This window comes from Neospora caninum, chromosome X (assembly GCF_000208865.1).
Source record: "Neospora caninum Liverpool complete genome, chromosome X".
Classification (NCBI taxonomy): domain Eukaryota; phylum Apicomplexa; class Conoidasida; order Eucoccidiorida; family Sarcocystidae; genus Neospora; species Neospora caninum.
The window spans coordinates 1760751-2031711 of record NC_018396.1 but is presented as its reverse complement, the minus strand read 5'-3'; the positions used below and the strand labels follow the sequence as shown (position 1 = coordinate 2031711).

The window sequence follows — 270961 nt, the reverse complement described above, 5'->3', positions numbered from 1 at the left end:
CCGTTTGTTTCCCCAACTCTGAAGTCGCTTGGATTCCTGGCTGCCTGCATGCCATCCTCTCCGTGCGTTTCAATGGCGACCGACTGCAGACTAGGAGACGCCTTACTAGACCTGCATCGGCGACAGCCGCATGCTCCGCGTCAACTGCTGAGTCACTGCTCTTGTGAGGATTTGCTCAGCGGCGTCCCTGCCGAGGTCACAGGCGAGATGGTAGAAAGCGCCGTGCCGTGGCCGCCAACATCGCGAGATCTTGAGCAGAAAATGTCTCCTCGGGCCGAAAAACTTGGGGCTGTCTTCAGAGATTACCTACCAGGACTCGCAACGTCGGGTACAGACTGTATGACGCCTGAATCTTCTCCTCGTCACCTGCAGCCGGCGTCCTCTTGGCGGGCCGCGGATCTTCTGCTGGGCGTTCGCGGGGCGGGCACGTTACGACCTGCATGCGGCAGGACCAACATGCGCCGCGCATGCAGTCAGGGCGCATCATCCGTGGCTCTTGCAATGAAAAGGACGCGCTCGCGCGTGCGTGCTGCGTCGACTCCCTCTGCCATAGCTGAAGCGACTCCGTGTCCCCAGTGTCAAGACTCCGTCACTGCTGTCGATGCACTTGTTTCACCATCTACTACCAATACTGCCTGGAAGCCACCAGCGTCGGACGAGAACGCCCTGTGGAACGTCACTTCCTCGTCCACTTCGTGCTCTACCTCTTGCTCCGCTTCTCAAAAGTTTCGTGCGTTGTCTCTGTCTCCTCTCGTGGGGCTCCCCTGGGCCCCTGTTCACCAGCTGTCTTGGTACGCGCCTGCACGGTCTTGGCGCCGTCCTCCAAGGCGGCTGGCGCCTGCTGGCGCGAGCGTTTCTTCACAGTTTTTTGCCGAGCCCGACCGCGGGCAAGGCCAAGATTCGGCGAGATCCTCTTCGTGTGGGACACTCTCCCCGTCACGGTCAAGCAGGATCGCCAGGGAGTGCAGTCGACTTCCTTACCAGTTATTCTGTGCACGTGAAGATCGTGATGTCCGAACTCGGAATCTTTCTCCGGACAGCGAAGAAGCGTTGTCTCCTTCACTTCTTTCTCCACCACCTGGCGCTCCGCTGTTCTGTGTCTGTGCCGCTCATGGGATGTCTCGTTCCACGCCCCCGTCCGACTCGGCAAAGCCCGGAGAACGACTGCCCAGTGACGTCAGTGGAAGAAGTGACGACCTTGACTGGTTAAATGCATGCGCTTCGTCCGACAGCGTGGACGTTGTCCCAGCACGCAGCGAAGCGGCTCCTCACACGGGGAGTGCGCCGGCGCGACAGACGACGGCCCGGCCTCAGCAGGATCGTGGCCGCGCACTCGAGTCCGACGCGACGCAGCGCGCCGGCAGTCTGAGCAGCTCTGGACGCATGTCCTTCGGGGGTGCTTCAGGGACGAAGTTGGACACGAGTCGAGAGGTGGAGAATACGACCGCCTCAGACGCTAGCCGTCAGAGCCTAGATATACGAGGCAAAGAGCAGTTGTTCGGAGACGCTCGAAGAGAAACTAGTTCTGTGCGCGCCCTCCAGGATCCTTTCGATGATGGCGACGACGCCTCGGAGTATGGTGTAGCGGTCGGGCGATCGCGACTGCCAGGCGGATCACCTGATGCGTGCTGTCCGGTCATCTGGACCATGACTGCTGAAGAGCTGTTCGGCTTTGGTACGTTGACAGAAGGGTGCCAGCAGCTTTTGATTTGTGTATGCTCGCTGGCCCTGTTCAGCCCAGTGTGGATTTACGCGGTTTTTCAAAGGCGCCGTCCCCCAGTGAGGGGCTGTCAAGTGTATGCAGAGAGCTAGCTCAGTGGGTCAAAAAACTTGACGTTCTCGTCTTTGTCCATGGCTGTTTATACGCGCCGCCGTTTCGTCGCAAGCTGGAGGCAATATCCGGCACGCCAAGCACTGCAAGTTCGGTGAAACATCGTAATCGGTTTAGCAGGAATGTAATCCACATGTACGTCGGAGCCTTAAACCCTAACACTGGCTACGGCTGCGGATCGTATACGCAGGTCCCGGGCAAGGTCGTGGGATGCCCATCAGACGGAAATGTCGGGCCTGCGAAGCTTTCAAGCGGCTGGTTTCAAGCGTGGGCATGCGGCGCGGATTAGCAGAACCTATGAATTTCTCGTAGGTGCTCAAGGGCACCGCTGCCGTTGGTATTCGGGCGTTGCGCTTCTTTCCCTGAGAGCTTTTAATGTCTTCGTGGTGGAAGTTCAAGAGATGTCAGCGTGGTCAGCGTGCCTGTTGCCCTGCAATCCTTTCTTTTCCGCAGACCTCGTTTCAACGTGCAAACCTGAACGGGTTTCTCAGCGGGATCAACAGATGCATCCCCAGAGAGCAGACTCCGCCGATGCGGTCAAGCAGGTACTCCGTGCCGAGGCGTCAGCTAGGGAGATTGTCAACCGCGCCAAGTCTTTGCGGAGCGTCCTCGGACAGCGCGTCCAGACTGAAGTGGACGACGAAGAGAAACGCTTCAGAGATTTCCAGGAGGGCCTTTTCCAGGAGCGGAAGACACAAGTGAGAGCCGTGGTTGCACCCTTCCGCGCCTCAGGCGTGCTTCAACTTTAGTCGCCGTCTAAATACTGTTGGACGAGGGTGGAGGTCACCTCAAGATAGCTCACATCGTGGACATTATACAGCCTCATTCGTCCGCGCGCGGGTCCGGTAAACCCCGCAACTGCATGTCTGGCATAGGAACAAATGGCTGTGCTTACATATATATATATATATAATATATATATATATATATATATATATAAGAGGCAGTACTCGTACACGGGCGGGCTTGTTGTGCATGCCGTAGACAGGGCCCCTAGGAGCGTCCTGTCTGTGGCGAACGCGCATCGGTGTTTGTTATGGTCTGTAGCATCTCGGCATCGTGTGCGGTCAGCATCCATGGAGAGAGTGCCTCACCGTCAGGTGTCCTTGGTGAATTGCGTCTTGTGTGGCCACAGATACGTGAAGAACTGGAGGCGTTTGTCGCTGAGGAATCTCTTCGCACAGATGCGTTTGTGGAACATGCAAAACGCGAAGCGGTCGAGCACCGCCTGCAACGGGCAACGGAGCAGATTGTTGGTGCGTTTCACACTGCACGCGATCAGCGTTCCGACGCAGCGTCTCGAGTTGCCATTCGCAGTCAGGCAGTCTAGCTTCAGTTTTCTGATTAGTATCAACTAGACATAACTCTTTTCGATCGGTATCTCGGTTATCTTCTAGGCGTACCATATGGAATTTTGTTACGAGTTCACTGTAGTTTCCTGTGAGCCAGTGCCCAGTGTCTGGGCATCTTGCGCTGTCGATTCTCTCTTCCCTTCTCTTTCCGCGCGGCTTCGGCGCCGGACACAACCCAGGCAGTGTCCCTCCTCTCTAACGGTAAGGCTGTGTCGGCTGCAGTCTATCTTTTCGAGTGTCGCTCCTTTTTGCGCGTTTCGTTTCAGGGCACGTGCTAAACGTCGATGTGACGTGTCCTCTGGAAGCAGTTAAGCGTTTTGGCACAACACGGCAGTTGGTTGCGTTCCACGAGGAGCGTCAAAAGAGGAATAAAGTAATTCACCATCCCCCCGGTGACGCCCTAGAGAGAGACAAAGACATTATCACTTGGGATGAGCAAGGACAGGCACAAGTGGAACATCTGTCGGCGAATTCCCAACGACGAAATGTTACTAAATTCGGAAGCTTTTGGGTACGGCACCAGAACAAAAGCGCTCAGCACTCTGACAGACCTTTAGTGTTGTTGAGCACGCATTCGTGGGGCGATGTTGACATTCCGGCGACCAACGGAGAAACAGGGTTTCCCAGGCTACGGTCCATTTCAGAGGGTCCAGAAGAACGTCCGGCTGTGCTTTCGGAAAGCAGGGAATCTCTCAGTCCAAAGCACGACCTTTGGTCTCAGGAGATTCCCGACGAAGACAACTCGGCTCTTGTCGTGGAGGAAGGCGGTCCTGCAGCAATAGTAAGTTACCGTCATGTGCATTCCCTCGAAGTGCAGGCGTCGAGGGGTTCCGTTCTAGGGCTAGCACCCGAGGTTGCGCATCGGGGCCGTGATTGACGTCCTGTTTCATGTAGGCGTTCCAGACAGCTTGACATATTTTTGTAGAAATGTAACACGAAAAGCTTCGAGGGGGAAAGCAGAGTGAGCCCGAGCTGTTCGATGATGCCGCTCGTTCCCCCGACCGAAAAAACTGTCCTAGCGGGACGGCCGAGTGCTCACCCACGACGGCAGGCAGCAGTGGCGGCCCATGGACGACAGAGACCCACACGAAGGAATCAAATGCCTAGATCATTTCAAGGATCGTCAACCGTGCAAAACGTGCGACCCTGGATGGAAGGTGCCGTCTCATCGGCGGTTGTGTTCGTGTGTCCCCTATAAGGATACCTTACGGAATCCGTTCATGCGGCGGAACGCTTGTTTTGCATAACCACGCACTGCGCCGGAAGCTTAGTTTCGGTAAATGTTTACTGATTACACCGATGCCTCGTAGCGAAACGAAACTCTTCTCGAGGGTATCCCGTTAAAAAAAAATGCCATTCTAGTTCACCGTGGTTGTACTCATCAGACGATTGACCCACCCCCTCGTGCCTCTGCACGCAGGCGGATACACGCGCGGTTGACCGTGTGCCTACTGATCAAACCACCGGTTTTGGACGGTATTGCTTTTAACACCACATAATATGCTAGAAAATACCATGGTAAGCACGAAGTTCACTTTCTGCCTCGCGTATGGATGCACACAAAAGGGTCTCACGAGCACTAAAACCGATTGAGAATACACTTTGAAAAGTTGGCGCACAACTGACCAAGCAGGGACACATTCGCTATGGGGACGTTGCTCGCCGCGAAAATTTAGCAGAATCTACTTTTCACCGTGCACGCCCGCAGGAAATGATCATCGTAGAACGAAACATCAATACTAACCCGATCCGCTCGGTCGGAAGCCACGCCGCAATTATGTGGAAAAGGTTCTGTGCGCGGCCTCCTCGACCTGCAACAGACACTAACACCAAAGAGCTCGTACAGGAGAATGCAGCTGAAGAGATTTTTGTGCATAACAAAATGTCCAGCAGTGTCAACGGCCGACCTGTTTGAAGGCTGTCATACCCCTCGTTAGCTCCGGAGTCCCCAGACATGCCGAGGGACCTACCTTCCTCCATGTTTTCGCGTCTACAGCTCCTGGAGATGTGCATTCTGTGCAACTGAGCAAGGATCGAAGTTGAACAGTCCACTTGAGTTCCCACAGCGCGCTGCCAGAAAGGCTACTTCGAACCTCGTAGTGCGCGACTAGATTCTGTACTGGCGGTTTGGAGCATCGTTTCTTCAATGCTGGGAGCGTGGCGACTGGTGTTAGTCTGGCTACTTACACTCCTGTTTTTCCACTCTCGGTCCTCACTTCGAAACCGTTCTGCAATAAACGAAGAAGGGAAAATACCCTCGCTAGAAAGGATCGTGTCTGCGCAGACCGTTTTCCGGTTTCCTCACACAAATCATCACACGCATGCTGCCTAGTACGATCAACCGTCAAAGTGACGAAAGCGGCGCCTATACGGACAGTCCACGCGTACGCACGGGTCACCGTGTGTAAGACGTCTTTCTCGCCGGCAGGCAAAAAGCGTCAGGTTTGATTGACAGACGAAGTGTTTGTGAGGTCGATATTTCGAGCACGGGTCACACTGAACGAGAGGAGCCTCCATCCTCTTCCTCTCTCGGATCGACTGTACGATGGCAAGAAAGTCCTTAGTTGCCTCATACCTTGTATACCTCTCATTTAGCAACAATAACAAAGCGAAGAAAACGTGAAACGCAGCTAAACACGTACAGTACATCGTTGCGTTCTTCCTTCTACGTGCGAGTACACAGGTCGTTCGGTCCTCCTGGACTGCACTTTTTGCTGCAAAAGAGTTTTTTCTGAATACCAGGCGCCAGACGCAGCCCTCCCGGTCGTCAGAAATCCGTTTTCGAACACGCTGTAGAAATACAAGGCCACCACAGGCGCGCGCGCGGTACTTCGAATCCACATAGACCTGATTCTTGGCGCGCAGCAAACGACGCAAAATCGCATCCTCCAACGAAGGCGAACAATGAGTCGCAAACCATAAGCATTTGGTGAAAAAGGGACGGACGCTAGGGAACAAAACACCTTCTTCAATCTCGACAAGGCTCTTCCGGGCTGCACGCTTTTATCGTTAGTTTTCTACTTTCGCTGTTTTCGTTCGGGTATCCCCCCGCCCATTGACCTTGTCGAAATTTTTGAACCGTCTCAAGGCCTCAGACAGCCCTCGTTCGCACAAAGCAGAGCACGAGCAAGGGCAACGGAGCAATTCAATCCCTTTTCCACCGTGTGAGAGAAAGGACCTGTCTTTAGTGCACATTGGTAACCCCACCGAAGTGCCTTCTCCCGATTTTACGTAACAAAAGTTGGCACGTTTGAGTTATCACATTAACGGAAAAGTTTTCAAGACACAACGGTGCCTCCTCCCTTCCTAAGCGGTAGGCTGCCGCATGCGTCGCTTTCACTGCCGCATGCGCGCCTTTTTCGCATTTAGGTAACAGGAATTCCTCCTGCTCTGCACGCAAATCGTCACGGCTGCATGCACGCACCCAAGTATAAAAAAAGAATTTCCCTTGAAGGCTTTCCCAGAGACGAGAGGACACGCCGTGACGAAAGTGTCCCAGGCGCCAGGCGAAAACACCTTCAGCACACTACAATTGAACCGGTTCGCGTCGCCATCTGAAGCAGCGGCTTTCTCCCGCCTTCCAGGCCGCGCCTCGTTATCTATTTGACATGAGCCGAGGTGCGTTCTGCGTTGACTCTTGGCGCGACCAGCGCGGAGAAAGCGAGGAGAAAACGAGGAGAAAACTGCGGTCCGGTTAACCAGAAATCTCTCGCTCGGGGGTCAGACGAGACGTGTGGAGTCCCCCCCGCGGCCCTCCCGTCGCAACAAGGTTCAGGTTTCGTCTGCGTTTCGCCTTTTTGTTTCACCCCGGGGCGCGAGGCGTCAGACTGGCCTCGCTGATGTTTGTTCGCGAGCAGGTTCGCCGCATCATCGACACGGTGTGCTCCGTGACGAGGGCGAGCGACGGCACCTTGCGCATGAGTCCACAGAACTCTTCAAAGGTGATGTGGCCGTCGCCGTCCGAGTCGGCTTCCAGCAGCTCCGCCGCTGCATCTGTCTCGAGGTCTCCCGCCATGTGGAACACTTGGCGCAGTTCTTGAGCGCTGCACGGGCAAGAAAAAAGGCGAGAGACAAGCACCTTTCGTGAGGGGCGGTGTCAGCCCAACACCACACGAAAAGGACAAACTGACAGTCCGCAGTCTTGCCTCATATCAGGTGTGCTTCCTCCTATTTCCACGCAGCGAAAAGAACCCAACCAGTTTTACCCGTCTCCCTCGGAAGCGCGGGTAGACTGCTCGAGAGACCGCTGGAGCGGCACTGTCACCCCCCCCCCCCTCGGAAAATTTTTAAAAGTCAGCCTGCAGAGACACAGCCCCTTTCTGTGACGGCTTCCGAGAACCAGAAGGTTTTTTGCGTCCGGCACGCCCCTCCTCTCTGTGTGTCTGGCGAGCAGCGGCTGGTGAAAAAAGTCTGAAACAAAAACTCACCTGACGAGGCCGTCTCCGTTGATATCCAGCACGCGGAAAGCTGCTCGACACGCCTCCTCTCGGATGTAGTGCGACTGATGGAGACAGGCTGCAATGAATTCTGTGTAGTCGATGCTTCCAGTGCCTGCGGTGTCGACTTCTCTGAGGACTTCTTCCAGGACCATGTCCGGGGGCAAGTGGACGCCGCTGCGTTCGATTCCCTTGCGGATTTCCTCCACTGTCAAGACACCGTCGCCCTCGGTGTCGAGCTGCGTGAACACGTTCTTGAGGCCCTCAATCTCCGAGTCTTCCAAATGCTGAGCAATCACCGTCAGCGCCAGCTTCTTCAGCCGACTTAGTCCCTGGAATCGCCGGAATTTGCTCAAGATATCCAGGCCTGCAGACAAAATGGAACAGTTACCAGCAAAACAGCTCTCACCGCCTGCCTCTCCGGAGAAACACACGGCTGCATGCGCACATGCATACAGGCAGACAAGCACCAACTGATGCTGCGCATATAGAGAGACAAACGGCACGGCCTCCTCCATTTCTGCCACAGCGGAGAACCAACCCAAAACGGCAGCCTATATATCTATCTATATATAAACAAACGCATGCGTCTTGCCCGTCTTTGAAAGATTTGTCGCATTCGGGAGTCCTGTCGCCCCACCCTTGGCTCCTCGCCTCACCTAGAGGTTCAAAGTGGTCGCCTGGCGCATGCATGGCGAACCACGCGTGGCGGAGGCCTTGTTCTGCGCTGATCCGGGTCCGGGGATGCCGGTCAAGAAGACGGGAGATAAGGTCCTTGGCCTGTAGCGACACTCGACTCCACTCGCTGTCCGGAAAGGTGTAATGGCCTGCACGGACTTTGTTCATGATCGCCCTATCCGAAGGCGCATTGAACGGCGGGTATCCACAGAGGAGAATGTACATCATGACGCCGGCAGACCACACATCGCACTCTGGGCCATACCGCCCCTCCAGCACCTGAGTGCACGCACAGGCAGAAACGCACAACGGTGCGTTTCGCGTGAAACGCGCGAAAACAAAGCGAAAACCCAGAGGAGCGCCAACGACGCGGCTTCGACGTTCATGAGGAACCGGATCACCAGCTGGACGGCAGCATTTTGAAACACGCGCGATCCGCTGTCAACGCTACCGAGTACGCATGCTCCCCTTTTCACAAAGCACACAGCATGGTAAGTGGTCATAGAAATACACATTTTTTTGAATACAGATATATAGCTTCTGGTCAACGAAGACTCTAGAGAGAACAAGACTGCACATCTGGATCAAGCGGCAGGGTTGAGTTCGAGGGTATACGGTGGTCAACTGGCGAGCTTTCGTGTCTTCTTTTGTACCTGCGGCGAGACGTAGTACGGCGTTCCGGCCCTCGTCCGCATGGGCTGACCAGGTTTGAATCGTGCGGCAAGGCCAAAGTCGATTAACTTGATGGGAGATTCGGGATTGTCGTGCAGAAAAAGGAAATTCTCCGGCTTGAGATCTCGGTGTGCGACTCGATGGGCGTGGCAGTAGGCGACAGCTGCCAGGATCTGCCGCATGATGCGGCAGGCCAGCGCCTCTGTAAAGACACCCTGGTGGACCAAGCGATCAAAGAGCTCACCGCCTGTGCAGTGCTCCATCACCAGGTAAAAGTCGGTCATATCCTCGAAAGTCTCGTACAGACGAACAATGTTTGGATGGTCGAGGCTCTTCATGATCTCGATTTCTTGGCGGAAACGATCTGCATCTTCCACGTAACACTTGGGAATCTTCTTCGCCGCGCGACGCGCTCCCGTTGCATTGTCAATGACGAGCTTCACTTCTCCCCAAGTGCCGCGGCCTGCGACGAACCACCGAGAAAAAGTCCGAGAAAGGGATCTGGCGTCACACACGTTAGCGGCAAACCTGCAAAATTAGAGCTTCGCTTTTCTCTCCTTGCATTCGACTTCTTGTCTGCTTCAAACCCTTCTATGCGCTTGGGCTTCTCACAACCTTTCGACTTCCTAAACAGAGCGTCGGTTCTTATTCAGCAGCAGACACGCGAACGCTGAGCTGTATGTAAACTGGCGAGATGGGCACGCCTGTAACATTGAGATGCAGTTTTGTACACGGCAAAACGAACCTCGATAAAACCGCACGTCTTCAAAAGAGGTACCACCTTCCTGTCCGTGGTCTCGCCACCCGGTAGGGTGACACTACTCAACCACACAAAGAAACGGTATCCGCCCCTGTTTGGCGCTTGGCGTTGGGGAGGCAGAAAGGAGCGCGTCGAACGTACACCCGTGAAGCATCGGTTGAAACGTGAATCATCGCTGCCAGCGGCGAAGATTAACGTTCGCGGGGGAAGTGCGTGCTTGGGCCGACGAATAACGTACCAATCGTCTTTGATACAGTGTAGTAGTTTGTGATGGGCCCAGTGTTTGCCAGAATGAAGGCAGACCGTTTGAAGGAAACACGATTCCCTCCGCCTGCTGCTTCATCCGCAGCTTGCGTACTGGTGGACCCGCGTCTCTGGCCGGTGTTGCACTGGTGATGTGGCATGATGTATCCTTTTCCCCCTCTCTCTGCGGCCGCTGTGGCCTTTCCCGTTCCAGAAGAGACAGGCGGTCCATGGACGCTGTGCAGCATTCTTCGCGATTCGCCGACTTGCGGTCTTGCCCCGTCGTCGGAGCCCGAGCCGTCGGAGACTGAAGCGGCGGAGTGGAGAGACGCAGCGCGAACATCTTTTCTTTTGGACCCGCCTGCCGCGTGCTTGTAGAAGGACGGCCCAGGAATGGGTTGCAGGGGGAAAAAAGTAATGGAACAGGTGGCCAGCGAACCCCATACATTTTCGATGACTGAGGATGTGTTGGCCGTCAACGTGACTACGCGATTGGTGGGGATCGGCTCCCAGTAGATTTCTCCCGAGGCTCGGCGAATAATCAACTTGTACTCGAGCCGGACGGGCTGTTGCTCATCGAAGCACACCTCGCCGGAGCGCCATGTTGGGAAGGACGACGCGTCTGTCGACAGAACGACCGAATTCTGTGGATTCCAGTTGCCCACGCGGTCGTGATTCGCCACAACCATCAACAAGTCACCTGGAAAGGTGGCGTTGCACGAACAGTGCCACGAGGTCTTGAGTGGCATCTCTGGAGATTTGAACCAGAAGAAGAAAGGAGCAAGCGTTGCAAAAGACGAATCGGGCTGACGAGGGTTCCAGAAGGCACTGGGCTACACGCTGCCGCAAGGCGCCGTCTTGGATATCCACAGCAGGAATTCGAGATCGCTACTGTGCCTCGCGCGGATACTCCGCAGAAACAAGCACACAAAACCCGGAAGCAAGGGAACGACGAGGCGATGGCGTTTCAAACACACATACACACACTGTCGTGAACCGCAAGTCGAAATACGCACGAGAGGACCAGGCAAAAACACGGGCCGTCGGCAAGCGGGGGAAAAGGCGACAGAAGAACAGCAAAATGTGACCTCTTCAGAAGTACAAATGGGACAGACACAAATATGCCAGAGAGGACGATACGCTGTCACAGTTCCGAAAGCACTTCAATCGGTAGGTAAGCGGAGGACGGCGAGTTCATGACAGACCTTACCAGAGGGCTGTGAGAGCACAGAGGGCTGTGAGAGCACAGAGGGCTGTGAGAGCACAGAGGGCTGTGGAGAGCACAGAGGGCTGTGAGAGCACAGAGGACTGTTTGAGAGCAAGAAAAGTGATGTTCGCTGGCATCAGGAGACGACGATAAACAATCGCGGTGACGGACCAGAGTATTCTTACAACGAAAGACAGCCGTCCGCTCCTACTCGCACAGATTCCCGATGGGGCACCACCGGGCACACGCTGGATACAACCACGGAAAAGCGTTCTCCGTCAACACGTCACCCACTCTGCTGCGGCAGTCGGGTCGCAGAAGTACTCGAATTTCGGAACATTCCTCTATCATGGGATTTTTTTTGGAGTGACCAAACCCGTAGGACGTGGCGGGTGGACTTTTTCAAGCAAAAAGGCGAGAAAGGTGCGCAGACGATACGACGCACACCAGCCCCGGCAAGAAAAAATAAATGATCCAGGGTTTGCCTCGAAAAGCAGAACCCCGTGGATGCTTTTAAAACTACGCCGCAAAAGTACGGGCGCTTCACAAAAAAAACAAACGGGCTTGGGGAAGACAAATAGAAAGGATCCGGATAGCCGTGTATCTTCAGTCGTTTCGCGAGCAGTCTTGCGACTCACTCCAGAGAGTTTCGAGAGACAAGGCCTGCATTTTTGCGAGGAAAGTGACAAACACACTACCATTTAAGCGACGCAACGCTCAACTAACGAAAAAACCCCCAAACATCTTGGTTTCGACGACGCCGAATTTTGCCCTCTTTGGAAACGGGACGCCACGAACAAACATCCAAGCGGGCTTCGCCCGGCAAAAGGCAGGGATTCCAACGCTGGGTTTCCTGCCTGTGGATACGGTTTTTTTCCCGCAGAGAAGACCGAGACGCCTAAGGTTTTATTGTCACTTTTCCCATCCAAGTATTACTGACCGCATGGTGTTGGACATTCCGTGTGCCGGCTCCCGAGCATGAGAGGTCCGAGAATTCCGGGAACTCGCGGCCTATTCCCCAGCGATCACGCCAGGAAGAGTTGCGTGCTTCTGACGAGCACAGGCGGCTCAAAAAAATGCGCTGGCACCGAATTCAGGCTCTCTGTGACTGTCAGAAGAAAGGTGGTTTTGCAGAAAAACATCGTGTGCTCACCCGTCACTTTCTGCCGGAACTGAAGTTGTAGTGTCTTTCATTTGCATTCCGCGTTTATACGTGACCTTCCCGACCCCCTATGCGTTCTGACAGGCCGGGAGTTTTTCCTGTTGCACGCATGCGCTCTCTTGGGCCATACCCGTGCTTTCCGCCTGTCCCCGCTTCGCTCTGGCAAAACAACTGGTCAGTTGCTTCCCCGGTTAAGAGCGCAATCGCCACTTTTTTGCGCGGACCGTGGGATCCAGAGTGGAACTGCTATATATATGTATATATGTATTCATACATATATGGTGGATGCTCACGAGCTAGCTGTTGATCGTAGCACAAGGCAGGCCCCGTCGACGAATGGACGCCGTGACTTCGACACTGGATTCACCAAGCAACGCGGCCGTAAAAATCATGTTTTGCCGTTTTTGCACCCGCACAAGAACTGCCGATTGCCGTACAGTGAGTGTGTGGTGGGTTTGTATCGGAGGCTCCTATAGACACAAACTGCGCGGCGGCTACACGCACACCGGATCACCGAAAGTGCCGATCCGGTCGCAAAGGGCGGTGTGTGCGCTAGAATTCGGAAACGGCATTTTGCAACGAACGGGCACCATAGAGACGAAGATAGCTTGAATAGTACAATTGTCGTAACACCCACGGGAAGAGCAATGTGTTGATACAGTTTGTACATGCAGGGGACCGCGGATGCGTAGGCCATTAAAAGATCCGGTGGCGACTTCAGGGATAACAGCCTCCGGAAGCGTTTTTCGCCAGGGAGGGCGGAGACGAATTTCGGTGCAAATATGTTGCTGCTCGAGCAGAGATGTGATTCGGTTTGCTGTTGAAGTCAATATTCGCCATAAAGTTATTTTCGTTCTGTGTAGGATTAAGGCTGCTCCACGTATCTCTCCAGAATGCCAAAGTTGTTGAGAGCCACTGCACATTTTTAATCCGAACCGCACGACGACTTCGCTTACTAGGCAGGTGACACCGTGCGAGAGTGTAAGGAAATGAGTATGGTAGTCGCGACAAGTCGGAAAGAAAGATGTGAAAGGCGGCAGTTGTCGCAGTCAGTGATTCCACTGCGCCTGTTGCGTCGCTTGTCTACACATGTGGAAACCCATCGGTGTCACAACAACCTAAGTTCGACTCCCTCTGGGTCTGACCGTCCTGGCATCCCTGTTCCCGGAAAGCGGTCTCCAACAGGCGGCACAAGAACCGATCGACCGACAAGAACAGGCTTTGAACTTGAGCTTCCCCGGCTATTTTCGTCACCGAAACACGGGGGCGCATGCAGTTCTTTCACGACTCGTACGTCGTCCAGCGACTTTTTCTCCGGCATGGATTCTGTAGCGGATGGACAGAATCCTCCGCTGCTGTCGCTGCTGTTAGTTCCTACGGAGATGATGCTGTCAGCCTCAGACGAAAAGCGGCGGTGACTGGTAGGTGGTCTTTCCAATTGAATATCTTGCATTTCGACTTTCCGGCAAAAATACTGGGAGAGTGCTGTTGTAGCCGCTGCGGATGCCGCGCTGCACAGCCACCAACTTGCTGCAAAAAGCACCCAACGGAAGCAGGAGCGCAAACGGGGCATACCAAGACAGACCACTAGAACTACGTTGTGCACAACACTATCGTACCTCCTCCGTCGAAGAGACAAGACGCGCCTTTCGCGCCTACCGTGTGAACTTCTTGAACACCATCTACCACCGGAAAGAAGGTGGAGAGGCCGTGTTACACTCCGTCCATACGACACACCAGGCACACAAAAAGGTGACGCTTGGCTCCCGCCCATCTTTCCGAATCGAAAAGCGCGGTGTCGGCTTTATTTCGCCTGTCCGCACCTCTAGACGAACTAGGAAACTCTTCCTGTCGTTCTGTTGCACAAACTGGACAAAAAGGAATCGTTTTAAAACGGATGAACGTTACCTTAGGGATAACAAGCTGATCCCTCGCCCGTTAAGAATGAACACCCACGTAACCGGGAAACCGCCTGCCTGACACTCTTCGACAATGCTCTAGTCGCCACACATCTGTTCCTTGAAAAACGTCTTTGAAATATGACACTGTACACAACCAGAGTTAACTCATGAGGGGAGACGTCATCCTCTTTGAGACCTATGCAGATAATGGTATTGCGCGGAAACAGCTGCTCTCGCACTGTCCCTCTCAGTGGCAGCAGGAGATGACTGACGACGACTCCACGAGCCGTACCAGAAGTGACGCGCGGAGACACGCACGGATGATCCATTCATCCCAGTTTCTTGCTGACGCTTCGGGAGAGCGGCTTCTGAGTTCCCCATCCTATACAGTCCAGCTGCTGCGACAAATCTTCCGACACAGCATGCGGTACAAAATAGCGCTCCAAGTCAAGTCAGCAAGACCGCTGCAATTCAGCGATGGAAAAAGAGGTCCCGCAACGCCACTTACAGTTGGAGGGGAATCCGCCGAAGATCCAACAAGCCAGCAGGTGGAAGAAGTGAATAGAAAAACAAAAGTCGAGGCACTTCCGCGTCCTCTGGACAACCAAAAAGACCAGGTACGCCCTGAAGACAACCAGTAAAAAGGAAACGTAGCCCCGAGCTGCACGTACAGTCTCCCCACCGGGACTTACTTTAGACGCAGCTGTCTTAACGCCAAGCATCGCCGGCGAACACGCAATTTCTCGCTTTTTATCTATACGAGCAAGCGGAACGACCGGTGAATGTTCCCCGAAAAAGGACGCGCGTGGAGCGAGCCCGCTGCACGTGAACCATCACTCCCGGGAAAACACCCGATTCGACGCCCTGCCAAGAAACAGAGAAAAGTAGACATCCTTCTCGAGCCGGGAGACGTCCCAGCCGATCCATACGCGGCCGGGGACTGGCTAGTATTCCAGCTGACTTGGTTCTTCGACACAAGCCTTCGTAAGGGTCGGCGCAGGACATGCATGCATCTGCAGCAGCTGACGCACTGCGATAATGCCTTTGCGCTGACTCCCACGCAACGGAGGACTTGTGACTGCCGATGACTGCACGCAGCCCGTCAGATCCTCACAGAAGGCATTCTTCTACTTGTACGTGACTTCTTGCGGCAATCTACCCGTCGGCACTGTATGTGGGCGAAAAGAGAACCGTACATTGCGAGGCTCGAGAGAAACAAGACGAGAAGGAGAACGCGGCCTTCCCTGGTCGCGAACCGGTATAGCTCTGTCTCAAACAAGATCTTTGCCCGCCGCATTCCTCGCCCCGTCCCCCAATATCTCCCAGATGCGCCTTCATTTAAGTCTGCGCCGTCTCGTGCCGCAGATTGACGGCCGTGCGGTTCGGCAAACCGTCGGCTGTCCGTTTCGAATCCGACCGCTGCAGTGTCTTCGTTTCCGTTGGGCGAGGACTCTCGAATCACGAAACGCCGAGCGGGAACCAGTCCCCCCGCCCGGCCGGCCGGGTCCGAGAAAGCCGCATCGCCGTCGGAGGTTGCCTCGTGCCCAGCGAATGGAAGAACCGCGAGCATGTCTCCGCGGTCGCCAACGAAGAACGTGAGTGCGCCGAGGGCAAGGAGAGCATACAGAAAGTAGAAGGCAGACTGAAGCACAATGATCTGCGTAAGCACATACTTGGGTTGAAACGTTTCACTGCCGTACAAGGCACCGGAGGCCAGAACGTACAAGGGCGGACCGCCGCCAGCTGCTGACAGGGACGGGCGAGCCTTCGACGAGCGACCGGGAAACTTTGAAAACTCGGCGTTGCCCGAGGACGCCGGAGAGAAGTCCGCCGTGCCTGCAGAAAGACACCGCTGGGTTGCCATTCCTCCGGGGTGGGGAAACCGACTGTTTTGAGAGGGGGAAGAATCTCGCACTCTAGGAAGACCTGCCTGGCCGGGTCGGCGCATCGTGGCGGCAGAGCCGACAGTCTGCAAAAGGCGGCACAAAGTTTACACGACGACGAAACGACGAGAGAGCCGAGAGGGACGAGACAGCCAAGAGAGACGCCGTGGGCGTGACTGACAGTGTAGACGAAAGAGGGGTTGCACCAAAGAGAGGGACCATGGTGACGGAGAAGCTAACGGCTGCTGCTCACGTGTGCAAGAGAACTAGGAAAAACAACTTGAAACCAGTTGTGCCGGTATTATAACTATTCTTAAGCGGTAACGCACTGGTCGCGGATCTGTTTCAGAAAAGCAGGAAAAACGTGCACGGACTGCCAATCTCTCCCTTAGAAGAAAGCCGCAACGCAGCTGTGGACAGCTAGTGTACAGCCTGCACGCAGAGGCTTGACGCTACAGGCTCTTTTGAGCAGCGTCGCTGGCCTGTGTGGCGCAACAGCGCACACACACGTGGCAACAGTTTGTCTCTCTGTGGAAATGAACGAGGCAGCACCGCGTATACAGATTTGTGCCAGCCTTCGCAGGAACTGAGGGAAAAACTACCGTCGCGGGGCCGGCGATAGAGGAGTCTCCGCGCGATGCAGAAGACTAGGCAAAAGTGCGAAGACAGGGGTGGACCAGTCGGGAACACTGCAGCAGAGGAAACTCTCAGCTACATGTCCCAAGCCGTCGTTTGGTCAAAACACATGAGGAGAAATCCGAACCCAAGTGATGTGTGTGCGTGTGTGTGTGTCTTCCGGAGACGAGTAGGACGCGAGACACGGCTCCTCGAGTATACCGGTGCTCGTGCTGTCTCGAAAAGATGCATGCACCCGCCTTCAGGGTTAGCGCCGTTGCATGTGTTGTCACGAGAGAAACGCCTGTTGTCGCGCCGATGGCGTTTTCAAACCCAGTTCTTCATTCAGTTCGGTGGAGAGCCTCTTTACTTAAACATAATTCCAATACTTTTTTCACAGCATTTCCCGTTTAAAAAAAATACAGTGTATCTATCCAAACGTGTTAGAGGAAAAAAGAAGTCAAAGTTTTAACATGTGTATCTAAAAAATCAATTAAAACAAACCGGCCACGGCCCTATTACACCTTGGAAACCTCATTCTTCAGGACCATCACGTAGGCGATTTCACGTGCTCCAGAGCTGGACTCCTAGGCAGAGGCAGCGGGTCGCCAGTGAGTGAAGCAGTGAAGCAGCCCTCTTCGGTGAACGCCTAAAAAGTGCCCAGATAAATGATGCGGAAGATATATGGAAGTCAAGGGATTTTACCATAAAAAGCAGGAAGTGCTTGGGGTGTGTCATTCACTAAGAAAAAGGGGACGAAAGAGTCTTCAGTGCTTGTATTGTTTGTGTTTTTATCGGACGCTCCCGACTGCGTTTCGAATTCCCAGGGTCTGTGGACGTGTGTGCAGGGTGCGAGGGAAAAAGAGCACATGTTTTCTCGACCATAGTTTTCACCGACAGTCAAAAAGTTATGCGACGCGCGGCTTCTGGATACCAGATATGCTAATTTGTTCGATTGAACACGTGGGTAATTCGTTGCCAATGGCAGTTTTATCGAATTTTTGTTCGCGCGTTTGCGGCTGTTTTTCGTGAATTTTTGTTCCTTGTCTCGTGTGAGGAGCCTCTTCTCTACAGCGTCCACAAATTCCCGCTCACGTATCACCGGCATCCGTGTTGCTGCTCAGTCTTGGCAGTAGCTCGCCTTCGACACTATCTGTTGATACGGATATGTGACCTTCCAAGCAATAAGCAGTTGCGGTTGTCTTCTGGTTTGCAATAGCTTAGGCGTCCGTAGAATTCCGGTGGGGAAACGGACCGTTCATTTGCGAGGTTTGAAAAGGGAGAATGCGCGGAGCTTCAGAAGGCATCGTCTCAATGAAACTAACTGTTCGTCAAAAGTCCTTGTGTTAACCGTTCTGGAGGTGTGCCTCGGGTTTTTTGTTCTGCAAAAAAGGCAATTAGGCGGAGCGAATATACCGCCTTTGCGTGTACTTCAGGTTTGACGCACGTCAGATCTGCGGAGAGCCGAACGGCTCCCCATATTTATTTTTTGCTCCACACCGCTGGCTTGTGGAAGCACGCGGTGGACGTTTGTCTTGCCGGCTCTTTCGTAGCGTTCTTGGCAAATGTCATGTTCATCAGGCTAGCGAACCCAGGGCTAGCGAACCGCGAAACAACACTAAACGTCGTGGCAACAGCCTTGGCGGGTCGGTGCACGTTGTGAAGAGCCACTGCTCGGTGCCGTGTTTCGCCTGCCGTAGTTTTAGTGAGGCCAAAGGACCGACACGCCGTCTGTCTGACGTCTCCCTCCCTGTGCTGGGGCATACACCGCGTTGGTGTGAGCAACTTACCAGCCATACGGCAACAGATGTGTCCGTGAACATCTGTTGTAGAACTAGTTGCACATATGCGTGACCGTGTTTCGTCATTTCCATGAGAAAGGTACGCTAGATGAACCCATGGGACGTCACTGTGCTGCTTAGATTGTGACGAGTAGAGATGCCCATGTTTCGTTGACTTACCAGGATTTTTCACCTCTGCAAAGGCCGTTGAACGGTTGTTTCATCACGTCTAGAGTCCTTGGATCCCAGCAGGTCAAATAAAAGAGTGCTCGTAGTCTTCACTCAGGATGTGGACGAAAATTTGACTATTTTCCGCGGGAGACTACTGAATGTGTGTGCAGGACACCTAACTGGTTGCCAGAGCTTTTGTGTGTCTTTCGGCCAAGCACACTTGCGTTCACGTGGTTGTGTCTGTTTGGGTTAACTCCTCGCGAAACGAGCCGCAGCGACGCCAATCCTACTAGTAACCGCGTGAGACTCCTTCAGCGGGGTTTGCGAGAGGATCTGCGTTCGTCGACGCGAGCATGTCTTGCCCTCGGTTCATTCTGTAAGAGGCGTCGTGTGTTCCCCGAACTTTCGGGCGCTGCTCTTAAAGTCGCCCGCATTGTTGCTCTACGAGAGGCGTTTCCCGTACAGAACCGTAACGTTCAGAGGGTAAACATGGCGGCGTCTCTCGAGAAAGGCCGGTCTCCCTCTGCTGTTCGACTCGGCGAAACAGAGGGGACAGCAGTCGACAGTAGACTGCCGAAACGCGAGCGAGACGGCTGTTCGGAATCCAATTCTGCGGCACTTTGTTCTACTGGCGTTTCGTGTCCTCGCGTCGAGGACACGCCTGCCTCAATGAATGGAGAGGGCGCCGGAGAGCGTGCAAAATCTCCGGTTTGTCTCGGCAAACGCAGTGCGTCCGGAGAACCTCTCGCAAGCGTGTATGCCTCCGACATGCCCAGCGGCGGTGGCGAAGGATCGATGGAGACTGTCGAGACCAACTCAACGAAAACTGCCCTTGCGTCGGGTTCTAGTCTCCGTGCGGCTCCGCCTGCTCACGTTTCCTTCGCTGTATGTACAGCCGCAGACGGCCAGCGTGGCGAAACATCTCCTCCCCTCGACGGACGGCGCGCGAATGAGCAAGCGGCGGCGCCGGCGTCGTCGGTGAGCATGTGTCACGAACTCGGTTACGAGAGTCGACAGATCTGTACAAAGGGCTTGGATTTCACGCTGCACGGGCGGGACTGGCGACAGGTTTTTGCGTGCAGCCGCTTCGACTTCTTCGATCCGTTTTCGCTGCTCCTTCTCCGTCTCTTCTTCGCCCTCTCCCTCTTGTCGATTTTTATCTGGATTTCCATGATGTCGGATACACCGTATGTCTTCTTCACAATGTGGGCGAACTTTTTGGCTACGGTCCACGCCGTCGTGGCGACAGTGTGCAGCATTGCGGCTCTCCCGTCCATTCTACGCAGTGCGCGAGAGCGGCGAACGCAGGAGAGCTTTATGCATCACGACTCTGTCAGCTGCACCGTGGGCGACGCGCGGGACGCGAAGGACGCCGGCGTTGCGCAGCGAAGCGGGGGAACTGCCGCGGAGGCAGCCCGACACCGTCCCTGGTGGAAACAGGTCTTTTCACTTCGGGCTCGCACGCGGCAAGCGTACGCGTGTCTGTTGAACGATCCAGAATTGTGTCACGACGGCGTTCTGTTTGACAGCAAAGCTGCGTCGGCCTCGGCGCCTCTCCGGGGCACGTCGTCCCAGACCACAGCGACGGAGGCGGAGTCGGCGGTGGAAAGCTTTCATGTTTCGAATTTTCTTGTCCATGCTTCGAGGGATTCGCCTGCATCTGCCGGCAAAAAAGACGCTGGGCGACTCTCTTCTGGGAGCCGCTCCACCCGCGAGGAGTCTCCCACGCTGGGTTCGCCTTGTCCAGTGCGCCAGCCCCACGGGGAGGGAAAACCAGGCGCACTCGGGGAAGAAGGGAAGTGCGCTGGGGAAGGCAGGACACTGGGAGCGGGGTATGGAGACGGGAATAGTCACGTGGAAAGGGTGAGGCAGGAGGTGCGGGTGCCGACTCCGCAGCCCGAGGGCAGCCGAACTGCAGCGCCCGCTGAGAGGAGGTCGGAAGACGCGGCCTCGCCGTCTTGTTCACAGCGGTTTCTTACCTTTCTCCTTTTCACGATTTGGATGGTGGCAACCGTTGCGGCCCTGACGTGCGTGTTTGTGTTCTGGTGCGTCCTTGTGCCGTTTGGTGAGTTTTTCCGGAGTCCCTCGAGTGTTCTCGAGCACTCCGTGTGTCTCGTTTCCGCGTTTCTGATCACGTACACTGGAAGAGTCCCCTTTCTGGTGTACCATTTCTGGGTGTTTCTTCTCGTTAGTTTCGCCTACTGCGTGATGAGCGCCATCGTCTACGCGGTTCCCCTAACAGTCGGCGACAAGGTCGGCTACGTCTACAGTATCTTCAACTTTCCTGCGAAACCCGTTCAAGCCTGGTTGTCCCTTGCAGTCCTCAGCATAGTGGGCGCGGCCTTCGCGTGCTTGGTTGTGTGGAGTCTTTGTTGGAAAACAAATCTCCTTTTCGACCCTGCGCGAAGGCAGTGGTCCGCCTCCCGCCCAGGAACAGCGTCTCCCGCCCCACAGGCTGTCATGCTGAGCGACAAAACAGACCGAGTGCTACCGGGTGCACGCGTGTGTGAAGAAGAGATACACTGGACGAGCTAGACAGGCGCACGCGCGGGCGGAGACGAGAAGGGAGCAAGGCGCCCCCGTCGCTGTGTTTTTCGCGGTCTTCCTGCTGGAAGGACAAAGCGCATCCGCCGTCCAAGCCGGGACCAGGGAAACACGTGGCGTCAGCATGTGCATGCTGGAGGGACATTTTCTTCGCTTTCTCTTTTTCGAGGGACAGCGCCTCCGAGAGCGAGAAAGCCGTACGACGCGCACAAAGGAACAGAACCACGTCAGGGTGGACAAGGCGAGGCGAGAACACACACTTCCGACTTTTGGAGGACGAGGCGAGAACACTCACATTCGACTTTTGGAGTATTCGGAAGGCCTCCATTGGCCGTGGGGTCCAACTGCAGGTGACATGAATGGCCAGGCATGGCCCGGGAGGTCGCGGAGATGACGGGTTGCCGCCTTGCACTTACCAGGGCGTTCACACGAAGACTCGTCGGGACGATGCGAAGTTTCGTGTGTAAACACACTGTCCGCAGTCTCCCGGGAGTTCATGGCTCTCAGCTTCTACAGGAATCTCCGTTTTTTCAATGAAAGGCTTGTGTATGGGTAGAACCGATCGCTAGTAGCTTTCGTGGGATTCCTCATAGATGGCTACGAAAAGGGAGGGGTGTACCCCCTGAGTTTGGTCGCCGGAACTCTGAGAGTTGCGAGGGGCTACTTTGTCACTGTATAAAAGGGTTTGTGGCATTTTACAAATGTACAAGCTGGCGTCCGCTCGTTTTTGCTTGCAGAGTGCGAAAGCTTGTTCATTCCGTTTCGCCCACCAGCGTATCGTCCGATGAAAATGTTTTTTCTGTGGTGTTTCTTTGCTGGCCAGTGACATGCGTTTGTCTCAGTTTCTGCGCCAGGCCAACTTGCGCCGTTTCAGTGTGTGGCGGGAATGCGAGACCGGCTGATGCCCGTCTCGCATTCAGTAGCAGCCGCGTTCTCGTTTTACGCGACACCGCACACTCTTTGCACTTCCCTTTCCGGTATAAAATATGCACTGGCCTCGACTGGCCACAAGGTTTTACTCGCAACAAACTGCAGAAGAGGTTCCCATCGCCGGTGAAGGGGCGGAGCTTCCTTTCTTGCTTTCACAAACGCACCGTGCGGCAGAACCAAGCCGACGGTGCAGTCTGTGCCGAGCAGTGAAACAGCGCAGTGGACACTCAGACTCCAGCTGGGACTCTGCCTCCTGGATTTCGTAACTCCGCGAGGATCCGGTTGGACAACGGAGCCGGCTGGTCGCGCCGCCAGATCACGGCGAAAAAAAACGCTTTGAGGCGCACAAATCCACGGCGAAGAGGAAACGGGCATCGATACTGCATGCAATCATTTTTAGCGAAGAACGAACGTCACGCCTGGTGCTGGGCGTCACGCTCTTCTGTTCGATCCCCGAAAGCGTGCGGCAGGGACTCCTGCAGATCGTCGAAGGGGTCTGGTGGCCGGTCGCCTGCACAATTCAATGAAAGAAAGTTTATTAGGTGCCAGTGCGTATGTTTGGCGACGAAACGATCGTGGGAAATGAAATCTGCTTTACTGCTTACGTCCACTAAAGCATTTCATTTTTGTAGGAATTGAACACACCTTAGACTGTCTACTCAATTCCGATTCCTTTGGAGGAAACACGCGAGCTTGAGGAGGTGTTTGAAACCATAAAGGTCCAGACACAAGTGCGCGCCTCTTACGTTTTCACGGAAAAAGAAAACTAACAGGATACGTGGAACAGAAGATACCCCTAAACCCGCCGCTGCTCTTCTGTCTGGAAAGCCCCGGCTAACGGAAGCCGCCCTTGCTCCTCCAGCAGTCGGCGCGAGAATCAGCGTGGACTGTGTCGGTATTCCGTGCTTTAGTGAGCACAAAGTGGTTCTCGTCGCGCTGCAAACGCCCACTTTCAGAGAGGAACCGAAATGCGCTTACTTTCACCCAGAATCTCCGAACACAGATCAGATGCTGGAAAAAACATAACGGGACAGCGTCTCGCGTTGAAACGCCCCCCGCAGTCGCTCGCCTCAACTGCAGGCATGCTCTCCGTGTATCCGGGTAGCGTCACTCCTCGCTCTGGAGAGGCCCCGTATTTGTTCGTTCACTCACACGCACGGATCGTAGGCAGGAGCTTTTAACGCCTCCCGTACACACACGGAATTGCCCGTCCTTTCTTTTCTCCGCGTTTCGGCTTACTGTCGCTGCAGGAGTCCTCATCCTCGTCGAACGCCTCCTCTGCAGTCAAGGCGAGCTCGACAGGGTCTTCTGAGAAAGTATTCGCGTAGGCAACTCGCTCCGAGCTCTGCATCGATGCATGAACAAAGGCGAGAAGCAGGAAGGCTGAAAACTCGGGCAGAACTGATGAGACGAAAAACGCGTCCAAGTGCAGTCGTATGTGGAGCCCCGCATGTTTTTTTGTTTCCACTGCAGAGTGGGACAGCGTATCCACTCTTGCTGATATGGACGCGAGTTTTTCAGAGAGCCACCACGAGAACCTGCGGAGAAAGAAAGCATCCTGCGCTTCTGGTTTTCATTTATGTACCTCTTCATCAGCATGTGCCTCGCCGGCGAGCGCTGCCGTCTGAATTTCTGCTGCCGCGCGACGTCCGAAGGTCCACAGGAACCGCTGCTTCTCCTCGGGGCTCTTCAGCTCAGACCACTCGTAGTAGGGCAGCACGCAGACGGCGTAGCCCTGGAAACAGACGCAAAGCGCAGCCAAGCCGATACCCAAACGCATGCAGGCCAACTGGGGTGACGCGAGGAAAGAAGAACCACACCCGCGCAGCAGCAAGAGCGAAAGCGTGTGAGGTTCAGCGAAGAACGGCAGTGAAACACAGGGCCGGCGACACGACTCGGAGTCGTAGAGGAGACTCGTGTCTGCGCGAGCGAAGGTAGGAAGCCGTAGTTCAGTGTGCTCTTCACCCCAGTCCATCTGGAAAGGATCTTTCCCCCGCCTCCGCCGAGCGCAGAACGCGTGTCCGCACCTCAGAACGCGTGCACGCACCTCAGAACGCGTTCCCCACTCCAAACGCTGCGAGGCGCAACGCCTCGGCCGACCCTCCCGCGGCAGGTGATTCTGCGATGTCCGATGCTGCTCCAGAGCGGCCAGCTGGTGCAGTGACACGGCGAGAGCTCCCCGTGAAGGGGTCGGCTAGCGACGCCGGCAGACTGGCGGCGCGCGCACGGTGCCCATTTGGCGAAAGGAAACGGAACGGCGCCGACGTCTTCGCGACTCGCCTTACCTGAAGCTCCAACAGGCGCTGCTGAAGTCTCGAGTACGCCGTTCTCCTGGTAGAGTCCAGGTAGAAGTGGTGGGGGCCTACCACGGGACGCGCGAGACATGGAGAAACGTTTGCGCGCTTGTGAAACAGAAACGGCGTTGCAAATACACACTGGCACGCAACCGTGCAAAGGTCCGAGGGCGTGATGAGAAATTGTGTTTTGGAAACCACGAAGCCAGGACCACTGCACACCGCGGGAGGAACGCGAGTCGAGCCGACTCTCGGATGACCCGTCGGCAACGCCGAACACGCCTCGATGCTGCCTTCTAGCCTGTGCGTTTTGATTCGGATGCTCACCTGCGCACATAATAACGACTTTTTTCTCAGGAAGAAGAATATCGATGCGGCACCCGTTGATGTACAGACGCCGCTGAAATGAAATGCCCATCTCTTGCAGCATCCAGGCAACCTCGACGGCCCAGCGCGATCCGTGGTCTCCTAGCTGACGCAGATACACCCAAAAAAACGACACGTTCTGTTCAGAGACACACGCAAGCTCCGGCGGCGCCGCGCGGGCTTCATCTGAGCCGCAGCGAGCGGAGCGTGCAACAGGTCTGGGAAACCGGCAGTGTCTTGCCACTGAGAAGCGACGTAGACGACCGGCGCCGCCAGGCCTTCTGTGCGATGAGGCGCCGCGGGTTAGTCACTTGCCCGTCGCCCCACCGGAAGAGAAGGTGGCCCTCAAAGACACGATCCACAGAGATGGAGCTACACCGTGCAGACGAACTGGGCACGTCGAGTTGGACGAGAACAAAACGTCTGTGAAAAGGCACATCCACAAATGCGCAGCGGGTGCGCCGCAGCGCTGCGCATTTCCGCCCTCTTTGAGTCTCTCCCGACGTGTGCGAAATCCCTCTGCCTTCGCCGAGGCAGCCACCACATCCCGCAGACTGCGTCAAGCAGCGCAGTATCTATGCATTCATGCAGAGACCGGCGAAGGGCGAGTGTCCACAGACAGACAGACAGACAGACAGGGGAAGTCCTGCGTCACGCGAGGACGAACGCGAGTCGCAAGCAGGGGAAGCGCACGGGGGGCCTCGCAGGCATTCGCAAAGAATCCTTTGAGGTGTTTATCGGCACCGCAAGGCGTCGCGGACCTCCTTGGGAGTCGCATCTCGAACGTTCGTCAGAAACCGGCGGACGTCCTCGTCGAGTTGCTCGTAGAGATCTGAACAGACACCACAACGCGCGACCGGTCTTCGCGGGAATGTGAGGGCGGCTCAGTTGGCTTCTGCAGAAGATGCGTCAGAGAGGCACGAAGAGGCGAGAAAAGGACCGCTGGGCGTTTCCAAGCGTTACCCCCTTTTCACGCAATGGACGCCGAACGCTCGAGGCGTCCGACGCCAACGCGGCTTCACGAGAGAACAGGGTTTCTGGAGGAGACCGAGGAGCCTGTTTCCCCGCGTCGACAAGCGAGGAAAAGAAAAGGAGGCGGTTTCCCTCACGCGTCGCCCACGTTCTCAAGCGGCCGTGGCGTGTGTCTTCCGCGGTTTTGCTTGGAGAAAAGGTGCGTGCCGTCGTGGCCTTTTTCTCCTCGAGCCGAGAACACCCGCAAGTGGCGCCGAGCGGGAAGGACTTCCCGGCGCTCCGCGAACCTTGCGGAGGTTTCCAGACTTTCTGTTCAACCCCGCACTTGTGGTGTCCTTTTGCTGCCGCCTACCGGGGTGGTGTGCTTGAAAGACAATTGCCGTGTGGCGCAGTTTCCTCATCTGATGAACAGCAAGGGAAGGCGACTTTCGGACGAGTGCGACGAGGAGGCGTCGAATCAGCTGTACATACACAAACGCGGGACGGACCGCAGCGAGGCAAGAAGTTTCACAGCGCTACGCGACTCGGCACGTACTGCTTCTCGCCCCCTCTCAGTCCTGCGGACTGGCGAATGGCGAGGGAAAACGGGGGAACTTCTCTCGCGGGCGCGGGCTCCATCCATCCTGTGTCTCCTCCCGTCAACATTGATCACGCCGACCGTGCCTTTTCTCAACGGTGAAACGGATGCACGCCTTCTTGAAACACGCGTAAAAATGCTGCTTGAAGAATGAGGAAACGTGGAGCGGGAGCGGAAGACAAGAGACGAGCTTTGGCGGACGCGCTCGCAGTGGGGGGCGGGGGAAACGCTCGAAAAATGCAACACGACCTCCCCGCTTTTCCCATCGGCCTGTTCCGTCCCTTGTCTCTAGGCTGGTTACGAAAGCTGGCGCACGAAAGCCCGATTTCGCAAGACGACGCGTACGCTGGGGCGAGGCAGGGGTGGAAACGCCGCGAGTGCCGTGGTGCACACACACTCCCGCTGCTGTGCCTTGGTCGCGGGCGTCAGTGCGCCCCCCCCTGGTCTCTTCGCAGCCTCCTGACCTGTTCGGAGCCGCCGGTGAGGCACACCGTGGAGTGGAGAAGGAGACAAAGAGCCTGGCAGTCGAACGGGTCCGGATCCTGCGTGAAGGACGGAGAGAGAGAAGAACGGATGGACGTAGCTCCAAACACCCGTGCCGGCAAGTGCTGGTGGCGCCGTGCACCCAGCTCCGGAGTCAAAAGCTCAGAGGAAGCGCGAATCTCCATCCAGCCAGCGAGCGGCCTCGGACCGCGCCCAGAGTGCCGTGGATCGGAGACACAGGCACGCAGTGCGTCTGGAGGCGCTCGCGGGGGAAGGCTCCGGACGCCGCCATCGCCGGCGCCTGCAGAGCTAAAAGAGGGGAGCAGGTGGTGGGGGAAAAGCGACGGACAGCAGTTGTGCCCGCCAGGAGGAAAACACGGGGCGAGTCGAGAGCCAAGCCGTCATCTGAGGCGGAGGATTTCCCCTCTCGTTCGCGCGACGGAGGGGCAGAACCGGCATCGAGTATTGCCCCAGGGAGCCTGCCGTGGGAGAGCCCCGTCGCCGAATTCAAAGCCCTCCCACTGGACGGCAGGACCACGGAAGAAGGAATCGCTCCGCACACACCTATGCAAAAAAGAGGCGGGAGTGCGGAGCGAAGGATCGGGGCTCACGGAGAGGTGACCAGGAGCTGAGAGACACAGAAAGAGCGAGAGGGGCGGTCGCGGACTGGGTACCTGAGCAAAGAGGTGGTGGACTGCCTTGTGGAAGGAAATGGTCAACTTGGGATGCGTGAAGTCCAGCTTGCTGAACGCGCTGACGGCCACGGACAGCTGCGCCTGGTCCAAAGACAAAGAATGCTTCTTCAGGATCCGAGACAGCAACAAGAGCGCAGAGCCATCCCTGGAGAAGCCGCACACACGAGCAAAGACACGAGGACGGAAACGCTGGCCCGAGCCTCTCCAGCGAGATATCCCACGCTCGACAGACTGCTTGCTTTCCTCACACCTTTGGGTCCCGAGTGATCCTCAGGCAGTGAGGCGAGCCTCTCGGCCCCAGGGTTGTGCGCCGATCTTCTCGGGGAGTCTTCCCGCCCCGTTCCAAGGCAGTCGCCCCTCGCCCTTTGCTCCGCTCCCTCCTGATCTCCCCATTCCTTCCGGTCTCTCCCCTTCGAACACTAAACGCGGGGCGTTCGGCGCCTTCTCGTGCACGCATTGCGCCTCTCCCGGACGCCCTGTTCGTCTTCTCCCCTGGGTCTCGTCCGCCAAAAACCGCCTCCCTTTCTTTCTGCTGCGCGTCCCTCCCCCGAAAAACGTGGACTTTCTGGCGTGCGCTGTTTTCTCTCCCTCTCGGCGTGGTTTCTCCCGTTATTTCCACCGTTGTTTCCTCCGTTATTTTTCGCGGCTGCCTCCTCCCGCAACGTACCTGAGGTCGATCCGAGCAAAGGCGGCGACGAGCATCGCCGCATGCGGCGGCGTGAGTTGCGGTCCGACGCGCGGGAGGTGCTTGAGAAGCAGCTTCCAGAACTTTGCGTGGTAGACGTAGAAGAAAGCCAAGCTGTTGCCTGCGAGCGCCAAGTCCTGTGCGCCGCATTTGTGGATCTCCAGGCACAGCTGGTTGGTGATGAGTTCGACGGTGTCGTACTTGTGAACGCGCAGCTTCTTGAATGCGTTCAAGACCAGGCTGAGGCCCTGTGGGGAGAACTGGTCGAGCAGTTTCAAGACGAAGGGGGCGAGTGTGTGAAGAAGCCGCGCGTCGAAGTAGCGCACGCGAGCAAAGGCGTACAGCGTGAGGGCCAGCTGGTGTGCATTCATGTGCACCGCCGTCAGAGCCACGCGCTGGACAAAGACCTTCCACAGATTGGCGTCGCGCACGTTGTTCTGCGAAGCCTTGAACATCATCTTGATCAGGACGTCCGGCTGAGTCATCCAGCGGTTTCGGTCTCGAGGCACAGACGCCGCGCGAGCAAGAGTCCGCCGCCGCGACAACCGGGGCGGCGTCGGCTTTGGCGGCAGGGAGGCAGCCAGAGGAGACGCAGACGAATCGAGGAACCAGGCGATCGGGTCGTCCAGATCGTCTTCAGCGGGCGGCTGAGAGGCGAAACCTGCAGCTGAGGAAGGCGACCGCGACGAAGACGCAGGCAGAGAAGGCGAAGCAGGAAAGACGCGGGAAGCAGAAGAGTGACCGAGATCTCCTGACCCCCCTGCATGCACCCCGCCAGAAGAAGAAAGAGACGAGGAAGAAGGGAGAGACGAGGAAGAAGGGGGAGACGAGGAAGAAGGGAGAGACGAGGAAGAAGGGGGAGACGAGGAAGAAGGGGGAGACGAGGAAGAAGGGAGAGACGAGGAAGAAGGGGGAGACGAGGATGGAACTGATGTCAGAGAGGGGAACTGACGAGAGGGTGGCGAAGGGAAAGAAGATTGAGGCGGCTCAGCAGCCTGGCGTGACAACAGTCCGTGCGGTGCGGGGAGGAACGGGGGACTGTGCGCCCGAGTCGATGACGGGGCAGGAAGCTCTTCAGGCTTTGCAGGCAGGCAAAACGGCGGAGACGTGGAGGCCTCTGAAGAGGTAGGCGAGGTGCGGAGTTCTGGACACGAGGAAGCGTGGGAGGCGAGAGGACCTCCGAATGAAGGGGAGGCAGTCGAGAGCACTGGATCAAACTCCGGCGCAGAGAGTGAGCAGTCGCTCGTCGGCACACCGCTGGAAGAGCCCCTCGCCGATGCGGCAGCCGCTTCGGAGCTTCGCCGACTTTTCTTCGTGCGCTTCTTCACGCTCGCATGGCACGCATCGTCCTCCGGGAGGACGTACATCGCCTCAAAGAGCCGCTGCAAGTCGGTCGCGTCCCCGGCGACGTGTCCCTGCTCGCCCGAACCAGAGTCGCCGGAAGAAAGCGATGCGCAGTTCCTCCCTGCCTTATCGTTCTGAGAGGGGGAGGAAAGGTCGCCGCCCGAGGCGCGACGCGACACGAACCTGCGACGCTGCAGGCGAAACAAATGCGCCGGGCGTACGGCGCCACCGCCGACAGGGCCCATCCCCGGCGCTCCGCCGGAGGAGAGTGGCTGCTCGGAGAGCGGAGATGCAGAGCAAGGAGGGGCGTTGCGGCTCAGAGACCGCAGTGCGCAAGGCGACCGAGACCAGCCCGCTTCTGTCTCCGTACAGGAAGAAGACGGCCGGTGGGGCATGTACGGAAAGGGAGTCAAAAAAGGGAGACGTGAAGGTGCCGAGTGGCTTGCACTGAGCGAAGCGTCTCCTCGTTCTCCGGCGCGTCTCGCACGAGAGCGGTAAGCCGTGAAAAAGGCCGGAGACGCGCAGTCTGCGGAGCACGACTGCAGAGCTGGACGTTCGCCCCTGCCAGGCTCCAGGAACTCGGCGCGACCGACAGGTTCACGCCCAGCCGACCGGAGCCTCAGAGTCTCTCGCCTAGCCCCTTCAGTTGCCTCGCGTTCGCGAAGCAAGGACGAAGCGCAGGCTTTCCCACGCCCATATGGTGGCCTCGCCGGCTGCGGCCTCCCCAGCTGCCTGCAGCCTGTGAGACGAGCGCCTGGAAGTCTACCGGGCGCCTCATTCCAGGAGGAGCGGACAAGAGACTGCGCATGCATTCTCCTCCCAGGAGGGGAAGTTCCGGGTCGTTCTATTTCAGGAGAGGGGGAGCACAGAGCCTGAGACAGTCGAGGACTTCGACAAAGTGTCCGGGGACCGCAAAGCCGGGACAAAAGACTGGCTGCAGACCCCCCAGGTGCTCCGCGCGTGAGGCCCAGAAAACACCCTTGCATGCACACTATACGGGAGGCACAGGCGTTCTGTTGAGATGACTGCCGCGGTTCGAACGTTCGGTGCGAAGCGAAACGCACCTTTGTGGCGAGGTTGAAATCAAACGCCACGGGAGGGGGGGGGGGTGGGCCCGACGCGCTCTCCCGCTGTCTAGACGCGTGGGCTTTCGACGGGGGCAACGAAGTTTGAGCGCGTTCCTGGCTCTGTGATCCCAGACGGTTTTTTGTGATGTTTCCGGAAAGTAGCGGCACACGCGACAGTCCACAGCAAGTATTGAGTTCGGTGCTTTTTTGGCGGGTTGAGTTCCAGCCCCCAACGACGTGCGACTGAGAACCAGAGAGCGCAATTGGGTCCCCCGAAGGCACTGCCGACAAAAGGCGCTATGAGTGTTACAGAGAGCAAAGACGGAGTGAACCGAAGTTCCACACTGCAGAAAAGGCCAGACGATCGAGCGAAGAACCTCAATTCTGGGGCTTTCCGCGGCACCTCTGCCGGGTTTGCGAATCGGGGTCAGAGCGGTTCGACCACAGAGGCCGCGTTCGGAACAGCCCTTCTGGGCCAAAGGCGGATCTGTCGAAAAAGAATTGAGTCCCGTAATCGAGCCGCAGCGAGAAGCGGGAAAACAGAGGGGGAAAACAGGGAAATCGACGTTGCAAAGGGCCGCGGGGGTTTTCCGGTTTTCTCACGACCCGGTTCCTGACGGAGACAGCGGGGACTCGCAGATGTGCATGCAGCCAGGTGACCATCGATTCAGCAACGAGAGAAAGTAGATTGGAGCGGGTCGAGAGTTCTCTGCAGCGAAATTCAACCGTGAGCCTGCTCGATATATACCTGCGCTATCGTTCACTATTTTCTCCCCGTTCGCATCCTCATCGCGCTCTGGTCGTCTTCTTCGTCAACACGACACCCGGTATGTCCATCCGGATCAACGGCATTCCTCTTTTGCGTGACTGGGCACTATGCCCGAGTCCCAAACTGTCGCTAAAATAACCCCCCCTCCTCCAATCAGTTGTAGCGTTCGTCATTGCTGGCAATTGAGGCAAGATAGAAGGGAAAGCAGCACGGCGTTCTCTCTGCCGACGTTGTGGGGAGCCCGCGGTGCCTTCTCAATACTGGGATTCCATCCGCCCTCGCACACATCAGGAGAAAACTCGAGGCTAGCTATGTGACAAACTCGGAGAGAACACCCCAAGAAGGCAAGGTTCCACGCAAAAAATATACGCCCGTCCAGTTTGCTGGTTCCCGTACGACCTGATTGCTGCATCAGCAGTCTCGAGAGGCGGCTGAATAAAGCCCAGAGCAGAGTTGACGCTGGCGGAGCATCAAACGGAGTCTTCGACCCGCCTGCGAAGATCAATGGTAACAAACGAGGCGCACGGGAGAGAATGGATTCTTAGCAGCCCATTGGTGGGCAAACGAAAGACACTGCAAGGGTTTGTTCGAGGTCCGTAGTCCGCCGAGAGGCAAACAGCTTGCTGGGAACCCGCTTACAAGTGTCGTCGTCAGTCTGGACATTACGACGACGCAGGCGAAACCAGTGCAGAGGCTGGGTTGCCTCTGTCCCAACTGAGACTACCATTAGCGGTTAAATGTGAATCATGCGAATTTTAGGCTTTCCATGAAACCAATTTGGAAGAAGAGGCTTCGTAGCGCGACCGCTAATGTGCCGTCCTGTGCTGGCTAACGCAGCTGTGTTTGAGAAGGCAGCAATCCCCGACTTCTGCCGTTGATGCGACTACGCATGGTTGTAGGACTACAGCAGAGAAGTTCAATGCCCGCAAGAGGACCTCAACTGGAACATGTTGCGGCAGGTTGCATTATTGTCGTACGGTCGCATAGGGGTATTCCGCTGATCTCTCTCCGCTTAGCGACGACACGGCCTCTCGTGTCAAGTGAAGATTTGCGTCTTTTCCTCGGGTGTAGGCTTCGGCACGCCCCAAGGAAGCCCTCGCATCCGCGACTGACCTGTACGGCCTTTCTACCCCTTTTCGGAGTGTGGGCACCTTACCCGAGTCGATTGAAAAATGTCGGTTGTAGAGAAATGCATAAGGACCCATGTCCTTGTGTTCGTTCTTTATCGGGTCTCCGGAAGTTGCACGTAACGCGTGCATCCTGTTTTTTGAGGACGACGCACTCAAAAAACCGACTGAGTGCGAGCAGAGAGCGCGAACGGCGCTTGCAGGCTGAAGGCACCTGGTTGCGGGCTGCAACCAAGAAGCCAAAAGTCTCGATCTGCGGACAAAACCCTCAACCCCCCCCCCCTCCCCCCACTCGTAGCCCAATTGTACAATGCTCATTCAACTTTCAGATTCCTTGTGCGATTCTCTTCTTTCGAAGTTTGAGAATTGAGCGCCTGTCACAAACATGGGCGGATTGGTATATAAACTGGTGGTTCTGCAGTGTAGATTTGTGGCCCACACATATCTCTCGCAGTACATACATATACATATATATATTATATAGGGAAAATGTGTACCCGTTCATCGTCAGCAGGTATTCAGTTTACCTTGGCGGTTCCCACCCGACAAGGTACCGAGAAATGCACGTGCGCAGTCTACTTGCAGCTGCCTGTTTCTGCATTAGTAAACGCGTGAGGCGATATCTGTTGACGCCAGGCATGTGCCGGAGGGGATAGACATCCAGCGCAAGCCTATCACCACCGCCTAAATCGTGGGAGGATTGTCCTTTCACTCGCGGTTTCCTGGAGAAAGGAGTGTATGGTGTTGTGATGGGGGGACCCAGTAGTCTACGAGGCACACTCTTCTGACACGGCGTTTTTGCATTCCCCTGCAGCCACTACTGAAAGCATCCACGCGCAGCAGTTCCTCCCCGTTTCTTGCAGCGCGAAGGAGTTCCGTACTAACATGCATTCGATCCAACGACGCACACCCTCGGCCCTTTCGCCAGGAAATGGTCCTGTGTCAACAGCTGGTTAGTGGACCGTGAAAGGAACCCAGTCCGAGTGTCTTCACCTTTCAAACACAGAAGGAAGGCAAAAGGAGGGAGGAACGGTGGAAGAAAACGAGAAGCGAATGGAGAAAGGAAGGGAAGAAAGGTGAGAAAAGGAAAAAGGAGAGGAAACCCCCTGATGGGGCGAACCGGACACAAAACGACAACGCAGTGCAATGGTGACGGTAGCCCGTGTTGTGTTTGTGTCTACGGTTCTTTTTGCTGTCGTTGCATTTCGTCTTTTCTTTTCTTAGATCAACTCCGTTGCTCTCTTTGAGAAGTCTGAGAAGCGCACGCTAAAAAGTTGATCGCGGAAAACTACTTCGTGTCGGTTTCCGACGCTAACTGTGCGCTCCTCATGCTCCGGTCCAGAGAGCTAGATATATCGGTGGGGCTGGTCGTCTACGCAGGAATTCCTCGAGAAAAAAATTGGAAGGAACCTGGCGAAGAGGCGGCGCGCCATGTGCTTTGTTCCTGTCGGGAGTTCCAGGCTTAATGCATTCGCCCAGCGGGGAAACCTCGTTGCGCGCGGGTGACTAACAGAGTGTCTCCTGGATGTGTGTCTCTTGTGGGGTGGTGCCACGTTGAGAGGACTCCAGCCCCTCAGTGGCAGTCGATTGCTGGTGAAACGGGGCGTCTTTTCTCCCTCGTTTACGCAACTCGAGAGAGGTTGGTCTTCTTGCACACGTTTCCGGTTCTCCTTTCTCTTTCTCCGTGAGGGGTTTCTTCCGCTGTGTGAAAGATTGTGGAGAAGGACGCTCGTTCTCGAGGAGTTTTGTGTCGCAGTTGGTCGCCTCCATGCTCCGCGCCTCAACCTTGTCGCGGTTCCGCAAAAATCGCAAAGCGCAAAACTCTCGCGTTCAGCCTCCTGTCGGCAACTGGTATGGTCTTTCCCCTTCCGCGTCTCCTCTTTGCCTGTTTTTGTTGCGCCGGCTTGGCCTGTGCGCGTTTGTTTCTCCAAAGTTTTATTCCGGCGTCTTCTCACGTGGAGGGCGGCGCGCCGGTTCCTGCCACGCTTTTTAAAAACAGACGTCGCTTCGTTGTTTTCTGTCTCTCCGTCACCCCGAGCATGGGTTCCCTCCGCCGTGCTCTTTGCTCTTTGCTTGCTCGCGGCGAGGTCGCGGAACCGAATATGTTCCCGTAAGGCGATAAACGGTGGTGGTTGTGGAAAACCGTCCTTGTTTCCCCGAAACAAAAGCGCGTGCGCGGCACATTTCATCTCTGGCAAGCGTTCGTTGTCGTGGGCGGGGCGCCGGGGCGAGAGCGTCTCGTGCACACGCCGACTGTTTGTCCCTTTCCGTCGCTTCCCACGGCGACGGCGCAAGAACGCGTCGTTTTGTTTGTTCCCAAAAGAGGTCGCGGCCCCTGTAGCCGTTGAACCTTCCGTCGCGAAGAAGAGTACGCTGTGTGTGTGTGTGTGCCGCGGAAGAACGAAGGACCGTCGACGCCTCACGGGCGTTGTCCGTCGAAGCAAACTGTCCGCCGTTGGGCACCAGCATTTCAAGGCAGTGGAAAGAAGAAAGCAAAGCGCTTGCGTGTTTTGTTTCAGGCGTTCTGCATGTCGCCTTTGTAGTTTCACCCGGGCGGAGAGGCCCCCGGAGATCGCGCGCGGAAGCGGATATCCCGCCGTTCCTTCCAGACACCTTTCGCAAAGTGCTGCGCAATCGCACGACCGGAGGGACCGACGCCCTCTAGCCCTTGGGGCTCGGATCCCAAACGGAAAGATTTCGACTCTTGCACCCGTTCGAGGGAAGAATTGGCGACGGCGGGCTGCGATTTCTAGAGGAAACAGGGGCGCCCCACCAGTTGAAATGTGAAGCTGGAGGCAAGCTCGTCGAGATCGCCCGACAACAGACCCGCAGCTCCCGTTATCTGGGGAGTAAGGAGGGAGTTCCTCCCTCGAATGCAGTAGAACGGAGCGCCGACTCTCCAGTGAAGCTTCTCGATCCACCCTATAGGTTGCTTCCAGGCGCGGGTGCGACATCTCCAATTCCCTTTCGAGTGTCCGTACACTGCGCGCGCGTAGGAATGTGGACGCAGTAGATGTCGAGTCTCGATTTCACCAGCGGCTGTCGATTTTCTTCCTTGGAGTCCAGGGGGCGGCCACGCTGCGCGTGAACCCCCATTCGCGGCCCGTTTCCGTTTTCAAGGTTTCGAACGCGGGGAAAATGACGCCAGGCTGGATGGGAACGGAGTCCGTCCACGACCACCACGACCATCAGGCGGAAGATCACGATGACGGAAACGAATTCCTGCCTTTGTGGGCAGCGAAAGTTCTGTCGGCGATTCTCATGATCGCCGTCTCTGCGTTGTGCTGTCTCATTCCTGTGTACATTGCGAGACAAGCTCGGAAACACTCCCGGAAAGGACGCGAAGGCAGCCGCCTGCGTGTCTTTCAGGCGCTGCTGTCCATCATCAACTGCTTTGCCGCTGGTAAGGGGGATTTAAAAGGCGCCAGAAAGACTGTGAAAAGGCGGGGGGAAACGCTTTGCAGCGTGCACGGCGCTTTGAGGGCGACACGGCGCATCTGTGCAGAGCGTTTGTGTCGCTTACAGAATCCACTGCCGTCGTGTGTACAGACACATGCACTGCTGAGAGCACCCAACTCCCGCAGGCGGGGAAGCTGGGGCTTTTGCAACTTTCGCAGTAGTTTTGTTTGTCCTGCCCGTCTCCGACGGGCTTTTTTCAAACGAGGACAGAAGTTGCTCGCTGCTTGTGTCGGCACTCAAAGTGGAAGGTTCTCGACGCCGCACGGAGAGCCGTTATGGTGCCCCTGGATCTAGCGCGACTTCCGTGCGAGGACGGGTTGTTCGTGTGTGCCTGGGCCATTCAGAAGGCGCGTTTCCGCGGGGGAAACCTCCCTGTCGTGTACGAAGTTTGAACGCAGCGCACACATTCTGTGGTGCGTTACTCAAACGAGTGTCTGCGGCGCGAACACACCGTCGCGCACATGCGCTTGGTTTGGGGCGTGGCAGCGCGGCGCTTTCTTATCCGAGGAAAGGCGCGACAGTGCACTTGACTCGAGCTTCGACGTCTTTGCCACGCACTCGGATAAGCCGATTCGGTGTGCTGCGTTGCCTCTCCGCTGTCTGTCAGGCGCCTTTCTCGGCCTGGCGCTCATTCATGTGCTCCCCGAAGCAGTCAGCCAGCTGAACGCGCGTGGCTTTCTCCTGGTTCTCGAGGGCGGTTCCTCGCACCACAGCCATCCTTACAACATTGCCTACCTGCTGGCTGCAGTAGGGTTCACGGCCATGCTGGGCGTCGAGACTCTCCTCGGCGGCGGCCATTCGCGTAAGTTCTGAAAAAAACAGACGTTTTGACACGACTCGGCAAAAGAGGTGAACCTGACAACGGCGGCTCGAGGGCGACCGCGAACGCCGCGTCGCCCTGGAACCGAGTGCATTCGCCCCCGCCTGCAAAGTGTCCTGGCGGATGAACGATTCCGGCTTTCCTGGTCAGCCCACAAAGCGTCTCCATTCCCTTCTCCCCGGTCCATGCGTGCTGAGCGATAATCTCCGGGTTCAGGTGTGCACGTCTCTGGTGTGGAAGGGTGTTCCCGAGCTAGACCGAGTGTTGCGATTATCACTCTATACGTAGATCGTGTCTCCGTGCAACTGATCCACGATCCAGAACTGTGTAGCGCATATATCGAATAAACAGAGACAGGATAGCACGTAGGATTGCCGCTGCGAGGCCTTGGACTTTTTCCAGACGGCTGTGCCGTCTCGAGTTCTTTCTTCACAGACTGCCACCACGACAGCTCTCTGAGTCTGGGTTCCCCGACGACGCGTCCCCCTGGTGCGTTCGTCGTGGCCGTTCCCGACAGCGCTCTCGGCGGCCACTCGCCCGTGCCGTCGCCGCGGTCGCTGCCGCATTCCTCGCATCAACACGCCCAACACCACGTCTTGTGCACGACGGCGAACTACTGCCCCGACTGCGACGACTGCCTAGAGGCGATCACCACCGTGAACGGCATGTCTGGGGAGAGAGAGTTGCCGGCAGGCGGAAGCGTCGAGCTCAGCCTCGCCATGCCGAGCGCGCCTGCGTCCACGCCGCCCTCAGTCGACGACCTCACCATCGTCTCTCCAGGAAAAGAGAACGGCGCTTCCTCCGGCACGCAGACGCACGTCAACGACGGGTGCAAAGCTGCAAGCAAAACGCGGGGAACCCCCGAGGCCGACGGGGCTGCGACGCACGGGGAGATCTGCGGCGTGGCGTTCGCCAAAGCGTTCGAGGCTCCGGACGTGGCAGCCAGTCGCTCGGACTCGCCTTCGCCCGTGTCGCCGTCCTCAGCGCGCAAACGGGAGTCCTGCAGCTCTCAGAGAGAGCGCTCACGGTCGGGCGAGCCGGAGGGTAGAAAGCCGCTGGAGTGCTGTGGCGAGAAGACAGGCTGCAGGGGGTCGCGACGCGCCGCCGACGAAGGCCACTGCGTCCACGCGGGGGGATGCTGCGGCGCGAACGGCGAGGGAGCGACGAGATGTTGCCATGGCCATTCGCACTGCCCAGATTCCGCTTCCCGGATCCACTCCGGGTCTATAGGCGTCAATGTGCAGGTGAGGCAGCGCCGGGGGCAGTCCGCTTTTCAGCTGTCAGCGTCTTGCGACAGCTTTTGTTTCGGCATTCCCGTGCCGTTCTCGAATCTGCTCGGGTCCGTCCGCATCGTCGTGCTCTCCCGCTTGTTTCGCACTCGCTGCGCGGTCGCACCCCGACAATGCGAGCAGGTCCGCGGCAACGTGGGTGTTCAAAAGCGTCCAGTTCTGTGGCGGGGTTCGAAGGCTCCCAGAGGGTGGCTGTCGTTGCGGTTTCGTTCAACTTGACCCAGCTCTCGGCCAGCCTTTCGCTGGGTAGTCTAAATCCGGACGCGGACGATTTTTCGCGCGTTCCACGCCTTTTCGCTGCGCCACCCAGTGAGTTGTTTCGCGCGGTGTCGTCGCCTCCTGTTTGGAGCGCCTTTCGAATCGCGGGTTCTTTTCCTTTTTTTCTCAGGGCGGAGACAACCTCGGCGGAAGACAGCCGGACCGGCTTTGCAGCGATGGCAGCGCCTGCGAGTCTCTGGAACGCCGCGGAAGCAACCTGTCGAATCCGCTTGCCTCAGGTTTTCCTTCCCAGGCCGAGGAGTCCAACTGTTTCTACAAACCAGTTGACGACTTGATCCCCCCCAGTCAGGCGCCGTCGTCCGGCGGGCCGGGGCCCTACCCCGGAGACAAATGCGGCAGGTTCGCCCGCGGCAAGGCTGGCCCTGGCGCGCTGTTGCACCGTCACGAGGAAGTTGGTCGGAGCGCGGGCGCAAACGCGCTCGGGAAAAGAAAGATCCAGCGGCTTCAGATGTGCTGCGCGAGCATCGACAGCGCCAAGATCTCTCTCGCAGTCGCGCTGGGCGTCCACGCCATCTTTGAAGGTGCGTCGGCGGCGGCCTCGTGTCTCAGAAAAGAATAGGGAGAGTGAACGCGCCTCAGTCCAACTGTACAGAGCGATTCGACGCGAGCGTGGCGAGGAACAGACAGGCGGAGGCGCTGCATGCGGCGTCGCTGCATGTGGCGTCGCTGCATGTGGCGTCGCTGCATGTGGCGTCGCTGCATGTGGCGTCGCTGCATGTCGCGTCGCTGCATGTGGCGTCGCTGCATGTGGCGTCGCGTGTTGACCGTAGAGTGCACGCGAACGGAGTCCGTCCAGAGTCCGTCCAGATCCGTCGAAAAAACAGGCGCCAACACAAACTGTGGGTGGGAGAAGCGCGTATCGGTGTCGCCGCCTGTCGGTGTCGCAGAGGCCAGCGGGGCTCTCCGTCCAGCTCGGTCCGGCAGCGGGACTTGAGACCCGTCCAGTGTTTGGTTCTGAGGTGAACGCGATCTCCGAAGAACAACGGCGAGGCACAGGGAAATGGTGACGGCATGCCGTCAGAACGCACTGAGCGGCCTCTACCCGTAGGCACGCGTGCGGTAATTTCGGCGTTCTCTAACGAGGCTCTGCCCATCGCCTTTCGAGCGACCGTCTCCCTGTCCCTTTGTCCTTTTTTTCCGTCAGGGATTATTCTCGGCACAACGCAGAGTAGCCAAAATGTCTGGATTGCCACGCTCGCCATTCTTGGACACAAGGGAGCAGAGGCAGTCGCAGTTGCGTCGGCAGTTCTGAAAATGAACATGGTGAGGCTGCGAGCTGTGCAGAAGACGCACAGGAGAGTTTCGCATGCAGTGGGTGCTTCGGGGGTTCGTGCGCCAACCAGATGTAGCGTTTCCTGCCTGGCAGTGTGGACGCGGGCGGGGCGAATCTTTCCGTGAAACTCGTAACACTCCGCATTGGTCCCGAAGCAGCGCAGTCGCTCGTGTGTGCTTCGTAGGACGTATTGGCGGAAGGCACGCTGAGTCGAATCGAAAATGATATTCATGTAAACGTTCAGTGGAACTCTACTGTTTCACGTTACACTGAAGCGTACAAATACACCATTTTTCAAGTGTATGGTGGATACTGTGTATAAACTTAACGGAGTTTTTGCGATATTTCATGACCTACTTTTCTGCGAAAAAAAAACTGTTTCAGCCGTTTGCTAGTTAATACAACAACGTTTCCAGTCAATCAAAATATCGATTGTCTTCAAAGATCTGAAACTGTTTCGACACATTTTGAACTCTTGGAGAGAGATGCAGAAGCCGCTTGTCAGTTTGCAACTATCGAGTAAAGCGACTCAAAAGTACAGCCAGTCTGGCCTCGGCGCAAAAAAAATATCTGCTGATACAGTTTGACTGGTGTGCGTCAGTCCTCAATAGCTGCTCTTCTTGGGTTGACTGCTCAACAGTGTTTTGGGTCGTGCGAGGCGCGAATTTGTGTGTGACCTGCTTTCGTTCCTTGTCTTACTTCCTCGTTTCGCCTTGCCTTTTTGTTCTGTTCTTTTTCGTCAGAGCACGGTGCCTTTCGTCGTCATGTTGGCGGCCTTTATTCTTGCTTCCCCCCTGGGCATCTTGGTGGGGGTTTTCGCAGCGACTGGTGGTAAGTCACGGCGGGGTGTTGGGCGTAATCCAAACCTAGGTGCGCGTGTGTTTCTCCGTCCGAGAAGCTCTGCGGTCCAGCTTTTTGCCTCATCCGTCGATTTCCAGGAATGCGGCTTGAGGCACTCAAATTCCACGAGGACGTTTCCCTCCCCGCTGTCTGTGCAGGCACGGCAGTCTCAGGTGTGTTCAACGCTTTGGCTGTCGGCGCAATTCTCTACGCAACAAATGAGGTAAGGCTGCGTCATTGTCGGTGGTTCCCGTGTGTCGGCCCCCGTTCCTGTCTAGGTTGTTTCGCTTCCCTCGCTTCAGCTCATGTGAACGCTAATTCTGTATCGCCATTCTCGCATCCCGCGTGAGGGCGTCGCTCAGGTCTGTTCCTCGTCGACGCTACAGCGAGCCGCGTGTGAAACCTGTGGGCGCTCAGATGCTCTCGGAATTCTCTGGAAGTTGCTCCTGCGGAAAGCGCGTCGTCAAGCTCCTGGCCTTCATCGTTGGGCTCGGCGTGCTGTTTGGGCTGGACCTCATTCACACTCCTTTCTGCGGCCACAACCACTCTGACCATGGGCATGGCGCGCATGAGGCTCATTCCCACGAGATGCACGATCATTCTCGCCATCACGGGTAGGCCCCATCGGCCGAGTGCATGCTTGCGCGTCCGCGTGATAGTCCTGTGCTCCGGAAGGAATTTTGGGGTGGGGCGAAGCATGCGCTTCCGTGGGAAAATCTCCGCGTGGCGACCTCGAGGGGCGCGCGCGTCCCGGCGGCATTAGCAGCCCTGCAAGCAACGCTCATTTGCTCGAGCTCTGCATCACGCGTTTAACCGGAGGAAAAGCGGCATGAACGACAGCGGGGTAAACAGGAAGGGTGCGACGCCGTGTACAGACACAGGACGCAGCCTCTCCTACGTACGGTCCGATGGGTGAACCGATGGGCGAATTGCGGTATGCGTGGCAGGTCAAATGCGACTCTCCGAGGAAACTCTGGTTTGGCGGGAGTGCCTAGACGGAGTGTTTAGGAGCGTTTTTGCAGTTTTTTAGTTTGAAAGGGCGTGCAAAAACGAAGGCCCAGTCAATTCCCGCAGCAAAGACACGAACGCGACGCGTTCTTTCTTCCAGCTTGTGTCGGGGATGTGTGGGCAGGCGCTGCAAATTCTTCGAGGAAGGGGGCGGGCAACCGGGAAGCTGCATGTGCTAGGTAGAAAAGGCGAGGACCCGAGTCGGTCGGAAAAGAATGCGGACTCGTCTGAGACAAAGGCAGTGCACATAACGATATCGTGGTTCTATTTTTTGAAGCGAGCCGGTGTGGGTCGATGGGTGACTCTTCGCCTCCGATAATCGTGAGGGGAAAAGGACCGTTTCCTTCGCGTACGAACTCCGAAGGTCCATGTTGTGAAGGGCAAAGACGAGGATTCACAGCCAGCGCTTCTTCCCGTCTGCGTCGACCCGGTTTTATGTTTTTCGGTTTCTTGGCGTAATGGACACACATCGCCACCACGGGCTACCAACGACACTCCCGCAGCTGAGCACTAACAGAGCGACGGGGGTCGTGTGGGTGGGAGAGCTCTTGCCTGAGCGATTCTCCAGACCACGTTGGGAGCCTGGCCACACGACGACCCGTCTGCGGTCCCGGCGGGGTGGTTCAACACGTGGTTCGTGCAGTGGGATCCGTGGGGCGCCATCTTTTGCAGATTACGAAGTTCTGCATTCCGATAACGATCCCACTCTCAACAGTCCACCTTTTTCTTTTGTACTTGTTTGTGCACAAGGGTTGTCTAGGAAGCGGTAAACGCGCTCGGTTGTCTCTCAGGTGTGGGTCAGCGGTCTATGGTGTTTGAATGGGTGCGGGGGGAAATTGTTTCATTAACCTTTGTGGAGCTGCCGTGTTTTTTAATGGACCCTAAACCGTTGTGTATGTTCAGGGGAAGAATCTGTCGGCCAGTGTGGTAAGAGGAACCCGCTTCGTATCCGTGTTCCTAAGCGTTTCGGCATGGGGCAAAAAACCCCCGTCAGACCGCACAAAAACACCTCGAGGACGCGTTTTAGGTCGGGCCGATCCCGCGACCTGCGATGCGCCTCCGGCCATTTGCCTCCTTGTTGATTAGTTTTGTTCTTGCGGTGTGTTTTCGCGCTTCATCCGGTAACTGGGCGATTCTTGCCGATGACTGCATGGTCTCCAGGCGTCTGCCTCTTCTAAAGACTCTGTCTACAAAGGGATTATATCGTTGTCTTTCGGGTGCGAGTGCTTTGCCGGCGATTGTTGCCCGTGGTCGGTCCTTTTCATATGATTTTCTCGCTCTCGACATGAAAAACTGCATCGCGGGTGTCGCGTCCCTGTCGATGCCACGGGCGTGGTCGGCCAGCTTCGGAGAGGTTTTGTGGCGAACGACCGCGATCCTCCTTGGTGGAACTGTATCGCGGCGCTGAACCGCGTCAAGCTTTGTCGTGCACTGAGGGACGGAGCCCGGTCGATCTGCAGCAAGACCGTTCCTTTTGTTCAGACGCTTTCGTCGAGTCAACGGGTTCTTCTTTGTGGCGTCCGAGCGCCTCCAGACCCGGAACGGCGAGCCGGACTGATGTAACTGCGCCACAGGAGTGGAATAGATCCAACTGAAAATTATAGATGTGCACCATGTTTTACCTAGATGCACCCAAACGCATGTGTGCTGTTGGGAAGCCTGTACAGCTGTGACTGGTTCACGGCGAACGGTCGCTGTGTGTGGATCGACAGTTCGGTAAACACACGTTGGAAACCCACACTATCACGGTGCCGTTCACACAAAAACCAGCGCGGATTCACTTGCGCAGAAAGCTTACAGTCAAATGCCGTCCCGCCGAAAAGTAGGCGTGTGGTGAAGAGTCTGCACACTTCCACGGCGGAGTCTTCAACCCCGTTGTGTATCCACCCTTCCACGCAGCGAGCGTATTAATTGGGCACACGTAAACACACAGACCCCCACCTAATATCTTCCGATATCCTGTACACTGACAACACCAGGCGTAGCTTCTGTGAAATACTGACTGGAAAGTTGCCACAAGCGTGCTGGGTGGTTCGGAGACTTCCCTCCGGACGAGTCCAAAAGTTGCGCTGATGAGTGACCAGTCCGGCGTCAGTATATCGCTATGCAACAGTGTGTTGTCCCACACCGGCCACAATCCTTGTGAAGCTGCGTGTGCACGTGTGCCGAGTCGCCGACATCGTTGGCCATTGGGTTAATCGAATATAACGGTATGCTCCTGAATGTAACGGTACTAGCTGTAAACAAAGGACTCCTTAACTTAAACTGAGGAGACAAGTAGGTACAAACCGTACAAGGATTAATTATGTCCTTTCACTATCCCTCTGCCGGAAAGTGCATCTTTGCAGTCACGGCTGCACACTGCCTAATAAAGGACTGCGATTGAAGATATCGGGTCTCGCTTCGGTAATTCCGCGGTCGAATTTGTTGTGTACCTGTCGGCTGCGACCAAGGGAATCTGGAGAGTATGTGTGACGGGAGTCTCCGACTGGTGCACAGTGTTGAAGCTTGACGCCTTTTGAGTTCAGCGCCGTTCGGCGTCATCGCCAGATAGTGGCGAAGTGGAAAAAGGTCGGGTGAAAGTGTGTCTAAAATCGCGTCAAAAACTCAACAGTCGACTGTGGCATCAACAAGACGGATCCTCGACTTCGCTCTCACAGGGCAGAGCCCGGGCTTTAGAAAGAGCCATTTTCAAAGCAGAAAGAACACACTGGATCGCAGATCGCTGCGCTCGCCCTTCGCCCCTCTCTTTCGGACTTCGGAGACGCCCCGTGGCCCGCATGCGTACTACCCATGCCAGTATACTTGACTGGCGGGGTTCACGCAGCGAGGGAAACGGTCGGGTCTTCGGCTTTAGCGACGGCGGTGGTTCACGTGGAAACATCGCCTGCTTGGGAAGATGAACGTCTTCCCATTTAGCTAGTTCTCTGTAAAGCTTCAGTTCTTCGAACGACTTTAGGTCCGTTTTCGCGGAATTTGCTTCTCTTCCGCTAGTTGTGGTTCCGCCTCCCTCACAGGCTAGCCGGACCACTTCTCTTCGGAAATCCCGGGGAAGACTCAGCTAAGTCGTTGATGCGGAGCTGCCGCATAGCTTTCTTTTTGTTTTGGTGCACTGTGAGGAAACCACAGGATTTTTTCTAGTCAAAAGCGTGGTCCGGTTCCCGACCCCCCGCGACAGACGGTTCGAAGCCGCGAAGGCGACACTGTTCGTCGGTCGTTTTCTGTGCCTCAACTTGGTTCCAATCAATCGGCCGACCACCATGAGCACCGATTTACTTGCTGACCTCGGAGGGGAGGGGCTCTTCGACAGAATATGCGCCGACGATATCCTTTCCGGGTTGGAGGAAGGCGCGGGCGAGCTCGGTAAGTTGCGTCCTCTCTGCTTCGAGAGAACAAGGCTACCAGTCCGCGTGTCGCTCGACTTCCAGCCTTCCAGTATCAACTCTGGGGGTTTTGTTAAGGCGGAACCGCGTCGGGGAATCCGTACGTTCATCGGCGTTAGAAGAGTCTTGGGTATATGTAGTCTTTTTCCGGGGGTTCGCAGGCCTGACTGTTCTGAACGCGGTGGTGGGCTGATTTCGGCGTGACGCAGAACGTCGCACAGATTGCATCCACAGAGAGGGCGTGATTTTGAAGGATCCTGAATGGCCCGGCTACCGCGTGTCTATGAGTTGTCTTGCGCGTACAAGATCTTTTTTCTGACTTTCAACACCTTAAAATCCGGCAAACCGGTAGTGTTGCGCGGAGAAACGCCGTTCAACGTTGGTCTAAGAACCCCGCGCGGATCCTGTGCTTGTCCGTTGTTACCAGACGAAGAGAAAAAGGAGGAAAAGAGCAAGGATGAACACAAACCGTCCGCAGAAGAAGAGAAGAGTGGCGAGGAGACGAACGGTGGGAGGAGCGCGCGAGGGTCGGTCGACTTCGAAGTTGACCGTGGACATTTAGACAAGATGACGGGACTTAACAAGTTCAGAGATTTGGAGAAAAGGCGAGAAGAGGAACGCAAGCAGCACCAAAAAGAGCTGGAGGCTGAGAAGGCGAAGAAGCCGTATACGGGTAAGGTTCGGGGCCCGTACCTATTATCGCGGTTCAGTGTGTGAACATGCGGCCATCGTGGACGCTCGGGGGGGGACCCGTGAGACCGGGAGCATTTGCTCAACAAGCGTACTTTTTCGACCGGAGAAGGGAGTCTTGAGTTTTCAGAAGTCAGCACGCGGCGTAGGCTGAGACCTGTTTTTGAGGATCAAAGAACCTCAGTGAGAACGCTGCTTCCCATTTTTTCTGCAGGGAAAAAGTGGGGCATAACGACGCCTGCCGGCCCAGTCCGGCCTCAGGAGGCCGGCTCCATCGTGGCAGACGCAGTTCGGTCCAACGCAGCCAAGCTGTCTGCCCGCGAAGAGATCGAGCAACAGGCTAAGAAGGCGCGCGAGAAGGAGTTGTTGATGCACGGAGGGGTCCCAGCCGTTGCTGCGGCGACAGAGCTGGCGTCTGAACAAGTCCCGAACGGCGAGGTGACTTCGGAGGAGCAAAACGCCCAAGGTGAAGAAGAGGTCGCCGAGGCCGCTGTCGCAGTGGCAACTTGCGCTGAAGCCTCCGAGACGAAGTGTGAAGACGGGCGTTCGCACGGCACAGTCACGCAAAGTACAGTGTCTGAGCACTCCGAACATGAACAAGAAGCAAAAGAAGACAAAGACGCTCCCGAAGAAGGCGTCGCGGTGGTAGCAGCAGTCGCGGTAGTCGAGAGCGCGGGCAGCGCAAAGCCGCCACGCGGTTCCGGTAAGGCGTTGCACGCGCGCTTCAGCGGAACCGCTTCAAAGAGACGTTTCTTAGATCTGTGTAGAGACATGTGTGTGACTGCGCGTGTTGAGGCGACAGAGTGAGAGAAGCATGCGTGACGGTCAGAAAGCACGGCTTCTGTGCAGCTCTCTTCTTAAGCCTAGCCGGAGGCAGTGCCACGCACCGCGGGTCACAACCTTGGCGCTGATGCAGAAAATTACAGTTGTGCGCTGGTGGCCGTCAAGGGATGCTCGACGCACCTCGTCAGCTAATGACGAACGGAGGCGATGGTCGGGGGTCTGTATCACATAACTGGAGTCATATTCAATATCCGGCGCGAGAAAACGTACAGGTCGTGCAGAGAACTCTCTCTCAGCGTTGTTTTTGTCTGCTGTTCAGCGGTTCGTTCTGATCTGAAAGCTGAGTTGCAGAAGATCAAGCACAAAATGGTCGGGCTTTTCTCCTGTTACCACAAGAAAGGAGCGAAGGAGCCAGGCAGACCCGAAGAGTCACGCGTGTCCATAGATGCAGAGCCAACGGGCGACGGCGAGGCTGCCGGCGCGGAGGCGACGAGTTCGCATGGAGACGTCGCACCAGCTGACGGGGAGGCCGGCGTCGGTGGAAAGGAGCAAGTTCGTGAGGACGAGCATGGCGCAGATCAAGGCAAACCAGAGAACGAAACAGCTGTCGAAGGGGAGACACTAGGCGCTGGAAATGAAAACCCGCCAACGACCGAAGAAGTGACACAGCCCACTGCGGAAGAAGCGACACAACCGACTGCGGAAGGAGCGACACAACCGACTGCTGAAGAAGCGACACAACCGACTGCGGAAGGAGCGACACAACCGACTGCGGAAGAAGTGACACAACCGACTGCGGAAGAAGTGACACAACCGACTGCGGAAGAAGTGACACAACCGACTGCGGAAGAAGCGAATCATCCAACGGTGGAAGAAGTGACGCAACCGACTGCGGAGGAAGCGAATCATCCAACGGTGGAAGAAGTGGCGCAACCGACTGCGGAGGAAGCGAATCATCCAACGGTGGAAGAAGCGACACAACCGACTGCGGAAGAAGCGAATCATCCAACGGTGGAAGAAGTGACGCAACCGACTGCGGAGGAAGCGAATCATCCAACGGTGGAAGAAGCGACACAACCGACTGCGGAAGAAGCCAAAGGAGCATAGAGCGTCTCCGAGAGGAGTTCATGATTCTTGTGCTTCCAAAGTCCAACGCCTAATCGTGGCAGCGGGAGAACGTTTGGTCGGGTGAAAGGTGTTGCAATGTTTATATTGAATTTCTGTGTTCCTCCGACTGTAGTCTTTTTTGCAGGCAGTGCATCTTCGATGAGTGCCACCATGATAGGTAGTGGCGCGTTTTCTGGCTCATAGTAGTGAAGCTTTTGAAGTTAGTTTAGACATTCTTGCTGTTACCGGTTGGAAACTTCGTGGGAGAGGCGTACATCCCAAAATTGGGGAGAGTTGCACTTTGCTCAGATGGAAGGATCAAAAACGATAGGCGTTGAGTTGGCCCAAGGAGGAAGATGGGACGACAGACAGGGGGGAGGGATTCACTGTTCAGTTGTCTCGGGGTTCCAGCGAAACCGCTTCACACATACATATGAGGCTACGTGCCTAACGCTCTCATTTTCTCGACCGGGGAGCGTGGTGGCGCGTTGTTGAGCGAGGGTATGCTCGATCTACGCAGTCCGTCTCGAACTTTTCACATCGTAAGAGTGCTGCATGTGTTCCAAGTGTCTGTTCAAGGTATCTGGGTACGGGCTGAGAAACTGTGTCACGTTGCATTCAGACTCTGATAAGACCAGTGCAATATCCTTCGCAGCTGATGCTAAGGAAACTTTCATGTGCGAAGCTTGTGCTAGACCGCGACGCCGTTACGTGCCGTGTCCAGGGACATGTATTCCCCTTGTTCTATATTTTCAAACTGAAGCCCTGTGCGGGATTTTACTATCACGTGAGCTCTCCTGTAGAGCCCGAATCTCAGTTCCGTGCCATGCCAAGTCTGCATCGTGCCGGGTATACTCGTCGTGCCCGTTGGCGTGTCCTCTTGCTTCCGTTGAGAAACAAGAACAGCACTTTTCCCGGTGTGAATCATCTAGGCACCAACTGCTCTATCGGAACACTAATGAGCGGCCGGTAGGAAGGTTCACTGCTTCGCGAGTGCCACAGATCTGTCCCCCTTGCTTTTTGTGGACAAGATGAGTTTCCTCAGCGCCTCGTCTCTTACGAATCGCGCGTTGCCCGGGACAAACGCAAACGAATCCTGTCTCACCACACCCGCTAGCGTGTATGCCTCCAAACCTGGACTCGAGCACTGCAGGTCACACGAGGTGAGCGGCGGCAGGAACGTTACATGTGGCACAAAAAAGACCTTGCGTACACCTTCCTGGTCGGCTAGTTAGCAATAAAACCTTGTCGCGTATAGACAGAACAACAGCCAACAATCTGATGCCACACTTTGCAGGCACCTTCTAAAGACAAGATACGAGGCTTCACAAAAGAAATTTCGTTTCGCGTCTGCACTGCAGTGCGATTTCGAACGAACCGCAAACCGGTTTGCGTCCGAACAGAACGGATGTCAAGTCGTCAGTAGAAAGCGAAAAGGCGTTCTTCCTCCGTCTCAGCGCGCCGAGGCGGGCCGACTCCGCCAAGCCTCTGGCCCACTCGGACTTCCTGTCCCGGCTTCTGCGCAAGTACGAAGCCAGAAGCACACACGCAGGCGTGGCATTTTTCTCACAAGGCGAATCGCAGGATACAATGGAACAGAGTGTTAAGCGACATTCAGCGTCACGCTTCTTGCTGCGTCAAAAGCACTATGTGTCCTACACATCTGGGGTTTTTTACCGAGTATCAACTTAGATGCACAGATGGACATAATTAATCCTTGTACGGTTTGTACCTACTTGACTCCTCAGTTTTCACGGATCCGGTCTGTGGTCGGTACAGAAAACGTGTCCACTGCTGAGCGAGAACAACCCCCCTTAGATTCGTCGTTGCTTGCAACGGTCGCAAACGGTCCAGAGAGCTCTGTATACGAAGAATAGCCCGACATGGACGCGCCGAAATTCCACGCTACGAGACTTCTACGCTGCCGCTGATCAACGAACGCATGCATGTCTTCCCTGCAGCGCACAAAATCTCACACGACGGTGTCCCCCTACTCCTGTCGCTGCCTTACCATGTCCCATGTGAACTCGCGAGGAGCCTCGAAAACGAGGACTATGGTGCTACCCAGGCGGAACTCGCCAACATGCTGGCCCACGGAGTACTCGAATGGTTCACCTGGCAAAGACCAACACGACAAGAAATGACGCATTCGAGACAAGGATGAACCAGAGTGAGCAAGAACAGAAACACGCCTCGCACGGGGGAGCGCAGACAGCCGGAGTGTACTGGCAGGTCCCCCCTCGCACCGTCACGGGAAACCCGGTGAGGACTTACGGGTGTAGGTTTTTGTTTCCACGTCGCCTCCCAGGTGCCGGAGCACGACTCGTAACTCGTTGGTCCGTAGATCCTGAAGGGGAACGCGTGCGCATTGGGCCACTCGTACCTCATGAACAGTGTCAAAAAAACACGGAATTTCCAAGGGCTTCAAATCGGCGACGACTCCCCAGAACACCCCTGCACGCCCAGACGTTCGGTGTCTATACTAGAACGACTGGCCGCTGTGTTGCCTCGTGGCGTGTCGGAAGCACCGTAAAAAAATAACGAGCGTCTAGAGTCCCGGTAGGGCTGGCGAAAGGGTGTGAAGCGTTCACGTTCTGCATCGACGCGTTACGCCTTAAAACGCAAGCTGGTGTCACAATTCGCCGCAGCGACAACCTCGCGACTTACTGGCTCTTTGTCGATTCGGATGTTGCCGACGTTGTACGCAGCCACCGCAACCATGTGCATGCAGCCATACTTCCAACTGCCGCTCATGACGACGCGTTCGTTTACCGAGAAAACGTCCTGCATGGAAACGAAATCCCAGCTCCGCTGCGTGGCTCTCTCTGAATATCGACTTGCCGTGTGAATCGTTTTGCTCGCATTTGGGCACTACGCTGTTCGAACAGCTCCCCGATATGGCTAAACAGATGCAGCCTTACGTTGAATCTCTTCAAGAAGGACGAGAAGACTGGAAGTGTTTCTCCGGTCATATGTCGCAGCACGTTGACGTCGAACTTCGCCGGCGCGTGGAAGTGGTGGTAATTCTTCGGTTTCAGGTGGAGAACGACGAACTTGAGCTGTACATACGTACATGCAGAAAGCCGCTCCCGTTTGGCGAATGAGAAAACGCGTGTCAAGGTGACAGCAGAGAACTGCAGCGGAAAGGTGCGCCAACTTGGCACCCAAGCGCGTGTGTTTCGGACATGCACGCCGCACGCATACTCAGGTGGTACGAAGCCCAGCACGTCCAGAGTGCGTGCAGTTCACATTCGTGAACTTGAAAAGCGTCACGTGCACCTAGGGGCAGCCGCAGCCGATACTGCGACGTCCCTGTTTCCACTGGAAAGCTCCCGACTTCTCTCGGAGAAAATCGCCCTTCTCGAACAGCTGAAACTTACCGTGTTTTTCTCCGGGTCGCTGACCTTCGGCATGAGACCGAGGAAGGCTCGCAGACTGTAAGTTGCGCCTTTTACCTGCTCAACGCGTCCGGAATTCACATCTCCCACGGCCGTGACCACGCCGTCTGCTGGGCTCGCCTGAAACACGCGCAAAGACTTCTCAAAAGGTCTGTTTTGCTCCGTCAGAGGCACTCGCATTCCTATAGCTGGCGTCGCCGCCTCCGCCGGATGTTTCCGTTCAAAGGCCTTGGTTCACTTCTCTGTTTATTCTCGGCAATAAGAGAGCACTGCCAAGAAGTGGTTACGACGGAGTTGAAGCAACAGCACGGATGCTTGCCGGAAGAAAACGATAGAGACCGCGGCGAAAAAACTGAGGCCCCGTCAGGACACGCCTGCGGTTATGTCTTGTAAGACGAAGACGCGCGCCTTCCCCTCTATCGCTGAAAATCGCAACTTCCGTTTCTCTACCACCATGAAGTCCAGCGGTATCTATGCACACAGTGGGCAACATGCAATCACACATGCATCGGCACAGGAACGCATTTATCGGTGCTCCAGCCCTCCCGGCCTTTTATCACTCTCTGGCGTAGGGAGCAACTCAAACACAACGTTTTGGTGCCTTCTGCGCTATTGGAAGACTTACGAGCGACTGAGTGCCGATGTCCTCGATCTCTCTTTCTCTGTCCTTGAGGGTGCGCGCAAAGAGGTGCCCAATGCATTTGTAGCTGCGCAAGGGGTAGCGGATTTCCTCTGTATCAATGCCGCCGACTTTCGCCAGAGTGCGGTAAATGGGATCCCTCAAAGCCGGCGTGATATTAATGTTCATAACGGACCCGGTGAGGCGCGATCGGGTGCGGCCGAAGAGTAGTCTCAAGTAGAAGAGCTGGCGGGAACAGGCACCGGAACCAAAAGAGAGCAAAGCGTGACGCTCGAATCACAATCTCGAACAAACACGATTACAAAAAAAACGGGGTACCAAGTAGGGATGACGTGCTGAGGAAACGAAATACCGAGTCTCTGTCAACGCTTTGGCAGCACGCCTCAATTCAGGAATGGCAGCGCCACAGCTTTGGTCTCCACAAAAAGGCCCTTGGGGGGGTGCCTCACACGGGACACATAACAACCCCCTGAACTTCCGGCAACCCGAGAGCACGTATTTGCATTATCGCGTAAAAACAGATGCATAGCGCCGCCCAGGGGCTTTATCCACCGACTGCTCTTCCACTTTAGTGTCAATGCGAAAACACGAGAAATGTAAACGCAGCCAGACTGGAGGAGACAGCGAAGCTGGTCAGCGTTCGCTCGTACGATGTGTTTTGTTGCAAAGTGCAGCAGTGGAACTTCTGTCGAGAAATGGAGGGGCCGCACATTCAGCAAAACGCCAACTGCTGCTTTCGAGTGTCGTAAGGTGGTGTTTGCGTTACTTGCAAGTGTGTGCTGGGATTATACATGCAGTTGCCTCGAAAGTATCTATGAGCAAGGATCAAACTCGCGATATATCACCGGTATGCAGCGGAGAGGCGAGCACGAAACTTCCGAGGCATCTGTTTCTCAGCTAATCGCGTTTGCCGTCTGTAGAGATTCTCCCGCATTACCTTGTTGGGGCTCTGAATTTCTGCAACGTTGTCTGTCGCCGCAATAACCTCCCGAAACTTGTAATGGAAAGTGAGGAGCACCGCTGAGGCGGTCATCCCGACCATCGCAATGTATCGTCCATTTGGCCCTAGCGCGGCCGTCACTACTTGGTCAAACTGATACACAAAACGCCGCGACATGGCTAACAGAGAACCGTGGAAAAGCACCAGCAGGCGGAGAGATGACTGGAGGGAGGAGCCGAAAGGCGACTGCGCCGTCACGGCTGGCGACATACGGATCGAGATGGTGAGAACTCCCGTACAAATCGCGCGTTGAGGGGGAGATGGATTTCGGGGATGATGGCAATCCGGAAGTCAGACGGATTGGAAGAATATTAGCAGGCATCTCAAAAGGAACGCAGGAAAAGGAATGGAACTCCGCTGCCTTTTGAAGGTACTGAGAGTTCTAACGGATATCGCCCTCGATGGGTCCGGTACTCTCGCGCACGAGAAACAATGAGCCGGGCGGGTCTCGCTTGCGTTGGCCTCCCACGCTGACGACTCCAGGCGTCACACAAGGCGAGGCAGTCTTTGGCATATCCTCATATCCTCACAAAAGAAAAATTCGACGAGCAGCACCTCAACTCGTCACGAACCGGTGGAAAATCGGGAAAATCCGCAAAGTCCAGAAGCTGAAATGCGATGGAGTGGAAGAAATCATTTCGCCCCTGCCCCGTAAGGTGTTGACCACACGGGGGTTAGGGAAACGACACAGAGAGTAAAAATGTAATCCACAAGTCACCAGCGAAGACCTTCACGAATGATAAAGGGTCGAAGGAAATGCTTTGTGTACACGTGCTGTCAATTCTACCCAGAATTCCCTATTGGGCAACTCGGATAGGCAACAGACAAAACGACATTGGGGAATCGCAGCCCAGGACAGTGTAAGTTAGCCTGGTTTCCCAACTAAAGAGAAACAAAGCTCAAATGAGTGTGTTAAAAAACTCAAATGTGCCAAGCGTGGCTGGCTCTCGGGGGGGGGGGGGGGGGGGGAGAAGAAATACGCTGGAAAACGTTCTCGTAGGTTGTGTAACAGGAATCGCCTCTCTGTAAGCACGGTCCAGTAGCAACCGTCCGCAAAAACGGATGTAGAGACGGAAGATGAGTCCCCGTTTTACCACGAAAAAAGTCGTAGTGCTAAGCGAAGCTGCGTTTTGGCTCCCGGAGGATAAAAATGTAACGCAGTGGTCACGTCGAGAGACAGCCGCCCTCCTCTGACGACGGTCCAATCAGTTCCTCACGTGGGCCAAAATGACCTTGCGAACACCAACGTGCAGAACCAAACACTTGTCCAAGCGCATCGAACTGCTTTTCAAGCAAATGCTTGGGGTAGAGAGAGCCGTGTGCTGACCCAGGAGTTCCAAACCGATGAGAAAGGTATGGACCCTGCCCGTGCCAAGCCCACGCTGAGAGTCGCTGTCCATCAGCCAGCACAACCGTTACTCTCAAGAGGAAAGGGCGATAGAGAGCAAAGTGGATGTTCTCTGCGCAGCCTGATTTTCCCCAGAACCTTTCAAACCCTCCTGGTGTGACGCTTGTTCGAGAGACAGCTGGATCAGGCGGGATGCGTGTGGCTGCCTGGGCGACACAGAACTGCTGGCAGATGCGCGACAGCAGAGAGAGTCACCTGGTCCTTCCAGCGGGCAAAAAACTAGTGAGAAATCAGCCGTTGTTCATGGGCTGGAGAAATCAAAACACTTAGAAAGACAACGTGGCAAAAAGGGTCCGTACAGACAAGTGGATGAAGGGAAAAGGGCCCGGTGACCTGAACCAAACCGTCGGCCAGAAACGGCGACACCCAAGAATGCGGCTTGGAGTAAGGGCGCGGCTTATATGCGAAAAAAGCAGACATGCAGCTACACTTATCCTGACCTGCCCGCTGCCAGAGAAAACGGGGGAAAACACTGTTTCAAATGGTGTTCGCTCTTCCGTAGTAATGTACAGTTGTTTTCCGTCTATGGATGAGTCGTAGGTGTGAGTAAAGTAAGTCGTTCGTGTGCAACTTTCCTGCAAACTGCCCAATTTTTGGTCTGGACAGTACCCGCGAACGGGTCGTGATCGTCGGTTGGCCGTTCCGCTTTCTTTTTTTCCGATTACCTCTTTTCTGCAGCCATGGCAGGCCCAACCGGTCTGCGGTTCGTACTTCAAGAAGTCAGGCAGTTTGTGCCTCCGTGGGTTCCTCTGAGCATTATTGGAATCCCATGCTTTGCGAACATGTATGGGATGATCAAGTTCAAGCACCTTAGCTTCTTCAACAACAAGCCAAATGAGAACGCCTCGAAGTTTGGAGGAGACGCGAACAGCGGAGGACACTAGGAGAAAGCTTCCTCGCCAGGAAATGTGGGGAGCCAGCCTTGACACAATAAGAAATCGTGTTTCAAGACCTTTCCCGGTGCCCCCGGGAACGGAGGTAGGCATGGCGTGTGGTACTGAATTGCGAGTAGAGTGGGTTTTTTCACGTCTTGCCGCTGTGAGCTGGTGAGGGACTGGGTTTCCTGCAGAGCGTCGAGGGAGAATTCATATCACCGATGTATGCGGTACACCTTGACGTGCAAAAATCGTGTGATGACTCTCCCATGGGATACTCTGTAATCGGTTTCAGAAAAACTCGGTCCCTACCAAGACAATGATGATTGCTCCCGTGTAACCGGTTGATAATTTGCACGCTTCCCAATCGGAAGACGGGGGAAGGCGTATGTGGAACAGTATTTGAATTGCCGGCGATGTAGCATGGAATAATGTGGACTGCGGATACTGCGCAAGCCTGGCCGTGTCCCTCGCCCGCGGAGAGGAACAGAACGCTACGCTGCAAAATCTCGGCCACCTCTCGCTCAGCGCAGTACGTACTGTGTTCCTAGCATATCAGCATAACAGATCTTTCAGACCCATGCTTAATATTAACGCGTATTTGATCGAAAAACCTATCGCTTGAGAATTCGTGTGGAGCGCTGGCGAAGCAGCGTCATTCAGCCGGGTTTTTGACAAATGGTGAACGTAAGAAACTGCTCAGATATTGGATTTCAGTTGTAGACTGCACACCCCGAATGGCAGTGGGCTTGCTCATGTCCCAGACTAGCGACGCAAATGTGTCGCGCTACTAACGGCGACCAAAACAGATGATAATGGGGGGGCCTAAAGTGTATGTAGGTGGACTAGCGTGTTATTACTTGAAGACTACTTGACAAATTGAGGAAAAGGAAGAAAACTATTGCTCTTGAGTTAGATAAGGGTTTAACAGCCACACAGCTATGCGCCTGATGGTGCCAAGACTCTTTTTCCCGTACACTACATTGGCATACGTTTGATGGGCACTGTCACGCATTGTAGTTTCGACAGACAGGGGTGGCACGTAGTTGCCTCATCACTGGTACGGTTTAGTTCTTGCTGAAGTTATGCGCATCACGTTCTGGTGTTCTTATGGCGTCTCATGTATAGCTGATACCGACCCGACAGAAGCAGTCTACACGTTCCTCTCAGCCCTCCTTTTATAACGAAGAAACAGAGGTGTAGGTGTGCCAGCAAACTGCGCAACTAGTGAAGGCCATACAAGCGGATGGTGCATAGCAACTGACCGGTGCTCTGCCCGATGTTAACTCCGAACTCAACTTTAGATCAGCAGGGACGAACTGAATCCATCCAGCGGGATGGGTTTTGTCAAATGGGTTGTATTGGCTGTAGCGCAGGGCAGCACCACAAGACAATCAATCTTGCTGCCATCCAGAGGAATGAGGAAACCGTGGGGATGTTGCTGGCGTCGTATACCACATCGACGTGTTTCGCAATATGATGTCTTGTCTTCCTGAATGGCTTGAACGTGTATTCGCACTGGAAAGGCGCCACTATCAGTGTAATCATATGGCCAGTCTTCGAAGCACGTTTGACGTCACTGTGACCTTTATCATTGGGTACACACAGGAGCACAGAAGACTGAGGATCGTTCAATCGTGCCCTACTGGTCTTGTGTGCATTAAACTGCCGTTGAAAACGACGTGTTCTTCGACGTATGTCGCAGAGACGGTAGAATGCAGTGAATCTGTCATTCACACCCGCATGCGGTCGCTATGAAACCCTGAAAACCGTCGTGAATGCAAACAATTGTTTTGTAACACCTTACCATCTGGTGAGTTTTGTTTTGCTACATGATTGAATCTCGTGCTCCATTGTGGGTGATAGCAAATCCTGTTGGTGCATCGTTACCTCCAAGGAATGCAATTGATATATCGTCAGTGCAGTTGAAAATACGAGCTTGAGGGGATGTGTTACTCCCGTACTTCTTTAAAGGGGACCTACACGGTTGCTCAGTTTCCGGCAAGGAAGGCCTCCTTTTGTCCGCCTTACAATGATACGAACCTATCGTCCGGCAGGTCGCAGTTGGACATCGCCGAAATTATTTTTAGCATCATTGCGTTCGTTGTTGTGGGACAAGGATAAAGGGGTTAACAAGCAACACCGTACCCTCGCTCAGTAGTAGGAAGCGTTTTAAGTGCAACGGAAAAACCATGTGGTAGATTTGTCTCGTCGCTGTCTTTCGTTCGTGCACACGGGTAGTTTGAGTAGAGCATAATATTTACGCAGGGAGACACCAACAAACCAGTTGTAGGCGCATATGTGTTCTTGCGCCTCAGCACACCGTCCCTTCCCGCTTGCCATGAATGGGGTCCGTCCTTCGAGTTGCTCCCACCGTTCTAATGGCCCAGCATACATGACGGGGTGGAGAATGAACCGCGATCTGCCAAGTGGTCGCGTGTTCTGATACGACGACCACGTTAGGCAATCCGCACACTTTGCTGACATCTCTATTATCAAAACCACTTGAGGTGTTGGAAAAGCGGCACCGTGAAGAGGCACTGAAACTAGCCTACAACACCACAGAAAGCGTACCTCATCCGGCCTGTGTGTGATGATCTACCGAGCTGGCGCCAAGCAGAGTTCGGTACCGCCCGGCATCGATGTGCTGCGCACTGCGAGAACGTTGGAAACAGCCATCAGTGGTGAGACCCCCCCCCCCTGCTGCTAGGTACAAAACTCCTGTACGGAAACCACCGACAAAGCATGTTCTGTGCCGGTTAACATAATCCTTGGTTGTTAGAGGACTAGCTACAGTTGCCCACCCGCTGTCCAGAGCACCGGCGAGGGTTTGGGAAGCGGGGCAGCTGGTACTGTGCGTCCCGCAAGGAAGTATCATTGGTAGTACTGTGGAGTAGAAATTAAATGTATTCGTAATGCAGCAGACAATGAGATCTAGCCATGCTACGGAATGTCCAGCAACATGACTAGTCTGTCGATTGCGGGGGCTGCAAATGATGCCAGCTCACAGACGGGGTAGTCGAGCACAGATGTACAAAAGGGTTTTCCTTGTCGTCTGTGTACCTGAAAAGGCATCAGCAGGAGACCAGCCAGCCGAAGCTGGTCTCTAATGTGGTTTCCGTTTTTCTGTCACATTCTTATTGCATCCCGTGGAAATGTTCAGTTTTCGTTCGACCCACATGCAACACACCTCCCCCCCCCCTCCCCTTGCCTTTGTCGGCGACCTCTTGCAAGGCTGGTGTCGCAGGTGCGGTAGCTTACATTGACGCTTCTACAACCCTTGATATTCTGGGGCGTTGATTCAGTTGTGTACGAAATTGGTAAACGAAACCACGTATACCTTCTTAGAGCAACCCTTCGCAGCACGACGCCTGTGTTCGCTTGCCATGCACTTCAATGCCTCAGTGTAAACGATACACGCGTACATCTGCCTTTCGGCAGCACTTCAGCTGCTCGAAAAGAAGTGAAGCAGTTTCTTTCGAGCACCACAAACACTTCTTCAGTTGCCATTGCTTGTTTGCTAGATTCAGTTACAGTCATGCAGAACCTGGTTGTCTGCATCTCATACCTGTAGTCATATTCAGTATCCTAGTGCATGTTGTAAATCAACACTGGGTACTGCTAATACCACTGTAGAGATATAGTATACAATCCCTTTCCGGTTGACAGTCGCTAGACGTTTTCACCCTTGTATGCAGGGATGCTATAGGAGCCCCCGCAACTGCCGCCGGCAGCTGCTATTACGGTCCTTAAGGAAAGAGGCAAGCGCACCGCAAGGAGCAAGTGATGTAACCGCGGGTGTTTGACTGTTCGCCACTTCTGATGCGCTCGCAGCTGCGGGTTCCTTGTCCGAGTGGTGTCCCAATAAGGGGCTACAGCAGGCGGCCCTCTGTGTTTGCGCGCTCGTGAAGATAGGCAGACACACCGATGTACAGAGGAGATAACCTTGTGTGCTCAACAGTCTGGTGCTCACACAATCAGGTTCGGACATGTCTACTAAGAGGAACCTTCATTTTCGGGCTGAAGTCGGAATGAGATATCAATACAGCTAATCCTCTGCGCATACCACTTCCAGAGCGGTTAACAATGCGAAGCTGGATATGCTGGTAGTAGATGGCATGGTTTCACAAAATGATATACAGCGCTACCGGTGTTTGACACTAGGTCGAGCCCTGCGAAGCATTCAAGTTTCGGCCAGGTAACACCAACCGACCGGCACCAACGGCTGACGCGACACCAGCGTGCTCCCTGTTAACCGACGTTGGAGCCATGTGGAGCCCCAAACTGTAACCCTCATCGCCATATTGCTTTGCGAAAATATCGAGCTCTTCAGGATGCACGGGTTTTCTGTATATACGCCTGCCACTTTTCGCGCTGTCACACTGCCAAGTATTTCCGTGCAAAACCCCGGGTGTAAACAGCCATCCGCTGATGTTTCGCGACGCTCGCGGCAGGGGAGCTCTGTTGAAGGGGCTTATTTGAGACGAAGAATGGTATTCCGCAGCTTACGTTCAACATGGAGCCCGCTACTTTGTATTATTCTTCCTGAATCCCTATAATATGGTCTTACGCACTTTCGAAGTGAGTCGTTTTTTATACCACTTTTTCGCGAGCGCGACGTGCCCTAGCGGCTCGGACACGTGCCGCCAGCGATCGATAAACACGTGACGTTGGCGCATGGGCAACAGCAGCAGGAGACAGGACAGGACTGCAACACTGGTTCCGTATTGTTTCGTCGTCGTTTTTGCAATCTGTCACTTCTTAGACAGCTTCCATTGTTGTCACTGCATTCTACCTTGCGCAGTGTGAATCACTCGGTTTGTACAGCTCTCGTTTTTTTCAAGGGCTAGCTCGCCCCACGGGAAGAGAGTTCAGGCGTGACGCGGTCGTCCGAAGCATCGGTTGGTGGCTTTTCACGGTCTACGTACAATTTATTTGCTGAATTTTTCGGAAAAGTACGCGGGGCCGAGCCCTGTACTAGCGGGAGGATCTGTTTTCTGTTGTGGCTAAGTAGGTGTACGTCGCACGCATGGCGTTGGTGTATCGATTCAATCGGAACGACGGTGTGTGAGGGCTCGTTGTGGCGGCACATTCATTGCTTCCGTTCATGGCGGAAAGAGCTCCTTATTCCCTGGAGAGGAGCAAAAAGTCTGAATCCTTGGTGTCAAGCTCCCTGTCTGTCCTCTTATCAACACAAGAACATCCGTCGGCGAGCTGTGGCAAACTAGTCCGTCATGGCGCCTCTGCCGTCGGGCGCAAGTGAGGAGCGCCCTAGCGGGTCTCTCCTACACCGGAGGAGAGGACCAGATATCAGAGGAAGCGCCTTGTCGACAGACGCAGAGGGGGGCAAAGAAGCCAAGGCTTTTGAAGACGTAGAGGAAGCATCTCTCTCGACAGAGCTAGAGGCTTCGACCGACGGGAGTGTCCAGGAAGAGCTATCGAACCTGGTCGACGGCATTGCGGTAGGCTCTGCAGATTTCGACGTAGCTGTTGTCTCTACATGCGTCGCTTGGTTTTGTGTGAAGGCATCACGTGGGCAGCAGAATGGACTCTTAAGCTCGAGAGTGGCTACAGTTCTTCGTAGGTTTAAGTGCGGCGGTATGCATGGCAAAGTGCATATCGTGGGCCCATGGCAGTGTGTGTGAAGCGAATGGCGTTCTGGTGTGCTTCTTGACCTTTCCCGTGAGTCCTCTTGATTCAAAGTTAATGGACACTCTTTCCCCATGGTCCAACCACCGCGCACGGGGCAGCACGAGATAATAGGAGTGCAGGTGCCATCTCCTCATCTCGGGTGTGACATGGAACGCAGTTCATGCTCCTTTTGGCTGCCGCCTCACTTCGTAGCCTGTTGCGGTTTCTGCGACGTGTGCTTCAGGGCGAAGATGGCAGGATCCGTCTGGAGGATTTCGAGAAACTGTCAGGTAGCGATAGCCGCCTCTACAAGAGATTTCTCATGTGGTTTTGAATTACGTCGAAGTTTTTGTCCTTTTTGTGAGAGTTCATTTGGCCAGCGAGCTACCTATGCCAGCTTTTTTCCTGTGGATTTGGGTGCAGGGAGGACAACGTTATCGTGCCTACGCGCTGATTTCTGCGTCTACTGTGTCCTCGTTTTGTGTGCTGTTCTATTTTCAGGGTGTTCGCCCTCCATTTTAAATGCGCTACAAGAGAAACTTCCACGCCAGTGTTCGTGGAACGCTAGTCAAGTTAAAGAGGTACGGGTTGTTGGGAAGCCAGACACTCATGGCAGCGGAAATTTGCCGGAAGTATGGGGGACTGTACCAGGAGGTGGAGGCACGAACGGAGCAAGCTGACTTCGGAAACAGCGAATCTTTTCCACCTGGTTATATTTGCGTCAGAAGGGGGAAGCATCGTTGCGTTGCATTGCTTATACAACCCCTCGGCCAGTTGAAAAGATACTGGCGAATGGCGTTGCTCTTCTAAATGGGATTTCGTCGCCGCGAGTGCACGCTGCCAGGAGACGTTTTGATGGGGTGTCACTGCCAATTTGCCAATTGAATCTCTTCCCTTGTGTCTTCGTCCTTTTCAGGTTCTTCTTGAAGTGATCGTTCCACACCGCAGCCGCCTCACCGCACGCAGAGAGTCACCCAGCTCAACTCCCGTCTGTGCTCAACAACTTTCCCAAGAAGGGACACAGGAAAGCCGCCCTTGTTTGCCAACTTCTGACGACTTGCCAAACAGCGGAGACCCACCTGGAGCAGACAGTCACCCCCCCTCTGTGCCAGTGCTGGATGAAGCTGTTCCGTCTGATGAATCTTTTCCACTAAGATCTACCAAAGTGCTGACTCCCTCAGGCACGCGAACACCTGTGTCGCCTTCTGCTACCTCTCCACCGTCTAGGTCAGGTACTCCCCGTGGACTCACGGTAGCAGTCCCACCAGCATTTCACCGTTCGGTATCGCGTCTGCATCTGGAGCGGCTGCAAAGAGATGCTCCTGTCTCTGCGGACTTCACGTTTAGCGCGTCAGCTGCCTTCGGACACGTCGCAAACGATACGACCCACGGAGGAGCAGGCGACGGAACTCACAAAGGCACCGGTCAAGACGCCGGACCGGATGTAGCAAGCGCGCACGCTCTTCGCCGTCGTGGAGGCGGCAGCCTCACGTTAAGGAGTTTCGACGAATTACCGTCGGCGATGAGTCGACCAGCCGGCCCAGAGCAGCAAAGTACAGCGGGAATTCCAGAGACAGGTGCTGGGACTGGAACTGTTCCGATATCTCCGTTGGGGAGGCAATCTGTTTCGTCTGGCGACGGCGGAGCAATTGCGTCGGAGACGGTTGCGGGCGACGGAGTCACTCGGAAGAGATCTCACGCCGTCGGCGGATTCAGACAAGGAATGGGCGCGGCCGAGGCGACGTTCACGCAACAGAGTCGACATGGCCCGGGGTTTGTCGCGGGAACTTCAGGAGGTAGCCGCCTTGTTGCAGGAAGGCACATGGTGTCGGCCTGGAGGGAGTACGGACAAAATCGGGGAGCGGAGCGAATACGTGGGGCATGGCAAACAAGCCCGGTATTTCGAACGCCTGGACAACGTTATGGAGGGCGACAGCATGGAACAGCTAGTTAAACGTGCAAAGCGGAAGGCTTTCTTGTATAGTAAGTCACGTAGCAAACATTATTCCTTCGTCTGACATGAGGCAAAAGCGGGCCGTTGTTCTGGCGACAGCGAGGACATCTCATCACTCCCTTGTCACCCCTGCTGTCTGTACTAGCCGAGAGTGACACCTCATAGGTTAGGTTAAGGAATGCGAGCCAAGGAATGGGAGGTGAGCAGCGATTAACCGTTTTCTGCACCCCCCCGGGCAAGGTTCATGGTATTCCGCGTCCAAAAATTATCTATAACTGAGAGTAATCTTTTCGTGTATCTGCGTATTCTTGTCACGCAGTCAAAGAGCTTTGCATAAGACCGTGTAAGCAGAAGCGTCGCTTGAAGAGTGACCCCAGTTTCTCTGCGTGTGCTGTCGACACTGCGTTTCCTAGTTCACAATGCCTTCCCCACTCCTGCTCCACCGGTAACAGAACGGGGTGACAGTCCTTCCTGCCTTTACCCCGATAATTTGGAATATCAGCCGAGCAGCAGTCTCTGGAGCTCTGCGAATCGTGCACTTGATGGCGAAGTGGCGAAGGAAAGAGCTCGAAAAGACAGTTTCTCGAGTACTCGTTCTGACGAACAATCCGCTCTCAACAGAGCACCCAAGACGGCTGACAGGGGACAGACGTCGAATGCCAAGGGTTATAGCGACACCACGTTTGTGACGGCGGAGGAGGAAGCGAATTTGGCAACAGGAAATGAAGATGAAAGAGCTGGAGATAAGATTCACCAGAGGCATTCAGCTGATGTCGATGGAAGCATTATGCTCGATCGCGCGCACGCAGAACACTTGAAAATGAGCTTTCTTCAAATGGCAGACTTCTACCTTTCCTTATGCTACCACATGGGCATTCTCTTCAACCAAGAAAAGGATCAGACGTTAGAAGAACGCCATCATGTAAGGGCTTCCGTTACACTGACGGCAGCCAGGCGTGTGGAAAACTGGTCAGGCAAGGAAGTGTTAACTGCTTGAACATGGGCACTGTTTGTTTCCGCATTACGTTTTATGGGGGCAAGAGCTCTCAAGCGTCCTCTCGGCACGTGCGAACCCCCGTTGGGTTTTCTTTCAAGTTGGTTCGCCACGCCACTGAAGCCACGCACGCAGGTGTTTCACGTGGTTGCTGCTCCCCACTTTAGAAAGACTCGAAAGCTATGGCGTCCTTGGTAGCCATGTTGCGGCAAAGTTGTTTTCTCTATGGCTGTTGTCACGCGTGCAGCTTCACGAGACCCTGGACAAATACAAGGCAAAGATGCAACTGGTGGAGAACCAGCTGAAGATCAACTTCGAGGTGCGAAACCACGTTTCGGAACCGCAGAATGTCCAGGAGCCACTGCCTTCCTCGGATATATACTACCCCGGGGACAAATGCGTTTCTGGGGTGCTACAGTGATTACGAACCAAAAGTCTCCCCGTGTGGTGGCAAGTGCAAAACTCCTCAAGTGTTGCACCGGAAAAAAATTCTTGGTCACCCTGATGGAAGCGGTTTGCTCATTCAGGCAACTAGGATATGTTTTTAATCCATATAGATTTCCCACGATTTTGAACTCTGCGGACCATGGCCTAGCACTCCTGTCGTGGTACACTGCAGCCAGGTGTATTTTGTAACTCAGGTTGCGTGGTAGGCGACGGACACTAAAAAGCGTGGGTTGAAGGAAGGCAACTCGTGAATCCTTCTCCATCAACAAGGAAAATCGCTGGTGCACATCCAGAAGGCAGATACGCTGCGGCGGGTGATAAATGTCGCATCCAATTGGCCATCGCAGCGCTACCGCGGTACTTATTAACAGCCCGACGCACACTGCATCAGCTTTTTTACCGTTTTGTGTGTGTGTGTGTGTGCATTGCCTGACAGCTAGTGCAGCAACAACGTGAGCAGCTGGATACGCTGGAGAAGGACATGCAACTGCGCGATCATATAGACCGAAGAAGGGTGAGTTCAGCTTTGCTTCGCTTCCTATTCTAGAGGTTAAATCCCGAGGGACGATGGTATATTTCATGTCCTGTTGGCCTCACACAGTTTGCGTGGCAACCGGAAAGCCTGATCAAGCGAGGCCGACGCGTTTTGGTGCGACTTGGACAAATACCAATGTTAAATGCGTCTTGTTCTTTGTGTTCCGGTGCATGCTCAGGAGGGTGAAATCGTCGAACTGCAGAGCCGTTTGAAGAAAGAACACCAGGAACATATCGAGGAACTGCGGAAACGAGACGAGGAGGTGGAGGAGATTCTTCGCCTCTATGATGCTTTAAAACGGAAGCACAGGAAGTATGAAAGACGGACCAAGTGCTCACCCGTTCGCTTAGCATGGAGAGGTGGTCCATGGTTCTTAGGACGTGCCAAGTTGAAACATGCTCTCCCGATGCGAATCTTACGCAGTTTCGACATAAGTAAACGGAACTTTGTCTTCTTCATCCATGATAGAGGATGATTATTTTCGACATCGTACCGGCTGTTTGAGTGTCCAGCTTCTCTGGGACACGACACGTTTATCGGCAAGTTCCTCGCTGAAGCTTGTTTTTATCTGGAAATGGAGTGCGAGCCGCCACCGGGTTAGTTGTATGCTCACTGCAGGTCGTCAAAATCACGGAAAACCTGTATCATACTTGTTTATCTGCTAGCGTGCTCGGGGTTCTGTACTCAGAATGTTAGATGAGAACGCGGCCTTGCACGGTCAGCTGGAGTCAGCCGACGAGAAGATTGCTAATCTGACTGCGGCTGCGGCAAAGCGTAGCGCGAATGGACAATCACAGCACGGCCCGAAGGACAATCCCGACGTAGCCTCGAGGACGTCGCTGGTCGAAGAAATGGCAACTCTTCTTTCAATTCCCTCAGTGTCGGGTTTCCGGACATATACGCCGCCACTACGTCGAACAGAGCGCGGTTCGCAAAAGTTCAGCTTCCACAGGTTATCGTCGCACCAGACCGACGTTCACGCAGAGGTACGGGGCGTGTCGCTGCTTGAGGAGCTACTGAAAACCGCCAGCGAGATGGATCTACCCCCGGCGGAGAAGAGAGAAACATCGTCAGAGCCTGAAACAGAGGCGCTGTTACTTCCATCGGAACTTCGTGAAGAAGAAGCGCGTCCGATGCCCCTGACTGTGGCAGCTCCCCAGCCAGCTCCAGTGGTTGTGCAACAGAGCGTTGTGCAAGAGGAGGATCCGCCTTTGCCTCCTGCAGTAATCCCTCCAGAGAGCCCCTGTGAATCGGCGTCGCCGGCGAGGCGGTCTGTGGCTCTGTTGTCGGCAGTCTGCTTTCCTGCGGCTACAGATGAGTTAGCGTGCCCGCCTCCAGAAGAGCCTTTTCCACACACAGCCATAAAAACAGTGATCAGACGGGTATCACATGCTCGGAAAAATCCCTTATTGAGGAGGTGGAGAGCACTGAAAACCCAAAGGCGGTTAGCGTCGACGCCGCAGCCACCGGAACAGCGTGAACCGAGCGTGGAACTGCTGGATTTGTTGGAGATCAAGGTAGATCCAGAAATGAAGGAGTTATCCGGGCACCCGCGAGACCTTTGTTTCGTCACGGCTCTAGGTCGCCAGGCTTTGAGGCTACAAATGGAGCAGTGGCAGAGAAGACGAGAGCGGCATCGCAGTCGTCACACACCAAGTGGAAGCATCATACAACAGTTACTGAGTCACGAAGATGCAGGGTGCCACTCTTGCTCCACATATTGTATGTGAGCGTTGTTCTGTCGTGATGAGAACACAAACTACTTCTTTCACGACTGCGGATGCGTCAAGGCCCTGTGCGGCAATCGGAAGGGAAGAACTGGACAGCTGTAGGACGCGGGCGAATCTGGGGAACCACAGGCACGATCTTCGTGAAATTTGTGCTCGGTGCATTCATGGTACTAGTTTGGACGAACAGGAGGCTCTGCTCATTTGCCCCTGCTTTTTTTCTGTTGTGGCATTGCTGGTGGCGGCTTTCGCCGTCATGGAGTCGCCGGGAGTGTCGAGCAGTGCCCAGTCACTGGGTAGACGCTGTTCTTGGCAGTGCCATCACGGATCATTTTTTTCCGTTTTCCTCTGGAGACCCCGGGACGGGGGACACGATATGTCAATGGAACAGGTTTTTGTTTAGTGTTCCCAGGCAAGATGCCTCGTGGTGTGTCATTAAATGACGTGTTTTGTTTCTGGCGGCTTCGCTCAACCGTTGCTGCGGAGAGGCTTCGGGGTGACGAGAGTTTCTTTCGCGTGCCCAATTCTGTACATCTTTCTGTTGGAAAACAAACTTCTATCCATCCTGTATGAGTGCGATGCTGCGCTCCTTCTGTCTGTGAATGTGAACTCGTCACACTATGTGGTGGAAGGTTCTACGGGCCCGAAACACGAGCTACGATTAACCTGGCTAAAACGCACTTTGCGAAAGAGCACAATTCGGATTTTTAGCGCTGGTGATACAAGTTTAGCGAGGTATAACGTGATGACGGATAATCGATAATGGCCCAGGTGAAGCTCTCATGGTGCTGGGTTTTTGGCTACAAAAAGGATACATATTATTTCTTCTTAGTTCGCTGCATGCGCTTCTTACCTGTCGGGCCCCACGGTAAGCGTTACCGTTGACATCGCTTTTCTGTATCGGAGTTACTGTTGCCAGCAGCCCCGTCCAGTGAGGCCGAGCTCTTGACTTGCGGGATAGTCGCCAAGCTCGCAGACAATCTACTGACGTCCTATTCTTTAAGAATTGCCGAACCCGATATGCAAGCGAGCGTCATGAATTTCCGCCGGCAGTCAGCAACTCTGACTGAAACTACGAAAAATTCTCAATTCCGGAAACAGTGGAACTTTACTATGCCCCGGGATCCCGGATGGTGGCTGGACAGTCAGTTGCAAATGCATGACTTTGTTCGCTGGGCTGTTCGTCTGCCCGAATGGCGACTCATCATTTTATTTCGGATTGAACCTCCTCAAACGACGCAGCCACACAGCCGATGAAGTCCTCTGGGTACGGGGAAAAGAACTCGTATATTTACTTCGTAGCAGCATTGCCATAGTTTCCGACCAGTAAGCGTGCTGGCCCACTAGCCCATCACGTTCGTGTATCGCACCACGTAACCATATGCAACTGAGTAGGGGCAAATGATTCGGGAAAAGGCCACAAGCGTTTCAAACATGTTCAATCACACAGTTGATATCAAACGACCCGAGCAGAAATGGACTCCTCTTCATCTGTTGCCGGCCGCGGGAAAATCCGATCATCCCGAGCTGATGCAGCACCTGGCGCGATTGAAGCAAGAGATCGCAGACCTTCGCGACTACAGCGAACGAGTAACAAAGGAACTGCGTGCTTTGCAATTACAGCAGGACTCTGTTCTCCCCCGAACGGCTGATGGACGCTCCATCGACATCAAAAAGACACCGGAAGTCTCCCATAATGAAGATGGATCTGCTGTACGAGGGGTAGAATGCTTCACTGAACTGCCATTACCCGCTTGGACCCTGGATATGAAGCTTATGTGTCCTCTCATATCCGCTTACGATACACGATTGAAGGATCAGCAGGCTCTCTTAGACAGGCGGGAAACAGATGTCAAAACTCTGGCTGAAAATGTCCTGACACTGACAAAAGAAAACGAGGCGTTGAGAAACGACGTTCGAAGCAAAGCTTCTCAGCTTCAAACGCTGTTCGTCGGTGACGGAGAGGCGAACAACGACGGGAAACCCGGGGGGAAAAGTATTGTTGCACTGATGCACGAGAAAAGTGAACTGGAGGAGTTATACAACGTGACGAAGGAACAAAATGATGTTCTGTTGAACCAAAACCATCTGATGAAATGCCATGTCGAGCAGTGTGAACAAGCAATGGAACTTCTGCGTTCTCAAATTGCAGCCGCGGAGCAGCAAGAAGCCGCAGCTAACGAAGCACTGAGGCACAATAAAACTCTAGAACAACTGCTGAATGAGGCAAAGATTCAGCTCGAGGAGCTCCTCGAAGAAAGGGATAACTTGCGGGCCTGTAAGGATCACCACCAGCAGGAGCTGAGTACGCTTCGGGCAACGTGCTCGCAACTTGAGGATCAGACTGCAACGCTGCAGCAACAGTTGAACGAGGAGCGCCAGATAGCGCAGGAAGCTGAGGAAGCATCGAAGTCCAGAGAAGCAGAAAAGCAAATACAGTTTGAGGCCCTTGAGAATCAGCTCACCGAGATGCAGGAGAACTTCGTGCAACTGTCTCAGCAAAACGAGGATGCGGATCGGGAGACACAGAAGGCTCGAGAGATCATCGACTACTTGGAAGGAAAGACGAGTACCTTAGAACAAGAGAACGAACAAGTGAAGAACAGCCTTTCAGAACTCAACCAGAAATATCAAGAACTGGTAATTGAAAAAGAAAAACTCGCTGTGTCGGCAAATGTCGTCAAAAGTCAGCTTGACAAAATCCGAGAGCAACATGCGAGCGAGCTTGCACTTCAGAAAAGCATGATGGATGACCGCTTTGAAGGAACCACGAATCAGCTTCAACAGCAGGTGGAGCAACTGAGACAACGAAGCCAGGATTTGGCAACATCAAACTCAGATCTAACCCTGCGGACTGAAGCAGCAGAGCGTCGATGTAAAATTTCTGACGCTGCAGCGGCTCAGGCACAACAGGAACTTCGCTCCGCTTCCAAGTCTCATCACGCTCTTGTTCATCAGCTTCAACAGACGAAGATGTCCCTCGAAAAGGAAAGAGATAAGCTTCGTGAGGAAGTAGACACTTTGAGAGCGACGACTACAGAGACTGTATCGGCAGCGATGAATGAAAAACAACGTGTAGAAAAGGAACTCGTCCAGGTGCGCTTCGCTCTGGCATCCGAAGAACAGGTGAAACGCCATACACAGTCATCTCTGGATGCTCTGAAGCAACAAGTTGTGGAACTAAACGGCAGGAACGCATCCATCGAGAGCGAGCTTCTAGGCATTCGCCGGAAACATGATAAAGAGATGGACGAAGTAAAACGTCAGTACTCTGAACAGTTATCTCTCGCAGAAGGCAAGCTTCGCACCCTTTCTCAAGAAAGCCACGCCAAAGAACAACAAGCCGTACAGCTCATGAAAGAAGAAGCAGAGCTACGGCAAAAAATGAAACGAGAGTACGATAGCGACCGCAACACGCTAGAGTCGAAGATTTCCAAGTTACGTGCCGCGAATTCACTACTTCGCTCGAAAATGCTAGAACTCGTCCAGTCCCTGGAGCAACCGCCTGGCAAAGACTCTGTCCTCGGATCAACATCCTCATTCGACCTTGGCACTGTACGGTCATCATGCACTAGAGAAAGTTTACCCTAGTGCGCTCTGTCATCTCAATAAAAGTGACAGGGAGCTGAGGGCACGAAGGTGAACCACGCTGCCGTGCTGGTCCCCTTCCCTACAACGTCAAGTGCCACTCAGACTATGAAGGTGTGATGACCGCATCGCTAGTCTCGGATGGTTGATCGCCTGTGAAACTCTTTTGTGCTGGAGCCTTGCTTCGTCAGGCAACAAGACCGACTGGTCTGCTGGACAGTGTGTATTTCTGGTTGCTTAGCGCAAGTTTGTTTGCCTTCATGCATTGCGGTTCGCTATCTACTGGTACCGGGGAAGAAATACCACCCTCCTATGCTAGGAAAGCCCGGGGTCACGACAGGAACAGGAGGCTTTAGGTAACCGACGCTGAAGCTGGCGGTGTGCATCTCTCGACCTCTGCTAGTTAGACTCCCTTCAAAGTAATCATCAGTGCTTGCAGGGCAGCCTACCACACCTAGGGCTATATTATCTGCCGTAGAATAAGTTAAGAACAATGCCTGCAAAAATGAAAACAAAAGGCTGCGGGTAGTGGTTCAGATATGTGTTAAACCATTGTGTGTCCCTCGAGAACCTTCTTCCTCTCTCTGTCTCCGAAAAGGACGACAATCTTGAAACTGTTGAAACATCCCGGCGATCGCTTCGAGGCTTCGAACGTGCTTCTTGAGGCGGGTAACGTACTCATATTCATGTTGCCGTGTCATGGCTTGATCGCAAACTCATCGAGCTGGTGGAGACGCGTCCGGCGAATTCGAAGTCTCACTTCAAAAGGTGCGGGCCCTCAGTGGTGTGTTCACAGCGTCTTCTTGTGCACCTTTCCCAACTAGTCTACGAACTTTTCGACTGGAAAAGCTCACGAAAATACGGGATCGTGTTTCCGTGGAGCCCGAATCTCCACAACGCATCGCAGAACCCAGAGGAATTTTCAAAACTTACGCATGATCACGCAAAAGGTTACGCATTTTTGGCGGACGCGTTGAAAAAATGCGTGCAGTCACATGGAGAATTGTTACAACATCCCTTGTTTTACGGGCGTGAAGCGGCATCCCACGAGTCCCATACCTTCCCACGTTTGAGGAATAAGCTTCAGGTTTACCATCGCATTATTTCGGAAGACAGTTATACTGATTTCTTGCCCTACGTGGTTCCCCACTTCCTGTGGAAGCTTCTCGAAGACCTGCTCCACGCTAGTACAGCCGGGTGTATCTCCTCCCGGATAAGCGGCAGCCTGTGCATTACCTGCCTCCGACAACCGTGGCAGGCTTTCCTTGTGAATGAAGATTGAACCAAGCTGAAGAACGAGATCATCCAAACGGAGACCAGCTTTCGACGCTGGACTGTTCTCATGTAGCTCACTGATCTTAGCGAACGGAGTGAAGGGACAGGTCTCCAAAGCTGCAGGTCACAAATAAAGGCGATGATGTAACTGCGGACATTAAGTTCAGTTGCTTCCATTCCGGTGTCTCTGAACATGAACGAGGCATACAAGAGTACATGACACCTTAGCTTCGCAGAAACCGAGGCTGAGTATCTAGGCACGGCAAGATTAAAACAATACATATCATTTCTCTCAATGGAATGAATCTCTGCTTGCTGTTGCTGCTGCTACAACGCTGCCGAAAATCTCAGTGCACACACAGGCATAACATACATCTCGTGTTCTGCTCTAAACATGTGTACCTGCATGTGGCGTGTAGACACAAAGGAAACGCACGCGTAGCCGATGAGCGGAGAACCTTCGACGACTATCCATCTGTGTCCATTTCTGTGTATCCGATACCAAGGAGCCTCTTCCTCTGCAAGGAGGCCAGGCGCTTCCTATTCGTGTGTCTCTTGCGTGTTTCTCACCAGCACTTGAATCAGTGGACGCCGATGCCGCATGCAAAGCGTCTCTGGAGCGAGCAGAGCCCGTGCGGGGCACCGCCACTGCGCCTTGGGCGTGCACGGCAAAGAGCTCCTTCTCGATCTGGGAACAAATCTCTTTGTAGTCGGTCTTGAGGACAGCCAACCGGTTGCGGGCGCCACGAATGGCATAAATGTCTATATCTGCACGCGGGAAACCCTCATCGTCGACCAGCCTGCCAGTCAATCCGGGCATTCCTGGAAAAACAAAAGAGTAAAAAGGAGCGTCTCAGCCTCCACCAAAGAACTCCCGTTCTTTGGACTCGCAGGGACAGTGCACGGCTCACGGAACGTGACGCACTGAGCTTCGCGGTGATCTTCAGAAAAGTCTCTCGCCTGGTCATCCCAAACGGGGCTTACGTATGCATGCAGACTTAGGGCACTCCATTCCTTGCGCCTAGCCATCTGTAGAACACACCGACTTTCCCAGAATAAGTAGAGTCGAACTCCACCGCCAAAGTATCTGTAGATGTCTGAATGGATTTCCTCTATCGTGTGTCCGCTTAACGCCACTCGAAGCTAATGAATCACACGGTAAGAACCCTGCCTTTTTCTACTGTGGCTGTTGAATGCGTAGCTCACAGAAGGTTGAGAGCTGGAGACGAAAAAGATCGGAATGAAGGAGGAATTAGGAATGGTTATCCGTACGTCATTTTTTATGAAGAAATGAGCTCACCCGGTTGGTTGAGATAGTCAGCAAGGGCCTCCATTTCTTCCTCCATGTTTTTCTGCTTCTCAACCAGAGCCTTTAGCTTCTCAGGCATTTGCGCCATTATTCCGCAATTTGTTCGACAAAACACATACAGAGGAGGGAGAAAGGCGGACACAAACTAAATTTGAGGCAGCAATACGATTTCTGCTGAGCACCGATCCGGAAAACCTTGCAGTTTTGCCGCTGCTACAGCAATACAGAAGCCGAACGGAACAAGCCTTGCACCCGTGAGCCTGTCTACAATTACGGTTTATCGACAGTCCAAGAAGCAGGTAAACGGCGTCCCGTAGACGCGCTACTGGAAGCGCGTGCTGAAAAGTGACTTCTCAAACCCTGACGCAGCAGCCGGCCCATATTGGTGGTATTGTCCTCTACGTTGCCATCAATTTAAAGAAAACGGAACGCGTGAAATAACGTGATCGGATAGAGAAGTGATGGAATACAACCTGTATGGATAGGCAGGCAACGATTGTCACAAAGATGGTGACCGCTTCATGCGAGCCTCCTGGTCATACAGCGCATGCAGTAGCGTCGTCCGCCTAGTAGCTTATCGAGACCCTTCCAGAGAACGGTAAGCGGCAAAAACTATGTTGCACATATTCAAGTGTCCACAAAAGAATAAAGTGTCAGCACAAGCCCCTGTACGCGCAAGGGAGTGTGCCACACTTGTGAAGAAATAGCTCATCTATAAAACGAGGTATCCAATGGGCCTTGCTTAGGAGGCTTCAAGATAGCGGTCATGCCGATGACACTAAGGCATATTCCATATGACTGTGAAGAACCGCAGTTTCGGTCGTAACACGCACTACAGTGCAGGTGAAAGAAGGTGCCCCGATGGTTCGACGTTGCAGACGAGGAATGAGAATGCGGCACTGCATGCATGCACTAAGCTAGTCAGAACAGGACAGGCAGCCACGGACAGCGGGTACGGAGTTGTCCTCTGCTTTGGGATTCACACCGTACAAATATTCACGGCTCCCGTTCCTTGAGAATATCAGGCGGTTGGAAAAGCTGGGAGGCAAAAACAGTGTCATTCACGGACTCCTAGCGTGTTGTGTCATTTTTTCAACGGCTGCATTATACGCCGCATGCACTTCTGGACTAGCTACCAACACCTGATGGTGAAGAGATAGGGGAGGGGGGGGTGTAGGGCGGGAGAGGAGGGCGGAGAGAGCGTATGGACTGCCACAGCAGCCTCTTGGTAGACGAATTTCGGAGGTTTAGTCCTGGAAATACTACCTTGAGTTCAAATGGGATCTCCAGTGCTGTGATCATAAAACCTTTCCCCGTGACGCACTTCCTTTGTTTGCTTTCCCCTCTTCTGTGCCTGACTAATGTCATACTTGGGTAGCAGAAAACTTTCCCGGAGGCGATACGTGGTGCCACAACGGTGTTTGTCTTCAGTTAGCGCCCAGATGTGTCCAGACTGGTAGCGACACTCTAATTGCAGGAACGTGAAAAGCGGTTTTCGTATTCTAAATGACGCAGAACTGCGCATGGACAATTAAGTGGCATGATCGTGTAAGTCGAATGTACTTTTTGTTGCATGTACGATACTCGAAGTTTCGTGACAACCATTGTATTTCCGCAGCAGTACACACAAGCAACGGCTATTGCTATTGGTACCAGTATCAATACAATGGAGAATCCGGGGGGAGTTTCCCTTCTCTAACGTGTCGAATAGGTCACCGACGCCTTGGAAAGATTTACTGCCTACTTTTTGCAGGGATTTGCGGCGCTATCAACTTCCGTTTATGACAGTTGATGGGTGGGACAGCGGCGGCCTGCAACAAGCAAGGGAACCTCCTCCGTTGTCTCTAAAACAGGGATACAATCAAGCGTTCCTACCACCTGGTGATGTCAGGAGTCAGGGGCTACCCGGTAGATCACTTCAACCTCCATTTTCATGGCCCATTCATGCACGACTAGGGGTGATGCTTCACAGCAGATTTTGTCGTCCTGCCGTTGTCATCCTATCGAAGGGAAAGCACGTAGGTGACTTTTTTCGCGCGAGGGTTTCGGTGCCGTAGTAATGTGCTAGAAGCATCCCTCATTGCTGGTTTTGCTGATTTCAGATGCCGCCATTGGGCGAATAAGTCTGTAGTATAGGCTTGGGCTGCGCCAGCTGAGCAGCCAGACGAGAAGCAGCTTGAGGGCGAGATTACCATAGTCCTTCCCTCTTGCCAGGGGCTATCTACGCAGCAGCTGACGTTAGCTCCATTAGGGAAAGACATGTTTTGACACCGTTTAGTAAGCAGGAATGCACATGTTCACCAGCTGAAGTGCAGCCATGCATATTTTACAGCCGGCCAGGTCGGCTCACGGTGCTATGGAACACAGCACGAGTTGAATGCGCAGGTACGCTACTGTACTCCAAGCAAGACATCAATCGCGACCACAGCATTTCCTCTCCCGTTTTCTGGCACTATCGTCATGCTGATCTCTCGGAGATCTCTACTGCCGTCTTTTCCTCCTGGAAGGAATACTTTTCGTCTTTCCCGTTTCCGTAGTTGTTTCTCGTCATTTTCCCCACACCAGTAGCAGTGAACTAACTCCTGCGCTGTTGAATGTGACAGTCCGTCTCGAAGCTGGTAGGCCTGATGATAATGATTAATCTGCGTTTCGACCACTTCCAGGACGTAGTTTCCAGATCACCGTCCCAGCGAATAGGCCGTTCACAGCTTCAGACCAAGGCTGGACCAGTGGCCGATTCAACAACAGAGTCTCCCAAAGCCGCTGCAAGAGCACCACTTACACAATGCTTGCTACAGTCGAAAAGCTTACGTGAATATATTTTTTTAGGGAACTTCTCACTTTCCCCATAGAAAAGAGTTTTTTGAACGCCGAAAAGTTAGCAGAAATGCCAAAGACTGCTTGGCATCGTACGTTGGCGTTCTCCATCTGACCCCTTTCCACGTCCCGCATCTACAGGAACATGGGAGGCGAAAAAGAATTCAATGTTAATTGATGAGAAACTAACGTTTTTAGCTTTATTGAGGAGGCATTACAACTTGGGTGCATTGAACTGCGTAGAACCAGTTCACCAAGACAGATTCTCCATCTTTCCGCTTAGCAATTCCACAGTTCAAACTGTAGATGGTGGGACGCCCATAAACGGGTTAGGAATCTTGGGGGTCCCCACACCGAGGAGTCGCGGTGGTCGAGGCGAATGACCAAAGCGACGGTTTTAGCTGTATTTCTTTGCCGCGAACCTTCCGTGACCTGTTAATGGCACAGCACACACTTTGTTTCCAGCGTTCTGTGCCCAACCCGCATACAAATTCACTTTACACATTGTCGACTACGGATTCCAACACATTCATCGACCTGTGTTTTTTCTGTCCGCATACATAAGACGGCAGGTGTAGGCTGGTGGGGCCTTCCCCAATAAAAGGGGATGACAAGTGGCGTGAAAGAAAACGACACGCACCTCGTCTAGTCCTGGAACGCTTCCTGTGGCCTGCCTCTCAGAGGGACAGTAGTGTCTTACACATTTCAGGACAAGGTTGCTGTTACCTTTATACATCTAGGGCTGTTAGAAGTTAACTGTCCTCATGTGCCCGCAGAGATGCATGGCGCTTAGCGTTGGACGGAAACAGGTATCCCTCAGGCTGTCGTGACCAGATGTGAAGGAATATTGAGCGTTAATCAGCGGTTTGCCAAGCAGGATACTCTGAGCCAATAATGGATAAAAAAGGTTATTTCACACGAGTCGTGTGTCGGCTTTCGAACAGCGGCACAAAGGACCCCGCTGGAGGAAAGGCCGCAGTCCCGGACTCAAAAAGTCATGACAACTTTATCATGTGAGCTAGCAGGGGAGCCTGTTGGAGTCTGTCTTCGCGTCTCGTTTTTCATCATGGTTGTTGAGTGAGCTAAAACTGCATGTGCAAAGCATACGGCCACATTCGTACTAACTATATATCGTTACCTTTGGCTTGGATAGCAAGACTACAGCGTGTTTGTGCTTTTCTAAAATTAAAAAAAAACCGCAGTGAAGCTTCTAACCTGCACCGCAGGTGACTGAGCAACTGAATGAAGCTCGTCACCATCAGGAGTCACTGGAAGGCCCAGAACACAGACGGGCCTGTGCGAGAACTGCCACTAAGAGCCCGCGAATGGATTCTTCAAGTCCTATGCTAACTGTGGAGAGATGGCTTTTTGTCAATCCTCAATATATGCGCACACAGAGGAACCACCATATCCCACCTCTACTACCTTGTCATCATCTCTAGTGTATATAGGGATAAGCGTTATAGGTTCGTACGCCTTTTTCGTATCCACCATGTGCGTATTATTGACGCCCATCACAGAACTGTAGTAGCAGCATTGCTGCTTCTCAGAGAGACGCGTTTGCCCCTGTTGCTGACATTGGCAGGAATCTGCCTAGCCTAGTGTTGGGGCCGGAGTCAAGTCCAAGTCTTATCTTCGAGTCGATTAGGGAAGTTGTGGACTCCGCGCTGAACGGCTACGACAGTTGTTGCCTGTTACTGGGCGTGCGAGGTAATACTGCAACCCATATCAGCAAGGAAAAATCCAGTTTGCTGTGTTGTGCCACGATGGTGAGCCGAGTAACGCGTCTCTGCCCCCCGCCCCCGGCGAGGGGTACTGGAAAACGATATATCAGGGTCACACAGTCTAGATGCGCTGAGAACTGCGTAGCTGGGTGCTTAGCGCCACGCTTTGCCTGTCATTAATTCTTTACCACAGGCGCGGAGAAAACGCAGTGCTTCCTAGGGCAAGCTTTTGCTTCCATCGTGGAGACGATCAAGCAGAATCGTTCGGGGCACAATCAAGAGTGGTGTCCGGATTGTGAAGCCCTCACATCGGAAGATCAGGGAGGCCTCGTGTTTGAGACTGGGAAGTACGGTTGCCTTACCATCGTTGGCGCCAAATCGGTGCAAAGTTACGGCCCCCTAGATTACTCACAGTGAACGGCGTAACATCAGCATATCGGCACAAATCCAGTCAAGGTGATGCGTCTCCCGACTCGGCAAGGAAAAGTGTACCATAATGCCTTCAGCTGACAACACTGGATTATGCTCAGAAGAGCGGGTTGTGCATAAAGCTATGAATGTGTATACAAACACTCTCTTTATGCACGTTCACACATACAGGCGTCCAAATTTGTTCCTAATCGGTGGATAAGCAGGTTTGTGCCTGCCTCCGTCCGAAAAGATGGTCTGGCGTTCCCTTGTATTGGTTGACCCGCCAGGTGGATACTGGAACAGCTACGTGATAATGCAGTAACAATACGCGAATCGTCGGAACTGGGTGTCACGTACTTGGAGATTTCCCATGGAGAGATGCGCGACGTGCTTGGAGGTAATGCTCCATGTGAGGTAGAGTCGCCTCCAGGTTCCACTAACGATCAAGCCGTTGCTCGATTTCGCGGAGCCTCGGAATGGCTGGTTGAATCCTTCGATTCTCTTGCGAAGATTTTCATCACCAGCGCCAGTAAGCCGCATACTGCATCTGGAGAGACAAAGACCGAACACCAAAAAAAACTTCGTTTCACCGTTTCTGTGGGGAAAAAAACGACGTCGTTTCCCAGGGCTTCTGCCGACGCCCGTAGGAGTCGTGAGACAATAGATATAACTACCCTGTGCTTGGGCCACTGAAACTGTTTCATTATTTTCATATGTGCTTACAGCTCGTTGTGGTCAACGCGAATCGCAGACAGAGCACAATAGTCACGTGGAAGAGAAGATCAGACTGGCGTCGCCTCATCGCATAGTGGTTTTTACCATCGAGCGGAAGGAGCAGGGTACAAACGGATTGCGGCGAGGCCGTTTGGTTCTTCTAGACCTCACTTCTCCTGGAGATGCGGAGTGAGGATAAAGGACATATGATGCAAGACTTGTAACTGAAGTGAATTCCATGAGCACCACAAACGTGCACCCTCCAGTAGCCGGCACTGGAACGGACTTCTGCCTGTTTCCTCCTGCTCGACGACCCACGCGTGTTTTAACAACCTCATAGCCACCTGAGGAAGCGCAAGAAGGCTCTGTGCTGAAGGTGCCGCAGTGTGGGCCGATAACCGACAGTTTCGGGTTGTGCGGTGAAGCATCCACGTTGCTAGGTTCCCACCCCCACAACACAGCCGTTATCATTCTACCGAAGTGAAACAAGATGCCGGACTGCGACTCATGGAACTTTCTGTTGTGCAGCAGCGGGCCATCTGCAAACGACGAACGCTCCCCACAAGACGAAGACGACAGAGGGCGTCCACCGAATGCAGTACTAGCTTTACTCGAGTCCCTTCTCCCCGGAGACTTTGGCAGTCTGCGTGAGGACGAACGGCCATCGCCAGATGTGGTCAGCGATTTCACCGGAGCCCGTCGGCAGCACGAGCTTCTGCTTTTCAGGAAAAATCTCCAGATAACAGTGTCGCTCCTACGCACCGTGATTTCTCCTGTTGCCTTTTGCAGACTGACGGTGATTCCGGTATCCTCAAGACAGTTCTTAAGGCAAGCATTCCCTTCAAGACGGGTTCACAACGACTTGAGCGGCCAGCCAGCAAGTCTTGTGAGAGAACCCGCTCATCAGAGGGTCTTCGGACTTCTGAATTACTGATGTACCCGTTCCTGCATCGGCCGCCGGGCGACACCTTGTTGCATTGTATTCTCAGGAATTTTTTGTAAATGGATCTTGGCGAACAGCTGTGATTGGAACAGTTCCTGTTTCCGAGGTCGGCAGTCCAGAAGGCAACTATCTGATCGGGTTAGTGTCTGCACGGTCTCAACGAAACAGAGATTTGCCTGAAGCAACCACACTGCGCATCCTTCTCTGGTTGCTTCAATTCTCGTCTGAGAAGGCGTCGCGCCTTCGGTGGAAGCAAACAAGAGGGTGAAGAGAAAACCACAGGAGAACGTGATGCGGGATCTCATCGTTCCTGGTCACTCGGACGTGACAGACATTTCCATCAGCGCAAAATGCGCTTTATCACCCCGTGTGGGCTTTGTTAGGCGCTGTTCAGTTTTATCAACGCAGTGTCTGCAAGTGTGTCCTGGAAACGAAACTGAGACACTTCATACCCCGATTTTGTCTGCCTGACGGGGAAAGAAACACGTGGTGTATGTGAATCCAATTTCCAGTTATTCTCCGGGATAATACAAAAGAAAACCGACTCGAATATTCCGCTTCTTTTAGTTTCCCGACCCAGGCTGCTGAAGACAATGGAAGCCATGCCAAACAAGCCTTCGTGAGTACGACATTCACGTGACTCTCCTGTGGGAGTTGTTCCGGCACATCATTGTGTCATCTGTGGCAAAGCGAATTCTCTGCTCGCAGAGAATAGCACTTCCAAGAACGGGGAGACAGACCCATCTCGCAACTCGCTGTGTGTCCCAACACCATCCTGCGATCTGATCTCGTTTTTGCCGTTCCCCAGAGATCACAGCTTGTGGCGGCATCAGTGGCGGTGGACGATTCATTTTGTGAGAAGTCGTTTCTGTTTTGGAGGTCAATTCCATGCCTTCGGTCGCCCTATTTCATGACGGTTCAGGCGACTTGCTGAAGCTAATCAAATGCCCTTTGGTGTATCTTGACAGGCAGTACGACCCTGTGGCGAAACTCGGAGAGGAAGTCGTTTGGTTGAAAAACATAATTGAGAGCTTGCGTCTCGCGCTGGACCTACCTCCCATGGAGAGCTCCCGCGTTACGGAGTACAATCAGGAAACTTTAGAATGTCTAAGACGAGAGCTGAAGTCAGTCGAAAAGAACCACGTTTACTCCGCGAGAATTGAATTCGTATTTCTTTCTGTGTTCTGGGAGGCATCGGAACACTTCTTTCTGTACCATCAGGGAATGCTTTGCAGTTTCGCATACTGACTTCGCTGACAATTACTCTTTTCCACAATGGCTCTCTAGGCTTGGCTCCCAACCTTCACCTTTCTTGTTGAGACGACGGTAACGCACTGTGAAATCATGTCACCTCGTGCTTCTGTGAGGTATGTTTGTTCTTGATGTTGATCTGCCGCACTCGATGCGCTGGTGAGGCGATCCCAGTGGCCCGGAGCCCATGTTTGTCTCGAGAAACACCCGGTGACATGAGCATGCCAAGTGAAGCTGTTGGCGTGACCTGCTCTGGCCAGAATCCTCCGAGTCGGACTTCAAGAGCGCGGCTGGCCTCCGTTCGTTCCGTTTCCCTTGGTTCATGCTCGACCTCGTCTCCAGTACCCGGTGAGTTTCCACAGGATACCCTGGTTGTGTAACAAAGTTTCGTTTCAGGTGCTTCGCCAGACTTTCTGATTAACTCATTTTCGTCTCACCAGGCGTCTCTATGTTATAACTGGCACCGCAGGGGCGACTTTTGTGCATACTACACTGCATGCTTACTCGAATGGAGGAGTGGAGTCATTCTTCGGCAGAGTGATGGGCTCTGCAGAGGTACCCATGTTTCTACAAACTGCGTGCCAGCACTGATAGGAAACACCCGATCCGTAGGTTTGCATTTTGTACCCATCGACTCCGACACTAACTGCATGCACGTGCATCAGTACCCCTCTTGCGCGATGCGCGTGACCCGTCCGCACCCTGCTGTCGCTTCTTTGAGAGTGTTGCATTTGATGATATTTCCTATTCAATGCCTTAGCCTGAGGACGGGCTCGCTCCTCCTAGAGCATGCGTGGTCTGAACCACGTCGGTCCAAGCTCGTTGGCGAGAAATTTGGACGCTGTTGCGCTTCCAGCCGGGCTGGAGACGAGCATTGGAGTACAGATGTGAAATGAGTCTCGTCCGCTTGAATGAATCTCTTCCGAAAAACGCTGGCACCTCGACCTCGTCACTTGTGGAGCCACTGGTGTCAAGAAGACTAGAACAATTTCACATGACCTCATATTCCTTCCCGTGCTTGCCACTTCTCTGCAGGGCCTGGAAAAAGAAGCATTCATTGAGGTGCCTTGCGAAGGGCTCACTCCGCCGCTCATCAGTCTAGTTCAGGTAGACCACCTTCCCTGTTGATAGACATCTCCTGGAGAAGAAAGCAGCCTGTGCGTAGCCACGCAGGGTGCATTTGGTGAAAGTGACGGCGATGAAGGAAAGTCTCCTGGGTATTTATTCGAGATGAGGCGGTGCTGTGACGGACCTCGCAACCCGACGTTCCAGCCAAAAAGGGCCCGCGGGACTCCTCTGTTTACTGTGCGGTTATGACTCGGGGCTGTTTCAGCTTGCCTCGATGCCTTGCTTTATTCTTTGAGCATGCCTTACAGGGCCATGGAATGCTGAAAATTGTCGACGACAGCCTCCTGGAACCGTTCACACTGCTCCTGCTTAACAGGGCTGTAAAGACATGCGCGAATGACGCGTCATGTCGACTCCCTTTTTCAGGAAGATGCTGCGTGTGCACGCTGCCTCTCCCTTGTGCGGAAACAAGCCACAACTATACGAACGAGATGATTCTCTCCGGACGATATAAACTATCAACTCTGGAAGCAACAATTGACAAAGGATCCGCAGCGTCTGTATACTACAGCAGGTCTCTGGAGGCTAATCTTACCGGAGCGTTGAATGAATTTGGCCTTTCCTCGGTGCCAGCATCTCACGCTGATGACATAGAGAGCTGCCCGGTAGGAACGACTGGCGGACGAGAAGACGGTGGCATCTGCTCGCCCAGCAGACGATCCATGACAGCTGGACCTACCGGCGGGTCTCCCAGCGGCCATCACACGGAACCTATGCCCAGTTCAACACTTTGGCGACATGAGGAATCAAAGGGAAGATCCCCTGTCTCCCAGAATGGGAACGGCAGAGTAGGAGCAGAAGACGGAATCCAAGGCGACACACATTCCGGGGAGAGCCGGTTCCCCCAGGCAGTACCGCCGTCTTTTACGATGAAGAAAAATCCGCCGGCAATGTCACCGTCGGCTGTCTCGAAAGGGAGCAAACACCCAGGGTTCAAGCGAAGCTATCAGGAGGCTCTGCTTGAACCCCTTCAACTACGGTCGCCCCAAGGATCGTCAGGTTTCCCTCGAAACAGGCTTGTCGGTGACCTCGACGTTTCTCCATTCACTGCTGCCGCGCTATCTGATGGTGGTGGGAACGACCAAGCAGAGGACCGCTGCGACGTGCTGTTTGCTGGTTGTCTTCCAGAACGCTACAGGCGTGATAGGGAGGTCACAATGGAGGTAACAAGAATTTACAGCGAATCGGAAAGTGAAGCAAGAAGCAGAACTGTCGAGGCTTCTCTAGGTCGCCCCCCACGACTTCTGTTTCGCCAGGCGATGAGTGCTGTGGGCAGAGCCGTGCGTGCTGAAAACGTGCACAGTCTTCATAAGCCCCAGAGAGCGGCAAAGCGACAGAAGAGTTCATATGGGTGAAATAACGTCGGTTGTTCACAGATCCAGGGGCACATGCCTCTCTTCGTATGCCACCTGTCCAACCGCTTCTACTGGGACGAATTTGTGTATCGTGCCGCAAACCAACACGGAGGGATCCGCCTGTAGCTGATACTGCTAGCGCGGAACTTCGTCGAGCGTCTTCCACAACACAGATTTCCGACAATGTAGACGCATGCAACCACCCGGCGAACTGTTGTCGTGCCAGCGTTTTCCATAACCCAAGAATACTCTTTACTGCCGCTACCCATCCCGAGGAAGACTACAAGACAGTTTTGTTCGTCATATGTATGCAGCTGCAACCAAGGTGTTCCTGCGATATAGGTCGTGCATCCAGTTGCTACATAGTTCATGAGTAGGCAGTCTGGATGCAATGATTTTCCATGCAAAACTAGAAAAGCAACTCAGGACAGACCAGGTGTTTCACCGGGCATGAGATGGACCGAGATGCCGTCCCGTAGCCCCCTTTAGCTGCTTCTGCACTAAAAAACTAGGCATCACACCAGTGCGCCGCATCTCGTTTTCTTGTTGAGATGAAGCACTCCGTGTTCGAGCAAAAACACTTAACGGACGCTATCCTTCGGATTTGTTTGCAGTCACTCGACAGCAAACGGAGAAGCAGAGAATTCGAGGCTGCTCAGGTGAGCAGTGTTCGGTAACGGGAGTCCCTATTGTAGGACACAGACTCGTCCAGAAGATTGCTATGGACCCACAAGCTCTGCAGGTTCACGATTGATCTTCGTTTTTCGTCATTCCCAAGATGTTTGCTCTGGTCAGTTCATGACCTAGTAGGGAAAACTCTGGCGCGAGAGTCGTCCTTGCACGCCCGTATAGCCATGAGAGTTACGTAACACATCGTGTTTCTCCTGAACTAGTCAGGCGTAGTGGGTTTGCAACGATGCCGTCACTGGCAGTCCCGCCGACAGTGTACACGCTATCCACTCGAAAAACATCCGAAGTGGCCACAGAGACTGGTTTATTAGGACGGGCAGTGTGTCGATGGTATTGCCCTTTCGTCTACGCCTCTTTTTCATCTGCTTCAGGTCGCTAAAATGCTCGCCATAGAAGAGTACCGTGAACGCAGACTGAACGCCAAACTGAAGGAATTGGAAGAGAAGAAACAACGAGAGATCGAAAACCAAAACTACCTCAAGGAAAAGGAGAGGAAGCGGGAGATGCGCAACAGATTCCTTCGCAAGCAACTCGAAGAGTACTACGGAAAGAAAGAGACCGCCAAGTGAGCACCTTCTCTACGTAGCAGGAATCCCAAAGACGCTGCATATAGAAGCTTACTTGCGCCTTTGGGCAGACTACCAGGTGGTTGATTTCGCACACCGACAGGTACATCGCGGATGCATTACTCAAAGAAAACAACACGTGGACAATGTTTTTTTCCCTTTTGCATTGAATCCAAGTTCAGGGTTGTTAGCATGCGCTTCATCAGCATTCTGAACAGGACTGCAGGAACTTTTGAGTTTTTGACAGCTTGCGCGAGCTTTCAACTAGCGTGAACACCGTCTTCCGGTAGGCAAGGCTACTCAAGCGTACTCCAGTGCTGCTCTGTGTGGCTCAGAACAAAGAAACGCGGGCCTGTCTCAAGGCCAGTCGGAAGAGGAATGCTCAGGAGTCCAAGGAAAGGCAACACGGAACGTAATTCAGAGTACCAGAAGAAAATTGCACCAGTGACGAGAGAAAAAAATGGGCGCTGCAGAAAGAAGGGGGAGACCATGACCATCGTTTCTGCTCTAGAAGATGTGGATTCACAAAGGGACCCAAACGATGCCGGCCTTGCTCTCTGCGGTAAGGCATTGAACCAAACGGGGACGATTGTTCTGGAAACCATGCTAGTACTGGAAGCAGAACTCTAGTGACGTTATTTAGGCGACCCTTGTACACCCATATTTCTACACTGGAAGCCTGTTTGGCTTAGGACCAAACTTGAGGCTGTACAGGTCTGTACTGATTGTAACTGCCCCTGTACAAGCGATACTAAACAAAAAATAAGGTGACCGCATGCTGTAGTGAGAGGAGGTTGAACAGCACGGGATGACCGGAGTTCACACGTTCATGTGGCACAAAATGGTGGAGGATGGCGACCATTCATAATCAAAAAACTACCATCAAGGGACTTATAGAGGCTGGCATCCCCAACTGGTATGTCGATATCTTCGGTAGTTGCCCACAGTATTTGCAAACAGCCAGCTCGTAAGTGCAGTGCATCACACGCTACCCGGTTCCACCGCTGGAGTTCCTCTCATCACAACCCATCGGCGGGCGCTTCCGACCGACATAGAAGAAACAGTGCTTAAGGGAGACAGCACGCTAGTGCCTTGCCAGCAGAGAGTTATCTACACGAACAGCGCTCGCGTGCGCTACACACAGGCTCCGGAGCTCCACCATGGGACTTACCAATTGAGGGGACGGGTCAAGATCGGCACAAATGCTCAGTGTCGGGGTCAAGGGTGAACAAAGACAAGTGGATTTAGATTTTCACGGTCCAGTTTTGCGGCGATTGTAGATAATGAATTACTGGTTACGCAGTTTCTGCGTGCCTGTTGCTTTCATCACCATCGTATTACCGTTGCCAGGAATTCGTGCGATGAATCATGCCGAGTTGCTTCTACGCGAAACATTCTTTCCAGGTCGTGAATGTCTTTTACGAATGAACTACTGCAGCCAATTGCAAGCAAAAGGAAGTGCTGGAGGCCCCTGTGCAAAAATACTCAAAAACCGTGCTTCCTGAGCTCCGTCAGCTGCAGAAGACTGACACCGAGGGAGTCGGCGGCGATGGTCCTGGTGACGCGATTTCGACAGCTATGGTCAGTGCGCTCCCGGGTCGTCTCAGTACGTCCTCTCCTCCACCGGTGAGTCTTTTCGGTTCGCTTGCATACTTGAAGACACCCATCAAGATATCTCGTAAATGCGACAGATCAATTTCTGGCCAGCACTACTCCTGACTTCATGTCTGCGTTTCCAACGTAATTCTTTAACCAGTAATACATATATATATATATATATATGTACATACTAATTTATTCGTCCAGCGCAGTGGAGGGGGGGGGGAGCAGGAGTGAATTGGTGGAGAAGGAAAAGGGTACACGAAAAAAGTACATGAATGTAGTACTACACAATCGCGGACTTGGAAGTATATTTATGCTTAAGTACACGAATGTATAGGAATCATCCTCCGATTCGGACAATCCTGCAGACCTCCAGGGTTAAAACGGGTATTGAGTCAACCACTTCGCTTCAAAACGGCTGACAAACTGCTTAACCATGCTCTACTCATACTGCGCCGCAGTGCCACTGTTGTGCAGAACTGAGTATTGGGCCTGCGCAATTACCAGCTGATTTTAACTCGTGCCCTGTGGTAGTGAGTACGGGGAGGGTGATATGCCCGCTGACTGAATGCGTTGTCGCATTCCAGTGTGGTTATGCCACTCTACAGGCGGTCGAAGATGTATCGTCCTCTGGGTTTCGTCTTGAGAGCTCCCTACAGGCAAGGGCCTGCACTCTATCATCATCGCCCATACCGAGACTTGACGTCACGTCCACCACGAAGGAGATAGAGCTTCTGCTAGCAGACTCAGTAAATAGCCTCGGCTGCGTCACATCTGCATCTTACCAATCGGTGTGTGACCCCTGTCAGCGCGGCCCGAGTTCGGATGTGGGTAGGGACCATGACAACAAGTTGCAACCAGCGAGCAGCTTTGGATCTTCAACATTCAAAAGGCAACTTGTATTGCCCAAGAGGGGGGGCACGAAACCGGCCACACAAACATACGGTTCCAAATGAACCTATGGCAATGTAGAGGAGGACACGTACTCCATTCGTCAAGGAACAAACAGCGAGGCATGGAGGCCGTACACTACACATACGAAGCAAGCACTGTCTAGCCGAGCAAAGCCTGGTATCTCGGTAGTGTACGCAAAAGCAAATTGGATCCTTTTGCCTCGTGATTGGCTGGCGGTCTCCCTTTAAATGCTTGTTGGCTAGCACCAGTGAGGATTTCTGGTAGGCCTGATGATTGGCAACGAAAGTTTCCAGAAAGCTGAAGTTTCGCAGAGTTTGCTCGTTGAGCAGTTTTGTTGCTTGCTTCTGGGAAAACAGAAGGCTGGATATTGCATACAATGGGGCATTGAGAATCGTTTGGCGTGTACAGAACGGAATAGCACCAGTGGGCGAGTGTCCGTAGTGACCCACTACAGAGTCAGCTTGAGTTTTGATGGAAAACAGATTTTACGGTAGCCCCAGAGTTCCAACGTTGTCAGTTTTTCCATATACCTAGTACCACAGCTCATGAACTCGTCTTACACACTGCACCACAGTTACACCGATGTTAGTGAAACACGTCTTCAATCGGTCAAAGCTCTGCCGGACGATCTTGTTCTGGCCAGTGTTTCTTGGATGCACGCATACTTGCGTGACAGATCAGGTCCCCAACAATAGTGGCTGCCTCAGAAGCTAAAGCTGTTCTCGAAGTGAGATTGATCACATAAGAATTCGATAGTTTTTTTGCCTCCTCGCTCTCCAAGGTCGGCAGTTTGACATCCGCTGTTTTGGTCAGCGGCTGCGGCCACGGTGTAGGCCGCCTCGTTGACGGGCTTTGCCTGCATGCAATGGAATTAGCGAGCAGACTTCTCAAATAACCCTTTGTCATTTTCACAACTTGGTCTTCGGATAAGGGACCTAGATAGTTTGATTCGCATGCAAAACGAACTTGCGCTTCTTCTTGAAAACTCACTCGACGACCACCACTTTTCGGACGTTTAAATGGCCGCCCTTTCGCTCTCAGGCTCGAATGCGTTGGTGTAGAAGTGGGAATGTTACAGGGGGACATTGCTCCAGTTGTAGATGACGTTTCCTCATCACTTTCACTTCTTTCGTTGTCGTCGCCCGAGTTAGAATCGATAGCATTGGAGACGGGAATCTCCTCCTCCGACCCTCGAATTTTCTCTGCAACGCGCCAGTTTTTTGAAGAAGTGACTGATTCTCCAAAATTGAGAGGTGGCCCGTCGCCGATTGCGGAAAAAGAGAGCTCTTGTGCATCGTCTGATTGATATGGTTCCTTTCCTTCTCGAAAGATAATTTCGGCAGCATTCTCCGAGAAGCTGACTCGCCGCCGCTCAGAACCCCGTCGGCTATCATTGAGATCTTCTTGATACGGAAGACTTGTGGCAGAGCTCTTGCTTTCCAAGTGCTTCCAGTGTGAATCCCGTAGTAGCTCGCATTGCACTCCTGCTGAGCACGTTAGCTGGTCGTTCGCGACGACAGCAGGAGTGCATTCTCTATTTGATGGGCTAAGCCTGTTGGATGACAGTGACATGCCCGAACAATGAATCGCAGAAGACCCTGAGGTCGTTGCGTGTTCACATAAATCGTTTAGATTCACATTGATGCTGTGCCCTCCAACTGAAATTCTCGTCCCGCTAGCTACAGCACTCGATGGCCTGCAACTTGCGTTTGGCGTCGTTATTCTGCACATCGTTGGGAGACACCCCCGGTAGCCGAACATTCCTTCGATTCAGGCGGCACACGAAAGGGGATCCTATCGTGGAAAAAACGTTACATGTGCCCACTCTGTTGAAGAGATAACAAACATGTTTTTTTTAACAACCCCTGAAGCCCCGATGTCCCGGCCTATACAGAACACGGAAGTTAATATAACTAAGGATACTACTAATACCCAGGACATCAAGACCTCCACTTAACCAATCAGTAGTGTCTGGTTTCAAAATCATCAAACTGGTACATTGTCTAGCTCAGACCGTGTAGTTAGGCAAAACAGAACACTTTCGTAGTACTCCAGAAATGACAGCGGAACCGTTCAAAGCTCTTAAACCATCAGAAGACAGCGTTTTGCGTGTGATTGCTGAACCAACAACCCTTCCACGGGAATCCTCTGATTCATGTAGCATGTAGCGATGCGCTGGAAACCTACCGAGGAGTACTGGTCTCTCTGGTCTGCATGATAATGGCACCGGTAATTTGCGGTGCTTTTTCTGGACCATCGGCTTCATCATTCTCACCGCCAGACTCGTGACACTCGTGACCGCTGGAACATCCCATACGTCACACACCAGCACAGACTCAAACAAACCCTTCACGCTGTCAAATAGTACCAACTAGCAACGACCAAGGCTTTTACTCACAAGGGTCGTCGTTGGGGGATACAGTCAGAAGCAAGGCAATCTCTGTTTCGATTAGAACCGTCCAAACTTCTCACCGTAGGTTTTTGCATCACGTGAAACTGCCTACCGAGCGATCCTAAGAAGACCAGAACTGGAGGAAGCGTGACTGGCTGCCAGACGCTCCGCGGCTCTCTTCCAAGAAATCAACAGGCTTACCTGAAGTGTTTTGTGATGAATTTCAAGCATCTGTACTCAGCAATGCACTGTTGGAATAATTTATCAACGCCTTGGTTTTCCCGGCTTGACAGAAGTTCGTCGAGACCGCGTTCCGCAGCGTCTGTCACGCAGTAGTCTTCCCTTTTCAAAAAGTTGTTCTGCCGCAGGAGACCCGTAGAATATCGCACTTGCCCATCGAAAAGTTAGAGCCAGACTGTGAATGTTTCCTGTTATGAATATTTGTCCTTTGGGGGGGGGGACATAAGTCAAGTGCCTCTATCAATTAAGACCTCAGGTGATCGTCACGGCCTGCCGAGAGATGAGAGGGGAGCAGACAGCCACTTCTGCAACGCAAGACTGAAGCCTCCACCGACATTTGCTTCATTGCTGTGCTAATTTAGTCTTTGCAAATAGATGAAAATAGGCGTCAGATTCGTCGGCACTCTGCATTCTTAGCTGACACAATTTGGAAGTGGCAGATACACGTCTTACTCCAGATACTGTCGGCAAATATTCCTTGATGCGTACCTTCCTTATTTCTGATGCTGACCAGATTCGTGCGTGGGCCCCTTCTATCCGTAGAGCTTTTGACCCCTGTAAACAGTAATGCTCGGGAAGAACTTCGTATGGCGGTGGGGGTTGCTTTACGGACAGATGCGGTGACAGAAAGGACGGCTGGGGTATCGGCTGGCGTTGCAGAATCCAGCAAGCAGCACTGTAACGTTGAAGCGGCACCCACAATCCACATTCACCGCCGCGTGCCCGCGTAAGTGTTTTGCTTCGTTGTATGTCACCTGAAGGCAGGAAGCAGGTCTATTCCACTTCCTGAGGGAATTGACTGACTCGGCAACTCCACGGTTTTTTTCGGGATCGATCCTTCCTACGCGAAACTCAGCAGCAACATTTGGAATCGTAGGTAAGAGGATTTCAGCGTCGCTACCCGTCTCATGTGCCATTTGTTTGGGATCGATCCTGTCATGGCGGAGAGTTGGAGGTTTTCCAAAGAGGAAGAAATAGTAGCTCACCCCTGTGAGATGGAGACCTAAGGGAAATATCTGAAAAATGACGAGGCATATTCGTTGTGGCCGGACGAACGAGGTGGCCTGACTGACATGCCCAGACAGACGGATTCAACGAATCGTATATAAGTGAGGAGGATGGGCATGTAAACATTGCTCCTGCAGCAAGAAGACCGTTATTCGAATAATCTGAAACGCTTTCTGCATGGAAGCCAACCCTCGCACGCTACCCAGGGTTGCAGCTCAACGACAGCTTTCCACGCTGAAGAGGAGAGGCGAAACAATGAGGATAGGATGCCTGCGGAACTCACGTTTCGCAGGGCCGAAATGCCTTCCCGGAGAAGAGGAATCATGGGATGTTTCTTTCCAAGACTTGTCGTTGCGATGCGCAAAGCGATACTGTAGCTGAGAACAGCGTCTTTGATATGTAGATACTCCTTCTGGACACCCACGCTATAATGAGATGCAACCAGGAGTGCGGCATAGTCGCCTGTTAGAGAGCACACATGAGATTCGCCACAGTGGCTTGTGCCTGCTGCAAGGGAGAGTGCGAACTCTGCACAGAATCGAGTCGACAACAGTCGCCATTACATGCTCAAACGCCTCTTTCCTTCCGTGGTGTCTAGATTAATACGCAGCTGTTCTACGTGCTGTAGCAAACCGGCGTCTACGGTATCTCGCTACGCATGACTTCTCAAAGGGATGCGAAAATTCCTCAAGCACTCGAACGATCCATGTAGACACACGATTGCGTATAGTCATTTGAATACATAGTATTTTCTTCTGTTCGAGCTCTGGAGTTTGCTGCGAGAAAGACATATACTTACAGTGCTTGTATAGTTGGATTTGTATTCAACTTCCCAACACGAAACGCATAGTGTGTCCAAAGAGTCCACCCGTCACGGTGTGATTGTGTCCGGGAAAGCCGAAGACGGACGCTTCCGAGTAAACTCTACATTTGCGCACGCATTCGTTGCGTTATTCATCAGTTCCGATGAGGAACACATTATTCCTTTTTGGCTGTCGCAGAACTGAGAAACTCTGGCGTTGTACCTGGCAAAAGGTCAGCAGAATTTTTTTTAGCATGCCTTTGAAGAATACCAGCTGCATAGCTAGCATGTATGAGGGCATCGGAATGCCTATGGAACAAAAACACAGGAAAAGGACGCGGAAAAGCAATGTCACTAGAATTTTTGCCGTGGAAGCGGGATTTATACGGTCGCCTGTTTGACGAAACATTGCCCATCCCGTGCCATCTCAATTACTTTTGACGGACCCATTCGAAAAGCCCCGCGAGGCAAGTATCTGAAAAGCACAGGTCTACAAATGCTTCGTGCCTGTCCAGATGGCATGTGGGACCACGAAACAGGTGCTGTCGAACGGGTACTGTAGAACGAATGCAACACTTTCCACCTACCTACTCAGCGTTCGACTGGCGGCGCTATGAGTGACTGAAGTTGCCTTTCTTTCCAACTGCAATGGAGCTGGCCTATGAAACGAATACACGCCGAACGAGGCTGTCTCGTGTCGTGGTTCTGACGGGTTCGTTTTTTTACGCTTACTGCTTCGCTTGAGAAAGCAATGAACAGATGTTCAAGTGGACTGCTGCGCTAGTGAGGGTATCAAGCCCAAAGGTGTGCTGTAGTTCCAACACTGTCTGAGCTTGTTCTGTGGCCTCCACCATGTGACCGGTCATCAGGAGAAGACACAGCAGGTTACTGTGAGTCGCTTCGAGGAGGGTGAGCCGCAGCCATGCGTCGGCGCCAAATTGATTATCAGTTAGGAAGGATATTAATTTCCTGAGCTGTTCTGCTCCTTCTGTTGCTTGTCCTGCACCAAGACGTCCCACACACGGTGTGTAGTTGCATCATTCTAGGTCTAGAGACGGTATTGGGTTTGTAAGTTTAGGGTCCTCAGCAGCTGCACGCCGTACTGATGCAGCCACCTCAGACAGACGCAGGATCGTGAAGTTCAGTGTCTCTGAACCAGGATCACGACGTTCATTGTTTTTTCAAGGAAGCCAGTGGCCATGCCTGAACGTCAGTTCCACTTCCGGAGAACTAAACCTAGTGAAGATGGAAGTTCTATGAACAGCAGCAGGCTAATGGAGACTTCGAGTACCCACTTTGGCAGGTCGGACTGGCTACATCAACGGAAACCCGACGACAATGACTTCTGTTGCTCAAACTGGAGACTTTTTCGTCGTCCTCACGCGACGCTCAACGGGCCTCCTGAAACAACATATTTGTTCTCTTTTCAAATAGTGCTCAAAAAATGGTGTGGGCAAGCCCATTGCGTCCGCTTTCCCTATAAGGAAAACTAATAATGGAATATTAGTACTGTTTCTTCCGAGTCATCTGGTCGTTGATCTTCATAAAACAGTTTCTAGCTGATCTACAGGGTCCTACCTCCGGCGGCAAGTATGTGCGAGCAGAAATTGAGTTTCTTTGCCATGGACTCCACCTGTGCGGATGCACAAGCCTGTACAACGAGAATATTCTCGTCGTGCGTCCACCCCGTTCGTCAGACCGTCACAGGCACACCGAAACTTCTATTATTACCCAAGAGACACACACATCTGCATTAACCAATAACGCTGTTTTTCGTTGCTTACCTTGTATGCGGCCCGCGCCACAGTGTCTCGTGTCTCCGTGGCGTGCATTTTTCCACTAGGGCAGGTTCCCCAAAAGAGTTTTTGCACTTCCATGACAGTTTCTTACTGCGAGCTTTCGCAACACGAATCAAAGAACTGGCTGCTGCTCAGTGAATCCTCGCGATGGAGTTTTGTCTGAAAAAGGTATTTGCCACCACTATCAGCGACTGAATATCTGATGACCAACAAGAACTTCGGATGTTTTCTAACCATGTGAGCAGACAACCGGGGGATACAAACATCAGAATCGCGAAACGCAGAGCCTATGCCACCATGCCACGGATTCTCTTTGTGTCTTGTTAACGAGTCTGACTGCTGGCCAGGCCCGCAGTGGGCCTTTAGTGTCAAAGGAAACTTTTCAGTCTGACTCGCAGGAGCGTTACTGCTGTTCTAGCTTCGATATATCCACGGGACTCCTCTGTTGACAAACGACTCCTTTCATGCCAAATCTCTTGACGATGACCAGGTAGACGACAGCGGAAGCGATTGAAAACAAGAAAATTTCAATCGAGCAGGCTCTGGTGAAGCCGAATCCGCATGCAGTAGGTGTGGAGAATGCTCTTCCTCAGATGCAGCAAAAACAAAAAAAATGCATTGTCAAACGCTGATGGGACGTAGCCGACATAAGGGTTCCCTGCTTTTTTGCCTGCTTCTTTCGAGTTCGAACATTTGGAAAACACTGTTGTTTGAATACCATACCGTGGACAGAAGCGCCTCTCCCAGTGGGGTGTAGCGGAGTCGGCTCTGTGCAGTCTCGAAAAGCAAAAAGTATCTCATTTATGCGGCAGAGAGAGAACGCACACATAGCCACAAATGCCTGAAGTTGTTCTCCGGTCTATTACAGTGTACTGCCAAAATGTGAGTCTCCCTCGTGTGTGGGGTGGAGACGAAAGACCGTGAAAACCGTGAAAACGTTTCCCGGTCATGATTAAGTGATGCTCTCCCAAAAGTAATATTCCATCGCTGGGCCGTCTAAGTCAAAGGTGATGAGCATAGTGGCCGACGGTCTTCCATATAGTTGAAGAAAGCATTTGTAGAGCCCCACCTACATTTGCATGCATTGGGATGATACCTTTCTGGCTGGGACTGTAGACCTCCCGCTACATACACGGACTCACCTGCCAGCCCCATTTTCAAAAAACTTTGCAGAGAAGAGGCCACCGAGTGGTTCTTTATAAGAACAACGAAGTTACCAGCTCTACCCCTTTTGCGACTGTCTCTCTACTCGTTCGCAACGTCCCTGACGGAACCTCACAGAGATGCTGCTGGTTAGTCCTGCAGGAATGTGTCTTCCTCGTGGCTGTAAAATCAAACATTGGCGCAAAACAATACTTGCCCCTTAATGGAGGAGAAACTACGCAGCTGCAGAATCAACCTTTCATGCTACGCGAAAACCCGATTATCTCCGGTAGCCTCGGCTGCTGTGTGTGTCAGCTGATTTACGAAAATTATCGGAAACCTCTTGGTGTGGAAACGGTTGGGGGACGATCGGTCTTTTCCCCGACACTTTCCACCTCTCTCTTCGAATACGTGGATGAATACGGATACCCTTGAAATTGAGGACATAGTGTCGGCATTCTACTAGCATGATTTTCGTGATTGCCGGTAAATGTATGCGGACTTCAGTTCCCAGCCGCTCTCCGCTCTAGAGTGTGTTTCATGGAGAGCGGGGGTTTGTGTCATCACACGGAAGCTTTTCGAGAAAACGAGCGTCAGTACACAAATCAATTATGTTCATATAGATGCCAGTTCTCACTCTTCTATATAACTTGATGCGGCCGCCGAGTTGTCAGATCAACTTTCTCAGCTACTTTTGCCGACGCGAGTAACCGAACGTAGTCGGGCCATGCATCTGCTCACTTCCAGGGGGTTCCAGGAATTAATCACTCAAATGGGGACACACCCTGTACGAGGGCTTCTTGGTTTCCTGCGTAGCTCGTGAGAGAACACGTAATTAGTCCTCCGCACAAGTGGTGCGTGTGCTGGTGTTGTTGAGACCACGCTCAAGTAACAGAGAGAAATATGAGCCACTGCATAATCTGCTGCAGTCGCGGCCTCTGAGGACGCCAGTGTGTCAACTGTTCTGAAACGGCGTCTCATTATACGGCCACCTTTACGGACCTGCTTGCTGTTAAGAATTGGAAATTTCCTCAAACATGGCATATTGTCTTACAACTCGCCTGCTCGTACGAGTTCCAGCCCAGACTGACAGGTCTATTTAGCCAGTCACTGGCGCAGTCGTTAGACGTCATGCTGTTTTCCCAGCCGAGACAAAAAAATGAAGAGCGACGGAATATCGCAGAGACTGGTGCAGGAAAAGAAAACATACACCATGAACAAAACAGCCTACACCATGAACAAAACAGCCTCGACCATACTGCTGATGCGGAGCGGCTGCCTTGTACAGTATGCCTGCAAACCAATAATAGCGGGGAAGCCACTCCCGTTAGTGCCGCACGCGAGAAAATATCATGCTGATAGAAGGGTGGGATACGAGACGTCCAGCATACCGATAGCAGTGGTTAGTGGCGATCACAACAACCAACACAGGAGAGAAGCATCACCTGGCGCAGGGAGTCCCAGCTCATACTTTACGGTATCCCACTTTAGACAGAAACCGAAGATTGCAAAGTATCGCTTGAAACTTTGGAAAATCTTGGCTTTGTGAAGCCACTTCTCATGTGACATAGAACCACAGAGGGAACACTCTGCCGAATCCAAGAGGCAGGGCCCGTTCCCCGTGACATTTGCCAGAACACTTGTTCAATTTTTGGATCGGACCGCAAGCCTTTGCAGACACATTAAAGCTTTGGGCACACAACTGGACATTCAACAGAGGCATCTCCATGACGCAAGCCTGAGTACAGGTATAATCCTCGGTGTAGTCGGGGTGACAACGCACGGAACAGGACACAAGCTTCCTCTCTTCTCAAGCTTAGGAAGCGGGCAGGAACTACAGACTTTTTTCCACACACAAAGCGTGACCCGAGACTCTTTCGCTGGATGCATTTGGAGAAGTTGTTTCGAGGGATTCGCATCGGAGTCTACACTTGCGCGTGCGACTCCCGTTCTCCGTTAAAAATCTTTCATTCGTAGCAACACTGGGTGCCACACCAACAGTCGCGTGGCGTAACATTAGCTGCTCGCGCGTGGAAATCTTGCCGATCCGGCAGTACAGCGATCTTGACTCGAGTTGTCGGCGTGGGGGCTAACTTCCACAATGTGGGCATTTGTTGCGTTCCTTCCTCTCCAGAACTGAACACTAGCCGCGCTCCTGCACCATCAACCATTTCCGGTGGAGGGGGAGGCGGCAAACGAATCTTGCTGATCCGTACAGGAGATGGCTGCGCTGCGGGTGCTGGCGGAAAGGGTTCGACGGTTGTGGGAAGAACGCCCACAGGGATTTCAGAGCTGGCCGGAATGCATGATGCTTGCTCAGCAACCCCGGAACAAGGGGCCTCCACGTAGGGATAAGGCAGCGTGGACGGGAAGGACACGGCTGATGCAGGAATTGCGACTGGGCTTGCGACTACAGGAGCCTGCTGGTAGGAGTAGCCCCATACTGCTGTATAAGTAGCGTTTGCATCTGGTTGGTAACCGAGACCGGCCGCTGTTGGAGATATGACATACACAGGGGCTGGGTGTTGCTCAATACCCTCAGCACCAGGAAGGTCGTTTTCATATGCCATATCCGTATCTAGCGCCGACGGAGAACTCATCGATTGCGACTCCCGGGTCACTAGGGGGGTCGTGTCCGCGGAGACGCTTTCCTTTGGGACCGGGGATCTTGAGAAGGTCCAGCAACTGCATGCACATTTGGACTGCAGAGAGCGGTCGGAGGAAAGGCGCGAATCTTGCGCCGTTCTCTGACTTAACACTGTTTCGGTGCGAGAACCCAATGTGCTTTCTCGGACCGAAGTACATGGCGGAGTGCTGGTTGCCGGACGGTTGGCACTGAAGCCCCACCCCTCACAACACGAACCACAACTTCCCCTTTGGAGCGTTTCCGGGAGAGGCGAAGGCACCTTCCAGCACTCAGCGTCGCCTGCTTCAAGTTGCTCCTGTTGCTCGGTTGTTTCCTCGAGTTCCTCCTTTGCTTCCTCGACGACCTCCTCGGGTTCTTCCTCTCGAGTCTCGGCTGCCTCCGCCCCTCCCTCCTCGACTACCTCTTCGCTTTCTTCCTTCCCTTCCTCGAGTGCTTCTTCGGTTTCTGCATGTCCTTCCTGGACTACCGCCACTTGTATTTCCCGCTGAGTTGAAGGGATGGATGCTGGTTGGCTTCGACATGAAGCCGGGCAACAAAACAGTTCTGCCGCTCCGGAAATGCTCTTCCAGCTACCCGCCCATTCCGGCCATTCCCCCTCACACTCTGGTGTCACTTCCTCCTGCTCCTCTTCCTCCTCTCTCTCAGTTCGAACAGGTTCTTCTGTCGCGTGGGGCTCTGCCTCGCTCTCGTCAGTGGGTCCGGTATCTTTCGCCTCTCTTATAGCTTGACGTACTGCAACGCGTTCAGCCGCGTCTCTAGCCACTTTGGCAGCGAATGAGGAAACGCACAGAAGGCGCCTGTCGAACATTTTGCGCTCTTCCCCTAGGACTCCTGGCTTGATGTTCTGAAGCCCATGGTGGGTCACAACGTGGATCGTCTTACCCTTCGTTGGTAAGGGCACATAGGTGGTTCGGTGTTCATACTTCATTGTCACGATGGAGTCCTCCGAATCAGCTGATGAGGAGCGACAGGGCCCCGGCAAGACGCAGCTCATGCAGGCGTCCCCGTCGACGTTTTGGCTGTGCCCCATGTTAAAGTTCCCTGCATGAGACAGAGAGGGTGCGTGGGGTTGGTGCGGATGCGCAGGAGGTCGGAACGCCACAAGTCGCCTCGACTCTCTGTCCTTAGCCTGTTGGGCCTGAATTACGCGGAAGCGAAACACCGGTTCCGGTTTGCCTCTGTGGAAGGTGGCGGCAGACAGAAGTGATAGGACTTCGTCCTCAGACTTTGTAGCCGACTTTCCACCAACTGAAGCTGTATACACCGAATCCTCCGAGGTAGCTGTCTTGTGTCGGCTGTCCTGGCGCCGCTTTAACACTCGGAACAGGATCGGAACGTTCCCGCCTTTCTGCCGATCGTCGCTTGAGACAGGGTGTGGCCGAAAGACATCTGAAAGCTCTTCTGCTTGCTCTTCGTCATCCCCTTTGTGATGTTCTTCCTCAGATGGCACGGGGCGCTTCTCTTCTTCCCCAGGCTTAGCGACGCATGTGGACTCCGGACATAGGTCGGGCACTTTCTTGCCTGCAGCGTCCGATTGGCCACAAGCTGACCACATTACATTTCCCAGCCAGGTTTTCAACGAGAAGTCTTTCGCTGTCGAGGCTTCAACTGCTTGCGTTGCTTCAGGTCCGGGGACCTGAGCTTCAGCCAACGATGTGGCTGTACGAGCAGGTGGCGCAGGTACGGGCGCCTTATATTCGGTCACCGTTATCGGCACGTGAGAATTTGGTGGCACCTGCTGTGGAGCACAGAGGGCCGCAGAGCTCCTGAGAGGAGAGTATGCCTGCTGTTCCTTTGAAGTCGTCCCAGTCTCATTACAGGCGAAAGAGGGGACCTGGGACCCGGATGCGCTCGCCTTAGCTTTCTCACAGCAGCTGAAAGGTTTATATTGCCACGACGAGCAGGAACAGTCGGCCGCGTTCGTCAACGCCGGTACCGTACATACTTCCGAAACAGTGACCACGGGCTCTGGCGACTGTGGAGGATTACCAGCGGTCCCAAGTGGAGATGTGGATGCCGCAACGGCCGCACGAGCTCCGTGAACCGCGGTCCGCTGCTCCGAAGCAGCAAGCCTGCCGCCCGAACGTGGCGCAAAGGCGATCATTCGGCCGGGCGATTGCGTTGAAGCTCCCTGTGAAGGCGCTCCAGTCGACGTTACACCCTTGCTGGTCCCAACAGCCGGGCGCTGCGCACCGAGGGTTTCCGGAGCCTGCTTCCCTTTCACGGACGCAGGCGCGCGAGCGTCTTTCCGAATTGGCAGCTGTTGTGAGGTGCCTTGTCCAGCAACTGCGCGAGAGGCTCGCGACTCTGTCTGGCCGACACGCGCATTCGACTTCACGGCGCGTGGCGCGGTGGAAGCCACGTTTCCAGGTGCCCGCGATCCTCGAGAACCATTTTCTGGGCGGGGTTTGTTCGCGGACTGTCGCGCCGCTAACTGACCTTGAGCGGAGGCTCCACCATTCGTGGCGTGGGACCAGCCCTCGGCGCCCACATAGGTCGAACCCTCCTGTTGGAGGCCTTCCGTCGTGGCCAGCGACGCCCACTGTGAATTCACAGGCGTCCTAAGGGTGTCCTCCCCATACTGGGTATATTGCCCCACGCCTCCTTCATAACCATCCAGTTGATACCGCGCGTCGGCGGTAGCCTGTTCGTGAGGAACCTGTTCGGCTGCTGTGCAGTCGCATACACCGCACTGTGGCGCCTGCCCTTGAGAGAGCCACTCTGGAGCCTCCACTGCCGGGAGACAGGAGTGTTCCTTCTGGTCTTGTTCCCCGATCCGCTCTGAGTCGGCGCATCCCATGACTTGTGACGCGACAGCGCCGGCGCAGTGGTACATAAAAGCACCCATCCCGCCTTCTTCGTTGCTCGCGTGCGTTTCCGGTGGGACATCACCGCTTTCTGCGGAGGAGCTGCTGGCGGAACCGGACAGCTCACCACACTGACCGTCGCAGCAGAGAGGCATGCCGTTTTCTGAAGTTTCCGGGGAGCGCTTCTCATTCAACCATTTGTAGGCGACAAGCGAGGACCCATCGTCTCCTCGGCGTTTCACCTGGAAGACGCGAAACCGGACCTTCCCGTCGGAATCAAGGAGACCGGACTTCGCTGCTGCTACACTGTTCAGCGACATCGACCTTGATGATCTGAACATCGATTTCGGCATCGCCCTGGACAACGACCTCGCCCTGCTCCGGGGCAGAAGGACCCCGAAGACGCCGGCGGTTTCGGCAGGTGTGGGCTCTTCTGCCAGGCGAGGAAGCAGCCGGAACTTGACATCGATCGTTTTCTTTGAGGGGCGCTCTGTGTTGACACAGAGAGCCGGGTTTGGTGGATGGGGCAGGAGTTGCCGGGGACACTTATTTAGAATGACTCCTTCACCCTCGCGATGCGCAAGCTCTATATGAGCCTGTTCACTCGCTCGAACGCTCTCTTTCACGCTCCTCCAGAGTTGTTGTCTCTGACTTGGGCGGAGCGAGTACTGTTGCGAACCTGCCGCAAGAATCTGCCAGTCGGGAGAGTCACGAGCAGGCATGGAGCTGCACGCTGGTGCGGCGAAAGGAGGGGAGACGGGATGGTTGTGCACCTGCGCAGTTCCAGGGACGAACTCAGGACGTCCTCCGGCTTTGACCAGTTCCGCGGCAGTCCATGAATTCGATCGCACGTCGCCGTGCTGTACGCTCTTCTTGAAGTCTTCCAAGGACGTGAGCACTTCCCGAACGGTTCCAGTGCCGCTCAGTGTGTGCCCAACTTGACCTCGCTTGTCTTTCCCCTCTGCGAGCTCCAAGCCACTTGAGGGACGGAGCGAGCCGCCGGAGGGTTTCTTGGTCGCGCGAGTCTGCTTGGTGGGCTTCAGTTCGTCGCTGGCAACCCGCCGCTGCTCGGCTTTCGCCTTCGACGCCCCGTTTTTTCCGCGAGAGACGCCTTCCCGTGCCTTCTTCCCTTTCGGTTTCTGCTTGGTGACCGGCCGGTCAGGCTCAGTTCCTGGAGTTGACGCGCTTACGGCACCGCCGCCGTTGGGAAGTGGAGGCTGCGCGGGGCCCTGTGGAAGCGCTGCCTCCGACTGCACCAGATTCTTCGTCACAAGAGGACTGTTCGCGGAGGCAAAAGGCGAGTGCGGCGCCTGGGTGTCCAGGGAGGCTCTGCTCCGCAAGGTCTGCGGATTTGACCCTGAAGGGACGCGTCCACCTGTAGGAGCCACAGCGACTGCAGAGAGGTGAATTGTGCTGCGCTGGGAATCTGGAGCCATGAGTCCCACAGAAGAGCGTGGCCGAGAAAGCTCGGAGTGGAGGTGCGAGGCGTCGACCTGCGCACGTGGGACGACAACTGCTCCATAGTGAGAAGCGTGGCCTTGTGCGGTGGCGTGGAATTGACCCGTGTGCGTTCCGATGTACACTGCAGGCGGTGGACCGGCGACAGGTGCGCGAAACACCCGGGAAGAGGGCCCGACTCCGCAGCAAGGAACACACGCGCCTCGGTCCTGAGACTGTCCACAGTCGGAAGAGTTCTCTGACCAGTAGTCCTGGAAGTACGCCACGTCGGCAGAGTCTTGCCAAGAGCGCCCGTCCGGCTCCACTGACGGGAGACGGATTGACGCCATCTTTCTGAACGGACACTTCAGTAAGGTGCGGCAGTTCCCCTCGAGACAGGCGTCCACACGTTAAAACAACAAATCTACAGACAACCCGTCAGACGGAGTGCGTTTCCCGCGGTACAGGCTCCGCACCAACGAGCCTTCCCCAGGCGGATATGCGACGGTGTACGGCAGGCAGACAGAAATGGACGCCTTGCGAACAAATTGGCAGAGAAACCGTTCCACGATTAGCTCGGTTCCTGGCACACCCATTCCACCCTCACACCAAATGTAAAAAAATTGCGAGGGGCATTAGCCAGCAATCCCCATCGCGGGGACGAAGGGTCGGAGAACCTGCACGAACCTGGTGACAGCCACACACTCCCGCATATACGGTGCGCCGTAGCGATGAAGAAGATCGACCAAAATCCAGGCCCCGGCTGTTCCACCGCAAGGAACTTTCTGGTTTCGGAAAAAGCCGGGAAGAGCAGCGAGGAAAAACCCACAGGCAACGACTCCCAAACGGGTGAATTACGAGTCGCGCAGGCGCGCTCCGCTAGTTGCCTATTCTGCGGTTGTGGCCTGGATGACCGACGTGGCAGAGATGCCTTACGAAAAAGCCGAAGAGTTCCTCGTGGGAAAGGCGACGAGGAAGAAATGCAGAGACCCCCAATTGCACACAAACGCACAAGAATGCAACGACACTCTCCGCTAGAGAGGCGAAACAAAGAATAGCGACAAAACCCTGGAAGGAAAATGTACAAACGGACGGGGCCGGGACCCTTGTATCGCGCGGCGCGCTGGAGTGGCACGATCAGTGCACGGTGTCTTTCGCGAAAAGTAACCTGGATGGCACGACGTTATTGCGATGCCGCAATCTTTTTTATTGGTGGTGTGGTGAAGAAGCTCTCAGCGAATTCGCTGCCTTCTAGAAACCGTGGCGTTTTGGACACCCGACGTGTGGTTCAAGAGTCGCGATCTTGGACAGCTCAAGGAAGCATCGACGCCTCGGCACAACGGTCTGTGCGAAGGCTCGCCGAAACCCAGCACGAGGCTGTCGCCACTAGCTAGCTAAACACTCGGGGGACAGCAATTTTCTCCACCTGCGGAAAGCTTTCTCCCACCGCACGTACGTCCTGGCTTTGTCTTGGCACTCTCTTCGACCCAGGGACTGTCAGAACTCACCTCGTTTCTGGGCGTTTCGGGGTGGTGAAAAGGAGAGCGCGTGAATCGCGAGGACACACGGGGGATTTCGAATCCAGCGATAGCACAGAAACACGTGGACCACTTCCCTGGAGATAGACAGTCGCGCACAATCGAAAGAGGGATAGACGCGTGCACTTGAGGGTCATCCTTCACACAAAGAGACGAGAGTTTCTTTCCCTGTTTACAACTGCCGGCTTGGTAGACGAACACCCGGCCGGTGAACCACTCGGTTCACGCGTCGAAAGGAAGACTCATTACCCGAAACCCGACGGGCTGTCTTGACGTTCCCCCTTATACGAAAACGACGGCGAAACGAGGGTCAGACACGGATGTTGCTGCCTGCGAGAGTTTTGTGGAAGGTCTTTTCCCTGTGTGTCTACGAGAAAGCATCCCACGAAGTCACACTTGCTGAGGCACGCACCCTAGGGACAAGAGCGTAGCGACTGCACGGGGCGATGCAGATACGCGAACGCGACAACGCGTCGACTTCGCGAAGTCTCGTGTGCGAGCGTGACGACTCGCGAATTCGACGCTTGGAGACCGCTACCACTTGTAGAGTTCAGTTGAAGGTATACCGGTTTTTTTTTCAGAGTTTCACGCAACGGCCTCCCCACTTTCACATGACGTTTTCACTGTGTATGCGACACCAAACTGGACAGCTTCCAGAGCCTTTTCTGTCGTCAACCATCAGGGGGACTTTTTGTAGCCAAAGACTGCTTTGCTCAATTCTTCCACGCTTGGACAGATGCGGCCAAGTCTCCTTTTGCAAATCGTGAGGGCAGACTCCGTTAGTGATCCGCAAGCCTCTCGAGCGCCCCGCAACCAACTTCCAGTGGACGCGTAGAGGAGGGAAAGCACCTGACGCCGTTCTTGCAAAATTAGGTCGCATTTTCCCTCTGTTTAGACCGAGACGGTCTCGCACTGCGCCCTGCCGGAATTTCACAGAGGCTCACGCTTCACGAAACCCCCGTCTTCCTCCACGAGTCTGCTTTTTCTGAGGAACCCCAGGGGAGTTTGCTTTTTCCTTTTCTGCTTTTGACTGGCCGCCTGTGTTTCGTTGTCCCTCCCCTCGATCCGTCGTTTCCCGTCTCCCGTTCCCTCCCTGGACTTGCCCAGGTTTCGTCTTCGCGCGTCGTCCTCTTGCTTCCTTGACTGTGTGCGTCTCCCTCTCGAGTCGCGCCCCGAGACTTCCGTCCGTTCGCGGCAGACCCTACTCTCAGCCGGCTGTCTCACTGCTCCTCCGAGATGTTTCCGTTTTCCCGCGGAGGATCTCCCTCCCCGTCTTCGTCTCCCTCCCCGTCTTCGTCTCCCTCCCCGTCTTCGTCTCCCTCTTCGCCAGCTTCTCTCGCAGCCGATGCTCCGTCATACCCGCCTGCGGCCGCCTTCCCAGAGTTTCCGGTGGCCTTTGCGCCTGCCGAGCGTCCGCCGGAAACGCCCATGGACATTTTCTTGGGCGAGAGGTATCGCACCTTGAATCTGACGCCCGGAGGCACGACTCTGACGGATGAACAGAAACAGATTCAGCAGCAAATTCTGCTGCAACACAAAGTCGAGCGGTTCTTTACAGAGGGCTGTCTCGCGCGGGCAGCCGTCATGGGCGCTGGCGGTGGAGTCCTAGGTAAGAAAACGCGCTTCCTTCTCCAGAAAAGAAAGAAGCGAGGGAGACACACATGTATGATAAACACATCTCTTCCGCCACACAGAACATCGGGCGCTCGCGTCCGGCGGTGTCGGTTTCCCGTTTCTTTTCTTTCTTTCCTCAGTCTTCCGTCTGTTTGCCTTGCGCTGCGTGCGGTGCTCAAGTTTTCGTCCGTCCCTCCCCACTCGTTTCGCTCTCGTTTTCCTCGCTTTTCTGGGGCGGGTCTCGTTTGCCATTCTCTCTTTTTGCTGGCTCTCCGTGGGGCCCTCCGCTCGTCTGCGCATGTATTTTTCGCGGTTTCTTCACATGCTGACATTTCTTCGCACGGCTTCTTTCACTGCCGTTCCTTCTCCTTCGCGCGGCCTTCGCTGCCGTTTGCTTCTCCCTTCCCTGTCCTTTTGCCAAGTTTGAGTCCCTGTTCTGCCTGCTGTTCCGCTTCCACTTCAGCGCGCGGCCCCGCTCGCGGTCGCCTCTCCCGTAGCTGCCCACGCTTGTCTCGCTGCATGCGCACTGTTTCTCTGTGTCTTCTCTGCGCGCCTTTCACTGAACTGTCTTTCCGCGGCACTGGCCGCTTTCCCGGTCCTGCTCTTTCTCCCCGCAGGCGTCCTTTTCGGCGCCTTCTTCTTCACGATGAAACCCGTCGACGTCGACACGACTTTGACCTTCCGCGAACAGCTGCGACAGCAGTATCGGAGTTTCCTGCCCGACGTCGGGCGCTCTGCCAAGAACTTTGCGAAACTGGGTTTCCTCTACTCCCTCGCGGAGTGTTTCATACAGAGAGTAAGTGGGACAAGGCAGTCGCGGGGCGAGAGAGTGCCTTGTTTCGGAGAAACCGAAAAGGGCCGAGGCGTCAGAAACAAGTGTGGCAGCGCGCGCGTGTCTGTGCCGACAAATCAGTCTCCACAGGCCCCACTGCCTCTCACCTAATCGTTCGCGCAAAAGGCAACCACTGGTCACTGGAGAAAGACAAGTCATCACCTAGGGGTTTTCTCGCTTCTCCGCTGAGTGCGTGCGAATCGTGAGATTTGCGTGCAGCCCTTCTTCGATCCTTTCTAGCAGATCCACCTGCAGGCTTTCAAACGCATGCGGATGTATCTTTCCAAACTCAGGAGCGAGCGGTCCACGACATCAACAACGCCATCTACGCTGGATGCGTCACGGGAGCCGCACTCTCTTATCGAGGTAAGGAGAAGAGAGAAAGCCTTGCGTCTACTCTGTCGTCCATTGCTGTTCCAGTCCTGTGTTCTCTCCCTTTTCCTGTGCTTGTGCGCGTGTCTCTAGTGTGCGCCTTCCATTTGCGCTCGAACAAGGCTGTTTGGTTGTGGGTGAGTGCAGCGGTGTCTCTCGGAACAGCCGAAACGGCAATGGGCAACTGCCTGAGCCCGTGGGACGTCGCTTTCTCTTCCGCGGCTCCTCTCCAGTTTAGCCGCCTTGAGTCGCTCTTCTGTTTGCCTTCGATGCACGCGAGCGTCCACCCCCGCTTCAGGTTCTCGACAATCTCTCGCGCTCACGGGAAAAACCTCTTCTGTGTCGTTGTCTCCTTGTCTCCTATCGGCCTTTCCTTCGCTCTGCACGCAAGTTCCCCAGCACAGTGCACGAGAAGAGTGGCTGCATGTGCGCCTTCTCTGTGGCGTGCCGACAGCAGACGCGGGGGGCCGTACGCCCCAGGCGTTTGGCGGTTCTTGCCACGCGACCCCGTTTTTCTTCCGCGGGGCCTCCACGTAAACTTGTGGCGACTTCAGAGAGACACAGCCTCGACTCGTGTGTTTGCCTTCTCGTTGCAGGAGGGCCCTGGGCAGCAGCTGCAGGTTGCGCAGGCTTCGCCGCCTTCTCGGGAGTCATGGAGAGCCTCCAGCCTTTCGGAAACATGGGAGTGTAACCGGGACAGGTGTTCGTGTTTTCCACTGGATATGTTCTGTCGAGGATGCCGACCGCGCGTCTTTTCAACTGTTTCACGCGAACTACCGAGTGTCTCTACGCCTTCCTCTCCCTCGCCTTTTGTTTGTCTGCTGTCTTCTCTGTGTCGCACTGTGAGCATGCAGGCGCTCTCTGCACATGTCGGTGCCAGAGTCTGGGAAACCGGAATGTTCATTCGTCAACAATTTATGACTAGAAGGGGAGTCTGTGGATGGGTTATTCTTTGAGTGTATGGTATCTTCTTCGCCAGGTAGTGGGGTGAATTCTTTTATCTCTGTTCCAACCTCACTGGCGTCCTCTGACGAAACGAGTTCGTTTCCTTCTTCATTTCTTTCCGTTTCTCGCCAACCAGGAGCGGCGCCGCGTCCTCTGTGACCCGATGACCCTGCTGTCTGAAGGAGAATCGTCTTCCGGTCACCAATTTGCACGCGCGAACCGTCAGCGCGACGATACGGGTTTCGTCTTCGCAATGCGGATGCTGCTCCCACGAAAAAACTCAACTTACGACGGACCAAACACGTGTACGCAGGCGCGCTACTACGCACACACATATATATACATATATACATATATATATCCTCCCCACATATATATATATATATATATATATATATATATATCCTCCCCACACATGCAAGGGTACCGAGACGGGTCTTTCTTCCTTGACAGGCAGATATACGGAGCAACGCCACAGGGGGAAAGAACGTTTCCTGCACGGGAAAGAAGACGGTCGCGTTCTCATTCTTCTCAAATGCTCTCGTGAAACACCTCTGTTGCCGCTCGGAGACGAGCGGTGCGAGACGGACGCGTCCCGCCAGCAGTCGTTCTACTTCTCCAGCGGCCAGTGCTTGCGAACGTGGTATTTCATTTTCTGCAGACACAGAGACACAAGCCTCAACTCTGCTTTCGCTCACACCCTCACTGTCGGCTTTTCGCGCGTTATCTACTTCCAATGGGGACGAGCGGTTTCCAAACGGGGCAAGCGAGCTCGATCTGCATCGACCAGAAGAGTGCTGAGGAAGCGGGAAACCGCGTGGTTCTTTGGCAGTCTCGACTTGTCGCGGTCCAGCTGCTTACGTGCAGGAGAGACGGCGGCTCACAGTAGAGCTTCACCCGCCCGCTGAGGCCTGAAAAACGGCGCGAAAACAAAGGAGACATCTCAAAGAAGGATTGTCCCTTTAGTCTTGTCACAGTCACATATTTGCAAAGCGACATCCCTCCAAAAACCCCGCGGGGCACCACGAGAGAAGGCAAGGCAGGCTCGCGCGTGCTGCGTTCCCGTTTCGTCGCCTAAGCTTTTCGGATGGTCTGTGGCGCAAAAACACTCCCTTCAAACTGGGGAATTCTCGAAAAAGCTCGCGGAAAGAACGTCAGAGAACTTGCTCTCGCAACGGAGTGAAGCAGCCACCCAATCGGAGTCGATAAAAGTCGACGCCTATGGGCAAGAGATACACCGCGCGTGCGTGCTGAGTGTGCCACGTGACTCTCTCCCCCTGGACTTCAGCCTCTATATGGGCTATGGAACGCCCCAAAAAACGAAATACACAAACACTTTTCCAGGGTGTAACCCATACAGATACTCTATCCGTCTACTATATATATATATATATATATATATATATATATATGGCCCCATTCGTGGTGAACCGTCGTGGTAGCGCGTCTGGCGTCCGAGAGCGTTGTGGGTGGAGACAGACGTGGCTTCTCTCTTGCCAGTCTCGTAGGAGGAAGCCCGCCCCCCGCGCTTTTGGTCGTGACGCCGAGTCACCTGCGGCCATTGTGGGCATATGTGTGCACAGAGGCTCACCGATGTCTTCGAGAACGCGGTCGACCATGGCGTAGATTTCCTTGTAGGATTTTCCCTCGAAGAGCGGAGAACAGAGGACGCCCTGCGGCAGGAAAATCGACAGAGAGACGCGACACCACGAGGCAAGGCATGCCCACGTGCTCTCCCTTGCGGTGTACTCAGGATTTCTCTACACAGAGAACACGCACTGGCGCATTTTGTGCCTCGCGACGACAGCGCGCGCCGGTGAGTTTATCAATTCTGGTTTTTGTCGGCGCGAGCGCCGACTCTGTCTCTGCAAGTAAGGCACCCACGCCTGCGACTCACAAGGACTTTCCTCCAGCGGGCGCGGCAGGTTTGTACAGCTGAGGGCCTCGTATCAAAAACGCGAGAAGCTGCCGCTGTTCAGACTCCAGTGGATCTCCCTCGTCGCACACGAAGGTGGCGGCTGAGGATGGTTGCAAGTCGAGGCATGCGTCTACATCTGTGCACCTGCTTCCGTGTTTGTGCGAGTTTTCGTTCTCGGCGGCGGCAGCGAGGGAAAGCTCACCTTGAAATGCTGGTCGTAGACGTAGTTTCCCATAGTCGTGTCGTTTTTGAGGAAGAAGAGGATCGGCTGGAGCCGTTGATGAATGTTTTTCCGCAAAAGCAGGAGATTCGGGCACGGAGGCGCTGCGAACTTATGGGCAAAGCGGAGAGAGCCGAGGGGGGGGGAGGCCGTCGGCGCGACAGCGGCGAGAGGCGAGAAAAAAGGCGACAGCTGGGGGGAAGGGACCCAAGAAGAAAAGAGACCGGATGGAGGACAACGCAGAGCGACGGCGGAAGAGAAGACGGAGGACGGGGAGGAAGAAACAGTCGAAGCAGGGAGAAACGGGGAAGAAGCCGCGCGCGCAGAGACACCTGGAGACGACGAGGCGGAGAGGGAAGTCGAGCTAAGAACTGCTGGAGAGGGAGAGAGGGAAGAAAGAGGGGCGACGGCAGCGATAGACATCGGACACGCAGCAAAGTCTCGAGGAGAGGACAGAGTGGAAGACCGAGAGCAGGAACGGGAAGGCAAAGGCGCAGCTACGGGGAGCGAGATCAGAGAGTCAAGGGTGTGAGGTGAGAAGCCCGAAGGATTCGAGACGGAGCGAGGAGCGAGAGGAGAAGCTGGCGGGACGCCCGCCCGTCTCACCGATGATTCCGGCACGTTTAAGCAACAAGCTTGGGAGGTGCTCCGCAGCGCTGGTGCGCGCCGCAGGAGGCTGCCTGACGCCGCCTGAGGCATGCTTTTTACGGTCTTGTCTCCCGTATCCACTCCCCCCCCCCCCGCTTCCCTTGCTGCGATTCCTGGCTACTCCCTTCCTCTCAGTTTCTTTTTCGTTCTTCTTCACCCTGAACTTTTGGACTTCTCGGAAAGCTTCCCGCGCTGGCTTCCCCGGTTGCCTTTGCTTTCCGTTGGAGTGTCCGTACAGAAAAGAGACGGACTGGCCTGAGCAGAAGAACGGGGACGAGATGGCGAAGCAGAGAGAGTCCACAGAAGAAGCAGAGAGAGAAGTGAAGGGCGTGGTGGAACAGGACGAGGAGCTTGGCAGGTTCCAGAAGACGAACGCAAAAAGGGAAGGCTCTCACGGCAATTACGCGTGCACCCAAAGAGGGACAGAGGCGAGAGGGCCGGACAAGGGAGGGAAAAGCTTGTGTACAAACCGACACGAGACACGAGAAGTTCGAGAAAAATTTTGACGAGACGAAAGCAAAAAGCGAGAGATGGCGAAGACTCTCCACAACAGGTACGCATAGAAAAAGCACTGCGGCCTCTACGTCTTTTCGCGCCGTGTTCACGTCTCCGTGATTTATCCCTATATTTATGTGGACTGGAAGATTTTCACCTGAAGATGTGTATATCGAAATCTCGTTGGAAGGCGACTTTGTCCATCCGCGTTCGTGAAAATGTGCGCATGCAACGCCGCACTTTTCCAAAGCGCTGAACCAGGGGGAAATCGGCGTATGTACGCATCCAATGACTCGCTCGACGGGCTTTAGAAACAGTGGTCCTTTGCATTTTCCGTCCTTCGTGGAGCAGACGAGGTAGAGGTTTTCTGTCTTTCAGGGCGCTCCTCGTACGCTCTTTTGTTTTTCCGTCGTTCCCCCAAAGTGAAAAAACCGCTTCCTCCCTTCCGCTCCGGGTCTCTCTGGTCCCCCCGAAGTCTCCAAGCCGTTACGGATTTCTTTTTTGCGGAGAAGGCAGACGCGAAAGGCAGCACAAACATATTCACACGGTGGAAGAATTCTTCAACGTTTATGCTTCTCAAAAAAAACCTCGAGAAGTGCATAAACTCGCAGTGTGCCTGAGCGCACAAGTCCATCTGCCTCGTGCACTCTCCCCGGTGTCTCCGGACCGTTTGGATCTCAGACACCACCGGCCTGGTCTCGAAGCGTTGCCAAGGCGCGTCGCCTCGTAACGGTAGTTGGGGCCTTTCCTTCTTCCCTTTTTTTCTCACTTTTCGGAATCATGTCCTGGGCGGCGAGACTGCTCCGCCTGTCGAGCCCGCGACTCGGCCTGCTGAACCTGTGCAGGGGTGACAAGCTCGGCGCTGCCAAAGAGAAGTAAGGACACGGGGGAACGGAACAGGCACAGAAAGGCTCCTCGTGCTGAGCCGTGTCTCTGGGGCGTCTCCGGAAACCCATGAGGCGACGCGCTTTTCCAGGATCGCGAACTGGTCTCAGGCGCTTCCGAGAACGAGATCGCCTCCTCTCGTGTCGCGACTACGCTAGTCGCCCAGCCTCCGCACTCTGTTGTCCTTCAAGAACGTGTGGGCGCCCCGTCCGTTTCGAAAGAAGACAAAATTTGTCTGTCCCTTCGCGTGTGCAGTCTGCCCGCTGTCTGGGAAGATGTCCCGGCTTCCTTGTCACGATTGAACCCCGCGGGAACAGACACTAGACGACTTTGTTCCTTCTTTTCTACCTCATGTTGTTTTTGCATCGCCACGTGGTGCTCTCGGCCTTCGGCTTGCTCCTGCGTTGCCCTTCTTTCGACGGCCAATCCGCCTCTCGCCTTTTCTGGGGTTCCTGTCTCCCCCCCTCCTCCGTTTGCCTCGTTTGGGCTTCTCTGCCTTTTTTTTCCTGTCTTTCCTCATTCGCCGTGCTCCGTCCTGGTCTTGTGCGCGTTTTCCTTGCAGGGTGACCCTCAAGCAGTTCTTCGACTCGGAGTACTTCTGGACGAAGGCGAACGTCGGACCCTTTTTCCTCTTCCTGTTCACATCCCCGTTCTGGTATCAAGGAATCAAGGTGAGCATGGCTTCCACACGATGGCAGTCAGCAATCCAGAGCGGAATTGGAGAGGGGAAGCCGGTGTCGAAACCGCTGAAAAAAGGCGACAACTGGGCGTGCTCCTGGGAAAGACGCCCACCGTACCCACTGTCGGCCTTGCGAGAAGCTGTCTCCAACGGATCGCTTCGTTCTCTCGAGGTGGACGGATGAGCGACTCCAGTATAAGACAAATCCGGTTTCTTGAGGAACCACATGCGGAGACCGAAAAAAGACCAGCATCTTCCTGGGGCGTTTCTGACACTGAGATACGAAAGTTGAGGGTTCGCTTTTAGTAGAGACAGAAATAGGATGTTCCGTTAAAAGAAAAAGGGGGATCGGCTTGCCTCGATCTGTTTTTTTCGGCCAAGATCGTTTTCGCCTCAAAGTTTTTTCGCTCCCTCTTCGGGCTACAACAGAATGCAGTGTACTCTTTGTTTCTCCTTGCGTCGCGTGGCCGGGCATTCGTGGATTTGGGCGGCCTAGCTATCGACTAGGTGCTTTCTTTTCGTGTTTGCCTTCAGACAATGTACGCCTCCTGCCGCTACCGAAAGCTGAATGAGAGAGAAATCATCTCCGATCGCTACACTTGGCTGCACGAACGCATGCTGGTGAGACGCTTTTCCCCGTCCGGCTCTCCAAGCTGGGGCCTTCATTGCTGGGTCACCCCCGTTCGTGCGTTTCTTCGCACTTCTCCTCTGCTACTTTCTCTCTTGTCGCATGCAGTTCTGGGGCCACTCCACTTTCAACCACCCTTGACGCGGTTCCTCTGTGATGTTTACCCCGCCGGAGCTCGCGTTTGTCCACCGTGGAATCTTCCATTGTTTCCACACTGCACCAGACTGAGACGCCTGCTTGTTTTCGAGTATCCTTTTGGCATCCACCAGCTCTGCCGTAACCTTGGTAGCTGCACAGTCTCATGGCTAGGAAGTTTCTCTTCTCTTGCGGCCAGCGGATGTAACTTTCGCCCTCATTGCTTCGTCCCGCGTTGTTGCGTCACAAGGTTCGCTTCTTCAACTCCATTCGGCTACCCTTGCGCGCGGTTACCGCTGCAGACTGCACTGCGTTCTGTGTCGTGTTTCTCTCAGGAGGATGAGGTCGAGCGCACCCTGCTCCAGCACGTCCCCGCCGGAGGTTTCGACAAGACTCGGCCTGGATTGATTCTGGGACCGTCGATCCTGTAGACTGAATCGGAACTTTGATGTTGTGTTGTGAGCCAGAGAGAGTACACACGTGCATCTTGCTCCTTGCCGTGCCTCCTCGCTTCCGATATCCGTGGCTACCTTTGTCGGAACGTACACTTCACTCTGTGTGACGGAGGCACGCGTTCTCCTGTCTTGTAAGCAACGCCCTGGTGCCTAATTTCCCTTTCACAGTTTTTGCTCGTGAGAACAGCAACACGAAATCCGGACTGGTCGTGCAAGGGCTAAACGCTGTTGCCTATTGCCGGCGCCTCACTCTGCGCTACGCGGCCACATATATATACACATATACATATATATATTCCTATGTATGCATACAGCGATAGATGCGGGCCGCAGCGAATACCAGTTGCTTCTTCATCGGCTCCATTATGGCTCTCTTGGGGGGGGGGGGGGGGGTGCTGCCACTGGTTAGGTAGAGGCGCCGTCGGGAGATACCGGGAGAAATTTAACTCCGTACGGAATCTCCTTAGTTCACACGGATGCTAGTGATTTGCGCACAGATGCACAAGTCGTCATTCACCATTCATGTGGAGCCTTTATTTAGACGGAGAGCGAATTCTTCAAAGGTGAAAATCCACATCAACAGTTTGACAGTAGCAAAAAACACATCAGTAAGCCAATGCTCGCCTTCTCTTCTGATTCCCGTAAATTCCCCACAGCCTTTCTCACTCTTCATCCCGCACACCGCAGAGAAACCGAAGTCGCACGCGAGAGTGAACGCCTAGATAATGATGGCACGTGCTCCGGAACCTGCAATGCTAAACGAAACCGGTGTGACCTGATAGCCTCTCCAAATGAAAAAAGACGCGTCAGATCTTGACCGACACAGACCGTATGCTCGCCCCTCCCACGTGGCCTATCTGCTCAAAAGCAGTTTCCGGGTCGGATGTTGTACCTCGATCCAGACCAGGAAGAATGCGAAACGTTCTGTAGGAGGATAGAGGTTGCTCGTGCGTCCGTTTTCTGCAAATGCCGAAAGTTTTCCAGGCGTACAGACGGGGAAAGAACAGCGTCGTCCCCTTTCCACCGGCGGTCTCATGAGGACCGCCTGCTGATGCGAAGGATCTCTCTCTGGAACTCCTGGGCCTTGTCGTCCTCAACAGAGTTGAGCTGCAGAGGAAAAACGGAGTTGAGACACGGGGAGAGCCGAATGGAAAAAGACAGAGAAGTCGAACCGTCTTCCTGTCTGAGCGAAACGATACTGGCAAATGAAGAACTGCCAGGTCGCGGGCGCGGCTAAGAACAGCCCGCCTGCTTGTAGTTGATCCGATAGACGCCTGTAGACATCACGGTGGTTTTAAGAGTGAGTACACGCTCAGACAGGCGCAACACTTGCTTGAAGTGTCTTTTGCGGGCACACATGCTTACCGCAAGATCACCGCGAGGTACAGGCTTACGGACACGAGGGCGTCTGCCCCACACATCTGCGCTTGTTTCAGCGGCTGTTCACCCAACGCTGCTGGATGTGTCCATTTTTTCTCAAAAGAGAGTGTGAGAAAGTGCGCAACCCTTATTCCTTACGCTGGCTCCCACACCACAGCTCGAGAACCTTCCTCCAGCCCCGTCACAGCCCCGCGTCACCCTGTTCACGCCGACTCATCTTTCACGAGGTTTTCCTTCCACCCACGCCACGAACACGAGAGCGCTACCAGCGTTTCTGCTCAACCGCGAATCGCGAGGAGTCCGTTTATCTCATTCGCGTCCCCTCCAACGTGCAGCTTACTTGGAGAACCATCCATCGCGACGTTCGGCTGCTTCGCGTGTCTCCTGCAGCTTGTCCAGCTGCGGAGCTCGTCTGACGCCTGCCACTGGTTTGCTCGTCTCCTTTGGTGGAGCCTGCGGAGGATGCCGCTACGCTGCGCCGGCGTTCCCCCTCTCGAGAAGGCCTCGCTCGAGCTAGCGCGTGTGGCGAGCCAGGCGCGCGGTCGTTCGCTTCCTCTTCCTCCTCCAGAAGGGGGGCGGACTCCGCTGCCGCTCCATCTGCAGTTCCTCCACGGGAGTGCACGTTTCGGAAGGACGGCAGTTCGTCGCTGGTTGACAAGGGTTTGCTAGAAGAGGAGCCTTCGCCGGTTGCTTCTCTCTGTGCAGGTGGCGAAACGTCGACGACCCAGAAAAGTCGGTGAGTGGCCGCGGGGTGTTCAGATTGCTCGGCCTCGTCTGCTTCCCCCAGAGTGACACGCCAGAACCCCATACCCTGCTGCCACAGCCGCCCGAGAGCTGCGAAGCCCGCGCCGGAGAACGGCCCTCGCGTCCTGTTGCCCCCGATGCCTGCAGCGCCTGGGTCTCCGTGCGCGTCGTCGGCTTGAGAGACGAGGGCCGACGCTGCTGAGACGGCGGCGTTGCATCGACTGACTTGGCCGCTGAGCTCGTCATCCATGGCCACGCAGAGAACCACGCGGGACCGGCGACTGGAGTCTTGACCGTGCCGTCTTCGGGAAGCCGTTGCGCGCAGCGGCTGGCGAGGTAGGTCCGGCCCCGTTCCCCTTGCGTTGGAAGTTTGTCGAGGTGCGTTCGCCTTGTCCTCTGCGTCCTCGGGCTCTCTTCGCTCTCGAGGATTCGGCAGGTCCCCGTTTCCACTCTCGCGGCGCCGATCTCTCCGAGACTTGTGTTTGGCACGAAAAGACTTCTCGTCGCCAGGAGCGCGCACTGACCTCGACGGGGATGACACGCAGTGGACGCTTGAGATGTGCTTCACTTTGAACCGCAATAAAACGACAAGAGGCCACCCGACAACGACGAAACACGTATCGCTGGCGATAAGAAGAACAAAGAGGCCAGAAGAGTGCCCACCTGGTCTCCGACCTCGCTCCTGTCTGGCGGATCCCGTCTCTGGTGCGAGATGGGGAGACGGCGTCTCGAGATCCACCTGCGAAGGCGCAGCCGTCCAAAGTGCGGCTCGGACCTCTGGAGCGCGACTAGCCGCAATGCATACGGCGCGCGCTACTTCGGCAGCCGCAGCCGGAGGGCGTCGGTCCCGAGCGTGAGCAACGTAGGCCAACCCTCGCAGCGACTCCATCTGCAGCAGAATCAACTGAATGAAGGCGTCTCGTGAATCGTAGGGCATCAGAACGCGCTCCGGGCCGTAGAGCATGCGCGGCAGGGGGAGGAGGCTGGTGGCCGAAGACGACGAGGCGAACGCCAGCGCCGTGGACGCAGCTGAGGCCGCAACCAGGAGTCCTGACGACCGGGAAGAGGCCCGCAGTGAAGCGTAGTTATCGCTCAGCACAAAACGTGGAGCGATCGCTGGAGAGCCCAGGAAAGGCACGGGCGCCGCCCCCCCAGCGACGCGAGTCCCCCGCATCAGCAACAGCAGTTGCTGCAAGAGCATCTGCTGCGAAGTGCCCAGCTGAGGGCGGCGTTGCCGGAGTTGGTGGTGCAGTCCGGACGCCGACAGCGCAATGAACTCGCAGATGCCTATCAGCGGCTTTAGAACCAGCGACAGACATCCCGACAGCACGGCGGAGGGGAGGTGGACCGCACCAAGGTTCGACGTCGACACCAAGGGGTACCTTAGGAAGTCTGCAAGACGGCACCTCACACAGAGGTTACGGAAAAGCATTCAGACTTCCTCTTCTCGACCAGGGCGCGCATGACTGCGCGTTTAGCATAAACAACGTGCCTCGCGGCGAGGAGACAGATGCGTGCGCAGTGGACGCCGGCTTCGACCGGGAGCCTAGCACAGTGCTGAAACCGGCGGTAAACAACAGCCTAATGCAGCTTGTAGAGGTGTGAGGAACACACGTGCGAGGCAGCGAACTAGGCGCCAAGTCAAGTTTTGATCGTTTCCAGCACAGTGCCGAAACACACTGAGACGAGCGAGCCGGGAAGTTAGCGTCTGAAATAGGTAACCGAGGACCAACTAGCTCCATGCGCCGCTGCCACAGCGGACTTGCCAGAACTTTTTTTCCTTTGCGCAGTGTCTCCCTGTCACGAACTATGTTTGGGCACGCACTGCGCTCGAGCGCCGGAACGTAGGACGGGCCATAGTAGCCCTACAGAGCATAACTGAAGCTGCCCCGACCGGCGTTGATTCCTCACCTTGAAGCGCATCTCCGCAGTCTTCGACAAGCCGTGTCCACCCTCGTATGAGTCCTTCGAACAGAAGTGCAGGAGGCAGGCGCTGAACTTCCCGCACCTCGTCGGCGAGCCCAGCTGTCTGGGGGGCGGGCAACATCAGTTGCAAGGTCCTTGCGGCTGACGAGGACATCGTGTAACGACGGGCACTAGACTCCACGCTGCCTTGGGGCAGCACTGTGAGCGCCGACAATACGCCGGCTCCGTAGAGGCCGAACACACGAGAAACAGCATCCGCGAGACCTGAAGAAAGACAGAGAGGATGTCACACCGTCTACTGTATATGGCGCACAGGCAGACGTCATTCGAAGAGTCGCAAACTCTCTTCGCCTTTCACGAACCCGCCCGGCGCTCCACCGACGCAGGCCGGACAGGCGGTGGCCTCTCGAGAAAGCCATGCACGCCGATGCAACGCTCACGGGTGTTTCCGACGGCACAGAAGCACGGACTGTAACGTGGGCGGCTGTTTTTCTCACAGCTTTGCTGTAACAGATACCAGCGGTAGGGGACTGGTGAGTGCCAGCACCCAAAAAGTAACATTTGCACGGTTCAACCAAGATCGATGGAAATTCTAGAATGTGCTGACAGCCACCCAGGGAGGTTCAAGTGCCCCCATCACGTGTTTTCGCGACATGACGGTACTCAGAATTTGAATACGCCATCATCTGCGCTGCTCAGTGGGCCACAAGTTGCCAGTCCTGAACAGAAAGACAAACTGTTACCTTCAAGGATGACAGACGCTGCAGCGCCGAGAGCTTCTGCTCTCACGAGCAAGTTTCTCCTAACGAGATCAGAATCTGCGAGGAATGCTGAGGCGAGAGCATTTGATCCAAGCCACATGGGCCCCACAAGGTGGCCGTCGGCCCCCGGTGTCCGCCCGACGTGTCCCGCGTAGTCCCGTCCCGGCGGCGACGGATGCGCCGCGTTGCCTGGAGAAGGCCTCGCGCCGTCGTCTGCGTGGGGATTGAAAGCTGTAGCCAGGAAGGCCTCAAAAGCTTTTGCGCGCTCTTGCCAAGCCCCCATATTCAAAAGGCCGTCAGTGGAGAGCACGGCGGTAGTCGCAGCCATCTTGAGCTGCGTTCGAATGTGTTGGGAAAGAAAAAACAAAACAAGAGGCAGAGGCAGGCGAGCGTAGTCGAACGAGAATTGTCTGAGGTTAACAATAGCGTTCTCCACGTTCATCGACCGGAGAAACACAGACAGAAGACGGTCCACCACTGACGACTCGTGAGTGAGTCTGTGGTGCGTCAAATGACTTCCTGTCTTGCGTGTTTGCGCCGAATCCGGAAGCCAGAGGACTCCTCCCAACAACATGATTCGTTCGTAACGCGATCCACAGGTTCGTTCAGCAGGCGTGTTCGTAAGGCTGACGCTGCTCTGAGTCAGGCCTATTTGTCGTGGTTGTACATCCTGGGGCTTTGCCGAAGGCGGGACAGTACCGTCGCGCGAGGCCCGCGATTCTGCTGCCGTGTTCAGGAGGTCGTCGAAGACGCAGGAGATGTTCAAGATAACGGGGTCTATTGAGAGCGAGTCAACGGCAAGCTCTTGGATGGCTGTCGCTGGCGGCATCGGAGGGGCGAAGGATGGGCCGAACGTCGGCACAGACGAAGACGGAAAACACGTGAAAAAGAAGGAAGGAAAGGTGGGCACGGTTGACGGTGAGACCGTCTGCCCAGAACCCGCTGATTGATTGCCTGATCGCTCGGGAGAGAAGAGACTCAAACGCTCCCACGTCTCGGGTTGTGGCCGACGCGGCGCTGGCCCTATCCGAAAGTGGCTCGATGGCGAATCGCCGTCCGCGATACTGGAGCCGGAACTCAGAGAGCAGCGATTCGCGTAAAACCGAGATGTTGAAAAACATTGAGGGCTTCCGAGAGACAGAGACACTGGAGGTTCGGGCCACCCAGTTCCGACAAGGCCAAAGGCGTCGGGCGCTGCAGCCAGATGCGCGTCTGGTCCCCCCGCCCGTGTTGGGCTCCTGAGATCAGCCGCAGACTCGGCGGGCACGCAGAACGGACGAGACTGCAGCTGAAGCAAAAGGGGCGACGTGGTCCCCCGAACCGTGTCGAGGAATGCGAGCGCCGTTGGAAGGATCCGGCTCATGTCGAGGTTAACGACTAGGGGAGCACATGAGACGCGGAGGTCACAGATACTCTGCTGAACGTACACCATGAAGGGATACATTCCAGGATATCCCTGTTGTCGCTTGGAAGACGCCAAAATTTGAATTCGCAGAGTTGGTGGCTCCGTGCGCCCCTCTGCCGCCACGCATTTGTCGTGCGTCCGAGCCCGCCCCTCATCAGGTGGGCTGTCTCCTCTGTTCCTGCGGACAGATCTCCCCACAACTGCCATGTTCTCACTTCGTTCTGCTCCGGTAAAAGCAGAGAGGTTCTGGCCGCCAACGTGCTCTTCGCAGTCTGCGGCCCCTGAGAGAGTGGCCACGTTGGCGCCGGTGCCGTTCGTGTAGGACGCAATCGAGGCAGGGCCAAGGACTACTGGGAAAGTGGTAGACTCTGGAGAGAAGTTGAAGAGGTGAACTTGCTGGATAGAGAAGCTGCACAAGTGCCGGGCGAGCAGTACATGTCGGCCAACCCCACCGCGGCCGTTTATAGGGACGACCCCATACGGGACGAGGTACCTGCTGGTGAGACTGAACTGGAGGGATCGCAAGTCCAGCTGAAACTGAGCAGGACACCTCAACGTCCGTGAGGAAGTCTCCCGTGGATTCCGGTACACGCCTAAGGCTCGATCAAGGCCCGAGGAAGGTGACCCGCAAATGAAAGAGAAAGACAGGCATGGCAATTGAATGGTCGCTGCAAGAAGACGCCACCACAGCAGGAAGCAAGTACGGCATGTGTTTGTAAGACGCATTGAGGAGGAAGAAACAGAACAGCTGCCGGAGTCAACTAACAGAGACACTACCCTACCGGTCATTCGACAATCTGGTAACGGCCGTGTGAGCACAGACTTCCGATCCTCGACGACTGCGTCGGGACTTACTCTTGATTCTTTTTGAGTGCAGCCGCTTTCCCGCACCGTCCAGCTCGGATCTGCAGGGGCCGGCGTTGCCTTCCACCCAGGGCCATTCCGCATTCTCGCCTCTGTTCGCCGGTATGCTGCGCTGGTTGGAGCTCTCGGCCTGCTCGGACGCTCCCCCGTCGTCCCCAGTACCGAATGAATCCCCGTCACTGTTCGCCTCGTGTCGCGAAAGGTGTTCGCTAGGAGGGGCGTGGAACGCCTCCTCGTGTGCCGCCTGTCTTCCCCCCCTCTCCGCCGCATGTAGTGCTGTCAAGGACTCTGGTGGGGGGACGTGAGAGACACTGAGAATCGCAGTGCGACCTTCAGTGCGGGAATAAAAGTAGAACGTCCGACGAGGATTTTGCAGCACGAGCTTCGTTGTCCGTTTCTTGTAAACATCCACCTCAACCCAAGCCAGATCCTCACCCACAATCTGGATGTACAGCTTTTCTCGTAAGCAGTTGAGATTCAAGCTACCGGCTTCCCTTTCGGCTGTGTTTGCTGCAGCCTCGCACGCCTTGCCTCCTGACTCTTCGCCGCCCTTAAAAACGCTGTTCCCCACTCCCCTTCCTCCTGTCGTCCTCTCCAACGTCTCCCTCACGTCCCCGAGACCGGACTGACCACTGGCTGGCGGCACGCCGCCCGATGACCGGCGGCGGGGACAGTCAGGGACGTGCTCAATTGGCTGACCAGGTCGGCGTTCTGCTGCCGCGAGCTTCTCAAACCAACGAAGTACACCTTGGCGTCCCCAGCTCCCCACCAGCTGTTGCCGTTCGTGGTCCTCCGCGCCACGCAACTCTGGCCACTGCAGAGACTGCTTGAGAATTCCGGCTGCTGCTGCCGCGGTCTCCTGGCACTTCTTTACCCCTTCTCCGAACGCTGTTTCTAACTGCTTCTGAATTCGTCGGAGTGCAGGCGGAGGCCACAGGAAGTCGCTAACAGAGCCGTTTTCAAGCGAAGGGTCATCGGCGTCCACGTATCGTGCCTGAGTCTCGAAGTAACGGTCAGCAACACTGTCACCCCAGGACGAAGACGGGTAGGCACGATGGACAACCTCCCTGTCCCGCGTTGAGTCTGGATAGAATGACGTGAAAGAGCGAGAACTCGAAAACTCACTCATTTCACCATCCCACTCTTCGCTACCCTCATGGGTTCCATACCGAATTTCGGAATCTGTCACGCTTCCGCTGCTAGAGTCCCACACGTCCGAGTCATCCCCCGTGGAGCCATCGTGATGGCGCCTGCCGCGTCGGCTCCCAGACCCATATCCGTCGCCGAAACTACTACCTGTTCGTCGGGTTTTGCCCGCCCGCCACGGCATCCCCCGTCGAAAGGAGCAAGCACTGTCGCGCGCGGCGCGATCTCGACGCCTTGTCTGCTCCCCCGTCAGGTGATCTGTGAACCGATATCTGGAGGAGGTGTCGCCCTCTTCACACATGGACGCCGCCGTTTCTCCATCCCTTTTCCGCCTTGTCCGTCGCCCCTGCAGCCTTCTCGTTGTTCCCGAGGAAGGTTGCTGTCGGGCAAGGTGCTCCTCTGCGAGGGTAGTGGAAGCTGCTGCCGCTGCAGCTGCGGCCGCGCGCCTCGCTGCGGCTGTTGCAGCGCTGTCTGCCGCCTCGCACGCGGGACAGAGAGGCAGCGCGCGCTGCAGCCAGAAGGGTTTGCTCTGACGAGGCGCAACGGAGACCGGTGGAGGCCCGCAGTTTCCCGCAGGCCAACGAGAACCAGACTGCAGGAGGCGCTTCCGAATCCCAGCTTTGCCGCCGTCGGTGGACTCTCCGGCGTTCACGCTCAAGTGTCCGCCCCTCACGTTCCTCCATCCCGCGGCTGCACGGCCGAAACAGCCTGACCCAACGGTTGCGCACGCAGTGGCCGTGAAACACACTGGGGAGCTGGTGGTCACGAGAATGTAGGATGAGGGAAGGTGGTTCTCCACATGAATTGGGGCCGTGCGAGCTGCAGAAAACGTCACGCAGGAAATACTGCCTTTGCCGCCATCGCTGTTTCCGATGGTCGCCTCGACCGCGGCGAACAAATTCCCGAGACAGTCAAGGAGTGGAAAGCTTTGACTCGCGCTGCGCATCGCTGCAGCCAAAGCTGCTTCCGGTGAGCATTCAGCGACTCCTGGTGAAGCTCGTGAAACTCTGTCTGCATCCCCTGCGTCTGCGACGGCCTCCGTGCCGGATGCGATGTCACGCCCATCACAACTCGTCAGAAGCGAATTCAAACCGCCAAATGCAGCCGAGCTGGTTCCTGGAGGTCGGTGTCTGGAGGCGTGATCCGGGAAACGCAGAGAAGGCCTTCCGTCACCTGTGTCTGCCTTTGTGGCAGCGTCAACCGGACGATAAGCCGCCGTATCAGGTGCGGGGCAAGACACATATAGGCAGTCTGTCCAGAGGAAGTACGGCAAGGGGGGGCTAATGTGAGGCAGCGGCCGCGAGGGGAGCACTGGGACGCCAGCAGCCCGCATGTCAGAGGGATCTGCTGACAGGTGACTGGCTGTTCGACCACGATAAGACGGTGCGGCCCTTCTATAAGACGAAGTGCTTGCGTCGAGACTATTTCCTGACGATGACATGTACCCGTCTGAAGTGTCAGAAACCGATGAAAGGAAGGAACGGGAACGTCTCGCGGGATGATGGGAGACGGAGGAGTCGACTGAAGAGAGCCTCCGTGGTAACACGTGATTGCGCTCAGGTATGAAATGGCCAGCTGAACACGAGCGGCTCAGAGGGCTTGATTCGCCTTCGTGCAACTGCGGTCCTGTGACTCTCAGTCTAGAGAGGCTAGACGTGCGGCTCGGGCCTTCACTGTTCAGGGATGTTGTACGATCTGGCAACCCAACAGTCGCACTGGAGGCATGACGCCGCCTGCTTGGCTCGACTGGAGTGCGAGCACCTGTCCGCGAGGACGCCCTTCTAGGGAAACTGGGATCGAGGGCGAATGATTGCGGTGACGGCGCTGGGGTCCGCGCGGATTGCCAGAGGTTAGGCATGGATCCGGTACCTGGTCGCAACAGCGATGAAGGTACTCCCGCAAGATCCCCGTCTGGACCTCCGCTCTGGTCTGCTGCGTCTCGTCTTTCGCCGGATCGACTTCCCGAAGCATATTCCCACTGCCTAGACAGTCGAAATTCGGTGGAGGGCCATCTCCCGCTCAGGGTACTGTCAACCGATCTGCTCGGCCACCATGGGTAATTTCGCACGCGTCGAGCACCCTCCTTAAGCCAGTCGTCTTGAAGGTTTGTCCTGGAATTGTGTTCAGGTTCAGGGAAAACGGAGGTTGCGGCACTCCTGCGCTCTCTGCTAAGGCCGCGAAGCACATGCGCGCCATCGTTTTGGTCAACGCGCCCCCGCGACACCTGACGGTCACCGAGCCCTGGCGCACAGAGCCTGTCATCCTGTTCGAGAGAACCGATACCACCAAACTCTGTTGAGGCGGCGGACTTCCGCAGATGCAAAGGCAGGCGTCTTTGCCCTTTGGCAGCGTGATGCGACGCTGCGCTAATGCGACCAGAAGTGCTGTTCAGCAACGAAACTCCACTCCGGCTTCGCTTGGAATAGCCTCGGACGAAGTTCTCTGTATGTTGCCGACGCACCCCGTGGGCGCCGGTATGAGAGTCCCCCCACAGCGCATGAAACGCAGACCGAGCGCGTCGCACTGGCTGTTGTTCGATGGGAAGAGGATGTGTATCTATGATGTCTCTTTCCAGAGTTAGTCGCCGCCGCCGCACACGCACTGGTTCGTGTCCTAGGGGCTCTCCGGCTTCTGATCGGACACTGCCCACAGAGTGTCTGAGTTCCCGCGGGTGATCTGCCCACTGATCACGGGGAAGTGGCATGTGCGGGCGAGGTCTTGTTCGCACGTGTTCAAAGCTGCTTATCTCAGGAACTGAATATAGAGCACGTCTCCCCTCGGCCGCCGACAATGGCTGGTGGGAATGGTAGCCTGGTACATTCCAGTGGCCATCCGAAATGCCAGGGTGTCCTGGTGGGAAAGGCGCCTCGACTCTGCTTCGACGCCAGCGTGCATGGCCTGGTCCTTCATAGAGGCGTGCCTGCCTGAGGCCCTCTGGTATCGATTCAAAGATTCCCCCAGATGACATACCCGTGCTCCTCCGGAGGTCCATACTCATGCCCCGGAACAGGTCGCCGACATCCTCAACCGCTCCCCGGGAGTGGAGGTCTCCGTCGCTCGGCAGGTTCCTCAGAAGCGCGTCGTCTTCTTTCCAGGACGCGACACTCCCATTGACAGTGCTGCTAGCATCCGACAAACGTTCTCCATCACTAGCGGCAGCCAGCGCAGCGGCCGCACCGTCTCGGCAATAACGATCTTTCATCAGAAGGACGTCCTGTTGCCGCAGCACGTCGAGAAGCCGCATTCCCTCAAACGCAGGATGCGGCAGCAGGAGAGGGGAATCAGATGGTAAGGCGCGCTCTCCAGCGTTCAATAGGCGACCCATATGCGGCTGATGTGGGTGCTGGCCGTACATCTGCGGTTCCTGGAATGTCGTATATGGCGAGGAATAGGTATGGGACGATAGTCTAATGTTGACGGCGTAGGCGACTGTTGGATCCGGAAAATGAAACACAGCTGCAGCTCCCTTGGGCAAAAACAGAATGGGAGCCGAGGGGCTGAGGAAAACCGTGTTGAAGAGGGACAAAGCTTGGTCAGCTTCATCGTCGTCAGCGCGGTCACGGAGAGGCCGGCCGATTCCCTGCTCGGGCCACATGGCGGAACCGAGGCTTTCATGGGAAGCGAAGGGTGCACGGAAATATATGCTATCGCGATGGAGGCTGCCGCTGGGAGATTGCGGAGGGAAGTAGGAAAGCATGGCAAATGGTACGCTCACGTTCGCCTGACGAATCTCCAAGTCTACATCCAGGGAATTGATAAAGATGAACCGAGGAACGAACTGGAGCAACACAGATCGAGCTGCCAATAAAGAGGACGCCGACAGGAGTGCGGTCGACAACGGGGTAGCCCACGGCGCGAAGCAGGGGAAAGATGTCGCTGCTCTGGGAAACGGAGGCGTAGAGCGGTCTTCGTCGGACGACATCGGCGTCGCAGGCGACACGCACGGGAACTTCTCAGACGCCATCGTGCCATCCTTTTCGTTGTCCGAGTCATTGTCCCGCCAGCGGTCGTCTGCCCTTGACGTGGAGACGGACGTCCCAGGACGAGTCAGTCTGCCACCGGTCTGATGTGCGGCACTCGAAGCTTGGCGAGATGTAACCGGCAGCGCTGGCGAAGAGCAAGAATTGTGAAGCAGTGTCGGAAACATCGTGAGAGCAAGAAGCTGGGTATCCGGAGTGCACGCTCCTGACTGCTGGAGGACCATGTCGTAACAGCCTATTCGCAACGGGACAGCTTCCTGTGGTGGAGAAATGGTAGGAGGTAAAACGAGAGAGCTTCCCAAGTCCGCGGGCGAGTCTTCCTTCGATTCCTCTGCCACGATTGCTCCCCCTCCCTTTGTGCCGGGTCTGCGTATCGCTGAAAAGTAGGAAAGCAGCGAACGTGAACTGAGTAAGACCCGGACGTCGAGAACACCCGCAGACAGAGTAAATTGGTTCATGGCAAGTGCCGCAGCCAGGCGACGACGACACCGTTGCAGCGCGCCAAACTCAGTCTCGGTGCCTCGGTCTGCGCAGCCAGACCCCGAGCACATTCCGGGAAACGCGAGTGGCTCTCCAACTGGTCCAGGGTAACTGCAGCGTTCAGGAGACGTGCAACGCTGCATGCCCCAGCTACCAGATGCCGCATGCATCATACTGCTTGCCCCACTCCGGCAAGCCGCGAACGGGAACAGGCCCTGGCCGCGACACCCATAGAATTCTGAACGGGCGTCATCACTGTCATCATAGCCGCACAGTCCGGTCGAATTCGAGTGACGCAAATGGGTCGCCGATCTTCGTGTTGAACGCCTCCGTTCGTAGCGCTCTTTTCCGCCTTCCCAGCCACCCGATGAAGCGCAGACTTGGGCTAGGCCTTGTCCGCGTCCACCGGCGTCGCACGACGTTTGCTGCTCAGATCGCAGAAAGCAACAGCCGACTTCAAGGACGGAAGAGGCTAAAAGAAGTGGACTTGCACCAGCCCCGGCGAGGTTTGCTGTAATGGTGCCGTCTGCCGACCCACTGATCTTGGACCGCTTCAGTGCAGTGGGGGTCCAGCTGCGTCTTCCAGCTGTGAGCCAGATGCTGCGGCTGCTCCGATGAGAGCGCGTGACCTGGTGTCTGTCGGACTGTGAAGACACATCGACTTGAGACATTCCACTGTCCGAGGCTTTGCGAATAACAGATCCGCCCGATAATCGCTTTAGAAGTCTCCTTCTCGGGAATGAGAGCGCTCTCACGGTCAGAGGCGCCCCTGAGGAATGTTTTATTCCATGCAGGGCGCCCCACCTCCGTCGCCTACCTCTGGTGCCAGTTTCCGCTGTACCACGCCATGTTCGGCTCGGCGTTACTGTCAATCTCGAGAGCCTTGTGTTGGATTGACGGTGCTTCGCCAGTGTGCGTCGAGCAAGACGTCCTGCGCCGCGGCTGCTAAGCGGAGCCTCGGAGTCGCCTTTGGCATGCCCGTTGCGCTCCGTGGGCCAGCTTTCATCTGAGATAGATTCAGCCTCGCTGGGCAGCGGTGCTGCGCAAAAACCGCGTGCTAGGTCAGCCGCCTTCTCCCAACTGGTCGCCGACCGTCGCCGCGGAGCTTGAGGCAGGAAGGAGAGCGGCGCTTGAATGCAACGTTGCGACAGCCAGACAGGAGCAGAAATGATCATGGTCAGAGCAGCCGCTACCCCAGGAAAGTGGGGTGGCAGCGCGGGATCAAATGGGGAGTAAATGGCGGTGATTCGCACTTCGAAGACTTTTCTCTTGTGGAGATCGGGCACGCGAATCACTTGTACTTCATGTACCGGACTTTTCGAATAAGCCATACCAATTCTATAGGCTGGCCGCTGATCAGCTCTGTGTAAGCATCCAGATGCTCCATAGGACAGTTCCCCTCCTGCACTTAATTTGCCAGACGCCTCCGTGGAGCCTTGATTCGCGTAGTTATGGCCGTTGTCCCATCTGGTGGCCGTGGCATGGCCTGGAGACTCAGCGTCAGTTTCCTCCACCGGAGAAGTCACGTCCCATACACGGTAAAATCCGCTCCAGCTAGATTGAGGGAACTTGACAGATGCAAGCAAGACCTCCGCGCCGTGGACTCCACAGCAAAGACGCTGCTGAAGAGATGGAACTGTAACTTCGCACGACCCTCTACCAGCAGCTGCTGCAGCTTCTTGGGCCCGTGCGATGATATCGGCGCGCTCATCCACCTCTTTGGCGAGGGGAAATCCTTCAGCGTGTGACTGGCCGCCACAAGCTGCCCAGGACCCAACGTATGAAGACGACCCAGGCTGGCATGCGCCTTCAGCATGTCGGCGGTTCGTCTCACAGGGTTGGGAAGAGGTGGGCCAGACCTCCCTTTCGGCGCCCGCGTCCCTCTCTGATTTCACGTCACTGTGATCGTTCATTCGTTGCCCGATTGTCGGAGCTACAGCGTCCTTCAGGCGCAGAGTCACGGGGAAAGGCAGATGATTACAGATGCGCAGCGGCACTTTCACAACCCAAGTGCTCCTCTGGCAACGTTGCCACATCTCCAGGTCTTCACTTTCGTCGTCATTGAAGAGGTCTCCTAAGCGCATGAAACTTGAACCAGAAGCCAAATCATCGTGCGGGTCATCTTCCGTAACCCCAAGGCCACGAGGAGGTCCGCCGCAGCATCCGACAAAGGGTGGAAGAAGACACGGGGTATCGACGATACGTCCCTGACTGCCGCTGTTCGTTACTCTGTCTCTTGCCGGTTTCCACATGGTACACGAGTAAAATGCCAGCAAGAAAACGCGGTCGGAACCACCAGCGGAATATGCAGTCGTCTTTCTCGGTGAGCGTCCCAGGCTGAAGGAGGCTGCTCTCCACTGGGAGACGGTTGACAGGCATCGGAGTTGTTTAAGCGACGGCTGGCTCTTTGGTTCGCCACGAAGGCCGATAATGGAGCAGAACACTCCTGGCACCCCAGCAGGCTGAAACGATCGTCCAGATGCCCAGACCTGGCTCCCTTCATCCCCTCGAGACCCAGCAAAAGAACTAGCGTCGTGCCACTTTTTAATGCCCCGGTGCCCAGCCTGTTCCGACGTGATGCCTGCTGGTGATGAAGAACTGGAGAGCGATCCACCCGTCGAACGAAGCTGCAGTTTCAGAGACAACATAGTGGAAGTGTCGAAAGTCAAAGGCCTGCGTGGCCTTCTATGAATGATCTTGTCTATGATCGTATCGTTCCCGGTTCCGCAACGCGAAGGATAAGGAGTTGGTTCAGCCGCAGCGGCCGCCGTCCGCGTCGCGGCCAAGCTCGACAACCCTCCAGACGCTGAGGCGTCGAGAAAAAAACCATTGTCCACGGTCCCAAGAGCCACAGCAGGCAGGCTGTATGTGCCGCCCCGTGCGGGACAAACGAATTCTCGCAACATAATGTTCTTCCCTGACGTTGCTGAGGTGGAACCTCGGAAGGTCGATTTCTTCCCTTTCACAGCCCGGGCGAAGACGGGCAAGACGCTGCTCGCCCTTGCCGGCGTGCTCCGTCGGGACACCAAGGGGACCACTGAGGAAGCAGTTTCTTTCTGGTCGCCTGGACCGGCGGAAACTTCGGGCCCATGGTTCTGTAGCTGGTCTCCTGTTTCTTCTAATCCCGGCAGGCGACCCCGGCTCGCGTCGTCTTGCGACTGTAGAGCAGCGTGGCAGTTGCCGTGTCTCTCCTGAAGCAGCTGCTCCCGAAGCATCGTGCCAGCCGTGCCTCCGGTCGCAGCATATCTTCTCTCTGCGGTATCCCCGGAGTCACCCGCTGTAGCAGAACGCTTACGATCGCGCTCCACTCCGGCCGCCCGACTCTTGCTGGATGCGTGGACTTGCGGCATCACGATGCCGAGTTCGCAGGACAGAGGGAAGGGCGTGAGGTTCCTTAGCGTCAGGGGAGAGCCGATGGTAATCAGCTGCTGCTGCTCATCTGGTGATGTCGCTCCCGCGCTGACCACCGCCCGGGCCAGTAGCAAGTGCTGAACGTGGCACACGCACATGGTGTTGCCGCTGAGCTGACCGTCTTGCATGGTCTCCTCATAACCCGGATCCGTGGTTGCTGAAGTGTCCGTTTTACCCATACCCTCCGGTTCGGAAGGTGGCCGATTTCCATCCACATGCAGTGCCTGGACAATGGGTAAGCGGAGTACACCCGCGGAAGGCAAATTCGGAAGCTCTACGCACATCCACACCTCTGGTGCCGCCAGGGCCGCCTTGACAAGACTGGCAAACTGAGTGGCCATATCCGAGTCAGTTCTTCGAGAGTTTCTTTGCCGGAAGGAAACGCCTCTCAGTAGAGGCGAACGGACACCCCGCAATCGGCTTGCCGTCGCTTTGACGTGGTGCAGCGACACACGAGCTCGCCTCACACGCACGTTTTCACACCTGCCATTCCTAGCTTTGCCTTGCATCTTTTGGCAGGTCGGCAGCATAGGCTTCCTTCTCAGCGGGGTGGCGGGCATCGAGGAACTTGTACGCGCATGCGGAGAGCTTTTAACCTCTGGATCCGTATTGTTCACGGCCACCACGCGCAACCTGCAGCTTCGATGATCGCAGCGAGTCTGCGGATCCCCGTAAAAAAAAGACGCGTCGAAAGCTACCACCTGGTCCGGAGCCAACAACCTCACAGGACCAGTTCTTCGGTTTTCAGTGCCGCTCCCAATAGGCTGTTCGGGTGAGTTTGCAAAGCCGTGCAACGACAGGGACGTCGACGCGACTGCTTTCGTCTGGAAGGTGTCGACAGTCAACAGTCCCGGCGACGGCTCGACCGACAGGAGCATAGGCAGCCCCGATGCATTGTGGAGAAACAGTGCGAAGTCTCGAAGCCGATAGATGTCCGGACTGCTCCCAAAACTGGACAAACAATTTACCGAGCGGCTCTCCACGTCGCTGATCTTCGGATGATTGGTGCCAGTGTCGGTCACACAAGGCAGGCGACAATACGGGATTACCCGAAGACTATCCCTGCTTCGAAAAGGCCGCTCTGCACGCATAACCTCGTTTGGAGGAGGCCGAACACCTGGGTTTGCATCAGGCTGCCAACCCATTATTTTATCACTGCGCAATGCAACGTCTCCTGGCGCCTGTGCTGAGGGATCAGCAGTCTTCGAGCGCTGACCAGCGCGTGCTACTTTGCAGTTTTTGGAGGGGTCTGACGGACTGCTAGAGGCACCAGGTAAGCCAGTGGCTCCATGTGAACCTCTCGCGTCGCTCGCCAGCTCCGTCCCGCCGCCATATCTTATGTCCGGTTCCACTAAGCCGTTTTCAAGCCTGACATCTGACCACGACTGGCCGCCGGTCATCGCCTTTCCCTTCTGCCTGAAGCCAGGGTATCCAGAAAAGGGCTGTCGCCGTGTCGTCGAGCTCCCGGGAGCACGCACACCGACCGTGTCCATAGAGTTCAAGGGCTCCTCTAGCGTAATCCCCGTAGAAGCGACGCTGCGTTCTACCACGGGAGGGAGACTAGCGGGGGCTGCCGAGGTAGTAGAGGTAACAGAAGGAATCCTACCGCCCGCGCCCAGATCCTCCGACGTTACGGACATCAGTTGTTTGCCTCGTCTGTAAGTGGCCTTAAACGGCGCATTCTTCTGGAGGTATCGGGGGTCGGGCCGCCTTTGGGGACTGCAGAGGGACAACTGGTCGCCCCGCGGATCCGTTTCAGGCCTCGAATATGGTAGGTCTCCGGTAACTGACCATCTTCTGTACACTCCGGCATGACGTGGCATTTGGTCAGCAGTTGGATCTCCACTTGTGACTTGCTCGTCTTCGACCCACTGGGACGGAAGCAGCCATTCGGCAGCGGCGTGAGCCCAGAACGCTGTATTTTCGCGGTTGCTGTGCTCCGCAGCCTTTGCCCACTCCAGCCGTAGGTGTTTCAAGAGGTTGACCAGCGTGTGTAGATGCCAGGACGCGAACGCCACACGTACAACGCCTTGTTTATTTTGGTCCGGAGATCTGCCGCCGACTCTGGCGAACAATGGCAGGGCCGTCGGCAGAGAGCCATGGAATAAAGTGGTTTCTGACACGGCAAGGTTGGCGACGGTCGTGCCGCGGCGCAGTTCCATCCTGGCCAATTTCTGAAGGTTCCCAGTCGTGCTGCCCCGGTTTCGCGCAACTGGTGATGCCGGCATCGCCTGAGGAGCCACGCGCCGGCCGACGCCAGCCAGAGCATGAGACTTCTGCGCTGGTGGTTTTTCGGATAGGGTGAAGACAATATCAGCCGAGTCGGTGCTCAGCGACGCTCGGAAGGACGCCGTGAATGCGTCGACAACGGGCTCCCAGACTTCCTCCACCTCAATGCCAGGCTCGGCAGCCGGCACATAGTCGCCCCGCATACCGTGAACGTCGCTTTCCCATCCTGTAGAAGACGCCTGCCGAGGGGAGCAGTTCAGCGCTTTCTCCAACCCCCCCTCACATCGTTCAGCTGTACCCAAACCGCTGCTAGTTCCTGACAAACTCGCCCTCATGTTTACCGGCGTCGTTTTCCCGGAGTGCTCAGTGTCAGAAAAGGGTTCCGTGCCTGCGACCGTCGACGGCCCCACAGATGTGCCCCTCCGGTTCGTCGTTGCGTCATCGTTTGCCACACGGCTGCCTTTAGCTATCCGGTGCTCGGCACTGTCTTTTCCTTCTCGAGAACCCCGTGCACATTTCTCCCTGGGATGCACGCGTAGGAGCGCGTCTGGTGACGGAGACGACGATCGCCGGTGATCCTCCCTTGTGCGAAGTGAGGAGCCGCTCCGCTTTGATGAGCAGATGCTGCCAGTTCGTCGCTGCGGTCTGGGCATATATGCAGACTCATCTGGACTCAGTAAAGCACCTCCGGCGGAGCCTGAGTTGCGCGCGGTTGACCGGGCTCGCCTCCGTGCTCGGCCACGCAACAGCCCAGTCTGTGCTGCCGCTGAAGTCGCAGCGACTGTCGAGTGCTGCACAAGCGACCTCTTCGCCATCACGTACGCCTCGACTTTGACAACGGCTTCACCGTTGATAAGCATATTTTCTGAAAACAGACCATTTTTCGTTACTCCAGCTGCTGCGCCGCTCTTCGTATTCACCTCCCCATGTTGAAGCAGCTGCTTCTGAAGCAGCATCAAGAGATACTGCGCCCCGCGTAGGTCTTCAGCATCGCCTTCCCCATTCGTGTGATCCCTCCCGTCTTCCATCCTTCTGCGCTTTGGTGGGTGACGCTCCTCCACCAGCGTTTCCCGTCCAGGTCCGCCAAAGTGTTCCGGAATCAGGGATGTTGCAGTCTTACTTGGTATTGCCACTGACAGGGTGTAACCGGGTTGAACAAGTGTGTTCGTTCCCGCAGCTCGAATGTTTCTGATGGTGATCCTCATCAAAGGATGTGATTCATGAGTCCTCGGGCCTCTCATAAGGACACGATGTGAACGACTTGACCCAGAAGTCTCTTCTACAGCGGCGCCTGCCTGACAGCGCTTCCGCGCCTCTCCCACTGGTCGTTGTGAATGACTCCTCTGAGATCGGATGCCGCTGCCATATCCTCCTATAGATGAGACTGGACGACCCGCAATGACGTTCGTCGCTGGCTCAGATACCGCTTGAAGCACCGTGGCACCAGCGCCTGACGCTGCTCCCTCACAAGTCCGAGACATTGGCCAGAGCTGATGGGGTTCGAGGTCACCCTCGAACACGTCATTTAAGAGTACGCACGAGAAATGCGGAAGGCTGAGCAGAAGCTGAGTGGGGGCACCCGCAAAGCCAAGGAGGTCCAGCAAAGGCGATTCCAGTGGACTCGTGGGCGCCATAGCAGGACTCGCTCCAGGCAAATTCTTTCCGAACATTCCCCCAGCCGAGCCATCCGGTGAGAAAGAAGCCGCGTTTCCTCCTATCCACGCGCCTCGCCATGCCACGATGTTTGGATAGCCGTCCGGAAGCGCCAGACGACTCTGCAGTCCTTGGTGATCGGCTTGGTCATGAGATGATCCAGCCCCGCTTAGGAGATCCTCCTGCAGCGGACGAGGTAAGTATGCCTCGTCGTCGCCAATACACCAGAAGAAACGTCTTCTAGAACCAAGCCTCCGGCAAAATCCTGGCGGTCCGGTGGCCAACCGCGGAGCTGGTCTCTGCGGCCTAGTCGGGAGTTCTCTTCCGCTTTCGGCAGGCTCGTCCGCAGGTGCGACCTGAGAGGCTCGGCACACGCTCTGTGCCGAAAGAGCATTCGCTGCCATTCCTGGGGATCCTCCACATGGGATCGAGTGAGAATGGCATGAATTATTCGCGTCCTTGCGGCAGATTTCCCCAAGCTGCTTCATCTGCTGTCTCCGTTGATTCCTCTCGAAGATACTGAGAACCAGTAATCTTTGCCTCTGCTTGTCCACGAACATTAACGATACAGCTCTTTGTAGGCGTTCAATATCCCAAGTCCGAATGCGCAGTTCAACGGGGGAAAACGAAACCAGGAGACTATGAATCGGGGGCGATAGGGGAGGCAGTCGGATCAAATGTGTTGACCTCAACGGTTCCGTCTCGTTCTGCTCTCTTACGTCTGCCGAACGTCCAAGTTGTTCACGTCGAGCAGCGTCCTCACATTCTTGCAAGTGTCCGTGAGCAGGCGAATTTTCGCAAGCTGGGAAAAGCCAGGAGACGGCTGCCGCAGTCAACGTATCCGGGCTCAGCAGCATCGTTGCCGGAAGCATAAGAAAGCGAGGAACAGAGGAATGGCCAGTGGCCGGCGCTGTAGCTGGCCTGGTGTCAGCCATCCTCGCGGCGGATTTATCCTGGGCAGTGCTTGCGCACGGTGTTACTTCATTCGCTTGCTCGAAAGCTGGGTGTGTGACAAGCCCCATGTGGCTCACCACAGCACCTCGGACCGGCGGTACCCGCTGGCGTCTACAGGGCCGTAGAGCAGAGAGTACTTCGAGCCTGTCATGCGGCGATGCTTGCGAAGATTCGCTGTCAGGAGCGTGCCGACAGTAGTTCCACACACAGTTGGAGAGGAACTGGAATGGCGGAGACGCGAAGTGGTAGCAGAAGGATACGCGTAGCGAAGGCAAGATACTGTGACAGTAAGTTGGCGGTGCCATGGACGAACGATTGTCATCTGGAAGAGTTGGCGCCACTGCGAGCGACTGCGCGTTGCTCGCGGATGCAGCAGCGAACCCGGACGCTTGCTGTAAAGGAACGAAAGTCTGCGAACGCACAGGAGAGGGAGAAACCTCCTTGTGCACGGTGATAGAGCAGTTGGAGAGAACGCACGAAATTGAGTCACTGCTGTAAACACTTGCCCGCATTTCCGCTGCGCCTTCTCCGCCTCCATTATTGCCTTGATGCCAGTCCTCTGCACTTATCTCCAGGTGAACAGTCTCTTCCGAGCCGTATCTTCTACCAGGATGGTGCGCAGCCACCTTGTCGTGTCTGTTTCCACCATACTGGTAGGCGGGGGACGCCATCGGCCTTTTGCCTGCGTCGTGTCCGTGGATCACGTCCGTCCAGGACGCATATGAAGCCTCCGTCGCACGTCTCGAGGAAGCGCGGACTTCGCCACGCGAGGCTCGGCTGGCGTCGTCTGTTGGAGATCCAAATCTCCACTGCGGAGCCCTTGTGCTGGACAGAGCACCACCTTGAGTTCGTATGCGCTCGCCACTGCCCGCACCAGTCCAAGACAAAGGGAGCGGTGGCCCCGGTACCAACTGATGCGTGTCGGGGTCGAAATCCGCAGCGTTCTGAGCTGCTCGATTGAACTCACCGCCCCGCCGTGAGCCATTTTCCGCCTCACGCGGTAATTGCATGCCCGCCCGTTCGTTTGGGTCTGCCCTCAAGTTAGTTTGGCTGGCAGCCGGGCACTCTGCAGAGAGGCATACTTTGTGCTCCACTTCCCACACGGATTCACTCACTGCGGCTACCAAGGGGTCGGGTTGTGCGTCTCCGAGAGGCATGTGGGGGGGTGCGTCCGAGTATCGGCTTGCAAACTCTCCCTGGTGGCGAATGTCGATTCCCTCCGAAGCTTCATCCTGCGCCAACTCAGACTCACGATCATTTCCATCCAGGGGTCCCCCGACGTGGGTGTCGACGCTAAAACGTCTCTGGCGACGAGCATCACCATATCTGTCCGTCGCGGTAAGCACAAAGTGGAGAACGTGTGAGCTTCGTGTGAGCTCGACTGAAGTCATGAGGATAAATGACGCAGGCATCGCTTTAAGTTCTACTCGGAGTTCCTCGACTGAGAAATGGACGTATTCAGCAGACACCGTGACCTGTGCGCGCTGGCGCGCGACGCTTGCCCCGTCTACGTCAGCAGTCGTAGCGAACCCGAGGCCAAGGAGACGAATAAGATGCAACAGATATGCGTACTGCTGCTCCTGCTCAGGGGAAGCCGGTCGCAGTTTCTGAACCTCATCCCACTCTGGCACCCACAGAGGCTGACTGTGGTAGCCACTGATCAATCCAGCGTTCGGCGTTTGATGCAGACGAACTTGCTCTCCACTGCGACATTCGCCATCTGAGGGCCGAGAGAAACTCGCGGAGTCGTGCAGCCACTCCCTTTCGACAGATGGCCTGAACGTGAACCCAGCCCGAGCAGTCGCACTGTCAACCATCGCAACCGGATCGTGCGCAGCGTCCTCCGGTTCGGCGGCCCCTGCCGAGTGTCTCTCCGCCAGACCACGTGCAAATCCCAGCTGCTGATCAATGTCTGCACTGGGGGAAGTACTCGCGTGGCGCATTTCAGCCCTCCTCTGAGCTCGCTGCGCCTTCTGCATCTTCCGTTGGAGACGCCTGGCGCTGGTAGCCCGCGCCGCGGTGGATTCGAGCTCGTGAAGCTGCTGCCGCCGAAACTCGCCAGCAAGCCAGGAGGCAAGGATATTGAGCTGCTGAACTGCTGCCAGGCACGGATGCAAAAACAGCGCAGCGTCGTAGCTCGTGACGACGGTCCCAGTTTTATGCACCGCTGTCCCTCCCTCGGCGGCTGTCGCAGTGGCGTCACGGCCAACCGCCTTGTCAGGTCCTTCCGGAAGCATTCTCCGATGACCAGCTCTGGAGCGAGTCCGAGCCGAAACGCCGAACCCATTTGTAAGTTGCTCTACATTGTCCACAAACCCGCTAGACGTCTTATACCCGGATGTCCTTCCCGCTGACACCCAACTGGAGCGAGCAGTGCGAGACCGACGGGATGTATGGCCGGTCCCGGACCACCCTGGTGGCAACTGGCCAGCATCCAGATCTTCCTGTTCGTCAGACGCTTCCCCGGAACCTGGCACAACTTGGGGCGTGTCTAGAATCCATGAGCGCACCTTGTCGGTGCCTCCTGCACACGGCGGATAGCCAGCTCCGCCAAAGTCCGACGGTCTGTTCCCCGTGGTTGCTCCACCTGACTGAGGATGTCCACGTAAAGCGCGACGCCTCCTCTGCGCTTTCAACGACGCCAGAGACGAATGTAACAAGACGCTGTCTGGCCCACTCGACGCAGGATCCCCACCCGGTAGCGACGTGATCCTAGACGAGAGTACGGGAATTGCCGAGTCGGGTGCCGTTTTCGCCACGCGAGGAAGCTGAGGCGAATCCATGGAGGTTGTGGCTATCATGCGCCGCGGGTGGCTGCGCCCGTCAGGCCGGAAATACCCTTGCGCGCGCCTACCATTTCCAAGCACGGAAAAGCCACATTCTGAATTCCCTCGCAACTCATCACGGCGTCGTGGCCCGATCCCCTTCGTGCCAGTGTCAACATCCTGGCGACGATACTCTGTCGCGGAGTCACTGCCTGACTCTCCTCCCGACACGCCAGCGTCGAGGCTAAGCAAACTTTGGCGACCGAGCTTGCTCACGCTGCCAGTCCGAATGTCTCGGCCGGCGCCGTGACGGTTCCTCCAACTTGACTCGAGGTCGGAAGCAAGGACACTGTTAGCTCTTTGCGCCGGCTGCGTTACGCGTTCGAGCTCTGTTGCGCCTCCTGGCATCGACGCGAGTGTCCGACAGGGGGCGTGACTTGATCGGGATCCAAGGGTCTGCCGCGGCGTGCGATTCACAGTTGTTGCATCTTGATCATACTCCCCCCACCAATCGTAGTGCACATCTCCACTCCCCACCGTGGCATCGATGGTGGAACTGGGCATGAGCGCGCAGTCCAAGGGGAGCGCCGGAGTGTATGAACACGGAGCGCCGATATCGCTCCTGCGTGGACGACCCTGTTCAGATGCAAAGGTGTAAACGGGGAAGGTCAGGCAGAAATGCAGGGCGCTCAGGAGAGCTGGCGCCACAACTATCGACGGATTTCCTACCAACACACAGGCCGCTGTAGGAAAAAATGAAGCCGCTGCCTCTCCGATCGCTGGTTGTGCTGACAATTCCACATGGTCAGTCAGGCCCAGGGCATAATCGCTTCTGCAGCACAGGCCAGCCGAGCTTTGGTCTTGCGGTAAAGGTGAGAACCGAACTGGACAACTGCTGCTTGTCTCGGAGCCTGACAGCACCCCAGCATCGCAGGGACGTGCCTGACCGGAATCGTCTCGCCGGCGCCTGTCCTCAGCGCTGCGCAGCACTGAAGTCGCTAGAGATGGAACAAGGACTAGGGGGAAACGACACAGACAGATTTCTGACGAACGGGACGGTGTCTCACAACTTGATCCTTCACCACCTGGCAAATCAGGGTCCTCACTGCCCCCAAAAAGCGATGAACACTCCTGCGAGAGACGTGCTCGAGCGGAAGGACCGTCTCCGCCTGCCGTTTCAGATGGAGGCACGACGGTGGTTGTTGAGCGGAAGGCCAGAGCGTTGCGGTGTTTGGAAAAAGACAGGACCGAGGACGGACTTCGGTCAGTGCTACTAATGGATTCGGTAATCGATATGGATTCGATTGTCACCACTCGCGTATTCAGCGTCCCGACGTCCCACAGGCGAACGTTTCTCGCGTTCACATGCACAAGCGTTACTTTGGCTTGGGCATCGCAGAAAGATACCGTCAACCCGTCGAGCTTAGCGCTAAAGAGCAGTGACAGCCGCCGAGCTGGAAAGTGCCAACTTAGTGACAAATGCTTTCGAAGCAGACCATCTCCAGCCTCTCCAGGGCTGGCCTCTTCACACACTTTCGAAGCGTCATTCACCAGTGCGAGGAGCTTGTCCTCGGCGGCCATATTCGCTTCGTCGTCGCTGGCCTCTTCGAGGAAAAGATCCTCTTCACTTGTGGTGTCGCTTTCGTCTCCATTCGTACTGTGGCGAGCCTCATCCTGTTCATCGTGTTTTTCCACCTCACGGCTCTCGTCATACTTATCGCCGGACGTCCCCTCTGCAAGCGTTGTCCCAGCCGCCAGGCCAGCAACGTCGGTGTTCTTCCGATCGCCACTGCCTCCCGCAACACTTCGCTTTCCGCGCTGAACATTCGCGCTTCCGTCTCCGTCCCACGGCTGGCCGACTATGGCCTCGCAGTCTCCCGACCCTTGCCAGCCTGACGGCAGGCCACGGCCGAAGGCGCATCCATCCGTCCCTTCTCCGCCACCACTTGCCGGAGACCTGGTTGAAACCATGTCATTCATATTCGCGGAAACAGCTCCGCCTCTGCCCCTCGAAGGCGCTGCTGCTCTGGATTCCAGCCCTTCACCATCCGTCTCGCGATGTCTTTCCGTGCGGCGAGTGCCACGCGAGCGTCCTCCAAGGACCCCAGCAACAAAGTCCTCCTCAGTTTCTCCTCCGCCCGGCTCGCTGTCGTCTCCAGCTACCACCGCCTGAAGCAACGGGAGCTGAGGCGTACACCCCACATTCATTTGAGCATTTGCATGGAGAGCGGCGACGAGCTGCGGCGCTACCCGCAGGTGAATGTATGAACAAAAAAGACACACGCACAAGTCACAGTTTTGAGACCGTTGGACTAGCTGGGCGCGCTCCCGCGAGAGCGAATTCCTACGGCAGTGCGCATTCTGCGCTGAAGGGTCAGCCGAGCCACAGGGAGGGCCCTCGGCGCCAGAGAACCGGGATTCGCCTGACGCCACAGGCCACTGTGCCTTCTCTTCGTCAGTCACTCGCCGTGCGCGCAACCCCGTTTCACGCGATCCCCGTGGGGCATGAACGGAACTCTGCGACCGAAGGCTCTTCCATACCTCTGCATTCAACGTGAAGCATTCACCTATAGAAACCCTGTCAGCGAACACTGCCCGTTCAGTATCGCTCGCGTTGTTCACCGTCGTGAACGAAGACGCATGCGTACCGTACAGATAAATCTGGGCATTTTCGTACGTAATCTGGAATTCACAGGCTGGAACAGAAAAGCTACCCGCCACAGGAAGGTTCCACTCTTCGTATGCCGCTGCTCCAGCACTGCTCGTTCCTGGCCAAGTAGACCGAGTTACGAGAGAAACCTCTCGAAGTCCTCCAGTCCGCTCTCTCTCTCTCTCTTCGTCAGGACGGTCCTCGATCCAGGACGCGACATGTCCAGCGTCTTGACGGCCACTGTCAGCACGAGCGCGGAGTTGAACAATGGGATCAGGCGGCGAAGCGACCACACCGGCGCCAGTGGCAGGAGATGCCGTACTTCCCTTGGAAACTTTCTCAGATACCTCGGCGACAACCGCGCGCATATCGAAGGGACTTGGGGGCAAGGTTACCTGGGCGTGAAGATGAGTAGACACTTGAAGAAACCCTAGACTAGCGACGACTGGAGGGGGCTTCTCGGGCTTGTCGGCGGCCAGAAACAGGGTGGGAAAAGAAACTCTGACACGGAGCAAAAGTAACGGGGGGAGAATGGTGACATCCTTTCGTACTGCTATAGGTTGGTTCGGCGCTTCCGTGGTGGTCTCCATTGTTCGAGGGCCTCCAGCGGACGGATGCTGCGAACCGCTGCTGCCGTCGGGTGCGTTTGCTTTTGACAGTCCAGATAATTTGGCGACAGCGTCATCTTTCTGCATTTCGGAACCAAACCCATCATTCAAACTTTTTGCTCCGCCCAGAGGAGTTGTTCCCCGGATCGGCAGGACCACCGGCTGGACCCCGTGGTGGTGCCGTACACGCTGCTGAGAAAGCACTGCCTCCTGCTGCTGTCGGTCCACGCGCCTCGTGCGGCGTAGGCTTTCTAGACGCGCCTGCTGAAGCTGTTGAAGCTGCACTTGTTGGTGACGCGACACCCGGCGCAGTCGCTCCAGCACTTCTTGTACAGCCGTCCGGCAGTCTGCCACAAACTGAGAAATCAGGATGAACTCGGGAATGCGGACAAAGCAGCAGCTGTCCCCCACGCAGAGCGACACCGATGACACCGCGGAAGCCAAATACCCCTGTTGATGCAGCCTGTTTTGAACGGTTGCTGTTCGCTCGGCTTGTGGGCTGTAGATCACCTCCAGCCACGGTTGGGTCCTGGCGCCCGCCGAATTCTTCCCCCGTGCCAGCGGCACGTCACCACCGCAAGAATCAGTAAAGCTATTGAGTGATACGATTCGGAGATCGCATGCTCTTTGCGCTTTCTGTGGGCGCAGTGAATTTGCCGACCTCCACGAGTCTTGCAGCGAGCAGGCAACCCCGTGGTACTCTTGTTTTCGAGGGGAAGTATGAGTCGACTGAGAAGCTGCGGATTCTGTCGGAGTCTTGCCACCTGGCATTCTGCGCGACTTGGCACTCGTGCCTGTTCCCCCTTCGTCAAAGGTCCCCACGCTGGACGGCCCGCACTTTTCGTTTGTCTTGATAGGAGCCGAGGCTTTTGGATGGCTTTCTGTCTCGAAGATAGGCAGTCCTAGACCTCCACTGACAACGTTTAAGGACGAGATGTGGAAGCGATGACTCGTTGAGCTCGTGTACGCGCACTCGCCAATATCGACGAGGCAAAGACTACTGTTGGTGTAGCACTGAAGGAGACAGATGACCACGCCTTTGGAGTGCACCTCAAAAAACCAAAGCTGCTCGTTGTTTCTGTCTTTACCTTCCAAATGGGCACGCGTCTCAGTACCGTCTTCTTCGCTGTCCGAGTTGTGTCCTGACCGCGGGCTTGCAGTGGCATCTGCTGCCGGCAGAACTGCCTCCACGGATCTCGAGAAGGCTGCAGCCGTCGCCAGACAACCTACGAGCGGTGCAAGCGCTGCGCATAATTCCTGGATGGTTTGGGGCGCGAGGAAAACGTCAACTTTCGACAGTGATAGCCGGACTCGACTGGAATGAACTCCTCCTCGAATGAAGTAGTTCTGGGTACGCCTCGCTCGACGTCTCTCCAATTCCCGGTCGTCACCAATACCGGCATTCAAGACGGTCGGAATAGAGGTTGAGGAAATTACCGGGCCGAATGAGGCGCCTTCTGTCCAGCACGACTCTGCACTCTTCGACGATGGCAGCTGTCCGTTTCTACGGTCCCCGGAAGACCCGCTGGAAGGCGACGTGTGGAGGGACGGTCGAAGCAGGATCCGGCGACGGCTTTCCGGAATGACATGAGCGTTCTCAGCGACAACACTTCGCAAGAGAAAATCGAAGGAGGCGGAAGGCGTGAGCAGAGGGGAGACGGTGGCACTGGCCGCAACGCCGACAAAAGACAACACCAGCGATCCTCGCTGTAACTGCTGTTGATGCCACTGCTCCTGTTGCTCCTGTAGTTGCATCATGAGTCGGCGTCCAGGCAGACACTGGTCGTCTGTTGGCCTCCGAAGTCGACCGTGGCTCGTTGCATGCTGCCTCACAGGGTATGAAAATCCACTTTTTTCTTGGCTGACGAATAACCCAGTCGGTTCTTCTTGCGCACATGCATTCGCCAAAGCGATAAGTGGAGCTGATGGAGGCAAAAGGTGCACTGAGAGACGGTCAATCAGTAACTTCACAAATGCGCCCCTTAGCTTTACGTTGAGCCTGTCAAGTGCAGATTGTGGCCCCTTACCCTCACGAAAAGAGGATTTTATCTCGCTTTTTGAAGTTTCTGATGCTGAGGCCGGTTCGCCTGCCGAGCCAGCAGAACTTCTTCCACGAGCTTCCCCAGCAGCAGAGGATTGCGACAGCTGCGGACTACGTGGCGTCATGGAATTGGAATCAGAGACGCCAGGCACTTCTGCACCAGAACCATCTCCAGCCGAAGATATGACTCCTTGGCTACGCGCAGACACGTGGCTCTCGTTCAGGCCCGGTCGACTCACAGAAATAGGGTACGGTAGCGCTGCCGCCGAGATCGAATCTTCAATATGTGCCGCGCGCAGATTGTCTGAGACAGTTTTTCGCGAGAGTGCTGCAAGGTGAGACGAGCTAGAACGGGGAAACTCGTGACCCGAGGTTGAGGCAGAGAGGGTCGAGAGGCGACTACACGGAGAATCGCATCGTCTCCCCCAAGAGCTTGACACTCCAGGTTCTTGGTCCCTGTGCGATGTTACCACGGACTGGTCCCTGGCACTGGGAGTCTGCTTCCATTCGAACGGTGGTACAGACACCATAGTATTCGCAGCCATTGCTGGGGGTATCCTTGAAATTTCCCGTGTAGAGGCAGCGCTTGAACAGCAGCCCGTGCACCTCCCGTAAGACCTGTCGGGGCCCCCGCAACGATGGGCACAGCATCTTGCTTCCACCCAACGCCATTCCTGGTCATTTGGGACGTCAAACCGCCAAGTCCACAAGCTGGAGGCTCTCTGTGTTGGGGAGAATATTCGGTCATTTCCCATCCGAAAATAAGGATACTCGTCTACCGCCGGTCGTGATGGTGCTCGTCTTCCGCCATGAGATCGCGGCGAAGTTATGTTCAGTCCATCTGCAGAAAAATTCGTCTCGTCTCCGACTGGTGGTCCAGTTGGGTTAGCTGATATGTCCCCGCAGCAAAGTCGAGTGGGCAAGCGAGGATCGCCAGACGGCGAGGCCCCAAGCCGCGATGAAGCTAGCTCAGGAAGAACATTCCATCTGGAGCCAGCGACGTCGGAGTTTGGGTGTGTATGATTCGGTGACCTTATCGGGCTACCGCGTTTGACTCTTCTGCCGACGACGACGCTCTTTTCTGCACGCATCTTTGATGTCCGCTCAGAGCAGAGGAAGAACGCCGGCGGCGCAGGTCCACTGGCAAGGAATAACACACGTACCGATGGTACTGGGTTAGCTTCAGCACATCCTATTTCGCCTCGAGGTGACAAACAGAGGCCACGAGTGGCCGAGCCGTTGTCCGTCTTCACGGCCAGCGGATGGCACACGGCCAGAGGAACCAAATCAGCGGGGTGCCGATACACCCACAAGGTTAAAGGGCACAACACCGTTCGGAACCTACAGCAGATGGATCCGGCAGCCGGCTGGTCAAGGAGGCAATCTGCATGCGCAGTTCCGCGGCAGTGACGCGGTTGACAGCGCCACTCACACCAGACAACCTGTCGGCGAACCCGTTGACGCTTGCTTACGGGACCCGTGCCGGAAAGTGCCGCCTTACAAGCGGGTGGCCCCTTTTCGGTCACATATGCTTCTCTCCTGTCCAACATATGCGTGATGACGTTTCGAGAAAGGCCGGGTGCTTCCCTAGACTCCCCGGAACGGGGCCAAAAAGCATCCATCACTCCGCTGCGGCTGTCACTGCCTCCGGGCTCGTGGCCAGCATGAGATACTCCGCGGTTGTCGTCACAATCTGCTCTCTCGGATTCGCAGCATTCGACCCCGGCCTGGCACCCGCGAAATACGTACCATCCAGAGGCACAGCACATGCTCCACTCGGATATGTTCAAGAAGAGGGAGACGGGATTGTCACTCAAGACTGAGGGATGTTCGTCCGTCCACTGGCTCTTTAGTTCCGAGTGGTCTCGCCGAGGGGACATCGCGTCGGAAACTCCACTGCGATATGAGGGAAAAGGAAGAGGAACTGTTGAAGTCCCAGACAGCAGGTGAGAAAATTGTTGGAAATGGTTTCGTCTCGGGGACCCTGGCAGCGATGCGGCGGCAATGCGACCAGCAGAACGCTGCGCAAGGCTGTCAGGCAACACCCGATCCCCTGAGTCCCAGTAAGTCGACGAGGAAGTTGCGGATGCCAGTGCCTCGGGTCGGCCTGAGGTGGACCCACTCGGGGAAGGTGAAGAAGGAGCACAGTCCGGCACCATCACCAGGGAAGCCCCTAGCGATAATGAGGCTGGTCTGATATAGAAGGGGACAAAGACGAGGTTGGACTGGTGTCCGTGGAGGCGAACAGTTGCGTCCCAGGTAGCGACGATTCGGAGGAACAGATGCAAACTATGCGCTTCGACGCGGCATACGGCAATGGGAGGAAGCGGCACAAGAAAAAACGGTCGAGAGGAAAGACTTGTGGCGGGAGCTCCGGGACAAAGCAACACTGAGGCAGGCGAGGCACCGCCGTTGGGTGCATTGTGGAGCTGTCTATCCATCAGCGGCTGCTGTGGATTTTCGGAGAAGCCGAAAGCGTCGAGTTCCGCCCCCACCCTGATAGTCAACTCTCTGTCAATCCCGTCAGCCCTGGAAAATGCTGTGTTGGGAGGCCTGCTTGTCATCTCAGCGGCTACGCCAGGACAGGAAAAAAGAAGGTAGCAAGCCCCCCGCCCGCTGGTCCTCCTCCACCGCGTCCCTGACGCTTCCAATGTACCTGTCCCAGGTTCCGCAGCCGCGGTGCCCAGCCCCTCCTGGCGCTGCATCCGCAGCGACGCTCTGTCGCTCTCACCGAAACGTGCCCTGTTCCTTGGCATTGGGAGCCTTCCCGTCCGCGCCCTCTTTCCAGGGGTTCCCGTCACATCCCCCAGCTGTCCTGGCGGAAGAACATCGGCGGGAATTCCGGGAGCAAACGGTAGGGGAACACCCTGATCGGCGAACTCTTGCAAATTTGCACCTGCTCGGTCGGAAGACACTGTCTGCGCATGCAGAATATGTAAAAGTTGCAGAAGCTGCGCAGCCACGGCGACCTGAAGACCCTCGACAGCGGCTGCTTTCACGTCGGGCGACGAAGGCGTTTCGGGTGTTGCGACGAAGGCCAGCGTGTGGCACGAAACTAGGACGGAAGGCGCACCAGTCGAGGCCGGTGCCAAAAGGGGAGACGCTGGAGAAAGGGCGATGGCGAGGGCCGCCTCAGGCGATAAAGAAGGCTCGAAAGGCAAGGTATCTCCACTTGGATCACGGAGTCTCGAATTGCCATCGGTCACAAAGCGCTCGCCTGAGGCTAGCCCCCCTGGTGGCCGCAGCGATGTCATGCCTCGTGCATTCCCTGACACCACCATGTTTTCCATCCGCCGCGCTCGTCGAATGGCCTTGGGCATACCGGCTACAGCGGCCGGCAGCAGAACAAGCAGATTGGTCAGGTGAATCTGGAGGGTTCGCGCATGTCTCGGAACAGGGTCAACCACCCAGTGACGATGCTGGAGAGAGAGGTGCTTCAGTGTTAACAAGGCATCCCCTCGCTTACACCGATTCGCTTTCCGAAACGCCGAGTGGTGTGTGCGGGCAGCGGCGTTAGCGTGAAGAAGCACAAGGTTTGCTGCTGCGGTTGCCTGAGAAATTGCTGCGAGGGCGCTGTGTGCTGCAGCGTCAACGATCGAAGAAGCCCGCGCAGCTGCAACAGCGGCTGTTTCCTTCAAGCGAGTCATCGAGAAACGACCTGTACCTCGACGTGAGTGTGATTGAAGTGGACGCTGAGAGACGTTGCCTAACAGACGAGCAGTCAAACCTTCGAATTCGAAGGAGCGTGTACCTACACGGCCGTGCCGTTCCTGCCGGACAGCAGTATGCGGAAGGGATTCTGAGCGGTGCTCCCCATCAGCTGTACAACCCCCCTTTCGTGAGGTTTCCCGTCTGGGACCTAGGCCGCTCATCTCCCGTCCTCCTGATCGATCGAACACGGATCGAAACATTTCCCGACAAGCTCCAGAAAACGAAGAGAAGGCTGGACCAGGCGCATGTAACGATCTTTCGGTCCACAGGCTGTCTCTAGACCGCTCTCGTTCATTTGAGTCGCCGGGGTTTGTCTCGCTTGGCGCATAGTTTTCGCGAGCGCCGAGGGCCGCTGCCATTGCCGCAGTCGCTGCCTCCTCTTGCGCTTTTGCAGCAGCAGCTTCTGCAGCGACTAGACAAGCAGCCAGGCTTGGGGACGACGAAGGCGGGGGGTACGTGGGAATGGCAAGAGAAAGTCCCAGGGGCAAGAATAGTGCCGGATCGATTTCCGTTACTGCCGGAATATCGCTGTCGCGGTGCAAAAGCTTGCGAGATGTCGCAAGCTTCTCACGCACTGAGTATTCCCCGTTTCCCCCTTGCGCACTTCTACGCCGCTGCTCGTTCAGCTTCAACTTGGCGCTGAGGTGAGACGGGCTGTCAAAAATGCTGGAGAGACAAACCGCGAGACGCAGCAGTGCCGGGGAAACAATAAACGTCGGCATAGCCAGTTGGCAGTCAAATGTCGTCGGCGAACAGGAGCAGTGCAGCAAGGCGCTGGATATCGAGGTGACCGACTCGTCAGATTCAGATCGGGTGGCTAGCCAGTCTCGCCCTTCTGCAGCCCCTCTCGACAAAGAAGATTCTTCATCGAAGTCCGCGTTCCCGTCTGACTCCAATGAGGATGATGCCTGAGACGAAGAGTATGGCGACCGGAGGCCTTCGCCCGCCTCTCCATGTCGTTCTGAAGGGTGAACCGACACAACGCTGCGGTGTTCGTTGTGGTCCTCGTTAGAGGTTGTACCGAGGGACCGTTGTAAAGACGTGGATCTGCTGGGATAACGTTCGACAACGGTTGTAAGTACACTGGCTCGACTTGGCGCAAAGATGGCTGAACGTTGTAGAGGGAAGGAAGTCCCTGCTCTGGAAAATGCCGCCCGCGAAGCTACAAATTTTGACCGAAACACATGTCGATCGCTCGGGCGCAGATCGCGGATGTTTGACGCCAGTCGGTTCACTTTCGCAACCTGGGGCGACCGCTGTTGTCGCGGGCATGTCTTCGAGGTGGTGTCGCTCCGGCCGTCGCTTGAATCGCTTCCTGGACAGCTGAACGGGTCAGCGTTTTGCGACAGATTGTACGGCGTTTTTGCTCCAGGAGCACAGCTCCTCGTTCGGGCCAGGCCAGTCTCCACTTCTCGGGTTAGTGAGCTAGCGTCGAGAACGCCCGTTGCCGGTTGCCCAGGCAAACCAGTCTTGACACGACGGAGTGGGGCCCGAGCGGGTACTTCTGTCACGTCGCTGACGCCTCCGTCTTGTCCTCTGGAAGCGGTGGTGGACCCTCGTTGCGCGGGAGAAAATTCGGGTACGAATCCTGACAGTGCATCGGAGTAAATATCGTGCAGAAGATGAATGGAACATGGCGGTGGAAGAAGGCCGAAGAAGGCGGCGTCCAGCGGTATATTGTGTTTCCACGTTGGTTCTGCTGGCCCCAGATAGCCATTCGCCACAACCAGCTGCCAAACAACTCGGCGGCTGCCTCGTATGTCAGCAGTCCACCCCCGGCCCCACTCCGCGCTCGGCGAGTCCAGCGCAAGGCGCTTGCCACTGAAACGCCCTGCCGAATTGACGCAACCGGGCCGAAACGACGTCATGCCACGAGACACAGCCGCCACCTCCACGCTGGCACGAAGGCCGCTGTAATGGGCGACGTCCTCGACCTCTCTATCACTGCAGGGACCTAGGAGTTCCCAGCGAAAAGCCAAGTCGAAAAGCATCAAGTCGACAGCTTTAGCCCACGCACGCTCTTCCTCGTGGGGCAGAAACGCGCGCCCTTCGGTGCCACGCGTCCCATAGGGCAGGCATGGACCTCTGGCTTGTCGCCTTCGTCCTTCTCGTGGGCTCTCTGCGGATCGCAAATGTGCAGCGCTGGCGTCTTCGAGCCCGCCCAAGCCTGGCCCAGGGGCACCTTGAACTCTGTGTCTGTCTGCACGGGCAGAGTATCCTTGAGCGCGCGGCCTCCGCCCGGATTTGCCCAGAACGTTGGAACGCTGGTGCGACAAAGAAAGCCCAGTACGACGCGCTTCTTCAGAAACTGCCTCCCACCTTCGTGGTGCTTCCGGAGCTTCGTGTAACCGACGTCTTGATATCTTTGAACTTCGAGGCCGACGCACATGCATCTCCACCAACGGGCAATCGAAACTGCTGCTATCGGACGTTTCGTCACCCCGACTATACTCTACTAAACGCCACAGTGATCGCCTCTTTATGTTCTGTTCTTCTAACCGATGTAACCTCACACCCACAGCGCTGAACGTGAGCACCACAGACACACTCACGGCCCGCCGCGGCGAACTTGGCGCTGCTGTACCTGCCATGCCGCGTGTACTCGCGCCGGGATATCCTCTGAAATGTGACCCCCTGTCCCAAGCGCTTGCCTGGTTCCACGCTCGCGCCAAAGCATGCGCCTCTGTTGTAGACCTCTGCATGCCGCGGAAGTACCGTTCAGTGGCCGATGGGTCTGGCCCGAGTGTAGATGGATACCAGCCGACGACATTTTTAGGCTGAGGGGTGTTTTCCCACGTAGGTCCACCGGCCATGCTGGTTTGGAGCTCCAGCATGGCAGCTCGATGCAGCTGCGCCTGCTGCTTCTGCCAAGCCTGCTGGCCTTCTTCCCACGGATAGTGGGTTGCATCTCCGGAGAATGGAAACGCGTCGGGCCCCGCGTCTTGCGACGGCTGCCACGGAGACAGACCCTGTGGACCGGAAGGCGTCAGTTGCATTCCGGTACTGTCTGATCTCTTTAAACTTCCTATGTGTCGCAAGACTGCTTCGTCCGTGCCCGCGAATGGAACAGCATACGGTGCACTCGACAAAGGCGGAACCGCAAACGAAGTTGTCGCCCTGTGTATCCCTTGGCCGCCCCAGTGGAGTCCTGTTTGGTCAGGTCCCCAGCCCGCAGCGCCTTGATTGAGAAGTGGGAAGTCCGCGGCATGCGGACGCTGTTGTGGATAGTGCCATCCGTTCATCCCACCGTCATCAACGGGGTCCGACAAAGAGGCAGAATCTCCCAGAGGAGCGGAAAACGCGAGTCCTCCATCACTCTGCGGTGCCGCATTCTTCCCGAGCACCCATCGGCGTGCGTTATGTCTCCATCCGCCACCAGGCAGAAGCGGGACCGCAGACCGCTGAACCGTCCCAGGGGGCTGAAATCGCCCGGGCGAGCCGCCTAAAGCCTCTGCGGCCCACCGCCTGTTCACGGGCGCAGGCTGAAAGCTCGCCCATCGGTGAGGGGAACTCCAGAGCCGACCCCGCACACGGGGAGGCAGCCGCGCACGCGTCGCTTCTGGACCGGAAGACCACGAAAGCTGCTGAAACAGTTGGCCAGTCACCGGCAGCCCATTGCCGTGGGGCGTTGTTTCCCGGTCGTCCCCTGGAAACAAACTGCGAACCATACGTCGAATTCGGCGAGGAAGGAGAGAGGCCGAAAACGTGAAGGGAGATATAGACAAAGGAGGTAGACTGCGGGCAGCAGCGAATCCATGAACCGGATCCGAGAACGAACCACGTGGCCGTGCGTGCGGCACATCCGACTCGAGGTGTTCAGCAGCGAAAGTGACTTCCCGGCGCCCGCCTTTTCGGGCCTTCACTGCGTGGGATTCCGCACTCGCGTCTTCGGTAACAGCTTGCGTATCGGCAGCTTCCCGGGACTTTAGTTCCTCGGAGTCCGTTTCCAGCTCATCTTCGTCGGCATGCGGATGCCGGTGGAGAAGGAAAAGGTCGTACGGTGGAAGCGCGGGATCGAGGACTGCTTGACGGTGCCACAGAAGCACCAGCTCTGTAGGCAGGTAAAGCAGTTCCTCCTCTTCCATTCGACGGAGGTCCTTGGCAAGTTCTTCCTCCATGGACCCAGCGCTTGGAGACTTCCCGTACACTCTTGAAAGCAGGGAAGCGTTGCCTCGAGCCGCGCGTCTCTTAGCCACCTCGCAGCGGTATCTACACCGCAACTCAATGTACGCTCGCTGCTGCTTGAGAATGGTGAGAACAGGAGGGGAAACCAGAGAGTGCATTGACGACCTGAGTTCCTGTAGCTGGCGCAGCCAGCACACAGCAGTTACAGCGAATCGCCAGCGCCGCCGAGCCCGGTGAGAGCGGCAGGCACGATCAGACGTCGACAGGGCAGCCAGGCCTCGGCTACTACCGGGTGATGGTGCGGAACACACCGATCCCGTCTGAGAGTCCTTGGCGGATTCATCGAGGCGCTGGCAAGCTGAGACAGCACACACTTTTCCGTTAGAGTGCGAGGTCGGGAGAAATACCCAGCGTAGTGAGTCCTGCGCAACGGACTCTGGAAGTGCGCTGGAGGCGTTCTCGACCTGCCGAGGGGACCGGAGGCAGCTACACGATTCGCTCTTGTGCTGATCGCGCAGACAGCGGAAAAGAGCCGGACTGACCAGCACAGCCTGTTTGAAGAAGTTGAATCCGGCGAGATGCATTTGCAGCGACCGCATGTCCGTGAGCATATCTCGACTTACGTGCAGGACGACCGGGTCCACATGGCCCTCCACTCGAAGGTCGAAGTTGTGTGTTGATTCTTCCTCGCTGGGCTGAAGGACCACCGAGAATTCGAAAAACGAAAGTCGCAGCAACCAGCTGCATCCCTCCAAGCCCCGATCTGCTTTCCGAGTCCTGGCCAGTGCTGAAGGCGACGCGGGAGCCGATACGACTTTCTGCTTTGCCTTGTCTCCACGCTCGTTTCCGCCGAGCTCGATGCTGGTGCAAACTGGCAACGGCGGCTCTGGTGGCGTGCGCAGCAACAAGCCTTGCGTTCCTTGTTGCCCTTCCCTTCCTTTCCCCGCCGCGGCTACAGCAGCAAGTTCTGTAGCGGCGAGTTCCGCTTCCGCGGCGGCAGTCCGTGCTGCGCTGACAGGTGATGACGACCAGACAGGTGCCGCTAAAAGGTACAAACGTTCTATCGCCTTTGGCGTCTCACTGATCAGTCGCAGGTCCCCGCTGTTCCAGTACATGGCAATGCTGCAGAGCAAAATCTTGCTAACTGGCTCTTTGTTCTCCCCGGTTGCCCCCCGTCCCTCACTCATCCTGTCTTCCTCCTCTCCGTCCACTCGCCAGTCCAGAGCGGAGTCGCCCACACTGCCTCCAGACCTCGTGTTGCGACTCGTGCCTCCTCGTAGCGCCGCAGCCTGCCCCGTATTGATCGGGCTCTGCGGGTTTCGCAGTCTGCCATCAGCTTGCTTTTGTTCGGACGCTTCATTTTCACGTCTGATACGTGGTCCTCCGCTGACGTGTGCCGGTTTCCCTCGGTTCCTCTTTGTCTGTTGCTCCGTCGCTTGCCTTTGCTCCCTCTCCGCTGCTGCAGCTGCAGCTGCTGCATGCGTCACCTGGGTAGACGATGCATCCGGCATCCCCCTATTGAGGAGAATGAAAGGGATGATCACGCCCCAAGAAAACGGCGCACCGCTCGCGCCTCCTGGGTGTTCATACCGAACGTGAACATTACGAATACTGACCTTGAGTCGCCCCAGAAGCCACTGTTCGATGTTGTTACGAATATAGGCCTGAACTCCGCCGCCTCCAGCTGCAGCAGGTCGAGTTCTCTCTCTGTCACGGGAACCTCCCGTCACGCCTCCCCCTCCTCCCACGGCATCTGCGCCTACGCTGGCTGCGCCACCGAGAGCGGAGACATCAGTTGCTGAGCGTAGCATGCCAGAGCCGGCCAGGTACCTGGCGGTGGGAAGCGAATGAGAAGCTGAACTGCCAAAAGCCCCGCCCGTTTCCGACGCGGAGCTCCGCATTCGATTTCTTGAGTGGAGACTGCCGCGGACCTGGTTTTCAATTTGCTCCTCAAGGTCTGCTATGAGAGCCCGTCGATGCTGTTGAGCGAGACGGCGAACCTCCGACGGACTCCACTGGTTCCCAGGCAGGGGAGTGAACAGCAGCAGCACATCCTCTACGGAAATGACAATAGGGGCAAGAGACAGCAGAGGAGGGATAGATATGCGAAGGGACGAGATGACTCCTTGCGAAAGAACGAATGGGAGACCTGAGGAGGACAGAAGATCACGCCGCAACCGGATATTTGTGTAGACAATGTCCCCGCTGCCTGTAGCAGTTGGGCTCGGACTGAAGCCATAAGGCGACGACGGCTCATCCTCATCCAAGCTCGATTCACTTGTGTCCTTTCTCGTGGGACTGGCGCCACCGGAGAACCGCATGCGACCTCGCGTCTGCCTTGTCCTCTCCGCAGAACTGGTCGCTTCACCTGAGAGGTCATTTTCACGTCGCCTCTGCGCGTCTGTTGAGACATCAGACCCCGTAAACGGATCCTCCTCACTTGGCAAAGCTGACGACTTTGATGTGGCGAGTTGCCGTGGATGCGCGTTCTCGTTTTCATTCTTACTTCCCCAGGGGGCCCACCAGAACCGGGGTTTCTCAGATCCCTTCTCGCCAGACGAACCTCCCAAGAGCTTTTCTCCTTTCTTCCTGCCAGCAAACTCACTACCTCCGTCTCGCCCCGAACGAGATTGGAGTCCACTGCCCCGGGAAATAGGCTGTCCATCTCGGGAAGGACATTTCCCTCCTATTTTCGGTTTTCTCGCTGGAGCTCCGGCCTTGTCCAAGGAATCCACGAAGGGCGAGAGGAAAGACTCCACCGCAGAGTCTACGTACTTGCGCACTTGGCCGGCAAACATTTTTGGCTTGATGAGGATGAAGAAAAAAAAACGGGGACCGGAGCTCTTCTCTCTCCCAGGCTAACACGCGGCTCTGAGGCATAGCTCAGGCGCCTCGAGAGGCCTCGAGGGCACCACGCGAGAATGGAAGGAGCGGCAAGCCTCTTTGTATCGGTATTCACGTGCTCTCTCGTTTACTGGACAAAAGGCTGAAAGTGGTCACATGGATTGGGAGAGGACGATGCCCCCTACCAGGCGAACTGGAGACCCGAAGGTTTGAGTGGAAAACGTCGGTGTCGAGTTGGGGTCAGGGTACGCCAGTAAGCAAACGGCAGATGAACAGAACTAGAACAATGGATGCAAACTAGGATGCGGAGTGAGCTGTAGGGTAACTGGAAAAGGCAAATTACCGGTGTCAAGAGGTACGGCCTTAAAGGAAAAAGAGAGAGACGGGGAATGGAAAAAGGTTTGCTTGACCTGTCACACAAGAAAAAGCAAAGGGTCGGGAAACAAACTTCTCAGGCAGAAGATACGATAGTCTATAAAGTGAAAAGATATGAAGACACCGGCAGAACCGAAGCCGCTAGTGACAGACAGGTCCTGTTTCGCTGACTTCTTGGAGCGCGGGCAAGCCATGCGTTCAAAACGGGACGGTATCGGAAGACTGCGAAGAGGAAGAACCACTATCACGAATGTTCACCGTGTTCTGAAGAACCATGACCACAACAGCTGGAGGACCAGAAGCCGCGGCGTTACGTGCGCCTGCGGCATGCCGACAGGGAAGCAAGAGAAAAAGCCAGAACTGCCTTTCCGGTTGCACTCCAGGGGGCGACGCCGGCTACCGTAGTTACAGAAGGGGGGACGGCGGAGAAGGCTACGTCGATCACCATGATGTTTCACCAAAGGAGTGACAGTGAACGCAGGAGCCGCAATTATCGGAAAACGACCTGAAGCGTCGCAACAGCGGATCGAAGTTGCAGGGTAGCAGCACACAGCGTCAGCTGCACACCCTTTTGTAGGACCACGGAGACAAGCGCGGAACGAAGCTGAAGAATAATGAGAATATGTTCGAAGAGAGAGCGGGAAAATGCCCCTGCTGAGCCCAAGTCCAACATGTGTACGACGGTTAGCCCCTTCAGTCAGCCTCAAGGTGAAAAGTAAAAATCAGAGCCCACATGCGCCAAAGGAAAGTAACAGCGGGAAAAAAGCCTTTTCCAAACATTCAAGCGTATGAAGGAAGGAAATACGAGACCGAAAAAGACGAAGTGAAAAGTAGAACTTCAGGAAGGGTGCTCGCCAGAGTCTACCCCAAAAGAGCTGGGACAGTGGACAGCCAAGGCTCTCCTGGGGTGCGGTGCTTTCTCACCAAGAAGAGGCTCCATCAGAAGTAACAGAGGAAGCATACACATCAAAAAGCATCTGATGAAGCAGAAAAGGAGGCATTGGCGCTGCCTAAGTAAAGGGCGTCTTGTTCAGGGACGTATGTCGAGCGGCGAATGCGAGCGGCATCGAACTGAGCGCGTTTTTCCTCCGCGAACACGTCACGAAAAAAAATCAGTTGGAAAATTGTGCAGTCAACGTACTTGAACAGATCTTGGTGAAAGTATCTTCCACACAGCAAACAGCGGGGGTCGACGGCGGGTACGCTCGGTCAAGACAGAGGAAAGCTGTTTGCGCTAAAACATGCCCGGCCAGCAGAAGGCGGCAACTCCCTTGATCGGAGGGGCGGCTCCGTGAAAAATCGAACTGCTAGCCTCCCCCCTCGGAGAACATTTAGCCTGAAACACGTGAACAGGCCTCATAGTTTGCAAGATGATGCCAGATCGGGCCTTAAATCAACGCGCTGGCCGTCTCTGGGCGATGTCTGGTAGCGTTATTTAACGTCGTGCATTCAAAGATGAAACGGTGACCTGATGGCAGCTTAGAAAGATTCGCGTGCTCAAAACAGAAGAGCATTCTAGAACTGGCGGTAGATTTTTCCTCGCAGCAGATGCTCTTCGCATCCTGCGAAGGAGAGCAGAGACTCTAGAATAAAATCGGTTCTTTTCTTGCCGAAGAACGAGGGTGTCTCATTCGGTGTGGCCCACAGATTGTCTGTCGCCCACCCTGCGTGTGCAGTTCACTTCGATGCTTGAGGAGAGACTGCATCTCCGCTACCGGCAAAGCGCGCTGTTAGCGGGACCCCCAGGCCACCGGTCGGCGATTCACGAAAGAATACACTGTAACACGGTCTGTGCCGCAACTCAAGGTAACTTGGCTATGTAGACCAAAAGGGAACTGAGAGGCTGTACTTCTGCAGACGGGTAGCTAACTAACGTCCAGAAGCCCCGGTTATTACCTGCGGTGCCTCGGCCAACTCCACACATGGGGCTCCGCTTGGACGAGAAAACAGGCCTGTATTCTGCTTCTAATGACTTGACCTTCAACTTTCTTCCTTGTGGTAGCGCCGAATCACGCGTCCTCAGCGGAGAGTAAAGCGGCTTTGGAGCTTACACAGGAGACAGCCCCCAGTCCCTTGGGGCTTTCCCGTATCTTCTGGCGGTTTAGGACCGAGCGAGCCTGAAAAAGGAAGATGGGGTTTTGTTGGTGTCAACCGACACTATAAGCGAACAGCTCCTTATCGTTCTCATCGACACCATTTAAACAGTTCAACCATGTATTAGTTAACTCAGTTAATTTGTGTGTTAGGTTTGATATTCTGTTCCAACCGGTCTTTTTCCGGTAGTGCGCCGAACTGTCGGACGCAGCTCAATCAAACTTCGTTACTTTTTCGAGGTATCCCCTGACCCAAACTTACTAATCCGATACCATAATATGTGTGATACCACGACTTTAGCTGCTTCCTTCATTGTTTCTGAAGGCTGTTATTTGACACACCCAGCCTTCTCGATGGGCATTCTGAGTGGTTTCGAAAAACTCAAATCGAAGAAACAGAGGCATTATAGTACCTAGAATACTGAATATGAATCCAGTTATAAATAAAAAAAAAGGCAACCAAGTTCTTATCCAGTGTAAAGTCTGAACGCAATGCAAACTTGATCTTCCAGGTGTTATGTTAAAGACAGTTTCATATTTATTGACATTTCCTTTTTGATGTCATCCATACAAAAAATCCACCGGTTTTTGATGGTATTACCTTTAACAACACAAAAAATGGGACACACCTATCAGGTACTACCGCGAGCCTCTGAAGGAGATGCGTAAGAAAAGCATTCTAATACGTTGACCAGAAGTTGCAGACCTAATGTAGTGGCAAATGAACAGTACAGATTGCGCCTACTGATTGAATGGTTTTGAGTGGTTTCGCTCGTGCTTCCTGGGGATACCAGAAGTAGCCAGAAACTCGCCGAGGCAGTGGCTCGCTTCCCTGGACAGGTTACGGTCAGCGCGTTCCTCATGCCAGTAAACCTACCGCAGTGAATCCTAAAACAGGTACGGTGGAGGTTTTTGTGGTATCTATACCGTAGGACAGTGATCATTTTGCCGGCGGGTATGTATGTCTTCGGATTTCCCCCAAAATCAAAGAGATTCTACCCTGTCAAACGCCTCGTCGCTGATTCTTTGCTGTTTGGACTTGGAGGGTTCTAATTTGTCGCGATACTGGCGAATCATGGTTCCAAACGGCCAAATCTCCCGCCAGTCTTGTGTGGTACGCCGACACTCCTGGAAATTTTAGTCCTATCTGCAACAGATGGAACAGAACAAGCAGACGTTCTTTCAATGCTACAGCTAAATTGTCACAGGAGACAACCGTTCCGCAGCAGGGGCCTAGTGTTGAGCTGCAAACACCGCAGTCAGTGACACCATCTGAAAACGCCGTTGTATATGCATTGAACTCAGCTGGCACACTAGACATGCCTAACTCCAGGCTCTTCACTTGGGTTGCTCATTCCGAACCGCAGCGTCACAGTGAGCGTTTTGGAGCAGATCGAACGTAACCGTCGTCACGGCGCGTCTTGGAAATGCACACATTGATCCGCTTCCTCTTACGGCTCATCCCTGCAGATCCACGTCCTATGAGGAATCGTTTAGAAAGCCGACGATAAAACTCATTGTTTAGTGTGTGTGCAGTCTAGGGGAGACACGACTGGCAATCACCACCTTTCCTCTGCGGATGCTCACGATTGTCACCACGTTCTCTCATCTACGCCGCAGATTTAGAAGAAATACTTGTTCACGATGTCTGCATGACAAACGTCAGACATATCTCGCTGGCGTCATATGACAAATATCGTGCTGCCAAACAATGCTGGTTCCACCATGAAACGTGTACAAGTGGGTTTTTGCAAGCTGCGCAAGAACCTACTCGACTTGGTGGCTGCTTAATCTGCAGCGCAGCCAACCGTGGAGATGCGCAAAGCGGGCCAGCGAAAAGAACCCCGAATGTGCAAGGGACAGTGAGACCCGCCGAACCCTCTGTTTACCCCGCTGTGCCCCATACTTTGTCGTAATCGCCTGGTTGTCCCCGTACTTGACCCGACTGTGTCCACTTCCTCTACCTTTCTTCCCTTTCACCTTGTCTTTGCTCGTTCTGTTCCGGACCCCGTGTGCTGTTCCGTTGGTCGTGATTATTAGTCCTCTTCCACACGCCTCTTCGAGAAGCGGACCTCATCAGGCAGGACAGTGTACCCTTTCCCGGTCTCCCGTGCGGTCTGAGAAACGATGCACCCTCTCATCATTGTGGTTATCCCGAGTGTTCCATCTCGTTGTCTTGGTGTTTCACTCCGAGACATTATGCGTGCCTTCCGAACAGCATGCACACAATACAGTTGGTCGAGCACGGGCAGGCTGTCGACTCCCATCAACCATTGCCGTTCGCCGAGCATGCGAGGGCTAGCCCGTTTCACGAGTTGTAGGATCAAAGGACACCGGCCCCTAAACTTACAAAATTAACCAAGGGACGAGTTGTTTTCTCCTTTATGCATGGCTGCGCTTGTCAGTGGCCAGGTGAGCTACTGCTCTTGTATTACAGTACCTTCACGTTCATTGTACAGTCCAGTCCCATCTGGGTGACCCTCAGCGTCGGCTGGTCAGTCCCACGTCATTTCCTTGGTCACCAGTCCTCGAAAGAAACACCTTCTACCTCTGAGATCTTTTCAATTCGTCCTCGCTGCCGGTAAGGGTAAAGGCCCATTTCTCACATGTCGGGATTGAGCTGCGCGGATACAAGTCTGTCTGCTGTCTTATCTGGCCGTGGTGTCGCCCCGAGCTGGTTTTCATTCTGGCATTCTGCGACTGCCCCTAGACGCATCGGAGCTCGACAACGCGAAATCCGCTTTCCTCAAAGAATTCCAGGGCTACGTCAAAGAGGGAATTTGTCGATCCAGCGGACAGATGGTAGCGAAGCGAGGAGGTTTCCTCCGTAGCTGTTGTGTACCTACTGTTTTCCCGAAGTTCGGGAGAGTCCAGTACTGGGTCCCCATATTTTGAACACGGCACGGTCCATTCTGTTTGGAATCACCCCATGGACAATCGCATTCACCGGGAGATATTGCACACCCATTTTATTACACTTGGCCTCCCCAGGCAGACGACGGTCCCATCCACCATACCTGAAAAAACCCACTTTACAGACGGCCTCAACTGAATTCTCGGCAGACTGAAAGTTGTGTGAAACGAGGGTTCAGCGTCTGGGGACTTCATCATTTTTCAAAGCACGGAAGAACCAGGCCTTTCTCCGTCAACTCGTCAGTCGACCGGGAGCGACGAGCTCGCCGGTGGATCCCCATGAGGGCGAAAAATAGGAACCCGCTCCAAATGGATTATTTGCACCAGGTGGACCCGTGAGGCGAGTCCTTATTTTTGTCGACTGCCCGTGGAAGTTCGGCCGACTGCCCCGTCGCCTTTTACTCTGGGCCGTTGTCGCATCTCGGTCCTCAGAAAACCACGAGTTTGTCGCGGGTTCTGGGCTGCATGCGCCCCCTTCCTCGTTGGCGCAAGGCGTCCTGTAAATCCTTGTTTTCTTCGCTCCCTCAAGGCTGAAGGCAATATCACCGCGCACGTCTGTCTTCGGCCCCAGTGGCAACAAGTTTTTTAGAGAAAGCCAGCGGGAGGTGGCCGAACCAGTCCACCTCGTGTGCGCCACGCGCCTTTGGAGCCGCATCATCCGGGCAACCGTCACGCGTGGCAACCTTTGGACATCTCAGGCGTGCAGGCGGTACAGGAAGTCAGTGATAGCTGCCTGTCAGCTCTCCCGAGGAGCGAAGTCGTAGAGCAAGTGGAAGGCCATTCACATATCTTTCCTCTCGCGACGGGGGACTTGACGACACCCATGTACGAAGCGTCTTTCTCGCTATGGAGGCTGGACCACGAGGCGTGAAGCAGCGAGGAGGCGGAGTGGGGGCGGTGGAGGCGAGGCGGAGGGGAAGCCCCGTGAACGGTGACAGGTTGGACGGCGACGGGGAAGACGCGAATGAAAAGAGCACAGATGATGACGCCCTAAATGATATTTCGTTGGAGTATTCATACGAGGTAAGATGGACTCATGCATTGCCTACACATATCATAAGGCTCGTGACTTTCGGATTCCCCAGCTTTATTTTCCCGGATCATTAGTGTGGTTTCCATTTTTCGCCCCGTGCTGGTTTCCACTTCGGTGCTCGTTCAGCCGTGGGGGTTGGTAACTTTAGGCTTCATGTGTAGCCTGAATATGCGGAGACTACACTTTTTGCTTAGAATGGTTCCAGGCTGTGCATGCCTCTGGAAGGCAGAACACGTGCGCGGTTTTCAATGTTTGGCTTCAGGAGCTTTACGGTGCAACGGCGGGCTTCTCGGTGATCCTCGGCCAGGGAGCGTATGGAAATGTATATGAGGGTGTTTTGCGTGATGGAGTAGCCGTGGCTGTTAAGTGGCTGCATAAACCCAAGGAGGCTGGGTTCGAGAAGGAAGTTAAAGTGCTCTCGAAATTCAGGTACGGAATGGGAGTTGCTCCAGGCTTTGCCTTGGTAGTCAGTGCGAGCATCGATCTCTGTAACGATGCTCAACGCTGTCTGTTCAGCTGCCGGAACAGGATTGAGCAGAGCCTGCCTTATGGTTAAAGGAAATTACCCTTTTTCCGTCGAAGAGCAGCCATGCATGCACACCTAAATCTCTGACGGACGAGAAAAACTTGGTATCAGGCCGCACTAGAAAGTCACAGGATTTGCCAATCAGGTGTCCACGTGGCTCCATTCTGGCAAAAACGAATTACGGGTAACTGGAGTGTGCCTCTATGCAATGTTTGTGGTGCGCAGGCACCCGCACCTGGTCATTCTCTTGGGATTTGCCCGCCACGGAAGGGATCGTTTCCTCGTCTACGAGCTCCTATCAGGAGGTGACGTAGGCATGCGGCTCCAAAAAGGTGAGATTCTTTCTCTGCTGGCGGTGACAAATCGCTTTGGTTCCACCTCTGTCTGGACTGTAGCTGTGTTCAAAAACGTGTCGTATATTGCGTCCTTTCCGACTCGCTGAAACTAGAGCGTGACTGAAAACAAATTCTATACGAGAGAGAAACTGGCAAATCCATTGACTGCCCCTGTTTTAGCTCCTTTCCCGTAGTACATCTTGAGGCACCCGAGTGTAAAGGAGAGAAACCGGCTTAGCCCTCATTGCTGAACTCTCGGCTGCATCGTAGATCCTCTGCTGTAGAATGTCTTATATTAGTAGCGCATAGAGACGCCAGTGGATGCTCTTGCCGACATTTGTGGTCTTGCCAAAAAAGTGTCCCCTTTGGTGAACCAGCGAGGCACGAGGCGGAGGGACAGTGTGTGGCACAGAAGCTTTTTCGGTGCCGGTCACGGAAGCAAATGAGTTGGTCGCGTCGGTCCTTTGGTTTTTTGTCCCATTTTGCCCCATATCCTTTTTGCATTGTCGATGTCAGCGAATCCGTGACCAGTTTAGCAAATGCTTGCAATCTGGTTCTCATGCGTGCTTTCTCAGGCCCTCTTCTTGCGTGGCAAGACCGACTTTCCCTCGCTCTCGACTCTGCCAGTGCTCTGTCACATCTGCAGCATCACAGTCCTCAAGTGTATCATCGAGACATTAAAACAGCGAACATCTTGCTCGACAAGCACAACAGCGCCAAGGTGAGACGTGCCGCTTCTTCGTATCAGCGGCAAAACGCGCAGCGCCGTGACGACGGCTTTTCCCGGAGCTCTCCATAAAAAGGCTAATTCTGTCACTGGTCTTGTAAAAGGCCTATCATCTCTGTGGTGAATCGAACGAGGAGAGAATAGGAGCTGTTATGTGCCAGTGCTCAAGGAGCGAGATCCTCCGGTCCGTGTGGCCAGTCGACTCAACCCGGCAGGTTTTCACCCTCGAAGGGTGCGTCGTTCGTGTCTCCTCCGTTGCGCTGTCTGTTCAAAATTCACTCCGAGCAGGCACGGCCCTTTGGGTGCAACGGCCTCGCGTGCTGGGAATGCCCCACGGGGACCACGAAGGCTTCGTGGGATTGAAAGCGTTCTCTTGAAAGTTTCCTTTCCGTGTGCAGGTGGCCGACTTCGGCCTTGCCTGCTTAGCCAAAAAAGGCGAGAACAGCTGTGCAGTGAAGCAAACGGCGGGCACGATTGGCTACGCGGATCCGAAATACATTTCCAGGTGAGCCGGCGTCTGCTGCTGCGAGCGTGCAACGGCTCCTCAGAGGGTGATTCACGTTGGAGGGTAAGGAAAGTCGGTTTCTCGAGTGCTAGCAGTAGCCTTGCGGGTGTTGGAGGATGCCAGGAGACTCGGTGTGAAGCCCCGGATGCGGTGGTTTGTCATTTGCTCTACCATTTTGCCGAACGCAGTATGGGAAGTCAGCCAAGAAGGAAGAGTCGATATGTGAAGCGCTTCGGGAGGGGGGTTCTTGCAGCGTGGAGGGCACCCAAAACACTATTGGAGGGAAGGAAAGCCGCCTACGTATTTCCAGGGGCACCCAGTGGCGTGATGCCGCGGCATTTTTGCTAATGTTGAGGTGTCCGGAGCAGGCCGCCTTGCACCCGAAACGGGGACCGGCACCGATTATATGCCGTTTTCTTTAGCGAGCGTATGGGTCGAGTGTAGTTGCGTGATATATTTGAGCACCATGGGCCGCATTCGGCATCGCTGTACGTAAAGGGACTCCTTTTGTTTGTGCCTTCCAGCGCGGTGGTCACGGAAATGACCGAGGTGTACTCGTTCGGTATGGTGCTCTTGGAGCTACTGACAGCCAGACCCCCTGCAGTGCTCGTAAGTTTTCCCCGAACAGTGGTTGTTTCTACGCTTTCATCCGGTCGTTTTCGGGTCTGTCGCATCCATATTCCCGGACAACACCTCTCACCAAGCAGCGGGCAAAACTGCACGTGTGACTTCCGGAAAGAGTAGCATGCTTCAGCAGAAGCATTCGCCTATGTACCAACCTTTGCGGTGAAACAGGCACACGCTAAGGCCAGATGCGCTGAGGAGCACCTTCAGTGTTCGTGGTGATGATTGTCTATTTTCTGGCGCACCCATCCGTGTTCGCTGTGGGAAATGAACTCTTATCCGCCTAAGTGGGTTTTTTCTGCAGAACCCCGATGGAAGCATTACGTATCTGCTCTCGACTATTGGAACCTCCATTCGTCGAACCCTTCGTTACATTGATCCGCGCGCACGATTCCCTCCACACGTTGCTCAGTCGCTGGCAATCCTGGCCTTCAGGTAGGCTCTCTGCGAGTTGAGTTTCCGTCTTTGGAAGAAACGCGCTAGGCTGGTCATCTCCGCAGCGGCAAGCATTGTGTTGTTTATGCCCAACCTGTGAGCGGGAGGAGCCTTCAGTGTTTCGATTGTTTTCCATGGGCTTCGTACGCGTCTCCCTGACGTCCAGTTCCATGCACTGCTTTTCGATGCGGGGCCACCGGCGACGCAATAGCCGAATACACTACAGCTCAAGGTCGCGCTGTGAAAACCAGAACATGGGGCTGTTTTCGTGTGCGCATTCTCAGCTGCATTCAAGAGGATGAGCGGCATCGACCCTCGTTCCGGAGCATCGTTCAGCAGCTTCAGCTCCTCTGCACTGCGGCCAAGTCAGTCTTTCGAGCGGCAGTACAGGCAGGATACGAACCGCCAACTAAACCGTACACGCCACCCGAGCAGCGCTATTTTTCGAGGATCTTTGCTGCAACACGCAAATGCCTCAAAACAGTACCAGGCACTTACCCTGGGGGGAGCGTCCTGGATAGGCGAGCAGGTAGCAAGGGACGCGTCTTGTTCATGCGTGAAGGAAGTGGCGTTTCTTTGGCATCGGGAAGGTCACGAACGCTTGCGTGCGAAAGGCCTCCGGAATGTGTGGGCCTCGTACAATAGCTCCGTTTGTGGTCGAAACAGGTTCGGTATATTGTCTGGGGCATCGCCGATATTCATCGAGCACATTCAGACACCCGTGTAGATCGGACTCAGTGAGAAACGACGTACTGCGCTTTTTACTGATCGTTGCGTGTCGCACTTACTTTCATTTGCCCGTCGTTCCCCCAATCGCTGCATCGTGCATGCATCTGGTGGTTCTTTGCAGCACTGTGCCTGTCCGCCTCCTATGCGACTCCCGACGCTCTCATCTTAGATGGAAACACCGAAGACTGTCTTTGCGCCGCTGTCACGCTAAAGGAATTTCCAGCCACACTCGAGCGTCGCCCGAGAACGCACAAAAGAGCTTCCCGACATGTGCACCTGTTCCTCTAGTAATCCGTCAGGTTCCTCTAGTCGATGAGCGCTCCCATCCTGGCGTGGCAACTGCTTCTTGTTCTATTCTTTTTCAGTCTGCATCCCTGTCCTTCCCTAACGCTGGGACGCGCTGTGGCGGCGGCTGCTGCGGCCGCAGCGGCTGCCAGCGGCTCCGGTGCCAAGGTCGTCAAAGCGCATTCTCCCTCTCCATCTTCTTTGCGTGGGCTTCCCGGAGTGGCTGCACAGTCCCGGTGCGAGGCATCAAAGGTGCTGAAGAAGACGATTCGAGTCACGGGAAGACGGGAGAGCCCTGGAGATTCCAAGGAGCGCGAGAGAGATGAACAGCCTGAAACCGGGAGAGACGACGCACCCGGTTCCCCCAGGCTCAGACACGTTCACACAGATCACTATTCCCACTCAAGGTGTGCTGCTTCTGCCGAGCTGGACTTCCTCGCATCGCCCTCCCGTGACGGCAGGGAAGACAGACTCGAAACGAGGAGGTTAACGAAGAAGACGAGTGCGGATGAGGCGAACCACGAATTCCCCAGCGAGCGCGAAGGAACAAAGATCACTACTCTAGAAGCTGTCGCCGTGAGGAATAATTCAGATGTAGCTGGACGCAGAGACGAAAGCAGGGCGCGAGTTGTCCCAGGCTGGCGAAGAGAGAGTCAGGAGGTTGAGAGCTTCCTGGGAAGTGAAGCAAAACGGGCAGTTGATGACGTCCTCGGAAGAGCACGCGAAAAGGTTACAGAACAAATGCTCATAGGTCCCCTCACTACTCCAAAGGGTCCAAGGGAGGGAAACGAGCGCGCTCCCGAGTACAGGGCGCCTGAATCGGTACAGGACAGCCACCCTGATTCGCCCTCCTCGACGAGGATACAGCGCGCAGTCGCGAAGAGTCCAAGCTTTGCTCCTGATCGGAGGTCGGCTCCAGACCAGATCGAGCAGGATACCAACTGGCGACAACGGTGCAGTGGCTCTAGGAACCCAGGTGAGACAGCGTCCGTAAACATGGGAGTTGTCAAGCCCATAAGTTCTTCCCGTCTTTATCTTACCGCCAGCGCCGAAAAGTGAAGGAAGGGGAGAAATTGGGTTCTTGACAGATCGATTTCGACGAAGGAACCCGGTCTTGCATAATCGCACAGGCGTAACGAAGGCACGGTTTGCTCGGATGCCTGTAGCGCAAACGAGACGGCTTTCGACTGAGTGCACGCTGTTTTCCTTGCTGCCGCAGCAGGGGAACGGCTTTTCCTGCCGTCTGCTCCGTGAATAGAGACAGGACATCCGTTCCCGTTTCGATTCTTGCTGTCTCTTGTTTTCGCCTCAGGCGCAGTTGACAAGGGAGAGGTTACTTGGGGAGCCCCGGGCTCTCGGCGCCTCGTCTCCACAATCAAGGCTTCCTCTTCTTCCATTGCGTCGCATGCAGCCGAAACTGTCCGTCCTGTCGATGCACCCTTTCACTCTGGACAAGTGACCAGGCTGCGCTCAGCGAGAGCCGACGACATGCCTGATGAAAAGCCTGCGGTGTCTCCGTCCGATCTCGTCGACTCCTCTCGCTTGCCTTCCTTCTTGTCGATACTTTGCTCCTCGGCCGCCGCCTCCCTCGCAGCACCGACCGGCTCTTCCTCGGGGGATGGAGGCGGGCACCCTGCGTGCGGCCGGGCGGCAGCGGCAGCCTCGCCAGCTGCTGCGCGAGCTGTAGACTCTCCGTCCCAACTTCCTCAACGTGAGCGTGTGGAAGACGCTGCAAGTGGACGGGCGTGTGGGTCGGACAATGGCCACGTCGACTCACAGCCAACTGACGTGGATCCGCCACACCAGGGTATCGCATGTTCGGTGCTTTCCACGAGACGCGAAACAGCTACATGTTCCGCGAACTCTCCGGCTGCCCTCTCAGGCGTCTCAGCGGAAGCCCACGGCAGTGGAACCTCGGCACCACAGTCAAACTGCGCGAACGCGTCAAGGTCGCGCCTTCTCAGTAGACAGCCGCCCCTCGCAGGGAGGCCGCCTTGTTTGCTTGCCGATTCTGCCCTGTGCACCTCGGCCGGATCTGGAGGTTCGCAGCGAAGTTGCTCGAATGTCCTGGAGACGCTTCCACGAGTGTTTCGCGACGAGGAAGCGGAGCAGAAATTCTCAGTCTCTCTAACATCTGAAGCGCCGGACCGATGCGGAAGTCGAGAGTCGTCCACTGTCGCGAAGAACGGCCCTTCTCTCCGGGGAAATCAAGCGAGAGAATGTGCGTGTCAGGAGCCGGAAGCACCGCAGGCACCCTCCGCCACGTCACCTGATGGTCACCAACCATTTACGGTCTGTTCAGCGTCGGAGTGCGGCGCCGCAAGAGATGGATGCCGAACGCTGGCTCAGGATGCGGGCCATGCAGCAGCCTCTCTTTATCCTTGTGGGTGTCGCGCAGTGACGCCCTTCCGAAGGCCAGAAAGCAGTCGCGTGGGGACTGTCTCTTCCGCTCCTCCGTTAGTAGCGACAGGTGTCGTGGGCGCTGGTGAGTATGAAAGGGAAGGATCTGCGCCGCCTGGAAACTTCCCACACCGGCAGAGTTTTCCGGCCGAGTCAATGACTGGCGAGCGGGTTGGCGAAGGCGCCTCCCGCGACCGGCTACGTACAGGTGGTATCGCGCCTCTCGCACGCTTCGACACTTGTGGGGCGCGTGTGGGGACTCGGGAGCAGTTTCTGCATTCTCGCCACAGCGATGCTCCGACGCGGACGCTTCCGGATGGGACCCGGAATTCTCCGAGTGCTGCCAGCGAAGGCAGGCGTGAGCCAGACGACGCGAATCTGTCGGTGTCGAAGGTATCCCTTGCGTCCTTCGAGACAGAGAAAGGATCTTCTCGAGGACATGCAGTCCAAGCCAGCAACGTGCCGGGTGCTTTTTGTGGGGAGCCGCCTCCAGGTGGCCCTCCACAGGAAGCGAGCGCTGGAAAGGCGGTCTGCGGTCCCAGTGCTGACGCCCACGCAGAGGTGGAGGTTATCGCTGGAAGCTTTAGGGCGATGGTGGACGGGGAGAAACAGAGCTCTTCGAAAGTCAAGAAGCAAGGAGCGGAAGAAGACAAGCAGCACATTCCCGATGTGTGTAGGGCAAGAAGTGTCGCGTTCTGCACTCACGCAGAACGCGAAGGCGACGCTGATGCTTCCCCACCCTGCAGTTGCGCGCGTTCCTGGAACACCAGAGATTCCTGCTGTGAGGAAGCCGTACCAGTTATGGCACGCGCGGACACGCCGGTCTCGTGGGTCCATCAACAAGTCGTGGGTTCAGCTTCTCGAACCAGCCGCTACGAAGGCGACAAAGGCTCGTGCCGAGAACGCCTCTGTCAAGAGCGGCCCGGAGTCCAGGGAGAAGAGACAGGCGCCACGCACTCTCCCCAAGGCTTGCCCTCTCCTGCGGTGCTGCTTGGAGGTGACGGCGAATCGTCAGTCTCCACATCGCCTCGTCTCTTCCACCAGGGAAAACAGCGAGTAACTGGGGACGCACCGCCAACGCCGCATTTCCCCTCTTCTGGGAAAGAGCTCGCAGGAGCGTTTCCTGTTGTCCATGAGGGTGGCGATGCCCAAGGCTCAGCTCAATGCTCCTTTCAGCTGTCCCATGGCTCGACCTCGGCTCAGTCCTTCTCTTCTGACGAGAGAGTGATTTTAGTCACTTCTCCCCTCCCCCCTGCCGCCTGTGTGCTCCGCCAAAACGAATCTCGCCGCCCAGCCACTGCGTCACATCTCACGGAAGGCACAGGGGGGAGTACAAGGAGTACCGCGGCGGCAACACCCCTGCTGGACGCAGGCAGTGCGTGCAGTAGCGCCCGAGGCGAACTGGAGCCCTTTACCAGTGGCAGAATGGGACCCGTACGCGTCATTCCGGACACATGGCTTCAGCCTTCTCAGGAGAAAGGGGAGGCAGTGGCTGCGCTGCATTCTGACACGCTGTGGTGCAGTGAACGGCCGCAGAGCGGGCTGCTAGAATCCGTGACGCCGCCGGCGTCTGTTGCCAGTGGTGAGCCTTCTGTAGAGATCCTGAAGCGGCACTCCGACTTCTTGGGCGATGCGTCCGCAGGCCGTCCCTCTACCACCGTGGGACTGGCTGCAGATGATTTGAGTCAGGCAGCTGCTGGGGTACCAGCCGACGCGAGCACATCTCGCTCGAGAAGCGGCGTCTCCCCTTCCTCCCAGTTACCTTTCCGTGGTTCCGCAGGGGGTGTCTCCCCGTGTCTCCTGGGGAACAAAAACGGCGGGGCTGGTCCAAAAACAATTCGACTTCCCCACACCGTAAAAGGCGGGACACCCTCATTGTCGCCCCTCGAGCTCGAGGGTTCGAATGACGGTGACTTATCCCCCAAAAAACTACCATCTCATGAATCCATTTCCGGAGTTGGAGGTCTAGAGCAGACGAATGAGGACGGTGAAACCTCTGACGCTGGCAAAGACGCAAAACTGGACTTCCCGAGCACTGAGGATGAAGAATCCATAGCTGCGCAAAGCTTGCCGCCCGCTTCTTGCGACGAGAGTCTGCACAGAGAAGACGCGCTTGCTGATGCACCACACATTCTCAGCCGGCAGGCTTTGGCAGTTTCGTGGCGCTCGTTCGCGGGGTGGTCCGACTGGGGAAGACTGTGGTCATGTCCAACTTCTACGCACGCCACTTCCACAGAAGACACCAGTGAAATGCATGCAAACGAGGAAAAGGCTCATCAGACGTTCGGGGATCCGCCAGCTAGTGTGTCCAAAGGCCCAGACGACGACTGGGCATCAACAGGGTGCGCCGACAGCGGTCGAGAAGAGTCAACCCGTGAAGAAGCAGAGAGTCTCTCGATTTGCAAAACAGAGGACGAATTCGGTGTAACCCACGGCGAAGCGTCGGCGACCCCCTGGGAAGGGAATTCGGATCGAGGAACACCTTCGCCAAGAGGCGCCGCAGGAGAAACAGACGATCGTGAACAGGCAGAGGAGACAACAGAGGCCTTGCCATCGCTGCAGAAATCGACGGATCATGACGTTCCGGTGATGCAGCGAAGACCAGAGGGTTTCCGGGAATTTATTGTTTCATTGTTTTCGGGCCGACAGCAGCCTGCTGTCCCTAGCGCGCTTCCTACCGAACTTGATCACCCCGACGCGTTCTCTCAGGTTCGTTCACACTGAGGAAGGAAATCCTTTGCGATTGCAGAGCTGGCAGCATTGAGCAACTAGTGAACGCGCAGAATATGAAATAACCTGAATTGCCCAGGTGGACTGGATGCGTTGCACCCAGTAACGCAGTCAAGCGTGTATCTCGTTGGTCTATCTTGCTTGGTTAAGGAACATTTTATTCGTGGGTTCCTATCTCCTTCATTGAACAGTTACCGTGATTTCGCACAAGCGGGACATATGTTTAACTATTCGATGGTTGTGCCGTGCAATTGCTCTTGCATTGGGTGAAGATCGGTATCGCGTAAAAGAGAGGCACTGTGATGGGCACTACCTGTCACAGCCCTGTGTGCCGTGCCAATAACAAAATCGTGAAACGAGGTTCTGCGGTTTTCTCGTTCACTAACCCTTCGGAGCTCCCCAGATGTGAATTTCGCGTGTTGCTTGTTTTCTCCGTCCCGCGTCGCACCCGGTGTCGTCAACGGTCGCTCACTATCTTGGACACACCGCCGAAAAGAATGTTCTCGGCTATCTGTCTTTCCTCAGGTCGCCGCCCCTCTTTCGTCAGATTCCCAGCTTAACAGCGAGATCCCTTCCTCTTTTTCATCGCCAACTGCTGGGCTATCTTCTCGCAAGGCACAAGTGAAACGGTCAAACACATCCAGTTGTTCGTATCCGGCAACTCCATGCGGCGAAGAGACACCACGGACGCCGTGTTCCTCCTCGCCGCGTCCCGGGCTTTCGAACCTTTCACCCCGCGAAAGACCTAAAATTGGTGAGCAGGAGCAGCCGAAGAGCTGCATTGAGGATCCAAACCCCGTGCCTACGGAAGGCGGAGTTGGGGCCGCATTCAGAGAACAAACTCAAGACCCGAGTGACGAACCCGCGCAGGCGCGTTCCAGTTCTGTTCTTGAGAGAGAAGCGAAAGAAACGGGAGCCCCGGAAGACGTGGAAAGGGACGGATGTGGGAAGAGTAAGAAAAGTCTCAGTGGTAGCGGTTTTCTCTCGAGGAATGTCGTCAGAGCTCTCTCGGGGCCGAAAACCCTCCGCCAAATTCAAGGCAGAGAAGCATCTCCTTTCCAGCCGGCAGCACTGGATGACCAGCCGGGCGCTCACGAGATGCGCGCAGAAAAGGCCCGACGCTTCTTGGCCGGCGGAGGCGACTAACGAACCGGGAGCAAGCAACCAAGTCTGAAAAAGAAAGGTTGTGACGGAGAGGTCAAACACTGGAAGGAAGAGGCAACTAACGAAATGAAAGTAAACGGGGTTTCATGGCAGACGTCGGGCCACTGTGGAGATGCCGTTTGAGAGCAGGCCCGTTTCACAAGAGTATCCGCATCAGACGTCTCTTTCGTTTTGCTTCTCTCCGTGATAGTCGATTTCGTAGAAAAAAGTCGCCTGGAAGGTTCAGAGATACCACCAGGTGTGGAAGGGTAAATAACCTGAGAGAGGCATTCGCACTGGATCTCTCTTCACGACTAACAGCTTTTACTGAGAGAGGAAACTCTTTTGCGAAGTGTGTGCTCGTGCCGGTTAGATACGGTGGCAGTTCTCTTTTTAAAATGTACTTCCGTGTGCGCTTTGCCAGAAAAGATTCGTTGAATGGATTTCCTGGTTCATCCTCCCGACACGAGTTAAATGGTGTCTTACATTTGGGTCTCGGGGAACCGCCCGTCCGAGATCATAAAGATGCCCCTCGACTCAGTGTTACGGGCTGGTTGTTTTTCTCTAGTTCCTTTTGTAATCCAGCACTACTCTTCTTCTTGGCATCTGCCTCTTCCGTCCCCGTTGTTTCTTTGAACACTCGTAAAAATGCTGTCCACTAGATTTGGACACAATCTGTTAGACAGGAGTCTGAACAGCTTAGCCGCATTCCACCAAATTGTTTGTTTATAGTGTGCATCCACCTGCGAATCTCGAGAAAAGAGGCATCTTTGCAGACGAAGAAAGCCGGGTCTTTACACATACCCTGCATGAAGTTTGCTCGACAGGTGGTCTTTCTATAGACATGTGCCAAGCAGTTTGCGAAATTGCAACCACTACTGTAGAAACCTCTCTATTTTCACAAGCTTATTCCTTTTTTTGCTATTGGCATCCCGTGGTCGTCTCGAAAGTCGCGGTTCCTTCCGGAACTCTGCAACTTCCAAGGAAGCTCTTTCTTACATACTGGAGAAGAACTCTGGGTAGTTTACGCAAGATGACCGTTCATAGCGATGGGGACCACAACGTTCAAGCAGTGCTTCACCCGACTTCCTTAACGGAATTGAACTGGTTGAGGACAAACACAGAAGCGATACCCCTGGTGACTTTCAGTGAGGCTATCTCGTTAGAACACACCCAGTGGTCCGCCTTTGGACGGTGGCTGTGACTGGGGTCTGCTTTGAGACTGTCCACGCAAGACCATCATAGCACGCCTGTCGGCGGCGTCAAAAGAGCAACGGCTGTGAGTTCACTACCAGCGTCCAAGTTGGCTGAATCTGCCCCCGATACAGCAAACCAAGTAGTGCCGCAAGCACATCGTTGCGCCCTGGCGGAACAGAGAGAACAGATTAGTGATTGGATTAGTGATTGGCGTTTCCCACTTGCACTTCTACTCTCTCGAGTGTCCGTTTTGGCTCTCTGTCTTTCTTTACGGAGACTGGTCCCGGTGCGTGCCTCATGTGTGCCTCAAACGCTCTGGTCTCCACGATAGATACAGCGTTTCGAACCAGTTTCGGCCAGTACGTAGTGTGTGCAGCAGGGACAACACCATGTCGGAAAAGTTGAAAGGCTGCACTGAGAGTACGGCGAGCTAAAACCAACGAAAGATCATTCTGGTGTCTTGCCCGATGCCCCCCTGTGGTCTTTGCGCAGCTCCACCCTGGTTCGCCTTTTCCCTCAAGACCATAGAAAGTAGGGATGCGTTTCGTACCGAGAGAAGCTGGGAGAGAGTCAAGGATTCGGGGAAAACAAAATGCAGCGCGCTGGCTTCTGAGCGGAGGCGAACACACGGGCGAGCAAACTGGCGGTGCGCGGTGAAGGCAGAAACAGAGGCAGGGACTTTACCACGGTCTCCGTCACGGGTTAAGAAAGGCCATTCAACACGAAAACAACTAGAGGATGTTGTTTGTGCGTTTCTTCGAGGAAAATGCCTGTAACGTGCGCCTGCCTCTCGACCGCGCAAAAAGCACGGACCTGCCTGCTGCTGGCGCGGTGAGCTGCTCATGTGGCCGGGGAGCAAGATCGCGAATAAGGAATAAGGCGGCTCGTCGCGCCGCGCACTGGCTTTCTAAGAAAAAGGTGCAAACAGAGGTTTCTGCATGTCCTACCTCCCGCTTCTGTATCCATTTTCTGTTCTGAGGCGGATTTTGCCGGACGCAGAGGCGTGTTCCAGGCACCCCAATCACGTCTCTCTCTCGTCTGGCTCCGCCGGCGTACCACAAGCTGGGTGACGAGAGGTGAGAGGAGAGGCAATTTCCCTTCCTAAGAGCTGCCCCCCTCTTGTTTGTTGGAGGGAGAAAGGGAAACGTGCAAGGAAAATGGCCTTTGTGCTGGAATCGAGGGAATGTCTCTCTCCGATGTGCGCCCGCTTGGGCTATCAAGACATCACCACAAGGGGTCCAGAAGGCTACCAATTAGGTTGAGTTGCAGAACTTTTTCCCGCTTCCAACCTCGAATCACACCTGTGTCTTTGGCAGGAGTGTCGAATTATTTCTGATCGGACGCAACAACAAGGGCTCCGAGGAGTGTTGATACCTGCTCGCAAAACAAAGTATATCAGTAGCCGCCCATCGTCCGCCTCTCTGATAGAGATCCCCTTCCCATTCCTTCTCCTTCCCAAGTCCCGACACGGCGCAGGGTAAAAAAGGGTGCCGCGCCCGTCGCCGTCCTCACTCTTCGTCGCTCGGTCTCTGGCCTGTACGCTTCCGTTTCTGTCTCCCTCCTCCAACAGACAGATCGAAGGCGTCCGGTGACGCGGGTGCACGATTCTCGCGTTGAGCGGCCGTCTGTCGTGTCCCGTTGGCCCTTTCTTCGCCACGTTCTTTGTCCTACGCTTTTCTTGTGCCGTCTTCTCTAAATTCTTCTTCGTTTCTGGTGTCGTACGCCGAGCTTCGTTTCCGCAGGTATCCTTTCTGTTGCGTCTTTGGACTTGAAGCTAACCTTGTATACAATCGTTGTCCACGTCTTTCTTGGCTGTGTGTTTGCCTCATTTCTTCTCTTCGCCGCCGCTTTCTGCTCTCCCTCGCCTGTCCACTTCCAAAACCTGCCTCTGTGCTTCGCCGTGTCTCTCTGCGTGCTTAAGCCTTCTCCCCGTGCCGGCGGGTTATCTCTCCCGCCTAACCGGGAAAAATGTGGGGCGGAATCTTCCGCAAGCGGCCTCCCCGAGGGGACCGCGGAGTCAAAAGCGACCTCGACAGCCAGCGTCTGGGTGTCCTTGTCTCCGGCGTCGCGACTCTGACCTCGAAGAGAATCTACGCCCCATTCCATGTGAGACGCAGGCTGACAACGGCGGCAGAGTTGCTGGACAATCAGCCAGTCGATGTTCGACCCTTCATGGATGAGGGCGAAAACCTCGACGCGACGATGGCGAAGGACCAGCCTCTCGTGCAAGGTGATTTCTCAGATGAAAAACACAGGGAAAAGCGTGGGAGGAGGGGGGGAGACCGAAAAGGCGAAAGGTGCGCAAGTTGAAAAATCCCAGGGAGAGCCTTTCTCGTAGGAGGGGGCCTTAGGCCCGAAAAAAAAGCAAAGGAAGACAGCGGTCGCCGCTGACATTCCTTAGAAGACTCTGCAAACTTCCCTGCTCCAAAAGAACGGAAGAGGCACTGTTCCCTCACTTTGATCTCGACTTGGATGCGTTTCTCTGGCATTCGAGCACCGTCTGTTTTTGAGCTGCCGTCGCTTATCTCAAGCGGTCCCCGCGTCCTGTTGACGTGCGGCCCCCGGCGCTGGAAACCTGTCCTTTGTTTCGATGCTGCAGGTTAGGGCAGCGTGCTGGCTTCCGTGGTGACTGTGACCTATCCTGGCCGTCCTCACTTTTCTCTCTTGCCTCATCTCCATGTGTGAAGCACTCGCTGCGGCGATCGAACAGATCTAATGCCTATTCGCACTGCCCTCGAAAACAGATTCGCTAGAGACTCCACTGGAGTTAAATCGTGGTCTTTCCCTTTATCCCCCTCTACCGATTATACGGTTTACCACCTCTTGCGGAGTATATGTATGTATATATATATATATATATATGCGGAGGAGAGTGCGTGGAAGTCAACCAACCTGAGTATATAGCCTGGCCCATGTGTGTTTCGTGTGTCGCTGTTTCGGGCTGTTTTCTCCAGCATGGTTCATTGACCTCGTCTTCCAGCTCCTCACAATCCTGGCTGTCTGCAACCTCGCCTTTGCCGTCGGAATAATCATCGGCTCTATCATGTGCCGCACCACGCTCTTTAGTGGCAGTGTCCTAGACGGGCTGGACGGCCGCGATGGACGCGGCTTCGCCTGGGTTCGTCTCTATCTCCCCGACTCTTCGAAAGGATGGAGCCAACCTGACCCCAGTGTGAAGGCAGTTCTTCGCGGAGCCTTCGATGTGACGATTCCTGAGTACTGTCTTGGTGAGCAACGCAGAAGAGCGGTGTGAAAATGCCTGGTGCTTGGTTGCGGGGCTGTGCTCCGCCGGTGTGCCTGTACGTGCGTGAATTTCCCAGCACGCACGTCTAGCGAGAGAGATGTCCCTTCTTCGGACGAGTCAACGCCTCGGCGTCCAATCTCGGCCGGTGCTCAGGGAACGTAAAGAGGTCCAGCGGGCCCTCACCTCTTTTGGCACTGGTCCATGCTCTGCACGTGTGTGTATATCCAATGTGGAGATGCGGATTTGCGTGGAACCCGCATATAGAGGCCAATTTCCCGCGGAGCGTGCTGTCGTGAGCTCAGTGGATGAACACTCAAAAGGACCCGTGCACGCAGTACCGACGTACTCTTCATTCGTGGGTGCGGAAAGATTAGATCTTCAAACGTAGGTGTGAATCTCTAGCCGGCAGTATACGTGGAGATACTCGTAAGTAATGTTTGCACTGCGCCTACTCTGATCCGAGACTTTCTTACGCACATCCTCAAGATGGCAAGTGCATGCGTGTTTCCTTCGGTCAGTGAGCTGCCTGTTGTCTCGGTATGCGTCTCGTTTCCAGGATCCTACGTGGAGGCGCTGTCTGCCGTGATGGCTTTGTCGTATGTGCCGGCTGACACTATCGGGAAAACGCCGCAGGAAGAGTGTTTCACTTCGTCGGACCCGAGTTCTCTACCGGCTCCGTATTCGCAACCGAATCCGGATGGTGCGTTGGCCAGCACCCCCACGTCTGGTCCGTCAGCAGACGAGGCTGACGGCGCAAATGCGTCTCGCGCTCTGCCGTCCACCTCCAGAGACACTTCCCACGCTCGTCCCATCGTGGAGAATCTTTTGAGACGCGTGGGGAACCTTTACACTACCGAAGAGGAACATCTTTTGGCAGAACAGTTACAGCGGCACTTTGGCTTGACTTTGATTACCCGGGCCATTCACGGCTTGTCACTGATCACGAGTTCGGGCTCGGCGAACGACGTTCCTCTCGAGATCGAAGTTTTCGATCCGGACACTGGATCTACGAGGGAGGTGTCTCGGGTGTTTCTGCAGCACTCGAAAAGGTCCAGCTATCCTGTGGGGATGATGTTCAGTGCAGCGATGAAGCAGGCGACGCACCTCGTGCCCCCAACCATCCTCCTCCGCAATATCATCCCCTTCATCGTCGGCCTCACGCACGGCCTCAACTCCGTCCGTCTCTCCATCACGCTCAACGTCCCCCTCGTTGCGAAAGATGAGAGACTCTTGCAGGCAATGCGAGACGACTGCGCAATGGGGCGGATCTACTTCGCGCTGGAAATCACCATTCAGGCTGTTCGGGCCATGTTCTTCAAGCACACGCAGGGCGCGATCCCGTTGCTGCCTTTCAAGGTTCCCTGCTCTCAGGTCCTGGTCACAGACGAAGCCGAGTGGCCGCCAGAAACCCCCGAGAGCTTCGTGCAGGACGTTGCTGAACTCGCGTCAGAGTACAGCACTCTGAACCTCATTTTTGGAGACGAATAGGCGCCGCCAACGAGAGAAAGCAAAATCCGAGAAGCAGAAAAAAGGCACAGAGAGTTTTACGGAGGCGAATCGCATGGACCAGGCGATGCAAGCGATTCTGTGTTCTTCCAGCGGTCGGGAAACTGCAGGCAGGGTGCGAATTCTCCTGTGGAAAGAATGGCGACGCCCAAGAGGAGAACTGTTCCGGGGAACAAGTCGAGAAGGAAGGCATAGAGGACCATCAACGAGGTCAGGGACAGAGACCCAGGAAGGAACAAGGGAAAGGCGGGGAAGAACGCGAGAAGTAAGACTACTGAGTCTCGCTCCGCGTCCGGTAGATCTTCGCTGCGAAAGAAGTTGCTGGCGGTGATCGTTAACGTCGCTGAAAAGGGCGAGATGCTACGGTGTCCAACGGGTCTGGATGGGTTTCCCGATCGTTCTCCCCTTCGCCGCCTCTGCCTTCACACCCCTGGTGGTGCGTTCGGGCGGAAAACGTGGAAGGCGCTGTGTGCTTTTGTCTGTCTCTCATCTGCGTCTTCCACGTTCTTCGCCATACGTCTCGTTTTTTCTGGCCATGAGGACGTCACAAACTGCTGCTGTCCCTCTGGTCCCCGCGTCTGTTTTCTCGCGGATCTACTCACTTTCTTTGGTTCCTTATTCTCTAAAGGCCCGGACGAGACGCCGCTGATTTGAGCGCTTCTGCTTTGTCGCCGATTCTGGCGATGATTCCCGATGACGACAACTTTTGCTGCTCTAGTTTGCGTGGCGGTGAGGCGGGGAAGCACTCTTGATTGTTGCTTTTTGTGTGCCTCCTTTTTATCACACCTGCGTGGAAACGCTGATCGAAAGAAAGGACAGTCTTCCTGGTTCTTCCGTTCATCGGTTATCGTCGTGGCTGTACGCTCTTCTCCCTTTGCGGCTTTTCCGTTTCACTATGAGAAGAAAAGAATCTAGCCCATCTCTTCTTCTGCCTCCCCTCTCGGGGTCGGCTTTGCCGTTTGTCAACCCTGTTTTGTGGAATCTGAGCGACGGTGGAGAACAGTGGAGGTTACTTCCTGTCCTTTGCTTTTCACCGTCAATGACGCCTTCCGCCTCGTTTTTTTATTATTCGTCCCTCCGGCGGATATATTTCGTTCGAAGGCGAAGACGAAGTACCAGGGAATTTTTTTTCGATTTCTTCTGTGACTCCCGACTGTTCCGTCTTTTCGTGTAGTTCCGTGGATTCACGGAATCCACGGGAGGCACTGGGTCCGTCGATCGCTTCTCTGCTTGCGTCGTGCCTTCCAGAGAGCAGGGGCTCCACAACCGTATAGTCACCACACAGCTGCCGCTGACTGAACTAGAGTGCGTTCGTAAGTCTACTTCCCTTCCTTTGTGGCTTCCCTCCGGTGAAAAGACAAGAGGTGGGTGCAAGCTATTCCCTCTTCTCTACCGGTCCCGTTGCTCCCCTACTTCATTTTCCGCGTAGGGTGAATCAGGGCACAAGTTCCCCAGTAACACAGAGGCATCGTGGATGTATTCTGAGAAGAAATCGTGGCGGCCACATACTCTTTTTCCCGACGCATGCAAACAGATGGAACGCGCGCGTCGAAATATTGAGGACATTCTTTGTCCTCGACTACTTTTCACCTGATACAACTAATGCGTTGACCGGGCTCTGGTCGTCTGTATGCTTTTCATGGCCATCACGCCAGAGAGCCCTTGGCAGCTCGTAGCGCAGAAACTAATTGTGGCTTGCGTGGGGACTCTCCTGAATTGACGGCTGTGGAAGAAAATGGCTTTCTGGCAACTCGTTAAGAACGAAAGTAGGGAGAGGCACTGTGCAACTGCATATCATCTTAAATCCGTCGTGGTGGGCCGCTACGCGTCTCCAGGTATGCATGCGTGAACAGCATTCTCGTACCGCTGTCTGCAATAGGCACAGAATCGTTTGCGGGCACAAAAAAACGCTCTTGATCGGCTTTCTCCAACGAAACCTAGCTCCTTTGTACAACTGTTATGGGAAATTGTGCATGCATAACGGAAGGCTACGACCACCCCGTCACTGACGCACCCTGGACAGAAATCATCGGCGACTAGCACTTTCGGGGCACGATCACACCGATATTGTCGGTCCACCTCTTTATGTAGCCTAACGATTCGGGCAACTCGCCATGACTACGACAAAAATATCCAAAAGGCGAGACTCTCTTTTACAGCCTGCCTGTCTTCCCTCTGTAAGGCGCCCTGCCTCAAAAGACTCCTCCGCCCCACTGTTTTGCCCCTCCTACTTCCGTACACACAATAACCTGGTGCTACGTTTTGACCATCTGAATGCATCGGGCCGCGCCCGATCGCAGAACTGTTGATGGGAATGACGTGCGTTGAGAACGCAACGGTTTTGTCCTGGGTTTTCTGTCGCTGGAGCTAGTGTGGTTCTATGGGCGTCGCGCGTGTGACAGTAGACTGCTACCAGACGACAGCGCTACGGCGGGCCATCTATATTGGGAGTCCGTTTGTCGCCCTCCACGGCTCCCAGCACCTCCCTGAATTTGTCCTGTCCCCCTTTCTCCTACATCTTTTCCCGTGCGACAATTCCCGCTGCAAGCGAGGAACGCAACGTCGGAGACACGCGCCGCGTCACACCGACAGCTGTGGCCGCCCTTTTCGCTTGCCGGGTCGCTGCTGGGCAGGCCCCGACGCCGCCTTCAGTTCTCTCAGTGGCGGCAAACACCTTGGCTTTTCCTGCTCACTCCCGTTTTATCCTCGGGCTGCGCGTCTCTACGCATTCTGAGGCAGCTGCTTGTGCGAGGCTTCGGCGGCGACGTGGGAAACGGACATTCGATGAGCCGAGCCAGGCCACTTGTTGAAACGGTAGTCCCACTGCTGGAAACCGGATTCGTCTCGCGGTTGGAAACTCAGGCGTCCCGCTTCCTCTCCATTGGGGCCAATCACAACCAGGAGAGGGAGACCCGCCGCGGGGATCCGAATCTCGCCTACAACTGGCAAGCATCGAAAAAGACACACACGGGCACAGGGACAGAGACGTAACTGGATAGGACGAGCTCTGAACGCACAAGTAGCACGGTACGGCTTAGTGAAGAAACGGCCCTGTTCAGAGCACTCTTGAGTTCGTAGACGAAAACTGAATCCGGACGCCAAACGACCCCACCACACACCCGCAGAAACTGTCACCTCACGCGAACCGGAGAGATCTCCCGATTTAGTCCTCTTCTGCAGCCCCACTGCACCAGATGCTCTACCCTCTCGCATTGGTTTTCCGACTCCCTTTTGCGTGAAAACGACCGACGGACGTCCGTCCAAAACTCTGGACTTTTGCTTTGAGTGCACCTCAGTGTCGTTCCGCCTCCTTACCGATCTCGTCATCCGCCACACGGTATCGCTTAAGCAGATTCTTCCTCAAAGGCGAGTTGAACTCAACACTGCACCACGGCATCAGAGATCGAAACCGCTCAAACTCCTGCTCATCTTTGTCCAGACTGACAAAGATGATTTCAACTGCCTGCTTTTCCCCGCTCGCATTCGTCGTGTCGTAGAACTGCGGAGAAAAGAACGACAAAACCAGGAGAATAGGACAAGACACAGGATAACAACTCAGAGGCAGACGGGGGGGGGGGGGAGGGGAACGGAGGAACACTGCGTACGGGGTCTGTCGATTCAGATGAACCCTTGAAGGTTTCGAGACATCATAACCCCATTCGCATCTTCGCTAGGTAAACCCCGACACGCCTGCCTCTGCTCTTGATAATTCATAAGACGTAGCCGCTTGCTTCACAAGACATCTCACAACTGTAACCAAGCGCAAAACCACTAATCACAGAGGACCCAACGTTTGAGTGCTCATCTCCTGTCGATGGACGGGGACAAGAAGAACCGGGCCAGAAACGGACACGGAAAAAATCACAAGACAGCTGCTGAAACAACAACAGATAAGACTGCCATAGAGAACCTATCCCTTTCAGAACAGGAGGAAAAACAACTGGAGCCCGAGCATGCAGATGAAGTAGGGGGGGGGAAATTGAGCACGCGTTCAAAAGTTATGCAAGAGTTGGCGCCAGGTCCACAAATCAACGCATCAGGGAAGAACCATGAACAAGAATGCTTCTCTGTGCTTTCCAAGTTCTTCTGGGCACCTCCAAAATAAAGGTGAGACTCTCCTGACACAGGGACCATCCCAAGCCCGTTCGCGCGTCTCTCTGAACTCCCGACCCCCGTCGACTCGTGAAGTCTTCCTCCGGTGAGAGCAATGAAACGAGCCTTCCTGTTGGTTTGCTACCTTTCCTCTGCATGCATGCGTGTCTCCAGAGTCGCATTCGGCTTTACTGTGGCGAGCACCGCAGGAAGTCTCACCTGTCTGAGAGTGGGAAAAATTTGCGCACACTTGGAGTGTTTCGACTTGGCGAAGAAAAGAGCGACGGAGACTCCCGCAAAGTGCTCCAGTCCGACAGGCACGTAATTGCCGTGAAGAGCCCTCTTGACCACACTGGTGTCAAAAGCACAAACTGCAAAGACGAGGAAAAGACGACACAGTCAAACATGGCGCGTTTTTCCCTAAGGTGTGTGTCTCCAGCGAGACACACTGCCAGGAGGCTCGGAATGATGTCCACCAACGACTGGTGCGCTTCCAGAGAAGGGACGGTAAAAAGGGAGAGAAACGGTTAGGCAAAAGAAACTCGGAAGGCTCGGTGGGCACTCCAACAAGCTCTGTGAGTCTTGGACTATGAGTGAGACTGCCACGCATACTTGCTTTTCGTCACTAGTGAACACATCCCCGTAGCTGGCCCGACATTTCGTCAAAAAAACCACCGATTCACATATACATATAGTGTAGGCACACATACATATGTACAGGTGTATTCAATTATGACGTATATGCATAATATATACATATATATATATATATACGCATATTTGCATACATACACTCATTTGCGCGTATCACGCCAGGCCTCTCAGGGGCATTTGCACACCGTCGACTGCTTGGGGAAAGATGGGCCTCACGTTAACAGGTGTCCGCCTGCGCACCTCCATCAGTATCTCCTTATAAAGAAAAAAATCTGTACTAAAAAATATGTACTACAATTTATGTCGCGACTGTCACCGCCGCATGAACTCGCTGCGCAGACAAACTTACCGTCGGCCGTCATCGTGTTCGGAGTTTCCCCGGGAACGGAAAGATGGGTTAGTCGACCACGCAACTTGGGTCCGAGAAAACGTGGAAATCGAAAAGCCTCAGAGGAAACTGGAGTTCCCTAAAACATTACCGGCTTCCAGCTCACGCAGGAGAGCTACGCTTCAAGCACGCCACAGCGCGGATAAACTCTCGTTGACTCTAAACAAACTAGTGAGGAATCGCGTTAACACCGGACCACCAATAGTGAACAGGGGTCCGCGTACGAAGGATTGCCGCTGAAATGCGTACTACGGAAACGAGTACCTCGGAGAAAATTGTGGGAAGTTCTCGCTTCTCGAGAATGAGGCGCACGGCTTTCGAATACGGCAGAGGACGGGATCATCTCCTCCGAGTAATCGAGGCGGTGGTCATTTGCACATGCGACGGTGCACGCAGCCGAAACGAAATGCGTCTCCGCCGATTGGCCGCTAGCTGCAGATCCTGTTGTGGTCCCAAGCGTCCTGTTCGTAGACAGGAGAAAGTTCGGATTTTGTGGACGTCGTAGACAGAAGAAACTCGATTTTTGTGGCGGTAAATCTCTGACTGTAGTTTGTTCGTCAGCGAGGACTTGCCCAGGACGCTTTTGCTTCGACTGTACTTCAAAACACCTGATGACACGCATGAACCAGCCTTGGTAGCAAGGCCTCAGCTAGCGGTGGCCTCGATTCCCGCGAGCTCCCCCAAGTTCGGACGAAGAATCGAAACAGTTTTCCCAGTAACAACAGCCAACACTTCGAAAATATCGCGCTGTAGACCACAACGCAAACGGAAAGAAGGGAGGAATTTCCCATGGGGGCGCGCCAGCTACCGCGGTGCGCAACCGCGCAGTGACAAAGAAATGCAAACGCCCAGACTACAGGTTTTTAACTGTTAAAAACCGTACTCTTGAGTTCCCTCGCTCGTTTTTCTTCGTAGGAGCATATCATCGGGTACGCCCCTTTTCAGCGGGTCCGCAGAAGGTGCGCTGCGTACAATCTGGCTGTGCTAGAAAGGAATTCGAGAAAAAATGTAGGAGCTAGACAATGAGACGCATTCAATGGCTAGTGTACATCTCAAATAATTGCACACCGGAACTTCTGAATGCGTGTGAAAATGCACAGAAGCGCACTTACAAATGCGTGTAGACATATCTGCGGATCCTCTATTGAGCGGAGCACACAAAAAGGCACTTGGTGTCACTCTCCACTGCTCCCTCCTGGCGCCCGAAGTGACGGGTAAAGTGTATCATTGCTGTTCGTGTGCGGACGATAGATTCCTCAGCTTATGCAGGGGTACTGGGAAACTCCGTTAAAGGTCGGATCCCTAGTTGACAAGCTGCTCGCTCAAAGGTCAGAAAGCTCGTCGCAGCCGTGTGGTGCCTTCAAATTGCCTGCTCATGCCTGGTGGTGAACGGAGGAGTAGGTGCTCTGAAGTGCCGTACTGCCAGCAAGAACAGATAGAATTATCATTCAGGACCGCCAAGCCGGAAAAGCGCTCCAGGCAGCCAGGAAGCAGAGCCTGCTGAGGTGCCCAGCCTAAACGCAGAAGATGAAACAGCGCACAAATCTCATTCGTGGGTTGTAACGTAGGTGTAGGCTGTGCTCTCAACAAACAAGCTCCACGACTGCCGCGCGAAAGTGTCACGCTACCGGATTCAACCGATGCATCCCGGGGCTCTACTTCCACAGTAGTGATAATCTTAACTGTGTTCTGCTAACACTGTCGACTTGAATCCGCGAGGCAAAAGCCATTCAAGATTTAAACCAGTCGCCCACCGGTTTGTTTGTCGGATACTACAACGGCCTCTGAGTTCCCGCAGAACGGGTCCCTTTTTCAACTCCTTCAGACGCTGGAGTTAACCAACAAAGATTGCTTTTCGCAACGAATAAAGCATCAACTGCGAGGCACAACTCCTTTGCTGTTTCTCCTGCCGCCCGTTGGTCCCCTCGGTATAGCGTAATTGTTGCCCTCTCGTGTGGCGTTCACCCCTGACGACGTTTCAGCGAAACAAACTTGCCAGGTGACTAACGAGGAAGGCGGCAGCAGTGTCGGGTCAAACGGAACCGTTTTCCTTGTCCCGTCCACAGCGAAGAAGCAAAGCCAGCCTCTCGCAAAGTGAAGAGCATCCTTCGTCCCTGTGGAGAGGTGGATGTTTTCCCGTGTCCTCGCAACTCCACAACGCAAGAAAGTTCCACCAAAGGCCGAACACCGAATGCTCGGTTCAAGTGCGCCGAAAGGTTCCGGATTGTCACAGCATCGCCGCCGCCGGAGTGCCGGAAACCAAAATCATTAAAATGGTGACTGTCCTCTGTCCAGTGTTGGATGCCTCACAAAAGCAGTCTTTGCGGATTATCGCCACCGACTCAGCATTCCCAAAAGCAAAACCGTCTGCCGGACACCTCGAGGACCAACAGCTGTGTAGGGGAACGACCCTATATTGGCTAGTCGTCCTCAGATTTGCAGCCTTTCCCATAGATTTCTCTTTTCCCTGTTGTCCTGGAAAGGCAGCGCGCGATGAATTGCTCAGCACACTCCACAGATCGCGTTTCACTGAGGAGCACCGCGAGACCTTGAGCGGGACGATGAGACATCTCTGTTTATTCGATTTGAGTTATACAGTCATGGATCGCAGATCATTCGTACAGAGACGTTTTTCATTCGATAGTACACGCTCAATCTAACCATACATAGTGCTTTTATGATCCGAGGCTGGTTTAATGAGTCAACGTATAGCCGGGAAGTTAGCGTCTAAAATATATAACCGAGTATCAACTTAGATGCACGCTCAAAGTTATACAGTTTGTTGGAAAGTATGTAACCAGTGAGCTATAGATACTCTGAATAAAGAATCCCAAGATAGCACCAACAAAGGCACGACTGAAATGGGTTACACAGCGGGGCTGAACTCGCGTGGCGCGGCGCGCTAGTGTCTTGTTTCGATGAACGCACGAGAGGACAGTCGAACAAAATGTACACCGTTGAACCCCTCTTTTCCTTCCCATCAACTTCAGCGAGGGGAGAGGAAGGGCTGCGTTCGTGTGGTGAGTCAAAACGCCTCAAAGCTCCGGCTTCTTCCAAGGGAGGAAGAAATAGAATCGACCGTCCTCAACTGAAACCGACACATCGCACACAGCGTTCACTTTGGGATGCCCACGAACTTTTTGACCTTTTCAGTCCGCGTTTTCCAATGCTTCTCTCTTGCTCTGTAGCCGCGGCAGTTTCCCTCGGTTCCGACCTTTTTCCCTGAGCGGAAAGATCGATACTCTGTCCGGTTTTGCGGCGAATCTTGCCGTGCTGCCGTTCGCACGCGCCCCCCGTGTTGCCCCACTTGAGTTGTTCATCTTGTTGTCTTGCTTTGTCTTCCTTTTTCTTTCCGTGTCTCTCTCTCGTATATTTGCTCTTTCTCGCCGTCATTTCCTGCCCAGAAGACCACGTCTCTCGGTTGTTCCACACGACATCTTTTCGCCAGGGTGTGCGCGTTGCGCTCGTCGGCTACCGCTCTTGAGCGCGGCGAGATGGATTTTCCTTCGTCCTAAAGATCCCTTTCTTGCCTTTCGTTTTTTCTCGGGCAATGGAATGAAGAGCTTCGCCGGGTTCCGACATTCGCTCTGTTCCCGCCCTGCCTTTCAAACCCTCAATTTTTAAAAGTTTCCGTGCTCCGCTTCTCTGGGACGTCTCTGCTGGGGCTCTCTGTTTCTGTCGTCGACCTCTTTGCGCTTCCTCCCAAGACTCACCGTTTCTTTCCTGCCACCATGGCGTCTCGCCTCGAGCTTCCTCGACGAAAGGTCCATTCCTGGCTTCACCGGCCTCGGCGTCCACCAGCCTTGTCTTCCTTTACCTTTTCTCTTCTCTCAGTCCAGGTGGTGTCTCTCTTCAGTTTCTTCGTCTCCTCAGGAACCCTCTCCAGTTCTGCCGTGACGCTCAAACACACGTCTGCCTTCCTTCCGTCTCCGTCCTCGCCAGTCTCGCCTACTTCGTCTTCTCTGTCATCCCTGTCTTCTCGGCCGTCTCTGTCTTCTCCCTCGTCTTTCTCTTGCTCCCCTCCCCCTGCCTCTCCTCCCTCTGCATCGCAAGGCATCCGCCGCCACGTCTTCTCCTTGTTCTCATCATCGAACAGTAAGCCAGCCTGGTCTCTGGGCTTCGCCGCCCCTTCGCCCTGTCCCCCCCTCGCGTCGTCCGTAGGTTTCCCGTCCCTGATGCGCCTCTCCCCGCGACGCGACTCTCAGCGCATGCAGTGTCTCCTGTCTCCGCCTCGCCTCCGTTTCCCCGCTTCCCCTCGGCGGTTTCCGGGCGACGCGGAGGGACGCGGCAACTTCAGCGGCCTCCAGCAACTGCGCGACAGCCGCGAGGAGAGATTTGCCGCGCTCAAGAGCATGCGCGAGCAAGAGACGCCTCGCTTCCAAGCAGATGACTGGACGCCGGACCAGCCGCTTCTCGAGATCAAAGACTTGAGAGTCGAGGCCGCGGAAGACGGACAAGAAATCCTCAAAGGCGTCAACCTCACGGTGGCTGCTGGAGAGGTGCACGCCATCATGGGGCGAAACGGATCTGGTAAGTGGCGAGGCGCGACGCTAGAGGGCGAGCAAGGAGACACGCCAGGACGCGAAGAAGAGAACGAGCAGACGCGAACTCAAGCAAAACGCAAAACGCGAAAGCAAAAGAGCTGGGCCGCAAGGTGCTTTGTGAGCTGTACAAAACATTTTTTTCGGACTCGGGAAATCGAGAGAGCGTGCGAGAGGCACGCTTTCTGGACGCGGCGACGGTCTTGCGGCCTCTCCTTTCTCTTTGCGTCTCCTTCCTTGCTTCTTTCGGTTTGCGCATCTCCCCATTCCCTTCTGCATGTGGCTGCCGCCCGCTTGTGTCTCCTGTCCTCCATTTTTGCTCCGGCGTGTGTGCGCGTGCCCCGCCCGCATGCAGGAAAGTCTACTCTCTCCAAAGTGCTGGCAGGGTACCCGAGCTACCGAGTCACTGGTGGCGAAATCCGCTACAAAGGCCTCGACCTGCTCGAGCTGCCGATCGACAATCGCGGCCTCGCCGGTCTTTTCTTGGCCTTTCAGTACCCGATCGAAATCCCTCTCGTGAGCAATCTCGAGTTCCTCCGAGTCGCGTTCAACGAACGACGAAAGTGGAAGGAGGAGCCCGAGGTCGACAGCTACGAATTCCGAGAACTCGTGGAAGGCAGACTGAAGGTAAGGCGAGAGGACCTCGCGCGGCCGAGGCGGATGTCGGAACTGGGAAGAACCAGAGTCTGGAGCGGTGCGTTTCCAGCTGCGTACGAAATACGCAAGGCGAAACGCGAATTCCCGCGTTCTTTCCCTTCCTCCCATGTGCCTCTCTACCGGGTGACGAGCAAAACTGACGAGACCCGAAACTGGGTGTCGAGAGCTGTGCCTTGGCGAGGGGGAAACGATCGACGCACCTCGCATCTCGATCGCTCGGCGTCTCCCTCTCGGTCCAAAGAAGGGCCAGGCGCCAAGGAAAGACGCGTTTTTCGAATCCCCCTGGTGTGGTGCAGGCTTTCGCCGCGTTCTGCCGACATCCTAAAAGGGAATGCCAAGACATCGCGTCTGAGAGAGCAACGCCTGAGTGCGGGGAAGAGATTCCTTTCTGTCCGTTGTGGTTTAATTTCTCCGCGTCAGCGCATTCCCTTTCGGAGTGTGAAGTGGGTTTTGAGCAGGCGCAAGTTGCATGCGAGGGTATGTACAGCGAAAGATTCGGATCTCGCCGGTGGGCAGTGCAGTCGAGGAGGCACGTCGATGCTCACTACCCGGTGTTCGGTGCCAAGTGGTCGAGTGTGTTTTTCGTGTGTCGTGTGCGGGCTTTTCCAGGACGTCGGCCTCGACCCTTCATTTCTAGATCGCCCTTTGAACTACGGATTTAGCGGAGGGGAAAAGAAGCGAAACGAGATCCTGCAGATGCTGGTCCTGGACCCCGAACTCGTCATGTTGGATGAGACGGACTCCGGGCTCGATGTTGACTCCTTCAACATCACCGCGACCGCACTCAAACGCTTTTGTAAGAGCCCCGTTCTCCTCAGGTGACAATCCTCAGACGGAAAAGAGAACCCGATTTGCGCCACGCGCGAGCCGCACGCATGGGCACAGGACCGGCTAGTGCGCCACGCTGCGGTGTTGAACAGCTGCGCTTGCTCCTTTGCTTTTTTGGTTTTCCAGCGAAACGCCCAGGGAAGTCGTTCCTTGTCACGACGCACTACAAGAAGCTGCTGGACGTTCTTCAGCCGCACAAGATCCACGTGATGCACGCCGGGCGAATCGTCCTTTCCGGCTCTCTGGACCTCGCAGGGCGGATTGAAGCAGAAGGTTTCCAAGCTCTGGTTGGGGCCGCGGCAGAGGGAGAAGAGGAGGAGGAGCGCGAGAGAAGCAACGAAAGAGAGACCGCAGACCGCGAGAGCGCAGAAGTTGAAATCGAGTCCTCGCTGTCTCCGTCAGCCGCCGGAGGCGGCAGACGCAATCTCGACCGCCTGCTCTAAGGCCAAATCGAAACGGGGAACGCGGAGGAAGTTTCAGAGGAAACGGGGAGATAGCAAAAGGGCGTCGCGAACGGAGTCTGCTTTCTGTGGTCTCCTGTCTTCTTGCCCGGCAGTTCCTCGGGGAATCTCGAGGGGTGGACTGCACCGTTTTGTCTCTGCCGCCTCTTCTTCCCGCTGCTCGTCTTTCTCTCGCTCACTTTGTTCCTGCACGTTTACTCTGTCGTCTGGCTGCAAAACTGTGGGAGAAAGAACAAGTCTCTCTTCTGGATAAGGGCGAATCCTCTTTGCTTCCGACTCATCTTACCTTTCTGCGTGATTCTCTCGAGAGACGCGTCACTTTGCGCAACGCATTGCACGTGTTGGATGCAAGTTCATCGAGTCTAGGACGCGGCCCCGGGAGACTGCGGACCTATACGCAGCCTCTTGCCGTGCGATGTCTTGTGATCTGTGTGGGCGAAGGCATCCACGTGTCTCTGCAGAGGTCTTTCTGTCTGTCGGCATACACTCCATTGAACGCAGCTACCTTGTTGATGCTGTGAGAAACATCCAACAGAGCCGCTGGACAACTCGTTCTGTGCACGCAGTGTCTCCCGATCTCTAGGCCTTCATCCCCACTCGCAGCGTTTGCTTCTTTTTGTTCTCTGGAGCAGAGCCCGCTGTGTCCGAAAAAGCAGGCTCCGCTTCACCGATGGACGAAGCCGGAACGCGCCTGTTTCCACGGGTGTCCCCTCTCCAGTTTTTCGAGAGCAGCGTCGGAAAATCAGTCACGATTTTGTTGTTTTGGACGTTTCTTGGAAACGGAGGGGAGAAGAAAAAAGGCAACAGAAAAGGCGGAAAACGGTGCCTGTTTTTCCTCCGGCCCGGGAGGACTGCCTGGTAGCACGGAGAGCGAGATCTAGTCTGCAGCCGTCGATTTCCAAGTATGCATGTACGAGAACATAAGGAGAGATGAGTGCGCGCAGCCAGGCAGGTATGGCTCGAAGCAGATTTGCACATGCGTAGGTATATATGGGGACAGATGCACGCACATTTGTACTGATCGATGGGTGTAGGGATATCCGTATGCGCAAAAGTAAGATGGGTAGCTGAGACTGGCGAGAAGAAGAAACGGAGGGACAAGCTCTCGCGCGGCAAAACAAGTGTCGCGAGGGGCAAAGAAGACAAGCTGGAAAAAGAGGGGAACAAGAACACAAAGACGACAGCTCGTTTACAGCTTCGGCTCCTTTCGCTTTCGAATGAATTGAGTCGCAATTTCTTCGCCTGCAAAGTCGTGGACGACCTTCTCGAACCAATTGTATCTCCGTCGGTCTCGGTTCTCCTGAAAATCCGTGCATCGGCAGGGAACGAAACGCAGTTCGAGACGTTAAACACTTCAAGTTCCAAGTGAATATAAATCTTTTACTTCCCCGTTTCCTTTAACATGTATTAAAGAAGTAAATGGGGAACCCCTGAAGATAAACGGCACCGCTACACAATTATGGAGCTTCGTAACTCGGACCGGGGGGACGGCGAGAACAGAAATGAATTCCACGGCAAAGTTGTCAAACTCCTGTCTCTGTGTCTGTGTATCCGTCTTCTTTCTGGCAGTCTCTCCTGCTCTAAATCCGCACACTTGTTTGGGGTGCACTAGAGTAGAACTGGGCACAGATGCGCGTCCTTCAGTATGCATCTGCACATTTACACACATATACGTTTGAATGCGGAGTTCGAATGCGACACTCGACAACCTTTTATGTGGTGGCGTACCTGCCGATAATCGAGAACGAGATCGTCCATCTTCCTCATCGCCTCTTTCACCCTTTCTTCTCTGCGCATAAAATACGTCGAGAAACCAAAAGACGCCGCAGAAATGTTTCTCCTCCCTCGGCGTTTAGAAGCAAACTGCGCACCTGATAAAGGGGATGCCGAAGACCGCGTTTCACTCGCAAACCCACCACTCCTTCTGCGCCGACGCGAAGACACAAAAGAGACCTTGAAATAGCAACCTTTTGCGTACACATGCATTTACGTATATACATATATATATATATATATATACATATTTACATGTATATGAGCATACATATACATAAATATTCTTATATATCAACAAAAGGACGGGTATGTGCATATGCACAGAATGCTGGTGGGCGCAGGAGACAGTCGGGATGTGCTCTTTTTTCCAGTTCGATATACCTTGACGAGTGGACATGCATGATGGAAATTGGAGAGAAACGGTCGTTTGTGACGCGTGACAACATAGCGAGGTTGCTCTCAAATGCATGTATATATATATATATATATATATATATACAGAGCTGCATAGATGCTGATATGTGAGTGGTATTTCCAGGCAAATAAATAGAAAGAATCCGGGGCTGGTAGAGCCAGAATGTGCGTTGTCGCCTTATTCAAAGTGTGCCAAAGCGGTCTTGAAGGGACCAACGACGCTCAGGATATCCTTTGTGTCCTCTCTCTTCACTCCTTTGTTTTGTGTTGTGTTTTCTCACCTGTAAGCTTTCCGGTACCACGCCTTCGGTCCGAGAGGCTCTCTATCGCCAAAGTGCATTTTGCCTTCGTAAAAATCCTTTTGCCACACCCAAGGGAGGTCTGACGCGCGAAGCAAAGGAAAGGAAGCACAGACGGAAAATGTGGACCAGGAGATCCAGGGAAATGGACGCGGGAACGAACAGCACGAGAAACGCGAGGGGGAGAGGAGAGAAAGCCACACGGGGGAAATGAGAGGAGAGAAACGAGAACGAGGAGACATGGCGCGAAAAGGAAAGAGGAAGGGAAAACCGGCCAAAAGGGAAAGGCAGCGAAGGAAGCTCGTAGTCATCTCGCGCGCGACTACAAACCCAGTACGTCAACGAAGCACAGGTACACTTTCATGAATATGCGTCATCTGCTGTCGAACCACAGTCGGATTTTCCGTTTTCCCTGTATCTCCTGAATGATTCATGCAATCTAGACCTATTTTTGCTTCACCTTTCAAGCGCGTTTTTGTCCCGTTTTTTTCCTCCCTCTTCTCCGCTGCCTCTGTCTCTCCTTCCCCTCTCTTCTTTTCTGACGCGAATTCTCATCTTACTGTTCATGAGGTATTGCTTTTTCACGTCTGCCTGGTACCGCGCCGAGAGTCTACAGTGGAGACAAGATTCGAAGACACCGGAGACAAGACACTCAGACGGGAGAGGAGCCAAGCCGGAAAAGGCGCGATGTGAACGTTTCGTAAAAGATACTTCGCGCAGGGGCAATTCGCGCTACGCTTGCGCACGTGGCGTGCCTGGGACACCGAGGTGGATTCTTCTTTCGCGAAATCGATCGCAAAGAACACGAGCAAAAAGGAACAGACAAGATGTCTTTGGCCGCGAAGACTGTGGGGATCCAAAAACGGAAGACTATCACCTTCTTTCAAATGGATTTCACGGACAAGCCAGCGGGCGCCTAGGCGAAACTCACCGAGGCGGATGCCACTCGCCGAGTTCATCTTTGTAGGGCAGGAGATCCTGAGGAATGTTGTACCGTCGTCGACTCCCGCGCACGTAGCATCGGTACGGAGACCAGTCGTCCCAGTTCCTGGACGAAAAAACAAAGCGGTAGCTTTTTCCTGTGTCCATCTCTCGCTCGTCGCCTACGCTGCCCCGTCTACGGGCTTCACGTGTCCAGTGCGGGGCGGATGCTGGGAGTCTAGCTCTCAAGAATCTTTCAACGCGCGGCTGCAGGAATCTCCCCCGATTTCGGCACCCAGCTCACCTGGACGGCCAGTTGTCAAGGACGTAGCGCTTCGCCTTGTTGAGTTTCACAAAGGGGTTGAACGTGGGTTGGACGCGAACCCCGTCAATCACGTTCTTGGAATACTCCCTCCGGGGTGTGCCCCGGCACTCGGACGCATACACCGGCTTCTCGCGCTCTCGCAGAATGTCGTGCCGGCTCTTCCACGGAATCTCGCGAACGGCGCGTTGCTGAGACGGGAAAAAGGCAGACAGGGAACGACGGAAGACTGGCACAGAGCTGGGTGCGGGCCAGGCACGCGCGTGAAAAGGCCTCACGCGCGAAAAAAAACAGGCAAAACGTGGACAGTGCCGGGAAGGTCGGTCTTCCGTTTCCTCGCAGAGACGCGCATGCAGGCTGGGGTGCCAGGGAGGTCCGCACTCGCTGGACGCATGGAACTTGCTACGGAACGTGAAGATCTGTCAGGGCGTCTGCATCAGCGCCCGTAAAGCAGAATTTACGTAACGTGGCGACCCGCGCGATGCGACCAGCGGTGGAGGAGACGTACGCATCATTCTCATATTTGCAAATTTGTAAAGGACTGACCAGGATCTGGAGATTCCACTTCAGCGAGACAAAATACGCAAAAAAGTATCCCACGACGCGCGCACGATTGCGGCACATGGCACTTACAGATACCTATATATATATATATATATATATATGGATACAAATATATGCATAGAGATACATATGAATATATACATGATGTGGGCCCTCGGTCCTTCTGCGTGCCTTCTGCTGTAGCACCCGTGTGTGAAGAGTTCTTGTCGGAACGCAGCCAGCGCTCGAGTGTACCGTCGTGAGCAAAAGGTGTTGCGGGGAGAATCGTCTGGTGTACGTACTCACCAGAGCTGCCGAAGTGAAGCACCGGCATGGCAGCTGAGCGAGGCAGAAACACGACGAGAGTTGCTTTGAACCAAGTAGGGAAAAGCGAGAACACGAATGTGAAGAGCTAGCCAAGGGCTGCAGCGACGAGAGAGTCGCGGTAGAGACACCGTGGCGGGCGCCGTGGACTGCCATGCTTTGAGTCGGTTTAGAAGGGGGTGGAGAAGCGACACCACGAATGAGAACGAAGGGAGATGCGTCCCCGCGAGCAGCCACAGGAGGTCATCTTCCTCGGCAGAAGACAGAAGAAATGTGCTTTGGACGGGCGGAGACAGGACGTACAGTCTGCTGACCGACGTGGAGCAGAAAAGAAACCAAGGCCAGTGTGCCGCTCTCGCCGCACGGTCAGGCGGGGCGAGCTGTGGAAAACACGAAAGTCGATTCCTCTCCAGAGAGCACAGGGGAATCAAGTAGGTATCCTTCAGGGGGAAAGACACGATCGCGCAGCTTTGTTTCCTGGTGAGTTCTGGGTCACAGCAGTGCGTAGAAACCCGAAAGGGAAAAAAGGTAGACGTCAAGCGCCTGGCGAGGGGAAAAGGTGGACGAGAACGCGAAAAGAAAAAAGAGAGATGTGTCCACGAGTCCAATGCGCGGGAGTGACAGTTTCATTCCGGCCTTGTCCAAACGCCCCGGCGGCGACGCTTTGCGAGCAGCGCAGGAAGACAAGCGGCTGAGAGACACCAGAACAAAAGGCACAAACGAGGAGTCAGAAAGTCTGAGGGGGAAAGGCGAAGATGTTTGCAAAGAGGGCAAAGTATCTCCGGACGGGCCCGCCGCAGCTGCCGCCGTGCATGCACACCTCTCGTGTCAGTCGCCAGGCCACGACGGGAGCGCAGGAGCCCCCAGCCCCGAAAAGCCCTAGAGTTACTCAGAGGAATCGAAGAAAGATCCAGTCTTGTGGTGGCAGATGCCCACTAAAATGGCCAAAAAGGGGTGTGCCTTGAGACAGCGGCGCCTGTCGCCATCAAATCAGCGCGCCTTGCGGCGGGCGGTCCTTAGCGCTCCAAAGGTAGGTCAGAGTGGATCCGTCAAGAAAACTCGACTTTCCAGCTCCAGTAAAAGGAGGCGTTTACCGTCCTTGGGAAACACACATAAGGTGGATCAATCGTCGGCACACTGCGCCCCGAGAGCCCCTGCTTGGAGTCGGCCTGTTTGCCGCTGCAGCGTCTTTCAGCGGTTGAGCGTCGGCGCAGTCGCCGGCCGAGTCGACGGCAGCGGGTGCATGCAACCCCCGCGTCGATTGCCTTGTTCGGCGGGCGTGGCAAGTCCGACACGGGACTGCTAGAGCGGTCAGTGCGTCGCGAGCCAGGAGAGGCTCAGCACGGCAAGGTGGTGAAGTCGCTGCTAGCTCCCCGCCTCGCTGCGCCGCTTCGTCGAGTGTGTGCTCTTCGCGACTTCGAGGCCTCTCTATCGAAAAAAGAGATTCCGTTGTGTGTAGCATCTCTGCTGTGCAAACTCTGGCGCTTACGTTCGGCAGTGTGGCGACGAGCATTCGAGGCCGCCGTGAGGTTTTGTGGAGTGACGATCGGACCAAAGTGGAGGAAACCCGAAGCCTGACATAAAGCGCGAACGTTGTGTTTTCGGACGGGGCAGAATCTGTGTGCTGCGAAGCGCGATATACACCAGGGAGGACCGTCTGTAATAGAGAGAGTGTTGCTCTCAGGGAATCCCTGTTCTTCTGGTCGACGGCTTGCGGCGGATCACACCCGTTTGCGGCTCCAGCATTCCTGGGCTTATCCGCAGCCGGCCGAAAGTCTCCCTTTTTTCTTCTCCGCCGCGCCTCTTTCTTGCCGGTTTGGGTTCTTCTGCTCGCGCACAACGTGCCCAGCAGTCCCAAACGGAATAGGTGACGTTCGCTTCCTGCACTGGATCGAACAGCGGTTGTGCGTCAATCCCGCAAATGTGTGGAGCGTAAACGCCTTCAAGATTCGATGAGGCCTGCGCCGGAAAATCGTGTTGCCCTAGCCTGCCGACGCATACCCTAGCTTGTTGATGTGTGTCTCGCGCATTTTTCGTAGTTTTCCTTGATGGAACGCCAGCGTGGGGTCCGTCGGCGGTCGCTGGCGGATGCGTTCGACGAGCAAGCGATCGGCGGTGGAGTCGCGAGAGGGGGGAGCGACGACTTTCTGTGTCTTCTTGATACAGCAGAGACGGGTCAGGAAGCGCCATACAGCGTTGATCAGGTGACAGACGATGTGCGGGAACCCTTGTTATCGCGGCAGGTTGAAGATTCTGTCAAGCCCGCGCCTGCTGTCGTCATGATCGATGAAAAACTGGTTGATCGGAGAGCAAAGTTGGCCATCTCCCGTTCAGGAATGAAGTGGTCCTTGTTCTTCTATATTATTCTGGTCTTCGCCCTTGCAGCGGCCATTTTCTTTGAGCTCGGCCACGTGAGCGTTCTTGCCGCGATTGCTGTCGGATCCGCCGGGGTTGTTCTTCTTCTCGCGACACTGGTGGCTGTGTGTACGCGAAAGAAGTGGGCAATTATTGTTGCCGTTGTTGCCGCGTGCCTCGCGTGCGTCACCGTTCTACTTGCGTGCGTCCATAACGTCTTCGTCCTCGTTCGGAGTGGTACCGCTCTGCGCTGGAGTATCGGCCAGGGTATAAGCGAGGTTTACATAGTTTATCAGGACACCACTACGAATATCACAGCCAACATCGGGAACGTCCAGAATCAACTGAATAACACCATAAGCAATGGAGGCACGATTGAAGACTTCATCAGTGGCAGGCAGCCTCCTGGCGCTCCACAGTCTGCCAAAACGGGAAATGAGAGGTCCGCTGAGGAAGCACGAAACGACGGCGATTCGTATGATGTTGCCAACTACCAAGAGGGGCTCGTCTCCGTCCACGGGCTAGCCGCTCTCGAGTTTGCAGCGAACGAAGCTGTCGCCGCAAGAAACAGGACTGCAGATTATCCTGGGAGCTACCCAGGATACGAGGGACAGCTCGGCTCAACGGGGGGGGCTACAGGGTTTCCTGGGATGATTACGGGGGTTCAGATCAGACCCAGCGCTAATGACTGGCTTACAGACTACGCTGTTACAGGAACTCCTCACTTAGAGATCAAAAACACTTGTCACAACGACTACTGGGACCCAACGACCTCATACAGGAAGGGGGTCAACATCGCGAGTCAGTCGATGGCACGAGCGGGTCTTTTCTGCGCCTTCTCCCATTTCAAAATCTTCGAATTCCAGCAGTGGCCGGTCGATTGCGCAAAGGATTGTGGTTTTGGTGATGATCCAGAGAAATTCATCGGTTCCCGGGGGCAGGCGAATCGCTACGAGGCTGCACTGGCCGCGCAGCAAGGAGACCAGAACGGGAAATCCGGTTTCTCTGATGTCAAGGAAACAGTGAAAGTGTGCGCTATGCTTCAAACAGCTACTGCCTGTTCGATTTGGAACTTGGGATATTTTCTGATTCTACCAGTCATTTCGGCCGTGTGGCTGCTCTTATGTGTCTGCTCCTGTGGCGCTTTTGTTCCGAGTGTGTACAATGGGTGCAGAGTCATCAAAAACATGTAGTGCACACCAAAAGGCACAGAAAGGCCAACCCTGAAAAATTATGAACCAGGGGAAGCGACAACAGGCTTGGCAGGGATAAAATGCATAGTCTCAAATGTTTCCTATTTCATGCCCAGGGAGTTGGCACGCCAGTCGAGGACGATCACTACAAAAGAAGCTCCTTCCACAAGAAGGCGACACGCGCCCTCTGCATTGGGGGGGATGTTGTTAACTGTTCATGTCGGCAGAAACCACGGGAAGCGGAGAGGAGAGAAAGCTGCATCTTCGTCTTTTCTCTCAAGCCATTAAGGGTAAGGGAATACGCTGCGCATTTTTATTGCAGTGTTTCTATTTGTGCAAATGTAGCGCCACACGTGCCTCTGACATACGGGTTTTTTCGCGTGGACACTCTGTGAGCTCAATCGTGTCGTGCCAGCGTGAGCAGGGAGGGCACTGGCCATGTATACACTGCGCCACAAAAGAGGTTAGTCTGCGACGTGGCTTAGGAATGATGATTATCTTCAGTGCGCTGCAGGAGCAGCTATGTGACTAGCGTGCCTGGAGATGGCATTGGGAATTCCAGGGTTGAAATGAGACCGCATACGCTCTAAAACCTAACATGTTGTAGCGGAACCGGAGCCTTTGAATAGCGGCAACTGTTATCGTCAAATCCTGGCATCGCTAAAGAATGAACTGCGGCATGCGCAAAACTCTTCCGGATTTGTGTCTGGAGACCAGTAAATGTGAAGGCGAATATGCCGGACCGAACGAACCATAGGTCCTTTGTGACTATCATTCGTGATTACCGAACTCGGGTGTCCATCCCCTCTGAGACTCCTGTATTATTTCAGCTCCTTTGAACTCATCATCCGTTTGTGTTGTTGGCCGCGATGAAATGCAGTGTCAAGTTGTGCATTGGGATATGTGAGTCGCGCGGATGCGGTTACAATGAACCCTCCTCGGGTCAGACGAATTTATTGGAGGGGAGGACCCCACGAAACCGAGGATATCGCGGAATCGTTTTATTTTCGTGCTTAGGAAACACACGGCCCGGTGAAGACCGAGGACGCCATACAGTGCTATTCTACGCTGATTGCGACGGGTGTGGCAGCCGCGCCCACGAGTCTACATTGGCATGTTCGAAGGTGGACGCATGCAAAGCAATTCCTGCAGTAAGTAGTGTTTGTATGTAGCAGGTCACCAGCTACACTTGACTCATATACCTCCAATTGGTGAAGGTTGAATGATCCTCGAGGGCGTGGAGTCAATAGACACGCAGATGTTATAATGAGGTCGAACAGGCTAAAAAACGTGGCACGCTACCGAATAAACACGACATCGGTGTTTTCCTTGTGACACAACTTCTGTCACGCGGGACGATCCGGCATGCTTAATGTTGTTCACTCGTAATGCTTCGGTAACTGGCAGCGGCCAGAGTGTGACGGGAGTTCTGTCCGACGTTTTCGTTCGGGCGATTCCCGGCGGCAACACGTCTGTAGATCAGTGCCGAAGAGTCTCAAGTGCAATGCAGTTCATTCCTGTCTGAGGCAAAATGGATGTCGGTCGCCGTGTTTTGAAGGAAACACTGAAGCAGTAGCGACTGGGCTTAGCCTTCTTATCCCCTCAACTCTTGCCTGCGACTTCAAAACGCATATGGGGGCAGCAACGTTCCGAGAATCAGGGCAACCGTTTACCGACCTTCTCCACATTCTCCACTCGAAATGGAGCTGAAAAAGGCTTTACCACGGGACAGGAAGGGCAATTGCCAAGGTCTAAGAATCTGCGGCTGTCTATTGTTCTTTAGAGAGAAACAGCCACAAAAACCTGCGGGGACTGTGGCTGCTGTCGCCTCTGCAGACAGTGGCGTTCGCTCCCAGACGAAAAAAACAGACGGGTTTTTGGGGCCCTGCGAGAGGCCGTGAAGTACCGATGAACGACACGTTACCGCATCCGAAGACGAGATAAAGTTTGCCCGGAAGCACGAAAAAGAAGCTTGAGAATATAAGGCGTCCATTTTTGGGAAGTCAAAGAAGGCCGCCAAACGTAGAGATGTGTGGAGGGTGCCAACTCTTTACGCAAGAACCCCTTTCTTTCCTCACTTTCGATAAGATAGCGTTAGTCTCTTCCCACGCACCAGATGAAACACACTGGAACCAGCCATGCACGTCTGCATCTCCCTCTGTCCTCCGTTCACGATGACAAGAAACGGCTTCTCTCCTGTCATAAGATTAGGCGAGGCAGTACGAAACAGGACTGAAGTGCTATTGTTTCTAACAGAAATGACAAAATGACGGTAAGCAGCCGAAAACATGCACACGGGCGAATACCAGCAGCAATAAGCAATACAGGGACTGACATAAGGACAAGAAAGAGTGGACGGGACGAATACCAGGTCGAGCTGGCTCTCCACCGTCGACACCACAGACCCTGGCTTTCCCTCATGGACTGACACGAAACTTCGTCTCGTCCAAGATAGCGGGAAGCCACTTCCGCGTTCTTGTTCTTCCACTTCCATCCGCTCCCTACGCAAGGAAGTCGACATACATCAGATGCCGGAGGGGGAGAAGGGAAAGCTGTACGCGGCGGCTACAGAAAGGAAAGATGGTAGGTTCATTCCGAAAACAGCCCACTCGTATCCGAGCCCCGAATCCCTTTTTCGTCATCTCCTGTGACAACTCCTGTCTTCCCGTACACTTGTGGTCAGTCCTTTGCAATCTTCGGCAGGTAATACGGAACCCGCCTGACCCCTCCTCTGGTCGCCTCGCCTTAATCTCCTCATCTGAAGTCCACCGATCATCATCTTCTGTTCCCGTTCCGTCAACGGGGCTCGAGTCCAGTTCTCCACAATATCCACTGTAGCTGCCGTTCGTTTCCTCCCGAAGTGCCGCCAATCTGTCATCTTTGATGAACTCAAAGCATCGATCAGATTTCCGGCGCACTGCGCACGTATCCCAAGCCAGCTCCATATTGATCTCTTCCCCCCATCTTCGAGTCTCCCTGACTTTTTCTCCGACATCTGTTTCAGCACAGCTCATTGTGTCCGGCGTTGTACTGCCGCCCTCGGTATCTATAAGGCGGTGATGGGCCACCATCACTTCGTTCTTTTCTGCATCTCCATTCAGCGCAGTTTTGAATCGCAAGAAAGGAACTTTTTTTTTCGCCAAGTGACGCTCAGCCTCAGTAATCCGCATTTCTCGCAAATGTGCAACCCGTTCCCTTCGTTCCTTCCTTCGTTGGAGACTCTTGACACTCCATGCTTTGCTCTGCCTGCTTCCTATGCATTGAGATCCCCTCTCTTCTTTGGCTGCGTCACCAAGCTGTTTCCTTAGCCCAAAAGAGCCAAAGAAGAGTGTGGCCACTTGAAGGTGCAGCGTTTTAAGACTCACGAATTCTTCTCCGTCTTCTTCAACCCCTTCATAAGCACTCAAGTCTCCACCATCATGATACTCATCCCCGCCAGGCGTGTCATGAACTCCCCCATAGCCGCTAGCAGCAGCTCCTCCGATGGCCGTATCCGGAACAGACTGAGAAGGGATGCCCGCTCGTGAGGAGGAAACCGTTTCCGTAACATGGTGGGTCGTAACCCCATTTTTTGTTTCAGCTACATCTTGGATAACACGCACAGATTTCGTACCGGTGGCAGCTTCGCCTGGCTGTGAATAAACGTATTGAACCGGTCCTGCTGTGTTGCCCCCTGCGCCTCCTCCCGTCGCGCCGTCGGCTCCAGGCGCCACTGCAGAACCCTGCCCATACGATCCTGCAGTGCCGTTACTTGCAGGTGTTCCGTAAGTAGCGGCTGGATTATAAGGAGTTCCGCGGGAAGTCGCCCCATGGCTGCTTCCACTAGGGGGATTGTAGTGACTACTCGAATGATAGCCACCTCCATAAGACGAACCATAGTATCCACGCGGGCTATAGCTACGCCCATAAGAGGGACCGTAGCTGCCAGAATGATACCCACCTCCATAAGACGAACCATAGTATCCACGCGGGCTATAGCTACGCCCATAAGAGGGACCGTAGCTGCCAGAATGATACCCACCTCCATACGACTGACTACGGTAGCCACTTGGGCTGTAGCTACGCCCGTAAGAGCGGCCGTAGTGGCCACCCGGACGGTAGCCACCGTCATAGTCCATTCCTCGGCTTCTACTTTCAGCGTACTTCCCCCTCTGTCTGTCTAACTCTTGTTCCTCCTTCCGTAGATTTCGGTACCGACGCTGCTCTTCTCGTAGGCGTTCCTTCTCTTGGCGATATTTTGCCCTCTCCTGTTTCTCCAGTTTCCGTTGTTCTTTTGCCCGTGATCGCTCATTCTCCCTTTCAATCTGCTTTTCCCGCTTCTTAGCGTCATTTTCTTGTCTTCGTTGCTGCTTCTGCGCCTTCTGCCGCTCAGAATCCATTCGCTTTTGTTCCTTCCTAGCGGCAGCCTCCTTCTGTTTCGCCTCTTTCGCAGCAGCTTTCTGAGCTCGCTTCGCATCCTGCGTTGATGTGCGACTGTTTTTGCTGAAGCCTCCTTTTCTCTTCTTTCCAAAAAACGAGGTATTCTTCCCACACGCTTTCTTCCCTCCGTGTGCTGCTGCCTTCGTCAGAATCGTTTTTTTTGCGTGAACCGAAGAATGGGAGAAAAGCGCACCTTTTGATGTCGACGCCACTGCGCCGCCAGCGGCAGGCCCAGAATTATGAGTTTGCAGAACCTGAAGGAACTTCAGTCCGTGGTCACCTGGCGTTGCTCCTCCGACTGACGGGGAAAGACCCTTCGTTGCGCCGAGTAATATTCCTGTCCCTGTGGGGAGTTCTGAATCTCCACCAGTGCCCCCCAATGGCATGCTGCCTTCTCCAGCGCCTGGTGTCGAAACCGCAGCCGAATGGTAAGCCCCCATCCCCGTGGAGGCAAGGAAGTGGGTGGCGTGTCTACTACTCGTCTTAACCAAAGCTGCTTTCCCCGAAGCGCTCCCCAGGCCAGCTGAAGAGGCCGCTTTCGCCGTATAGAATATGTCACTAGGATCTGTGGAGCCCGCTGCAGCGGCTGCTGCATCTGTGCTGCCGGTCGTAGCATGGTTTGTGCACAGACTGAGGAATTTCGAAGCGATTCCTGGGGTTCCACCGTGTGTGGCACCAGCGCCAGCTGCTGACGAAGACCCGCCGCTATAGATTGGGACACTCCCTGTGCAGTAGAGAGACGCAGAAGCACTGGATGACGAGCGCGCAGCTGCAGTGGCAGCGAACTTGGCTCCGCCTGATGCTTGCCCTAGAAAACCCAAACCGTGATGCAATGTGCCACTGACTGTTTTACTCACAGCCGAAACGAAGGTGGGAACGGAATTCAAAGGCGACGCATGCCACCCACTCTGAAATAGATCTGCAACGTCGTTGGTAGACGCCGTGTGTGAGGCGGAGGCCCCCAGACCGGACAATGCCGCGATGAGGGCGAAACTGTGCGGCATCTCGAGAAACGCAAAGTGGAGCAGGAAGAGAGGAAAAAGCAGAAAGCGGTGGTACTCGAAGGATGGCAGGTGTAACCAAGAACGTATCAATCCAGAGATGCGACGATACGAGGACCAGTGTGAAACATCTGACAGAAGGGCATCAGTTATCCCGAACCAGCTACAAACGTAGCAAGGGAAAACCCGCTAGGTGTCTGTTCCTCTTTCGAAAGCCAAACAACTAGCAGAAGTACGGTTTGTGCAGCGAGTGGACGACGGTCTGTTGTCCAGTGACAAGGCATGGACCATTGGCCCATGCAGCGGAGCAAATCCAGACACGCGAACAAGTTTACCTGTGTCCACCAGAACAGTCTGCCGCGGACGTGTCATCAAATCTTCTACTGGGTACCACGGAGAAAGCATCTATCTCTTCATTCGGCAACAAGTCGCAGGCATATCGTTGTCCTCCTCTTGTGAGGGCGGCCGACTTGCGCTCTGCATCTAAAGGCACCCCCAACGTAGGTGATTGCACAATCTATGACCTGTGAAATCGCGAAGCGAAAGAGGGGGGCACTCTTTCACGGTAAAAGAGCCGAGTCGGGAAAACACGACGGACACATACTCACCACGCCCACCAGTAAATCACGGTTATCAATGAAAAAGACAGGGAAAAGGGGAAAATGTTCCATTCAGAGAATCGGCTATATCCAGCCAGCTACACAGGCAGCCGCGTCGGTGGCCAAAGACTGACGTGAGCGAGCTTTGTCATCCTCACGACGCTGTCAGAAAAAAAAAGGTTAGAAAACGCAAGGAACCACATGGAAGAAGCTAGACAGCTAAGGGAAAGGTTATGGCACATCCAAAAAAGATAGCCAAAGGAAAACCAACCGTGAGGGAGCTCCGCTGTGAAAGTAAGTCTTTACTGGTCTCCCGGATCAGATGCAAACGACAGAACAGATGTTGTTGATCGCGAGGGTGAGGAGACCGCCGCACAGCCTCTTTCGTCTTCTATTCAGAGGCGCCTTCACTGCATGCTTGGATACTTCCTGTTTGTCTTTTCTGGGCTATACGTGTAATGGTGTGAAGAGCGGTCTTGTTGAGGATCTCTGTCCGCGCATCCTAGTGTTTTCCTACTTTCTGTAGTGCCAGGCAGCTAGTCGTATCCACTCGAATTCTTACTTGCCGTAGAGTGTATACCACAGATCACTACACCGAAGGAGGACAAAACAGGGACGTGTTTTTGCAGACGGACCTTTTTTCAGAGGCCTCGTCCAGAGCGCAGATCTAAAACACCGTACGCAAAAATTCGGGAGTCACCGAAATCTTTCAGCGACAACGGTAGCCAGCACGCAGAACGCATATGCACTGTTGTCTCTGCCAGACTTTCTGTTCGAAGTCGCGGTGCCGTTCACGTGATATTCACGGCTCAATCCGTGCCATCAGAATCTTACGCCTTGTCCGACCTACAATTACTACAGTCGAAGTCCCGCAGATGCGCGGACTACTCCCTCCGTCAGAAAAAAATTCGAATGTTCGTCTAATAGTCTGTGCCTCTCCAGTCACACGTGTTGGCAAGCTTTTTCATGGCTGTCTTTTTAGTTCTGGATGGTGTGGGGGTGATGGGAGAGATGCCAAGTTGGCTTCTGAGGCAGTATATATCGGTTTCGTGCACACGAGAGACGACGGAACAAGAGGAGGAAATACAGAAAAAGAGAAAGAAACGAGAAACTCGCTGCGCGTTTGTCTCCGTTGCTGCGTAGTTTCCGAAAAGTGGCGTGATGTGGAAGAGACAACTGAGACCAGGTCGGGGAGAAAGCCGGAAAATGAATAAGAAAAGTGAAGAAAGGCGACAAAAAGAGAGAGAAGCGCCTCCTCTACATCCCTCTTTTGTCTCTCGTTTTCTTCTTTTTCGCTTCACACAAAACAAGGATGGAAAACACAAAAGCGAGTTATGTCGCGCCGCCACCATCTTGGGCTCCCTTAGACCTGAACTCACCTGCGTCTCTTCCGAAACGACTTCCTCTCGTTCACGAAAAAAAGCGGAAGGCAGGAAAGAACGAAATGGCCAAGTCGGAAAAGCCTCCTCAGCTCACACATCCTACGGCTCTGCGTGAAGTGCCGTCATATTTTTCCACTGCAATTCGCGTTGACGAAAGTAGAAAACGGAAAACGAGGAAGAATATAAACCTGCTTTTTGCCCACAGTAGGCCACCACCTCACGATTTCTCCGGTGACGCTTGAAAAAGGAGAAAAAGAGAAACACAGAACCCTCTGCCTCTTTCTTTCGCCGCTCCTTTTTTACTCAGTTCGCCTTTCCCTGATTCACTCAGTTGTCGGTGGTCCTTCGTTTTTCTCGGTTTGCGTGTCTTCGCCTCACGACTCGAACGTATGCATGAAGACATGGAAGCCTTCGGCAAAGTTCCACCATTTCTTCTCCTTCCTTCTGCACCCGGCGAGGCCGGACTGTCTGTTTTCGCTGCCGTCAACAGAAAGTGCACGAAAACAGCAGAACGGGAGACAAGCCTCACTCATCGTCCATGCGCTCTGCAAAGAACGCGTCGTCTTCAGCCCCTTGCGCCTGATCAACGGGCCAGCCTACTTCGTCTTCGTCGTCTTGGACCAGATACACCGGGTCAGGATTCCACCAAGGAAGGAAAGTGAGGAAGAACATGACGACGCCTTGATAGAGCACGCGCTGGAGATACGTCGGCCGGCAAAAGACTTCTCTCTCTCTGCCGTCCTCTTGTTCAACCCCCCCTCTCTCTTGCCCGTCGCTTCTCTCTCTTCTCTCCTGCCTTTCGCTTCTCTCTCTTCTCTCCTCCCTGTCGCTCTCGACCTCGCTCGACGCCACGCGACGCCGGAGGTCCGGAGTCCTCACATCTGCCTCCGATGTGGCAGGAGCAGACGAGACCGACGAAGAGGAATCCTCGGATGCGACAGAACCAGAAGTCGCGGACTGAACTTCAGAGCTCCCGGGTTCATCGGCAGAAGCACTGCCTCCTGCAGAGAACAAGGGCGTCGCATCCGCATCCGAGTACAAACCCGACAGCAGTGTTTCCATGAACCGGACGAGAAGTGGCCACGGCGTTTCAGACGCCGAGAAGATGAGAATCTGCACACTCCTGCTCTTTTTCTCCTCCTGTCGAAAGCATACGGTAAGGGCCCTCCGGTCCCCCCTCTCTCCAGAGCAGTAACGGTGTGTACGCAAACACGCGCAGCCGAATTTACGTTCGCATACACACAGACCAGCACGAACTTTCCCACTATATCGCAGACGAAGTTCTCCTACTTTCTTGGCGGCGCAAGTCCGTCGAAGTCCGTAGCTCGCGTTGCTGCCGCTGCAGCTCCTGCAGCGGCCGCCGCTCTCGGCGGTGGCGTAGCCGCGCGAGGGTCTAGGGCAGAGACACCAGAAAACACGAACGGGTCCATTAGGCCCTCGCGTCGCCCGCGATGCACCCCCCGCGCTCTTTGTCGTCCAAAATGCAGACACATTACGTACACAACTGCTCCATAAACGTTGACGGACCGGGGCGCGCGCGGTCGCAATAGAGGAACTTGACGCAGAATTTCGTGGATGCGGAGGCATGCAGAAGCCGCGAGAGGAGACACATCCGGCGGCACGCGCTTACCACTTCGAGTGGCTGCGTGTGACTGTTTTGTCGCATCCACAAGATGAGAGGGTCAAAGAAGCCGTTGACGTGCATGAGAAGAAAAAGAAGCGTCACGATATACACCTCTCTTCCGGCGTCGAAAAGAAAGAGCAGCAGTAGCAACTTCACAAACACGCCGATGTTGTACTGATCCCACGCATTGACGCGCCCGCCCGCTTCGCCTTGCGCTTCTTGTTCTGCCTCGCCTTCCGTTCCTGTACGGCGACTGGGTGGGCCAGAAGATGCGGTCGGCGCTCCAGCGCCTGACGCCTGTTTGCACAGAATCAAAGGCTAAAGACGGTTTATAGCGGCGGCGACCCACGAGCAAGCAAAGTGAGCGTCCGCCTCATTGAAGGTAGACGACTAACACGCAGAAGGAGGCCCAAACTAGCCCAGTGTGTGTGGAGGACGGGACGAATCACCGGATGAAGCGAAAGGAAAAAGGAGCGCCACGACGTTCACGTATAAGGTCTGCGACAAACAGTTATTCAAGGGGGAATACGCTGAGAAGAGAAATCTCAATCCGATGGCGAAGCAGAGAGTCTTCGGCCTGAGATTCTCAATGGTACTTTCTGCGCACGCGTGAGGCGATGGGCGCGTGCGTTGTGCTTCCTTCCAGCAGTTCCTTTTCTTTTCTGAAAACGCTGAACAAACTCACATGTCCTTCCTGTCCACTGGCGGCTGAAGCAGCGCTGCGAAAGTTGTCGCCGCCCGTGTAGCCGAGCGTGTCCGGAGGGTTGTGGAGCCCTAGCGGGTTCGCGCCGGCGCCTTGGGCTCCAGGGTTGCGCCCGAAACAGAACTCGAGGCCACAGAGACGGAAGACGGCGCCGACGCCGCCCAAGCGGCTCCCAGTGTTGGCGTCGATGGGGCTGGGGGGCGGGACAGGTGTCTCCTCGGGCCGCAGAGGGCCCCCGTGGGAGGCGAGCGGCGACGACAGAGTCGAGGCGAAACCGTCGGCGAGAAGGCCATTCGGACTCAACAGCACATCGTTCCCGTCGGGCGACATCCCCGCGAGAAAGCTGAGGGGCTGGGCAGAAGAGGCTGCCGAAGAGAACCGCAAGAGATCCAACTGCATGGACAGCTGGCGACTGTACCAGTACCATACATCGAGCTGTCCGGCGTACACGCTGGCCATTGCCGCCGCGTACGACGCCTGGTCCTCTGGACTCGGGAAAACTTGATCCAACGGCACAAACCGGATCGTGTCTTTTGAAGTGGGAGCAGCATCGCCGCTTTGCTGGGGCCCCTCGGGTGGACTTGCGGCGCCGTCCTCGGGCCGCTGTCTGCCTCCGCCCTGCGACGGGCCGTCAGCCGACTGCACCACTGCCGCCGGGTCGGCGTCTGGCGGTCGACGTGCTTCAGCGCGGGCACTGCCTGCCGCTGGCGTTTCTTCCTCTCGGCTCCGCTCGCCTGCGCCGAGAGCGTCGCCGCCTCGAGCCTCCGGAGGAATCAGGGGAGACAGCTGTCTTGGAGGGTTGGCGCCGAGGAGAGGAGCGACGGAGGGCGGGCAAATGAGAGGCGGAGGAAAGTAGATGGGCGAGGAACAGGGAAGAGAAGAGGACACAAGCCCGCGCGGACAGCCGTCCGGGCCATCAGACCACAGAGGCTGAAGTGGCGAAGAGGCGCGGTGTCCGCTCATCGGCGCAGAGGGCGGCGAAGGTGCCAACGGAAGAAAAGAAAAGGGGATGCCTGGCCAGGCGCCGGGGCCCGCAGGCTGAGGGGGAGGCGGCGCACACGGACCCGAGGGGAGAGAGGAAGACAGCGGGAAGCAAGGCGTCCCGAGAGAAGACGAGAGGGGAGAGGCGGGAAACAACGGACGCCGCAAACCTGGGTCTGCTGACGAGGAAGACGGCGCCGGCGGCGCGTCGACACCGTTTCCCTGCATGCTGGCAGGGGGACGCTTCAGGCTGGAAAACGGTCAGGAAAAAAACAAACCGCCGCTTGGCGACGGCAGAGCCACTCTCCTAGCTCCTTGTCCTCAAGGGGCCGTGGGAACTACCCGCGCGCCGAGGGGAAACCATCAAGGCGCGGGAGGATGGATTTTGCAGATTGTTGGACGGTGTGCGTCGCGCTCTTCGTTTCCCTGGACAACGCACTGCAGCCTGCCCGCGAAGTTGCAAGAGAGAGGTTGTCCTGTTGCCCTTCAATCTCTCTTGCGAAGCCCACCGAAAGCCCCAAACAGAGAGGTGACACACCCGCCCCAGACCCCGCGACGCGCGCGAACGAAGAGTCCTTGGTGCAAGTCGACTTTCCACGTGCATAGGTTTCAAAAACTCGAGCAAAGTCGGGGCATTCTCCCCGGAGAAGACAGGTGCGGAGAGAAGAATGTTCGCCCCCGCCGGATGCTGTCGCTCCTGTGGTGTCTCTGCGCGCGCGCGGAGGTTTAGGATCTCAAGCACGAACATCCGCAGGCGGACCAGAATTTTCTCAGAGGCCAGTACCCGTCCGTCGTGCGCCTTACCGACATCACACGACAATTCTTTTGTGTGTGCGGGGGGCACTGGCAGGTTCTTCTTTGTTAGACGAGTCAATTGACGATCAGCCGGAGTCCCTGTGGTCACTAGCGGTTTGGGACACGACTAGACCGACGGCACCCCTTTGCCGCAGCTTTCTTTGAGTTTCTGCGGCGCTCCAGCGGCTGGGTTTCTTTATGGGAGGAGTTGTCGCTTCTGTTTGTACCAAAGAGGAGAGAGGACCAGCGAAACGGTGCAAAACAGCTAACCGGTTCCCGCGAAAACGGGTGGTCCGGCGCGGGAAGCGGGGGACGGGAGCGATTTTTGTTGGAAGAAAAAGGAGAAAATGCGAACTATTTCGCGTGTCGCTCTAACGGTAAGAAAGAGTCCTGGACCTCCCAGACTAAAAACTGGACAAAAGCGCCTTCAGAGACACGGACCAGGCCGCGCCACCCACCGATCGTTTGAAGTCTTTTTAGCAGGATTTGGGTACGAAGGCCCGTCCCCTGACCCGCAGACGAGAGGCGCAAATCTTTTCAGCAAAATGGGAGATCGAGCTTTAACAGTGTGTTGGTATGCAATCAACGAGAGAGAAAAGACAGCAACATGGGTGGGTCGGAGGTCAGCGGTTGCTGTGCATGCGTCGACAGACGGGGGAAGAGCGTTGACAGAGTTCTCGAAGAAACGTGAGACACAAACGCCGCAGAGGATGGAGAACAAGGACCTCGAAACGAAGAGTAAGACAGTTTGACTCGCAAGAAAGCGAGAGAACGGCAGAGAAAGGTCGAGAACCGAATGCCAGTTTGACACCCAGAGCATGCGCCGGCGTCTGCCTCGCGATGGTGTCTTCACACGGAGAGGCGATGAGTGCATTTGGGCTTTCTAGTACACAAAAAAGTTCACGGTTCCCCGAAGCCAAATGTCACTTCTTTCCCAGGGGCTTCCGTCGCGTGCAAATGGGCAGAAAAAAAAGACCGGGTACCTTTCCGGATGATGTGGCAACACGTCTCGCAGTGGGCAAAAGAAGACCGGGTACCTTTCCGGATGATGTGGCAACACGTCTCGCAGTGGGCAACCAGGGCTGCGCCATGATCCTGTACTGCCGCTGTTTCTTTAATCGCTGGCTGTACACAGAAAATCAGTTTGCACGACGGGGAAGAGAGGAGCCAAAAAAGGTTCTCAAGCCTGCTCGTGCTTTCCTATAGTCTGACTGATTGGAAAAGACCGCTAACAGGCGTACTGCTCAGAACGGTCAGCCTTTTGGTGCTGCGTGTGGCAATACCCTGCTGCCGGGCACTTACCTTTTTATAGACTTCGATCTGAACCTCGATTCGCCGCTATCCGCCACTGTGCAGAAATCCTCTAGAATTCAATTGCCTTGCCTCTCCTACTACACCACCTTCCTCAATTCTGCACTGTGGCAAGAAAAACAATACAAAGAAAACGTACCCAGAAACGCGCTGCCTGCACAAACCCTCCCGATTTCATCACTACGGAGGTATTCGTTGGTTGCTGGTGATGATCCCAGATATTCTAAATTTGTAAACATGATCCCATTGAGGACGTAGCGATGGACAGAATGACGAAAGCGCGTCAAGACCCACGGATAAACACCCACGACTCAACAGATTGGCCCAGAAACCGGCGATCTACAGAGTTGTCTTACGGCGCAACGCGTCGGCGTGCCAAGTTCTATACTTGGGTGTCCGCAAGCTCGCTACATAATGCTTTTTTTTCCTGAACTGCCAGTGAGAGGAGGATTGTGTCGCGTGCTGACTGAGGCTCTCTGGGTTCTGTTGTTGTCAGTGATGTTGCTTAGTTCTTTTCTGCATGGCCTTTTAAGCCGCACGAACACAAGCAGATTTCGCTTCCGGGGGGGGGAATGACCTGCCGTCGGAGCACTCTTTGCTGAGATTAAACGGAACAATTTGCGCATGTCTCTACGGCAGCAGTGCGTACGTGATGGAGTCCGTTGCAGTCCGTTCACAGGGGTTTACTAGGCGCTGATCTCTGACGGCAGACGGAACGCTTCCAGCAAATTTCGTGTGAGGTTGACTGCCATGTGTATGCAGCAGTGTATAGAGGAATCTGGCCGACTGTAACTGAGCGAACCTTGGGCTGAAAAAACCCGAAACGTGAAGAGAGCAACGATGCGAGTTCCTGAATTGGCAACCCCGGTACTCCACAGCCGAAGATGAACCTGCCGCCGTGGGCCACCCTGGTGTTTTTTCTGTCGCTTTCCGTCCAAGCAGTGTTCCGCGATAATGTTCTCTTTTTCGTGACAGGCGTTTTGCATCCGAAACCTTTCTGAACTAATGAAGCGACGTAGTCCCCGCCACCCCGAGGGATAACGGAGGCTGCTGTTGACTCGCTGGGAGGCCTTTCCCTGTGATGATGATTCTGCCCAATCGTGTCGCGAATCACCTAGAAGTCATCTGCGACCTCACTTTTTGCCATTTCGCCAGACAGATTCATTTCTCTCACAAAAACAAAGCGGGGCGGGGCAAAAAACGACCGCGACCCACACGAACAGTCTTAACCGCACGACTACCGTCGGAACGCCATCAAAAACGCGAATCTGTGGACCACGCTGTCCTCTGGTCTTTTCATCTAGCCTGATAAATCCTCTAAGGTTGTGGCAGTGCGAAAAGGCTCCTTCCACTAAATGTTAGATGCGCTGCTCTCGGCTGGGTCTGATCAAAAATTGCGCTGGCGAAGAAGAGTTCCCAAAGTCCGGCCTTTGCGACAAGAGGTCTTCTCCCTCGACGTGCGTAATCTAATGAGTGGCGCTTGCGTGCTACGGTTTTCGTGCTTGTCTCGAGAACCTCTGCCCTTGCTCCAATTTCGCTATTTTTACGATCTACCCTCCCAGTGGTAACTTTGGACGTTCGAGCCAGAGTAGGCTGACGGCAATCGAGATTGCCGATGTTCGACTGTTACTGTGGCTTACTCCACACAGAGATACCTATATAGGCAACCGGTCCGACGGTAGCTCTCGTCGTTCCTTTCTGTCCTTCATTTTCCGTCGCAGCGCTCCCCGGAGCGTATCTCTGTTCCACGTCTTCTTCCTGTCCCTGAATTTTATAAAGTTAGTGGTTGATGAAAAGGACACGACACACGTTTTGCAGACGGAGGATACCGTGAGTCTTTGCAAATCCCAGGATTTTCTGTCTCGTAGAAAAATGTGGTGTGCACGACTCCTTGGCGCTTAAAAACGGTTCCGCCTTCCAGCTTCCACATAAACGCGCTGGCTGAACAGAATGGGAAAGCGGGATAATGCGCGGGAGGTCCGACAGGCACAGACAAAACACCATGCACACAGGAAGTGCCCACTACCTATCGAGTCACCTAGTCACGTACTTTCTACCTGCATTTTCGTATATCAACACGCATATCCTTACGTGTACGGACACATCCAGAAACGAATCCATTCGAAACGGTGTGAAGAAGGTTTCGGATGCAGGCGTCGAACGCCCGAGACGCACACACACACACACAGCTCCACCTACCTGTCTACGCACGAGCTACATGCCTCTGTGTACAAGAAAATACAGGCAGCCTGGAGTTAGGCGAGCCGAGACAGTCAGTGTCCCTTGCTCGAAAGCGTACATTCCCCTTCGGTTAATCCGAGTCACGCCCGGCTGCGAAGAAGCTTCCCTCAAAAGGCGGTGGCGGCACCTCCCACTGGATGTGTTCAGCGACATAGTATGTCCCAACAACGTATCCAGGCAGGCGTCTCTCGAGCTCTTCCCAGAAAGCCACATGCGCAGTTCCCTCGACTTTGCCGTCACTGTGGTCTCTCTGTTTGTCCTTCCTGTGCTGTCTCCTATCCGCGGATGCGAGCCGGTGCTCCTCAGGAGGACGCGTCGAAGGAGAAAACGCAGAGACGGATGCAGCCACCCCAAACAGAGAAGCTTCTCGGCAGCTGGAAACCGGCTCAAGCGGGTCCATCAGTGAGGAAGTCGAACTGAACGTCAGCTGAGCAGAAACAGGCAGCATAAGGAAGTTGCGCATAAAGGGCCACACCGAGGATGTGCCAGAAAGCGTCAAAAAGGGTCTAGAGAACGTCGCTGAAGACGAAGACGGAGAACGAAGCCTCCGCGAGAAGCATCGAAACTATCCCGCAAAGTGTGACGCCTCGGGAAGCGTCGGGAAGGGAAACTTCAAAAATCACGAAAACAGAAGGCACACAGTGCCTGGCGAAGCTGCGACCAGCCTGGCGTTCCACTTCCTCGAGCGGCGATCTGGGGTGCATGCACACACCCAGACCAAGGAATCTGGGCGCGTCGTGAGCGCAGCAGAGAACAGAGAGGACAAAAAGAAGGGACATCGGGAGAAAACCAGGCACTCACGCAAAGGCCCCCGAAAAGCGACGCCAAGAAAAAGGAGAAGACACAAGTGCGACAGGAAAAGGACCAGAGTGTGGACACGCTGCTGTCGTCTCGGGTGTTTGGGCCGCGTGCGAACTTTTCCTTTTCAAAACCGAATCTGCGGAAAACGTGTGGTGTATCTACAGGCGAACCGTCTGCGCTGACTCGCAGTGTGCCCTTACGCCGGATTTGCCTTTGAGGGTGAGGGAGAAATCTGCGAGTACCGGCGGGTGGGGCGCAAACACCGTCAGCACCAGGCAATCGCAACCTCGGATTTTCTCAAGACTCATCGTCTTGTCGAGACTCCAGCCAACAATTGGCGACGCAGGGAGAAGCAGAAAAAACAACGAGGAGCCGCCGATGCGAATCCGGCAGTGCGTGCGGTCTGTGGACGGGCTGAAGAGACAATCGCGAGAAAACGAAAAACGAAGTGGCATCACGCGCAGGAGGAAAAGATCGACGCGCGTGATACTGTGCGCGTGGGCCTCTCTATGAGGGCCGAGGAACTGAAAAAGAGGAAGCGAGAGAACACCAGACCGGAGAGGCAATGTGAACGTGGTGAAAGTCCTATATCCGAGAGAGCCAAAAGCGCACACGCGGGACACAGTTTCTCCCTGCCTCTGCAGCCCCACAAGCATGGAAGGATTATGGACCTGAAGCTACACATATATATATATATATATATATGAATTATTATTCACATAAACCGATTTTTATGTACATAGTTTTGCTCTGTTAACATCCACACACCGACAAGAGGATGGAAAGCGCGGAGTCCATTCCTCGGGTGAGAAAAAGATGCGAACGAAATATTTGAGGCCGGAGAAGCGATCTGACATCAGCTGCAGATGCGTCTCGTGGGCAGTCACCCCTTGAGGAAAGAGAGAAGGAGTTTGAAACTCACTCGTAACGCGAAGAGAAGAACGCCGAGGTAGGGTGAAGGAAAATCGACGACGGCACGGTTGGGCCTTTCCCTGACGTCTTGGAATGGATTGGATGAGGCGGTAGAAGCATCTGCAAGAAACGGCAAAAAACACACAAAAAGCGCTCCGATCCTGCAGATGGCCTCTCGTCAACCAAAACTTCTGTATACAAAAACTTCAGGTTAAAGGGGAACACATCGTGGATCTACTTCGCGCAGAGAGCTTTACGGATCCATACGCATCAGCCTCTTGGTACGTCAGTATATACACATAAACAGAGCTAGGGACCTCTGCCTCTCCATATATCTCCATATATTCATATATATATATATATATATATATTTATTAAGAAAGCGCAGAAATGGCTGCAAATATCACCATCTTGAAACGTTATTCTTGCGGTCATATTCTGGGCCGTCACGGAAATGATGAGGAAAACACTGTGTTTTGGGAATAGGAATCCGCCCTTGACTCCTGTTTTCTCGTCGCTGTCTCTAGCGATTCCTCTTTCTCTGTCTACGACCTTTCTCGCAGTGTTTTCTGTCTTGCGCAGTGCACCCCTCCCTTGTCTCCAAAACTTCGCGGCAAGAAAGGCCTCGCCCTCCTTACCCGCGGTGAGGCGGCCGCCGGCGCGTCGGCTTGGTCTTTTCTGTCTTTGTCGCCAGAAGACAAAAAAATCGCAATGGCGTGACCCTTGTTCTGTGCGACAGGAATTTGCGGAAAGCGAAGCATCACCTTCTGTGTGTCCTCAGGCGACATCCCTTCGAAGTGGACGAATTTTTCTGCCACGAGCTCCGGCCAAACGCGCTCGTCTCTGTCGCTTTCCTGCACGTTTTCGTCTTTCTTTTCTCCGCCTCTGCGCAGAACCGCTGAGAGGGCGCCATACACCGCGTCGAGAGTTCGGCCTGTCGCGTGGCTAGTCGGGTCCAAGACGTGCCCGGACGGACTGACGCCTCTGCGAGACACAACGCCCCGCCCATCGAAGAACACTGGGATGTTTGAGACGAAACGTGGAAACGGGAGAGAAAACGCTAGACCAAAGAACCAAGAACACACGAAACACGGGAACCAGTTGGTTGGCGAAACGCGATTTTACGTGTGGGGAACCGTCCACGGGCACATCCACAGGTAGGTTCCGAGGAACGTGCATGAAAGGGTGTCGTCCTCAAAGGCAATCGCGGGTCTGCCTTTCCCTTTCTCGCGAGTGCCAAGCCTGGGCCTTCTGCACGCAACGCGCCTCGCCCTTTCGGTCGATGCCGGTGTGAAAGTTCTATCAAAACACAGTTGTAAGAAGCTTCAGTCAAGTAAGACAGACACCCCCGCCTCTGCCGTGAACGCCTGAGCAGAAAAGGCGGCTTTCGGCGGCTGTCGGGCCTCCTTTTTTCTCCTCACCGGAGCAGAATGCCCACTTCTTCGTCCGTCCCGCCCTCGGTCTTTTCCAGCTCCATTCGTCCTTTTGCCGTGAATCCGCGAACGCGCTTTCGGCTGAAAAGGCGCACGTCGAGCCGGAGAGGAGTCTCCTTCGAGAACGGGAACAGTATGTCTTCGTTCCTGGACCGGAGGAAAATCGAAACGACCTGACCCAGGCGGTTTTGAACCGCCTGCCACATGTTGAGCTCGGCCGTCTGCCGGCGGGTCTCCGGTGTATAGACACCGGGTCTCGGGTCTTGCGCACCGCCGCGCAGCGGCTCTTCGGGAGGATTTGTATGGAAGAAAACGACTCCGACGGCTACCAAAGCAAAGCCGACAGCAGTCAACACCATCCAGAGGGAAAGCACACTTTGGCGCGCTCGCCTTCTCCCTGGATGGGCGTGATGCGCAGACACGGCTTCTCGCGACGCGTCGGCGTGGTGCATGGCGAAGAAGAGCGACGGCCAGACCAGCAGAGGAAAAAGAACGAGGAGGAGCGGGAAAACGGAGACTGTGAATCCAAAACTGTCGCCGAGGCCCCACACCGAGTGCACGCGCCCGAGAACCGCTGCGAAGGTGTTCGCCAAAGTCGTCGTCATCTACAAAAAACAACGAAAAAACACGTCCCTTCGCCTGGGCAACGGAGAAACCGACGGACACGCAAATGACCATCTCCGCTTCACGCTCCTCTCATCCTTTCTTTCCCACTCTGCCAACTACATACATATATAAATATCTATATGTGCATACGCATACATGTGTGGACGTGTTTATCGCCGTATCTGTGGAGAAAAGGTTGCCCAACGCTGCGACGTGTGCATCCACCAACTTGACACATGGCTTCGAACCCGGGTACACAAACGCTTTGCGCTCTTCAAACTCCACACGGCGGCGCCTCGTCCCCACCCATATTTTCCTTCGGCTGTGCGTGTACAGGTGACAGCGCTGCGGCATCTTCTCAGAACCTCGCAAAATCAAAGAGAGTGGAAACCAGCATGTCGGAGTGCCGGGTTCTACCTGCAAGATCGCCACCGTCGGCAGCACCAGAGCGGCGCAGTGGGCGGCGGTGAGGATCCACATTTTTTCTCCTGGTCCGCGTTCGCGCAGTTTTAGCGAGTCTTCTGTTCCTCGGTTTTCCGGTGGGGAACCGCGAGACGCGGAAAACGACCGCTGGTTCTTCAGGAACAAAAGGACCAAAACGCGACTGCCCGAGGACAAGAGCACGAGAGCGAGAGGCACAAACGCAGCCCTCGCGCCTGCCATACAAAGAGAAGAAAAGTACACCGCAGAGACGCAGCCAAATCGAGGGCCCTTAGGACGATCCTAACACAGCCGAAGCCATGTCCTCTCTGTACACAGTGCAAGGGGACGGTACCCCGAGACAAAGACATCTCGGATCCTGGACTGCTTTTCGACAGCGAAGAGGGCGGATTTAGAGGTGTGACGCAGAGAAAAAGGAAGCGTTTGCGCACCCCATCTTGCTCGCACACGAAAGAGAGTGGTTTGTTGTTGCCACGAACTCAGGTGTCTATACAGCCAGAAGCACTAGGGTGCGCTCATTCAGACGTTTTCAGGCACACATCGCGGAGAGGCCTCTTTCCCGTTCGCGCTTCCAGTGTCTGCCCACGCAGCGCAGGGTCCGTAGAACAGGTGCGTATCGCCTTGTTCGGTAGAAGAGACAGCACCTCGCCTTTTAAAGCAACCTAGCAACAAAAACACCCGCTCGCGCGCCTGCCGGCGTCAGCGCGAGTCCATCTCTGGAGACGTTTCTTGATGCGTCCGGGAGTTTTCTCGCACCGACCAGGCTCACACATATCCGGGCACGCAGGCGCTTTTGAACGATTCCGTCCTACAGTTGCACGTAAACTGCGTATTGAAGTGAAGGCATGCAGACGAGTCTTAAACTCACCGCCCTCGTCACGTAACAAAGAGACATCACGATTTAGCTCGGTGTTGGGGTCCAGACTGTGACTCGCCTTTTGTGCTCACCGGAGTAGCGCAGAACCGCGAGAAGAAGCAGAGAGACAGCAATCGCCCCATGAAGCGCTGCCTGCTCGGCTTTGAACGGGTGTCTTGTCGCCGGGAAGCGCCTGAACAGGCTGTGGAGAAACACAAGAAGAGAAAAGCCGAGAACGGCTGGCAGACGCAGAGCTGTGAATGCCCCAGAAAAGGCAAGACGAGAAGGTTTTCACAGCGTAGAAAAAAAAAGACGCCACATGCGCTGGAACACGCCCAGAGACACTCGGAGGCGACGAACGCTCCCATTCGCTTCTTCGGACAAGAGAAAACGTCAGAAACAGCGTGACAAGGCCTTCGTTCTTCTCGTTTCCCTCATTGTCCTTTCGCGCCTCCCGTGGGTTTGTGCATGCACATACACCAGATGAGAATGCCTGCGACGTTAGCTCCAACTCTGGTATTCTGCAGTCAAAACGCAAGTCCTTCCAAGTTCGCGCCTCCCCCGTCGCCGTCTTTTTCCGTACAGAACTCTGTGTTTTTCCCGGCGTTCTGATGTCTGGCGTGCCTGCCTTCGTCGCTCGTCTCCCCTGCGTTTTCCCGGCTTTCCCGGCTTCTCTCGAAATGTCCCCTTTCTTCTCGTTTATCGCTGTTTCCTGCGGCCCCAGCCCTACCGCGCGAACATCAACCGGTGCCACGCCGCAAAGAAGGCGGCGGTTCCCAGCGTCCCGAAAAGAGCCGCGCCCAGTCTCCAGTCCCAGAAGGTGAGGAGAGGAAGCGACAGGAGGGCGAGCAACTGCGAGGCGACGGCTGCGAGGGCGAGCGGGGCGATCAAGGCCAGCAGGAAGGAGCCGACGGCGAGGAGGAGCAGAGGCAGGGAGAACCTCAGACCGAGAACCTGCGCTTCCAGGCGGACTTGCATGCGCAGCAGAAGGCCGAGCAAGACCAGAAGCACTTCAAAGTAGCGCAGAGGAAAGACAAAGAGAAAAGTCCCCAAGACGTCCGCAAAAAACGACGAAGACCGAGGCCACGAAGTCTCCGGGAGGGTCTGCCCCCAAAGCGACGCTGCGCTGTTCCCCGCCGTGCAGCCCGCTCCACCGCCGGCTTGGGCGTTTCCGGGCAACACGTGCGCGTCTCCACGTTTCCCCTCGAGAACGCCCGCGTCGCCGTTGTCGTCAGAACCGTGGGCTCCTGCCTCCGCCTTGTCCGCTGCGACGTCGCCTTTCTCTCGCTGCGCGGCGAGGTCTGCCGTCAACTTCTGCGCGAGAGGCAGAACGAGGTCTCCGACGCGCTGGATCGCACCCGGCCGCATGCGGTGGACGTCGTCGTACTTTGTGTGGTAGAAAAACCCGTCGGAGGTCCAGGCAAATTCGATGCCTCCCTTCACGTGCAAGACGTCGCGCCAAACCCTTCGCGCCAGCGGGAAAGAGATGTGCACACACAAGACAGAAAAGGACAAGAGGAGCGCGTCAAAAAAGTGACCACAGAGACGGCAAAAACAGAGGGAAAGGAAACACGGAGCGGAGGGAGTCGGAGGAGACGCCCGCCAGAAGGACAGCACAAAGGAGAGAGAAGAATGGACTTAGTCGCGAAAAAAACGCAGAGAAAACTCACCGAGAGCAAAAACCACAGAGAAACCGAAAACAGACCGGGGAAACAGAGGCGCCCCACGAAAAAAGGGTCGCCGCAACCGCAACAACAAAGGACGGAAAAGACGCGAAGGACAAACCACACACAAAACTCTCTGCAGAGGCGTGTTCACCCTGTCTCTTCGCCCTCATTGACGCACATAGACAAGCAGATACATACACGTATACATACATATACGCAACATAAGCATATCTGTACATATCTGTTTGTACATATACGCGTATATGTGCATGCATATATGTATGCAGGCGTATGTACATGAAGAGGCGGCCTGACGAAAGCATGTGAAGCCCGTGTCGTACCGAAGATCTGTCTCTCCTGGGAAGAGCCCCATGTCGCCGACATCCATGGCAAGAGAGGATGCATGCGGCGACGCGGAAATCGACTTGTAGTGTGCGACGAGGCGCGTTCCGTGAGTACCAGTCGTCTGCGGAAACGCATGCAGTGGTTTGAGCGATTGCGGAGGCGAGGTGCCCAGAAAGCGTCACAGAAGCAAGCCGACCCCTCTGCACACGAAGATGCACAAATTGCAGGCATGTTTGTGGCGAGACGGGGACACAGACCTGGAAGCGGAGACCCAGAAACAGAGAGGCGCAGACGAAAAGAACAGAGACCGAGAGAGGGTCACACACGATTCGTGGAGGAAACACGCAGACATGTCTACGTGTCTACAAAATACACACATGCAGAGTTCCACAGGGTGGCCGAAGATGGAAACAATCATGTGAAAAACTTCTTTGCACCAATCTATGTAGGGGGCTCGGAAGTCGTTTTCCCAAGAGGTAACGCATGGGGTGCTGGGAGGCTCCTTCCCCCTTCGTGAAAGGCCAGGCAGGGAGTCTCGCTGACACGCCGAGGAACGGCACGACAAGCGAGTCGAGCCCGCGGGGGAAACGGTGAAAACCCCCCACTACCTAAAGGAAAGGCGCCTTCCACCTGTGGGTTTACGCGGTCTCTCCACTGCACGTGACCGAAAAACGCGTTACCTGAACAAGCATCTCTTTCCCGCCTCGACCGGCTGCCTCTAAATTGACGGCGTACGCGACCTGGCGAGCAAAGGGATGAAGCATGGCGAAGCCGTGAGCTCCCAACAAGCCGACTTCCTCCGCGCCTGAGAAACCAAGGGAAAAGAGAGAACAGCCGGGACGGTGTCCAGGTGCGTGCCCGCAACTGCGCCTTCCTTCCAAGCGCGTGTTTGTGCAGTTGACACGCTACCTCAGAACATACCCAACAGTGCCCCGGAGACGCCCTGTCCGGGACAGGAGAGACGCGGCCGAAATCGGCTGAGGCCAGCCAGAGGCAACAAGAGCCTGACAGGGTCCCCTTGACGAGTTTTTTCTCGCGTTTTTCCTGGCCTTCTTTCTCGTCTTGTCGGCTGCCCGTGTGGCCTCTCCCTGTTTTCTTATCCCCAGCCTCTTCTTCGGCCGCCACCGCATTTATCGCTCCATCCGTTTTCGCCCTTTCCTTCCATGCCTACCATTAATGTCGACGATCACGGGGGCGTCGAGCGTCCACAGTTTCTGGTCATGTCCTTCCGCCTCAGCTCGCTCGCTGCCTTGTTCCCTTGCCGCATTCAAGGTCTTCTCGACACTCGCGAGGTGGATGTACACCGCGTTTCTCGCGACTTCCAAGAGTGTCCCGACCATCGCCGCGTCATCGCTCCCGCCCGGTGATCCACTGGCGCTGTCTGCGTGGGCGGAGAGGAGCAGTGCATTTTGAGCGGAAGTTCGGTTCGTTTCCAGGACGCTGAAGGGCTGAATGCGGAGTGCGAGGTTGTACAGCCCCGAGTACAGGGCGTGTCGGCCATCGTTCCACTTGAAGAATGTCCCTCCCGCAAACGCCGAGCTGGAGGAGACGTCGACGACGAGGAGGTGTTTCAGCGCCTCTTCGGTCGCGCGTCCCGTTCCGTCTCCGAGAATCTTCGCCCCCACAGCTGAGGCAAGCAGGTAGCGGGTGACTTTGAAGCATCGCGTCCGGAGTTGGGGTGTACCTGGCCACCATACACTGGACGACGCGGATTCAGCGCGAAGCGAGGCCGCCGGAGCCGGCACCGTCGTGGGGGGGAACAGCGCTCCCCGGAGCTCGGGACTATCAGCAAGATCCACGTTTGAACCGTCCTGGAAGGAGGACAGGAGCCGCGTGTGGAGGGCCGCATCGTAAGCGTCGACGGCGCCTTCAACAAACGCACGGAGAGCGGCAGCGGAGATGCGTCCGTCGGGATGCAGAGTCTCTGCGTCGGGTGTAGCTACGCCCGAGTCGCTCGGGTCCGTCCGTTTCCGCGCGTTTTCCCCCGGTTCGGAGCCGTGCTCGCCTTCGCAGACGCGGCGGGAATGCGTGAGCGACGCGCAGTGTGGAACCTCGATTTTGGAGAGACGCGCCCGCAGGTCTGTCGGGAGGTTTTCCGCGCCGGAAAAACTGGGCGTGGACAGCTCGAGGGGAACGGAGCACAGCGTGAGAGGCGAGAGAAGCGCCGGCGGATACACGCGGGGAAGCGCGCCTTCTGCGTGCGAGGGCGGTTTCCGGTTTGCGGCGACGGCGGGAAAGGTCGCAGGAGGGCCGTAGGTCGCCTGGAGATAATACGAGAAGGAGTGGACGACGACAGGTTCGACCGAACGCGAAGCTGCAGGAGTGTCGCTGGCCTTTTCCGGGTCCGAAGTCCGGGTCGCGGCGGGTCCAGCTCCGGGCTGCGCCGACAGAGGTCGGAATCCGAGGAGTTCTTCCTTGACGAAGCGAAGCATCAGGAGCGGAGCAAACAGTTCGTTGTTGCAGCTGCCCAGTGTACGTACACCCGACGTGAGCGCGTTCAGGAAGGACTGCACGCGCCCCTCCGAAAACACAGTGGGCGGCAGGGTCGGCGGCGCGGGGGAAGGAAGGTCGACGTAGTTCACGTAGACGAGGCAAATCGCCGCAGCCAAAAGCAGGAATGGGAGAGCAGGAATGCAGAGGAAAACCGCTCTGGAGGGCTTCCGCGACGGGCGGGGTTCTCGAGCGCTGGCCCCTGGCATTACCTTTTGGGCGAGACTGGCACGGGGTGAGTCCTGGGATGACCCAGGCACGCCGGCGGAGCTGCCTCCCGCCATGACGGGGCCGCGGAAAAAGGCGAGGGGTGAACGGGACCGGAAAAAACGGAACGGCTCAAGGGCTCCGAGCCACACACACACACAGAAGGAACCGAATCACGGGTCAAGAAACCCGAGTAAACCCGGTTTTTGTCGACGATGCCGTGGTGAGAGTGCGGAGGCGACACTGTCTTGGAGAGAAAAACTCTGTCTCCTCATTTCTGCAGGCCAAAGTGAAGCCTTTCCTGCGGAAGACTCTGGTTTCTCTTGCGAGAAGACAGCAGATGTGTGCAGCATTATCAGCTAGGCAAGCGAGAGAGGGGACATTGAGAACCCGACGGGGATGAGACGGGAGACCAGGCGGCGAACGCACACAGCACCCAGAACTGCTCTGGAGAAGCAAAAAGGCCAAGCACATGTGTCCGAGCGGCCGTTCGTCCACAGCGTTCTCGAGCTAAGGAAAGACCCGCAGTCTGGAACCTCTCCAGGGAAGGGGGTTCGCGATGTGTTCGTTCGAGAGCCTAATCGGGAACAGAGGGATCCGCGAGAGACGCGCGCGCGCACAAACGTTTTGCGCCGTATACGAAAAGTCGGCGGCTAGACACTGAGTAACTCAACCGCAAGTCGACGTGTGCTGTCCATCGGTTTTTGGCTGTGAACGATGTACCACGTTTCTCGACTCGCTGGTTTTGCGCGCGAGGAAAATCATGCGCGCTAGTCAGTCGGCGCCGAAAGAGTGCATGCAGCAACTGCCACCACAGAAATAAATCACGGGAAGACAGTGGCGTAGAGTCGAAACGAGGCTTTAGTGTGTGCAAGCGAAAATTTACCGTAAGTCTGTCGCAGGTCAAGACAATCTGAGAGCCGAGTCCAACGGTGCGAGGTCCGGTTACACCTTGCCAGCAGCCTGTCGAAATCGGGGGCACGAGCACTTCCCATTTCTGTAGCTCCTGGGGAGGCTCAAGTGGGGCGAAGGAGGCCGTCTGATATGAAGACAAACTGCCAAGAGACGTTCGTGTCTGAGACAGATCAAGTCTTGCCGTTGACTGTGCATGGCTACGCCTGCAGTCCTTCGCCGTTGGAGGACTGCGTATCGCTGTGCAACACCCGAAGGCAATTAGACTGTGAACAAAAATGCCGGGTAAACACGGAAACTTTCCTGTCGGAGTGCCACGTGAGTATCCCTATCTTTGCGCCTGTCTCCGTTCCCTCTCAACGCGTTCATGTCGTTTCAGCCGCTCTCGCTAGCGTCACTTTAGTACGCTACGACACCACAGTTATTTCACCACCTGCATTCCGTTGTAGGCGAATGCATGGATTAGCGTCAATCGTAGCAGCAGAGATGAAATGCTTGTCCCTTCGACTCTCCGCGTAAACGACGCAGCTTTGAAGTGCCGCACCACTTCACGATGCCACACAACGGTGATTCGACGGGTTTCGCTTCTGAGGAACAAAAGCAGGGAAACGGATGTTCAGGACACAATTCTGTTGCACACGCCAAGAGCTATTGGAAATTCTCGGGCGCTTGATGTTGGCCTGGGAAGCGAAGAACGTAGTGGTTGGTACCCTCGCGAGAATACTTCAAAGCGGTACCCTTGGTGGCTGCGAGGGAACGTCTCCCCCTGGTAGCTGTGACCATACGCTTTTACCCTTTGATTTCCCAACAGAAGAAGAGGATACTGGCGGAAGAAATCGAGCGGAAGGACACAGGTCGTCAGCAGCAGAGACAGAGGTATGTGTGTGTAACGTGTATTTCTTTGTTCGGAGTGCCTCCGACCTCACGCGGCAAGACGATGTAATAGCTGCATGTACGTGGGTTCTTGGCAAACCGTTTTTCTCTGGCTCTGACGGCGAGCCTGTCAACACAATGGAAAGCGCCACGAGATCACGCTACTCCACGGTGCAATTGCTGATAGGTACTGACGGTGGCAGTGGCTACGAAAGCACGACGGAATTAGACGGATCTCGGGGTGAACGTTTTTGCCTCCTTGCATATCGGTGTGAGAGCGAAGTGCTTGCGGCGGAATGAGGTCGAGGAGCGAATCGACAACGGATTGCCCCCACGCGTCCCCCTTGTTCGTCGCCACAGAACTTCTGTCATCTAGATGGGCAACGTGTGGTTTCCGATAAGTACACCCTCCTTCAAGACACCGGTCTGTTTATCCGCGCTCTCGATATACAGTGCATTAAACGTTCACAGACCAATGCGTCTCTCATCTCAGAGGCACTGCTGCTGCCTCGCCATTGCCAAGGGCGATAACTCTGTTCCTCGATATTTTCTGGAACGTTACCATCCTCCCAGTGCGACTTCACAACCTACTTTCAGAAATAAGCACAACCTTCTAAGCTGCCGCGTCGGATAGCCCCTTGAGTCGCCGTGCAAAGCAGAAAAGAAACGAACCCTCACGCGCTTTTCCGGACGGCTCCTCGGTGTGACAAATTTCGCCCGTCGTGCTGGCGTTTCAGTACTAATCTCAAAAAGGGACAAACACAACGCAGTCCCCTCTGGTTTAGTACCACTCTCAAATGCTTTTGACCACGTGTAGCGGCACTACCGCCAAATGGGTACGTGGCCCATCAGTAGGGCTGCACTGCACTGAGCGGCACACTGACTATGGAGTTTAGGTTTGCTCTATCCACATCGATTCTAAAACCCAGCCCGACGGGAAGCTGGCGAGATTATCCCTGTCAGCAATTACTAATAAACTGTAGATAAAGCAGTGCAAGAGCTCTTCCCCAGTGCGTTACGGATGTCAGCGGCCTCGGCGCGTCGTCGGGTGGCGTTTTGGCGGCTAAATTCCATTGTTTGTTGCTCGGTGTCTAAACCGACCAAAATCCTCCTTCTTACCTACCGAGGGAAAAGGACATATCTTCTCCCCTGTAGGGACTTTCTCCCAGTGGCACGGCAGTGTCTATCCGACTGGTAAAACTTGGCGAATGCGGTCGCTTGCTCACAGGAAAAACAGGCACAGGCCGTGTCAGGGTTCCCACAAAAAAGCTTCGTTTTTGCGGCGTGAACACACACCCGTCGGTTTCTTTCCGTTCCAGCTTCATAGCACTCTTTACGCGACGGTAATGGGTTGGGTGAGTTGGCCATATGCGGGCTGTTTCCCCGATTGCTTTATAGCATACGTACCAGCTTCAACTTGTCTTGTGCGAACTAGCGACTCTCGGCCCCGCTGTCTTGCTCCGCCGCTTGATGCAGGAGGCGCCGCGGGAATTCCGCTGTCGGACGCGATATTCCCTATTCGGCGAGAGCAAGCCAAGCGACTCTGGGGGACTTGAGCGCCTTCTCCACCTTTGATAAACGAGGAGTAATGGCCTCAGGGAGAACGCTTTCTCTGTGTGGATTTGCGGAGCGCTGTGCTTTCTCCACAGAGGACCGGCTAGTTGGCTGACACAGGCGGTTGCCAATGGACGGCGCACCTGAGATTCGAGTTTACGAATGCCTTTTCATACTTCTAGACCTCCGGAGTCCTGTAAGGATCGTTTGTGTTACTTCCCTTTGGCACGGTTTAAGTTTAGAACGAAATACGTTACTCCTTCGGGCGCGCCACAGGCACGACCGGTGTGTCTGTCATCGGAGATCCGTGCGTAAGCCGTCGAGTTGCGCGACTGCTCTAGTACGCGGTTGCCGACTGACTCTCTTGTTTTGCCTCTTGTTTCGTTGCTCAAAGGGTACAGGACTCCCTGAAGAGAAAAAAGCTTCAGTGGGTTGTTCGGGGGGGGGGACGGGCGTGGATCTCGGCCCACAGCTTCACGACCCTAAACGTCGGGTTCTCCTTTGTTCTGGCTGACCCCATAAAGGCAGCTCGCAAGCGATCAGCTTTTTTCCGCTTTCAATGGAACGGATATTTATTCTCTGACCTTTACTACAGCTTTGTGTTCGCGAGGATCTGCCCGCTCCTGCGCGGAACTCCCAACGTCCATACCTGCTGCTGGTTTTTACGCCCGCGGCCGCGTGGCGCGCGCCTCGGCTTCTCAGCAGCCGCTAGGGTTCAAGAGCAGAGGGATCTTCGTGCTACGTGTTTGAGTGTTCCAGCTTTTCTCTCGAGCTTGGCGATGCCGCCTTGTCTCTTCCCAGTGTTGTTCTCTGAATCTCCCTACACCTTTGGTCTTCCAGAGGCTTTCTTCACTCGACGGCCTCGCCTGGCTTCACAAAGGGTGCGACCAGGAGGGCGGAGAACGCGACTCGTCGGTGAGTCGCAAAGGCCTTGAAAACTTCATCTTCAATCAGTAAAGCTTCTAGCCTTTCCTGCGTTTTCGTTCGCTTTTTTGTCGGCTCCTCTCGCCTCACACCTGCCACCAGGGCGAGGAAACAGGAATGCGCGCGTTCTGGAAAAATCCACGCAGAGTCTGAAGTCTGAATCTGGGGGATACGATTCGCAGACCGTTTTCCTTTACGAAAAGTGACGAGCGACCGGCGAAAGTAGACCTTTCCGGTGTCTCCTCTGTGACGGGCGTTAACCACTGCACGACTCGGAGTCGCCTGGAAAAGAGCACGATGGACCTGTGCCTGGCTTTCTGTGAGAAACGTTTGTAAACGAAGGTATGTCACTCATGGATGCGGAACGCCGACTTCGCCTCGGGCACGCCCGTCGCCGGAGCAGCCCGAGGTGTCTATCTTTGTCTGTCGGAAAAGTTTCCTTCCAGGGACGTATTTTCCTCTCAGTGTGGTATCTCCTCGGAATCGTCGGTCCCCTCCAGTTGTCGCTCTTTGGTCCGTTTTGCCGACATGTGACATGCCTAAGTGTTCCCTTCTCTTCCTCTCGTTTCGATCCTTCGGTGCTTGACTCCCCCTCGCTTCCTGCGAGACACAGTGCAGACAGTTCGGAACTGTCTGAATCGGCCAAAGATCCCCGTGCTCTCTCTGAAGAGCCGCCCTCGAACTTTGCATCTGCGCGGAACGAGGCATCACACCCCTCGTCTTCGGAGGCGTTCCTTCGCGCGTCTCCTGCAGTCGAAACCTTCGCTGACGATAAAGTGCAGGGTCGTCGAGGGTACGAGAGCCGTCGGCGTGCAGCCAGATGGCGCTTTTCCTCTGCGCTCCTTCCTTCTTCGGGGTTTTCTTTCACCGAAAACAAGGAGGGAGCGGAAGGCAGTGAACCCGTCTCCGAAGCCAAGGGCAGTCTCGAAGCTGCGCGAAGTTCTGTGGCAGTCTTCACGGACGCGGGGGGTAGCCAGGCTGCAGAGCAGCCGAGAGCATCGCAAAACGAAAGCGGAGACGCGAAGTCGAATTCGTCCAAAGACGACAAACTCTCGAGTGAATCGGATGGCTCGTGGAACCGGCGTCTGCCTCTCGGCGGCATTTTCCACCGCATGCTGTCCCCGATGCTTCCCTTCGTGCACAAGTCCGTCCAGCCCGCGACACGGATGACGATCGTGAGTTGCGAAACTGACAAGACTATGCGGAAACGCCGCCTCGCAGAGAGAGACGCTCAGTCCTCGTCGAGAGTAGGAAGGTTCCGGGATTTGCAAGCACGGCTCGCCTCTGTACAAACACGGCGTCACGAGTCATCGCCGACCGCAGGGTCGTTTTCGCTTTCTCCTGTTCCGCCCTGTCGAGTGCTGACTAGGGCCTCTGAAATCGATTCGTCGACTTTGCATCTGCCACTCGCCTGGCCTTCGTTTCGAACGACATGTTACCTCCACACCAGGATTTCTTCGGGGGGGGGGGGGCAGCACCAGGGGCGGGCTTTGCGAACAGGCCGTAAATACAGCAGGACTGCTCTCGGCGCCTGGACTGTAAAAACTTGAAAATGGAGACGGCTGTTCCACGTTTTGCGTTCACGGCGTCTGTACAGAGCAGCCAGCCTTCGCTGTAGAGCGTGCGCGCTCTCCCGACTGTCGGTTTCAGTTCCCGCATGAACCAACCGTGTCCTTCACTTTCCGTCTCTCTGCCTACGCGTTCCATTCGCCGTGTCCAGTGTAGGCGCTTCGCGATGCCTCAAGCGCTCGCGCGATGTCTTCGACAACGGAGACTTCTCCAGAGTTTCTGCAGTCGCGGAAGTGTCTCCTTAAAACTAAAACACGTGTGTTCTGTCTGACCGTTCAGGGCATGCGTCGCTGCTCGAGAGCGACAGAATACGGGTGCACACGTTATCTTTACTGCCGTCGACCTTATAGGCTCGACGCGACTCCGTTGTTTGCATGCGCGGATGTGATCTGGACGGCCGCAGACTCTCGGTTTGCCTGTCTCTTCCTGTGTCTCTCAGATGAGTCCTTTGAACTTCCTCCACTCCTTGTGGAGCCCCCGTATCTCCGTGATTACTTCAGTCCAAGACGAGGACGGGGACAAAGAAGAGTCCTCTGCACACGTAAGCGCGAAAGAGAAAAGCAAGAGAGGAGCTGTCCGCCCTGTCCTACTCAGGTGCACTGCTCCCTCTTTTCGTGTGTCCAGTTCTTCCAGACTCGGAGCTTTTTCCACAAGGTCACACATCCACTCTCCGTTCACAGCAGAAGCCAGGGTGGATTTCCTAGCTGGTGCGGCACGTCGCCGACGTACATGCGCGTTTATCGAGAGCAGAGACTGTGTCGTGTTTCCCAGAGCGGAGAGAGCGCCGGAGACTCTCCTTTGCCAAGAAAATCTGTCTGCACGCGCGGCAAGGGCGCCGCAGGCAAGAGGCCGCTTGCGTGGGGCTTCGTCGTGTCTCAACGAAAACCGAGCAAGCGATCAAGCATCGCGGATTGTCCTGTTTTTCTCTTCCCACCTCGGATTCCCAGGCAGCGCACCCCCATCGCGACGCAGCTGAGGCGCGCCCTGTGTCTCTTTTTCCTTCAGGAGGCTGCGGCGACAAAGCAGGCGGCTGCGCCCGGGGCGACCCAAGACACAGCGTCGGCTGCCGGCGAAGCTTCACGGACAACGTCAACAACAACTGTGTCCACGTCTTCAGCGCCCGCGTCGGAGACTTCTGGTGCTTCCGAAACTCCGTCGGCAGGAAGCAGCGAGGAGACTGCTGGCGAGAAGGCGCGTCTCGAAGCGGATAACAATCTCTCGCCAGAGAGGGGGGTTGCTGGGACGGGGCAATCAGGAAACACCGTTCGAGAGAACAGACTTGCAGACGAGAAAGAAAAAGGAGAAGCGAGTCAGGTCGAGCACCAGGAGACGAAAAACGAGAATGGCGAAGCGAATGGGGAAACAGACGGAACTCCAGAACCTTCACCGCCAGGGCAGGCCGCAAACGAGGAAGGGACAGTGCCTACTCCTTCGGCGCCCCAGGCAGAAGATACAGGCACCTCTCCAGATTCAGCTGAGAGTGCGAAAACCGAGGCACGTGGCGCTGAGGAGAAGGAGACAAAACCTTCCGAGTCACCTGAGAGTGCGAAAAACGAGGCACGTGGCGCTGAGGAGAAGGAGACAAAGCCTTCCGAGTCACCTGAGAGTGCGAAAAACGAGGCAGGAGGGGCTGAGGAAAAGGCGATGAAACCTTCCGAGTCACCTGAGAGTGCGAAAAACGAGGCAGGAGGGGCTGAGGAAAAGGCGATGAAACCTTCCGGGTCAGCTGAGAGTGCGAAAAACGAGGCAGGAGGGGCTGAGGAGAAGGAGACAAAGCCTTCCGAGTCACCTGAGAGTGCGAAAAACGAGGCACGTGGCGCTGAGGGGAAGGAGACAAAGCCTTCCGAGTCACCTGAGAGTGCAAAAAACGAGGCAGGAGGGGCTGAGGAGAAGGAGACAAAGCCTTCCGAGTCACCTGAGAGTGCGAAAAACGAGGCAGGAGGGGCTGAGGACAAGGCGATGAAACCTTCCGAGTCAGCTGAGAGTGCGAAAACCGAGGCAGGAGGGGCTGAGGAAAAGGCGATGAAACCTTCCGAGTCACCTGAGAGTGCGAAAAACGAGGCAGGAGGGGCTGAGGAAACGTCGATGAAACCTTCCGGGTCAGCTGAGAGTGCGAAAAACGAGGCAGGAGGGGCTGAGGAGAAGGAGACAAAGCCTTCCGAGTCACCTGAGAGTGCGAAAAACGAGGCACGTGGCGCTGAGGGGAAGGAGACAAAGCCTTCCGAGTCACCTGAGAGTGCAAAAAACGAGGCAGGAGGGGCTGAGGAGAAGGAGACAAAGCCTTCCGAGTCACCTGAGGGTGCGAAAAACGAGGCAGGAGGGGCTGAGGAAAAGGCGATGAAACCTTCCGAGTCACCTGAGAGTGCGAAAAACGAGGCAGGAGGGGCTGAGGAAAAGGCGATGAAACCTTCCGGGTCAGCTGAGAGTGCGAAAAACGAGGCAGGAGGGGCTGAGGAGAAGGAGACAAAGCCTTCCGAGTCACCTGAGAGTGCAAAAAACGAGGCAGGAGGGGCTGAGGAAACGTCGATGAAACCTTCCGGGTCAGCTGAGAGTGCGAAAAACGAGGCAGGAGGGGCTGAGGAGAAGGAGACAAAGCCTTCCGAGTCACCTGAGAGTGCGGAAAACGAGGCACGTGGCGCTGAGGAGAAGGAGACAAAGCCTTCCGAGTCACCTGAGAGTGCGAAAAACGAGGCACGTGGCGCTGAGGAGGAGGAGACAAAGCCTTCCGAGTCACCTGAGAATGACAGACAGGCAAAACCCGCGAATGATGCAGAGAAGAAGCGCGGCGACGAGATGAACCGAGAAGAGACCACGCCTGATGACACATCTCAGAATTCAGTCGAAGAAGAAGCGGGAGGCAAACGACACGGGAAGCCTCCGAAAAGTGGGGAATCCGCGTTGTCTGGGGCTGCATCTCTCCAAACGGAAGAGCCTGCAGTGGGTCCAGGCGGTGCCGTCCCGGGGCATGCACAAGCGTCTCCCAAGGACGAGAAAGCGAGTCCGCCTGCGGCGCACACTTCAACGCCCGCCGGAGCTGTCGGCAGTTCAGTCCTTGTAGGCCAGAACGCGCCGACGGAAAACGCCTCAGCTGTTGTCGTTTTCAAGTTTTGTCGGCGGGGTCATGGGGCGTGTGCGCCAGAGAAAGAAGAGACGCTCGACAAAATCCAAGTCTACGTTGACCGAAACCTCAAGTTGGACTTGAGAGACCACGACGACTGGACGCGGATCGGAGCGGCCATGAACAACTGGTTACGCGATCGATACTTCCATGGGCCCGAAGGAAAGGATTTCGGCTGGGGTAACGCGCTCCGTGGGTGCATTTTGGACTGGGCGGAGCCCCACAGGAAGTTCTCGCCGACCTGGATTATGATGAAGGAAAAGGAACACAAGCCGACGAAAACGTACCGGGAGATGTTTCTCGACTTTTACACACCGGTAAGGCTCGCAAAAGCGTGGCCTCTCGAGAATCCGGCAGCGTCGCCTCTGTCTCAGCGGCCGAAGCACGGTCTCCATGACCGGCTTTTTTCGCTGAGCGATGGGAAGGCGTTTTCCCTTTTCTTGCGAAAACTGCCGACGCATTTCGCGCCGCAGGGGGCGGCTGCACTGTGGTGAACTCCGCATTCTGCGGTTTCTGCTTTGTCTTCGTAGGACCCGGACACCGGCCATCGCGTGCCCTCCCTGGTGAACTGTTTCCACTTCCTTGCCGGAATCGATTACTTTTTCGTGACCTCGGAGAAGCCTTCAGAAACGAAGGCACGCGAGATCGCCCACGAGGCGCTTGTGCTCAGGTCGTCGATTGACGCGGACTACGAAGCGTTTCTCCGCGAGAGAGCGAACTCCGGCATGAACCTCGAACCGCCGCCACCCCCGAAGCGCCAAGCTGTGAGCGCGCAGGATCCCACAAGACGACATTGGTCGTCTCTGTCTCTCGCCTTCTCCATGGTCCAGAAAAAACGGAGACTGGCGGCGAGGTCGAGCGAATTGAGCAACGCCTGACAAAAAACACCGGCGCCAGGGACGGGGGGTAGAGGCAGCACCCGCTGAGCTGCGGGCGCCATGCGTCTCACCGTCCCACGCAGTTCACACATGTCGCAACCGCTCTGGAGGGAACGAGCACGGTAAAATGTGAACCGCTTTGAGATGTCTCGTCAGTGACGTCTAGCGAGAAAGGGAGCGAATGCAGAGCGCTTTTCGCTGTCAGCTCAGACAGACTCGGTTTCTGCGGGTTGGCCACGTCTTGCTGCCTAGTCAAGACGTAGAGGAACTTGGCATTCCGCCAAGCGTCGCTGCAAACGGGTCGCAGATATTTTGTTTTATGTGGCCTCACTGAAGCCATTGACCTTTCCATGAAACTCGACATTTTCAATGCATGCCGCTGTCTCGCTGAGGTCGACTCCCAGCTGCGCGTCAAACCCGCAAGCTGAGCCGTAGTGGCGCTCCAAAATCAACTCGCGAGTGCTGTATCGATGCTTTCAAGACTGGCCAGTCGCTGGAAGGGTAGGGAGCGCCGCCGACTAGACCGCGCACGGGCCCCCGCGCCGAGAGCAAAAAACTCTCGGGTGGCAACCTTGGCTTTCACACTCTGGACAGACACGGACCTCCACTCTACTCACGAGATATACGCACACAGCCAAGATCTTTGTGACTATTGTACACCACGGCCCCACACTGGTCCACACTCAAGACAGGTGAGAGAGTTCTCCCTCGCCAATGAAGGCTCCGTGAACCGTCGGCGAGGCTCAGAGCCCGGTGCTTTGGATCTGACGAACGCGAGACTGAATGCTGGCGCCGGCGCGTCTCTGCTGAGAGAAGGGGAGTCCCCGCTTTCGAACTCTCTCCGGCGAACCAGATGCGGTGCGACCTACGCTGGAACGACTGAAGCACGTGTTATAATTCTCAGTGTCCACAGGCAAAAAATGGTGGCGCTCCAGAGAAAGGAGTGAAACGCGTGTCTCGAGAGAGGTATACGAGTCGCGCATCTCGCGTTTCCGAAACTTGAGAGCCGATGTCGTTTCATGCCGAAACAGTCGCCTGGCAAGTCACGCCTTTTGTCTTTGGGGAGACGCCTGCAAGCTGCCGCTCCTGACATTCTACGCACAAAGTTAACTTGGAGGCTTCCTCACGAGAACTTTTCTCTCGCGGAGGCGCTGCACGCTCTTTGCCAGGCTCAGCTACCACCCGTGCGTTTCGCCCCATTCACTCGGGCATGGTCGGTTGACTTGCGTCTCGAGTCAACTCGCGAAAGGTCTGTATTCAAATAGGACGGTAGCGGTCGGGCGTGGAACTGCTGTACAGCGCGGGAACATGCCCGAGCGAGGTTAGAGCGCCGCTCACTCTCTGATATCTACACCTGCGTGTGTGAGGGCTGTCGCCTAGGACAGGGCTCTTTTGAGCACTAACGGCGTCGGACCCTGTGCGCGTCGTGTGGCGCTGTCGCGTGAAGAAAACGCCGCGGGTTTCTGCGCTTGGCGAATCCGCAGCAGGTAGGATGTGGCGCTGTCGCTTCCGCTGGTGTGACACGACCGAAAGGAAAAATTACGCAACAGAGTTTCCGCTTCAACTGTCTCCCGGCGCACGCCGGGGGGGAGTGGGAAATTGGCCGAAAGCTCGGAATTTTGGCCTCGATATACACGTCAACGTAGCGACGATTCGGCGCCGACAAAAGCACTCCACAAGCGCGCACGTTCGCTCGCACAGATCGCGTCCCCCTGAACACACCGCGCAGGCACGTTCTCTCTCCTCCGCTTCCCCTTCAAAGCCTGAACGCGCTGGCCTCGCTCGTCCTACCTGCGCGCGACGGCCTCGCTCGTCCTACCTGCTTCCTCGCTCGCCCCTAGGAAAACATAACGGTTGTACCCTATATAGCCACGCCCCCGCTGAGGCGGGCCTTGCAGCTACGGGTACGATCCTCGAAAATCAAAAACATTCCAGCAACAAAATTAGCTCGCCCTCAGCTTGCGATTCGCGCAGAACAACAGCGAACGCCACCCCCAGAGACCTCGGCAAGGGCAGAGTCTCTGCCGATCCGTGGCCACGAGCAGCGGCTGGGCCGCGATCACCTGTCTCCAGATCGGAGTGTAAAAATTTCCAGGCACACAAACTCCAGTACCAGGTTTTCCGCATGGCCACACACACAGGAAAACGCGTTTCACTCCGCCAAACGCCACTGAAAAAAAGATAAAAAGAGCACCCGCAGCATGGACGAACGGCCGTCCAGGGAGAGCTCACACGGCTGCGGGAGTGACCATTGTGCGTTTCAAATGACTACACAGTTCTCTAGAGTTTCGTACAGGCACGTACGACGCGAACGAGTTGCAGCTTCCAGTTCCCTTCGCCTTTCTGCAAGACGGGTGAAAAAACCGCCCGGCACGGCCGGCTTCGTTCCGCCCCACAGAACATCTCAAAATCATTTCACGCCCCAAAAGGCAAGCTCTGACGCCAAATACGCAGCCGACAAACGCCCCGAGCATCTGGATCCAGCAGAAGTCTGAGACGGAGGACTAACATCCGACCAGCAGGATCAGCCGTTCATATACTGTTAGGCCGTTACTCCCCCGACCTGTTCATTCAGAAACCTGCCCTTCCTTCACGACGGAACAGGAACGAGTCCCCGGGGTCACGGTCCCTCCGCTCCGCAAGTGTCTTTTCTTCCCCCGCAAAACACCAGTCACTGTCCCTGTCCCCGCAAACCTTGTTGGTGCGCTCGGCCGCCCTCTCTGAGTCCCCTGGACACGGCGCGACCGTTTTCGCATGTGCCAATGCCTGGCCCACTTCGGAGGGACGGGTACTTCCCTGCAACGGCAGAGAGACGCGACCACAATCCCTCCAGAAGCCCGCCGCTCTTCCGGGTACGGCGAGAGAGCCGAGCACGGGTGGTAAAAGGGCCAAGCCTTGTGCAACAGTGTGCGAGTTCCACGGGCGCTCCAGTGAAGCGTGGAGCCACGCGTTCTCAGGCAGAAGAAAACATTCGCATGGTTTGAGAAGAGCGTGATGCCTTCGACCGCCCGACCGCTCTTCCCCCACGCATTTCCGAGCATGCCACTTCAGCATCTTGCATCGTCCTGTGCAGCCCTGGAGTGCATGCGAGGCCGACACACGTGTTTCCACATCTCCGTCCTCTCCCCCGCCGAAACAGCTGCTCACCCGACGGGCACACGAACGCCCGCAACAGCGGGATGAAGCTGTTGTGCAACCTGTCACGAGAATCCACGGATGTTTCCTGTCCAAAAAATGAATTGTGTGAACGGTAAAAATTGGCTGGCCGAGAGAATCAGTCCACGGAAGTTTTAGATGTGTGGTATACTGTTCACGGGCGTGAAAGTATATTTTAAACATGGGCGATCCGGGGACACCGGCAACCTCCGGAGGCCTGGCCGATCGGATATAAGCAGGCGCAACAGACCTCAGACTGTAGTACCGGCACCCACAGTGCCTTGGCAAAGAAGACGCTGAACATCCCTCCTCCATTCCGACCCTTTCAAACGAAACTTCCGTTCAACAGAGACTCCACAGACTCGCCGTGCACGCACTTCCTGCAGAAGAAAAAAGCTTCCGCCAGGAAGGGAGTTCGCCAGGTTCTCCGGAGCACGGCGCAGAGTGCCTGGTTTTCCTCCTGAAGACTGTTTCCCTCGCCTTTTCTGCTCAGGAGAGGCCGACGCCTTTCAACGCGCCCCACTTCGAAACACAGAAGTTCCGGCGGCGATTCGCATCCGGCCGGAACAACGACGCGAGAAGACACCAGTCTATCGCCCACTCCTTGTGCACTTGAGAAACCGCAGGAGACGCCCCACGAGGACGCGTGTGGCCGTACTCTCTGCACCAAAAAGAGTCCCCCTGGCTGTCGGGCTCCGCAGCCCCCCTCCTCTCGCGTCCTTCGGGCACACTGCATTCGCGGCCTGATCGCCTGCCTCAAAGGGCCCTCCCCCCGTCTCTACAGGAGTGGATGGTAGCCGCAGAGGAGCGGGGACAAGGAAACACCCCTCTGGAACAAGCCTGCGTCTTCGTCCTGGTGTTCCGTCGCTGGGTCTTCCCCGTCGTCGGTGCCGAGACCCATGATGACGGCTCTCGCGGCCGATCCCGCCTCCGCCGTGGACGATGTGGACTCCGCGCCCCGCGCACTGTCGCCGGGTTCCTCGCAACCTCCGGCCGGGAGTAGCCACCGTGTCGTCCCTGGTGCGTGGCCAGCGTTCTCCGCGTGCTCTTCGCCCAGATGCCGACTTTGCAGGTGACTCGCGGAAGGCGCCCCCCCCGGGGCTACCCTGCTGCCTGGCATCAGGAGACACTCTCGGCCGTCTCCACCCGGAGAAGCTGCGGAGAGATCCGGCGCGGAAGGGACCAAAGCAGTCGCGCCGTGGTGGCTGGGCTGACTCCCCAACACGTCTCCTTGGAACGCGCGCCAGTCCTGCATCTGCGCCGGCGGCGGATACACCGGCGAGCATATCTCCGGTTTCACAGGCGAGAACTCGGAGTGGCCCATATGCTGACCCTGTCTCGCGCTGGCCTCTTCTTCGGGTCTGCTGTTTGCCGGCGGGTACATCTGGCTCGGAACGTCTCCTGCGGATCCCCACGAGGCTCCCATCTGTGGATACGGCAGCTCAAAGCCTCCAGCCATCGGCATTCCCTGCGAGTGCGGCGACACAGCCTGACCCACGTACGCGCCTCCATTTTCCCCCACTCCGCACTCTCCCATTTGCCTCGACTGCGGCAGCCCTGCGCACGCAGGCGAACCCCCGTAAGTCTGCTGCGCCGGCCACGCAGTGGGCGAGCCTGGCGGCGCGGCGCCTGATCCGTTCGCAGGCGCTGTCGGCCTCATCTGGCCCGCAGCCAGCGGCTGTCCTGTATGGTCCAGGCCGTACGGCATGCTTCCGTAGCCTGGGCTCAGCGGCGCCTGACAAGGTGCGGCCCCAGTCGCCGGAGACAGGGTCGCAGGCTCGAGTTCAACTTGCAGATCTGCAGGCCTTTCCCGTGGCCCAGGATACACACTCGACATGTACGGGTGGGAGTACGGTGGGCGCCCCGCGACGGAAATGCCGTAGCGTACCGAAGAGCTCGTCCCGTGGCTCGGCGAGGCATAAGGAAGGCACGCGCCCGGAGCGCCTCGCGCGGGGGCCACCGGGTACGGTGCTTGCTGCATGCCCCACGGCATTCCTTGCGGTGCATAAACGCCCTCGCTAGACAGCACAGGGGCGACTCCGAACTGCTCCGAGTCTCCTGGCTTCATAGCACACCCTGAGAACGGCTGCGCGGTCTCTGCTGCCTGCACTGGTGACCGCGGGGCCTCTGCCGCACTTCCCGCAGCCCCCTCCGCGGAGACGCCCTTGGCCTCCTTTTTAGCCTCCGCATCCTTCTTGACGCGGCGGCGTTTCCGAGGCGTGCTTGTCTTGGCGGTCTCGGGTTCCTCCTTCGCGCCAGACCCAAGCCCCGTGAGGGCGTCCGCCGAGGCCTCGTTCCCCGGCGTCTTTGTCCCTTCTCGTGAATCCGAGCCCTCGTTTCCGGCACCGGCTCCGCCTCCACTGGGAGCCCGCGACTTGCCTCCCGTAACGCGACGGCCACCGCCGGCCTGGGGCGACATTCCAGGCTCCTTCGGGGACTGGGATGCATCCGCCGTCGCTCTTCCCAGACCTCCAGCTTCGTCTCCCGTGACGCGGTTGACGTTTTCCTTCGTCCCTTCCACTCCGGTCCCAGAAGTCGGCGGGCTGTTTCCTGAAGCGCCGCTCCACTTCCCCGTGCCTGTGGCATCGCTCGGTTGTGCAGACTGCGCGTTCTCGGACTCCTTCGCCGCCGCCTCCGCGCTCTTCTCTCCCGCGTCAGCCCCCTCTGCAGCCGCCGCTGCCTCTGCCGCCGCCTGCGCGGCCTCCTCTCGCGTGCAAAACCGCCCACTCTTCTTGCACCGGGCTGTATGTTGCCACGGACGCGGCTGACGAGGCGGCGCCGGGTCGTTCCCTCCCTCCGTGTTTGCAGCGCTCGCGCGCTTGCGACTTCGTTTCGACTGAGGCGCGGGAGGCCGAGCCGGCAAAGGAAGGTTCCCGCCGGCCACGCTGCCTCCTGGCGCCGACGTGGGGCTCGCGAACGCTCCGTCCACGGGTCTAGGCGACGGTTTCTTCCGATTGCGACGAAGGGAGCTTTTTGCGGCCGCGCTTCCGGCGCCGTCCTCGACACTGGACGGGGTCACACCCATACCTGGAGGGCCCAGACTCGACGGCTTCCCCACCCTGCCGCCGAGGCCTGTTTGAATCCCTTGCTGGCCCACTACGGAACCCATCACCACCATGCTGGGGAGCGGCGAGGAAGGCCGACCGCCCGCAGACATGCAGTACGGCGAAGGCATTCCCGCAGGCATCATGCCGCCGGCCACGTGTTGTGGACCCATCGGCGGGCTCTGAAGAAACGCCCCTGGGGCAGGACACGCCACGGGCGACAAACCTCCACTGTGTCCTGGAAGGCTCCCACCTGGTCCCCCGACCATGGCCTCCGGAAGCTGAAGCACCGGCTGGTGTGGGTCACCGGGCACGCGCGACGCGGCAGGACTCGAATATCCCACGTGGCTGGGTGGCGGTGTATGGATCAGCATGCCTGGGAGCGAGCTCTGGTGGTGCATGGCGCCGCCGTAGTTCGTAGGCAAAGTCGCAGAGCCTCCGAACGCGGGCAGCGCGGAGTCTCCAGAGCCGGCTCCGGCGGGTCCAGCTGCAGGCGAGAGCATGACAGAGGCTGGCGATCCACTGTTCATTTCCACTTGGCCTTTCGAGTCGACCGCTCCGACTTCCGGGGTTCGATGCGCTCGGAACCCCGGGGACTCGTTGCCGACGCCCTCCGCCGCAGCGCCCCGGCACACGAAACCGAGGCTTGGATGGGCACCGTGGGGGCTTCGCTCGCCTCCCTCTACCCACCACTGCGCGTCGAGGGGAACCTGGGCCCCAGGCTGGCCCGGAGAGTAGCTGAAGCGGCCCGACGGCGGCAGACGTGGAGACGTGACCAGAGGCGCCGGCGGAGACCCGTACGCGACGTCGCCGAGAATCTCAGGCGCACGCGGTTCCGGTAAAGGCATTTGCGGCGCGCAGCCGAGAGAACCTTCAGGTGCCGGGTGAGAGAGCGGCGCATGCGGGGATGTGTGGGGGCTGGACGCAGACGCAGTGCCCTGGCAGGTGTCCGGCCACCACGGACTCGGCCCGTCCTCGGCAGGCCGTTCAACGCTCCCTGGAGTTCGCGAGACAACCGAACCGGAGGCGCTGTGACCCATTGCCATGTGCGGCTGGTTAGCAGGGTAGGGGCGGCACTCTCGATTTAGAACGGTGTCCAGCTGCGGAGTTTGCGCCGCGGTTGGGGCGGCGTCTTGGTCGCTTCGCGTTTCCAAAGGACCACCTGCACTCGCCTCTCGCTCCGACGTCACTTCGGCCTTTTTCATGGAATCCATGTTTCGACGTCCTACGCTGCCGTCTTCAGCTGGGCGGTCACTCCCTCTGTTGTTCACACTCTCTCCACTCCCAGATCCACTCGGATGCAGCTGCGGCGCCCCTTCGCAGTCCGAGAGCCTGGCGATCATCCACAACTGAGTGGCGGTGTTCGGGAGATGCGAAACCGTAGAGCGGTCCGCGCACGCAGAAAAGCGCGCGTCACTGGTAGGCGCGTCAGCCCCGCACCGGTCCCTGAGAAGCGCAAGCAGGCGTTCTCGCCCGTCGGAGCCGAGGCGTCGGGCAGATGCCGCGCACGGAGGCGAGGAATGAATGGAAAAAGCGGCGGGATTAATCGGCCGTTGAAAAATCCCCTGGTTGGACGAAGTTGCTGCGAGCGACGACACGCCAGTGCCGAACGGTCCACACCCAGCGCGCCCGCCCGTTTTAGAATGCAGATCAGTCGCAGCTAAGGCTGCTTCAGAAGATGAAACGGAAGCCGACGTGCCGGGGAAAAAGGGAGTGTTCGACACCCGAGAAGACAGAGCAGACGGATCTTTCAAGAAAAAGATCGAATTTTCAGGCTCGCTACCAACACTATTCGCCAAGGAGCCTTGCACATCCAAGACCGTCGATGCACACGAGATGTCACCCGTTCCCTGGCACCCACTGAGTTCCCCGACGCGTGCAAACTGCAAAGTTCCCCTAGGCTCTCCCACACCAAAATTAAGGTCCAGCGAAGAACGCTCTGGAAACAGGAAAACTGGCTGTCCGTCCTCCCCACCTCGCTCTCGCCTCTCCTGTACCGAGACGGCCTCTGGTTCGGGCCCCTGCGGCATACACTCTGAGCCGCTATTACTGTTGCTCCGGCCTACCGACAAGCAGTTGACCTCGCTCGGCCCGGTGCTGGAGAACCCGCAGCCAACAGGGTTTTCGCCTCCGCGACAAGCACCGCTGACTAAACTCTCTGTCGTGCTTACACTACAGCACTTCCCAAGTGCATTTCCCTCGAAAGGAGGGCTGCTCGCGCCGCTTCTTTGGATAAGGCGGCCCGACACGCCCGGCTTCTCTGGAAACTTCCCCTCCGTGGAGCAGCCAGAAGGAACAGAAACACAAGTGGAAACAGAGTTAGGAGACACGAAATCTAAAGATTTGCCCGAAGAAGACCCTTCAGTCCCGCGTTGGGGCGAGGACGAACCCACGCCTCGGCCGCCCACCCCAGTGCCGGCGAAGGTCATACTGGGGCGGGAAAGAATCCGCTCGCATCGGATGTAGCTTTGTCCCCGAATGAAAAAAAGAAAGAGAAGAGGGAGGACAGCGACATAGAAACGGAGGAAGGCTACACGGCGCAGGTCAAAAAGAGAGTCCTGGAGGGCCCAGAGTTTCCAGCACAGTTGTGAAATTACTTCCCCCAGTATCTCTCTCGAACGCGGATACGTCGCAAGAGCTGAATCCGATCGAGAAGAACAAAGAAAGAAGGGAAAACAGGAGCGGTGTCATGCGGATACAGAGACAAGAGCGAACCATTGGATCTCTGTCTTCTCCCTGTGGACCTCAATACCCTCGAAAACTATGTTTACATCGCCAAGCAATTGTCATGCATGTACAAGCAAGCAGAGACAGGAAAGCGTAACGCGACTGCATCTGACGAAACGCGAGTAAAGCGGAGCTCCTGACGACTCGCAAAACCGGGGACGGACACACGCAGTTTCCTTCTCAGTCAAACCAGTATTGAGGGAGCACGAAGACGCACCGGATCTTCCGTTGTTCAGATACTTGTGCGGTGGGAACAGAAGACATATATCCACTTTCCACTTAGACTATGTTGCCAGAATGACAGTGACCGCGTGTCATTACACGCTCCCAGAAGAACCAGAACAAGTTGTCATCTTTTGTACACTGCCACAGTTCCCTTGGGGACACACATTCCCCCCTTCACAGCAGCCTCTCCCCAGTCAGCAGCAAAAATCCAAACCATTCCCTACCCTCGAGGAATGGCATGGGGCGAGCTTCACAGGAATTCCGCGCGCGGGCCCTGCCCTCTTCTCGAAGTGGAGGGAAAATAAAAAATTCTATTTATGAAAAAACGGCAGCCTCTGCGACAGTTGGACGTCTGCGGGTCCAGTGACCTGCAATAGTGTGAACTGTGAAAGGCATAAAGGCGCGAAACGCATTGTGACTCTCTCTCTCGGAAAATTCAAGAAAATTCGGTTTTTCGCTCGCCTAGGAGCGGGCACTATACGAGCACAGCGACACCGGGAAGTCGGCGACTCCTCCAGATCCTCCTCAGAACGGGATGTCGTTACCACCCAATTCGGACTCCCCCGGCAGGCTCGTCTTCTTTTCCGTATTGGACAAGATACAAATGAACAAATACACGGACACGCGAACGAAGAGTGTACCTGCCCTACTAGCGCAGCTTGCTCCCTCGATTGGAGGCAGGATACCAGTTCCCTGGTCTCGCTTGCCACAGGAAAAGGTCAGTGGACTCCCCAAAAAAGAAGCAGAATCCCCTAACCTGGACAACGGTCTTTTTCTTCGTGCGAAAGCAGACAAGAAACCAGGCTTCCGCAAATGAGACCGGATCAACCGACTTCCAGAAAGATTCGTCGACACTACCACCTGGACTCCTCAGCAAGGGGCGACGCTGGAAGAATGGCTGCAGCCCGTCCAGCAGTTTTGACGCGCGCGCCCGTGCTCCAGACTCGGCCTTTGCCCATGCGCCGCATTTCACCAAGGAACTCTGTGCGGCGTCGCCGTCCTCTGGCCACCGCATGACTGTGGCATCGAGGCAGCTATTGGCTCGATGTCACCACGAACTCCCACCAACGGGTTGCGCTTTTTCCAACTTCGCGCTCCGCCAGGTTGCGCGGCAGGCACAATAGGGCGAAAAGCGCGCTACAAGTCTGTTTTGACGCCACGAAGCATATCAAGCGCCCAGCCTCTATACAAGGCGCAAAAGCAGAGGTAGCAAGTACCACATGTTACAGCACGAAGATTTCAAACCAGGCGCGCGCTGAGGAAAAAGAATGTACAAGCGGTACACTTCACGTATTTCTGTCTAGGGGCAACCCCCGTGGACGTATTTGCCCCTTGTAGGCTGGAGGAAAACGCGGAGGAATCCCAGAAGGATCAATGTATGAGCAGAGTAGCTTGCAAAATTGGGGAAAGTGTCGTGGTTGTCTTCAGATGCATGCAAAACGTTAAGCTTCGGGAAAATACAGCTTAGGCGTCTTGCATAGCGGGGAACAAATGGATGACGACATTTTCGTTTTCTGTTAGTGGAATTCGCCAAGAAAGGGGTGGGAAAGATTTTGCTAACAGTTGCTCCATCGTGGGCACGTTAGTATCACCAGGGCGACTTTAAAAACGGTTTTATGGCCCTTAGTAATGGCTGCGGTGTGTGAGGTGACAGCTTAAATTCGCACAAGCGAGGTTATTTAAGGGACGTGTGGCCGGACGGGTTGGGGAGTGGTACAACAAACAAGAGCACAGAAAACGATGTTTCCTGTGAAAAGCAGAGAGCAACTCTACCGCTGACAAAAACGGCACTTCTGCTGTTAGCGGAACGGCATTTGGTCTCCGGATTCCTAGAGTTTAACTGGAAGGACGTGGTAGTTTGAGCAAATCTGGCTGCGGAATCCTCTGCCTCTCCACCACTCAGGACGTAGCATCAGGAGTTGTTTTTTTCTTGAACTCTAGCAGAGTCCACCCCTGGCGCGGTGAGGAGCAAGTAGAACCTTCATTCTCGTTACAACGGATGCGGCTTGCTCGCCAAATTATGACAACTGCTAGACGTCTTGCGTGATCTCAGCTTTGGCGCTGCAGTTGGAAACTGGACAGAGTCGGGCGTGCATCCGGCGAAGCCTTCTAACTTCTTTCAGTAGGTAATTGTTGGACGTAATTTCCTGTCTCAGCGAGCACAAGAGAGCACATACACACCACCCCACTGCCCTACGTCGAAGAAAGGGTCAAACCACTTTCAGAAGCGGGTTCAAGCGAGCACCAGAATTGCTCCATCTGCTCTACCATCACGTAGGCTGTCCCGTTGGGTGCACTGACAAAATGGGACCCCAATCGCGTCCCTCTTGACAGTACCGCTTCTGTTTCTCTGTTTGCTTTCTCAAGCCGTCGCAGCTGTGCCTCCATTGCCTTGATCTTCTGATTCAGGACATGCAACTTAAAATGGCAGGAAGCGCCAGCAAACACAAAGCGAAGCTGTTCTTCCCCTGGAGCGGCTAATACACCATGCCCCGGCGGACCTCCTACGAAACAGGGGATGTTCTTATTGTGATTAGACATAGAAAGAGGCAAAGTTGGGGCCGTAAACGCGTTCCAGTGCAGATGGGGCAGTAGCACCTCATGGACTAGGCTCTCTTCCACCAGAGATTGTGATCATTTAGCGACACACACACACACACGCCCGACCGGGAAGGTTTTGTGCCCTCTACACCGCCATTGTGCGGCATGTACCTCGTGAGTATGTTTGTTCTCGTCTGTGCCCTTGGCTCGCTCAAGAATCTCGATCTCTCTCTGCAACTTCTGCTCGTGGAAAATCAGTGCTTCCATCTGCTTTCTTGGCTGGGACTGCAGAACCAACGACAAAAAAGTTTGTCGACTGATTGTGTGCCTCAACCAAAACAAAGTTGAGCAGGCTGTTCTGAGTCTTCTGGATTTCCTGTGACACAACGAAGCGGTCTTTTTCCGCCGCTTCCTACTCGCCACAATCCTATCATGAGGCAAAAAGCGGCTTTGTCATGATGGTCCTGCAGAACGTGTGCTCGGCAGATAACATCGGTATTCGTCTTCAGGAGATACAGGAACCACGTAGCAAACCTATGTAAAAAGCCGGAAGCCCGCCCTGTCGTTTTCAAGAGAAAAAGATCAGTTCCCATCTCACCGACAACGCCGCTCCACTGGGGTCCGAGGGAGCGACGCCGGGGGACTGGGGTCCTCCTGTATTCGACTTGAGAGCTCGCAGATATCGCCTGAGTTTGCTTTCGTAATTGGCGCATGCCTCATGCAGCCTTTTGATCTCTTGGTCGTTCCTGAGGTACTCCTTCCGAAGCGTCACATTCTCTTTTTTCAAACCCCTCAAGTCTGTTTCGAGTTTCTCCGCCTGAAAGGAGCCTCTCCACAACAGAGAATTATCTTATAAACGGAACTGAGGAGACGCAGTGATGCTGCGAAAAGTCTGTGTCGTTCTCATTTTAGATTAAGGGTTTCGGCTCCTTCCCGACCCTGAAGTGTCTTTCCTCAGATACCGCGAGCGGCTCCTGGGGTCATCAGACTCGCGTTAGCCAGCCGATGACAGACCTCTCAGTTACATTCCGCCAGTTAGAAACCATCGTGTGCCCAAGTGCGAATGTTCGCTGTGCTCGTTGACCCTATGCGACCTATGTGTGCAGCTGTTCCCCTCTCGTGCGTATCTCTTGTATCTTGGCGTGATAGAGTCCATCAGTTACCTTGCTTGGCAAACCGTGGTTCTTTGCCTCAATATGATGCACCGCTTTCTGTTGTTGCTGCCGCACTTTCTCCAGTCCCTCATCAATAGCCTGAGCAGGAATTATACACTCCTTCTTCTCTTCTCCAAAATCATGCTTTGGCAATGCGTCACCGTCTGTGATCTTTAAACGCGGGGGGAGCGTGGAGAGGGACGCATCCCGTTCCCGCCGCTTCGAGAAAGCAGCATGTGTACAACAAGCGGAAGCTGTACTGTCTAAGAACGATTGCAGCCCTACTGTGTAGTCAAAGTACACGACGAAGGCTCTGTCCTATGCGTGGCAGCCTCCGTAAGAGGTCTTCGCCGTACGAAGATCGAGTGCCGTCGGCCGTCGTGCAAAGGAACATTATTTAAGATATTCTCAGAACCATTTTCAATTTTATATCCACGGCCGACAGTGGCAGACCCTACAGCCCACGGTTCTCTTTTCGGCTGAATGCCCATCGCGCCTCACTTTTAACTCACGGAGGATGTTCTCTTTCTCCCGGATCTGATTCTGAATGTCATTCAACTGAGGACAAGCACAAGGCAAGTCCTTGCAACACGCATCTTACGAACCAAAAGCTTCTGATATTTTCACCGAGGATATTGCGACGTTTTCCGTGACGTTACAATGAAGGGCAGAAGCTCCTTCATGCATTTGTCGCGTTAATATTCGAGCAGTGAGTTGCGGCTCAAGCTTATACAGACTCTATTTATATCAAGAGAAGGGTTCGAGTACATCTAACAGATCATTCCTTCCACTTTTCGACAAGCAACCCATGTGCCAACATTCCTGACCTTCTCGATGCTTCCGACATTCTCACACTGTTCTCTCAAATGCACGATGTGCTTCTTCTGGGTGTCAGCTTTTTTGAGCCATAACTTCATTGCATCCTCTCGTGACATGCTTCGCTTCTTTAAGTAGTCTTCCCGTGCTTTCAACTCAAGCAAAGACTCTGCCTGCATATGCCCACAACGCCGTGATCGCCACAGCAAACAAACGAAGCCATTAACTGATTCTGCCTGTAAACAACCCTTCACCCGCTGTTCTTGGTTCAGTTGACAAGAGTTGCATAGAGGAGCCTATACGACTCTGCTGTCCTTACTCGTGACTTTCTCCCAGGTAAAAATGATTCGCACGCTGTACATGTGCAGTGTACGACTGTATATATCAACATGGATATGTCAGCAGTGCTGAGCCAGCGAAGGGGTTTGCGATGGCTTCAAACGGGGATCGCTCGACAGATTTGAAATTTCCGGGTGGCCGGCCTGACGAAGCACGGTTGAGGCACACCTCAAACGTGGTGCTGACTAATTTCCTTTTAAATGTGTGCATTCAATTGCTCAGAGATACAAAATAACTCCATATACGACGATAGCAGCACGTTAAAGTAGTCTTGAAGTAGTCATATATTAAACTGGAGGGCATTCCCACCACGGCATTGAAATTTCTGCATTGATATTGAGATGTTTATTCTTTTTCGCTCTGGCGTTTGCACACCACTTCCAACGTTGAAACGAATTGCATGACGTAGCAATTCGAGGAAGTCCATCTTCTGCCGTACACCCTGGCCTCAACACTGTGTTGTTTGCGTGTCAATCGGCAGTTCGTGGCAAGCAACCCAGCACATGCTCAAACAACTGAAGTGTAGAAAACGACGCCCCGTCGAATGTCAGTGCAGGAAAAATGTTTTTCCAATGACTGTGGCGCAGTCTGTAGATTGTCTCACAGCACATACCACCCCGGGTTGAACGTACGGCCTTTCTGAGGGCAGCAGTCTCAGCTTCGAGACACTTCCTCAGTTTGCGGTTGATTGCAGCAGATTCGTCCAGCCTACGCAACCAGCGTAAGTGGGAACTTCGCTTGATTGACGTGATAAATGTGCGTTTTTCTGTACCCCACTGTGGCAGCCAAGTGCGGCCCAGCCAGCAAGCTGACTAACAACTACTTATTGGAGGTGTACGCTGTCTCTGGTAACCGTCCTAGAATGGCGGGCGTTCTGATCATCTTTCGCCAGGAATGAAATGTTTCACTGTTTTTGTACAGTGTATTAGACTGGAACTAACTCTGTAGATAGACACGGGGAGGAGGGGACGGAACTGGGGGCGTCTTTCCCCTCTGAAGAACTATGTGGCTTTTTTTTTACAGGCCGGATTGCACGGCGGGTCCTAAAGGTAGTTGTACAGGTTCAGCAAGATCTGCAGGCGCTACGGTGACTGAGCTGTCCTGGCCCAGTGTGGCCTCTTGAGTAATCTTCTCAGCAGTTCGCTCGTCGACAGTGGCCAAGCCCATCGTCCCCTCCCTTGCGTGCAGCGGCAGGTACAACTTGTTCTGGTCCTGTGTGGCGCCGCGGTTCGTGTCACCGGCAGGAGTGCAGGAATTCATATCGGCACCGAGAGATTGTGTCAAGTCTGGATCCGATTCCATTGCGGAAGATGGCATAATCAACTAAGGATGAGACAACCTTGTGGGCCCCACGCCTTCGTCACCTTCAGACGCCCGTGAGCCTGTAGGGGTTCGTGGAGGCTAGAGACAGGAGATTGAGCCTTTTTCACGTTTGATTTGGAACAGACTGGAGACGGGGACTACGACTCAACCTTCTTTCCCTCTTCTGCTACTCTGAAAAGCGCCCCGTCCCTTGTTTTCCTTTTGGCCCCTCGATGTGCCCACGTACGCCGGAAGCACGGGTTGAGACAATGCCGCTGTTTTAGGTGTACTCAGTCTGCTGGACTGAACGATTTTCCTCTATGGACACATGCTGGACGAGAAGCTGCGGAAATACTACGGCAAACGTAAGCTCGACATTGGCATTTGCCTTTGCCTGGCGAATCCTTCTGGCGGTCGATCAAAGGGAGGAGGACCATCGATTTTCAATGACCAACAAAAACTGGCTGTATACACGTGGGACTGCTTTTAACAAAGAGCGTCAGCAGAAGAGCGGGTAACGCAAGCAGGCTGGTGTTCTACTCTCTGTCTCAGCGTTCCATTCACAGGGGCAAATTGCTCCTTGTAAAAAAAGCCACAATTTAGAGGTTTTCGGCTGTAGTCTGGACTCGCCTCCAATACAAGCTAATCATTTCAGGGCTGCATGCTCTGTGGACCATACTTTCTCTTCTGGAAAAAAGCTTCGGCGCAAATGTTCTTCTAAAGAAACACCAGCCCGAAGACAAAAAATTCTTGAGAATGCCACGACCTTCCAGAACAGTGACACATGTGCTCACCGGCACCCGACCCCTTCCTTGTGAGGGGGGAGCAGTTCGTCCGAACAACTGTGCTCCACTTAGAAAACCCCACAACTGTAGCGCCGATTATTCTAGGCCTTCCTTATTGAGGTGCGGGCATCATGAACTTTAGTTGGCAGTCCGCTGTGGTTGACGACACGAGGACTGGCAGGGGGAGTGAATATGCCTACAGCACCTCTGCTTCGGCTATGCGAGAAAACTGGCTTGTGCCATTATACTCCATTGCAGCGAAAGACAAAAAGGCAGGTAACTTCATGTATATATGATGCGACAGTGTCCCGCCCTTTTCCCCCTTTCAGCTCTCATTTGCACCAAAACCTCCCTCATCTTCTTTGGGAAAGAGCTACGTCCTTCCGTTCCGATAGTGCCTTCTGATATACTGCACAATGCCATTCGCAACGTGCTCGGTTGGCAACGGATGTGGCTGCCCGCTTTTGTTTTACGTTTTCATTCGAGCAGAGGAAATATACGTCGTCATCAGGACCAGGACGATCCAATGCCAAAACGAGAACAGCTTTACCCATTGCCAAGTTCTTATCTCAATCTTTACAGGACAAAAACATACACTTGATCCGTGGAACGTCCACAGAACAAGGGACACGGTGCATAGATTGTAGTCCTTTTCACAATAATGGTGGGAACAAGTTAGATGGCGAGAGAAGATAGAATTGGACTCCCGAGAGGAAAGCATTTTTGATGCTCACCGCCTAAAAAACTGCTCCTGAGCTTTACGTTCCACTGTTGAGCCCCGAAAAAATGAAACCCAGCCTCGTGCTTAGCTTCGTACATGTCGACGGGGACACGTGACACGGGGCACACACTTTCTAACATTCAGGGAAACACTGCCCAAATACTCTGCCCCGTCCGCAGCCTTCCCTAGACTCTGTACAGATACCACCGCTATTTGCAGACTGCAGTCACGTGTGTACATGCCTACATCTTGCCCATGGGGCCCATCATGCCTTTGCGACGTTGCATACTGGGGTTCGTCCGAGAATGTATTGGCAACACTGTTGGCTGACGCTAGAGACAATCTAACGTTTTGCATTTCGGAACAAAAAAACGTGCATACACACTTTTGTGTATTTACCGAATATCTTCCTGCCCGCCGCACAAAAAGAATGACGCGTCCGGTGTCAAAGCTTAGACGGACAGTGACCGAAACGTTCCCCGCGTGACAGCTGTGCTACCTGGTTTCAGTTCATAAGGACCAGCACGGGGGACTCAAAGCAACGGGCTACAAAGAACGAACTCGAACAGGCTAGCCATTTGTGCGCGACCTTTGACAGGCAATTGCTCAAGTCACATACGGAACAATCATCCTCTGGCATGTTAGAGTTCACGCATCCTACAAACGATTCCTCGGAACTGCTGGCCCTCAGTCTTCGGGTACACAAAAACAACTGTGCCGCTGTGTCAATGTGCGCTCGGCTGCTGACAGTCCGCCATATACTGCTAGTCTGGACAGCGTCCGATGCGAGTCACTAGTTCGTTTCAAAGACGCGTTCGTATCTACCACGATCACCAATGGCCTAAACTGCAAAGCATCTAATGAAGTGTCTGGGCGTCTAGCCCACGGGTTGACGTTCCCGATATCGCCTGGCAACACAGAGATCTGACACGACCCACAGCCAATAACCCCGCAGCATCCGAATGCAGTTGACAAAGAAATAACGGCGAAGTGCAGCTACGAGGCAGGCGTGTCGTAGCCGTTGGGATTTTGCGACTGCCACTTCCAGGCTGATGCCATCGCCTCCCTGGGTAAAAACGCAGCGAAGCAAGCACGCCATCTACTGCACATGGGGGTACGAATGTCCGGAGAAAGGCATGCCACGTAACTGATAATGCAGAAAAGAAAAAAACGATCCTCTTTGCGGCGCTGCTGAAGAGCAGAGGACCCTGAAATAGTGATACCGTGACTGCCACTCCAAAACGCCACAGTCGTGTGACCAAAAACTGCTCCTCCCTCTCGAGAGCAAAATGCGAAGACGGCAACTAACACCTTGCCGCGCGTACAGTGGCCCTGGCTGACGTGAATTCGGCTCTAATTCAAAAAACGCCGTCGCACAGCTTCAGAAAAAAGGCAGTAAATAGCTCCTACAGCATGGGACGAGCAGACAAACCTACGAAGAGCCTTCTTACGGTTCGCCGCTCTACGCCATGTGCCCGCCATTGCAGAGATCGAAGTCGATCATCGGTCTGCTGCAGATTTCCTCGCTTACTGCATCGATCGCTGCGCCTTCCATCCGAGCTCCTTTTCGGCCAAGCTTGGATCCGCAACCACGCTGCTAAGGTCACCCGGTCGTCTGCGGAATGCAAAAAAAAAACGGAGTTACACAAATGCGCCGACTGGTCCCCTCGCTTCGACTAGAACACTCGTAGACACTGAAGAGGAACCGCCCGTGCAGAATTTTAGCCCAGCCCGCGACAGCATCCCCAACAAGAGCACTGCCACTTTGTGCCTCCCACTGCTGCAGTTTGCGTCCATGTACACGGTGTTGTGGATGAAGAGTTCCACCGTAGGTGCCCTATAAACATCACAGGAAGTCCTGCCAAACTTACCGTGGAGCCGGCTTTCGTGGGATTTTCTGCCCCGATATACGCTCGAACATATCCGCCATCTCCAGCACCGAGTGGCCTTGGCCCGTACCCAAATTGTGGAGGAGAAGGCAACCCTCTTTCTCCCGTTGGAGCTTTCGAAGGGCAGAAATATGGCCTTCGGCCAAGTCATCCACGTGCAAGTAGTCGCGCACACCTGAGAACCGGCCCAGACACGCCAACGGCGATCCTATCGAGGAGCTCAGACTCGGATTTGCGATCACATCGTACAGGACCACTCGCAGTAAACAGTCGACGGGCCGGCACCGGCACCCAGGTCGATGTGCTGTTTTTCCTGATCACGTGAGAAAAGGAAACAAAAGAAAATATGGGGACATCCGCTGTGTTTTGGCTCACCAGTTCCGTCAGGTGTGTCCCAGTCTGTTCCAAAAACATTGAGGTGCGGCCGGCGACCTATCGCCACCTGCTGGATGTACGGCAAGAGATTATTCGGGTGTACCGGGGACTCGCCCAGAAGACCAGAAGGGTGGCCGCCAACCGGATTGAAGTATCGCAGAATGGAAATGCCCCAGCGACTATCAGCATTATGGAGATCCTGCAGAAGAGACAGACGAGTCAGAAAAGTTATAGCAGGGTTGTCCTCGACGGCCGAGATAGCTAACCCTTGAACCACAGTGGAGTGCAAACCGAGTATACCACACAAAATGCCTCACGGAGTGTTGTCTCGCACACCGAGCATGCGGAGGATTGACACAGCGGTGGGAGACACACACCGTTAGAGGCGGGCGACACATAAAAAACGGAGCGCACACACGCGTATCCACCTACGCATGTACATACACTGGAGTAGATATACGCAGGCCTTACTGCCGGAAAAGCCACTGGCTCGCTCACTGCATGCATCAAGAATACACTTTGCCAGTGTTACAACTGCGGGAAAAAGGAGGCATCCGGACGTGCAGCGGTGGCAATCGCCATGAAAGACCAGAGTCAGACATGTGGATCGTCTCAGGACCACGAAGCGTGATCTGAGAGATGAGGACCTGACAGTCTCCGCGGCACTGCCAGGCGCTTTGGACTCCAAGCAGAGTGGCGAGCAGGCAGGCACCGAAAAGGCGGGAGCACCGATCATAATGCCCATCAGCCCACGAAGAACGGCTCTCGTCCAACTTTCCTGTTCCGCTTACAGAACGCGCGTCTTTCCTGCGCCTTTCTTCCATGCATATACGCGTCGGGAGTCCAGTTCCGTGCGGACAGTCTTACTTTCAGGATCTGTTCAATCATCGCCTTCGTTTGTCCGTAAGGGTTCGACGCTCCGGTTGGGTCCGTTTCAACGATTGGACCAGCTTTGGGTCTGTACACTGTGGCGCTAGAGGAGAACACCAGGCGGCGGCAGCCTGCGGCGTCCATGACCTAGAACGTACCAGAGAATCAAAACCGCCTCCTTTTTTCATAGCATGCAGCGCCCTTACGCGATTCGGACACAAACGTCTGATAATCTGTGACCAGGCGAAACGCAAGTCCTGCCACTGACACGCGAAAGGCCCACATGCGAAGTACACTGGAGTCTTGCAGCCACAAGAGCAAAGACTGGAACCCACATGAAGAACAGTTACGGAAGCAGCTCGTCGGTCACCCCAGGAAAACGAAGAGGCAGGAGTGACTCCACGACATTCGGAGCAAGACTACGCGAATGAGTGCACGCGAAATAGATCGACGCACACGCACCTTTAGCAGTTTGATGGTTCCCCCAACGTTAGTGGAGTAGTACTCCAGAGGTTTTTCAACCGATTCGCCGACAGCCTTCAGGCCTGTGGGGCATCCGACATGAAATGTTTCTCTTCAGGTGTGAGTGGAACCATGAGATACGATGCCGAAGAACGGCAAGCCTGCACGTGGGCGTGAAGAGGATGAAGAGCGCCTCCGTGGCGACCACATGACACAGCAAATGAATGATTTCGTGCACCCAAGCGGGGCAACTGCGCACCGTCCTCGATAGTAGGACGCAATGAACGCTGAAAAAAGGAGCCGCTGGCTCTCACCCAGTGGTTTGTCTTTGCACAGTTCGCCATTCAAGATTTAAACCAGTAGTCCAACTCGTAGTATATACCGTCAGAAAAAAAACTTCTCGACTGTTGCTGTGCACCGTCACTGTTGAAAGGTTCTAAAAAAATATGCTGACACCGGGGCACAAACGCCACGGGCAAACCGCTTTAGATGTCAGATGTTCTGTACCGACTGTTCTAGACAATACAGGCGCACGCTTCTCGTGGGCCCTCGCGCTTGGTAGCGGGCCACGACCTTTCTGCCACGTGCATCTCCCAACCTGTTACTGCCCGCATGTCTTCTCTTCTTCGCCCTTGGTTGTGAAGAATTTGCGAACTGACCTGCGTAGTGGATGACAGCATCAAAGTGTCGATTCTTGAACAGCTTCTGGAGAGCTTCTTCGTCGCACATATCGACATTGAAGAACCGGAGACGGTCACGCGAGTCGCCGGTGTTGCCGGCTCCCGTGGTGTCATCCTCACAGTGTGTGATCTTCTGGATACGACGAAGAACTTCTTCTGTGGCATTGGATAGATTGTCCATGACAGTCACGTCGAAGCCTTCCTCGACGAGGCGAACCACTGTGTGGCTGCCGATATAACCGAGACCGCCGGTGCTGAGAATCGCAAGAGAGAGAAAAGCGACGAGTCGAGAAAAAAACTGGATGGAAACATCCAACGGAGCGGTTGGTACATCGGCAGAAAACTGAGGTGCCCAGCGGTTGGTCTGTGACAGCTTGTTTGTCCGGGGAGGTGACCTAAAAGAGTTTGAACCGGGACCAGCGGGTGCGCCTAAGCAACGCTCGAGTCAGCTTTCAACCGTCCCCTGGGCACCAACCGGTTGCCTATCCATTCTCATCGTGAGACGGGATACACCTGCCAAATGTCGTCTCCTTCAAACGTTCACAAGCAGGCTTCCCCCTTTTCTCTCGGCCGAAGTGGAAATTCCGCAACACGAAACTGGGTACAAACAATGGTGTTGAAACGAGACAATTACGCCCGGGACGACTTACCAGAGCACGGCGAAGGGTTTCGTTGCTCCATTCATCGGCATATTTTTCAGGAGTACAGGAGCTCTCGGGATGGGGTAGGGTGGAAAAGAACTCCTTCTCCGATAAAGAGCAGGTTCAACTAAAAATTGACGGAAAGGAAGTTCAGGGGGCCCGACACACCGACAGAATCAAGACGCATGCGCACATGGAGACCCCGCTCCCGCTGGCAGTACTCTGCAGGGAAAAATGTGATGACATTCACTGGACAAAGCATCTAGCCAGCTGCGAAGCTGGACCAAAGCAAAAATCCCAATTAACGTATAAATCTTTTCGGCAAGAAAGACACAGGAACCGCTTCAATTCTCGGAACATGTGTAAGTTTTAGTGTACCGTCGTGGAGGTGCCGTCTCGATGAGAACCGATTTTCCAGCACACACATCTAGCTGTGTGTGCAAGTTGCTGTGCAGTCAAGCAACGAAAAGGCAGTCTGTCTGATGGAACATGCCACTAAAAAAAGACAAAAAGATGATGCTGGCAATGTGCGAGATATAGACGAATCACCTTTTCCAACACATCGAGACGGCAACATGCGAATGAGCAAACACGATGGAGTATGAGTGGCGGCGAGAGGCCAGGTGGAGGGGCCAGAGATGTGTTCCGAAACGAGTCGCGTGCGCGCTGCAGGACAACCTCCTGAGAAGAGCAGAGCTGGAGGAGAGGCAACAACGGAAATTCACCAAGGAAGAGAAAAGAGGGCGCTTGTTTTTAGAACTGCATGGCTCAGAGCTCCGCCAGGACATCTGCCTTGAAGTCTGTACCACCTACAAAAGGGCGGCACGATTGCCTGGGACCAAGCCGTGCCAAAAGGCCGAGGGAACCGAAAAACTGACACCACCCTGCTCTATGAGGATTTTCCGAACTTCCGCGGGAAGAGAAGGCTACCTCACACGTCTGTCCAAGCTGATTTAAATTCTTCTGGCGTCTCGAGTATACGGCCGACAACAACGCACCGAATCGGCTAAAAACTCCAAACACCGGTAGTGCGCAGTTGTTCATACCAGCAAGGTAGCAAGTTCGTGATGATTCTATCAAGCAGCTGGCAGCCCTTTTAGAGGTCAAAGTGCTTTTCGCGTTCTGGCTAGGATGCCAAAAGGTGTTTCTTTGAAGACACTTTGGCTTACCTCCCGGTGTGAGCAATGTTCGGCTCCAGGCTTATCCCTGCAACGTTTTTGTCCTAACAAAGTCTGAGTCAAGTCGTTGTGAGATCTGCAGCGTGGGCAGAATGCTCATAAGCTTGTTCCACGCTCTCCCAGATTAGCTACCAGCCAACCGGTTCCTGGCCGCCGTTCAGGCTGTCCATGGGAGGCAGAGACACGTAATTTGAGCTTGCCAGGCAATATATGTGACAAGTACTTGACTGAGACTACAAGGAAATTGTGCTTTTTTCTCTTTTCTTTGTTGCACGCAAGAGAAAGGCAGAGATAGGAGCTCTTGCCACCCAATAAGAGACTTGCAGATTTATAAGGGACCATACACGGCAACGGTAGTGCTACGATGAGCATAAGCAAACTGGTTCGAAACCGCTAGTTTCCCCTGCATCTCCCGTGGTACTTTCCCACCGCCCAGAGCGTCATGCGAATGCACTTTGGCATCCACGACACTTCTACTCTGTACATAAACCGGCAGCCGTGTCCTGTCCTGCCGGAGAATGGCTAGTGTTTCGGCACTCACGTCATTTGTTGAGTGACGAAAGATTCCGACGATTAGCATGAACATCCGACGTTTGCTGGCGGACACACCGGTGAGATGATAGCACACGTGAGAAGTGGCATATTCCAAGGGCCCTGAACCCGCACAATGTCCTAAGCGGCTCCTGTGCGCGGGGAAGCAGTCGTGTAAAATCTTGTAAATTGTCACTGGGGTACGACCCACGAAAATGAGACTATGCTGACAGTCCTCCATTAGTCTTTACCAGGTACCAGGAGCCATCCACAGCAGCACACACTCCTGGCGTGTCGCTGGACACGGGCCAACTAGAACAACACTTGGTTTGTATGACTCGCAACTGCGAGGACAACCGGTGTAACCTGATTGTCCAAACTGGAACGTAAACACTCCTACACATTCTATTTCTATCATGTGCAAGTCGACGTATGGCTGCCCAACGTTTCAGGCCGGAAACGAATTCCAAAGTTTCGAGGCAGCTTTGGGCATGACCAGCAACACTGGTATCTCATTCCGCTGCGTTGTTCACACTGGAGACAGGCCAATCACAAACACCGTGCAGTGTATGGAGCCAAGTCTGACCAAACAGCCCCCAAACAGCTTGATGGGATCAGCAGGTTATGGTCCTTTCCACCGTCGGCTTTTGGCTACTCGGATGGGCAGTGCCGAAGGCCCTGTAGAGCATTGCCCCGTCTGTTCGCAAGTACCGCTGTGGTTCCATCAGGAACCAAGAGGAACCGAGGCGCAGGTCACGGAGAATCACGCGCAAAAGGCGTTCATCAAAACTAGCCGGGGCCTCCGATAGCGGAACGGGAAGCGAGAAAACCTGGGTTGGTTGTGGTAGAACTATACCCAAGAGCCGTGTTTTTCCGCTGACAGAACATTGTGTAAGTGGGTCCCTTGGGTCAGCTAATAACGGTTAGGAATTATTGTGGAATCACGGGCTCACTTCTTCGCTGTTCTGGTTGACTGCCTCACCTGATCTGGTGCCTTCAGGAAAAAGCAACCTTTTCCGCAGTTCCTGCCTGCAGCGTGGCACAGTCGTACTACCTCCCCCCCGTGTTACTACAACGGCGCCATGGTTTTTCACGACGACACTGAGAGGGAAGCAAAAAAGTTGACATGAAAGATCAAGTAACATCTCTAGGGGTGAACGGTTTGCTTCCAGTGTGTGTCTCTACGAGCATCTGGCTTTGGCTCTGAGCCGACAGAAGACCACATCGCTCCGGGATCGAGCATGCTGCCCTGGCCCCCCACGTTTTAGTGCACCAGGGCTCTTTTCCCGTTGGCCCTCGTTTTTCTCTCGTACGCTGTTTTTCTCAGTAAATGCTTGTTGAAAAGGTGCGCCTTACAACTTGCGACTTTAGCGTCTTCCTTGTTCTTTCCACGATAGCACTAGGGCTTTTTCTGTGCTACTTCTTCTATATCTCCTTTTTTCGTGTTCTGTTTGCAAAAACTTTATAGTGGGTACCTGCTGTGTCTCGCGGACATGTAATTTACGCGTCTTTACTCTCACAGCGAGACCAGTGTTCAGTACGGGTTTCAAAACGTCTGTCTGCCTCCATCTTTTAACTTTTTTCTATTGGTTACCGACAAGGACAGTCACACGCTTTTTCGTGACAGCTTCAGTTATCGCTCTCTCACAATTTCTCGCCCAGAGCGCTGTCCCTTTCCGCGGTTTTTGGTTCCCGGAATTCGTCCACAAGCTCCTTCTGCCGTCGCTAGCGTCAAAGAACGCACTGCGACACGCCATCTGGATTTGGGCCGGATCGAAGCGACTTGTAGCGCTAAGGGACTCCGGCAAAAACCATGGACGGTGGGCCGGGCGGCCTTCCGCCTGCGGGAGGCTATCCTCCAGGGTTCCTCGGTTACGGACCGCCGCTTCCTGGTGAGTGACTGTTCCTTGCGCTGTGCTGAGGTTGGGAAACACACTGTCTTCCTGACGGTTGAGGCTACGTCCAGGAGTAGGTGAGGGCGGTCCGTGAGCCAGCGTTTTGGCTGTCAGTCCTTCGTCCACGCGCCAGCGCTCCGTACGCCCTTGATGACCTGCCGTGGTTCCGCCCTGGCGGGACGCTGTTTTTAGGTATACAAAGGACCCGCCAAGATTCGTGTATTCTATCCGCGATGGGGTGTGAAGTTGAACGGGCCGCCAATTGAGTGCTGTCCGTGCTCACTGGCGATGGCTTTTAAAGACGCAGACGCACCCAGGTGCACACTTTCTTCGGCGTACATACAGCCCAGCTCATCGCCGAGTGCCACTCTGCACTTCGAAACGTGGTACAGGAAGCAGCTTCGTCACGGGATGTGCCCGTCCTACGCATTCGCAGCCCTACCCCCAATCCTTAGACTGCGTTCTTCTGTCCTGTTTCGCTTTCGGTCCATCCATCAAAGACTTCTTTTTGCTGTCGTGTCCCGATCTTTGTAGGAACGCCAGAAGCGATGCTCCACGTTCATCAGCAGGCGGCATACTGGCACGCCTTCTCGCCGCTCTTGACGAATCCTGCATCTGGGATGCCCCCGTACGGTGCGGGGTCTTCCGCCCTTCCTCTTCCCTTCGCTTCTGCTGGAGCAGCTTTCCCGTACACGGCTGCTTCGGTGGGAATGCACGCAGAGAACAAACCAGAAGATGCCGCTTTCCAAACTACGGGACAGGCTTCGACTGCCTACGCTTGTGCCGCTTCGTCCGCTTCCCACGCCCCGGCGGTATCCGTGGAAGGGAGTGCAGCGCCGTCTGCCATCTCACCAGCTGCGCCGTTCTCCGACAATTGTCTGGCAGAAGGGAGCGCTTCTCAGCAGAGTTCAGCTGCCGCCGCTTTGCCGACGGCTTCTGGTACCGCTTCTTGTTCATCTTTTCTCGCTTCTTCCGTGCGGGCTTCTTCTCCGACCCGTCACACGACGCCTGCGACTCCGTCGTCTCTCTCGGTGTCTCCGTCGCTTTCTTCGTCAGCCGAGAACCCGCCCATCCGGACGGCGGCCGCGTCCGGAGCCGCTGCACTGTCTTCGCCGCCTTCTCCGAGCAGGAGGGATGTCGCTTCGAAAGAACGTGCCTCGGTGAAACTGCCGCTCGCTTCTCTTCCGTCGTTGTCTCTCTCCGACGCTCAGCGCACCCCCGCTGCCGGGGTTTCCTCCTTTCCACAGTCTCCCGCCGAGGCACCATGCGATCGGCCAGACGCAGCTCCGCGCAGCGCTCGCGCTGTGGAGTGCGAAACCGCTCCGTCTTTTGCCGCCTCGCCGGAACCTCAAGACGGGACTCCACATGTCGGCAAATCGCCTGGAGAGAAGGCAAAAGGGCCGGGAGGCCTGCGTCGCGTGAGAGTCCCGCAGCTCAGGTTCCGCAAGAAGGCTGCGAATGACGTGGCGTTTCTGAAAACGTTCTCGAAGGTCTTTGGAAAAAGAGGCGAACCGCTCGTCTGGTGCAAAAGACGCGGTCGGCCGTGGTGGCCAGGCCTCCTCGCCAACCCTGATGACCCCCACCTCGTCCCTCCGCTCCCTGATCACGTTCGCGCAAAACAGCCTCCGATTGGCAAAGACGGAGAGATTCGTCTTCTCGTAAGTCCGAAGAAGTCCACGTCCGATCTCCGAGGCTCGGACGGATTCCGTCGCAGATGTCAATTAAGACTTTGCTTGCGTGTGGTAGAGCTTCCGACACCGACGCGCCTTTCTCCCTAGGTGCGTCGGTTGGCTTGTCTGCGTGGAAAACGCATATGAGTCTTTTTCCAGTCCGCCTCTTTCGAACCACAGCTGTTTGTGCCGTCGGGCTTTAGAGAGCTGTGACGGAAGCGGTCGACAAATCCCTGCCGCGTTCCGAGGCCACAGGCAGATGCGTGCAGTTGCGCGTGCGTGTTTCTCTTCCCGAAAAGGGCTGGGAAAGGTGTCGGGCCCCATGACAGTTCGGCTCATCGCGTGGAAAGCGAGTTTCCAAAGGTGGGTTTCTAAGTAGTCTCGATCTCCAGATTTGTCGACGTGTACGCCTCGTGTTTGTCGTTTCCCTCCGCTTCTGATCAAAGAGGGGAGAGGACGCGCCGCGCCTGAGGCGAGCGATAAAGAAGCCGCCTCACCTTGCGTGTGTCGCTTGGTCCGGAGTCTCGCCGCACTCACTGCGTTGGGCGTCGAGCGTTTTCCCGCCAGCTCCCTCGTAAAAACCTTGGAAACGCGCCCGTATGTTTTCGTGCATGCAGTTCCTCTGTTGCGGAACGTGGCGATACTGGTGGTCGAGCTCAAAGTGTCTCCGGGACTTCCGAGAGGCGTACGCCGCCATCGCGCCCCGAGTCCGCAGCCTAGGTTTTCTTCCCCGACTTGCCGTCCAGCACGCCCTGGAAGAGTGCGACTGGCGGGACAACGCCGACTGGTGTCCAAGCAAGACGCTCGCCGAGACCCAGACCGCGGACGAAGCTGGCGACGAGGAAGAAGGGTGGCTAACAGAGAACGCGTGCTCCTCAGATTCGGACGAAGAAGACGGAGTGATGGACGACAGCGAATGGTGGTCAGGCAGGAAGATTGAACCTGCGGAGCGCCCTGGCGCCAAGCCGTGCACTACCGAGGCCGCCTGTTCCGGACTGGGCGGTTCGAGGGCGGAGGCGGCGACTCCCCAGACTGCCGAAGGCCGCGAGCGAGGACCGCCGTCGACAGAAGGTCACCGCGGAGGGGACAGGGCGGCTTCGCCGTTCTTTCCCCTGGCTTCGGCGTCTTCGCCAACAGGGACTGCGCTTCCTGCGGCTCCCGTGCAGCCCGCAGCGAGTGTCGAGGCGGGCTTGTGGTCAGAAGGCGCCGGGAATCGGCCTGCGGGCCGAGAAGAAGAGAAGAGAGACAGGAGCCGCGAGACGGTCGGCAGGGAAGAGCCGCCTCTGGAGAGGGACCGGAAGAGGGCGCGGGAACGCGAGACTGGACCCGCGCCAGCCCCAGACGCCGCAGTCTCGGCTGCCGACCGTCCCTGTCGCTCGATCCGCTTAGGCGCAGCTCGAGGCCTTGCTCCAGCGCCCTCGGGGACAGCGAGGGGAGGCAGCCAGCAGGCTTCCAGTTCGCCTGTCCAGGCGGAGCGTGCTCTCAGCAGTTCTGGACAAGTGCCGAGCGATGTGACGTCCGGTTCCTGCAGTGCCCCGAACGGAACTGGCGGGCCGCGCGCCGAGTCGAGGGCGGGACTTCTGTCGACGCGTTCCGCGCGTGCCTTGCACCCGCCTTTCGTCTCGGAAGAGGAAGTTGACAGCGAGAAGGATGTTGCGCCGATGCACGTGGATAGCGAACCCCTAAACCCCCCGAGAGAGGCCGCCGCTCGAGAGCTCGGCGACTCCCGCGACGCGTCCGAGAGTCTGCTGGGCACCTCGTGTTCGTCAACCGATCCTGCGCCTCCTGCGCGTGCGCCTGCGCCGATTTCCTCTGAGACTCCATGTTCTCTTCCCCCGTCGACCTCGGGTTCGCCCTTCTCCATGTCGCTGTCAGGACGCCGCAAGGGCGGCTCGCAGAAGTGCTGCCTTGCGGCGGACGCGCCGACGACGTCGGGCCCAGCCGCCGGTTTTGCCGCGTCGTCAGCTGTCGCAGGCTCTGGGGGCAGTCCTGAGGGCGAGTCCCTCGAGGCGGCGCCGAGGCCTGCAGGCGGCGCCTCGTGCGCCGCTGCGGCCTCAGCCGAAACCGGAGTCGAGTCTGCGCCGCACGTCCCGCTGTCGTGGCCCGACACGATATGGCACAGACTGCGGCGGCAGGCCGAGACGGCGCGGCGGAAGAAAGGCTCTGATCTCCCTGGGCCTTCCGGGGTTTCTCGGCCTTCCGTGGTTCCTGGGCCTTCCGTGGTTCCTGGGCCTTCCGGGGTTTCTGGGTCTTCCGTGGTTCCTGGGCCTTCCGGGGTTTCTGGGTCTTCCGGGGTCTGTGCGCCGAGTGGTAAGACCAGCCTGTTTCTCCAGAGCGCGCAGGAGGCGGGGACTCCTCTCATCCCGACCTACGGCGCAGCGACGGGCGCCTTTGCACCAGAGAAGCGCGCCGCAGCGAGCGGAGCGCAGCCCCCCCACATCCGAGCTGCAGCCGCTGCCGGAGCAGCAGCCGCCGCGATGGCCGCCGCATCGGCTGCGTCGGCGGCGGCGGAGAAGAGTCAGCGACGCGAAGCGGCTCGGAGACTCCAGGCCTCGCAGGCGTCGCCGAGGGCCGGGCCTGCGGCTGGGACAGGGACAGGCGGGGGGTCGGGGCCCGAGACCGGGAGCCCGGACGCGTTGACGAAGGCCGCTCCGACTGCAGCTGCGCAGGTGACTGGCGTGTGGGAGCAGAGCGAGAGGAAGGGTGGAGAGGAGGCGGGGGGGGAGCGCATGGGACGGAGAGGGTCAGAGCGGTCGGCGGTCGGGCGAAGCTCGGGAGGGAGCGAAGGCGAAGAAGTCGCTCGAAGACGGCGCCGGGAGACGCGAAGAGGAGCGAGCACGAGCAGGGACAACGAGAGAAGCCCCCGGAAAGGGGACAGCTGGCGGGGAGGCGCGCGCGGGTCGAAACGTTCTCCTTCTGGTTCCTCTACACTCCCTCGGCAGCGCCTCTCGCGCAGGCGCCGACTGGAGAGCCGTCAGGAGGCGAGGTCGCGACGGGAGGCCAAGAGCCACCGCCGAGGGTCGTCTCGCTCTCGGTCTTCTTTTTCACGGCACTCGGACTCGCGAACGTCTTCCTCGCTCTCGTCCTCTCCCTCTCAGTTTCGAAGGAAGAGTCGACGGGCACGGGACCTCTCCCGTGCCCGTCGACTTTCCAGAAGCGCGTCGACGGACTCTCGAGAAGAGAGGCGGAGACGAAGAGGCGAGCACGTCGGCAGGCGTCCTTTCGATTCGTCGTGGTTCGAGGACAGAGGCCCCGGGCGGGGAGGCCATCTGGAGAGGTGGGGCAGTCGTGGGTCGGACTGGAAACGGGCGGGGAGAGAGAGGAGAGAGGGAAGCCGAGCCGGTAGCAGGGACGAGATGGGAAGTTTCAGCCGGTCGTCTTCGAGCGGCGTCTCGAGGAAGCCGCGCGACTCCAGCGTCGGCAAAGGTGGCGACTGGAGAAGAGACGAGGTGGAACGCGGGCGTGACTGTCTCTGGCGAGGCGGTCGCGTCGGCAGGCATGCGTGGGGATCCGATTCCAAGTCGACGCCTGGTTCTTCCTGTTCGTCCTCGCTCTCGGCGCATTCGCGGGGAGACAGCCCAGCAGTCGGCAGACGAGGACACGACTCGACTCATCCCAGCGGCCGCCATGGTGGGCCGTCTGTCTGCGGTGTCCGCGGCAGAGAACAAGGAGGAAGAAAGAGGCGAGCCGACGTCTCTTGTGAGAGGCGCAGCGACGGAAGAGAAAGGGGTGCGTCCTCGGAGCGATCGCCCGACTCGCTCTCGCCTTCTCCCGGGCGACAGACAAGAAGGGACACGAAGAGCGGAAAGGAGACTGGGGCGAAGGCGTGTCCACACCCGGAGAAAGGGTCTCCGCAGCCCGCCCCGGAGTCCCTCTCTGCTTCTGTCCCTGCCGTGAGTTCAGCTTCAACACCTTTACTCGAGGAAGGCGGCGGCTCTTCTCTGCAACGCCGGGTTGCCGAGTCTCCCTCTCGAGGCGCTCCAAACGCATCGTCGCCTGTCTCTGGTCTTCCCGCCGCGTTGCCGGCAAGCGAAGAAACCTTCCCGCCGACGCATGCGGGGCCTTGTGGCGCCGCGTCCTTTTCGCTTTGCTCGACTTTTCGTCTCTGCGACGGCCCCGCAGGTTCTTCGCCCGCGGCGCTGGGCTCCGCTCCGCCTCAGAGCGGTTCAGCCTCCGAGCCCAAAGCGTCGCCGGAGGCCGGCAGGGAGCCCGAAGAGCCCACGGGGCCAGAGCCGGCGGAGAGGAGACACGAGGGGGACGGCGCCGACGCAGATGCCCCTTCGCCGTCGCGTGCGTCTGCTCCGATCAACGCCCTTGCACCACCGCCTTCTCACCTTTTCGCCTCGTCCGCCGCGAGTCCGCCTCCCCCGCTCGCTGCCCGATCTGGGTCTTACCAGAGGGGCGAGGCGAGCGAGAGTCGCGCAGGAAAGACGCCTTGGCTGTCTCCTTCGGAACCTGCCGACGCGCGCGGCAGGCGGGGCCGAGACACGCGAGGCCGTCGTTCGGGCTCCAGGTCCCCGAGTTCGCTGAGCTCGAGTCGCAGCCCCTCGAGCAGAGCTTCGTCGCGAGAACGGCGGAAACGAAAGCGACGAGCTCACAGCAGGCGTCGCCCGACGAGGCGTCGAGGTCCCCGACGGTCGCCTTCGGGCTCGCAGACGGAGCGGAGTTTGCGGGATTGCGACGAGACCGACGAGACCAGCAGGTCGAGCTCGGAGGTGCGGGCCCGGGGGCGAGACAAGGCTCGCCACAGACGCAGAAACTCGCCGAGAAGGGGGCGGAGAGTGTCTTCTGAGGACTTGAGTGGCGGGTCCACGCAGTCGCCTCTCCACCGACGCGGCCTCTCGGATAGCCAGTACCTGTCCTTCGCGGCGCGGCGCGTTCGCGTCCTGCACGCGCAAGGCCGTTGCTTGCCTTGTCGGTTTCACTGGCGGCGTCAGGGGTGCCGGAACGGAGACGGCTGCAAGTTTTGCCACGATCCGTCTCACGACGACTTGATGCTGTGTCGAGACGCCGAGCGCGGCGCCAGCAGCCGCTCACGGTCGCTGGGTGAGCGCGAGCACGGCGACGCTGGCGAAAATCTGCGACCCGGCGCAGACGACGGGGTCAGGGGGCGGGGCATGCGCCTCTTTCGACGCTCTTTCTCCGGTTCGCGGTTTGCAGGGCGGGGCGAACGCGCGCGCGGGTTCGACGCAGGACGCCTTGGCTCTCGAGAGAAGAGGCCGAGACGCATTGGAGACAGTCTGGAGAGAGACCGCGAGCGATGCCCGGCCGGCAGCCGAACTGACGGACGAGAAAGGTGGACTGAAGGCGAGGGAAGCCAGCAAAGCAACTTGGACGAGGGCGACCGCCGGGAAGGAGCGACGAATTCGCAGACGGAGGAAAGGAACGCGGCTGCCACGGAGACTCTCGAGGCGTGTAACGGCACCGCAGAGGCGCTGGAGGGAGAGCGGGGAAAAGGGCGAGAAATGGACAATGAGCACCACCCGGCAGCGACAGTCCCTGTGGACGCGTTCGACATCCGACTTCCCAGGACGCACGGCGAGAACGGCGAAGGCGAGCATTCGCGCGCCTGTGAAGGTGTGATACCGGATGGCCAGGCAGACGTCGACAGCCTCGTTGCAGGCGCGAGCGACGCGGCCGTCTCAGGCGGGGAAGTGCCGGGATAGTCCGCGAAAAGGAAGCGCGGTGGGAAAGGCGAAGAAATAAGGGACAGCGCGAGCCTCGTCAGCGAAGGACGGCGACGAACTCTGAAAGGTGCTGAGAACTCGGGCCGCGCGCGACGCACCCCTCGAAAGACGCGAACGCGACAGAGAGAGAGAGGCACGGCATCAAGACGGTAGAGAATCGACGCAGCCGGTCGACTCGGTTTTTTGTGAAAGGAATGAGGAAAGGTGCACTCGCGAGTTTTTTAAAATGGGCCCTCGTGCGCGCCACGCTCTCTGTCGGGTTGCCGCCGTCATGCTCTTTTCCTCTCCGATCCCTCTCTCTGTGTGGAAATGAGTCTGAAGGAGACGGGGGCGATGCCGCCTTTCCGTGCACCCGGATCTTGAGAACGACGGAGGCTGTTGCGCCGTCTTGTGCTCGCTCCTGCGCTTCCTTCTTTCGGAAAGTTCTCGAAACAGAGGAGCTCCGGCGTGCGCCTTTTTTCGCGGACTGTTTTCGCCTTTCGGGGTTTCGATCCTCTCTTTGTCTTCGTGGCGTCACAGAGCACGACCAGTCTCTGTCACTCTGTCGACAGGGACGACGGAGAAGGCTTCTTCCCTTCCCTCGGCAAATCTCTCTCTCTGGCGACGAGTTTTGCGTCGGGACCAGCACCTTGGTCGACCGCACGTGGCGCCGCACATCGCTCTCGATGCTTCCGTTATTTCTCACAGTTAATTAAGCGCAGGTAGACAGCCCGACCGCGAGGGCCCGCCTCTCTAACCAGCTTGCAGATATGCCTTGGGGGAGCGTGTGTATGAGTGCGTTTGCCCAGTATTGCTGCGCGCAGAGCTGCGTCGCGTTCTCCGCCCATACATAATTCTTGTGTGATCCGGAGCTCCGGCGTGCGAGAAAAGTTGTGGTTCGTTTCTGGGCCGTTCCTGGGTTGAGTTCCGTGTCTTCCGCTTGGAGGGGAACAAAGAGGGGGCGTTTTGGCGTTCCGTTGTTGAAAGCTGCCGTAGGTACGAGACGATGCGACACGCTTCACACTCTCGCAACGCCGTTGCACTCAGCGCCGCCGTCGCTATGTGTCGACGCGCTTTAAACGCCGTTTTCCCCGGTTCGTCGCTGCTGGAAAGCAGGAAGATTCCTCCCGTTTCAGCACGGCGGAAGGCCGCTGCGAGCCTGCATATACGCATGCCTGCTGGAACGGAACTGTCCTATACGCCGCGCGCACGGCAGAGGCTACCGGGCTCTCTCGCGTCTTCCGAGGCAAATGCGCTGCAAGCAGTTGATCTATGGACCAGCCGAAGCGGGGCTCTGTCCACTCTGTATGCTCTTTGAAGAAAACCAGAAAACGCGCACATGTGTGTAGGCTTTACAGTGGTTGGCGGAGGGTTTTTGACAGATCCAGGAAACGCCTCGCGACTGTCCTTCTGCGGCGGTCGAGAGAGTTGGGCGCAGAAGTGTGCAGGCGCAAAAGATCGATCGCTAAAACCGAAGCGTAAGACTCGACACACTAGACCCGCGTGAGAAATCGGTGCTGGCTGAGGTCACCCGACGGCGCGTAAAGAACGTGGTTGTCGCTCAGGGTCTAGCCGACCAGATAAAATCCCGTATCGAAGCGTCGCGAGTTTCTCTCAAACGCGCAACGCGTGCTCGGCATTTGCGGGGCTCTCCTTGCTCCGAATGCCGCAGTGGAAAGTGCTTTCGCAGCGGTGCGCTGTCATGATCCAGAAACTGGGCAGTAAAAGAAGATGCCTGACAGCGGCGCCCCGCGCCCCTGAGGTATATGGCGCGGGCGAGGGGTTCTTGCGCATGCGGAATGGAACGCGTTTTCTGTCTTCAGTACCTGTTATTGTTTTAGCACCAAATCGAGACTTGACCCAGAGAGAAGGCTACGCACGTGCACGAAAAAAACCGACGAGTGTCCCCCACCCCCCGGTTTTTCAAACACAACACTCTTGGGAAGACGGTGTACCAGGCACCAGTAGCGACGGCATGACATACAGACAAAGTCTCCTCTTTGTTTTTTCCTCGAGGCTGTTCTCCGAAACGACGGTGACATTTAGGTGGAACGGGACCGTTGATCGCCCGAGAACTCTTCTTGGTTGTCGCTGTCCTGGCTGTTCCCTGCCCACGGCATCACTTATCCTGCGCCTTTGAAAAGACGCTCCCACGGACCTCGACTGCGGCAGAATCGTGAGCGCCGCTTGGTTACAGAAAACACGGCGACGAAAAAAGGCGGCCATAACAGCCTGTCCTCGAACGCACGAAAGGCGCGCACCGCGCCCACACACAATCTGCGTTTTCTACCCTGGGCAGCGCGATGCGCCAAGAGTTTGACCTTCACACATCTGCAAATCTATACATACCACGTAACACCCCGTTTACATATCGGTCTGGCGCCGGCGCGGTTGCGATGGACGGCCTGTCTTCTGCGGGAGACACTCACACGAAGCGAAATGCAGCCATTTGCGGAGCTCACGGCGTCCGTCACGGACATTCGACGAACTCAGGGGAAACCCACCTCTGTGAGGCAGTCACTGTGCCTGGAAATGAAAACCGGAAAGACGCCCCCCCCCCCCCCCCAGAGCTTCCCGGCCCTGGTGCTTCCGAACGAAACGCTGAGTATCGAGCAAACCACCCAGGCGGTCCAAGGGTAGATTCGCGGCGTTTCCCACGATGTCCTTGCCGGTGTTTGTGTGCCTGGTCTTTTTCCCCACTGTCCCTGTCCTCCGTCTTTTTCTCATTCCTTTCGAATTTGCCAGAGGCTCGTTTTCGGCCTGTGTTGGCCGTCCCCCCTTTTCGCTGCCTTTCCCTCTGTTTCGGCTTCTGTCCCTCTGCGTCGTCTCCGTCACGTCTTGGCGCGTCGCTCGAAGATGACGACGTGCTCGTACATGCTGGCACCGAGTGTCTCTACACCCGAGCGCACAAAGCCGAGCGACTTCAACAGCCGCTCCACGGCTCGAAGCTGCGGCGGTTCTTCCCGCCAAGCTTCGTCTTCTTCGTCGTCGTACAGAAAGGGCGGCACTTCGACCTCGACGGTCGCCAGTTCGGGATACCACGACAACAGCTCTGTCAGCAGCGCAGCGAGTTTCTCGCCTTCCGCCCCCGCTGCGTTCCCCGGGTCCGGCGACGCCAGGGAGCTGGAGAGAGAAGCCGCTCCTCCAGGCCTGCCTCCTAGCCCCTCTCCGCTGCACGCCAACGACGCGTCCCCTTCGGAGCGGCGCTCAGTGAGCGCGGAGGCGGGAAGTTCGTCGAGGCCGAATCGATGGTTTCCCAGACGCAGAATCTCGAGGCGCGGCGGCTCGAGATTTTCCACTTCGTCCGCCCGTGCACCGCACTCTTCCGTCTCTGCTCCTTCGTTGCCACTCCGCAGAGCCACTCCGCAGGGCGCATCCATCGACGAATTTCGCCCGCGGGCTTCCATGCTGGCTGGAAGGGACGTTCCTTCCATATCGAAGGCCCCCTCGCTCAGGCGCCACGCATGCGCGCGCGAGCAGCGTCTCCGTTCCCTCTCCTTCTTCTTTTGAAGGTCGACGAGCGCCCAAACGAGGGCGGCGGCTCGCGGCGAGTCGGCCAGCTCTTCCAGTCGGAGCTCGATCCCCTTGATCCTCTCGCGCAGCACATCGTCTCTGCACAGCGCATGCAACAGGTCGGCGTCGATCCGCCGCTGCGTCCGCCGACGTCTCGCGAGGAAGCTCCGGGCCCGCGCGTCTCGCTCTTCGCCGCTCCGGGTCTCTCTCTGGCGTCGCCTGCGCCGCTCGCGGCTCGGCGCGAAGCCGAGAAACCGCGGAGGCCGCTGAGGCGCCAAGAGAAACGCGGGGAATGCAGCGGACCGAAGAACTTGCAACACGTGGCGCTCTGCGATCGTCAGCTGCCAGTCCTTCTCTGTGAGTCCCGGGGCATGCGCGGCTTGGTTGGGGGAACCGAGCGGCGCCGCGAGGACCGAACGCGAGGCTGGGCTACTGTCCGCAGCAGACACGCCGCTACGAGGATCGCACGGCCTCTGCGGCGACCGCCCGTCTACAGGCGAGGCCGCGGCGTCCGCTTCTTCGTCGCTGCTCCGCTCAGAAGGCCCAGGCGTGCACGGCGGCGAGCCCGACGCGCTTTCCGGCTCCGGGAGACCCTCGACGCAGAAGGACGGCCAGCGACAGCGCCTGCGGCCTCGGGGGCACCGCTCGCGAAGCGTCGCCGGCGCGGCGGAAGACGCGGGCTGAGCAGGCGGAAGCGAACCGAACCGGCAGCGGAAGAGTCCTCGGTGTGTGTCAGGGGAAAAGTGCAGAAAGTCGATGGAGACACGCCGCGCATGCGGAGCCAGGGCCAGGCTAGACGCTGAGAGGGGAACCGGAGGTGGAGAGGAAAGCAAAGCCGGCGCGGCGCCCCGCGGCTCTGGAAGCGCCTGGTCAGCCAGGAGAGGAATATCGTTGTTCGGATCGTCAAAGTTCAGGTGGAGGTGCTGGACGTTGCCCAGGATGCGCGGCAAAAGTTTCGCGACGTCTTCTTCAGGTCGTCTCTCCCGTGCGTGTGCCCCTCCTCCAGCGGGGCCCACGCAGCCGGCCGCGAAGTTGTCGAGGACGAACTGACAGTCAGGAAACGCGCGCATCAGAACCTCTAAACTGGCCAACGCAACGGACGGAATTTTTCCGAGGTCGCCGCCAAGCGGGCTGCAGGACAGCCTCTTTAGGCGACACCTGCATCTTCGACCAAGAACGTCTCGGGGCATCCCAGGGGCTCCGGCCCGCGGAGCCGCGCCACTCGGGAAAACGAGGGACGCGCGCTCTGAAACCGCTCGGGAATCTTCTGTGCCTGCAAGTGCGAAAGCGTCCTCGGAAGACGACGATCTGTCCGAAGGTTGCGGGAAAACGTGCTGAGGAGGCGCGTTCGCGATTTCGTGGACGACGTCCGCAAGGTGAAGGATGGAGCGGTCCCTGATGGCGAGGTCCGTTAGATACGACAAACCTGGAAACCGCCGCTCTTCTCCGTTTGACGCGGTGTACGTACACCCCAAGACGGCGCGCCAAACCCGGCGTGACACCGGAAGGCGAGTTTCTACACGGAGAAACTGGAGAAGCGGCATAGACAGAAGAAGCTTCACCAATTCCGCTTCTCCTGAGGCCCCCTGGAGACTCGCCGCGCTCTGTTCGTGCAGCCGGAGAGGATGGCGCAGATCGACTTTTTCGCCAGTACCCAGAGCCAGAGACACGTGCACGCGGGGACACTGACAAACGAGCGAAAAGGTGCGACACGACGGGAAGCTACAGTTTGACAACAGCCGCAGCCAGAAGAAAGCGTGGCATCCGGAGACCGAGAGAGAAGTCAACTGGGGAAACGTCGTTGCAGGCAGAGAAAGAGGAGACGAGAGAACCGGGGAATGAGACGACGGCAACGCGCATGCACTGAAGTCGCCGACAGCGGTCGCAGGAAGTACCCACGGAGCAGGGCTGCGGGAAGGCGCGGCGTCGAGGGAAGAGAGAAACCGCCTAGACGCAGGGGAAGGTGGATTCGATCCACTGCAGAACCAGTCAGGCACCGATACACTGTTCGACGATGCATCTCCGAACAGGGACGGAAGCGAAGAATCCGATCGTGCGCCGCGCAGCGCCTGCGGAATAGCCGTATGTCTGTCTTTCATCAGAGTACCATTGGCGTCTTCGTTCGCAGCAGAAAACGGATGGTGAAACGCAAAAGGGGATGTCTCCGAAAAGCCGCATCCCTCTGCCTGCCGTCCCCCCTCTTCAAGCTCTTCTCCCTTGTCTGATGCTTCTCCAGAGCTGCTGTCTCCCGTCTCCCGCACGTCTTCCTCGGTTTCATCTCCGTCGGCGGGAGTCGCGCCAGGGTCGACAGCCGCCGGCCCTGATCGTCGCTCCCCCCTCTCCGGCTCCGTAGCGCGCATCTCGTCTTCGTCTCGAGCGCGAGACGGGGTCGGCTGAGGGGTCAGTACACCCCAGTCGACGAGGCGATGGCACTGAAGATCCGGGGAAGTGATCTTGACTGTGTCGAGGAGCGTAGCACTATGACGGAGAAGAAGAAGCAGAAACCGGAGAGCATGCGAGGGAGGCAAATCGGTTTGTTCGCTACCTTCAAAGAAGCCGAGTGCGTCCCGGCAAATAACGAGTCGCCGCAAATGCGGCTGCCGGTCCAGCATCCTCCACCAAAACAACGAAGCAGACGGCACGCGCTGTTTGTGATGACCAAGGATTCCCCTCCGGGCCGTGGCGGCGAGTCTGGACGTCACAGTCAAGGACGTACAGCCACGCAGAGAGCACGGCGCGTCCACCGCCGCCTTTATGGTCCGTGAGAGAAGTCGCAGTTCGGCTACCTGACTTACGTCGAAGCAGGAGAACAGAGTGTACATACACCCGGAAGGAAGACCCTCGAGGGGGCTTCGCCCCCCTCGCTCTATGCAGCTTCGCGCGGATGTCTCTGTACCCTCTCCCGTTCGATCCGGTCCGCTCCTCGGTTGGCCGGTTTTCTCTTGGTCTTTTCCGTCTGAAGACGAAATCCCTGCTGTCTGTTGCGACGCAAACGCGTCGTGCTTTCCTGCTGGAGACGCGCTGGCGGCGCGGACTCCCTCTCTCCTGGGCGCCGGCGCCTGCAGCCGCGGCGAAGAAAGAAGTTCCTCACGCAGACGGCGCGGTTTTTTCTCGCCCTTCTCGTCCGCGCTGACGCGAGACGGGCAAGGAGAGGGAGGAAGGCCTTTCGGCTCTGTCGCCGGCTCGTCTGCCGAGCCCGGCTGGCGGCCGGGCCTCGGGTCCGCCTCCAGTTCTCTCTTTCTGTGACATCGCAACGCCTCTGTCTTCACGTCGAGAGAGAACCGGGAAGGTGAGCCGTCTTCCCTCTCCATACTGCGTCGTACTGCTCGAGATATGAAGATGATGCCCGGCCCGCTGCCTTCTACAGACACTCAGCACTCGGGTGTTGCGTTCGCGGGAAGGAGCGCCGTCTCCATGTCCTCTTCACCACGAACGGACCGAGAGAACCGCCTCGTGCAGCAGGCGCTTGCTGGGGCAACGGAGAGTCGAGAACGCACAGAGAGGGGACACGGGAGTCCGGCGCGGTCACGGATTTGGGAAAAACGCGAAGTGAGAAACACGAAAGGCGCCTGGCCTGTCCGAGGCGTTTTCCTACAGAGGACCAGGCGAAGGCAGAGACGGGAGCACACGCGTGAGAGAGGCTGGGGAAACGAGCGCGCTGGAAATGAACAGTTCCTGTCGCTTCGCGCGGCATCGCCTCCGCTCGACTTCTCCTGGGCCCCGGTTCGGTGTACTTTTTTATCGTCCACAAAAACGTTTTGCCCCTCAGCCACGCCGCAGCTCGCTGCAGCCGGACTCACGTATATATGCGCTGGAACTCGAGTCACAGAATTTCGCGACTCGAACTCAACTGGGACGAGACTTCGTTCTGGGGTGACCCTGGAAGAGTGAACCCGCAGAATTTACCTGATGCACGTGAAATATTTGCCCGATGACCCTACAGAATAAATACCTTGGAAAATGAGAGCGCCCGTTCAGCTACCCGAGGTTTCCCTTTTGGAAATCGCTCGCAGTTTTGAGTACCGACCGACCACGCGATTTCAGACACGCGCGCGTAGCGTCAAGGTCCTCAGCCGTGTGAACCACGGCTGAGGGAAGGAAAGCGCGTTTACCGGGGAGAGCGAACCGCCTAAACAGGCTGCAAAACACGAAAACCAGTCTCTGTTTCTCACCTGCGCAGGGGTTCTTTCCACTATTCCGCGCCACAACGTTCCTCGAGCGCGCGCGGTGCGAGAGACGGCGCCTCGGAGCACAGTCCAAACACCAGTTACCTTCCGTGCTGGTCCCCGTGCAGAGTCCGAGCGATGTTTTGGCACACCGAAACGCGGCGGACATCTGTTGGAAGGCCGGAAGGCCGCCACGGCGACGAGAGCCTCGCGAACAGGGTCGTCCACGGTCAAGGCGACTCAAAGGAACCCGTCGCGTCCTCCCAACAGGACGAAAAAAGGCATTTCTTTCGCCGGCAACCGCCGCGATCTTCGTCCTACAACCGGAAGCAAGAAAAGCCGCGCGAGGCGGGTACGTGCCTCTCGGAATCAGGAACCGCGGAGAGACTCCCGCACAGGAAAAAAGCAGGGGAACGGAGGACACGACAACGTAGCAGCAAACACGAAAGGTCAACAAAAGTTCACGACGTTCGCCGAGTTCGACGCCAGGTTCCGCCGTGAGTGTAAGAGTGGGGGCGCGGCAGCGAGGAAGATGTCAAGACTGTTCCGCACGCGCTGGGAGGCAGGCATGTTGCGCCAAATCAGAGAGACCCTAGACCGAAACTCCCCGAGCGCTTCGAACCCCCACAGACCGCGCATACGAGCAAATTTAGCGCTTTCCAGAAAAACAGAGGACCAGCTTCTCGACGAACTGGAAGGTTCCACGCTGTAGTGACAAGAAAGCAGCCAGCTGCGATACTTGCTTAAACGGAGTCAAACGCCGACGCAAGAGGGCGACGACCGCGACAGAGACTTCTCGCTTTATGCTCTGTAGGCTCGCGCGCCTGGAAGGCGACGCGTGGCCTCAGTGCAAAAGTGTGGCTGCGTTCGGTGTTATTTATCTCCTTGGGTACGGTCACGTCTAGTGCTGGTGTTCCGGAGTTCGCCTGGACGACGATGTTTTCCGCAACCGATTCTCGACACAGGGGACAGCCCCGTTCGCGGCTCCTTTGCAAAACGGTCGAGCAAGGCGGGAAGATCTCTGTCGCGCTGCCTGCTGCGCTTCAGTTTCTTTTCTTCCCAAGATCTCGAAAAGGAGTAGTGGAGGGAAAGGCCTGCCTGAGCGGAGCGCAAGAGGACCACCGCTGCCGTCGAGTGCAGTGTAGGAATATCACACCTGTTTCCGCTACGAGCGGAGTCGCACGTCTCTTTCAGCGTGGTAAATTTAGACAAAGTACAAATACGCCTCCACGGACACTCCCCTCTCCGAGCCGAGGTGTTGTGGCGTATCTTTAAAAGCGAAGCTTCACCGGACAAGGAAGAACTCTTCTAATAACAGCTTTAGCTGCAGGTCGACTGAGGCGGGCTTTCGCGAGGAAAGTCCAAAAAGACAAGATTTGGTGACCGAAGATGCATCCTCGGTTCAGAGAAAGGAGAGTTTATATCGGTAACACGCGCACATATAAGGAGAACGTAGTCGTATTCTCTACGTGCTAGTTGCAGGATCCCAGGCACACAGAGGTATCATCAACGGCACCAAATCTGGTTGGTTCACCGTGTGGCAATGCTACGTGCCTTCTCAATATCTTTTTCAGCCAGAGAAAAGACAAGAATGGTAGCAGGGGAACAAACTTCAATCGCGTTTGTCAGGTGTGAGGTCCTCTTGCTGATCTGGAAGCAGGGATACACTACAGCTGCGTCACCAAGTAGATCCGCGCGCTGGAATCTGCCCCGAAC

General features: G+C 55.6%; 31 protein-coding genes across 31 annotated transcripts; 15 read left to right on the top strand and 16 right to left on the bottom strand.

Annotated features, from left to right (window-relative positions):
* Window positions 1-1116: 1116 nt before the first annotated feature.
* NCLIV_047230 (conserved hypothetical protein) lies at window positions 1117-4095 on the top strand (the record flags this gene model as incomplete). The annotated part of the gene is made up of 5 exons (XM_003884273.1): window positions 1117-1675; window positions 2285-2529; window positions 2967-3087; window positions 3450-3964; window positions 4078-4095. The coding sequence occupies 5 exons, from the start codon at window positions 1117-1119 to the stop codon at window positions 4093-4095; spliced, it is 1458 nt and encodes a 485-aa protein (XP_003884322.1).
* Window positions 4096-6985: 2890 nt separating this feature from the next.
* Window positions 6986-10721, bottom strand: NCLIV_047220 (Calcium-dependent protein kinase, related; the record flags this gene model as incomplete). The annotated part of the gene is made up of 5 exons (XM_003884272.1): window positions 6986-7226; window positions 7611-7986; window positions 8279-8576; window positions 8951-9432; window positions 9968-10721. The coding sequence occupies 5 exons, from the start codon at window positions 10719-10721 to the stop codon at window positions 6986-6988; spliced, it is 2151 nt and encodes a 716-aa protein (XP_003884321.1).
* Window positions 10722-13738: 3017 nt separating this feature from the next.
* Window positions 13739-16190, bottom strand: NCLIV_047210 (conserved hypothetical protein; the record flags this gene model as incomplete). The annotated part of the gene is made up of 4 exons (XM_003884271.1): window positions 13739-13871; window positions 14535-14640; window positions 14751-14866; window positions 15439-16190. 4 exons carry the CDS (start codon window positions 16188-16190, stop codon window positions 13739-13741), a joined length of 1107 nt encoding a protein of 368 aa, XP_003884320.1.
* Window positions 16191-19181: 2991 nt separating this feature from the next.
* NCLIV_047200 (hypothetical protein) lies at window positions 19182-21227 on the top strand (the record flags this gene model as incomplete). The annotated part of the gene is made up of 1 exon (XM_003884270.1): window positions 19182-21227. One exon carries the CDS (start codon window positions 19182-19184, stop codon window positions 21225-21227), a length of 2046 nt encoding a protein of 681 aa, XP_003884319.1.
* A 1352-nt stretch (window positions 21228-22579) lies between these two features.
* NCLIV_047190 (hypothetical protein) lies at window positions 22580-29977 on the bottom strand (the record flags this gene model as incomplete). The annotated part of the gene is made up of 11 exons (XM_003884269.1): window positions 22580-22677; window positions 23145-23177; window positions 23406-23511; window positions 23752-23901; window positions 24452-24528; window positions 24788-24932; window positions 25588-25658; window positions 26151-26259; window positions 26840-26917; window positions 27533-27698; window positions 28221-29977. The coding sequence occupies 11 exons, from the start codon at window positions 29975-29977 to the stop codon at window positions 22580-22582; spliced, it is 2790 nt and encodes a 929-aa protein (XP_003884318.1).
* A 5706-nt stretch (window positions 29978-35683) lies between these two features.
* On the top strand, window positions 35684-41123 carry NCLIV_047180 (hypothetical protein; the record flags this gene model as incomplete). Its single annotated transcript, XM_003884268.1, has 8 exons — window positions 35684-35948; window positions 36612-36806; window positions 37260-38068; window positions 38502-38913; window positions 39537-39655; window positions 40409-40496; window positions 40664-40728; window positions 40923-41123. 8 exons carry the CDS (start codon window positions 35684-35686, stop codon window positions 41121-41123), a joined length of 2154 nt encoding a protein of 717 aa, XP_003884317.1.
* Window positions 41124-44773: 3650 nt separating this feature from the next.
* On the top strand, window positions 44774-47476 carry NCLIV_047170 (conserved hypothetical protein; the record flags this gene model as incomplete). The annotated part of the gene is made up of 4 exons (XM_003884267.1): window positions 44774-44876; window positions 45324-45569; window positions 45801-46289; window positions 46689-47476. The coding sequence occupies 4 exons, from the start codon at window positions 44774-44776 to the stop codon at window positions 47474-47476; spliced, it is 1626 nt and encodes a 541-aa protein (XP_003884316.1).
* A 1419-nt stretch (window positions 47477-48895) lies between these two features.
* Window positions 48896-52724, bottom strand: NCLIV_047160 (hypothetical protein; the record flags this gene model as incomplete). The annotated part of the gene is made up of 8 exons (XM_003884266.1): window positions 48896-48994; window positions 49488-49591; window positions 49751-49823; window positions 50144-50260; window positions 50398-50535; window positions 50857-50994; window positions 51500-51739; window positions 52452-52724. 8 exons carry the CDS (start codon window positions 52722-52724, stop codon window positions 48896-48898), a joined length of 1182 nt encoding a protein of 393 aa, XP_003884315.1.
* Window positions 52725-60031: 7307 nt separating this feature from the next.
* Window positions 60032-66088, top strand: NCLIV_047150 (conserved hypothetical protein; the record flags this gene model as incomplete). The annotated part of the gene is made up of 9 exons (XM_003884265.1): window positions 60032-60259; window positions 60673-60718; window positions 60930-61009; window positions 61345-62224; window positions 62796-63304; window positions 63624-63695; window positions 64260-64337; window positions 64537-64670; window positions 65047-66088. 9 exons carry the CDS (start codon window positions 60032-60034, stop codon window positions 66086-66088), a joined length of 3069 nt encoding a protein of 1022 aa, XP_003884314.1.
* A 1398-nt stretch (window positions 66089-67486) lies between these two features.
* On the top strand, window positions 67487-69676 carry NCLIV_047140 (putative non-muscle myosin II heavy chain; the record flags this gene model as incomplete). The annotated part of the gene is made up of 1 exon (XM_003884264.1): window positions 67487-69676. The coding sequence occupies one exon, from the start codon at window positions 67487-67489 to the stop codon at window positions 69674-69676; it is 2190 nt and encodes a 729-aa protein (XP_003884313.1).
* Window positions 69677-70679: 1003 nt separating this feature from the next.
* On the bottom strand, window positions 70680-72336 carry NCLIV_047130 (hypothetical protein; the record flags this gene model as incomplete). The annotated part of the gene is made up of 3 exons (XM_003884263.1): window positions 70680-71065; window positions 71519-71770; window positions 72249-72336. 3 exons carry the CDS (start codon window positions 72334-72336, stop codon window positions 70680-70682), a joined length of 726 nt encoding a protein of 241 aa, XP_003884312.1.
* A 7418-nt stretch (window positions 72337-79754) lies between these two features.
* On the top strand, window positions 79755-83859 carry NCLIV_047120 (hypothetical protein; the record flags this gene model as incomplete). Its single annotated transcript, XM_003884262.1, has 5 exons — window positions 79755-79990; window positions 80378-80465; window positions 81153-81224; window positions 83215-83259; window positions 83662-83859. 5 exons carry the CDS (start codon window positions 79755-79757, stop codon window positions 83857-83859), a joined length of 639 nt encoding a protein of 212 aa, XP_003884311.1.
* Window positions 83860-96316: 12457 nt separating this feature from the next.
* NCLIV_047110 (conserved hypothetical protein) lies at window positions 96317-100998 on the bottom strand (the record flags this gene model as incomplete). Its single annotated transcript, XM_003884261.1, has 2 exons — window positions 96317-96459; window positions 96612-100998. 2 exons carry the CDS (start codon window positions 100996-100998, stop codon window positions 96317-96319), a joined length of 4530 nt encoding a protein of 1509 aa, XP_003884310.1.
* Window positions 100999-103422: 2424 nt separating this feature from the next.
* NCLIV_047100 (hypothetical protein) lies at window positions 103423-105695 on the top strand (the record flags this gene model as incomplete). Its single annotated transcript, XM_003884260.1, has 4 exons — window positions 103423-103795; window positions 104418-104596; window positions 104926-104998; window positions 105601-105695. 4 exons carry the CDS (start codon window positions 103423-103425, stop codon window positions 105693-105695), a joined length of 720 nt encoding a protein of 239 aa, XP_003884309.1.
* Window positions 105696-106559: 864 nt separating this feature from the next.
* Window positions 106560-108102, bottom strand: NCLIV_047090 (conserved hypothetical protein; the record flags this gene model as incomplete). Its single annotated transcript, XM_003884259.1, has 4 exons — window positions 106560-106604; window positions 106811-106860; window positions 107541-107622; window positions 108070-108102. The coding sequence occupies 4 exons, from the start codon at window positions 108100-108102 to the stop codon at window positions 106560-106562; spliced, it is 210 nt and encodes a 69-aa protein (XP_003884308.1).
* Window positions 108103-110010: 1908 nt separating this feature from the next.
* On the top strand, window positions 110011-111988 carry NCLIV_047080 (conserved hypothetical protein; the record flags this gene model as incomplete). The annotated part of the gene is made up of 4 exons (XM_003884258.1): window positions 110011-110105; window positions 110678-110786; window positions 111329-111415; window positions 111893-111988. 4 exons carry the CDS (start codon window positions 110011-110013, stop codon window positions 111986-111988), a joined length of 387 nt encoding a protein of 128 aa, XP_003884307.1.
* A 1056-nt stretch (window positions 111989-113044) lies between these two features.
* On the bottom strand, window positions 113045-151643 carry NCLIV_047070 (hypothetical protein; the record flags this gene model as incomplete). Its single annotated transcript, XM_003884257.1, has 13 exons — window positions 113045-113119; window positions 113733-115528; window positions 116048-116326; window positions 116806-118896; window positions 119084-121687; window positions 123209-132510; window positions 133023-133119; window positions 133553-140792; window positions 141249-141313; window positions 143666-144377; window positions 144674-144715; window positions 146738-147090; window positions 147305-151643. The coding sequence occupies 13 exons, from the start codon at window positions 151641-151643 to the stop codon at window positions 113045-113047; spliced, it is 28995 nt and encodes a 9664-aa protein (XP_003884306.1).
* Window positions 151644-157916: 6273 nt separating this feature from the next.
* Window positions 157917-168545, top strand: NCLIV_047060 (putative Tyrosine kinase-like (TKL) protein; the record flags this gene model as incomplete). Its single annotated transcript, XM_003884256.1, has 12 exons — window positions 157917-158093; window positions 158366-158532; window positions 158855-158961; window positions 159540-159685; window positions 160090-160196; window positions 160721-160805; window positions 161125-161255; window positions 161540-161620; window positions 162350-163245; window positions 163582-163980; window positions 164668-167378; window positions 168162-168545. The coding sequence occupies 12 exons, from the start codon at window positions 157917-157919 to the stop codon at window positions 168543-168545; spliced, it is 5391 nt and encodes a 1796-aa protein (XP_003884305.1).
* A 3162-nt stretch (window positions 168546-171707) lies between these two features.
* On the top strand, window positions 171708-174471 carry NCLIV_047050 (conserved hypothetical protein; the record flags this gene model as incomplete). Its single annotated transcript, XM_003884255.1, has 3 exons — window positions 171708-171969; window positions 172694-172966; window positions 173540-174471. 3 exons carry the CDS (start codon window positions 171708-171710, stop codon window positions 174469-174471), a joined length of 1467 nt encoding a protein of 488 aa, XP_003884304.1.
* Window positions 174472-177210: 2739 nt separating this feature from the next.
* NCLIV_047040 (conserved hypothetical protein) lies at window positions 177211-179597 on the bottom strand (the record flags this gene model as incomplete). Its single annotated transcript, XM_003884254.1, has 4 exons — window positions 177211-177431; window positions 177805-177988; window positions 178801-178952; window positions 179585-179597. The coding sequence occupies 4 exons, from the start codon at window positions 179595-179597 to the stop codon at window positions 177211-177213; spliced, it is 570 nt and encodes a 189-aa protein (XP_003884303.1).
* A 4201-nt stretch (window positions 179598-183798) lies between these two features.
* Window positions 183799-186092, top strand: NCLIV_047030 (putative ABC transporter; the record flags this gene model as incomplete). Its single annotated transcript, XM_003884253.1, has 4 exons — window positions 183799-184153; window positions 184520-184791; window positions 185431-185617; window positions 185776-186092. 4 exons carry the CDS (start codon window positions 183799-183801, stop codon window positions 186090-186092), a joined length of 1131 nt encoding a protein of 376 aa, XP_003884302.1.
* A 1207-nt stretch (window positions 186093-187299) lies between these two features.
* NCLIV_047020 (conserved hypothetical protein) lies at window positions 187300-190466 on the bottom strand (the record flags this gene model as incomplete). Its single annotated transcript, XM_003884252.1, has 7 exons — window positions 187300-187410; window positions 187839-187899; window positions 188582-188681; window positions 189160-189209; window positions 189531-189647; window positions 189825-190033; window positions 190389-190466. The coding sequence occupies 7 exons, from the start codon at window positions 190464-190466 to the stop codon at window positions 187300-187302; spliced, it is 726 nt and encodes a 241-aa protein (XP_003884301.1).
* Window positions 190467-192757: 2291 nt separating this feature from the next.
* On the top strand, window positions 192758-194257 carry NCLIV_047010 (conserved hypothetical protein; the record flags this gene model as incomplete). The annotated part of the gene is made up of 1 exon (XM_003884251.1): window positions 192758-194257. The coding sequence occupies one exon, from the start codon at window positions 192758-192760 to the stop codon at window positions 194255-194257; it is 1500 nt and encodes a 499-aa protein (XP_003884300.1).
* Window positions 194258-196758: 2501 nt separating this feature from the next.
* NCLIV_047000 (conserved hypothetical protein) lies at window positions 196759-199680 on the bottom strand (the record flags this gene model as incomplete). Its single annotated transcript, XM_003884250.1, has 1 exon — window positions 196759-199680. One exon carries the CDS (start codon window positions 199678-199680, stop codon window positions 196759-196761), a length of 2922 nt encoding a protein of 973 aa, XP_003884299.1.
* A 2503-nt stretch (window positions 199681-202183) lies between these two features.
* On the bottom strand, window positions 202184-205194 carry NCLIV_046990 (conserved hypothetical protein; the record flags this gene model as incomplete). Its single annotated transcript, XM_003884249.1, has 4 exons — window positions 202184-202659; window positions 202949-203051; window positions 203289-203579; window positions 203968-205194. The coding sequence occupies 4 exons, from the start codon at window positions 205192-205194 to the stop codon at window positions 202184-202186; spliced, it is 2097 nt and encodes a 698-aa protein (XP_003884298.1).
* A 4189-nt stretch (window positions 205195-209383) lies between these two features.
* Window positions 209384-219148, bottom strand: NCLIV_046980 (Peptidase, M20/M25/M40 family protein, related; the record flags this gene model as incomplete). The annotated part of the gene is made up of 11 exons (XM_003884248.1): window positions 209384-209740; window positions 210315-210528; window positions 211037-211146; window positions 211665-212010; window positions 212448-213064; window positions 213483-213721; window positions 214455-214564; window positions 215093-215827; window positions 216371-216495; window positions 217055-217179; window positions 217546-219148. The coding sequence occupies 11 exons, from the start codon at window positions 219146-219148 to the stop codon at window positions 209384-209386; spliced, it is 4581 nt and encodes a 1526-aa protein (XP_003884297.1).
* Window positions 219149-223631: 4483 nt separating this feature from the next.
* Window positions 223632-228899, top strand: NCLIV_046970 (conserved hypothetical protein; the record flags this gene model as incomplete). Its single annotated transcript, XM_003884247.1, has 5 exons — window positions 223632-223653; window positions 224088-224509; window positions 225343-225444; window positions 225909-228338; window positions 228552-228899. 5 exons carry the CDS (start codon window positions 223632-223634, stop codon window positions 228897-228899), a joined length of 3324 nt encoding a protein of 1107 aa, XP_003884296.1.
* Window positions 228900-232833: 3934 nt separating this feature from the next.
* NCLIV_046960 (conserved hypothetical protein) lies at window positions 232834-237129 on the bottom strand (the record flags this gene model as incomplete). Its single annotated transcript, XM_003884246.1, has 1 exon — window positions 232834-237129. One exon carries the CDS (start codon window positions 237127-237129, stop codon window positions 232834-232836), a length of 4296 nt encoding a protein of 1431 aa, XP_003884295.1.
* A 9576-nt stretch (window positions 237130-246705) lies between these two features.
* On the bottom strand, window positions 246706-250676 carry NCLIV_046950 (UDP-glucose 4-epimerase, related; the record flags this gene model as incomplete). The annotated part of the gene is made up of 8 exons (XM_003884245.1): window positions 246706-246775; window positions 247241-247324; window positions 247581-247773; window positions 247974-248172; window positions 248841-248990; window positions 249306-249388; window positions 249965-250239; window positions 250636-250676. The coding sequence occupies 8 exons, from the start codon at window positions 250674-250676 to the stop codon at window positions 246706-246708; spliced, it is 1095 nt and encodes a 364-aa protein (XP_003884294.1).
* A 3472-nt stretch (window positions 250677-254148) lies between these two features.
* Window positions 254149-261566, top strand: NCLIV_046940 (putative PWWP domain-containing protein; the record flags this gene model as incomplete). Its single annotated transcript, XM_003884244.1, has 3 exons — window positions 254149-254227; window positions 254765-255888; window positions 256518-261566. 3 exons carry the CDS (start codon window positions 254149-254151, stop codon window positions 261564-261566), a joined length of 6252 nt encoding a protein of 2083 aa, XP_003884293.1.
* Window positions 261567-264397: 2831 nt separating this feature from the next.
* On the bottom strand, window positions 264398-268390 carry NCLIV_046930 (putative F-box domain-containing protein; the record flags this gene model as incomplete). The annotated part of the gene is made up of 1 exon (XM_003884243.1): window positions 264398-268390. The coding sequence occupies one exon, from the start codon at window positions 268388-268390 to the stop codon at window positions 264398-264400; it is 3993 nt and encodes a 1330-aa protein (XP_003884292.1).
* Window positions 268391-270961: the final 2571 nt, after the last annotated feature.